Here is a 288,358-nt window from a genome sequence, read left to right on the forward strand (position 1 = left end):
TTATCCATATTTTGGCCCACAGAGTCATATGAGGTCTTGTTTTTTGTGGGACAAGTTGACGTTTTTATTGGTAACATTTTCGGGCAGATGACATTTTTTGATCGCTTTTTATTCCGATTTTTGGGAGGCGGAATGAACAAAAACCAGCTATTCATGAATTTCTTTTGGGGGAGGCGTTTATACCGTTACGCGTTTGGTAAAATTGATAAAGCAGTTTTATTCTTCGGGTCAGTACGATTACAGCGATACCTCATTTATGTAATTTTTTTTATGTTTTGGCGCTTTTACACAATAAAAACTTTTATATAAAAAAATAATTGTTTTTGCATCGCATTATTCTGAGAGCTATAACTTTTTTATTTTTCTGCTGATGATGCTGTATTGTGGCTTTTTTTTTGCGGGACAAGATGACATTTTCAGCGGTACCATGGTTATTTATATCCGTCGTTTTGATCGCGTGTTATTCCACTTTTTGTTCGCCTGTATGATAATAAAACGTTGTTTTTTGCCTTGTTTTTTTTTTTTTGCGGTGTTCACTGAAGGGGTTAACTAGTGGGATAGTTTTATAGAGCGGGTCTTTACGGACGCGGCGATACCAAATATGTGTACATTTATTGTTTTGTTTTTTTTTTACATAAATAAATGGATTTATTGGGAAATGTTTGGTTTTTTTTTATTTGGGGATTTTTTTTTTTTTTTTTTTTACACATTCTATTTTTTTTTTTTTACTTTCTAACATTGTCCCAGGGTGGGACATCTCTGTATTAGATCAGATCGTTGATCTGACACTGTGCATAGCACACTGTCAGATCAACGATCTGACAGGCAGTTTAGCTGGCTTTCCAGCGCCTGCTCTCAGCAGGCGCCGGCTAGCCAGGTCACTTCATGACCCGGAAGGAGTCCGGCGGCCATCTTGGATCCGGGGACTCCTTCCGGGTCACCGGAGCAACGCGATCTCATTGCGTTGCTCCGGTGGAAGAGCGCAGGGAGCCCCCGTCCCTGCGCGATCCCCCTCTATGCCGCTGTCACTACTGACAGCGGCATCAGAGGGGTTAAATGCCCGCGATCGGCGATAGCGCCGATCGTGGGCATTGCTGCGGGGTGTCAGCTGTCATATACAGCTGACACCCGCACCCGATCACCGCGGCGCTCAGCGCGAGACCGCGGTGATCGGTGCGCCGTACTAGTACTGCTGCTGGCACTAATGCAGTGCCGGCAGCGCAGTACTAGTACGGCGCATGTCACGAAGGGGTTAAAGGGGATGTCCAGGTTTGTGATAAGTCTGCAGTCATTCTATGTGACTGCAGACTTCTGAATTCTCATAGTGCGCCCTGCACGCTGTCAGGATTCTCTCGTGCTGGTGATTTACATACATGCGGTCACGTGCCGACTAGACATGTGTGGCCTCAGTCAATGAAAATGAACTGAGCGAGGCCGGGCACGTCTAGGCGGAATGTGGTCAGAAGTATACAAATCACATGCTTGTGCTGACATGACTCCACCGGCAGGGGAGAATCCTAGTAGTGTGCAGTGCATGCGTTGTGAGAATTCAGAAGCTGCGATGTCAGGATTCAGCTCTGCAGGTTCCAGTGGTCGTAATTGGACACTTTACTCATATGCGACTTTCATACTTGTGGTCCTGTGACATCGAGCTTCTCTTCTGCTTCTCTCAGCTTTTCACTGAACATTGAGAGCATCAGGGAGAGGAGCTCGTGGGCACATGGCTGAGTGTGAAAATCACATATGTCCTAGGAGTGGGCGCCAAACTGAATTCTTTCCCCGGGTGCCAGAAACCCTAGATACACCTCTGCTGGTATGCTACTGCGAGCGGTGATTACCGGGTCCGGTGGAGGGAGGTCTGTGTACAGTGTAGCACAGGCAGTGAGGCAGGGACTGAGGGTGTGCGCAGAGAGAATGGGGACCCGGAGACTGCCCGTCCCAGTCTATGCTGTAGCCTGGAGCCTCATTATCGGAGGAATATGTCAGTTAATACATTGTTTTTCTAAAGCTTCATAGTGTAGTTTTAGGTCAGGGAGGGATGAGCTAGGAAGGTGCAGGGACAGGTAGTGATGGCTGCTTGTGGACATGTGCGGAGAGACAAAAAAACACTGCTAGCAGCGTTTTTTTCCATTGCTGCAAGTACCGCATTTGCCGGATCGCGGCAAAATCCGCAAGTGCCGGACATGTCCGCAAGTCCCATAGGGAATGAATGAGGCCGAACGCAGTGTTGCTGTAAGTGATCCGTTACACGGCAGATGCGGAAAAACTGCCCCATCTGCTGCAAAAGGCGACTTTCACATCAGCGATTTTTGCCAAAGTCACTGCCGATAGCGTCATACTCACCAAAGGGGGGCAGCACTAAAAGTGCCTAGGGCAGCAGAAACTCTAAATACGGCCCTGCATATAATTCCACATGTGTTAATTCATAGTTTTGATGGCTTCAGTGTGAATGTACAATTTTCATAGTCATGAAAATACAGAAAAATCTTTAAATGAGAAGGTGTGTCCAAACTTATGGTCTGTACTGTTTATATACAAAACGCCACAACCAAGTAGTGGGAATTGTATACAGGAACATCTGCACAGCATATGGGCTAAGACCCCCTAAATCCAGGTGGGAGACGCCAGAGAAAGTGGTGGAGAATGAAAGGGCTAAAATCCTGTGGGACTTCAAGATCCAGACGGATAAACTGGTGTTGGCGAACCAACGAGACATTGTGATAGTAGACAAGGAGAAGACAGCAATGATAATAGATGTGGCAGTAACATCAGAAAGAAGGAGAAGCTGGAGAAATAGCAGGACATCAAAGGAGAACTGGAGAAGATGAGGAAGGTGAAGGCAACAGTGATCCAGTGGTGATAGGAGCACAAGGAGCAGTGACCCCAAAGAATGGCCACAACAGATCCCAGGAGCAACATCTGAGCTCTGTCCAGAAAAGTGCAATGGTGGGAACAACTAAGATCCTGCGCAGAACCCTCAAACTCCCAGGCCTCTGGCAGAGGACCCAAGAATGAGAAAGGACAACAAAGACCCCACACTTGGTGGGTGAAAAGGAAGTATATGTGTGTGTATATATATTATATATATATATATATACACATCCCACATATATTTATGTATATAACCACCACATATACACCCCACATATGTATACACTCTCCACATATACAGTGGGTACGGAAAGTATTCAGACCCCTTCACATTTTTCACTCTTTCATTGCAGCCATTTGGTAGATTCTCATTACTGTACAATCTGCACCCCATCCTGACTGAAAAAAAACAAAAATGTAGACATTTTTGCAAATTTAATAAAAAGAAAAACTAAAATATCACATGGTCATAAGTCTTCAGCCCTCAGACACTCATATTTAGGTCCCATGCTGTCCATTTCCTTGTGATCCTCCTTGAGATGGTTCTGCTCCTTCATTGGAGTCCAGCTGTGTGTAATTACACTGATAGGACGTGATTTGGAGTGGCGCACACCTGTCTATATAAGACCTCACAGCTCACAGTGCATGTCAGGCAAAATGAGAATCATGAGGCCAAAGGAACTGGCCAAGGAGCTCAGAGACAAAATTGTGGCAAAGATCTGGCCAAGGTTACAACAGAATTTCTGCAGGACTCAAGGTTCCTAACAGCACAGTGGCCTCCATAATCCTTACATGGAAGAAGTTTGGGACCACCAGAAGTCTTCCTAGACCTGGCCGTCCAGCTAAACTGAGCAATCATGGGAGAAGAGCCTTGGTGAGAGAGGTAAAGAAGAACCCCAAGATCACTGTGGCTGAGCTCCAGAGATGCAATAGGGAGATGGCAGAAAGTTCCACAAAGTCAACTATCACTGCAGCTCTCCACCAGTTGGGCCTTTTAGGCAGAGTGGCCCGACAAAAGCCTCTCCTCAGTGCAAGACATATGAAAGCCACATAGAGTTTGCTAAAAAAACACATGAAGGACTCCCAGACTGTAAGAAATAAGATTCTCTGGTCTGATGAGCCGACGATAGACATTTTTTGGTGATAATTCTAAGGCTACGTTCACATTAGCGTCTTTGGGCGCAGCGTCGTCGACGCAACCCAAGACGAATGTCAATCCGCATACACAACGCAGCGTTTTTTCACGCATGCATTGTCCTAAAATGTTATTATTCTTGACACAATTGAAGATAAAAAAACGCCCCAAAAAGTGTCTAGACACTATAAAGAAAAAGACCACCAATGGAATTTGTGTATATATACCCTTGCAGAGATGAATTCCTCCCATTTTGCTTGTGTTTCCAGCATCAAGATGGAGCGTCCCATGGAGAGTATCTACAAGAATATGTGGTTGGATTTTGCCTTGGCTATAATGTTTATGCTCTTGTCACTGTCTAGACACTTCATCACTTGTTTTTTACTCAAAAGGCGCATGCGTCGAACAACGCGGGTCAACGCAGGCACCTGCGCCCTATGCTTTTTACATAGACACTAATGTGTTTTTTTGGCGCATTTACGACGCAAGTGCGTTGCATGCGTTGTTTACTGGAAATTTGGCGCAGGAAAAATGCAACATGTAGCGTCGGCTGCACCCTGTCTGGGGCGCCCAAATGATGCATGCGTCGTACAACGCTTGAAAATGCATACCGGCGCATGTCCATGCGCCCCCCATGTTAAAGATAGGGGCGCATGACGCATGCGTCGGTATCAGTCGACGACGCTGCGCCCAAAGACGCTAATGTGAACGTAGCCTTAGCGGTATGTGTAGAGAAAACTAGGCACTGCTCATCACCTGCCCCATAGTGAAACATGGTGGTGGCAGCTTCATGCTATGGGGGTGTTTTTCAGCTGCTGGGACAGGACGACTGGTTGTAATTGAAGGAAACATGAATGCGGCCAAGTACAGAGATATCCTGGATGAAAACCTCTTCCAGAGTGCTCTGGACCTCAGACTGGTTCATCTTCCAACAAGACAATGACCCTAAGCACACAGCCAAAATAACAAAGGAGCGACTTCAGAACAACTCTGTGACCATTCCTGACCGGCCCAGCCAGAGCCCTGACCTAAACCCAATGGAGCATCTCTGGAGACCTGAAAATGGCGTCCACCAACGTTCACCATCCAACATAATTCATAAAAGGGCTGGTCATGGGATGTGGCTTCTGTTTCAGGAAATTATGAGATTTTCTATATCCAATAAATTTTTGCCCCTGGGGATCACAAGCAGGATACATTGCCATCATATATTTTTTTTATCATGATTTTCCCGTTACCCGGAAAGCAAACATGACCCGGTTTACACCATCTATCAGCTGGCTATTTAATTGGAGAGATTCTAGTGAACTTACGGCAAAGTGAGCGAGTGTTGTGCCTTTACTCTTGCTACAACACTGAAAATCTAGTTCTCATAAATATTAGTTTGGTGCAGACCCCAATATTTCTAACTTTCCACTGTGAATATTTTTCTGCCCAATGATTTACGGTACCACAATACAATTTGTTATTGTACATCATAACTTTCCACTGGAGACACAAAGTCTGGGGAAGTCCTTTCATCTTAGCAGCGTAGCCTGGAGAGGATCCTACTGCTCCTCCTCTAAAAAAACACAAAACTTCATGTCCCTTCCCACAATCGGTATCCAGTCTTAATTACCTGTCCCCACCATGGAGTCTGAGTTTCAAAAGGAATTTTAATTAGTTCTGTCACTTCTCAGCTATATGTAATTTCCTCACTTCACATATTATTATTTACTAGATGGTGGCCCGATTCTAACGCATCGGGTATTCTAGAATATGTATGTCCACGTAGTATATTGCCCAGTAACGTAGTATATTGCCCAACAACATAGTATATTGTCCAGCCACATAGTATATTGCCCAGCCACGTAGTATATTGCCCAGTCACGTAGTATATTGCCCAGCCACGTAGTATATTGCCCAACGACGTAGTATATTGCCCAGTCACGTAGTATATTGCCCAGCCACGTAGTATATTGCCCAGTCACGTAGTATATTGCCCAGCCACGTAGTATATTGCCCAGTCACGTAGTATATTGCCCAGCCACGTAGTATATTGCCCAGTCACGTAGTATATTGCCCAGTCACGTAGTATATTGCCCAGTCACGTAGTATATTGCCCAGTCACGTAGTATATTGCCCAACAACATAGTATATTGTCCAGCCACATAGTATATTGCCCAACGACGTAGTATATTGCCCAGTCACGTAGTATATTGCCCAGCCACGTAGTATATTGCCCAGTCACGTAGTATATTGCCCAGCCACGTAGTATATTGCCCAGTCACGTAGTATATTGCCCAGCCACGTAGTATATTGCCCAGTCACGTAGTATATTGCCCAGTCACGTAGTATATTGCCCAGTCACGTAGTATATTGCCCAGTCACGTAGTATATTGCCCAGCCACGTAGTATATTGGCCAGAGATGTAGTATACAGCACAGAGCATATCGCCCAGCCATGTAGTATAATGCCCAGTTGCATAGTATATTGCCCAGCGACGTAGTATACAGCACAGAGCATATTGCCCAGCCACGTAGTATATTGCCCAGTCACGTAGTATATTGCCCAGCCACGTAGTATATTGCCCAGCCATGTAGTATATTGCCCAGTGATGTAGTATATTGTCCAGTTACGTAGTATATTGCCCAGTCACGTAGTATATTGCCCAGCCACGTAGTATATTGCCCAGTCATGTAGTATATTGCCCAGTCACGTAGTATATTGCCCAGCCACGTAGTATATTGCCCAGTCACGTAGTATATTGCCCAGTCACGTAGTATATTGCACAGCCATGTAGTATATTGCCCAGTGACGTGGTGTATTGCCCAGCCACGTAGTATATTGGCCAGAGATGTAGTATACAGCACAGAGCATATCGCCCAGCCATGTAGTATAATGCCCAGTTGCATAGTATATTGCCCAGCGACGTAGTATACAGCACAGAGCATATTGCCCAGCCACGTAGTATATTGCCCAGTCACGTAGTATATTGCCCAGCCACGTAGTATATTGCCCAGCCATGTAGTATATTGCCCAGTGATGTAGTATATTGTCCAGTTACGTAGTATATTGCCCAGTCACGTAGTATATTGCCCAGCCACGTAGTATATTGCCCAGTCATGTAGTATATTGCCCAGCCACATAGTATATTGCCCAACAACATAGTATATTGCCCAGCCACATAGTATATTGCCCAGTCACGTAGTATATTGCTCAGCCACATAGTATATTGCCCAGTCACGTAGTATATTGCCCAGCCACGTAATATATTGCCCAGTCATGTAGTATATTGCCCAGCCACGTAGTATATTGCCCAGCCACGTAGTATATTGCCCAGCCACGTAGTATATTACCCAGTCACGTAGTATATTGCCCAGCCACGTAATAACATAGTAACATAGTAACATAGTTAGTAAGGCCGAAAAAAGACATTTGTCCATCCAGTTCAGCCTATATTCCATCATAATAAATCCCCAGATCTACGTCCTTCTACAGAACCTAATAATTGTATGATACAATATTGTTCTGCTCCAGGAAGACATCCAGGCCTCTCTTGAACCCCTCGACTGAGTTCGCCATCACCACCTCCTCAGGCAAGCAATTCCAGATTCTCACTGCCCTAACAGTAAAGAATCCTCTTCTATGTTGGTGGAAAAACCTTCTCTCCTCCAGACGCAAAGAATGCCCCCTTGTGCCCGTCACCTTCCTTGGTATAAACAGATCCTCAGCGAGATATTTGTATTGTCCCCTTATATACTTATACATGGTTATTAGATCGCCCCTCAGTCGTCTTTTTTCTAGACTAAATAATCCTAATTTCGCTAATCTATCTGGGTATTGTAGTTCTCCCATCCCCTTTATTAATTTTGTTGCCCTCCTTTGTACTCTCTCTAGTTCCATTATATCCTTCCTGAGCACCGGTGCCCAAAACTGGACACAGTACTCCATGTGCGGTCTAACTAGGGATTTGTACAGAGGCAGTATAATGCTCTCATCATGTGTATCCAGACCTCTTTTAATGCACCCCATGGTCCTGTTTGCCTTGGCAGCTGCTGCCTGGCACTGGCTGCTCCAGGTAAGTTTATCATTAACTAGGATCCCCAAGTCCTTCTCCCTGTCAGATTTACCCAGTGGTTTCCCGTTCAGTGTGTAATGGTGATATTGATTCCCTCTTCCCATGTGTATAACCTTACATTTATCATTGTTAAACCTCATCTGCCACCTTTCAGCCCAAGTTTCCAACTTATCCAGATCCATCTGTAGCAGAATACTATCTTCTCTTGTATTAACTGCTTTACATAGTTTTGTATCATCTGCAAATATCGATATTTTACTGTGTAAACCTTCTACCAGATCATTAATGAATATGTTGAAGAGAACAGGTCCCAATACTGACCCCTGCGGTACCCCACTGGTCACAGCGACCCAGTTAGAGACTATACCATTTATAACCACCCTCTGCTTTCTATCACTAAGCCAGTTACTAACCCATTTACACACAATTTCCCCCAGACCAAGCATTCTCATTTTGTGTACCAACCTCTTGTGCGGCACGGTATCAAACGCTTTGGAAAAATCGAGATATACCACGTCCAATGACTCACCGTGGTCCAGCCTATAGCTTACCTCTTCATAAAAACTGATTAGATTGGTTTGACAGGAGCGATTTCTCATAAACCCATGCTGATATGGAGTTAAACAGTTATTCTCATTGAGATAATCCAGAATAACATCCCTCAGAAACCCTTCAAATATTTTACCAACAATAGAGGTTAGACTTACTGGCCTATAATTTCCAGGGTCACTTTTAGAGCCCTTTTTGAATATTGGCACCACATTTGCTATGCGCCAGTCCTGCGGAACAGACCCTGTCGCTATAGAGTCCCTAAAAATAAGAAATAATGGTTTATCTATTACATTACTTAGTTCTCTTAGTACTCGTGGGTGTATGCCATCCGGACCCGGAGATTTATCTATTTTAATCTTATTTAGCCGGTTTCGCACCTCTTCTTGGGTTAGATGGGTGACCCTTAATATAGGGTTTTCATTGTTTCTTGGGATTTCACCTAGCATTTCATTTTCCACCGTGAATACCGTGGAGAAGAAGGTGTTTAATATGTTAGCTTTTTCCTCGTCATCTACAACCATTCTTTCCTCACTATTTTTTAAGGGGCCTACATTTTCAGTTTTTATTCTTTTACTATTGATATAGTTGAAGAACAGTTTGGGATTAGTTTTACTCTCCTTAGCAATGTGCTTCTCGGTTTCCTTTTTGGCAGCTTTAATTAGTTTTTTAGATAAAGTATTTTTCTCCCTATAGTTTTTTAGAGCTTCAATGGTGCCATCCTGCTTTAGTAGTGCAAATGCTTTCTTTTTACTGTTAATTGCCTGTCTTACTTCTTTGTTTAGCCACATTGGGTTTTTCCTATTTCTAGTCCTTTTATTCCCACAAGGTATAAACCGCTTACACTGCCTATTTAGGATGTTCTTAAACATTTCCCATTTATTATCTGTATTCTTATTTCTGAGGATATTGTCCCAGTCTACCAGATTAAGGGCATCTCTAAGCTGTTCAAACTTTGCCTTCCTAAAGTTCAATGTTTTTGTGACTCCCTGACAAGTCCCCCTAGTGAAAGACAGGTGAAACTGTACAATATTGTGGTCGCTATTTCCTAGATGCCCGACCACCTGCAGATTTGTTATTCTGTCAGGTCTATTAGATAGTATTAGGTCTAAAAGTGCTGCTCCTCTGGTTGGATTCTGCACCAATTGTGAAAGATAATTTTTCTTGGTTATTAGCAGAAACCTGTTGCCTTTATGGGTTTCACAGGTTTCTGTTTCCCAGTTAATATCCGGGTAGTTAAAGTCCCCCATAACCAGGACCTCATTATGGGTTGCAGCTTCATCTATCTGCTTTAGAAGTAGACTTTCCATGCTTTCTGTTATATTTGGGGGTTTGTAACAGACCCCAATGAGAATTTTGTTACCATTTTTCCCTCCATGAATTTCAACCCATATGGACTCGACATCCTCATTCCCTTCGCTAATATCCTCCCTTAAAGTGGACTTTAGACAAGACTTTACATAGAGACAAACCCCTCCTCCTCTCCGATTTTTACGATCCTTTCTAAACAGACTGTAACCCTGCAAGTTAACTGCCCAGTCATAGCTTTCATCTAACCATGTCTCGGTTATTCCCACTATGTCAAAGTTACCTGTAGATATTTCTGCTTCTAGTTCTTCCATCTTGTTTGTCAGGCTTCTGGCGTTTGCGAGCATGCAGTTTAGAGGATTTTGTTTTGTTCCAATCTCCTCACTGTGGATTGTTTTAGAAATGTTCTTACCTCCCTTCAGAGTATGTTTTCCTGGGTCGTCTTTGTTCGAGTCTAATGTTTTTCTTCCCATCCCCTCTTCTTCTAGTTTAACGCCCTCCTGATGAGTGTAGCGAGTCTTCTGGCGAATGTGTGTTTCCCAGGTTTGTTGAGGTGTAGTCCGTCTCTGGCGAGGAGTCCATCATACCAATAATTCACACCGTGGTCCAGGAATGGGTAATATATTGCCCAGCCACGTAGTATATTGCCCAGTCACATAGTATATTGTCCAGCCACGTAGTATAGTGCCCAGTCACGTTGTATATTGCCCAGTCACGTAGTATATTGCCCAGTCACGTAGTATATTGCCCAGCCACGTAGTATATTGCCCAGTCACGTAATATATTGCCCAGCCACGTAGTATATTGCCCAGTCACATAGTATATTGTCCAGCCACGTAGTATATTGCCCAGCCACGTAGTATATTGCCCAGCCACGTAGTATATTGCCCAGTCACATAGTATATTGCCCAGCCACGTAGTATATTGCCCAGTCACGTAGTATATTGTCCAGCCACGTAGTATAGTGCCCAGTCACATGGTATATTGCCCAGCCACGTGGTATATTGCCCAGCCACGTAGGTATATTGCCCAGCCACGTAGTATATTGCCCAGTCACGTAGTATATTGCCCAGTCACGTAGTATATTGCCCAGTCACGTAGTATATTGCCCAGCCATGTAGTATATTGTCCAGTCACATAGTATATTGTCCATCCACGTAGTATATTGCCCAGACACGTAGTATATTGCTGTCACGGGGAGCCTAGGGAGGCTAAGGCTGATTACCCGGGCCCCTGCGATATCCCTCAGACTAGGAGGAACCCTGTCTGTCCCTCTCCCAGAATTTACACTAAAGGTGTGCTTGTCTGGGCCACCAGGAATGGCCCTGACTCCTGTTTCAGCCCTATGCTGAAACCACCACCCGCCATCCAGTGAAGAGACCACACACCAACCCCCACAGAAAGCACAGACAGGGAAAACTTAAAACGCACCACGCCGCAGACACACAGGAAAACACAAGTATGTGTACAGGGCAAAACCAATACAAATAAAGGAAGGAGAAATATAACCAAGGATTATACACCACCAGATACGATATATCTACTCCAAGACCACCACTCCAGACCGGAATCACTAGGCATGAGGCACAAGCTATAATCGGTGACGCCCAAAGTCCAGCACGACTATTTAAAGGCCGTGGGCGTGACCCAGCCTCCAACCCGAGTACCAGCTAGATTAACCCCGGGCAACCTGGATCAAGTCTAGCCGGTGCCACTGAGCGTATAGTGGACGTATGTGGAATTACCGCTGTCTGTCGGATGCCCTGGTGTGAATAGCGTCCGACATGACAGTACCCCGCCTTCTACGAGGGACCCCAGGGCCCTCACGACTTATAGGACCCGGCTTGTCCGGATGGCGGCAGTGAAATATACTGACCAGCCGGTTGGCATGTATGTCCGAGGCTGGTACCCAAGACCTCTCCTCTGGCCCATAACCACGCCAGTGTACCAGGTACTGTAATGTGCGGTGCACTATACGAGAGTCAACCACCTTGGAGACTTCAAACTCCAAATTGCCATCCACCAAGACTGGAGGTGGCATCGGCGTCGCGTCCACGGAACCCATCACCTTTTTTAATAAAGATCTGTGGAACAAGTTGTGTATCTTATTTACCATAGGAAGCTCCAATTAGTAGGCTACCGGGTTAATGATGGCGGCGACCCTAAATGGGCCAATAAACTTTGGACTCAATTTCAGGGATGGTACTTTGAGATTTATGTTTTTTTGTGGACAACCATACCCAGTCACCCACACTCAGGTCCGGACCTGGCACACGCCTACTGTCAGCCACTCGTTTGTACCTTGCACCCACGCTCAGCAAGCGCTGTTTCACTCTCCTCCAGACGGATGACAGTTGTGCTCCTAGCTGGTCCTCCTCCGGGACACCAGCAGAGCCCCCTGACGCAAAATACAAAATTGAGGATGGTGCCCGTAAACACAAAAGAACAGGGACTCCCCAGACAATTCCTGGCGGTGATTGTTAATGGCAAACTCAGCAAAAGGAAGAAACGTCGACCACTCCTCCTGGTTGTCAGAAACAAAGCAGCGTAAGTACTGCTCCAAATTCTGGTTCATACGCTCGGTCTGACCATTTGACTGAGGATGAAACGCCGAAGAATGTGACAACTTGATCCCCAGCAATGAACAAAATGCTTTCCAAAACTTCGCCACAAACTGAGTACCCCTATAAGACACTATGTCAGATGGGACCCCGTGAAGTCTGACCACCTCCTGCACAAAAACCTGAGCCAGAGTCTTTGCGTTAGGCAACGAAGGCAAGGACACAAAGTGCGACATCTTTGAGAACCGATCAACAACCACCAGGATGACCGTGTTCCCAGCTGAGGAGGGAAAGTGTTGTGAGTTCTGTTTTTGGGCTCCCTCTGGTGGTTACTGATGGTACTGGGTGACTTGTGTTCTCTGCGGTCTCTGGTGTCCACCTGTTCCATCAGGTTATGGGAGTTTCCTATTTAACCTGGCTTTTTTGTCATTTCCTCGCCGGCTATCAATGTAATCAGCGTGTCTTTTTCCCTCTGCTCCCTGTGTCTGTTATCTTCAGGACAAGTTAAGTTTTGATTTTCCTGTTCCACGTTTTGCTTAATTTTTGTCTTAGTCCAGCTTGCAGATATGTGAGTCCTTGCTGCTGGTTGCTCTAGTGAGCTGAAATTACTCCTCATGTTCCATGAGTTGGCACATGAGTTCAAGTAATTTCAGGATGGTTTTTTGAAGGGTTTTTCGCTGACCGCGCAGTTCACTTTTGTATCCTCTGCTATCTAGCTTTAGCGGGCCTCATTTTTGCTGATTCTATTTTCATAACTACGTATGTGCTTTCCTCTCATTTCACCGTTATTACATGTGGGGGGCTGCTATTTCTGTGGGGTGTTTCTCTGGAGGCAAGTGAGGTCTGTGTTTCTTCTTATAGGGGAAGTTAATCCTTCGGCTGGCGCGAGACGTCTAGGAATCATCGTAGGCACGTTCCCCGGCTACTGCTAGTTGTGTGTTTAGGTTCAGGATCGCGGTCAGCTCAGGTTCCATCACCCTAGAGCTTGTTTTATTTTTGTGCTTGTCCTTTTGGTGATCCCCTGCCATTGGGATCATGACAGTATAGCCGGCCTGAAAAAATTGGTCATCGTTTTGGCTGAAGTAGGAGGAAAAGTAGTCTGAGGAAGTTTTTTTTTTTTTCCCCACTGTCATGATCCCAATGGCAGGGGATCACCAAAATGACAAGCACAAAAACAAAACAAGCTCTAGGGTGATGGAACCTGAGCTGACCGCGATCCTGAACCTAAACACACAACTAGCAGTAGCCGGGGAACGTGCCTACGATGATTCCTAGACGTCTCGCGCCAGCCGAAGGATTAACTTCCCCTATAAGAAGAAACACAGACCTCACTTGCCTCCAGAGAAACACCCCACAGAAATAGCAGCCCCCCACATGTAATAACGGTGAAATGAGAGGAAAGCACATACGTAGTTATGAAAATAGAATCAGCAAAAATGAGGCCCGCTAAAGCTAGATAGCAGAGGATACAAAAGTGAACTGCGCGGTCAGCGAAAAACCCTTCAAAAAACCATCCTGAAATTACTTGAACTCATGTGCCAACTCATGGAACATGAGGAGTAATTTCAGCCCACTAGAGCAACCAGCAGCAAGGACTTTTTTTTTCCTCCTCCTAATCCTTGAATGGCTCTGACCTCAGCTGTTTATCATGGACGTCCAGAGTTTGGCTTCCGGCCTGAATAATCTTGCTGCTAAGGTTCAAAATATACAAGATTTTGTTGTACATACGCCTATGTCTGAACCTAGAATTCCTGTCCCAGAGTTTTTTTCTGGAGATAGATCTAGTTTTCTGAATTTTAGGAACAATTGCAAGTTGTTTCTTTCCTTGAAATCTCGCTCCTCTGGAGACCCTGCTCAGCAGGTCAAGATTGTTATATCTTTCCTGCGGGGTGACCCTCAGAATTGGGCATTTGCATTGGCACCAGGGGATCCTGCGTTGCTCAATGTGGATGCGTTTTTTCTGGCATTGGGTTTGCTCTATGAGGAACCTAACCTAGAGATTCAGGCTGAAAAAGCTTTATTGGCTCTCTCTCAGGGGCAAGATGAAGCAGAAATATATTGTCAGAAATTTCGGAAATGGTTGGTGCTTACTCAGTGGAATGAGTGCGCTCTGGCTGCAAAATTCAGAGATGGCCTTTCTGAGGCCATTAACCCTGCTGTTCTGTTGGTCAAAAATGACCGACTTTGAACTTCAATATTCTTTAAAATATTCAAGATGCGGCTCTGAAACCCGTGGCCGACCGACCCATCCTCATTTAAGTCAATCAACCACAAGTTTCAGAACCGCATCTTGAACACCCCAAAAAATACCAAAGTTCAAAATAGGTCTCCCCAGACCGAACAGAACAGCAGGGTTAAAGATGTTATGGTGGGGTTCCCGGCGCCTACAGGTCTGAATGAGTCCATGACTATGGCTATTCAGATTGATCGGCGTTTACGGGAGCGCAAACCTGTGCACCATTTGGCGGTGTCTTCTGAACAGGCACCTGAGATAATGCAATGTGATAGAATTCAGTCCAGAAGTGAACGGCAAAATTATAGGCGGAAAAATGGATTGTGCTTTTATTGTGGTGATTCAGCTCATGTTATATCAGCATGCTCTAAACGCACAAAAAAGGTTGATAAGTCTGTTGCCATTGGTACTTTACAGTCTAAGTTCATTCTGTCTGTGACGCTGATTTGTTCATTATCATCCATTTCCGTCGATGCCTATGTGGATTCAGGCGCTGCCCTGAGTCTTATGGATTGGTCATTTGCCAATCGCTGTGGGTTTAGTCTGGAACCTCTGGAAGTTCCTATTCCTTTGAAAGGAATTGACTCTACACCTTTGGCTATGAATAAACCTCAGTACTGGACACAAGTGACCATGCGTATGACTCCCGTTCATCAGGAGGTGATTCGCTTCCTGGTACTGTATAATTTACATGATGTCTTAGTGCTTGGTCTGCCATGGTTACAAACTCATAACCCAGTCCTGGACTGGAAAACAATGTCTGTGTTAAGCTGGGGATGTCAGGGGGTTCATGATGATGCATCTCCGATTTCTATCGCTTCATCTACTCCTTCTGAGGTTCCGGTATTTTTGTCTGATTATCGGGAGGTTTTTGAGGAGCCCAAGCTCAGTTCGCTTCCTCCTCACAGGGATTGCGATTGTGCTATAGATTTGATTCCTGGCAGTAAATTCCCTAAAGGTCGTTTGTTCTATCTGTCAGTGCCAGAGCATACTGCTATGCGGAATTATGTTAAGGAGTCCTTGAAAAAGGGACATATCCGTCCATCTTCGTCCCCTTTGGGAGCAGGTTTTTTTTTTGTGGCCAAAAAAGATGGTTCCTTGAGGCCTTGCATAGATTATCGTCTTTTGAATAAGATTACGGTCAAATATCAGTATCCTTTGCCATTGTTGACTGATTTGTTCGCTCGCATTAAGGGGGCTAAATGGTTCACTAAGATTGATCTTCGGGGTGCGTATAATCTTGTGCGGATAAGGCAGGGTGATGAGTGGAAAACCGCATTTAATACGCCTGAGGGCCATTTCGAGTATTTGGTGATGCCTTTTGGACTTTCTAATGCTCCTTCTGTCTTCCAGTCTTTTATGCACGATATTTTTCGTGAATATCTGGATAAATTTATTATCGTGTATTTGGATGATGTTTTGTTTTTTTCTGATGACTGGGGGTCTCATGTTCAGCAGGTCAGGAAGGTGTTTCAGGTCCTGCGGGCCAATTCTTTGTTTGTAAAGGGTTCTAAATGTCTCTTTGGAGTCCAGAGGATTTCTTTTTTGGGGTATATTTTTTCCCCTTCTACTATTGAGATGGATCCCGTCAAGGTTCAGGCTATTTGTGACTGGACGCAGCCTACATCTCTAAAGAGTCTACAGAAGTTCTTGGGCTTTGCTAATTTTTATCGTCGCTTCATAACTAATTTTTCTAGTGTTGTTAGGCCTTTGACGGATTTGACTAAAAAGGGTGCTGATGTTACTGATTGGTCTCCTGTGGCTGTGGAGGCCTTTCAGGAACTTAAGCGACGGTTTTCTTCTGCTCCTGTGTTGCGTCAGCCAGATACGTCGCTTCCTTTTCAGGTTGAGGTTGATGCTTCCGAGATCGGAGCGGGGGCGGTTTTGTCGCAGAGAAGCTCCGATGGCTCAGTGATGAAGCCATGTGCGTTCTTTTCTAGAAAATTTTCGCCCGCTGAACGGAATTATGATGTTGGTAATCGGGAGCTTTTGGCCATGAAGTGGGCATTTGAGGAGTGGCGTCATTGGCTTGAGGGTGCTAGACATCGTGTGGTGGTCTTGACTGATCACAAAAATCTGATGTACCTTGAGTCTGCCAAGCGTCTGAATCCTAGACAGGCTCGTTGGTCACTGTTTTTCTCCCGTTTCAATTTTGTGGTTTCATACCTGCCAGGTTCAAAGAATGTGAAGGCGGATGCTCTTTCTAGGAGTTTTGTGCCTGACTCCCCTGGAAATTCTGAGCCCACTGGTATCCTTAGGGATGGGGTGATTTTGTCGGCTGTCTCCCCAGACTTGCGACGTGCTTTGCAGGAGTTTCAGGCGGATAAACCTGATCGTTGTCCGCCGGAAAGACTGATTGTTCCGGATAATTGGACCAGTAGAGTCATCTCCGAGGTCCATTCTTCTGTGTTGGCAGGTCATCCTGGAATATTTGGTACTAGAGACTTGGTGGCCAGGTCTTTTTGGTGGCCTTCCTTGTCGAGGGATGTGCGTTCTTTCGTGCAGTCTTGTGGAGTTTGCGCTCGGGCTAAGCCTTGCTGTTCTCGGGCCAGTGGATTGTTGTCACCTTTGCCTATCCCGAAGAGGCCTTGGACGCACATTTCCATGGACTTTATTTCGGATCTCCCTGTCTCTCAAAAAATGTCCGTCATATGGGTTGTGTGTGACCGCTTTTCTAAGATGGTTCATCTGGTACCCTTGCCTAAGTTACCTTCCTCCTCTGAGTTGGTCCCTCTGTTTTTTTTCAAAACGTGGTCCGTTTGCATGGCATTCCGGAGAACATCGTTTCTGACAGGGGATCCCAGTTTGTGTCTAGATTTTGGCAGACGTTCTGTGCTAAGATGGGCATTGATTTGTCCTTTTCGTCTGCATTCCATCCCCAGACGAATGGCCAGACGGAACGAACTAATCAGACTTTAGAAACTTATTTAAGGTGTTTTGTTTCTGCTGATCAAGATGACTGGGTTTCCTTTTTGCCGCTTGCCGAGTTTGCCCTTAATAATCGGGCTAGTTCTGCTACCTTGGTTTCTCCTTTCTTTTGTAATTCGGGGTTTCATCCTCGTTTTTCCTCTGGTCAGGTGGAGCCTTCTGATTGTCCTGGAGTGGACATGGTGGTGGATAGGTTGCATCGGATTTGGAGTCATGTGGTGGACAATTTGAAGTTGTCCCAGGAGAGGGCTCAGCAGTTTGCTAATCGCCGTCGCCGCGTGGGTCCTCGACTTCTTGTTGGGGACTTGGTGTGGTTGTCTTCTCGTTTTGTTCCTATGAAGGTCTCTTCTCCTAAGTTCAAGCCTCGGTTCATCGGTCCCTATAGGATCTTGGAAATTCTTAACCCTGTGTCGTTTCGTTTGGATCTCCCGGCATCGTTTGCTATTCATAATGTGTTCCATCGGTCGTTGTTGCGGAAGTATGAGGTACCTGTCGTTCCTTCGCTTGAGCCTCCTGCTCCGGTGCTGGTGGAGGGTGAATTGGAGTATGTTGTGGAGAAGATCTTGGATTCTCGTGTTTCCAGACGGAAACTCCAGTATTTGGTCAAGTGGAAGGGTTATGGTCAGGAGGATAATTCTTGGGTGATTGCCTCTGATGTTCATGCTGCCGATTTGGTCCGTGCTTTTCATAGGGCTCATCCTGGTCGCCCTGGTGGTTCTCGTGAGGGTTCGGTGACCCCTCCTCAAGGGGGGGTACTGTTGTGAGTTCTGTTTTTGGGCTCCCTCTGGTGGTTACTGATGGTACTGGGTGACTTGTGTTCTCTGCGGTCTCTGGTGTCCACCTGTTCCATCAGGTTATGGGAGTTTCCTATTTAACCTGGCTTTTTTGTCATTTCCTCGCCGGCTATCAATGTAATCAGCGTGTCTTTTTCCCTCTGCTCCCTGTGTCTGTTATCTTCAGGACAAGTTAAGTTTTGATTTTCCTGTTCCACGTTTTGCTTAATTTTTGTCTTAGTCCAGCTTGCAGATATGTGAGTCCTTGCTGCTGGTTGCTCTAGTGGGCTGAAATTACTCCTCATGTTCCATGAGTTGGCACATGAGTTCAAGTAATTTCAGGATGGTTTTTTGAAGGGTTTTTCGCTGACCGCGCAGTTCACTTTTGTATCCTCTGCTATCTAGCTTTAGCGGGCCTCATTTTTGCTGATTCTATTTTCATAACTACGTATGTGCTTTCCTCTCATTTCACCGTTATTACATGTGGGGGGCTGCTATTTCTGTGGGGTGTTTCTCTGGAGGCAAGTGAGGTCTGTGTTTCTTCTTATAGGGGAAGTTAATCCTTCGGCTGGCGCGAGACGTCTAGGAATCATCGTAGGCACGTTCCCCGGCTACTGCTAGTTGTGTGTTTAGGTTCAGGATCGCGGTCAGCTCAGGTTCCATCACCCTAGAGCTTGTTTTGTTTTTGTGCTTGTCATTTTGGTGATCCCCTGCCATTGGGATCATGACAGGCAAGTCTGTGATAAAATCCATTGAGATCTCCGTCCATGGCATACTGGGTACCCCGAGAGGAAGTAGTGTGCCAGCAGGACGGGAGCGGGGCGTCTTAGCCCTAGCGCACGTGGTGCATGCTGACACGTACGAGACCACGTCCTGTCGGATTTTTGGCCACCAAAACTGACGTAACACCAATTCCAAGGTACCCCTAACCCCTGGGTGGCCAGCCAGGACAGCATCATGATGCTCACCCAACACCTTTAGGCGAAGATGGAGCGGTACAAACGATTTGTTAATGGGAAGCTCTGGTGGTACTTCCTCCTGAGCCTCGGCAATCTCAGCCTCAACCTCGGTCGTGAGAGCCGAGACCACTACACCCTTTTGGAGGATGGGTACCGGATCTTCCCGAGGTTCTTCCCCCGGAAAACACCTAGACAAGGCGTCCGCCTTAGTGTTCTTAAACCCAGGTCGGTAAGTAGCAAAAAAGTTGAATCGTGTGAAAAACAATGCCCAGCGAGCCTGCCTGGGGGACAGATGCTTGGCTGACACCAAATAAAGCTGATTTTTATGGTCGGTGATAACTATAACCTGGTGGACCGACCCCTCCAAGAAGTGTCGCCATTCCTCAAAAGCCACCTTGATAGCCAACAACTCCCTGTTACCGATATCGTAGTTACGTTCAGCGGGCGACAGCTTCTTGGAGAAGTAGGCGCATGGACGCAACTCGCCCAAGGATGCACCTTGTGACAGCACCGTCCCCACTCCAACCTCAGACGCATCGACTTCCACGGTAAATGGTCTCAATACGTACGGTTGCATCAGAATGGGGGCCGAAGCAAAACTGTTCTTAAGGAACTCGAATGCGCGCACAGCAGCCTCAGACCAGGCGGAGAAATTGGTACCTTTTTCATCATGTCAGTGAGCGGTTTAGCAATGGTATAAAATTTTTTGATTAACTTTCTATAATAGTTAGAAAACCCAAGGAACCGCTGGAGCACTTTTAGGTTATCAGGCCGTTCCCAACGCAGCACCCCTTGCACCTTAGCGGCGTCCATTTTAAACCCTGAAGCGGACACAATATAACCCAAGAAAGGCAACTCCTGAACCGAAAAAACACATTTCTCAAGTTTTGCATAGAGCTTATTCTCTCTGATAAGCTGTAACACCTGCCTGAAATGCTCTAAATGACTATCACGGTTGCATGAATAAATGAGAATGTCATCTAGGTACACAATAACGAACTTCCCCAGTACATGCGAGAACACATAATTTATGAAAATGTTGAAATACTGCAGGCGCATTTGTCAACCCAAATGTTATCACCAAATTTTCAAAATGACCCTCTGGAGTATTAAAAGCCGTCTTCCACTCATCACCTTGACGGACTCTTATGAGGTTGTACGCCCCCCTGAGGTCAAGCTTGGTAAACCACTTAGCACCTGCCACCTGGTTGAACAAATCAGGTATCAGTGGCATAGGGTATGGATCACGAACCGTAATCTGGTTTAACTCCCTAAAATCCAGACATGGGCGTAGTCCGCCATCTTTCTTCTTAACGAAAAAGAACCCCGCTGCCACCGGCGAGGACGAAGGCCTGATGTGCCCTTTGCTCAAACTTTCAGCAATGTAGTCCGTTAATGCTTGCCTCTCAGGACCAGAGATGTTAAACATCCTTGCTTTCGGCTATTTGGCCCCTGGTTTTAACCTAATAGTACAGTCATAGGGGCGATGTGGTGGCAATTCAGAGCAACCCTTCTCTGAAAACACATCCGCGAAATCCAGCAGTGACTCAGGAATGCTAGGAGTCACAGCGGACACACATGTGGCCAGGCAATTCTCCTGGCAGAATTCGCTCCACTGAATTATGTCCTGAGTTTTCCAGTCAATCACCAGGTTGTGCATAGATAACCATGGAAAACCCAAAACCATTTGTGCAGGAAGATTCCTGAGTACCCTACATGTAACCTGCTCGAAATGTAGAACCCCGACGTGGAGTTTCACCTCAGCCACAAACTCAGTCATCTCCCCCTGTGGGAGAGGAGCAGCATTGATGGTGACCACCCGGATAGGATGAGGCAGTTTATTGACCGTGAACCCGGCCGTGCGCGCAAACTCCTCATCAATGAGATTAGTGGCCGACCCACTATCCACAAAAACAGTGATATGCAGCTCTCTGCCAGCGACCATAACTCTGGCAGGGAGCATGCATTGAGAGACCCCCATGGAGGATATGCATAAGCTCAGATTGGCCTCCTCCACACCCTCTGAGCTCAGTAGTTTTCCGCCGTTGCGCTTTTCTTAGAAAACAGAGGACAAGCATTTACATAATGCCCTTTTTTACCACAGCAAAAACAGGCTCCCTGCTTCCTGAGTGAGGAGGCAAGATGATGAGACACCCCTGCGATTTGCATAGGCTCCGTGGGCTCACCTGCAGCAACCTCACGTGCACCTACACCGTCTCCCATCGGCGGCGTCTCTTGCTCCCCTTGACGCAAACAGCGATCAATGCGGATAACAAGACTCATAGCGGACTCTAGAGAAGCAGGAGTCTCGTACATCAGAAGGGCTTTTTTAACCTTTCCTGAAACCCCATGAATAAACTGACTCCGCAGCGCGGGATCATTCCATTGTGTGTCAACCGCCCAGCGGCGAAATTCAGAACAGTAATTCTCCACCATACGTTCCCCTGGCGGAGAGCGTGAATTTTAGATTCTGCTAGAGCCATTCTGTCAGGATCATCATAAATGAGTCCAAGAGCATAAAAAAAAACTCTCCACTGAGTTAAATGCAGCTGAATCAGATGGTAACGAAAACGTCCATGCTTGGGGGTCCCCGTTGAGTAATGACAACACCAGGCCCACACGCTGAGCCTTATTACCTGAGGAGATTGGGCGCATATGAAAATAAAGTTTGCAAGCTTCACGAAAAGTAACAAATTTACTGCGTTCCCCAGCAAACCTTTCAGGTAAAGGAAACTTAGGCTCAGCAACTCTACCTGCAGATTCAGCTTACACATTAGCTACTGCTAGACCCTGTTGTTGAACTGCCCCCTTCAACTCAGTGACCTGTAGGGACAGCGCCTCCAACTGACGGGTTATGGAAGTCATGGGATCCATGGAATACAAAAATATGGGTTGACTATAATGTCACGGGGAGCCTAGGTAGGCAAAGCTAATAACCCAGGCCCCTGCGATATCCCTCAGACTAGGGAAACTCTGTCTGTCCCTCTCCCAGAGATTACACTGATGGCATGTGTAACGGGGTCTACTGTGCTGTAGTATCTCTTTCAGCACCCCCCGTGTTTGAGGAGGTCCATTCTGCTTTTGCTGGATTCTGAATGAAGGACGCTGGCTGGAATTGCTTGGTTACATGGACGCATATAAAAGCTGACTGCTACTCCAGGTATTTCCAGTCTAAAAGAACACACTTTATTTACAACACACAGAATATATAACACAGATACACAGGGCAGGCCAATAGAAAAAACAGGCCAGACATACAATAGCCGCAGGGGGCCGGAGCCTGCTGGTATTTACTGTGGGAATTACAAAGGTGGGGGAGGACAGAAGGGGGATATCTTGTCCTCTCTGCCCAGGGATGCAGCCTGTGGACTGATGCATTTCACATGGAACCTATTATACATAATATATATATAGCATAACATATTCTTGGTGCTGGGAGTTCTGTTACACGGCTCCCCTTTTCAGCAACGCAATCGGCATACACAGTCTGATCCTTAACGGATCGGTTTGGGGATGACCGAAGTTTATAGGGTTGGTACAAGTTCCGTTTGTCGACTTAGTCCATCGGCGTTACCGTTTTGTTTGCCGGGTCTGTAGTGGATGGTGAAGTCCAGAGGTTGTAGGGCTAAACTCCACCGCAGTAATCTGGCGTTGTGTCATGGTCTGCTGAGTTTCTGGGATTAGGTGGTTTTAGGGTTAACTTGCATGGCCTCACTCTGGGATTTTGGGAGGCTTTTTATAGCCTCATTGTGGAGCCATCCTCTGTCGCTTATACTCTGACTCTTGGCCGAGTGTGTGTGACCCTGTTGTGCCTGTATTTTGTGCCTGTGCTAATTTATGCTTGTCTGGTTCTGATCTGGTTCTGTCCCCATTTAGAGTTCTGTCTGTCCCTTTTGTACTGCGCTGCTATCTCTGTGTATGACTATTTGCTTACGTTCTGACTATTCTCTGCTTGTCCCTTCTGTACCGCGCCACCCTCTCTGTGTCTGACCCCCGTTTGTACGACTTGAGTTTTCTTTTCCTCTATTTCAGGGTGCCTGTAGAATCCTGCACTTATCTACAGTAGCAGGACGCTAAGCCCCGCCCCCTGTGGTCACATGATCGTAGGTCCTTCTGTTTTCTTCTACCTTTAGCTCTCTGCACAGGTCCTATCTGCCTGAGCTTTCCCTATGCCATCTGACCCCGGGATCTCCCACAGTGTGGGTGAGTCACCCTGCTCAGCCGTGGCAGCACGCCGGTGCTGACAGGGTTCTGATACGTTGTCTTCGGAGACCCGATTAAGCCAGACTAGGGGATTATGGTCCGTTAGGAGGGAAAACTGTCGTCCATACAAATATGGTTGTAACTTTTTGAGTGCCCATACTATTGCCAGGCACTCCTTCTCGATGGCCGCATAGCTTACTTCACGGGGTAGTAGTTTCCGACTCAGGTAAGCTACCGGGTGTTCTTGGCCATCCGGCCCGACTTGGCTCAGTACTGCCCCCAATCCAAACATAGAAGCGTCTGTGTGAACCAGGAAACGTTTAGTTGGATCGGGTGCGGCCAATACAGGGGTATTGGTGAGGGCGTCCTTTAGCTGGCGGAAGGCTTCCTCACACTCTGGGGTCCAGGTTACCTGGCGGGGTTGGTTCTTACGGGTCAGATCAGTGAGGGGCTTGGCCACGCTGCTGTAATTGGGAACGAATTTCCTGTAATACCCCGCTGTCCCTAGAAACGCCATGACCTGGGTTTTAGTGCGTGGGGTGGGCCATTTGGCTATGGCCTCAATCTTGGCTGGTTCTGGTCGCTGTTTCCCACTTCCCACCGAATGCCCTAAATACTGAACCTCTGCTTTGCCCACGTGACACTTGTTTGGGTTCAGGGTGATTCCGGCCTTGTGGATCCTGTCTAATACTGTATCTAGGTGATTTAGATGCTCTTCCCATGTCGCGCTGTAGATTGCGATGTCATCCAGGTAGGCACACGCATAGTCCTGGAGACCATCCAGAAGCCGGTCAGCCTGCCTCTGGAAGGTCGCCGGGGCAGTCTTAATCCCGAATGGCATAATTCGAAACTGGAATAAGCCAAACGGGGTGACAAATGCCGACTTGGGAATAGCATCAGGACTAAGGGGAATCTGCCAGTAGCCTTTTCATAGATCGATGGTAGTCAAATACAGTTAGGTCCATATATATTTGGACAGAGACAACATTTTTCTAATTTTGGTTATAGACATTACTACAATGAATTTTAAACAAAACAATTCTGGTGCAGTTGAAGTTCAGACTTTCAGCTTTCATTTGAGGGTATCCACATTAAAATTGGATGAAGGGTTTATGAGTTTCAGCTCCTTAACATGTGCCACCCTGTTTTTAAAGGGACCAAAAGTAATTGGACAGATTCAATAATTTTAAATAAAATGTTCATTTCTAGTACTTGGTTGAAAACCCTTTGTTTGCAATGACTGCCTGACGTCTTGAACTCATGGTCATCACCAGATGCCGTGTTTCCTCCTTTTTGATGCTCTGCCAGGCCTTCACTGCGGTGGTTTTCAGTTGCGGTTTGTTTGTGGCCTTTCTGTCTGAAGTTTAGTCTTTAACAAGTGAAATGCTGCTCAATTGGGTTGTGATCAGGTGACTGACTTGGCCATTCCAGAATATTCCACTTCTTTGCTTTAATAAACTCCTGGGTTGCTTTGGCTTTATGTTTTGGGTCATTGTTCTGTTATTCTGGATTATCTCAATGAGAATAACTGTTTAACTCCATATCAGCATGGGTTTATGAGAAATCGCTCCTGTCAAACCAATCTAATCAGTTTTTATGAAGAGGTAAGCTATAGACTGGACCACGGTGAGTCATTGGACGTGGTATATCTCGATTTTTCCAAAGCGTTTGATACCGTGCCGCACAAGAGGTTGGTACACAAAATGAGAATGCTTGGTCTGGGGGAAAATGTGTGTAAATGGGTTAGTAACTGGCTTAGTGATAGAAAGCAGAGGGTGGTTATAAATGGTATAGTCTCTAACTGGGTCGCTGTGACCAGTGGGGTACCGCAGGGGTCAGTATTGGGACCTGTTCTCTTCAACATATTCATTAATGATCTGGTAGAAGGTTTACACAGTAAAATATCGATATTTGCAGATGATACAAAACTATGTAAAGCAGTTAATACAAGAGAAGATAGTATTCTGCTACAGATGGATCTGGATAAGTTGGAAACTTGGGCTGAAAGGTGGCAGATGAGGTTTAACAATGATAAATGTAAGGTTATACACATGGGAAGAGGGAATCAATATCACCATTACACACTGAACGGGAAACCACTGGGTAAATCTGGCAGGGAGAAGGACTTGGGGATCCTAGTTAATGATAAACTTACCTGGAGCAGCCAGTGCCAGGCAGCAGCTGCCAAGGCAAACAGGATCATGGGGTGCATTAAAAGAGGTCTGGATACACATGATGAGAGCATTATACTGCCTCTGTACAAATCCCTAGTTAGACCGCACATGGAGTACTGTGTCCAGTTTTGGGCACCGGTGCTCAGGAAGGATATAATGGAACTAGAGAGAGTACAAAGGAGGGCAACAAAATTAATAAAGGGGATGGGAGAACTACAATACCCAGATAGATTAGCGAAATTAGGATTATTTAGTCTAGAAAAAAGACGACTGAGGGGCGATCTAATAACCATGTATAAGTATATAAGGGGACAATACAAATATCTCGCTGAGGATCTGTTTATACCAAGGAAGGTGACGGGCACAAGGGGGCATTCTTTGCGTCTGGAGGAGAGAAGGTTTTTCCACCAACATAGAAGAGGATTCTTTACTGTTAGGGCAGTGAGAATCTGGAATTGCTTGCCTGAGGAGGTGGTGATGGCGAACTCAGTCGAGGGGTTCAAGAGAGGCCTGGATGTCTTCCTGGAGCAGAACAATATTGTATCATACAATTATTAGGTTCTGTAGAAGGACGTAGATCTGGGTATTTATTATGATGGAATATAGGCTGAACTGGATGGACAAACGTCTTTTTTCGGCCTTACTAACTATGTTACTATGTTACTATGTTACTATGTTCATCTGTAGTATGAAACGACGACCAATCAGTTTGGCTGCATTTGGCTGGATCTGAGCACACAGTATGGCGGCTCTGAAGACCTCAGAAGTCATTCGGCTGCTTCTGTCCTGTGTCACATCATCAATAAACACTAGTGACCCAGTGCCACTGGCAGCCATGCATGCCCAAGCCATCACACTGCCTCCGCCGTATTTTACAGATGATGTGGTATGCTTTGGATCAGGAGCAGTACCATGCCTTCACCATACTTTTCTCTTTCCATCATTCTGGTAGAGGTTGATCTTGGTTTCATCTGTCCAAAGAATGTTCTTCCAGAACTGTGCGGCTTTTTAGATGTTTTTTAGCTTTTTTATTCTTGATGCTTATGAGTGGCTGCACCGTGCAGTGAACCCTCTGTATTTACTTTCATGCAGTCTTCTCTTTTTGGTAGATTTGGATATTGATACGCCGACCTCCTGGAGAGTGTTGTTCACTTGGTTGGTTGTTGTGAAGGGGTTTCTCTTCACCATGGAGATTATTCTGCGATCATTCACCACTGTTGTCTTCCGTGGGCACCCAGGTCTTTTTGCATTGATGAGTTCACCAGTGCTTTCTTTCTTTCTCAGGATGTACCAAACTGTAGATTTTGCCACTCCTAATATTGCAGCAATTTCTCAGATGGGTTTTTTCTGTTTTTGCAGCTTAAGGAAAGCTTGTTTCACCTGCATGGAGAACTTCTTTGACCGCATGTTTACTTCACAGCAAAACCTTCCAAATGCAAGCACCACACCTCAAATCAGCTCCAGGCCTTTTAACTGCTTAATTGAGAATGATATAACGAAGGGATTGCCCACACCTGTCCATGAAATGGTCTTGGAGTACATTGTCCAATTACTTTTGGTCCCTATAAAAACAGGGTGGCACATGTTAAGGAGCTGAAACTCCTAAACCCTTCATCCAATTTTAATGTGGATACCCTCAAATGAAAGCTGAACGTCTGAACTTCAACTGCATCTGAATTGTTTTGTTTAAAATTCATTGTGGTAATGTCTATAACCAAAATTAGAAAAAGGTTGTCTCTGTCCAAATATATATGGACCTAACTGTACTTTGCCCCTGCCAGCTGGTCTAACAAGTCATCCACACGCGGCATGGGATACGCATCCGTCACTGTTTTCTCATTGAGCTTACGATAGTGTACACAAAACCATGTAGCCCCATCCTTCTTGGGCACTAACACTACGGGGGATGCCCAGGGACTATCTGACTCTTCAATGACCCCTAAACGCAAAATCTCTTGTATCTCTTGTCGCATCCCTTCTCGTACAGACTCAGGGACGCGGAAGGGGGGTTGTCGCAGGGGGGTCTGATCCTGGGTCTCAACCTTGTGTTGTGCCAGGTGAGTGTACCAGGGTTTCCCCGAAAACATCCTCTGTCGCTGCCTCAACAACTCCTCCGCCTGCTGTCTCTCCCGGGGACCTAAGTCTTCACCCCAGTGTACCTGGTCCCATGTTTTAGACTGAGTCCTCTCCCCTAAGACATCAGGCAAGGGAAGTCCGGCTAAATCCTCTGCTTCAGGTACACAGATGGCCACTACCTCTTCAGGGCGCTCCCGATAGGGCTTCAGCATATTCACGTGGAACCTGCGGATAACCCTGGGGTCGTCACAATCGGCGACATTATAGGTGGTGTCGGCTATTTTCCCCACTACCTGGTAGGGCCCCTGCTATGCAGCTTGGAACTTGTTCTGCCTAGTGGGCTCTAACACCAGGACCTTCTGCCCTATTTCCAAGGTGTGCTCTCTGGCCCTCCGATGGTACCATACGCGCTGGCGCTGCTGGGCCACCTGCATGTTCCCACGTACAGCCTGGGTCAGCTCCTGTAGGCGGTCCCGGAATTCCAACACATAGGGTACAATAGGAACCCCTTCTATGATGCCCTCCCCTTCCCAGTGTTCTAGCACTAAGTCTAGGGGTCCCCTTACCCGTCTCCCGTATACCAGTTCGAATGGGGAGAACCCCGTGGATTCTTGGGGCACCTCTCGATAGGCAAACAGGAGGTGAGGCAAGAATTTCTCCCAGTCCCTGTAGGTCCTGGTAAACGTCCCAATGAGTTGCTTTAACGTCCCGTTAAAGCGTTCACACAACCCATTGGTTTGCGGGTGGTACGGGGCGCTTCTAATGGACTTTACGCCGCACAGCTTCTACAGTTGGTTGGTCACCTCTGCTGTAAACTGGGTACCCTGGTCTGAGATAATCTCCCGGGGAAATCCAACCCGTGAGAAAACCTGGAGCAGGGCAGCCGCCACCGTCTCTGCCAGTATGTTAGGTAACGCAACCGCCTCTGGATACCGTGTGGCATAATCTACCACTGTCAATATATACCTTTTCCCTGACGGACTGGGTTTGGCTAACGGCCCTATCAGATCGACCGCTACTCGGCTAAATGGTTCCTCCACAATGGGGAGGGGGCGTAATTTGGCCTTGCATCGATCTCCCCTCTTGCCAATGCGCTGGCAAGTGTCACAGGTCTGGCAGTATTGACGAACATCATAGGTTACCCCCGGCCAAAAGAAGTTTTGTGTCAGACGATGCCTGGTGCAACTGACGCCGAAGTGCCCGGCCAAGGGTATGTCATGAGAGATTCGCAGTAACTCCTGCCTATACGTCCCTGTGTGGTGCTGCTCTGTGATCCGGTAGAGGAGTCCCTGCTTCCATATAAACTGTTCCCCTTCCAATACCCCTCTCCCCTCCTGTGCCTTCCCACAATATCTCTCCAATGAAGGATCATTAAGTAACTCCCTCTTAAATTCATCTGGGGTGGCCCAAGAAATGTGTCTGGCTATGGGAATACGTGTAGGGCTGGAATGTCTTACCTGGGCCTCCTCTGAGTGTGATTCCGCCTCCGCAGCTCGAGCTTGTCTCCGGGTGGTCACAGGATATGTCTCAGCCAGAAAGGCAACCGAGAAGGCAGACAACATGGGCCCCAAGTCATTTCCCAGCAAAACGTCTGCAGGCAAATCCTCCATCAAGCCGACCTCAACAAGGCCATCCCCAACTCCCCAGTTCAGGTGAATCCTGGCAGTGGGCAGTCGATGTATGGCTCCCCCTGCTACACGGACTGCCACTGTCCGGTCCATCTTCTCTTGGTCCCAGATGAGATGAGGCTTCACAAGGGTCAAAGTTGCTCCGGAATCTCTTAGTCCCTGCATGCGTTTCCCATTAACCCACACGACCTGTCGATGCTGCTGTCTATTATCTGCCCGGGCTGCCTGCACGTGGTCTACTTCATGCAGCACTTCCTCCATGTCTTCCACCCCTTGGTTAGTTGTAGCCCCCAATGCCGGGTCAGCTTCGCTTTGGTAGCAGTGTACAGCGGCCCGGCGGAAGGTAGCTGTTCCCGCCTTTGGCCACTGGGTATGCTGAGTCCGGTTGGGACATTGTCTTTGCAGGTGGCCCAGCTGACGGCAGGTGTGGCATCGCGCCCCAGGGGAACTGTGGTAGGCCGGGTTTCTAGCTGGTCCCCCTACAATCTTCGGTGGTTTGGGGCCCTCCAGGTCCATGGGCGGACCCCTAGTGACCATCTTTGATCCGGACAACTGAGGCCTCCTGGCGTCATTATGTTCATCGGCCAGATGAGCGGCTTCCTCAAGAGTCATTGGCCGGTTGTCCAGAAGCCATTCCTGTGTCTCGGGGTTTAGTCCATTAAAGAATCGTTCTAACAAGAAGAGCTGGAGGACGTCCTCCTTAGTGGTTGCTTGGCTCCCTTGTACCCACTGTAGCAGTGACCACCGTAATTTACAGGCCCATTCAGCGTGGGTATCGGTTACTCGTTTTATAAGTCCGCGAACTTTTGGCGGTATGCCTCTGGTGTCAGCACATACCGGGCCAAGATCACTTCTTTGATCCGCTCATAGTCCATACAGTCCTCATCAGGTACCGTGCGATAGGCGTCCACTGCCCGGCCTGTCAGCTTGCTGGACAGAATTTGAACCCGTTCCTCCAGCTTCACTTGATGAAGGGCACACTGCCGCTCAAAGTCCTGCTGGGGGGGCGCTGCACTGTCGTGTTCCATGATGGCTGCTATCAAATCCACTTTTGTTTTGTTGCTGGCGATTAACCCTCGGGCTTCCCCCAGATCTTTTAGTGTAGTCCTCTTTAACTTCTGGTAGTTGTCTTCCATTCATTCCTTTCCTCCTGTAGAAGGGGTATCACATCCTGCTGACTGCCACCAGTGTAACGGGGTCTACTGTGCTGTAGTACCTCTTTCAGCACCCCCCGTGTTTCAGGAGGTCCATTCTGCTTTTGCTGGATTCTGAATGAAGGATGCTGGCTAGGATTTTTTGATTACATGGGAGCATATAAAAGCTGACTGCTACTCCAGGTATTTCCAGTCTAAAAGAACACACTTTATTTACAACACACAGAACATATAACACAGATACACCGGGCAGGCCAATAGAAAAAACAGGCCAGACATACATTACAATAGCTGCAGGGGGCCGGAGCCTGCTGGTATTTACTGTGGGAATTACAAAGGTGGGGGAGGACAGAAGGGGGATATCTTGTCCTCTCTGCCCAGGGATGCAGCCTGTGGACTGATGCATTTCACATGGAACCTATTATACATAATATATATATAGCATAACATATTCTTGGTGCTGGGGGTTCTGTAACAGCGTGCTTGTCTGGGCCGCCAGGCCTGACCCTGAAATCCTGTTTCAGTACTAATCTGAAACTTCCACCCTCCACTCAGTGATAATTCCTCACACCAATCCCTACAGAAAGCACAGACAGGGAAAACCAAAAACGCACCACGCCGCAAACACACTCAGGAAAACACTATAATATGCACAGGGCAAAACAAAACACAAATAGGAAGGAGAAATATGACAAAGGATCATACACCACCAGATATGATATTTCCACTCCAAGACCACCACTCTGAACCGAGATCACCAGGTACAAGACACAAGCTATAATCGGCGACGCCCAAAGTTCAGAAGAACTATTTAAAGGCCGTGGGCGTGACCCAGCCTCCAATCCGAGTACCAGCTAGATTAACCCCGGACAACCTAGATAAAATCTAGCCGGCGCCACTGAGCGCATAGTGGACGAATGCAGAATTACCGCTGTCTGTTGGACGCCCTAGTGTGAATAGCGTCCGACATGACACAAGATTGTTGGAAGACCATTCCCGGTGACTACCTCTTGAAGCTCATCAAGAGAATGCCAAGAGTGTGCAAAGCAGTCATCAAAGCAAAAGGTGGCTACTTTGAAGAACCTAGAATATAAGACATAATTTCAGTTGTTTCACACTTTTTGTTAAGTATATAATTCCACATGTTAATTCATAGTTTTGACGCCTTCAGTGTGAATGTACAATTTTCACAGTCATTAAAATATAGAAAAATCTTTAAATGAGAAGGTGTGTCCAAACTTTTGGTCTGTATTGTACACTGCCTGCCTAGCACTGATATCTGAGATGGATATGTGTATTAGATAGTATAGGTAAACCATAAGTATGAGGCAAACAAATCTCTCCCTAGCTCAGCAGCAACTCTCCCTTTACTGCCTGATTCCGGTGCAGACTGCGATGAGCATGGCGGCGCCACGTCTGATATAGTACCTGATGACGCTGTGTGGCCAGCCAATCATTGTTATGCCCCAACCAACATGGCTGCGGCATTACAGTGTGTGGCAGATAATCCCTGCATGTTCATTGGCTCTCTAAAAAGCGCCAAACATGCAGGGTGGTGACCTAAGCTCCTGCCAAGAAAACCCAGAAGCTCCAAGCATTGCGATGCTTGGGCAAGCACAGAGAAGTGGCGAGTATGCTCGCTCATCACTATTTGTAGTATCTAGTGTGTTATAGAGGCTTGATCCTTAGTCCACAAAATATTCTTGTAATTAACTCCATACAGTAAGGCACTTGACTGTAAAATAGTTTGCAGCATCTTGTGTTAGAGGCCTGATCCATAGACCACAAAAAATTCTAGTGTTATTAATGTCATACAGTAAGAGACCGGACTTCAAAATTGTTTGTAGTATCTAGTGTGTTATAGAGGCCTGATCCATAGGCTACAAAAAATTCATGTTATTATTGTCATAAAGTAAGGTACCTGACTTTAAAATTGTTTGTAGCATAACTCGTCATACAGGCCTCATCCACACTCAAACAATTCTTTTTTCTGTGACTAACACGATGCAGCACGCCATATTTCAACTTTGAATTTACTGTCGCTGAAATTCAGCTGTTTGCAGAGGTGGTGCGGAGTTTAAAATCTTATTTTTTGTTGCTAATACTGTGCTCCTACCAGACTATCTGAGCAACATGACTGGGAAAAAGTGAGGCCGTGGTGGTAGGGGAATTAAGCTTGGTGTTCAAGGTGTACGTGGGGTAGGTGGTAATGTTTGTGAAAGGACTAGTGAAGCAATGTCAAGTCCTATGCAAAGACAACTGACAATATATTCCTGGACAAGCTACACCACCTTTCTTTAGCAGACGCACAGCGGTATGCTTTATTGATGATGCCCAGAAAGACCTCTCCACCTCTTCCCCCACCTCAACATCTCACCCCGTACAGTCCACAGATGTGGCACCAAAATTCCCCTTGACTCCCCCTCGTGTCCCAACTATCCAACTGACTGTATGGATCCACAGATAGATAATAATAATTTTTATTTTTATAGCGCCAACATATTCCGCAGCGCTTTACAAATTATAGAGGGGACTTGTACAGATAATAGACATTACAGCATAACAGAAATACATTTCAAAACAGATACCAAGAGGAATGAGGACCCTGCTGCTCGCAAGCTACAAACTATGAGGAAAAGGGGAGACACGAGAGGTGGATGGTAACAACTGCTTTAGTTATTCGGACCAGCCATAGTGTAAGGATCGGGTGTTCATGTAAAGCTGCATGAACCAGTTAACTGCCTAAGTATGTAGCAGTACAGACACAGAGGGCTATTAACTGCATAAAGTGAATTAGAACATAATGCGAGGAACCTGATTATGTTGGTTTTTTTTTATGATAGGCCACACAGGGATCGTTAGGTTAATGCATTGAGGCGGTAGGCCAGTCTGAACAAATGCGTTTTTAGGGCACGCTTAAAACTGTGGGGATTGGGGATTAATCGTATTAACCTAGGTAGTGCATTCGAAAGAATCGGCGCAGCACGTGTAAAGTCTTGGAGACGGGAGTGGGAGGTTCTGATTATTGAGGATGTTAACCTGAGGTCATTAGCGGAGCGGAGGGCACGGGTAGGGTGGTAGACTGAGACCAGAGAGGAGATGTAGGGTGGTGCAGAGCCATGGAGAGCACAGGTAGGGTGGTAGGCTGAGACCAGGGAGGAGATGTAGGGTGGTGCTGAGCCATGGAGTGCTTTGTGGATGAGGGTAGTAGTTTTGTACTGGATTCTGGAGTGGATGGGTAGCCAGTGTAATGACTGGCACAAGGTAGAGGCATCGGTGTAACGGTTGGTGAGGAATATGATCCTGGCAGCAGCATTCAGGACAGATTGGAGCGGGGAGAGTTTGGTAAGAGGGAGGCCGATTAGTAGAGAGTTACAATAGTCCAGAAGAGAATGAATAAGTGAGACAGTGAGAGTTTTTGCAGAGTCGAAAGTAAGAAAAGGGTGAATTCTAGAAATGTTTTTGAGGTGCAGATAAGAAGAGCGAGCCAGTGATCGGATGTGGGGGGTATATGAAAGGTCGGAATCAAGGATGACCCCAAGGCAGCGGGCATGTTGCTTTGGAGTAATGGTGGAACCGCACATGGAGATGGCAATGTCAGGCAAAGGTAGGTTAGTAGAGGGAGAGAACACGAGGAGTTCAGTTTTTGACAGGTTTAGTTTCAGATAAAGGGAGGACATGATGTTAGATACAGCGGTAAGACAATCACTGGTGTTTTCTAAAAAGGTCGGCATGATATCAGAAGAAGAAGTGTATAATTGGGTGTTGTCAGCATAGAGATGGTACTGGAAACCAAATCTACTGATTGTTTGTCCAATAGAGGCAGTATACAAAGAGAAGAGGAGGGGGCCTAGGACTGATCCTTGAGGAACCCCAACAGTAAGGGGAAGGTGAGAGGAGGAGGAACCAGCAAAAGATACAGTGAAGGACCGGTCAGAGAGATAGGAGGAGAACCAAGAGAGAACGGTGTCCTTGAGGCCGATGGAGCGGAGCATAGTGAGGAGGAGCTGATGATCCACAGTATCGAATGCTGCAGAGAGATCCAAGAGAATTAGCATGGAGTAGTGACCATTAGATTTAGCTGTTAGTAGGTCATTGGAGACTTTAGTGAGGGCAGTTTCAGTAGAGTGTAAAGAGCGGAAGCCAGATTGAAGAGGGTCGAGAAGAGAGTTATCTGAGAGATAGCGGGTAAGACGGGAGTGGACCAGGCGTTTGAGGAGTTTAGAGATGAAGGGAAGATTAGAGACAGGTCTATAATTAGCGGCACAGTTTTGATCGAGGGATGGTTTTTTAAGTAATGGATGTATGATGGCATGCTTAAATGAGGAGGGAAAAATACCGGAAGTGAGAGAAAGGTTGAAAATTTTTGTTAGGTGAGAGGTGACAGCCGGGGAAAGGGACTGGAGGAGATGTGACGGAATGGGGTCACTGGTGCAAGTGGTTGGGCGAGAAGATGCAAGTAGCCTGCTTACTTCTTCTTCTGTAACTGGTTCAAAGTCAGAGAGTGAACTAGATGCAGTGGGGGAGGGAGGACAGTGCATGGTATGAAGAGATTAGGAGATGATTTCCTGTCGAATGTGGTCAATTTTTTTCTTTGAAGAAATTGGCCAGATCGTCAGCACGGAGATCCATGGTTGGGGTTTGCTCTCTTGGGTTGAGTAGGGACTGGAATGTGTCAAAGAGACGTTTAGGGTTATTAGACAGGGAGGTGATGAGGGTGTTGAAATAGGTTTGTTTGGAGAGGTGAAGGGCAGAATTGTATGTTTTTAGCATGAACTTATAATGGATGAAATCTTCGGGTAGATTAATTTTCTCCACAGACGTTCTGCGCACCTGGAGCACCGCTGCAGGAAACGTGTTTGCAGCGTGTGCCACGGTTGTCGCCGTCTGTGCTGAGTTGTTCTATGTATAGGAGGTGCAGCTTCATCCAGGACACTTTGCAGGGTTTCATTGTAATGCTTCAGAGCAGAATCAGGACATGAGATGGAGGAGATTGGGGCCAATGAGGACTGCAAGTTCTTCATAAGTTTCTGGGTGTTAATGGCCTGTATGTTTCTATATGTGTGGAGAGTGGGGGTTACCTGAGCGGGATGGCAGTTCTTGATAGAGAATGAAAGAAGGTTGTGGTCAGAGAGTGGGAGAGGGGAGTTTGTGAAATCATCCACTGAGCAAAGCCGGGAGAAGACCAAGTCAAGGGAGTTTCCATCTTCATGCGTTGGAGAGTTAGTATGCTGCGAGAGGCCGAAAGAGGAGGATAGAGATAAAAGGTGAGAAGCGGATGGGGAGAGGGGAGAAGCAATGGGGATGTTGAAATCACCCATGATAAGGGTGGGGGTGTCACAGGAGAGAAAGTGTGGAAGCCAGGTGGCAAAGTGATCCAGGAACTGATGAGAGGGGCCGGGAGGACGATACACCACCGCCACTCGCATCGAGAAGGGGACGTAGAGTCTGACAGCATGGACCTCAAAGGAAGGAAAGACAAATGAGGGTACTTGGGGGATAACTTGAAAAATACATTTGGGTGAAAGGAGCAGAGCAACGCCTCCACCTGCTCTGTTGTCTGATCTTGGGGTATGAGAAAAATGTAGTCCACCATAGGAAACAGCAGCAGCAGCAGCAGCGGTGGTGTCTGACTGCTGGATCCAGGTTTCAGTAAGAGCCAGGAGATTAAGAGAATTAGAAAGGAAGAAGTCATGAATGAAGGAGAGTTTATTACACACAGAGCGAGAATTCCAAAGGGCACAATTCAAAGAGACAGAAGGCATGCATGGGATATTAATTAGAGGGTTTTCTGGGTGTAGCAATTGGGAGGTTTGACTGGCTATAACATGGGGGGCCAGGGTTGGGAGTCTCCAGCGACTGGGAGAAGGAGGATAGAAAGAGTGAGCAGATGATTAAGTGATTTATGAGAGCGTCTCTTGTGTTGGATGGTGGGACTGAATGGATCTGTGCTGTTAAGCAATGTGAACAGAGCATGAGTGCTATACATAGGAGAGGAAAGCACAGAGGGGCCGATATGGATGGAGTGTAAAGAGTTAATGCAAGGGCGGTGAATGTGAGTGAATGCAGCAGCCAGGATATAGATTATACAAATACATATGGTGAGTATTTGTGCTGTTTCAAGTGAATATGGATTAGATTTAGTTTTTCTTACCTGTCTCCTGCCCTGTCTAACTGCCATGGTATAACTGTGAGTACTTAAAAAAAAGTACTTTGAATAAAAGTACACGAATAATAGTGCACGAATGCATCCCCAAGCTAAGTCTACATTTATAGAAGGCTAGCTCTTAGATCTTTTTTTTTTAGTTTTGTTAAGGGTACCGTCACACTGAAACGACGCTGCGATACGACAACGATGTCGATCGCTGCAGCGTCGCTGTTTGGTCGCTGGAGAGCTGTCACACAGACCGCTCTCCAGCGACCAACAATCCCAAGGTCCCCGGTAACCAGGGTAAACATCGGGTTACTAAGTGCAGGGCCGCACTTAGTAACCCGATGTTTACCCTGGTTACCAGCGTAAACGTAAAAAAACAAACATTACATACTTACATTCCGTGTCTGTCCTCCGGCGCTGTGCTCTCCTCTGCACTGTCAGCGCCGGTCAGCCGTAAAGCAGAGCGGTGACGTCACCGCTCTGCTTTCCGGCTGGCCGGCGCTGACACAGGATGCAGGAGGAGTGCAGAGAAGCAGAGCGCCGGGGACAGACAGCTGAAGGTAAGTATGTAATGTTTGTTTTTTTTACGTTTACGCTGGTAACCAGGGTAAACATCGCGGCCCTGCGCTTAGTAACCCGATGTTTACCCTGGTTACCAGTGAAGACATCGCTGAATCGGCATCACACACGCCGATTCAGCAATGTCAGTGTTACGATCGCTGTGCATACTTACCCGGCTTCTCACATCCCTCGGCGCACTCGCTCTCCTGTCCAGCGCCGCTCTGCTTCCTCCTTCGCCGGCTCTCGGCGTCCAGTCTCCCTGCACATGCGCAGTCACGTCTCCTCCGCCGCTGAGCCCTCTGGGAGGTCGCGACCCGGTGGCTCCGCCCCAACATCGGGTATTTCTTCCCGGCGTCTCCCTAGGTAAGACGCCTTTGCTTTGTAGGTGCACTGTCTGCCGTCAGTGTCCCTATGTCCTAGGCTCCCTTTCGCCATTCCTGTTTCCCTGCTCAGTCTTCGCTTTGTTTCAGTGTTTTGTCCAGCCAAGTTCCGTGTTCCTGCTGTGTTCCACCAAGTTCCGTGTTCCTGCCGTCTTCTGCCAAGTTCCGTGTTCCTGCTGTATTCCACCAAGTTCCGTGTTTCTGCCGTCTCCTGCCAAGTTCCGTGTTCCTGCCGTCACCTGCCAAGTTCCGTGTTCCTGCCGTCTCCTGCCAAGTCCTGTGGTCCAGCCTTGCCCGTCATCGCCTGTGTTCCTGTCTTCATCAGTTAAGTCCTGTTTTCCTATTATTCCCCGTCATTCTAATAGCTCTGTAGTCTCTATCTTGGGTCGTCCCTTTGGCTCTAGCTGTTGTGTCTCCATTCCCCCGAGGTCCTGCTCCTAACGCTCCCTGTATAGGGGGTGACTCCATCTGGTCCGCTCGACCCCGGGGGCTCTAGAGTCACGACCCAGAGGGTCCACTCTTAGATTTCAGTTCGAATCCTTACAGTAAGCAAAGGCAATGGACCCCGCTGGGGCCTCTGCTGCGCAAAAAGAACTACTCTTTTTGCGGGAGAATCAGTCCCGAATAATGTCCTTTTTGAAAGCTATGGACTCTCGCTTGTCTTCGCTCCTGCCCTCTGATCCTGGCAACACCGCTCTACTCATTGGCTTACAGCAAGAGTTAGCTCAGCAGCGTGACACCCAGGCCCATATACTTAGTTATATGTCTTCAATAGACAATCGGCTGCTTTCTATCCAGACGGCCGCTTCTACTTCTGCTCCTGCTTCTCACCCTCCACCCCGCTTGGCTAAACCGCCTCGGTACAATGGGGATCCTAAATCTTGCCGAGGATTTTTAAACCAATGCCGTCTTCATTTTGAGCTTCTGCCCCAGCATTACCCAACGGATCGGTCCAAGGTTGCTTTCCTCATTTCCCATCTGGAGGGTGACGCCTTGGCATGGGTTAATCCACTCTGGGAGCGAGACGATCCCCTAGTCTCCCGGTTGTCAGAATTTTTGGAGACTTTCCGTCTGGTCTTTGACGAACCTGGACGTCTGGTCTCTACTACTGAGGCGCTGTTTTCTCTCCAGCAGGGATCGCTATCCGTAGGCCAGTACGCTATTCAGTTCCGCACCCTCTCCTCTGACTTGGGCTGGAACAATGAGGCTTTGGTAGGTGCTTTCTGGCGGGGCCTCTCTGGGCGCATAAAGGATGAGTTAGCTGGTCGGGACACCCCTACAGTGTTGGAGGAATTAATTTCTTTAGCTACCCGCATTGACCTTCGGTTCCAAGAACGCACCCACGAGCGGAGATCTCTTCGTCCTTCTCCTGCCGCCCGTAAGCCACTCAGCCCACAACCTAGAGCTTCCTCTCAGGCGTCCACACCGGAACCTATGCAAGTGGACCGTCTTAAGATATCTGAACAACGTCGTAAAGAGAGACGCACTCAGGGGTTATGTTTTTACTGCGGGAGTGCTGCTCATTTATTGCGTTCTTGCCCTGAACGTCCGGAAAACTCCTCCGCCTAGGTCAGGTAAGAGAAGCCTCCCTAGGTGTGTGTGATCCCTCTCAACCCCTTACTTTGTCCGTGCTGTTGCATATTGCGGGCAAGGGCATTTCTCTGGATGCGTATGTGGATTCGGGCGCTGCAGGGAATTTTATCAGGTTGGAAGAGGTTTTGAAATTCTCCGTTCCAGTCAAAACCTTAGAGGCTCCTGTGATTCTTGCATCTGTGGATGGTAAACCTTTACAGGAGACCATTACTCAAGTGACACTTGAGGTGGAACTTCAGGTTGGGGCTCTGCACAAGGAGAGAATTGCATTTTATGTTTTAGCGGGTCTGTCTCATCCTATGCTCTTAGGTCTTCCTTGGTTACGGAACCACGAGCCCATTTTAGATTGGCGCAATGGTAATATCTTGCGCTGGGGTGAGCTTTGTCGGGAACGTTGTCTGCTGCCGGTGCGTCCTGTGGGATCTTCCTCTAATTCTCCTACCTCTTCTTTTTCTGCCTTACCCTCTGTCTACAGCGCTTTTTCTGATGTCTTCAACAAGAAGGAGGCTGAGGAGCTTCCGCCTCACCGTCTCTATGATTGTCCCATAGATCTCGTGCCTGGAACTAATCCTCCCAGGGGCAGAATCTATCCTCTCTCTCCTGCTGAGACTCAAGCTATGTCTGAGTACATTCAAGAAAATCTTGCTAAAGGATTCATTCGCAAGTCTTCTTCTCCGGCCGGAGCAGGGTTTTTTTTCGTTAAGAAGAAAGACGGTTCTCTCCGTCCCTGCATTGATTATCGAGGCCTAAACAACATCACGGTGAAGAACAAATATCCTCTGCCACTCATTCCGGAACTCTTCGACCGTCTTCGGGGTGCGCAAATTTTTACCAAACTAGATCTACGTGGCGCATACAATCTGGTTCGTATTCGAGCAGGTGATGAGTGGAAGACTGCTTTCAATACTCGTGACGGTCACTACGAATATTTAGTTATGCCGTTTGGTCTCTGCAACGCCCCCGCGGTTTTCCAGGAATTTGTAAACGATGTATTTCGGGATCATCTCTACTCCTCAGTCGTAGTTTACCTTGACGACATTCTCATCTTTTCTCCAGATCTCTCCACTCACAGGCGAGATGTCCGTCGTGTTCTGCAAAGGCTAAGAGAGAATCATCTGTTCGCTAAGATTGAGAAGTGCGTCTTTGAACAATCTTCCCTTCCCTTCCTTGGATATATTGTCTCAAGGTCTGGCTTAGAGATGGATCCAGAGAAGGTTTCTGCTGTCCTGAATTGGCCCCGTCCTCTTGGAACAAAAGCAATCCAACGTTTTCTTGGCTTTGCCAAATACTATAGACAATTTATTCCTCATTTTTCTTCTATGACCAAGCCAATCTCTGCTCTAGTTCACAAGGGAGTCAACTCCAGTCTTTGGACCCCTGAGGCTGAAGAGTCCTTTTTGTCTCTTAAACAAAGTTTCGCTACGGCCCCTGTGCTTCATCGTCCCGATGCTAATAGACCGTTTGTCCTTGAGGTCGACGCATCCTCTATTGGAGCTGGAGCTGTACTTCTGCAAAGATCCTCGTCCGGACGTTTGGTGACCTGTGGTTTTTTTTCTAAAACCTTTTCCGCTCCTGAGCGTAACTACTCTATAGGAGATAAAGAAATATTGGCCATCAAGCTAGCCTTGGAGGAATGGCGTTATCTCCTTGAAGGGTCCCTTCATCCATTCACCATTTACACAGACCACAAGAATCTGGCCTATATTCAGTCTGCTCAAAGACTAAATCCACGACAAGCCAGATGGTCTTTATTCTTCGGACGATTTGAATTTGAACTTCATTTCCGACCCGGAAATAAGAATGTCAAGGCAGATGCTCTTTCAAGATCCTTTCAGCCTCAAGACATTGAGGATTCTCCGGCTCACATCATTGATCCTGCGAAGATCGTCACTCTTGCTCCTCTAAGAGTGTTCTCAACTCCTCCTGGCAAGACTCTTGTGGCTAATCAAGACAAGGAGAGAGTTTTATGTTGGGGTCACTCCTCCAAAATTGCAGGACATGTAGGAGTCAAGAAGACACTTTCTCTTATCTCTCGGCACTACTGGTGGCCATCTCTCCGACAAGACGTCACCAAATTCATCGCTTCTTGTCCTTCTTGTGCAAAAAATAAAGTCCCTAGGCAACTTCCTTCCGGTCTCCTGCATCCTCTGCCTGTGCCTTCCGTTCCTTGGAGTCATATAGCTATGGACTTCATCACTGATCTACCGTGTTCCTCGAATTGCTCTGTCATCTTGGTTGTTGTAGATCGGTTCTCTAAGATGGCTCACTTCATCGCTTTACCTGGTCTGCCTTCCGCTCCTGAGTTGGCAAAGATCTTTTTACACCAAATCTTCCGTCTTCATGGTTTTCCACATCATATCGTCTCAGACCGTGGAGTACAATTTACCTCACGTTTTTGGAGAGCTCTCTGCAGTCTATTGAAGGTTAACTTGGACTTTTCTTCCGCCTATCATCCTCAGTCCAACGGACAAGTGGAGCGAGTTAATCAAGTTCTGACTACATATCTGCGACATTTCTCCAATGCTCACCAAGATGACTGGGTCTCTCTTCTCCCCTGGGCCGAATTCTCATATAACAATCTTCCCAGCGAGTCTTCCTCCAAAACTCCTTTTTTTGTAGTCTATGGTCAACATCCGAACGTTCCTCTTCCTGTTTCTCTTTCCTCGGGGGTACCGGCAGCGGATTTCTTGTCCCGGGAATTCTCTACAATTTGGAATGAGACCAAGGTGGCTCTTGAGAGAGCTAGCCTTAATATGAAAAAGTTTGCTGACAAGAAGCGTTTGGATGCTCCGCTATATTCTCCGGGTGATAAAGTTTGGCTTTCCTCTCGCTATATCAAGCTTAAAATTCCCTCTTGCAAACTGGGTCCCCGCTATATTGGTCCTTTTCCCATCTTGAGTCGCATTAATGATGTCTCTTATAAGTTGAAGCTGCCTGCCTCTTTGCGCATTCCCAACGCCTTCCATGTGTCTCTTCTCAAACCTGCAGTCTTTAATCGCTTTCACTCCGCTACCTCTCCCTCTCCTCAGCTCTGTACTTCTGATGGAGTCTTTAATGTTAAAGATATTCTTGCCAAAAAGGTAGTCAGGGGTAAAACCTACTTTTTGATTGATTGGGAGGGATTTAATCCTGAGGAGAGGTCCTGGGAACCTCGAGAGAACATCAATGCTCCTCTCATCATGAAAAGATTCCTTTCTAGCCTTAAAAAGAGGGGGACTAAGGAGGGGGGTACTGTTACGATCGCTGCGCATACTTACCCGGCTTCTCACATCCCTCGGCGCACTCGCTCTCCTGTCCAGCGCCGCTCTGCTTCCTCCTTCGCCGGCTCTCGGCGTCCAGTCTCCCTGCGCATGCGCAGTCGCGTCTCCTCTGCCGCTGAGCCCTCTGGGAGGTCGCGACCCGGTGGCTCCGCCCCAACATGGCGGCGCCCATCGGGTATTTCTTCCCGGCGTCTCCCTAGGTAAGACGCCTTTGCTTTGTAGGTGCACTGTCTGCCGTCAGTGTCCCTATGTCCTAGGCTCCCTTTCGCCATTCCTGTTTCCCTGCTCAGTCTTCGCTTTGTTTCAGTGTTTTGTCCAGCCAAGTTCCGTGTTCCTGCTGTGTTCCACCAAGTTCCGTGTTCCTGCCGTCTTCTGCCAAGTTCCGTGTTCCTGCTGTGTTCCACCAAGTTCCGTGTTCCTGCTGTGTTCCACCAAGTTCCGTGTTCCTGCTGTGTTCCACCAAGTTCCGTGTTCCTGCCGTCTTCTGCCAAGTTCCGTGTTCCTGCTGTATTCCACCAAGTTCCGTGTTTCTGCCGTCTCCTGCCAAGTTCCGTGTTCCTGCCGTCACCTGCCAAGTTCCGTGTTCCTGCCGTCTCCTGCCAAGTCCTGTGGTCCAGCCTTGCCCGTCATCGCCTGTGTTCCTGTCTTTATCAGTTAAGTCCTGTTTTCCTATTATTCCCCGTCATTCTAATAGCTCTGTAGTCTCTATCTTGGGTCGTCCCTTTGGCTCTAGCTGTTGTGTCTCCATTCCCCCGAGGTCCTGCTCCTAACGCTCCCTGTATAGGGGGTGACTCCATCTGGTCCGCTCGACCCCGGGGGCTCTAGAGTCACGACCCAGAGGGTCCACTCTTAGATTTCAGTTCGAATCCTTACAGTCAGCGGGAGATCCAGCGACGAAATAAAGTTTCAGACGATCTGCTACGACGTACGATTCTCAGCAGGGTCCCTGATCGCAGTAGCGTGTCAGACACAGCGAGATCGTAACGATATCACTGGAACGTCACGGATCGTGCTGTCCTAGCGATCAAAGTGCCACTGTGTGACGGTACCCTAAAGCTCATTAGCAATCAATCTAACTCAGTTGAGACAGCAGGACACAATAAATGTAGTGATCAGATAAACAAATGTCCAGGTCTACATGGATCATAAACCGCTTTGAAACAGTTATGTGATCTCTCTGAGTAAGGACAAGCAAAAGTGAGTTAAATATCTATAAACACAAACAAATGCATAATAGGATGACTAACATATATAGATATATGCAGGATTCAATGCCGAAGATAGAATGACTCAGATACCATTCAGGCTGCTTGCTGTCAGGGAATGGAGCAATAGACATGCAGGATATTTCAGTTCAGAGAATGAATAGATGAATCTGAAGAGCTGTTCACACATTGTAGGCGATGTTCATCAGAAGTGTGCTCAAAAGCTTTGCAGAGTCAAAAGGCGGAAATCTGCACCGATGCACATATTTTTTTTTAGCTTGGATCCAGGGCAGGGCGAAGTAGGGTCCGAACAGCATCCTGACCCTCGTCATCAGACTTTAACCCCTGGTGAGGAAGTGATCCTGATGAGATTCATATATCTGAGATATCTATTGTGGTGTCAGGGCAGGAAGAGGAGGGTGACTCCAATGGTGAGGAATGTGATAACACTGAGGATGATGAGGTGTTAGATCTAAGTTTGCGTGAACAGAGGTACACAGCTGAGTAGGTCATCCAAGGTGGAAGACGAGGTTACGTTGCACCGTATGTCGTAGACAGAAAGTGAGGCATCCACGACGAGCGATGCATCTGTGCCTCCGACCAGCAGCGTCCGCGGGTCTGCATCTTGCAGGGATGGCAAGGGTTGCCTAGCCTGGGACTTTTAGGACACTGCAAAGGATGAGCCAAGTCACATAATCTGAGAAAACCCTGGTATATTTTTTGATAAAATAAAACTTTTATTGAATAAATCTCTAAACTTAATAAACAACAATCACCGTGCAGATCTAGTGCTCACTACGTACACTCTACACCAGGGGTGTCAAACTGCATTCCTCGAGGGCCGCAAACAGGTCATGTTTTCAGGATTTCCTTGTATTGCACAGGTAATAATTTAATCACCTGCACAGAATGATTCCAGCACCTTGTGTAATGCAAAGGAAATCTTGAAAACATGCATGGTCTGAGGCCCTCGAGGAATGCAGTTTGACACCCCTGCGCTACACTACACACCCTATGTAAAATGTCGGCCTGACAGCAGGGGTTGGCACCCTAGACATATAAACGAGAAATGGTGCCCCATTCCTCGACAGCAGCCCCTTGAAACTCCTAAATGACCCTATGTTGGTGCTTCATTCAGTCAACCTTTTATACAAACATAGGGGAAGATAATATAATAGTATCCAGTCAGAAAATTAAAACTTAAATGCAGACAGTTGGTGTAAGTGCAAACAAAGGGTGAACAGATTGACAATAGTAAAGTGACCTGTGCACAATTAAAACTTGGTGTATACCTAACTATGCTGTTCCCTGCTGTGTCCCAACCTGACCAACAGCGGAGGTTGGCACCCTAATTGTCAGCGGATATGGCACCCCCGCTCCAAGGCGGCTGACCCGGGGAGTCACTTTTTAATAGATAACATTAATCATCACAGGGCTATCTAGCACACAAATATAATATAGGCAGGTGAAACACATCTGAAATAGATACACATTAATACATATAAAAAGAGATCTCAAAATGTGTGTGGAAAGAGGTATTTAGATTTAGATTTAGCACTGTATCTACCTCTATAATGGGGAGTCTCTTCTTAGTTAATCAAATATTACTCCACCAGATCACCCATTGATAACGCAAGTGATATCTGTCATCACCACCTATCCAGAGAATAAAAACATCCATATATAGAGAAATCTCAGCATGATGACAGCATAAATATAGGAATAGGATACTTATGGTTGGATGTCATGAAAACCTCTACGCGTTTCTCCACTCTAGGATCGTCAGGAGGCTGGATATTATGATACTGCATGGTGATTGATTGTTGCCTTTTATACATGTAATGCCCAATTCATCTCTAGGAAGACCTCCCCATCCGCTAGAGGTCAATTATTATTCCACCCCATATTGAGGCTATTCAGTTATCAACCTTAGTCCTCATCGATGTGGCATCATTCCCCTGGAATTTTCATTTTTAGCGCAAAATGGCATGCCCGTGCGCTCAGTTCCGGTGAGATAACTAACAAGCAGCTCCGGAAATGTTCAAACCGGCAGTGCATCACCCATTGATCGAGTGCGTTCCACATAGAACACATCACATCCTTCCGTGGCGTATCTTGGATACTACAGTCATGGCCAAAAGTATTGACACCCCTGCAATTCTGTCAGATAATACTCAGTTTCTTCCTGAAAATGATTGCAAACACAAATTATTTGGTATTATCTTCATTTACTTTGTGTTAAATGAAAAAACACAAAAGAGAATGAAGCAAAAAGCAAAATATTGATCATTTCACACATAACTCCAAAAATGGGCCAGACAAAAGTATTGGCGCCCTCAGCCTAATACTTGGCTGCACAACCTTTAGCCAAAATAACTGCGACCAACCACTTCCGGTAACCATCAATGAGTTTCTTACAATGCTCTGCTGGAATTTTAGACCATTCTTCTTTGGCAAACTGCTCCAGGTCCCTGATATTTGAAGGCGCCTTCTCCAAACTGCCATTTTTAGATCTCTCCACAGGTGTTCTATGGGATTCAGGTCTGGAACTCATTGCTGGCCACCTCAGAAGTCTCCAGTAGGGTTGAGCGACTTTTACTTTTTTAGGTTCGAGTCGGGTTTCGCGAAACCCGACTATCTCAAAAGTCGAGTCGAGTGGAATCGGCCGATTATGGCGAAAAGTCGGGGATCGACCGAAACACGAAACCCAATGCAAAGTCAGTGGGAAATCTATCTTTTTTTTTCTCTCTCTCTCTTCCGTCCCTGAACAGAAAAGCTGGTGTTACACATTGCAAATCACTACAGCGCACAAGCGACAAGATGGCGATAGGCGTCCACGCCCCTAAGACCTATGTCATCACTCTGCCCAAGCTCCTTCATTGGCTGAAAAAATGGCACCAAACCACCACATGGCCGATCCCACACTAGGATCGGGTTGGGTTTCATGAAACCCGACTTTGCCAAAAGGCGGCGACTTTTGAATTTGTCCGATCCGTTTTGCTCAAGCCTAGTCTCCAGTGCTTTCTCTCAAACCATTTTCTAGTGCTTTTTGAAGTGTGTTTTGGGTCATTGTCCTGCTGGAAGACCCATGACCTCTGAGGGAGACCCAGCTTTCTCACACTGGGCCCTACATTATGCTGCAAAATTTGTTGGTAATCTTCAGACTTCATAATGCCATGCACACGGTCAAGCAGTCCAGTGCCAGAGGCAGCAAAGCAACCCCAAAACATCAGGGAACCTCCGCCATGTTTGACTGTAGGGACCGTGTTCTTTTCTTTGAATGCCTCTTTTTTTTCCCCTATAAACTCTATGTTGATGCCTTTGCCCATAAAGCTCTACTTTTGTCTCATCTGACCAGAGAACATTCTTCCAAAACGTTTTAGGCTTTTTCAGGTATGTTTTGGCAAACTCCAGCCTGGCTTTTTTATGTCTCGGGATAAGTGGGGTCTTTGTGGGTCTCCTACCACACAGTCCCTTTTCATTCAGATGCCGACGGATAGTATGGGTTGACACTGTTGTACCCTCGGACTGCAGGGCAGCTTGAACTTGTTTGGATGTTAGTCAAGGTTCTTTATCCAACATCCGCACAATCTTGCGTTGAAATCTGTAAATTTTTCTTTTCCGTCCACATCTAGGGAGGTTAGCCACAGTGCCATGGGCTTTACACTTCTTGATGACACTGCGCACGGTAGACACAGGAACATTCAGGTCTTTGGAGATGGACTTGTAGCCTTGAGATTGCTCATGCTTCCTCACAATTTGGTTTCTCAAGTCCTCAGACAGTTCTTTGGTCTTCTTTCTTTTCTCCATGCTCAATGTGGTGCACACAAGATCAAAGGACAGAGGTTGAGTCAACTTTAATCCATGTCAACTGGCTGCAAGTGTGATTTAGTTATTGCCAACACCTGTTAGGTGCCACAGGTAAGTTACAGGGGCTGTTAATTACACTAGAGAAGCATCACATGATTTTTCGAACAGTACCACCCCCTTTTTTTTGTTTGGTGTGGAATTATATCCAATTTGGCTTTAGGACAATTCTTTTTGTGTTTTTTCTTTTAAGACAAATTAAATGAAGATAATACCAAATAATTTGTGTTTTCAATCATTTTCAGGAAGAAAATGAGTATTATCTGACAGAATTGCAGGGGTGTCAATACTTTTGGCCACGACTGTATAGCGCATGTTCAGAGGGTATACTGCACTATTCAGTTTACATCAGGTTGTTGCACCGGAAATGGATCATCCATCACAGATAAGTGCGTTTAAGTGTGAAAAGCAAGCTGTATTAGCAGCGTATAGGGCGGGGAATTTTATATCCATGGATAGCTCAGCATGGAATAATAGTACTGCCCAGTTCTGGCATTAATAAAAAACCTCATATTGTCAATCATGATCATATATACAGATTGTTATTTTATGTGGGAAGGGCAAAGAGATGCAAAATGCATAAAAACAGACAACCACTTCAAAGCCTCATACAAAATGTATAAATAATGAGAAAATATGTAAATAACTACCAATGATTAACTGATGCTCACAAAGTAACATAGTAACATAGTTAGTAAGGCCGAAAAAAGACATTTGTCCATCCAGTTCAGCCTATATTCCATCATAATAAATCCCCAGATCTACGTCCTTCTACAGAACCTAATTGTATGATACAATATTGTTCTGCTCCAGGAAGACATCCAGGCCTCTCTTGAACCCCTCGACTGAGTTCGCCATCACCACCTCCTCAGGCAAGCAATTCCAGATTCTCACTGCCCTAACAGTAAAGAATCCTCTTCTATGTTGGTGGAAAAACCTTCTCTCCTCCAGACGCAAAGAATGCCCCCTTGTGCCCGTCACCTTCCTTGGTATAAACAGATCCTCAGCGAGATATTTGTATTGTCCCCTTATATACTTATACATGGTTATTAGATCGCCCCTCAGTCGTCTTTTTTCTAGACTAAATAATCCTAATTTCGCTAATCTATCTGGGTATTGTAGTTCTCCCATCCCCTTTATTAATTTTGTTGCCCTCCTTTGTACTCTCTCTAGTTCCATTATATCCTTCCTGAGCACCGGTGCCCAAAACTGGACACAGTACTCCATGTGCGGTCTAACTAGGGATTTGTACAGAGGCAGTATAATGCTCTCATCATGTGTATCCAGACCTCTTTTAATGCACCCCATGATCCTGTTTGCCTTGGCAGCTGCTGCCTGGCACTGGCTGCTCCAGGTAAGTTTATCATTAACTAGGATCCCCAAGTCCTTCTCCCTGTCAGATTTACCCAGTGGTTTCCCATTCAGTGTGTAATGGTGATATTGATTCCTTCTTCCCATGTGTATAACCTTACATTTATCATTGTTAAACCTCATCTGCCACCTTTCAGCCCAAGTTTCCAACTTATCCAGATCCATCTGTAGCAGAATACTATCTTCTCTTGCATTAACTGCTTTACATAGTTTTGTATCATCTGCAAATATCGATATTTTACTGTGTAAACCTTCTACCAGATCATTAATGAATATGTTGAAGAGAACAGGTCCCAATACCGACCCCTGCGGTACCCACTGGTCACAGCGACCCAGTTAGAGACTATACCATTTATAACCACCCTCTGCTTTCTATCACTAAGCCAGTTACTAACCCATTTACACACATTTTCCCCCAGACCAAGCATTCTCATTTTGTGTACCAACCTCTTGTGCGGCACGGTATCAAACGCTTTGGAAAAATCGAGATATACCACGTCCAATGACTCACCGTGGTCCAGTCATAGCTTACCTCTTCATAAAAACTGATTAGATTGGTTTGACAGGAGCGATTTCTCATAAACCCATGCTGATATGGAGTTAAACAGTTATTCTCATTGAGATAATCCAGAATAACATCCCTCAGAAACCCTTCAAATATTTTACCAACAATAGAGGTTAGACTTACTGGCCTATAATTTCCAGGTTCACTTTTAGAGCCCTTTTTGAATATTGGCACCACATTTGCTATGCGCCAGTCCTGCGGAACAGACCCTGTCGCTGTAGAGTCCCTAAAAATAAGAAATAATGGTTTATCTATTACATTACTTAGTTCTCTTAGTACTCGTGGGTGTATGCCATCCGGACCCGGAGATTTATCTATTTTAATCTTATTTAGCCGGTTTCGCACCTCTTCTTGGGTTAGATTGGTGACCCTTAATATAGGGTTTTCATTGTTTCTTGGGATTTCACCTAGCATTTCATTTTCCATCGTGAATACCGTGGAGAAGAAGGTGTTTAATATATTAGCTTTTTCCTCGTCATCTACAATCATTCTTTCCTCACTATTTTTTAAAGGGCCTACATTTTCAGTTTTTATTCTTTTACTATTGATATAGTTGAAGAACAGTTTGGGATTAGTTTTACTCTCCTTAGCAATGTGCTTCTCTGTTTCCTTTTTGGCAGCTTTAATTAGTTTTTCAGATAAAGTATTTTTCTCCCTATAGTTTTTTAGAGCTTCAATGGTGCCATCCTGCTTTAGTAGTGCAAATGCTTTCTTTTTACTGTTAATTGCCTGTCTTACTTCTTTGTTTAGCCACATTGGGTTTTTCCTATTTCTAGTCCTTTTATTCCCACAAGGTATAAACCGCTTACACTGCCTATTTAGGATGTTCTTAAACATTTCCCATTTAGTATCTGTATTCTTATTTCTGAGGATATTGTCCCAGTCTACCAGATTAAGGGCATCTCTAAGCTGGTCAAACTTTGCCTTCCTAAAGTTCAGTGTTTTTGTGACTCCCTGACAAGTCCCCCTAGTGAAAGACAGGTGAAACTGTACAATATTGTGGTCACTATTTCCTAGATAATAATAATAATCTTTATTTTTATATAGCGCTAACATATTCCGCAGCGCTTTACAGTTTTGCACACATTATCACCACTGTCCCCGATGGGGCTCACAATCTAGAATCCCTATCAGTATGTCTTTGGAATGTGGGAGGAAACCAGAGTGCCCGGAGGAAACCCACGCAAACACAGAGAGAACATACAAACTCTTTGCAGATGTTGTCCTGGGTGGGATTAGAACCCAGGACCCCAGCGCTGCAAGGCTGCTGTGCTAACCACTGCGCCACCGTGCTGCCCTACTAGATGCCCGACCACCTGCAGATTTGTTATTCTGTCAGGTCTATTAGATAGTATTAGGTCTAAAAGTGCTGCTCCTCTGGTTGGATTCTGCAACAATTGTGAAAGATAATTTTTCTTGGTTATTAGCAGAAACCTGTTGCCTTTATGGGTTTCACAGGTTTCTGTTTCCCAGTTAATATCCGGGTAGTTAAAGTCCCCCATAACCAGGACCTCATTATGGGTTGCAGCTTCATCTATCTGCTTTAGAAGTAGACTTTCCATGGTTTCTGTTATATTTGGGGGTTTGTAACAGACCCCAATGAGAATTTTGTTACCATTTTTCCCTCCATGAATTTCGACCCATATGGACTCGACATCCTCATTCCCTTCGCTAATATCCTCCCTTAAAGTGGACTTTAGACAAGACTTTACATAGAGACAAACCCCTCCTCCTCTCCGATTTTTACGATCCTTTCTAAACAGACTGTAACCCTGTAAGTTAACTGCCCAGTCATAGCTTTCATCTAACCATGTCTCGGTTATTCCCACTATGTCAAAGTTACCTGTAGATATTTCTGCTTCTAGTTCTTCCATCTTGCTTGTCAGGCTTCTGGCGTTTGTGAGCATGCAGTTTAGAGGATTTTGTTTTGTTCCAATCTCCTCGCTGTGGATTGTTTTAGAAATGTTCTTACCTCCCTTCTGAGTATGTTTTCCTGGATCTTCTTTGTTCAAGTCTAATGTTTTTCTTCCCGTCCCCTCTTCTTCTAGTTTAACGCCCTCCTGATGAGTGTAGCGAGTCTTCTGGCGAATGTGTGTTTCCCAGGTTTGTTGAGGTGTAGTGTTAATCCTCTGACGGGATACTATTATATTCTCTTCCCCCATGTATAAAAGGTTGACTGAATAAAGCACCAACATAGGGTCATTTAGGTGTTTCAAGAGGCAGCCTTCGAGCTAAGCGGTTGAACTCCACCATCTCCAATCTGTTGGCCACGGAAATGCTGCCTTTCCACCTGGTAGATACAGACGGTTTCTGAAAGCCATTACTTTTCTAAGAAAGCTGTGCCTGTGCGACATCAGCATGTTGCAGATACCATCACCCGTTCCTTGACCAAATCTCTGAAAGGGTGCATTTCACCAGACACTTGGACGAGTAAGCATGGCCAAGGGCGTTACATCTTGCTGACTGGGCTACTCTGGTGGCTGTGGGGACAGGCACTGCTTCACAAGTCTTAGAATCCCCAAGGCTTGCAGGACAAACCTCTACATTTAACACTTCCTCCAGCTGTGCCCTTAACCTCTGGTTTAACGAGACACGCATTCCAACTGTGCAGAGCGAACCCCCACCACCTCCATACTGCACAGCCAGGGCTTACCGCAATCAGGCAGTCTTAAAATTGATGAGCCTTGGAGATCGCAGTCATACAGCTGAAGAGTTGTGGACAGCTCTCCAGGCTGCGTTTGATCAATGGCTGTCATCGCTGAACCTGCACCCAGGGAAGGCCATGTATAATAACGATGCAAACCTGGTGGTGGCCCTACGGCAAGACAAGCTCACACATGCCTTGCATAGGTCACGTCCTCAACCTGGTGGTACAGCGTTTTCTCAGACACTATTCTGGCCTCCAGGAGGCACGTAAGCTGTGCTCCCATTTCCGCCGTTCGCACCCTTCTGGTCATCGACTTGCATTGATACAGGTCTTTGTTCATGCCAGGTAACAGTTTGATATGCGATATGCCAACACGGCATTATCATGCGTATGAGGGCACAGTACAGTGACATTGCCGGATTCATCTGAGGAGAGCACCGTACAGAAACATTGCCGGATCCATGTATGAGGAGAGTCCCATACAACATTAACGGACCTGTTATGACCTGGTGGTCAGGACAATAATGGACCTGGTGGATAAGAGCACACGGAATGACCTGATAGTTACTGATAATAAAGGACGAGCTCTGGGACGTGGGAACTCTGCTGACCGCAATCCCTAATTCTATCAAACACACTAGAAATAGCCGTGGATTGCGCCTAACGCTCCCTATGCAACTCGGCACAGCCTAAGGAACTAGCTAGCCCTGAAGATAGAAAAATAAAGCCTACCTTGCCTCAGAGAAATTCCCCAAAGGAAAAGGCAGCCCCCCACATATAATGACTGTGAGTAAAGATGAAAATACAAACACAGAGATGAAATAGATTTAGCAAAGTGAGGCCCGACTTACTGAACAGACCGAGGATAGGAAAGGTAGCTTTGCGGTCAGCACAAAAACCTACAAAAAGACCACGCAGAGGGCGCAAAAAGACCCTCCGCACCGACTCATTTTGCGGAGGCGCTCCCTCTGCGTCCCAGAGCTCCCAGCAAGCAAGAGAACAATAAAAAAATAGCAAGCTGGACAGAAAAATAGCAAACAAAAGAAATACAAGCTGGAACTTAGCTTCTGCTGGGAAGACAGGTCACAAGAACGATCCAGGAGTGAACTAGACCAATACTGGAACATTGACAGGTGGCCTGGAGCAAAGATCTAAGTGGAGTTAAATAGAGCAGCCAGCTAACGAATTAACCTCGTCACCTGAGGAAGGAAACTCAGAAACACCCACAGCCACCAGAGAAAGTCCATGGACAGAACCAGCCAAAGTACCATTCATGACCACAGGAGGGAGCCCGACAACAGAATTCACAACAGTACCCCCCTTGAGGAGGGGTCACTGAACCCTCACCAGAGCCCCCAGGCCGACCAGGACGAGCCAAATGAAAGGCACCAACCAGATCGGCAGCATGAACATCAGAGGCAAAAACCCAAGAATTATCTTCCTGACCATAACCCTTCCACTTGACCAGGTACTGGAGTTTCCGTCTCGAAATACGAGAATCCAAAATCTTCTCCACCACATACTCCAACTCCCCCTCAACCAACACCGGGGCAGGAGGATCAACGGATGGAACCACAGGCGCCACGTATCTCCGCAACAACGACCTATGGAACACATCATGGATGGCAAAAGAAGCAGGAAGGGCCAAACGCAATGACACAGGATTGATAACCTCAGAAATCTTATACGGACCAATGAAACGAAGCTTAAACTTAGGAGAGGAAACCTTCATAGGAACATAACGAGACGACAACCAAAGCAAATCCCCAACACGAAGTCGGGGACCCACACAACGCCGGCGGTTAGCGAAACGTTGAGCCTTCTCCTGGGACAATGTCAAATTGTCCACCAAATGAGTCCAAATCTGCTGCAACCTATCCATCACAGTATCTACACCAGGACAGTCCGAAGACTCAACCTGCCCTGAAAAGAAACGCGGATGGAAACCAGAATTGCAGAAAAACGGCGAAACCAAAGTAGCCGAGCTGGCCCGATTATTAAGGGCGAACTCAGCCAACGGCAAAAAGGACACCCAATCATCCTGATCAGCAGAAACAAAGCATCTCAGGTATGTTTCCAAAGTCTGATTAGTTCGTTCGGTTTGGCCATTTGTCTGAGGATGGAAAGCCGAGGAAAAAGACAAATCAATGCCCATCCTAGCACAAAAAGATCGCCAAAACCTCGAAACAAACTGGGAACCTCTGTCAGAAACGATGTTCTCCGGGATACCATGTAAACGAACCACATGCTGGAAAAATAATGGCACCAAATCAGAGGAGGAAGGCAATTTAGACAAAGGTACCAAATGGACCATCTTAGAAAAGCGATCACAAACCACCCATATGACCGACATCTTTTGAGAGACGGGGAGATCCGAAATAAAATCCATAGAAATATGCGTCCAGGGCCTCTTCGGGACCGGCAAGGGCAAAAGCAACCCACTGGCACGAGAACAGCAGGGCTTAGCCCGAGCACAAGTCCCACAGGACTGCACAAAAGAACGCACATCCCGTGACAAAGACGGCCACCAAAAGGATCTAGCCACCAAATCTCTGGTACCAAAGATTCCAGGATGCCCAGCCAACACTGAACAATGAATCTCAGAGATAACTCTACTAGTCCATCTATCAGGGACAAACAGTTTCTCTGCTGGGCAACGGTTAGGTCTATCAGCCTGAAATTTTTGCAGCACCCGCCGCAAATCAGGGGAGATGGCAGACAAAATTACCCCCTCTTTGAGAATACCCGCCGGCTCAGAAACACCCGGAGAGTCGGGCACAAAACTCCTAGACAGGGCATCCGCCTTCACATTCTTAGAGCCCGGAAGGTACGAAACCACAAAATCAAAACGGGAGAAAAATAACGACCATCGAGCCTGTCTCGGATTCAACCGTTTGGCAGACTCAAGATAAGTCAAATTCTTGTGATCTGTCAAGACCACCACGCGATGCTTGGCTCCTTCAAGCCAATGACGCCACTCCTCGAATGCCCACTTCATGGCCAACAACTCTCGATTACCAACATCATAATTGCGCTCAGCAGGCGAAAACTTTCTAGAAAAGAAAGCACATGGCTTCATCACCGAGCCATCAGAACTTCTTTGCGACAAAACAGCCCCAGCTCCAATCTCAGAAGCATCAACCTCAACCTGAAACGGGAGCGAAACATCTGGCTGGCACAACACAGGGGCAGAAGAAAAACGACGCTTCAACTCCTGAAAAGCCTCTACAGCTGCAGAAGACCAATTGACCACATCAGCACCCTTCTTGGTCAAATCAGTCAACGGTTTAGCAACACTAGAAAAATTAGCGATGAAGCACCGATAAAAATTAGCAAAGCCCAGGAACTTTTGCAGGCTCTTCACAGATGTCGGCTGAGTCCAATCGTAAATGGCTTGGACTTTAACAGGGTCCATCTCGATAGTAGAAGGGGAAAAAATGAACCCCAAAAATTAAACCCTCTGAACTCCAAAGAGACACTTTTTTAAACCAGTTGTTTTTTATTAATCGTCATCATATACAATATGTAAAGAGAACAAACGAATTAACCATAAGGATTGGGGAAAGGGAGATAGGGGAAGGTATGCAGATTTACCAGTATGTCACATATACGATACATAATGTGCTAATATAGGCATCAACCACAAAATATAGAATTTACAGTCGGACAAAACACAATGAGCATCAGAGCGGCACATCAACTGTGTTATAAATTGAGGAAATCCAAGGGTCCCACCAGTTCATAGTCTTTGTTTTCTGGTTCAGGTCATGTGCTAACATAATCTCATATGCGCAGTGAACGTTTAAACGTGATATAGTCTCTAGTAGAGTTGGTAGAACCGGAGTCCTCCAATGAGCTGCTATAGTTTGACGGGCCGCTACGAGGGTATTTGTTATAATAGGTCTTAAACTAAGGGGGAAGGACTCCAAATCTAAACCTAGTAAGGCCAGAGAAGGCGTTAAGATCATAGGAAATCCTGTTAGAGAAGAAAGGAGGGAGCCTACTTCAGTCCAGAACTGATTTATTCCTGGGCAGGACCACCACATATGAACTTCTGTGCCCGGATCAGAACATCCCTTCCAACAAGAAGGGGAGAGTGAGGATCTCGGACCACCAAACCTTGCAATACGTGTCGGAGTTAGGTACCAGTTAAACATAAGTTTTTTTGATTGCTCGAGATGATTAATGCAGCGCGTAAAATGGGAAGCATGACCCGAAGCTGTCAGCCATTGTTCTAGAGAAGCTGAGAAAGCAAGTCTGGACTCCCACCTAAGCATATAAGGGAGTTTAGTAGTGAGACGCGCTGTGAGAAGGGCTTTATAAATGATAGAGACTCCATGCTGAGCCTGATTAGATTGTCCAAAAAGTGCTTGCAATGAGAGATTGATTTCTAGGGGGTCGTAAACTGGGATTGTTACTGTGTTGAGAATGTGTCGGAGACGAAAATAGGAGAACAGTGATGAGGGAGAGAGGGACAATTTGGAAATTAGGGCGTTATAAGGAGAGAGGGACCCCTGGTCTAGTAGGTCGTCAAGTAAAAATATGGGTGTGGGTCCATTACTCCAAGTTGCAAAGGAGATTTCTCCCATAAGGGTTTCTACAGCTCGTATAGATATGTGTTTATAGAGGAAGGGGAAATGTGAGTTTTTGAATTTATGCCAAATTGAAAGAAGATTTTGGATAGAGCTTAGGGTAGAGGGTGGGGAGGAGATGCGAAGAAGATTCATCTCCAAAAGAAGTCTGGTCGATCCATGAGGAGCAAAACACGCCTCAATCTGTAACCATAGCGAAGTAGGCGCTTCGAGCCACCAAATCCTCGCCACATCCAGGACAATTGATGAATGGTATGAAGTAATGTCAGGAACTCCAAAGCCACGTCTAGTGTATGGTAAGGTCAGAGTAGACATGGCGACACGGTGTGGTTTGTTACTCCAAATGAACCGACCCAGGACTGATTGGAAAAGGTTAAGATATTTTTTGGGAAAGGGGAGGGAGATGCAGCGAAGCAGGTATAGAATCTTAGGGAGGAGCATCATTTTAACAGTTTGGATTCGGGCGACCCAAGATAATTGATGGGCAGAGTATTCTGAACATAACAAACGGATAGCGGAAAGTAAAGAGTCACAGTTATTCTTAATAATAGTTTTAATAGAAGAGATGTGTATCCCTAAGTAACGGAAGCCATCCGTAGTCCAATTGAAGGGAAATTGTGCAGAGAGCACTTGCTGGAAAGATGAGGGGAGGTTGACCGGGAAGATCGAGGACTTGGAAAGGTTGAGTTTATAGTAAGAGGCATTAGAGAAGTCAGAAAGAGCAGACATAATAGCTGGAATAGAGGTAGAAGGGTTCGTGCAAGTGAGGAGAACGTCATCAGCATATAAGTTGATTCTATGGTCTACAGGACCCACAGAAATACCTGAAATATCAGGGTGAGTGCGAATAATAGCTGCTAGCGGTTCCATAACAAGGGCAAAAATAAGGGGGGAGAGGGGGCAGCCCTGACGCGTCCCGTTGGAGATAGAAAAGGTGGAGGAAGAAAAGCCACCCGCCTTAACAAACGCACAAGGGGACGAATATAAGGCCATAATGGCTGACTTAATATTCCCACAGAAGGCAAATTTGTCTAGGACCGCCGCTAGGTACCCCCAATGCACTCAGTCAAAAGCTTTTTCCGCGTCTAGGGATACGAGCACACCAGGGGTGCCCCTCCCCTCTAGAACTTCCAAGAGATTTATAACTCTTCTTGTGGCATCTCTTGCCTGACGATCAGGAATGAAACCTACCTGATCCCAAGCAATCAGTGATGGAAGTACCACTTTGATGCGGTCCGCTAGCAGCTTAGAATATATTTTCAGGTCACAGTTAAGCAAAGCTATCGGACGATAGTTGCTCGGGTCTGTCGGAGGTTTGCCTGGTTTTGGAATTGTGGAAATCGCTGCTCTTAAACCCTCTGGTTTGATGTAACCCTCACGTTGCCAGAACTGGAAAAGAGATAATAGATGAGGAGCAAGGAGAGAAGAAAAGGAAGAATAGTACAGATAGGGAAATCCGTCTGGACCCGGGGCAGAACGCTTTTTGGTGGAGCGAATGACTTCTAGAATTTCAGGGAGAGTGAAAGGTTTATTTAGATAATCTAATTGGTCCGTGGACAAAGACGGGAGTTTGAATTTTGCGAGAAAAGCAGAAATAGTTTCAGGGGAGGGTTGGGGGGTAGAGGGAGAGGATGAGAGATTGTAGAGATCATTATAATAAGCGCGGAATTGTTCCGCAATTAGAATAGGGTTGCGAATTATTTCTCCATTGGAGGAGGTAATGTGCGATATTCTAGAGCGAATCTCTGCTTTTTTGATTCTTCGGGCAAGGAGGGCACCAGCCCTGTCTCCCGTGCTATAGTAGAGGGATTTGGTTTTTTTCAGTTGGAGCTCAACTCGCGACAGAAGGAGTGCGCGCAGTTGGTTTCGACTTTTCAATAAGTCTGATAGAATCGTAGGATTTTGAGAGGACACGAGAGACTTTTCAAGCGTTTTAATCCTGGTCAGGAGGGAGTCCAGAGTCGCGTTATACTGTCTTTTGGTGTGGGCAGCTAGTTTGAGGAAGTGTCCGCGCATTACCGCTTTATGAGAGAACCATAAGACATCCGGAGCGATGTCATCGATATTATTAAATTGAAAAAACTCTTTCAGGTGGGTAGAAAGGGCGTCATGGTTAGTCGGAGATGTCAGGAGGTATTCGTTCATCTTCCAAGAAGTCAGGGGGGAGTGGGGAGTGGAGTCAGAGATGGTTAATTTAATAGGGGCATGGTCTGACCAAGAGATGGTGTCGATGTCCGCCACCATACATAAGGGGAGGAGGGAATCATTAACTAAAAAGTAATCTATACGGCTAAAGGATTTGTGTCTGGGGGAAAAGAAGGTATAGTCCCGTTCATTGCTGTGAAGGTATCGCCAAATGTCATGTAGATGAAAGGAGGAAGTGATAGAGGCTAGGTCAGACCTAAAAGTCAGGGGATTCGAGCAGTCGAGGGACTTGTTTAAGGGGGCATTCAGGTCACCCGCAATTAGTTTATGTCCCACCATAGAAGGGGCAAGGCTAGTCAGTAGCGAGTTGAGAAATGCCGATTGCTTTGAATTCGGGGCGTATATCGTAAGTAGGGAGAACAGGACCTCATTTAAGCGGCAGGTCAGAAGTAAGTATCTTCCCTCAGGGTCAGTTAAGATCTTGATCATTTCAAACGATAGGTTGGCGCTAATAAAAATTGCAACCCCCGATTTTTTATCCTGAGCGTTGGAAAAAAAACGCCGGGGATAAAAGCGGGAGGTTATGCGGTAGTTATCAGCTTCCAGCAAATGAGTCTCCTGTAGGACGACAATATCCGCACGTGATTTTTTCAACTGGCTATATAAGAGAGATCGCTTTTGAGGGGAATTAAGGCCATTCACGTTTAGGGCTAGTGTCGAGAGAGGCATAATCAGAGTCGGTAATGGACTATTAGATTACATGCTAGAGCAATAGAGAGCACAGGGGTCAATCTGCAAATAAGGGAGGGTACTAGGGGGAAGGGGTAAGAGGTATACACAAACAGGTTAATAAAAACAATCATTTCAGACATTGGTATACCATTATAAGAACCAAACCAAAAAAGAAGAAAACAAGGAGCAAGGACCGCAGAAACCCTCAATACAGGAAATGAGGGGTCCGCGGCGTCCCTCCACCTGCCAACATTATTTACAAAAAAGAGAAACATTAAAATAAAAGGTGTAAAAAAACCTAAAAGTTTAGAGCGAGCATAAATCGCTCGGAGGGGCCACATTCCCAGTAGTAGGGGAGAAGGGCGGGTAACTGAACGGGAAAGGGACAGGAACAGTAGTACAATCTGGGAAGCGAGAAAAAAAAAAAGAAAAAAGAACCAGGAAGACGGTCCCCTGGGCATATTATCGAGCAGGAGTGAAATCCAGATCAGCAAGAAGGATATCAGGCGATTCTCCATTCTGGATCGATTCTTTTTCCGCGATGTCCTTTCTTAGCAGTGGCGTCTTGTCCAGAGCGCTGAGTCGATGCAGAAGGGGATGCTGGAAGAAAGTTCCAGTTCTCCAAGAGACGTGCCGCTTGAGCGGGAGTAAGGCAGACGTGGGTGGTATTGTCTCTGCGAATAATCAGGCGTGTAGGATGGCTGTCATGATCCCAATGGCAGGGGATCACAAAAGGACAAGCACACAAAAAACAGAACAAGCTCTAGGGTGATAGAAACTGAGCTGACCGCGATCCTGAACCTAATTCACAACACTAGCAGTAGCCGGGGAACGTGCCTACGATGATTCTAGACGTCTCGCGCCAGCCGAAGGACTAGCTTCCCCTATTAGAAGAAACAAAGACCTCTCTTGCCTCCAGAGAAACACCCCACAGAAATAGCAGCCCCCCACATGTAATGACGGTGAAATGAGAGGAAAGCACATACGTAGTAATGAAAACAGATTCAGCAAAATGAGGCCCGCTAAAACTAGATAGCAGAGGATACAAAAGTGAACTGCGCGGTCAGCGAAAAACCCTACAAAAAACCATCCTGAAATTACCTGAACTCATGTGCCAACTCATGGAACATGAGGAGTAATATCAGCCCACTAGAGCAACCAGCAACAAGGAATCACATAACTGCAAGCTGGACTAAAACAAAAATAAAGCAAAACGTGGAACAGGAAAATCAAAAACTTAGCTTGTCCTGAAGATTACAGAAGCGGGAAGCAGAGGTAACAAGACACACTGATTACATTGATCGCCGGCGAGGAAATGACAAGAAAGCCAGGTTAAATAGGAAACTCCCATATCCTGATAGAACAGGTGGACACCAGAGACCGCAGAGAACACAAGTCACCCAGTACCATCTGTAACCACCAGAGGGAGCCCAAAAACAGAATCCACAACAGTACCCCCCCTTGAGGAGGGGTCACCGAACCCTCACGAGAACCACCAGGGCGACCAGGATGAGCCCTATGAAATGCACGGACCAAATCAGCAGCATGAACATCAGAGGCAACCACCCAAGAATTATCCTCCTGACCACAACCCTTCCACTTGACCAAATACTGAAGTTTCCGTCTGGAAACACGAGAATCCAAGATCTTCTCCACAACATACTCCAATTCTCCCTCCACCAGCACCGGAGCAGGAGGCTCAAGCGAAGGAACAACAGGTACCTCATACCTCCGCAACAACGACCGATGGAACACATTATGAATAGCAAACGATGCCGGGAGATCCAAACGAAACGACACAGGGTTAAGAATTTCCAAGATCCTATAGGGACCGATAAACCGAGGCTTGAACTTAGGAGAAGAGACCTTCATAGGAACAAAACGAGAAGACAACCACACCAAGTCCCCAACACGAAGTCGAGGACCCTTGCGGCGACGGCGATTAGCAAACTGCTGAGCCCTCTCCTGGGACAACTTCAAATTGTCCACCACATGACTCCAAATCTGATGCAACCTATCCACCACCATGTCCACTCCAGGACAATCAGAAGGCTCCACCTGACCAGAGGAAAAACGAGGATGAAACCCCGAATTACAAAAGAAAGGAGAAACCAAGGTAGCAGAACTGGCCCGATTATTAAGGGCAAATTCGGCAAGCGGCAAAAAGGTAACCCAGTCATCTTGATCAGCAGAAACAAAACACCTTAAATAAGTTTCCAAGGTCTGATTAGTTCGTTCCGTCTGGCCATTCGTCTGAGGATGGAATGCAGACGAAAAGGACAAATCAATGCCCATCTTAGCACAGAACGTCCGCCAAAATCTAGACACAAACTGGGATCCCCTGTCAGAAACAATGTTCTCTGGAATCCCATGCAAACGAACCACATTCTGAAAAAACAGAGGGACCAACTCAGAAGAGGAAGGTAACTTAGGCAAGGGAACCAGATGAACCATCTTAGAAAAGCGGTCACACACAACCCAGATGACGGACATTTTTTGAGAGACAGGGAGATCCGAAATAAAGTCCATGGAAATGTGCGTCCAAGGCCTCTTCGGGATAGGCAAAGGTGACAACAATCCACTGGCCCGAGAACAGCAAGGCTTAGCCCGAGCGCAAACTTCACAAGACTGCACAAAAGAACGCACATCCCTCGACAAGGAAGGCCACCAAAAAGACCTGGCCACCAAGTCTCTAGTACCAAATATTCCAGGATGACCTGCCAACGCAGAAGAATGGACCTCGGAGATGACTCTACTGGTCCAATTATCCGGAACAAACAGTCTTTCAGGCGGACAACGATCAGGTTTATCCGCCTGAAACTCCTGCAAAGCACGTCGCAAGTCTGGGAAGACAGCCGACAAAATCACCCCATCCCTAAGGATACCAGTGGGCTCAGAATTTCCAGGGGAATCAGGCACAAAACTCCTAGAAAGAGCATCCGCCTTCACATTCTTTGAACCTGGCAGGTACGAAACCACAAAATCGAAACGGGAGAAAAACAGTGACCAACGAGCCTGTCTAGGATTCAGACGCTTGGCAGACTCAAGGTAAATCAGATTTTTGTGATCAGTCAAGACCACCACACGATGTCTAGCACCCTCAAGCCAATGACGCCACTCCTCAAATGCCCACTTCATGGCCAAAAGCTCCCGATTACCAACATCATAATTCCGCTCAGTGGGCGAAAACTTTCTAGAAAATAACGCACATGGCTTCATCACCGAGCAATCGGAGCTTCTCTGTGACAAAACCGCCCCCGCTCCAATCTCAGAAGCATCAACCTCAACCTGAAAAGGAAGCGAAACATCTGGCTGACGCAACACAGGAGCAGAAGAAAACCGGCGCTTAAGTTCCTGAAAGGCCTCCACAGCCGCAGGAGACCAATCAGCAACATCAGCACCCTTCTTAGTCAGATCCGTCAAAGGCTTAACAACACTAGAAAAATTAGTTATGAAACGACGATAAAAATTAGCAAAGCCCAAGAACTTCTGTAAACTCTTAAGAGATGTAGGCTGCGTCCAGTCACAAATAGCTTGAACCTTGACGGGATCAATCTCAATAGTAGAAGGGGAAAAAATATACCCCAAGAAAGAAATCTTCTGGACTCCAAAGAGACACTTTGAACCTTTTACAAACAAAGAATTGGCCCGCAGGACCTGAAACACCTTCCTGACCTGCTGAACATGGGACTCCCAGTCATCAGAAAAAACCAAAACATCATCCAAATACACAATCATAAATTTATCCAGATATTCACGGAAAATATCGTGCATAAAGGACTGGAAGACAGGAGCATTAGAAAGTCCAAAAGGCATCACCAAATACTCAAAATGGCCCTCAGGCGTATTAAATGCGGTTTTCCACTCATCACCCTGCTTAATCCGCACAAGATTATACGCACCCCGAAGATCAATCTTAGTGAACCATTTAGCCCCCTTAATGTGAGCGAACAAATCAGTCAACAATGGCAAAGGATACTGATATTTGACCGTAATCTTATTCAAAAGACGGTAATCTATACAAGGCCTCAAGGAACCATCTTTTTTGGCCACGAAAAAAAAACCTGCTCCCAAAGGAGATGAAGATGGACGGATATGTCCCTTTTCCAAGGACTCCTTAACATAATCCCGCATAGCAGTATGCTCTGGCACTGACAGATTGAACAAACGACCTTTAGGAAATTTACTGCCAGGAATCAAATCTATAGCACAATCGCAATCCCTGTGAGGAGGAAGCGAATTGAGCTTAGGCTCCTCAAAAACATCCCGATAATCAGACAAAAATACAGGAACCTCAGAAGGAGTAGATGAAGCGATAGAAATCGGAGGTGCATCATCATGAACCCCCTGACATCCCCAGCTTAACACAGACATCGCCTTCCAGTCCAAGACTGGGTTATGAGTTTGTAACCATGGCAGACCAAGCACTAAGACATCATGTAAATTATACAGTACCAGGAAGCGAATCACCTCCTGATGAACGGGAGTCATACGCATGGTCACGTGTCCAGTACTGAGGTTTATTCATAGCCAAAGGAGTAGAGTCAATTCCTTTCAAAGGAATAGGGACTTCCAAAGGCTCCAGACTAAACCCACAGCGGTTGGCAAATGACCAATCCATAAGACTCAGGGCAGCGCCTGAATCCACATAGGCATCGACGGAAATGGCTGATAATGAACAAATCAGAGTCACAGACAGAATGAACTTAGACTGTAAAGTACTAATGGCAACAGACTTATCAACCTTTTTTGTGCGTTTAGAGCATGCTGATATAACATGAGCTGAATCACCACAATAAAAACACAACCCATTTTTCCGCCTATAGTTTTGCCGTTCACTTCTGGACTGAATTCTATCACATTGCATTGTCTCAGGTGCCTGTTCAGAAGACACCGCCAAATGGTGCACAGGTTTGCGCTCCCGTAAACGCCGATCAATCTGAATAGCCATAGTCATAGACTCATTCAGACCTGTAGGCGCCGGGAACCCCACCATAACATCTTTAATGGCCTCAGAAAGGCCATCTCTGAATTTTGCAGCCAGAGCGCACTCATTCCACTGAGTAAGCACCGACCATTTCCGAAATTTCTGACAATATATTTCTGCTTCATCTTGCCCCTGAGAGAGAGCCAATAAAGCTTTTTCAGCCTGAATCTCTAGGTTAGGTTCCTCATAGAGCAAACCCAATGCCAGAAAAAACGCATCCACATTGAGCAACGCAGGATCCCCTGGTGCCAATGCAAATGCCCAATTCTGAGGGTCACCCCGCAGGAAAGATATTACAATTTTGACTTGCTGAACAGGGTCTCCAGAGGAGCGAGATTTCAAAGAAAGAAACAACTTGCAATTGTTCCTAAAATTCAGAAAACTAGATCTATCTCCAGAAAAAAACTCTGGGATAGGAATTCTAGGTTCAGACATAGGAGCATGTACAACAAAATCTTATATATTTTGAACCTTAGCAGCAAGATTATTCAGGCTGGAAGCCAAACTCTGGACATCCATGATAAACAGCTGAGGTCAGAGCCATTCAAGGATTAAGAGGAGGTAAGACGCAGCCAGGCTGCAATTAAGGCTAGGCAGCAAACTCTGAGGGAAGGAAAAAAAAAAAAAAAAACCTTCCTCAGACTACTTTTCCTCCTACTTCAGCCAATACGATTACCACTTTTTGGCCGGCGATACTGTCATGATCCCAATGGCAGGGGATCACAAAAGGACAAGCACACAAAAAACAGAACAAGCTCTAGGGTGATGGAAACTGAGCTGACCGTGATCCTGAACCTAATTCACAACACTAGCAGTAGCCGGGGAACGTGCCTACGATGATTCTAGACGTCTCGCGCCAGCCGAAGGACTAGCTTCCCCTATTAGAAGAAACAAAGACCTCTCTTGCCTCCAGAGAAACACCCCACAGAAATAGCAGCCCCCCACATGTAATGACGGTGAAATGAGAGGAAAGCACATACGTAGTAATGAAAACAGATTCAGCAAAATGAGGCCCGCTAAAACTAGATAGCAGAGGATACAAAAGTGAACTGCGCGGTGAGCGAAAAACCCTACAAAAAACCATCCTGAAATTACCTGAACTCATGTGCCAACTCATGGAACATGAGGAGTAATATCAGCCCACTAGAGCAACCAGCAACAAGGAATCACATAACTGCAAGCTGGACTAAAACAAAAATAAAGCAAAACGTGGAACAGGAAAATCAAAAACTTAGCTTGTCCTGAAGATTACAGAAGCGGGAAGCAGAGGTAACAAGACACACTGATTACATTGATCGCCGGCGAGGAAATGACAAGAAAGCCAGTTTAAATAGGAAACTCCCATATCCTGATAGAACAGGTGGACACCAGAGACCGCAGAGAACACAAGTCACCCAGTACCATCTGTAACCACCAGAGGGAGCCCAAAAACAGAATCCACAACAGATGGCCCCATCTGTATGCGACTTCTTTGTCACGCAAGAGCGTTGTGTACGGTTTGAACGCTCGGCGCTGGGCCAAGGTGCCCGGAGATAAATCCGGATACACTTCCAGTTTCACAAAGCGATCAGAGAGTGTGGGATTTGTTCTTAGCGCTTTCAAAAAGACCTCCTTGGCTTCAAAGAAGTGCACTCTTGCGAGAACATCTCGAGGGAGGTCTGCGCGGACGCCAGAAGGCTTCAGCACCCTGTGGATGCGATCAATTTTTAGATCTCTGGGCTCTAAGTCTGGTGAGACTTCCAGCATGAAGTCTTGGAGAAAGGCTCTCAGCTCCTCGGGAGGGATGGACTCTGGGACGCCTCTGAGGCGGACGTTGTTCCGTCTATGTCTATCCTCCAGGTCAAAATTCTTGGTCTGTAATGTCTCAACCGAGAGCTGAAGCTGCTCATGTTCATCTAGTAGCGTGTTGTGGGATTGAACAAGTTCAGCCATTTTGGATTCAAGGTGATCTGTACGATTGCCCAAGTCTACCACTTCCCCCCTGAGCTCCGCAAGCATAATCTTCATGTCGTCTTGAATAGAGGCTCTAAGTTCCGACAGGAGGCCCTTCATTAAGGTGAGAGTGACTGGCGAGTCAGAAGAAAGGACCGCCGAGATTGCTTCCTGCGGCTGTAAGTCTGGACGAGAAGCGCGGGCTGCACGGGGGAAGGGAGGCGCCATGTTGGGATGAGGTGCTGCGTCTGAGCGGTCTGGGGGGAAGTAATCCGAAACCCGCTTAGCGAGCGCAGACTGCGGGTGTTTTACCTTTCCCATCAGACGAGGAGCAGATAATGTGGCTCTGCGTTAAGCGTTGGTAGGATATAGACGATCTGGATGCTTTTAAAGATGCTTGGGTGCCCAGAGGAACGGGAGCTCCTGGATTAAGCAGCCTCCACCATGAGCAGTCAGGCCACGCCCCCCCAAAGAGACACTTTGACCCCTTCACAAACAAGGAATTCGCACGAAGGACCTGGAACACCATTCTGACCTGCTTCACATGAGACTCCCAATCATCCGAAAAGACCAAAATATCATCCAAATACACAATCAGGAATTTATCCAGGTACTCTCGGAAGATGTCATGCATAAAGGACTGAAACCCTGATGGAGCATTGGAAAGCCCGAATGGCATAACCAGGTACTCAAAATGGCCCTCGGGCGTATTAAATGCTGTTTTCCATTCATCGCCTTGTTTAATACGCACAAGATTATACGCCCCTCGAAGATCTATCTTGGTGAACCAACTAGCCCCTTTAATACGAGCAAACAAATCAGACAGCAACGGCAAAGGATACTGAAATTTGACTGTAATTTTATTGAGAAGGCGGTAATCAATACAAGGTCTCAAAGAACCATCCTTCTTGGCCACAAAAAAAAACCCTGCTCCTAACGGTGATGACGACGGGCGAATATGGCCTTTCTCCAAGGATTCCTTTATATAACTCCGCATAGCGGCGTGTTCTGGCACAGATAAATTGAACAGTCGGCCCTTAGGAAACTTACTACCAGGAATCAAATTAATTGCACAATCGCAATCCCTATGAGGAGGTAGGGCACTGGCTTTGGGCTCATCAAATACATCCCGATAATCCGACAAAAACTCTGGAACTTCAGAAGGAGTGGAAGACGAAATAGACAAAAATGGAACATCACCATGTACCCCCTGGCAACCCCAGCTGGACACAGACATAGATTTCCAGTCCAATACTGGATTATGAACCTGTAGCCATGGCAACCCCAAAACGACCACATCATGCAGATTATGCAACACCAGGAAGCGGATATCCTCCTGATGTGCAGGAGCCATGCACATGGTCAATTGGGTCCAGTACTGAGGCTTATTCTTGGCCAAAGGCGTAGCATCAATTCCTCTCAATGGAATAGGATACTGCAAGGGCTCCAAGAAAAAACCACAGCGCCTAGCAAACTACAAGTTCATCAAATTCAGGGCAGTGCCTGAATCCACAAATGCCATAACAGAATAGGATGACAAAGAACAAATCAGAGTAACGGACAATAGAAATTTAGACTGTACCGTACCAATGGTGTCAGACCTAGCGAACCGCTTAGTGCGCTTAGGACAATCGGAGATAGCATGAGTGGAATCACCACAGTAAAAACATAGCCCATTCCGACGTCTGTGTTCTTGCCGTTCAGCTCTGGTCAAAGTCCTATCACATTGCATAGGCTCAGGCCCATGCTCAGATAGTACCGCCAAATGGTGCACAGCTTTACGCTCACGCAAGCGTCGATCGATTTGAATGGCCAAAGACATAGACTCATTCAGACCAGCAGGCATGGGAAATCCCACCATGACATCCTTAGGGGCTTCAGAGAGACCCTTTCTGAAGATTGCTGCCAGGGCACATTCATTCCACTGAGTGAGCACAGACCACTTTCTAAACTTCTGACAATATATCTCTACCTCATCCTGACCCTGACACAGAGCCAGCAAGATTTTCTCTGCCTGATCCACTGAATTAGGTTCGTCATAAAGCAATCCAAGCGCCAGGAAAAACGCATCAACATCACGCAATGCCGGATCTCCTGGCGCAAGGGAAAATGCCCAGTCTTGAGGGTCACCACGTAACAAAGAAATAATGATCTTTACTTGTTGAACAGGGTCACCTGAGGAGCGAGGTTTCAAGGCAAGAAACAATTTACAATTATTTTTGAAATTCAAGAACTTAGATCTATCACCAAAAAACAAATCAGGAATTGGAATCCTAGGCTCTGACATCGGATTCTGAACCACAAAATCTTGAATGTTTTGTACCCTTGTAGTGAGATTATCCATCCAAGAGGACAGACCTTGAATGTCCATGTTTACACCAGTGTCCTGAACCACCCAGAGGTAAAGGGGAAAAGAGAGACAAAACACACTGCAAAGAAAAAAAAATGGTCTGAGAACTTCTTATCCCTCTATTGAGATGCATTAGTACTTTGGGCCACCTGTACTGTTATGACCTGGTGGTCAGGACAATAATGGACCTGGTGGATAAGAGCACACGGAATGACCTGATAGTTACTGATAATAAAGGACGAGCTCTGGGACGTGGGAACTCTGCTGACCGCAATCCCTAATCCTATCAAACACACTAGAATTAGCCGTGGATTGCGCCTAACGCTCCCTATGCAACTCGGCACAGCCTAAGGAACTAGCTAGCCCTGAAGATAGAAAAATAAAGCCTACCTTGCCTCAGAGAAATTCCCCAAAGGAAAAGGCAGCCCCCCACATATAATGACTGTGAGTAAAGATGAAAATACAAACACAGAGATGAAATAGATTTAGCAAAGTGAGGTCCGACTTACTGAACAGACCGAGGATAGGAAAGGTTACTTTGCGGTCAGCACAAAAACCTACAAAAAGACCACGCAGAGGGCGCAAAAAGACCCTCCGCACCGACTCACGGTGCGGAGGCGCTCCCTCTGCGTCCCAGAGCTTCCAGCAAGCAAGAGAACAATAAAAAATAGCAAGCTGGACAGAAAAATAGCAAACAAAAGAAATACAAGCTGGAACTTAGCTTCTGCTGGGAAGACAGGTCACAAGAACGATCCAGGAGTCAACTAGACCAATACTGGAACATTGACAGGTGGCCTGGAGCAAAGATCTAAGTGGAGTTAAATAGAGCAGCCAGCTAACGAATTAACCTCGTCACCTGAGGAAGGAAACTCAGAAACACCCACAGCCACCAGAGAAAGTCCATGGACAGAACCAGCCGAAGTACCATTCATGACCACAGAAGGGAGCCCGACAATAGAATTCACAACACGGACCCATGTATGAGGAGAGCCCCATACAGTGACATTTCAAGACCCGTTTATGAGGAAAGCCCCATACAGAGACAATGCCAGATCCGTCTACGAGGAGGGCACCATACAGCGACATTGCTGGACTCATGTATGAGGAGAGCCCCGTACAGCGACATTACCAAATCTGTATATGAGTAGAGCCCCGTACAGTGACATTGCCGGATACGTCTGAGGAGAGTCCCGTACAGCGACATTACCAAATCTGTATATGAGTAGAGCCCCGTACAGTGACATTGCCGGATACGTCTGAGGAGAGTCCCGTACAGCGACAGTGCCGGATCCGTCCATGAGTAGAGCCCATGTGATGGTCACAGGCACGGTATGTGAGGAGAGTTGCACGTCACGGAGATTGCTTTCCTCCGTGATCTAAGGGGTAAGGTTTCTCCTTGTAGAAAGTGACAACAGCTCAGGCTTGTCAATGTAAGATCTAGAAACTCATGTTTCATTTCAGCATATGTGCTGAAGGAGTTAAGCGGCTATGTTATGGGCAGGTTTTTAGATGAGTAGGTAAGAGATGGGCGGGACTCCTACACACCTTATCTCCACCTCAAGGGTGTGGCTGGGGAAATAAATGTCCAGCCAGTTATTTTTCTCTTGTCTGTGTTGTGTAAAGGGAAGGAAGCCTCTAGGCCAGTGTTTCCCAAACTCCAGTCCTCCCGGTCCCCAACAGGTCATGTTTTCAGGATTTCCTTAGTATTGCACAGGTGATGGAAGTATCAGTTCTCCCACTTGTGCAGCACCATGGAAATCCTGAAAACATGACATGTTGGGAGCCATGAGGACTGGAGTTTGGGAAATACTGCTCTAGACTGACGCTCCTGTGAGAGATGCCATACGTGTTGGCACAGAAGTGCTGGGCAGGACTGTTTATTAACTTTTTATTTCCTTTTGAGCCAGAAAATCAGTTTTTCTGTTATCATTTTGGGTTTATGATACTATAAACCATCCAGAGACTTAATCCCATGTGTACCTGTGTCTACCTCAGGGAGCTGCTAAGTGATCCGACCTTCAACACCAAGTACAGCAACATTGCCGGATCTGTATCTTGTATCAATTATGTATTTCAGTCCTCTTGTGTTTTTCATGCACATCTCTGAGTGGTCAGTCTAAACCCCCCTTATGACCCTTGTTCAACTCCTGAACATGTAGTCTGGTCACACCGCCCCACATCCCCTCACAGCTCAGTGCTCTTAGCTCCAGGCATATTCGAAGCCATGTGTCGGATCCAGACGTAGTCTGTTCCATGCACCTTTCAAATTTCATCTTTCAAATTACGGATTTCTAATTACATTACTTCGAATTCGACTAGAATTGGACAGAAATTTGACTGTAAGGTAACGGAATATAAAACCACTACAATGTTTTGGATTCTTTTCACTTTCACCCCCTTACTATTTTTCCCTACCTCCTGTAATCCTCCCACCTAGTAAGGAAGTAGTCATTTCTCCCGCCATCTCACCTCCTTCTCACAGCTGTTCCCCCACATACAATCCTTTTTCTCCAGACACACGGCCACATCATGTCCTATCCTGCTCCCACATTCTAACGCTCTGCCTGCTACTCCTCATTGCTGGTGATGTATCCCCAAATCCTGGCCCTCCTCAACATCTCCACACTCATTTCTAACCACCTGCCACAATCCTCTACACGTTTTCCCAATCATGATAACCTCATGCCCATCCATCCAGCCCCCACTCCCACAACCTGGAGCTCTATGGAACGCACGCTCAGTCTGCAACAAACTGCCATTTATCCATGACCTCTTCATCACTAACAAACTCTCCTTCCTCGGCATCACTGAAACCTGGCTCACCCCCTCTGACTCGGCCTCTCTAGCTGCGCTTTCCTATGGCGGATTCCATCTGTCGCACACCCCCCGCCCCAGCAACAAACGTGAAGTTGGCTTGCTCCTGTCCGATACCTGCTCCTTTACCCCAATTCGCTACCACCCTCTGCTACCCTTCCCTCATTTGAGGTGCACTCCGTCCGCATCTATTCCCCCTCCAACCGGCTGTCATCTACCGCCCCCCAGAACTAGCCATCTTTACCTTTCGCGACCACTTCACCACCTGGCTACTTCCCTTACTCTCTGTTGACATCCCCACTATCATCATGGGTGACTTCAATATCCCCACTGACACTTACACCTCAGCTGCCTCTAAACTTTTAATCGCTCACTGCCTCCTTCAGCCTCACTCAATGGTCCTCAGCGGCCACTCACAAAAATGGCCACACGCTGGACCTCATCTTCACCCGCCTCTGCTCCCTTACTAATCTTACCAATTTACCCCTCCCCCTGTCTGACCACAACCTACTGACATTCTCTTCCCTCTCCATTACTAGTGCACAACCCCACTCCACAAACTCACTCAACCTCGCAGAAATCTCAAACACCTCAATTTACACTCACTTTGAGTCCCTTCTCCCTCTTACAGACATAGCTTCCCTTCATGACACAGATGCTGCTGCCACTTTTTAGAACACCACAATAATAGCAAAACTTAATTCGGCAGCACCCCTCATGCATAGCAAAGTTCGTACAATCAACAGGCAGCCCTGGCTGACCAAAGAACTGAGACGGGCTTCCAGGATCGCTGAGCAAAGATGAAGAGATCCCGCTCTGCCAACCACTTCACTGCATACAAGCAGTCCCTCGCCAGCTGCAAGTCCACGCTCACTGCCTCAAACAAACTTACTTCTCATCCCTCATACCCTCCCTACCTCACAACCCTAAACAGCTTTTCAACACTTTCAATTCTCTACTCCGTCCCCCAGCACCTCCTCCCTCCCCTCTCATTTCTGATGAAGACTTTGCCTCTTTCTTTAAACAAAAGATTGATACGATCAGCACCCAATGCCCCTCTTAGCTGTTCAGCCCTGTTCCTCCAAAACCAGCTTCTCCACCATGACAGATCAGCTCTCCACCCTCCTGTCAAGATCACATTTCACCACTTGCACGCTTGACACGCTCCCGTCCCACCTCATCCCTAACCTTGCCAGTCTTCATCCCAACTCTAACGCACCTCTTCAACCTCTCACTTACAAATGGTGTCTTTCCCTCATCCTTCAAACATGCCTTGATCACACCCATCCTCAAAAAGCCCTCCCTCGACCCATCCTCTGTGTCTAGCTTTCGTACGATATCTCTACTCCTTTATGCCTCAAAGCTACTGGAACAGCATGTCCATCTTGAACTGTCCTCCCATCTCTCCTGCTCCCTCTTTGACCAGTTACAATCTGGCTTCTGACAGCATCACTCAACTGAAACTGCCCTACCTAAAGTCACCAACGACCTACTAACTGCCAAAAGCAAGCGACACTACTCTGTCCTCCTTCTCCTGGACCAGTCTTCTGCCTTCGACACTGTGGACCACTCCCTTCTGCTACAAATCCTCTCATCTGTTGGCATCACAGACTTGGCCCTATTTTGGAACTCGTCATATCTAACAGACCTAACATTCAGTGTCTCCCTCTCCCACACCACCTCCTCACCTCGTCTGTTGGTGTTCCTCAGGGCTCAGTTCTAGGACCCCTGCTCTTCTTCCACAAAGAACAAAAAGACAGCGCGACAATGGATGGTGAAAAAATAAGAGCTTACATTTATTCTGCCTCCTGTAGCGACGTTTCGGTCAACAGACCTTTATCAAGTGCTTATTTTTTCACCATCCATTGTGGCGCTGTCTTTTTGATCTTTGTGGTCTTGGTACTGTCCGGGATGGGCTCCCTGGTTTTGGACGTGCGCCCTTGTGTCCGCTGAGACCTTCAATCTATAAAGAAAAGGGTGCGGTTTTGCCTTCCTTTTGTTTTGACCCTGCTCTTCTTCATCTACACCTTCAGCCTAGGACAGCTCATAGAATCGCACGGTTTGCAGTATCATCTCTACACTGGTGACACGCAGATCTACCTATCTGGACCTGATCTCACCTCCTTACTGACCAAAATACCACAATGTTTGTCTGCTATTTCAGCCGTAATTTCTGCTCGATTTCTAAACCTGAACATGGACAAAACAGAATTCCCCAGTCCCACACACCTAATGCCTCTGGGTGATGCTCGACTCTGCCCTCTCGTTCAAGCCACATATCCAAGCCCTTGCCTCCTCCTGCAGAAAAACTCAAAAATATTTCCCGATTCCGCGCTTTCCTTGACCATGAAACCACAAAGACACTAGTGCACGCCCTTATCTCCCGCCTCGACTATTGCAATCTCCTACTCTCTGGCCTCCCCTCTAATCCATCCTACACTCTGCTGCCCGACTAATCTACCTGTCCCCCCGCTATTCCCCGGCCTCTCCCCTATGCCAAGCCCTTCAGTGGCTTCCTATTGTCCAGAGGCTCCAGTTCACATCCCTCACTATGACATACACAGCCATCCACAACCTGTCCCCTCCATACATCTGTGACATGGTCTCCTGGTACTTACCTACACGCAGCCTTCAATCCTCTCAAGATCTCCTTCTCTACTCCCCTCATCTCTTCTTCCCACAACAGAATACAAGACTTCTCCCGTGCTTCCCCCCTACTCTGGAACTCTCTACCACAACATATCAGACTCTCACCTACCATAGAAACCTTCAAAAAGAACCTGAAGTCCCACCTCTTCCGACAAGCCTACAGCCTGCAGTGATCCTCAGTCTACTGAACCGCCACACACACCCAGCTCTCCTCTCTCCTAGTGCATCCTCATCCATCCACTGTAGGCTGAGCCCTCACGGGCAGGGTCCTCTCTTCTTCTGTACTTGTGTGTCTTGCTTTTTGCTCATGTTTATTGTACTTGGCTTTATCTGCCCCCTTTTTCACATGTAAAGCGCCATGGAATTAATGGCGCTATAAAAATGTCTAATAATAATAATAATCTGTGTATAAGAGCCCAGTACAGCGACATTGCCGGATGCATGTATGAGGAGGGCACTGTACAGCGACAGTGCCAGATCCGTCTGAGGAGAGCAACGGACAGTGACAATGCCAGATCTGTGTATGATGAGACCCCCGTATGATGACATTGCCGGATCTGTGTATGAGGAGAGCCCCATACAGTGTCTTTGCCAGCTCCGTGTATGAGGAGACCCCCATACAGTTACAATATCAGATCCGTGTATGAGGAGACCCCCATACAGTTACATTGTCGGATCCGTGTATGAGGAGACCCCCATACAGCGATATTGCTGGATCCGTGTATGAGGAGACCCCCATACAGTTACAATGACGGATCCGTGCATGAGGAGACCCCCATACAGCGACATTGCTGGATCCGTGTATGAGACCCCAATACAGTTACATTGACAGATCCGTGTATGAGGAGACCCCCATACAGTTACATTGCCGGATCCGTGTATGAGGAGACCCCCATACAGTTACATTGACGGCTCCGTGTATGAGGAGACCCCCATACAGTTAGATTGATGGATCCATGCATGAGGAGACCCCCATACAGTTACATTGACGGATCCGTGCATGAGGAGACCCCCATACAGTTACATTGCCGGATCCGTGTTTGAGAAGACCCCATACAGTTATATTGACAGCTCCGTGTATGGAGACCCCCATACAGTTACATTGACGGCTCCGTGTATGAGGAGACCCCCATAGTTACATTGACGGCTCCGTGTACTCAGAAGGGAGGTAAGAACATTTCTAAAACAATCCACAGTGAGGAGATTGGAACAAAACAAAATCCTCTAAACTGCATGCTCGCAAACGCCAGAAGCCTGACAAACAAGATGGAAGAACTAGAAGCAGAAATATCTACAGGTAACTTTGACATAGTGGGAATAACCGAGACATGGTTAGATGAAAGCTATGACTGGGCAGTTAACTTACAGGGTTACAGTCTGTTTAGAAAGGATCGTAAAAATCGGAGAGGAGGAGGGGTTTGTCTCTATGTAAAGTCTTGTCTAAAGTCCACTTTAAGGGAGGATATTAGCGAAGGGAATGAGGATGTCGAGTCCATATGGGTTGAAATTCATGGAGGGAAAAATGGTAACAAAATTCTCATTGGGGTCTGTTACAAACCCCCAAATATAACAGAAACCATGGAAAGTCTACTTCTAAAGCAGATAGATGAAGCTGCAACCCATAATGAGGTCCTGGTTATGGGGGACTTTAACTACCCGGATATTAACTGGGAAACAGAAACCTGTGAAACCCATAAAGGCAACAGGTTTCTGCTAATAACCAAGAAAAATTATCTTTCACAATTGGTGCAGAATCCAACCAGAGGAGCAGCACTTTTAGACCTAATACTATCTAATAGACCTGACAGAATAACAAATCTGCAGGTGGTCGGGCATCTAGGAAATAGCGACCACAATATTGTACAGTTTCACCTGTCTTTCACTAGGGGGACTTGTCAGGGAGTCACAAAAACATTGAACTTTAGGAAGGCAAAGTTTGAACAGCTTAGAGATGCCCTTAATCTGGTAGACTGGGACAATATCCTCAGAAATGAGAATACAGATAATAAATGGGAAATGTTTAAGAACATCCTAAATAGGCAGTGTAAGCGGTTTATACCTTGTGGGAATAAAAGGACTAGAAATAGGAAAAACCCAATGTGGCTAAACAAAGAAGTAAGACAGGCAATTAACAGTAAAAAGAAAGCATTTGCACTACTAAAGCAGGATGGCACCATTGAAGCTCTAAAAAACTATAGGGAGAAAAATACTTTATCTAAAAAACTAATTAAAGCTGCCAAAAAGGAAACAGAGAAGCACATTGCTAAGGAGAGTAAAACTAATCCCAAACTGTTCTTCAACTATATCAATAGTAAAAGAATAAAAACTGAAAATGTAGGCCCCTTAAAAAATAGTGAGGAAAGAATGGTTGTAGATGACGAGGAAAAAGCTAACATATTAAACACCTTCTTCTCCACGGTATTCACGGTGGAAAATGAAATGCTAGGTGAAATCCCAAGAAACAATGAAAACCCTATATTAAGGGTCACCAATCTAACCCAAGAAGAGGTGCGAAACCGGCTAAATAAGATTAAAATAGATAAATCTCCGGGTCCGGATGGCATACACCCACGAGTACTAAGAGAACTAAGTAATGTAATAGATAAACCATTATTTCTTATTTTTAGGGACTCTATAGCGACAGGGTCTGTTCCGCAGGACTGGCGCATAGCAAATGTGGTGCCAATATTCAAAAAGGGCTCTAAAAGTGAACCTGGAAATTATAGGCCAGTAAGTCTAACCTCTATTGTTGGTAAAATATTTGAAGGGTTTCTGAGGGATGTTATTCTGGATTATCTCAATGAGAATAACTGTTTAACTCCATATCAGCATGGGTTTATGAGAAATCGCTCCTGTCAAACCAATCTAATCAGTTTTTATGAAGAGGTAAGCTATAGGCTGGACCACGGTGAGTCATTGGACGTGGTATATCTCGATTTTTCCAAAGCGTTTGATACCGTGCCGCACAAGAGGTTGGTACACAAAATGAGAATGCTTGGTCTGGGGGAAAATGTGTGTAAATGGGTTAGTAACTGGCTTAGTGATAGAAAGCAGAGGGTGGTTATAAATGGTATAGTCTCTAACTGGGTCGCTGTGGCCAGTGGGGTACCGCAGGGGTCGGTATTGGGACCTGTTCTCTTCAACATATTCATTAATGATCTGGTAGAAGGTTTACACAGTAAAATATCGATATTTGCAGATGATACAAAACTATGTAAAGCAGTTAATACAAGAGAAGATAGTATTCTGCTACAGATGGATCTGGATAAGTTGGAAACTTGGGCTGAAAGGTGGCAGATGAGGTTTAACAATGATAAATGTAAGGTTATACACATGGGAAGAGGGAATCAATATCACCATTACACACTGAACGGGAAACCACTGGGTAAATCTGACAGGGAGAAGGACTTGGGGATCCTAGTTAATGATAAACTTACCTGGAGCAGCCAGTGCCAGGCAGCAGCTGCCAAGGCAAACAGGATCATGGGGTGCATTAAAAGAGGTCTGGATACACATGATGAGAGCATTATACTGCCTCTGTACAAATCCCTAGTTAGACCGCACATGGAGTACTGTGTCCAGTTTTGGGCACCGGTGCTCAGGAAGGATATAATGGAACTAGAGAGAGTACAAAGGAGGGCAACAAAATTAATAAAGGGGATGGGAGAACTACAATACCCAGATAGATTAGCGAAATTAGGATTATTTAGTCTAGAAAAAAGACGACTGAGGGGCGATCTAATAACCATGTATAAGTATATAAGGGGACAATACAAATATCTCGCTGAGGATCTGTTTATACCAAGGAAGGTGACGGGCACAAGGGGGCATTCTTTGCGTCTGGAGGAGAGAAGGTTTTTCCACCAACATAGAAGAGGATTCTTTACTGTTAGGGCAGTGAGAATCTGGAATTGCTTGCCTGAGGAGGTGGTGATGGCGAACTCAGTCGAGGGGTTCAAGAGAGGCCTGGATGTCTTCCTGGAGCAGAACAATATTGTATCATACAATTATTAGGTTCTGTAGAAGGACGTAGATCTGGGTATTTATTATGATGGAATATAGGCTGAACTGGATGGACAAATGTCTTTTTTCGGCCTTACTAACTATGTTACTATGTTACTATGTTACCCCCATACAGTTACATTGACGGATCCGTGTATGAGGAGACCCCCATACAGTTACATTGCCGGATCCGTGCATGAGGAGACCCCCATACAGTTACATTGACGGCTCCGTGTATGAGGAGACCCCCATACAGTTACATTGATGGATCCATGTATGAGGAGACCCCCATACAGTTACATTGCCGGATCCGTGCATGAGGAGACCCCCATACAGTTACATTGACGGCTCCGTGTATGAGGAGACCCCCATACAGTTACATTGACAGATCCGTGTATGAGGAGACCCCCATACAGTTACATTGCCGGATCCGTGCATGAGGAGACCCCCATACAGTTACATTGACGGCTGTGTATGAGGAGACCCCCGTATGATGACATTGCCGGGTCCGTGTATGAGGAGACCCCCATACAGTTGCATTGACGGATCCGTGTATGAGGAGACCCCCGTATGAGGACATTGCCGGGTCTGTGTATGAGGAGACCCCCATACAGCGACATTGCCGGCTCCGTGTATGAGGAGACCCCCGTATGATGACATTGCCGGGTCCGTGTATGAGGAGACCCCCGTATGATGACATTGCCGGATCCGTGTATGAGGAGACCCCCGTATGATGACATTGCCGGGTCCGTGTATGAGGAGACCCCCGTATGATGACATTGCCGGATCCGTGTATGAGGAGACCCCCGTATGATGACATTGTCGGGTCCGTGTATGAGACCCCCATACAGTTACATTGACAGATCCATGTATGAGGAGACCCCCATACAGTTACATTGACGGATCCGTGCATGAGGAGACCCCCATACAGTTACATTGATGGATCCGTGTATGAGGAGACCCCCATACAGTTACAAATACGGATCCGTGTATGAGGAGACCCCACACAGTTACATTGCCGGCTGTGTATGAGGAGACCCCCATAAAGTTACATTGACAGATCCGTGTATGAGGAGACCCCATACAGTTACATTGCCGGCTCTGTGTATGAGGAGACCCCCATAAAGTTACATTGACGGATCCGTGTATGAGGAGACCCCCGTATGAGGACATTGCCGGGTCTGTGTGAGGAGACCCCCATACAGTTACATTGACAGATCCGTGTATGAGGAGACCCCCATACAGTTACATTGACAGATCCATGTATGAGACCCCCATACAGTTACATTGCCAGGTCCGTGTATGAGGAGACCCCCATATGATGACATTGCCGGGTCTGTGTATGAGGAGACCCCCGTATGATGACATTGCTAGCTCCGTGTATGAGGAGACCCCCGTATGATGACATTGCTGGGTCCGTGTATGAGGAGACCCCAGTATGAGGACATTGCTGGGTCCGTGTATGAGGAGACCCCCGTATGATGACATTGCCGGGTCCGTGTATGAGGAGACCCCCGTATGATGACATTGCCGGGTCCGTGTATGAGGAGACCCCCGTATGATGAAATTGCCGGCTCCGTGTATGAGGAGACCCCCGTATGATGACATTGCTAGCTCCGTGTATGAGGAGACCCCCGTATGATGACATTGCCGGCTCCGTGTATGAGGAGACCCCCGTATGATGACATTGTCGGGTCCGTGTATGAGGAGACCCCCGTATGATGACATTGCTAGCTCAGTGTATGAGGAGACCCCCGTATGATGACATTGCTAGCTCCGTGTATGAGGAGACCCCCCGTATGATGACATTGCCGGCTCCGTGTATGAGACCCCCGTATGATGACATTGCCGGCTCCGTGTATGAGGAGACCCCCGTATGATGACATTGCCGGCTCAGTGTATGAGGAGACCCCCGTATGATGACATTGCCAGGTCCGTGTATGAGGAGACCCCCGTATGATGACATTGCCGGGTCCGTGTATGAGGAGACCCCCGTATGATGACATTGCCGGATCCGTGTATGAGGAGACCCCCGTATGATGACATTGTCGGGTCCGTGTATGAGACCCCCATACAGTTACATTGACAGATCCATGTATGAGGAGACCCCCATACAGTTACATTGACGGATCCGTGCATGAGGAGACCCCCATACAGTTACATTGATGGATCCGTGTATGAGGAGACCCCCATACAGTTACAAATACGGATCCGTGTATGAGGAGACCCCACACAGTTACATTGCCGGCTGTGTATGAGGAGACCCCCATAAAGTTACATTGACAGATCCGTGTATGAGGAGACCCCATACAGTTACATTGCCGGCTCTGTGTATGAGGAGACCCCCATAAAGTTACATTGACGGATCCGTGTATGAGGAGACCCCCGTATGAGGACATTGCCGGGTCTGTGTGAGGAGACCCCCATACAGCGACATTGCCGGATCCGTGTATGAGGAGACCCCCATAGTTACATTGACAGATCCGTGTATGAGGAGACCCCCATACAGTTACATTGCTAGGTCCGTGTATGAGGAGACCCCCATATGATGACATTGCCAGGTCTGTGTATGAGACCCCCGTATGATGACATTGCCGGGTCCGTGTATGAGGAGACCCCCGTATGATGACATTGCCGGGTCCGTGTATGAGGAGACCCCCATAAAGTTACATTGACAGATCCGTGTATGAGGAGACCCCCATACAGTTACATTGCTGGGTCCGTGTATGAGGAGACCCCCATACAGTTACATTGACGGCTGTGTATGAGGAGACCCCCATACAGTTACATTGACGGATCCGTGCATGAGGAGACCCCCGTATGAGGACATTGCCGGGTCTGTGTATGAGGAGACCCCCATACAGCGACATTGCCGGATCCGTGTATGAGGAGACCCCCATACAGTTACATTGACAGATCCGTGTATGAGGAGACCCCCATACAGTTACATTGACAGATCCATGTATGAGACCCCCATACAGTTACATTGCCAGGTCCGTGTATGAGGAGACCCCCATATGATGACATTGCCGGGTCTGTGTATGAGGAGACCCCCGTATGATGACATTGCTAGCTCCGTGTATGAGGAGACCCCCGTATGATGACATTGCTGGGTCCGTGTATGAGGAGACCCCAGTATGAGGACATTGCTGGGTCCGTGTATGAGGAGACCCCCGTATGATGACATTGCCGGGTCCGTGTATGAGGAGACCCCCGTATGATGACATTGCCGGGTCCGTGTATGAGGAGACCCCCGTATGATGAAATTGCCGGCTCCGTGTATGAGGAGACCCCCGTATGATGACATTGCTAGCTCCGTGTATGAGGAGACCCCCGTATGATGACATTGCCGGCTCCGTGTATGAGGAGACCCCCGTATGATGACATTGTCGGGTCCGTGTATGAGGAGACCCCCGTATGATGACATTGCTAGCTCAGTGTATGAGGAGACCCCCGTATGATGACATTGCTAGCTCCGTGTATGAGGAGACCCCCCGTATGATGACATTGCCGGCTCCGTGTATGAGACCCCCGTATGATGACATTGCCGGCTCCGTGTATGAGGAGACCCCCGTATGATGACATTGCCGGCTCAGTGTATGAGGAGACCCCCGTATGATGACATTGCCAGGTCCGTGTATGAGGAGACCCCCGTATGATGACATTGCCAGGTCCGTGTATGAGGAGACCCCCGTATGATGACATTGCTGGCTCCGTGTATGAGGAGACCCCCGTATGATGACATTGCCGGCTCCGTGTATGAGGAGACCCCCGTATGATGACATTGCCGGGTCCGTGTATGAGGAGACCCCCGTATGATGACATTGCTGGCTCCGTGTATGAGGAGACCCCCGTATGATGACATTGCCGGCTCCGTGTATGAGACCCCCGTATGATGACATTGCCGGCTCCGTGTATGAGGAGACCCCCGTATGATGACATTGCCGGCTCCGTGTATGAGGAGACCCCCGTATGATGACATTGCCGGCTCCGTGTATGAGGAGACCCCCGTATGATGACATTGCCGGCTCAGTGTATGAGGAGACCCCCGTATGATGACATTGCCGGCTCAGTGTATGAGGAGACCCCCGTATGATGACATTGCCGGCTCCTTGTATGAGGAGACCCCCGTATGATGACATTGCCAGCTCCGTGTATGAGGAGACCCCCGTATGATGACATTGCCGGGTCCGTGTATGAGGAGACCCCCGTATGATGACATTGCCGGCTCAGTGTATGAGGAGACCCCCGTATGATGACATTGCCGGCTCCGTGTATGAGGAGACCCCCGTATGATGACATTGCCGGCTCCGTGTATGCGGAGACCCCCGTATGATGACATTGCCGGCTCCGTGTATGAGGAGACCCCCGTATGATGACATTGCCGGATCCGTGTATGAGGAGACCCCCGTATGATGACATTGCCGGATCCGTGTATGAGGAGACCCCCGTATGATGACATTGCCGGCTCCGTGTATGAGGAGACCCCCGTATGATGACATTGCCGGCTCCGTGTATGAGGAGACCCCCGTATGATGACATTGCCGGGTGCGTGTATGAGGAGACCCCCGTATGATGACATTGCCGGGTCCGTGTATGAGGAGACCCCCGTATGATGACATTGCCGGCTCCGTGTATGAGGAGACCCCCATGCAGTTACATTGCCAGGTCCGTGTATGAGGAGACCCCCGTATGATGACATTGCTAGCTCCGTGTATGAGGAGACCCCCGTATGATGATATTGCTAGCTCCTTGTATGAGACCCCCGTATGATGACATTGCCGACTCCGTGTATGAGGAGACCCCCGTATGACATTGCCGGGTCCGTGTATGAGGAGACCCCCGTATGATGACATTGCTAGCTCCGTGTATGAGGAGACCCCCGTATGATGACATTGCCGGGTGCGTGTATGAGGAGACCCCCGTATGATGACATTGCTGGGTCCGTGTATGAGGAGACCCCCATACAGTTACATTGCCAGGTCCGTGTATGAGGAGACCCCCGTATGACATTGCCGGCTCCGTGTATGAGGAGACCCCCGTATGATGACATTGCCGGCTCCGTGTATGAGGAGACCCCCGTATGATGAAATTGCCGGGTCCATGTATGAGGAGACCCCCGTATGATGACATTGCTAGCTCCGTGTATGATGAGACCCCCGTATGATGACATTGCCGGGTCCGTGTATGAGGAGACCCCCGTATGATGACATTGCCGGCTCCGTGTATGAGGAGACCCCCGTATGATGACATTGCTAGCTCCGTGTATGAGGAGACCCCCATATGATGACATTGCCGGGTGCGTGTATGAGGAGACCCCCGTATGATGACATTGCCGGGTCCGTGTATGAGGAGACCCCCATACAGTTACATTGCCAGGTCCGTGTATGAGGAGACCCCCGTATGATGACATTGCCGGCTCCGTGTATGAGGAGACCCCCGTATGATGACATTGCCGGCTCCGTGTATGAGGAGACCCCCGTATGATGACATTGCCGGCTCCGTGTATGAGGAGACCCCCGTATGATGACATTGCCGGCTCCGTGTATGAGGAGACCCCCGTATGATGAAATTGCCGGGTCCATGTATGAGGAGACCCCCGTATGATGACATTGCCGGCTCCGTGTATGAGGAGACCCCCGTATGATGACATTGCCGGCTCCGTGTATGAGGAGACCCCCGTATGATGACATTGCCGGGTGCGTGTATGAGGAGACCCCCGTATGATGACATTGCTAGCTCCGTGTATGAGGAGACCCCCGTATGATGACATTGCTAGCTCCGTGTATGATGAGACCCCCGTATGATGACATTGCCGGCTCCGTGTATGAGGAGACCCCCGTATGATGACATTGCCGGCTCCGTGTATGAGGAGACCCCCGTATGATGACATTGCTGGCTCCGTGTATGATGAGACCCCCGTATGATGACATTGCCGGCTCCGTGTATGAGGAGACCCCCATATGATGACATTGCCGGGTGCGTGTATGAGGAGACCCCCGTATGATGACATTGCTAGCTCCGTGTATGATGAGACCCCCGTATGATGACATTGCTAGCTCCGTGTATGATGAGACCCCCATATGATGACATTGCCGGGTCCGTGTATGAGGAGACCCCCGTATGATGACATTGCCGGCTCCGTGTATGAGGAGACCCCCGTATGATGACATTGCCGGCTCCGTGTATGAGGAGACCCCCGTATGATGACATTGCTAGCTCCGTGTATGATGAGACCCCCATATGATGACATTGCCGGGTCCGTGTATGAGGAGACCCCTGTATGATGACATTGCCGGGTCCGTGTATGAGGAGACCCCCGTATGATGACATTGCCGGGTCCGTGTATGAGGAGACCCCCGTATGATGACATTGCCGGCTCCGTGTATGAGGAGACCCCCGTATGATGACATTGCTAGCTCCGTGTATGATGAGACCCCCATATGATGACATTGCCGGGTCCGTGTATGAGACCCCTGTATGATGACATTGCCGGGTCCGTGTATGAGGAGACCCCCGTATGATGACATTGCTAGCTCCGTGTATGATGAGACCCCCGTATGATGACATTTCTAGCTCCGTGTATGATGAGACCCCCATATGATGACATTGCCGGGTCCGTGTATGAGGAGACCCCCGTATGATGACATTGCCGGGTCCGTGTATGAGGAGACCCCCGTATGATGACATTGCCGGCTCCGTGTATGAGGAGACCCCCGTACACACAATAGGGAACAGTTATTCCTCAGGTGTAACAACTTTTACTAACATTCTAACACAAAGAGCGCAGTGAACTCCGATGCCGCCGGGTGTGAAGACTTCTGGGCTTCAATCCTCCTTATCACGCAGGCCTCTTCTCTTGGGGGATGGGCTGTCGTTTACCGGACATCCGCGCTTACCACAACTTGGAGCAACAAATTGTAAGGGGGCAATGGTGGCTCTGGCCTTCCCACCGGAGTGGAGAACCTAGAAAAGCAGAAGCGATCAGTCAGGTTCCAGCTCGCTCTGACCCACTGGCCCTGCTCCAGAATGACCATTTCATCCAGAAGATCGGACCGGCGCCAGATATTAGAACATCAGTCACTTACTGGACAGAAGCAGAAGATGCCAAAATATTATCAATGTTTCCCAATACTCAACTTACAATAGATATAAAGTCTACACACCCGATAAAAGGGATTATGTCATAGAAATAAAATCCCACCAGAAGAATAATTTCATTTTATTTTCCCCTTTAATGTTGCCCATAGCAACATAGGTTGAAAAAAAGACCCCTCGTCCATCATGCTTGACCTTTCTCCACCAATTATCAGTAAATAACCCACAATGTCCTGTACTGATGAAATCCTCCGGCCCTTGTATAAAGCTGTTATAGAGTCGGCCATTACAACTCTTGTGATCGGAGCTCCGCAGCCTGACTGCTCTAACTGTAAAGAAGCCTTTCCTGTTCAGCTGCCGGAATCTCTACAAATCCGTGGACAAAAACGGAAATCTTATTGGGTAGAAAAAGAGAAATAAAGCAGTAAAATGCCGTGTTACATAAATCTGCACACCCTTACACTAATACTTTGCTGCAGTCCCCTGTGTATTTCTGGCAGCGATCCAGGGGTCCATCGCTCAGTGCACCTAGACTTTGCGACCTTTGCCCGCTCCTCCACATCTGTCCGATCAGCTCACCACACATTGCCCCTTGGTTTAGGTCTCGGCCGCTCCAGGATATCCATCTTCTTCTGGAGACGCCGTTCTCTTGCCGATTTGGAGGTCACTTATGGTCATTGTCCCTGAAATTCCTCCTCACCTTCAGCTCTTTAGGTAGGAAGGTTCTGACGTAAAATTGTCTGCTATGTGTTCTGTCCATAACTCTCACCCCCTTGGCTAAAGCCTGGGCACTAGAGAACAATGCTGCCCCGACCATGACTCACTGTAGAGATGGGGGTTTTCTGCTGATGACCGATTTTAGTTTTGCATCTTCTGGATTTATGGCCACAAACGTTTCCCCTCAGTCTCATCAGACAGAACACAATTCCTGCTTGTGGTTGATGTGATGGAGGTTTTGGTAAAACACAGCCAGGCTTGCTGGTTTTTCTGGGTAAGAAAATACTTCCCATCATGCCTCTGACACCACAGACCAGACATATGAAGAATACGGGAGATTCTTGCCATATGCAGGATACCATCACGACTGGCCAGAAATTCCCGCGGCTCCTTTAATGTTGCTGTTGGAAACCTTCCTTTCTTTTTGTCATCAATTTATGATGAACGTCTTGCTCTCGGTAACGTCTCTGTTATGCCAAATCTAAGCCCATTCTTGATGACATCTTCAGTGTCCATCCTCTATCCAATGCCTTGAAAATGAATTTGTCCCTTCTCTTGACTGACAACTTTGAACAGTGAGATCCTTTGCTGTGTTGTCAGCTGTTTATGGACCAGAAAATGTCAGGAAAATGCACGTAGAGCAGCGTCAATTTCTCTGGGGTTAATCAGAATCGCTGTAAATGATGGCAGCCGAGCTCCGACTACTGTGTAACATCGGAGAATGTGACAGTCTGAGTAGAAGCACAACAACAGCCCTGATTATGAGGGTGCTCACATTTACGCTATGTGCACATGTTGCAGATAGTACGCGTTTTTTCATCACGAAATCGCAAACACAACACAACCCATTGAATTCAATGGGATTCTGCAATGCTGTGCTAAATGCTGCGTATATTTCCACAGTGGAATCGCATCACGGAAAAACGCGCAGCATGCTCATTCTTTGTGCGGAATTGCGGCGATTCCACACACTTAGGAAAACATTGATCTTACTTCCCGCATGGGCAGCGTCGGACTGGAGCACCTTGGGCCCACCAGAGAAAATCATTCTTGGGGACCACTATGTAGCTACATAGAAATAGATACAAGACCACCAATTGTGCGGTAAAAAGCGCTAATATCAGGGTGTAATATAAGGTAGTTCACGTCTTAATAATGTAGCAAGGGTTGGGGTAGCCCCCTCACAGAATATAATGTAGCCCCCTCATAAAATATAATGCAGTCCCCTCTCATAGAATATAATGCAGCACCCCACAAAATATAATGCAACCCTCTCAGGTATGACGCAGTCCCCATCATAGAATATAATGTAGCACCCCATAGGGTATAATGCAGCCCCCCCATATAGCATAATGACACCCACCACAGAATATAATGTAGTCCCGAGAGAATGCAGTTCCACCACAGAATATAATGCAGCCCCCCATAGAGTATACTGTAGCCCCCTCATATAGTATGATGTAGCCCCCATAATATTATGTAGTACCTTGAGTATAATGCAGTCCCCCCACAGAATATAATGTAGCCCCCCAGGGCCGTATTTAGAGTTTCTGCTGCCCTAGGCACTTTTAGTGCTGCCTCCCCCTTTGGTGAGTATGACACTATCGGCATAGACTTTGGCAAGAATCGCTGATGTGAAAGTCGCCTTTTGCAGCAGATCCTAGTTTTTCTGCATCTGCCGCGTAATGGATTACTTACGGCAACACTGCGTTCGGCCTCATTCATTACCTATGGGATTTGCGGCACTTGCCGTGATCTGGCAAATGCGGTACCATAACTCCCAACTTTTGAAGAAGGGAAGGAGGTATAACGTTTGCGGCTCGCGTAGTGCGCCGCGGCAAATTTTAGGCCACGCCTCTGACCAGACCCATTTCACAACTAGTCACACCCATATCCACGTCCCAACCGCAGCCGTTTAGCACTGCTGATCACACTGTTTGCTTATAATTATTGTATATAAAACAAAAATATGGCCACACAGTGCTCCATACTGTATAATGGCCACACATGATGCTCAATACTGTATAACGGCCACCACACATGATGCTCCATACTGTATAATGGCCACACATGATGCTCAATACTGTATAACGGCCACCACACATGATGCTCCATACTGTATAATGACCGCACATGATGCTCAATAATGTATAATGGCCACACATGATGCTCAATACTGTATAACGGCCACCACACATGATGCTGCATACTGTATAATGGCCACACACAGTTCTTCATACTGTATAATGGCCACACATGATGCTCCATAGTGTATAATCGCCACACATTGCTCCATACTGTATAATGATCCCACATAATGCTCAATACTGTATAATGGCCACAAATGATGCTCCATACTGTATAACGGCCACACATGATGCTCCATACTGTATTATGTCCATTGGCCACACATGATGCTCCATACTGTATAACGGCCACACATGATGCTGAATACTGTATAATGACCCCCCTCCTGTATGCATGGCTCATCTCCCTCCTATCCCATATACACAGCTCATATTACCCCCCCCCTGTATGCATGGCTTATATTCCCCCTGCATGGCTCATATTCCCCCCTGTATGGCTTATATTCCCCCCTGTATGGCTCATATTCCCCCCCCCCGTATGCATGGCTCATTTCCCCCTGTATGGCTTATATTCCCCCCTGTATGGCTTATATTCCCCCCTGTATGGCTCATATTCCCCCCTGTATGGCTCATATTCCCCCCGTATGCATGGCTTATATTCCCACCTGCATGGCTTATATTCCCCCTTGTATGGCTCATATTTCCCCCTGCATGGCGGCTTATCTCTCTGCACCAGCACCCGCTCCTGTTCGGCGCGCTGGCTTATGTCCTCCTTCATCCCCTCCGTCCCCCCTGTCCCTCATACTCACCTGTTCCACTGCACGGCCGTGCCGACATCCCTCGCGCTCTGTCCCGACTCCAGGCGGCGGCGCCGGCGCAGCAGCTTCTTCCTGCTTGAGCGGTCATGTGACACCGTTCATTAAGATCATGAATATGCGCATATTCATGATCTTAATGAGCGGTGTCACGTGACCGCTCGTTCAGGACGAGCTGCAGTGCAGACGCCGAGACCATCGCTGGAACAGGGTGAGTATTCAAGGCGGGCGGCGGGGGGGGGCCCTGGAGATGTGGGGGCCCTGCCAGTAGGTGTCAGTGCCAGGGCCCACCATGCGCAAAGTAAGCGGATCATGTGCGGATGGTACCTGGGTGTGGAGGAGAGGAGACATATCACTGTTAAAAAAAAAAATAATAATAATAATTAAAATAAAAAATAGTATGGGTGGGTGGATGACAAACTCATATTCAGTGGCCAGTGTCAGGCAGCTGCTACTAAAGGCAAATAAAATAATAATAATAATTAAAGGGACTCTGTCACCTGAATTTGGCGGGACTGGTTTTGGGTCATATGGGCGGAGTTTTTGGGTGTTTGATTCACCCTTTGCTTACCCACTGACTGCATGCTGGCTGCAATATTGGAATGAAGTTCATTCTCTGTCCTCCGTAGTACATGCCTGCGCAAAGCAATCTTGCCTTGTGCAGGCGTGTACTATGGAGGACAGAGAATGTCCTTCAATCCAATATTGCAGCCAGCATGCAGCCGGCGGGTAAGGAAAGGGTGAATCAAACACCCGAAAACTCCGCCCATATGACCCAAAACCAGTCCCGCCAAATTCAGATGACAGGTTCCCTTTAAAATAAAAAATAGTATGGGTGGGTGGATGACAAACTCAAATTCAGTGGCCAGTGTCAGGCAGCTGCTACTAAAGGCAAATAAAATAATGGGATGCAGTAAAAGAGGCATAGATGCTCATGAGGAGAACATAATTTTACCTCTATACAAGTCACTAGTGCGACCTGTTGTGAATTCTGCTTTTGGGTTCCCTCCAGTGGTTGTAGGTGGGAATGCAGTTGTCTCTGAGTCGCAGTCCTGGACAGGTGTATCTGCTGATTGCAGTTCTGACTGGGGTATTTAGGTTTGCAGAACTCATTAGTCCTTGCCAGTTGTCAATGTTTCTTGGGAAGTGTTGGATCACTTTCTGGCTTCTCCTGCTTAGCTGCCAGTTCAGCAAAGATAAGTGTCTGTTTCTTTTTCTGTGGCACACATGCAGTGTGCTTTCTTATGAACTGGTGATTCAGAACCACAATGGACCTAGTGGTTAAGAGCACACAAAGTGACCTGATAGTTACTAATAACATAGGACGAGCTCCGAGACGTGGGAACTCTGCTGACCGCAATCCCTAATCCTATCATACCACACTAGAGGTAGCCGTGGAGCGCTCCTGACCAGACCTAGGCGCCTCGGGCACAGCCTGAGAAACTAGCTAGCCCTGAAGATAGAAAAATGAGCCTACCTTGCCTCAGAGAAATTCCCCAAAGGAAAAGGCAGCCCCCCACATATAATGACTGTGAGTAAAGATGAAAATACAAACACAGAGATGAAATAGATTTTAGCAAAGTGAGGCCCGACTTACTGAATAGACCGAGGATAGGAAAGATAGCTTTGCGGTCAGCACAAAAACCTACAAACAACCACGCAGAGAGGCAAAAAGACCCTCCGCACCGACTAACGGTACGGAGGTGCTCCCTCTGCGTCTCAGAGCTTCCAGCAAGCAAGAAAAACCAATATAGCAAGCTGGACAGAAAAAATAGCAAACAAAAGTAACACCAGCAAAACTTAGCTTATGCAGGGCAGACAGGCCACAAGAACGATCCAGGAGAGAGCAAGACCAATACTGGAACATTGACTGGAGGCCAGGAACAAAGAACTAGGTGGAGTTAAATAGAGCAGCACCTAACGACTTAACTTCGTCACCTGAGGAAGGAAACTCAGAAGCCGCAGCCCCACTCACATCCACCAGAGGAAGCTCATAGACAGAACCAGCCGAAGTACCACTCATGACCACAGGAGGGAGCTTGACCACAGAATTCACAACAGTGCTTGTATTCTGTGCTATTCATTTGTTTTTCTCTTGTCCAGCTTAGACTTAGTCAGTGTTTTCTCAGTCTTGTTGGATTCTCTGTAGTTGCAGATATACGCTCCACATCTTTAGTTAGATTGTGGAGTTTTTGTATTTTCTGCTGTGGATATTTTTGGAAGGATTTTTAATACTGACCGCTTAGTACCCTGTCCTATTCTATCCTATTCAGCTAGTGTAGCCTCATTTGCTAAATCCTGTTTCCTGCCTGCGTGTGTCTTTTCCTCTACTACTCACAGTCATTATTTGTGGGGGGCTGCCTATTCTTTGGGGTTCTGCTCTGAGGCAAGATAGTATTCCTATTTCCATCTATAGGGGTATTTAGTCCTCCGGCTGTGTCGAGGTGTCTAGGTTTTGTTAGGCACACCCCACGGCTACTTCTAGTTGCGGTGTTAAGATCAGGGTTTGCGGTCAGTATAGTTACCACCTACTCCAGTGAAAGTTTTCATGCTGCTCCAAGGTCACCAGATCATAACAGCGACCACACTTAGAATACTGTGTACAGTTCTGGTCTCTGGTGTATAAGACATAGCTGTTGTGAATTCAGCTTTTGGGCTCCCTCCGGTGGTTGTAGAGGGTAATGCAGTTGTGCCTGGACTGCAGGATTGGACAGGTGTATCTACTAATTGCAAAACTGACTGGGGTATATAGCTTTTTCGAGACGGAAGCTTCAGTACCTTGTCAAATGGAAGGGTTATGGCCAGGAGGATAATTCTTGGGTTTCTGCCTCTGATGTCCATGCCGCTGATTTGGTTCGTACCTTTCATCGGGCTCAACCTGATCGGCCTGGGGCTCTGGTGAGGGTTCGGTGACCCCTCCTCAAGGGGGAAGGGTACTGTTGTGAATTCAGCTTTTGGGCTCCCTCCGGTGGTTGTAGAGGGTAATGCAGTTGTGCCTGGACTGCAGGATTGGACAGGTGTATCTACTAATTGCAAAACTGACTGGGGTATATAGCTTTGCAGGACTCTTTAGTCCCTGCCAGTTGTCCATTGTTTTTGGAGGATTAACATCCCTTCTGGTCTCTCCTGTTCACTGTGCTTTTCTTCAAAGATAAGTCCTGGCTTTGTTTTTGCTGTGCACCTGCTGTGGACCTTATAGTTCTTTGCATTTTCATGTTTTGTCTTGTTCAGCTTTGTCTGTGAAGTATTTTTTGCAGCCTTGCTGTGTCTCTGGAGATGCAGATATACCCTCCATGTCTTTAGTCAGATGTGGTGTTTTGTATTTTCTGTGGTGGATATTTTCTAGTGTTTTGGTACTGACCGCATAATACTCTGTTCTATTCTTTCTATTTAGCTAGTATGGCCTCCTATGCCAAATCCTGATTTCATGTCTGCGTGTGTTTTTTCTCTCTCCTCTCACAGTTAATATTTGTGGGGGGCTGTCTGTCCTTTGGGGATTTTCTCTGAGGCAAGATAGGTTTCCTGTTTCTGTCTTTAGGGGTAGTTAGTTTCTTAGGCTGTGTCGAGGGGTCTAGGGAGAGTTAGGTACCCCCCATGGCTACTTCTAGTTGCGCTGCTAAGTTCAGGGTTTGCGGTCAGTACAGGGGCCACCTTCTCCAGAGTACGTCTCATGCTGCTCCAAGGCCACATAGCTGAACTAGAGCGGGTGCAGAGAAGAGCGACCAAGGTTATTCTGGGGGGTCTGCAATACCAAGATAGGTTATTACACTTGGGGCTATTTAGTTTGGAAAAACGAAGACTAAGGGGTGATCTTATGTTAATGTATAAATATATGAGGGGACAGTACAAAGACTTTTCTGATGATCTTTTTAATCATAGACCTGAGACAGGGACAAGGGGGCATCCTCTACGTCTGGAGGAAAAAAGGTTTAGGCATAACAACAGACACGGATTCTTTACTGTAAGAGCAGTGAGACTATGGAACTCTCTGCCGTATGATGTTGTAATGAGTGATTCATTACTTAAATTTAAGAGGGGACTGGATACATTTCTGGAAAAGTATAATGTTACAGGGTATATACACTAGATTCCTTGATATGGCGTTGATCCAGGGAACTAGTCTGATTGCTGTATGTGGAGTCGGGAAGGAATTTTTTTCCCCAATGTGGAGCTTACTCTTTGCCACATGGGTTTTTTTTGCCTTCCTCTGGATGAACATGTTAGGGCATGTTAGGTTAGGCTATGGGTTGAACTAGATGGACTTATAGTCTTCCTTCAACCTTAATAACTATGTTACTATGTTATATATTCACCTTCCGGCGGCCCCCGTATCCAGCACAGGCCTTAGCGATGCTCCCGACAGCTCCCGTTCCCAGTGATGCTTTGCGACAATGACCTGTGATAACGTAGCGGTCTCGTGTGATGCTACGTCATCTGGGGACATTGTCGCGAGGCATCACTGGGAACGGGAGCTGCCGGGAACATCGCCAGGATCGGGAAGGCTGCGGGGGCCGCTGGAAGGTGGGAATATCACAATTTTTAAAAAATTATTTTTAACAATATATCTTTTTACTATTGAAGCTGCATAGGCAGCTGGCGCCTCATCTTTCTACAGCAGGACAAGAACCCCAAACATCCAAGGATGATCTTTAATGTAAAGAAGAACAAGGCATCTCGGAAGTTGTTACACACCGGTCCTGTGAATCCAGCGCTCCGCTTGCTTTCTCTTGGTCCGCTGCTCTCTGTTGTGCTCCACGACAGATTCTGTAAGTTGCCGGGCATGACTTGATGACTTAGTCTCCCTGAATTGAACCTTCGTTGCTGCAGTACACCTGTGGTTCATCTACTTCTGCTGGTGCGGCTTTAGACTTGCAATGCTTCCCTACAACTGGCATCCTGTTGCTGGTGTCTCCAGTTGTAAAGACCTTGCTCCCCATATGCTTTCCTGCCTGCTGCACTAACGTCCAGGGTCTGTATGTCCGCCCAGACCTGAGTCTTCATGGATCCACCTGATAAAGTGGGCCTTACAGAATCAGAACAGCTGCAATATCATGGACTTTGGATACGGATGCTTTGTCAGCACTGCCATCAGTCAATGGAAGCCTATCCAGGATCTCTCGGCCTGTATGGACACATTGCTCCCGAATTCAAGCTTCTCCACCAGCTCTGAGCACCTGCCATAGCCTAACATGCAGCTGGGACATTCTATTTGGGAAACCTCTCCGCATTTGCCCATTCCTGCACGTCCTGATTGCGATCCACCGGCCTGCAGGGGCTGTCAATGAATGCACTGATACTATGTTATGTTCCCAGCAATGATTTTCAGACTGGTCCGATGTGGCATCCATTTTTCTTTGATCTCTGAAGAAGTTTTGGTATGTGCTGTGGCATTTTAGGAGCAGGATGATTCTTTGATGCACTCTCAACCATCTTTGCAGTGCGTCTTCTGCGTTTGATGGACTGGGTCGTGTTTTCTCAGCTGCCAATTCCATACTGTGGCTCAGACAAGCGACTTCTTCTGGTTGACATTATGCCATGCAGTTCTGTACCATGTGTACTAAGGATGCTCTCCTGGCCATCTTCCATGCCGGCTTACCAGTCAGATAAACAATGAACTCACTGGTAGAGATTTGCCATCATCCCTTGAGGACTCCATTTCCTTTACCACTTGATTGGACTTGCATTTTAAAGAATGGTTTAGGGAAAAAACGTTTGATTACCGTGTGCCACATCATTGAGCGTCTTCAAAATAAAATCTCCCATAATGTTTGCCCTGTAAACCTCGGAGATTAGTCAGGAAGGACAGATTACACACTTAATAGTCCTCTGCCTGTACGCACACTGGCCGGTGACAGGATCACGCAGCGTTATGTGCAGACCCTATATTGTATATTATGAATGGACTGTATACACACTGGCCGGTGACCGGATCATGCAGCGTTATGTGCAGACCCGATCTCGCATACTATGATTGGACCGTATACACACTGGCCGGTAACCGGATCATGCAGCGTTATGTGCAGACCCTATATTGTATATTATGAATGGACTGTATACACACTGGCCGGTGACCGGATCATGCAGCGTTATGTGCCGAACCTATATTGTATATTATGAATGGACTAAATACACACTGGCCGGCGACCGGATCATGCAGCGTTATGTGCAGCCCCAATCTCGCATACTATGATTGGACCGTATACACACTGGCCGGTGACCGGATCATGCAGCATTATGTGCAGACCCGATCTCGCATATTATGAATGGACCGTATACACACTGGCCGGTGACCGGATCATGCAGCATTATATGCAGACCCAATCTCGCATATTTTGATTGGACAGTATACACACTGCCCGGTGACCGGATCATGCATCATTATGTGCAGACCCGATCTCGCATATAATGATTGGACCGTATACACACTGGCCGGTGACCGGATCATGCAGCATTGGTGCAGACCCGATCTCGCAAATTATGATTGGACCGTATACACACTGGCTGGTGACCAGATCATGCAGCGTTATGTGCAGACCAGATCTCACATATGATTGGACAGTATACACACTGGCCGGATCATGCAGCGTTATGTGCAGACCCTATATTGTATATTATGAATGGACAGTATACACACTGGCCGGATCATGCAGCGTTATGTGTGGTGAATTCTGCTCTTGGGCTCCCTCTGGTGGTTATGAGTGGTAGTGCTGCGGTAGTTGGATCGCAGCATTTATCAGGTGTATCTATTTTTTGCAATTTGGGCTGGGCTATATAGCCTTGCTTGATCCTTTAGTCAGTGCCAGTTGTCCATTGTTTTTGGAGGATTCACATCCCTTCTGGTCTCTCCTGTTTGCTGTGCTTTTCTTCAAAGATAAGTCCTGGCTTTGTTTTTGCTGTCCACCTGCTGTGGACCTTATAGTTCTGTGCATTTTCATGTTTTTGTCTTGTCCAGCTTAGTCTGTGAAGGATTTTTTGCAGCCTAGCTTTTTCTCTGGAGATGCAGATATACCCTCTATGTCTTTTGTCAGATGTGGTGATTTGTATTTTCTGTGGTGGATATTTTCTAGTGTTTTAATACTGACCGCATAGTACTCTGTTCTATTCTTTCTTTTTAGCTAGTATAGCCTCCTATGCTAAATCCTGATTTCATGTCTGCGTATGTTATTTTCCTCTCCTCTCACAGTCAATATTTGTGGGGGGCTGTCTATCCTTTGGGGGTTTTCTCTGAGGCAAGATAGGTTTCCTGTTTCTGTCTTTAGGGGTAGTTAGTTCTTAGGCTGTGTCGAGGGGTCTAGGGAGTGTTAGGTACCCCCCACGGCTACTTCTAGTTGCGCTGCTAAGTTCAGGGTTTGCGGTCAGTACAGGTTCCACCTTCTCCAGAGTACGTCTCATGCTGCTCCAAGGCCACCAGATCATAACAGTACAACTGGCCAACAATGAGTTAATTGCATCTCAGAAGAAGGGAGGAAAGATTTTGAGCCATTTTTTTTTCCTTAGCCTGTTTGGTCTGTTCCTCCCTCTTAATCTCTGGGTGGCTGCGGAACCTAGTAATAACATGAGTGTTCAGGAGTTAGTTTCTCGTGTGGATCAGCATGCTGCTATGGTACAGGGTATTTCAGATTATATTGTTGAGACTCCTGCCTTAGAACCTAGGATTCCCACTCCTGATTTATTCTTTGGTGACAGATCCAAATTTTTGAGTTTCAAAAATAACTGTAAACTGTTTTTTGCATGGAGACCCCGGTCTTCTGGTGATCCCATTCAGCAGGTTAAAATCATCATATCCCTGCTGTGTGGTGACCCACAGGATTGGGCATTTTCCCTGGAAACTGGAAATCCTGCTTTGCTTAATGTTGATTCTTTCTTTCAGGCATTGGGGTTGTTGTATGATGAGCCTAATTCTGTGGATCAAGCTGAGAAAATCTTGCTGGACCTGTGTCAAGGTCAAGAAGCGGCAGAATCGTATTGCCAGAAATTTAGAAAATGGTCTGTACTGACTAAATGGACTGAGGATACCTTGGCGGCAATTTTCAGAAAGGGTCTTTCTGAATCCGTTAAAGATGTTATGGTGGGGTTCCCCACGCCTGCTGGTCTGAGTGATTCTATGTCTGTTGCCATTCAGATTGATGGGCGCTTGCGCGAACGCAGAGTTGTGCACACTGTGGCGTTATCCTCTGAGCGGAGCCCTGAGCCTATGCAGTGTGATAGGATTTTGTCTAAAGCTGAACGTCAAAGATTCAGGCGTCAGAATAGGTTGTGTTTTTACTGCGGCAATTCTGCTCATATTATTTCTGATTGCCCTAAGCGTACAAAGAGAATCGCTAGTTCTGTTACCATCAGTACTGTACAACCTAAATTTCTGTTATCTGTGACCTTGATCTACTCATTATCATCATTTTCTGTTATGGCATTTGTGAATTCAGGCGCCGCTCTGAACTTAATGGACTTAGAATTTGCCAGACGTTGTGGTTTCCCCTTGCAGCCTTTGCAGAACCCTATTCCTTTAAGGGGCATTGATGCTACACCGTTGGCTAAAAATAAACCTCAGTTTTGGACACAGCTGACCAAGCGCATGGCGCCAGCCCATCAGGAAGATTGTCGTTTTCTGGTGTTGCATAATTTGCATGATGATATTGTGCTGGGTTTTCCATGGTTACAGCTACATAATCCGGTGTTAGATTGGAAATCTATGTCTGTGACTAGTTGGGGTTGTCAGGGGGTTCATGGTCACGTTCCTTTGATGTCAATTTCCTCTTCCCCCTCTTCTGAAATTCCTGAGTTTTTGTCAGATTTCCAGGATGTATTCAATGAGCCCAAATCCAGTTCCCTTCCACCACATAGGGACTGTGATTGTGCTATTGACTTGATTCCAGGTTGTAAGTTCCCTAAGGGCCGACTTTTCAACCTGTCTGTGCCAGAACATGCCGCCATGTGGAGCTATATTAAAGAGTCTTTGGAGAAGGGGCATATTCGGCCATCTTCTTCACCATTGGGAGCAGGTTTTTTTTTTGTTGCCAAGGATGGCTCCTTGAGACCCTGTATTGATTATCGACTCTTGAATAAGATCATGGTCAAATTTCAATACCCTTTGCTTACTGATTTGTTTCCTAGGATTAAGGGGGCTAGCTGGTTTACTAAGATTGACCTTCGAGGGGCATATAATCTTATTCGTATTAAGCAGGGTGGCGAATGGAAAACTGCATTTAATATGCCCGAAGGCCATTTTGAATACCTTGTGATGCCATTCGGACTCTCTAATGCTCCATCTGTGTTCCAATCCTTCATGCATGATAACTTTCGGAGTTATCTTGATAAATTCATGGTTGTTTATTTGGATGATATTTTGATTTTTTCCGATGATTTGGAGTCTCATGTGAAACAGGTCAGGATGGTATTTCAGATCCTCCGTAATAATGCTTTATTTGTGAAGGGGTCAAAGTGCCTCTTTGGAGTGCAGAAGGTTTCTTTTTTGGGATTCATTTTTTGTCCCGCATCTATAGAAATGGATCCGGTTAAGGTTCAGGCCATTCCTGATTGGATTCAGCCCACATCTGTGAAGAGCCTTCAGAAATTCTTGGGCTTTGCTAATTTTTATCGTCGTTTCATTGCCAACTTCTCCAGTGTGGTTAAACCTCTGACCGATTTGACGAAGGCGCTGATGTGACGAATTGGTCCTCCGCGGCTGTTTCTGCCTTTCAGGAGCTTAAACGCCGATTTACTTCTGCCCCTGTGTTGCGTCAGCCGGATGTTTCTCTTCCTTTTCAGGTTGAGGTTGACGCGTCTGAGATTGGGGCAGGGGCCGTTTTGTCTCAGAGGAATTCTGATGGTTCCTTGATGAAACCGTGTGCCTTCTTTTCTCGGAAGTTTTCGCCTGCGGAACGCAATTATGATGTCGGCAATCGGGAGTTGTTGGCTATGAAGTGGGCATTTGAGTGGCGACATTGGCTTGAGGGGGCCAAGCACCGTATTCATAAGAATCTGATTTACCTAGAGTCTGCCAAACGGCTGAATCCTAGACAGGCTCGATGGTCCCTGTTTTTCTCCCGTTTTGATCTTGTGGTCTCGTACATTCCTGGTACTAAGAATGTTAAGGCGGATGCCCTCTCTAGGAGTTTTTTTCCTGATTCCCCTGGGGTTCTTGAGCCGGTCGGCATTCTGAAGGAAGGGGTGATTCTTTCTGCCATCTCCCCTGATTTACGACGGGTTCTTTAGGAGTTTCAGGCTGATAAACCTGACCGCTGTCCAGTGGGGAAACTGTTTGTTCCTGATAGATGGACTAGTAAAGTGATTTCTGAGGTTCATTGTTCTGTGTTGGCTGGCCATCCTGGGATTTTTGGTACCAGAGATTTGGTTGCTAGATCCTTTTGGTGGCCTTCTTTGTCGCGGGATGTGCGTTCTTTTGTGCAGTTTTGTAGGATTTGTGCGCGGGCTAAGCCTTGCTGTTCCCGCGCTAGTGGGTTGCTTTTGCCTTTGCCGGTCCCTGAGAGACCTTGGGACGCATATTTCTATGGATTTTATTTCAGATCTTCAGGTTTCCCAGAGGATGTCAGTTATCTGGGTGGCTTGTGACCGGTTTTCTAAGATGGTTCATTTGGTACCTTTGCCTAAATTGCCTTCCTCTTCTGATTTGGTTCCGTTGTTTTTTCAGCATGTGGTTCGTTTGCATGGCATTCCGGAGAATATTGTGTCCGATAGAGGTTCCCAGTTTGTTTCTAGGTTTTGGCGGGCCTTTTGTGCTAGGCTGGGCATTGATTTGTCTTTTTCTTCCGCATTTCATCCTCAGACAAATGGCCAGACTGAGCGAACTAATCAGACTTTGGAAACTTATTTGAGATGCTTTGTGTCTCCTGATCAGGATGATTGGGTGGCTTTCTTGCCATTGGCCGAGTTTGCCCTTAATAATCGGGCTAGTTCTGCTACCTTGGTTTCGCCTTTTTTTTGTAATTTTGGTTTTCATCCTCGTTTTTCTTTAGGGCAGTTTGAGCCTTCTGATTGTCCTGGTGTGGATTCTGTGGTTGACAGGCTGCAGCAGATTTGGGCTCATGTGGTGGACAATTTGGTGTTGTCTCAGGAGGAGGCTCAACGTTTTGCTAACCGTCGTCGGTGTGTTGGTTCCCGGCTTTGGGTTGGGGATTTGGTCTGGTTGTCTTCCCGTCATGTTCCTATGAAGGTTTCTTCCCCTAAGTTCAAGCCTCGGTTTATTGGTCCTTATAGGATTTCTGAGATTATCAATCCAGTGTCTTTTCGTTTGGCTTCCAGCCTCTTTTTCCATTCATAATGTCTTCCATAGATCTTTGTTGCGGAAGTATGTGGTGCCCGTTGTTCCCTCTGTTGAACTTCCGGCCCCGGTGTTGATTGATGGGGAGTTGGAGTATGTGGTTGAGAAGATTTTGGATTCTCGTTTTTCGAGGTGGAGGCTTCAGTATCTGGTCAAATGGAAGGGTTATGGCCAGGAGGATAATTCTTGGGTTGTTGCCTCCGATGTTCATGCTGACGATTTGGTTCGTGCCTTTCATTTGGCTCGTCCTGATCGGCCTGGGGGCTCTTGTGAGGGTTCGGTGACCCCTCCTCAAGGGGGGGGGGGTACTGTTGTGTATTCTGCTCTTGGGCTACCTCCGGTGGTTATGAGTGGTAGTGCTGCAGTAGTTGGATCGCAGCATTTATCAGGTGTATCTATTTTTTGCAATTTGGGCTGGGCTATATAGCCTTGCTTGATCCTTTACTCAGTGCCAGTTGTCCATTGTTTTTGGAGGATTCACATCCCTTCTGGTCTCTCCTGTTTGCTGTGCTTTTCTTCAAAGATAAGTCCTAGCTTTGTTTTTGCTGTCCACCTGCTGTGGACCTTATAGTTCTGTGCATTTTCATGTTTTTGTCTTGTCCAGCTTAGTCTGTGAAGGATTTTTTGCAGCCTAGCTTTTTCTCTGGAGATGCAGATATACCCTCCATGTCTTTAGTCAGATGTGGTGATTTGTATTTTCTGTGGTGGATATTTTCTAGTGTTTTCATACTGACCATATAGTACTCTGTTCTATTCTTTCTTTTTAGCTAGTATGGCCTCCTATGCTAAATCCTGATTTCATGTCTGCGTATATTATTTCCCTCTCCTCTCACAGTCAATATTTGTGGGGGGCTGTCTATCCTTTGGGGATTTTCTCTGAGGCAAGATAGGTTTCCTGTTTCTGTCTTTAGGGGTAGTTAGTTCTTAGGCTGTGTCGAGGGGTCTAGGGAGTGTTAGGTACCCCCCACGGCTACTTCTAGTTGCGCTGCTAAGTTCAGGGTTTGCGGTCAGTACAGGTTCCACCTTCTCCAGAGTACGTCTCATGCTGCTCCAAGGCCACCAGATCATAACGGTTATGTGCAGACCCTATATTGTATATTATGAATGGACCGTATACACACTGGCCAGTGACCAGATCATGCAGCGTTATGTGCAGACCCTATATTGTATATTATGAATGGACTGTATACACACTGACTGGTGACCAGATCATGCAGCGTTATGTGCAGACCCGATCTCACATATGATTGGACAGTATACACACTGGCCGGATCATGCACCGTTATGTGCAGACCCTATATTGTATATTATGAATGGGCAGTATACACACTGGCCGGTGACCAGATCATGCAGCGTTATGTGCAGACCCTATATTGTATATTATGAATGGACTGTATACACACTGGCCGGATCATGCACCGTTATGTGCAGACTCTATCTCGCATATTATGATTGGACCGTATACACACTGGCCGGTGACCGGATCATGCAGCGTTATGTCCAGACCCTATATTGTATATTATGAATGGACAGTATACACACTGGCCGGTGACCGGATCATGCAGCATTATGTGCAGACAAGATCTCGCATAATATGAATGGACTGTATACACACTGGCTGGTGACCAGATCATGCAGCGTTATGTGCAGACCCGATTTCACATATGATTGGACAGTATACACACTGGCCGGATCATGCAGCGTTATGTGCAGACCCTATCTCGCATATTATGATTGGACCGTATACACACTGGCTGGTGACCAGATCATGCAGCGTTATGTGCAGACCCGATCTCACATATGATTGGACAGTATACACACTGGCCGGATCATGCAGCGTTATGTGCAGACCCTATCTCGCATATTATGATTGGACCGTATACACACAGGCCGGTGACCGGATCATGGAGCGTTAGGAGCAGACCCGATCTTAAATATTATGGTTGGACTGTACAATACAAGCATATTTTACCATCCACCTTTCGTGTCCCCTCTATTTCCTCGTAGATCGTAGCTTGGGGCAGCAGGACTCTAACTCCTCTTAGTGTCTGAGTAATGTTTATTCTGTAATGCCCTTATCGTCTGTACAAGACTAAGATTCAATCATTTTACTGGCGGACTGTTCATTATGGTGAAAAGGATCATTACCACACGAACTGTTCCAAACTGAAGACCAAATGGAGAGAATCTAAAACGCCAGACGAAGAGGAACGATTGCCCTAGGATTATCTCTTTGACCCACTCAAAATATTCATGCCCATGTCTGGTTCCTTCAGTTCCTCCTTGTTCCCAGGACAAGTTTTTATTGATTCTGGAGCAGCAGATAAAAATTATGGACTTCTCTATGACAAATGGCTGAAAACTCCTTTGGTTTCTTTGCAGACACCCCTAAAGCTAACCTTCCTGAATAGCTCAACAATTCCAGGTGGTCCTGCCCAACTCACCAATTCAGGACAGAGGAGGCAAGTCTTCAGATGGGTGCACTAGAAGTTGAGAACATTTATTTTTTTATTAAAATTTTGCCACTTTCTGATGCACCAGTGCTTCTGGGACTTACATGGCTACATGCTCCGGTCATTTACTGGATGTCCGATCAGATCACCCCATGGGGACCATCTTGTTTTCATAAATGCCTCAAAGCTCCACCTCAACTACCTCCTCAGAAACTGTTCTGCCTTTACTGCATCCAGTCTTCCTGCCTCTTATCAGGACTTTGCAGATGCCTTCTCCAATCAAAGAGTCGAAAAGAATGGCAGAGCTGATGCCCGATTTAGATCCTCTGACAGAGGCCTGAGGATATCCAGGCTTCTAAGTTTGTTTTTCAATTCTCTGCCTAAAATCACTGTCACGATAATGCAAAAACCATAGCTGAGGGATTTTTGCACATCTGACCATGGTCCTGAAAGCACATGGCAGCTGTAAACCCCCTCCCTCCCCCCCCCCCCAATACAACAAACCAGCCCTATGGCAGACACTGGGTAACTTGAAGCTAGTGTGTGAGCAGGGTGTGTCTTTAAACTGCAGGTGACCAATCCTGCAAAGGCACCTGTTGTCCCTCCCTTCCCAGTCAGGAATTTCTTTTGTCTCCAGGGTCTATGAACATAAATATCTCTGACCTCAGTGAATATCTTTAACCAGCCCTTTAGTGATGTCCCGATGCTGCAGTTTATAAGTCTCTACTCTTCACCCAGCCTTCAGTCTTGCCTGAGGAGCTGTACTATGCACTGGGACATCTGGGCTCTGCCTGCCAGCATGGTTTCGCCTGCAATGATCTGAGAACATGTGAGTTTTATCTTTCTTCCTTATTCCATGTTATTTTATATTTTTATAAACACTGCCTGTTCTTTTACGGAGTAAAATATCTAAAATACTAGTTTCGTTCTCCTGCTCTAAAATGTACCCCAAGTCTCTGGAAGGGAATTACACTATTGTATTGGGTTAGCTTCGGACCCGCTAATCGAAGCTGGTGGCAGCATACCATGTTCTGGGTATTTGGGGAGTCGAAGCGACGGCAGCGTTGATAATTATTGTTCCTGCCTGAGTGGGAGTAGTTATATCACCTCGCTGCAGCGTGCCCAATAGCCAGTACATAGCAGGCAGCCTTTCTGGCGACTAATTACTCTAGGTGCAGTACCTAATCTGACCTGAGGGTAAGGGGGGCGCCAGAGAGCTGCAAGTTTTCAAGTGGAACTGTAAAGCGGGATATACATAAATCCCTGCAGTTCGTGGTATATTGTAGGAGCAGTGGGATAACTAAAATAAGCCTCGGCGGTAAACTAAGAGGTCAATAGCCTTGTGTGTGCTTTCATCACAATGTAGCAGTGGAGGGATAACTAAGATAAGCCCCCTGCACATGTGATAGCCGTCTGTTGGCCTAAAGTCACCCCGATCCGTGAAGTAGGGGTGACAGTCACTGTGTGCATCGTGACAGTCACGTTCACACGATCAGTATTTTACATCAGTATTAGTAATTCAAAACCAGGAGTGGGTGATAGTGGTGACAGGTTTCAATTATACTTTTCCGTTGATTGTTCCTCTCTTGGTTTTGGTCACAAATACCGATGTAAAATACTGATCAAATACTGAACGTGCGAATGTGTCCTACAGGTCATTCCTTAGTCTCCAAGGTACTCCGCTGCGAAGCCTTATCGATGGCCCATTCCGCTCAGCTCTCTGGTCACATAGGAGTTAAACGAACTGCTGAACCACTTGCTATAGATGTGACCTGGCCTCGTGTCCCCACCCGCTTGTTGCGGCTGTCAACTGGCCGCGGGTCCCCGCTGACTTGCTCTGAGTGTGACCTTGCCACATGTCCCCGCCCACTCGCTGCAGGTGTGACCTGGCCGCGTGTCCCTTTTTGCTCGCTGCGGGTGGGACCTGGCCGCGTGTTCCTTCCTGATTGCCATGGGTGTGTCCTGTTCGCGTGTCCCTGTCGGTGTGACCTTGCCGCGTGTCCCTGCTCGCTGCTGTTGTGACCTGGCCACGCGTCCCTGTCAGCTCTTTGCGGGTCTGACCTGGTTGCGTGTGTCTGCCCGCTCGCTGCATGTGTGACCTGGCCATGTGTCTGCCCCCTCACTGCGGGTGTGACCAGGCCGAATGTCCCTGTCCGCTCGCTGCGGGTGTGACCTGTCCGCGTGTCCCTGTCCACTCGCTGCCGGTGTGATCCGGTCGCGAGTCCCCATCAACTCGCTGTGGGTGCGTGTCCCCGCCTGCATGCTGCCAATTTGACCTGGCTGCGTGTCCCTGCCCACTCGCTGCGTGTGTGACCTGGTCGGTGTCCCTGCACGCTCGCTGTAGGTGTGACCTGGCCGAATGCCCCTGTCCGCTCGCTGCAGGTTTGACTTGGCTGCGCATCCCTGCTCGCTAGCTGCCGGTGTGACCTAGTCACATGTCCTTGCCTTTTCGCTGCGGGTGTGACCTTGCCATGTGTCCTTGCCCGCTGCGGGTGTGACCCGACCATGTGTCCTTGCCCGCTGCCGGTGTGGCCTGACCTCATGTCCCTGTCCGGGGGTGAACTGGACGTATGTCGCCGTCCGTTGCGGGGGTGAACTGGCCACGTGTCGCTGCCAGCTGCTGGGTTAACTGGCCTCGCGTTGCTGTCCGCTGCGGGGGTGAACTGGCTGCGTGTCGCTGTGCGCTGCGGGGGGTGAACTGGCCGCGTGTCAGTGTCCACCACAGAGAGGAACTGGCCGCATGTCGCTGTCTGCTGCAGGGGGGGGGGTGTGAACTGGCCGCATGTCACTGTCAGCCGTGAACTGGCTGCATGTCATTTGCGGAGGTGAACTGGCTGCTCTTCGTTGACCGCTGCAGGGGTGAACAGGCCACATGTTGCTGTCTGCTGCCGAGGAAAGGGGGGGGTGAGGGGGTGAACTGGCCGCATGTCACTGTCAGCCATGAACTGGCTGCATGTCATTGTGGAGGTGAACTGGCTGCTCTTCGTTGTCCGCTACAGGAGTGAACTGACAGCGTGTTGCTGTTCCCTGCGGGGATAAGCTGGCCGCATGTCGCTGTCTGCTGTGGGAGTGAACTGGCTGCTCTTCGCTGTCCGCAGCAGGGGAGAACTGGCCGCGTGTCGCAGTGGGGGTGAACTGGCCGCTTGTTGCTGCGGGGGTGAACTGGCTGCTCTTCGCTGTCCGCTACAGGAGTAAACTGGCCGCTTGTCGCTGTGGGGGTGAACTGGCTGCTATTCGCTGTCCGCTGCAGGGGTGAACTGGCCGCTGTCCGCTGCAGGGGTGAACTGGCCGCTTGTCGCTGTGGGAGTGAACTGGCTGCTCTTCGCTGTCCGCTGCAGGGGTGAACTGGCCGCTGTCCGCTGCGGGGGTGAACTGGCTGCTCTTCGCTGTCCGCTGCAGGGGTGAACTGGCCGCTTGTCGTAGTGGGGGTGAACTGACCGCTTGTTGCTGCGGGGGTGAACTGGCTGCTCTTCGCTGTCCGCTACAGGAGTAAATGTTGTGAATTCTGTGGCCAAGCTCCCTCCTGTGGATGAGAGTGGTACTGCGGCTTCTGAGTTTCCTTCTTCAGGTGTAGAGGTTAAGTCGTTAGGTGCTGCTCTATTTAACTCCACCTGGTGCTTTGATCCTGGCCTCCAGTCAATGTTCTAGTATTGGTCTTGCTTCCTCCTGGATCGTTCCTGTGGCCTGTCTATCCTGCATAAGCTAAGTTTTGCTTGTGTTATTTTTGTTTGCTATTTTTTCTGTCCAGCTTGCTATATTGGTTTTTCTTGCTTGCTGGAAGCTCTGAGACGCAGAGGGAGCACTTCCGTACCGTTAGTCGGTGCGGAGGGTCTTTTTGCCCCTCTGCGTGGTTGTTTGTAGGTTTTTGTGTTGACCGCAAAGCTATCTTTCCTATCCTCGGTCTATTCAGTAAGTCGAGCCTCACTTTGCTAAATCTATTTCATCTCTGTGTTTGTATTTCATCTTTACTCACAGTCATTATATGTGGGGGGCTGCCTTTTCCTTTGGGGAATTTCTCTGAGGCAAGGTAGGCTTATTTTTCTATCTTTAGGGCTAGTTAGTTTCTCAGGCTGTGCCGAGTTGCATAGGGAGCGTTAGGCGCAATCCACGGCTACCTCTAGTGTGGTGTGATAGGATTAGGGATTGCGGTCAGCAGAGTTTCCACGTCTCAGAGCTCGTCCTATGTTTTTGGTAAATGTCAGGTCACTTTGTGTGCTCTGAACTTCAATGTCCATTGTGGTTCTGAATTACCTGTTCATAACAGTACTGGAGGCCCAAAGTACTAATGCTTCTCAATAGAGGGGAAAAGAGAAGTTCTGAGACCATTTTTTTTTCTTTGCACTGTGTTCTGTCTTTCTTTTCCCCTTTACATCAGGGTGGTTCAGAACACAGGTGTGGACATGGACATTCAAGGTCTGTTCTCTTTGATGGATAATCTCGCTATAAATGTACAGAATATTCAAGATTTAGTGGTTCAGAATCCTATGTTAGAACCTAAAATTCCTATTCCTGAGTTATTTTCTGGAGATAGAGCTAAGTTTTTGAATTTTAAAAATAATTGTAAACTATTTCTGGCTTTGAAACCCCGCTCCTCTGGTGACCCAGTTCAACAAGTTAAGATAATTATTTCTTTATTACGTGGCGACCCTCAAGACTGGGCATTTTCCCTTGCGCCAGGAGATCCTGCATTATGTAATATTGATGCGTTTTTCCTGGCGCTCGGATTGCTGTACGACGAACCAAATTCAGTGGATCAGGCAGAGAAAAATTTGCTGGCTCTGTGTCAGGGTCAGGATGAGATAGAAATTTATTGTCAGAAGTTTAGAAAGTGGTCCGTGCTCACTCAATGGAATGAATGTGCGCTGGCAGCTATTTTCAGAAAGGGTCTCTCTGAAGCCCTTAAGGATGTCATGGTGGGATTTCCTATGCCTGCTGGTCTGAATGAGTCTATGTCATTGGCCATTCAGATCGGTCGACGCTTGCGCGAGCGTAAATCTGTGCACCATTTGGCGGTATTATCTGAGCATGAACCTGAGCCTATGCAGTGCGATAGGACTTTGACCAGAGCTGAAAGGCAGGAACACAGACGTCAGAATGGGCTGTGTTTCTACTGTGGTGATTCCACTCATGCTATCTCAGATTGTCCTAAGCGCACTAAGCGGTTCGCTAGGTCTGACACCATTGGTACGGTACAGTCGAAATTTCTTTTGTCCGTTACTTTGATCTGCTCTTTGTCTTCCTATTCTGTCATGGCATTTGTGGATTCAGGCGCTGCCCTGAATTTGATGGACTTGGAGTATGCTAGGCGCTGTGGGTTTGTCTTGGAGCCCTTGCAGTTTCTTATTCCATTGAGAGGAATTGATGCTACGCCTTTGGCCAAGAATAAGCCTCAGTATTGGACCCAGCTGACCATGTGCATGGCTCCTGCGCACCAGGAGGATATTCGCTTTCTGGTGTTGCATAATCTGCATGATGTGGTCGTGTTGGGGTTGCCATGGCTACAAGTCCATAACCCAGTATTAGATTGGAAATCAATGTCTGTGTCCAGCTGGGGTTGTCAGGGGGTACATGGTGATGTTCCATTTCTGTCTATCTCATCATCCACCCCTTCTGAGGTCCCAGAGTTCTTGTCTGATTACCGGGATGTATTCGATGAGCCCAAGTCCAATGCCCTACCTCCGCATAGGGATTGTGATTGTGCTATCGATTTGATTCCTGGTAGTAAGTTTCCTAAGGGTCGACTGTTTAATTTATCTGTACCTGAGCACGCCGCTATGCGGAGTTACATGAAGGAGTCCTTGGAGAAGGGTCATATTCGCCCGTCGTCGTCGCCATTGGGAGCGGGTTTCTTTTTTGTGGCCAAGAAGGATGGTTCGCTGAGACCTTGTATTGATTACCGCCTTCTAAATAAAATTACGGTCAAATTTCAGTACCCCTTGCCGCTGCTGTCTGATTTGTTTGCTCGGATTAAGGGGGCGAGTTGGTTCACCAAGATAGATCTTCGTGGTGCGTATAATCTTGTGCGTATTAAACGGGGCGATGAATGGAAAACAGCATTTAATACGCCCGAAGGCCATTTTGAGTACCTGGTTATGCAATTCGGACTTTCTAATGCTCCATCAGTGTTTCAGTCCTTTATGCATGACATCTTCCAAGAGTACCTGGATAAATTCCTGATTGTATACTTGGATGATATTTTGGTCTTCTCAGATGATTGGGAGTCTCATGTGAAGCAGGTCAGAATGGTGTTCCAGGTCCTGCGTGCTAATTCTTTGTTTGTGAAGGGGTCAAAGTGTCTCTTTGGTGCTCAGAAGATTTTATTTTTGGGGTTCATTTTTTCTCCTTCTACTATCGAGATGGACCCTGTTAAAGTTCAGGCCATTTATGATTGGACTCAGCCAACATATCTGAAGAGTCTGCAGAAGTTCCTGGGCTTTGCTAATTTTTATCGTCGCTTCATCGCTAATTTTTCTAGCATTGCTAAACCGTTGACTGATTTAACCAAGAAGGGTGCTGATGTGGTCAATTGGTCTTCTGCTGCTGTGGAAGCTTTTCAGGAGTTGAAGCGTCGTTCTTCTTCTGCCCCTGTGTTGTGCCAACCAGATGTTTCGCTTCCGTTCCAGGTCGAGGTTGATGCTTCCGAAATTGGAGCAGGGGCTGTTTTGTCGCAGAGAAGTTCTGATTGCTCGGTGATGAAGCCATGCGCCTTCTTTTCCAGGAAATTTTCGCCTGCTGAGCGAAATTATGATGTTGGCAATCGAGAGTTGCTAGCCATGAAGTGGGCATTCGAGGAGTGGCGTCATTGGCTTGAAGGAGCTAAGCATCGCGTGGTGGTCTTGACTGATCACAAAAACTTGACTTATCTCGAGTCTGCCAAACGGTTGAATCCTAGACAGGCTCGTTGGTCGCTGTTTTTCTCCCGTTTTGACTTTGTGGTTTCGTACCTTCCGGGCTCTAAGAATGTGAAGGCGGATGCCCTGTCTAGGAGTTTTGTGCCCGATTCTCCGGGTTTGCCTGAGCCGGCGGGTATTCTCAAAGAGGGGGTAATTTTGTCTGCCATCTCCCCTGATTTGCGGCGGGTGCTGCAAAAATTTCAGGCTAATAGACCTGACCGTTGCCCAGCGGAGAAACTGTTTGTCCCTGATAAATGGACGAGTAGAGTTATCTCTGAGGTTCATTGTTCGGTGTTGGCTGGTCATCCTGGAATCTTTGGTACCAGAGATTTGGTGGCTAGATCCTTTTGGTGGCCATCTCTGTCGCGGGATGTGCGTTCTTTTGTGCAGTCCTGTGGGATTTGTGCTCGGGCTAAGCCCTGCTGTTCTCGTGCCAGTGGGTTGCTTTTGCCCTTGCCGGTCCCAAAGAGGCCTTGGACACATATCTCTATGGATTTTATTTCGGATCTCCCCGTCTCTCAAAGAATGTCGGTCATTTGGGTGGTTTGTGATCGCTTCTCTAAGATGGTCCATTTGGTGCCCTTGTCTAAATTGCCTTCCTCCTCTGATTTGGTGCCGTTGTTTTTCCAGCACGTGGTTCGTTTACATGGCATTCAAGAGAACATCGTTTCTGACAGAGGTTCCCAGTTTGTTTCGAGGTTTTGGCGATCATTTTGTGCTAGGATGGGCATTGATTTGTCTTTTTCCTCGGCTTTCCATCCTCAGACAAATGGCCAGACTGAACGAACCAATCAGACCTTGGAAACATATCTGAGATGTTTTGTTTCTGCTGATCAGGATGATTGGGTGTCCTTTTTGCCTTTGGCTGAGTTCGCCCTTAATAATCGGGCCAGCTCGGCTACTTTGGTTTCGCCGTTTTTCTGCAATTCTGGGTTCCACCCTCGTTTCTCTTCAGGGCAGGTTGAGTCTTCGGACTGTCCTGGTGTGGATACTGTGGTGGATAGGTTGCAGCAGATTTGGACTCATGTAGTGGACAATCTGACTTTGTCCCAGGAGAAGGCTCAACGTTTTGCTAACCGCAGGCGCTGTGTGGGTCCCCGACTTCGTGTTGGGGATTTGGTTTGGTTGTCATCTCGTTATATTCCTATGAAGGTTTCCTCTCCTAAATTTAAGCCTCGTTTCATTGGTCCATATAGGATTTCTGAGGTTCTTAATCCTGTGTCTTTTCGTTTGACTCTTCCAGCTTCTTTTTCCATCCATAACGTGTTCCATGGGTCGTTGTTGCGGAGATACGTGGCACCTATGGTTCCATCTATTGATCCTCCTGCTCCGGTTTTGGTTGAAGGGGAATTGGAGTATATAGTGGAGAAGATTTTGGATTCTCGTGTTTCGAGACGGAAACTCCAGTATCTGGTTAAGTGGAAAGGTTATGGTCAGGAAGATAATTCCTGGGTCTTTGCCTCTGATGTCCATGCTGCCGATCTGGTTCGTGCCTTTCATGTGGCTCATCCTGGTCGGCCTGGGGGCTCTGGTGAGGGTTCGGTGACCTCAAGGGGGGGGGGGGGGTACTGTTGTGAATTCTGTGGCCAAGCTCCCCCCTGTGGATGAGAGTGGTACTGCGGCTTCTGAGTTTCCTTCTTCAAGTGTAGAGGTTAAGTCGTTAGGTGCTGCTCTATTTAACTCCACCTGGTGCTTTGATCCTGGCCTCCAGTCAATGTTCTAGTATTGGTCTTGCTTCCTCCTGGATCGTTCCTGTGGCCTGTCTATCCTGCATAAGCTAAGTTTTGCTTGTGTTATTTTTGTTTGCTATTTTTTCTGTCCAGCTTGCTATATTGGTTTTTCTTGCTTGCTGGAAGCTCTGAGACGCAGAGGGAGCACCTCCGTACCGTTAGTCGGTGCGGAGGGTCTTTTTGCCCCTCTGCGTGGTTGTTTGTAGGTTTTTGTGTTGACCGCAAAGCTATCTTTCCTATCCTCGGTCTATTTAGTAAGTCGGGCCTCACTTTGCTAAATCTATTTCATCTCTGTGTTTGTATTTCATCTTTACTCACAGTCATTATATGTGGGGGGCTGCCTTTTCCTTTGGGGAATTTCTCTGAGGCAAGGTAGGCTTATTTTTCTATCTTTAGGGCTAGTTAGTTTCTCAGGCTGTGCCGAGTTGCATAGGGAGCGTTAGGCGCAATCCACGGCTACCTCTAGTGTGGTGTGATAGGATTAGGGATTGCGGTCAGCAGAGTTTCCACGTCTCAGAGCTCGTCCTATGTTTTTGGTAAATGTCAGGTCACTTTGTGTGCTCTGAACTTCAATGTCCATTGTGGTTCTGAATTACCTGTTCATAACAAGTAAACTGGCCGCTTGTCGCTGTCGGGGTGAACTGGCTGCTCTTCGCTGTTCGCTGCAAGGGTGAACTGTCCGCTGCAGGGGTGAACTGGCCGCTTGTCGCTGTGGGAGTGAACTGGCTGCTCTTCGCTGTCCGCTGCAGGGGTGAACTGTCCGCTGCAGGGGTGAACTGGCCGCTTGTCGCTGTGGGAGTGAACTGGCTGCTCTTCGCTGTCCGCTGCAGGGGTGAACTGGCCGCTGTCCACTGCGGGGGTGAACTGGCTGCTCTTCGCTGTCTGCTGCAGGGGTGAACTGGCCGCTTGTCGCTGTGGGAGTGAACTGGCTGCTCTTCGCTGTCCGCTGCAGGGGTGAACTGGCCGCTGTCCGCTGCGGGGGTGAACTGGCTGCTGTTCGCTGTCTGCTGCAGGGGTGAACTGGCCGCTAGTTGCTGTGGGAGTGAACTGGCTGCTCTTCGCTGTCCGCTGCAGGGGTGAACTGGCCGCTGTCCGCTGCAGGGGTGAACTGGCCGCTTGTCGCTGTGGGAGAGAACTGGCTGCTCTTCGCTGTCTGCTGCAGGGGTGAACTGTCCGCTGCAGGGGTGAACTGGCCGCTTGGCGCTGTGGGAGTGAACTGGCTGCTCTTCGCTGTCTGCTGCAGGGGTGAACTGGCCGCTGTCCGCTGCAGGGGTGAACTGGCCGCTTGTCGCTGTGGGAGTGAACTGGCTGCTCTTCGCTGTCCGCTGCAGGGGTGAACTGGCCGCTCTTCGCTGTCTGCTGCAGGGGTGAACTGGCCGCTTGTCGCTGAGGGAGTGAACTGGCTGCTCTTCGCTGTCCGCTGCAGGGGTGAACTGGCCGCTTGTCACTGTGGGTGTTTATGACGCAGGTCTCAGCTTGCTGTGTGACGTTCATGCTGAAGGTCTCACTTCATGTTGCTTATTTCACCAATTTCAGTCACAAACAGCGTGATGTGCATCTCCACAACTAAATCTACAGTCTTTGCTTTTGACGTTACGCAGCGTGCTGCAGAACATCTGGAGAAATATCTGCCATGCATATAATAAATTTCTGTGGTACCAGGACGGCGTGGATATTAACATTATATATCTGACCGTCCTGTAATAACTGTGCAGTGTAGCGTGCTGAACACTGGATGAGAGCACTATAGCTCATTACCTGTCTGCTGGGCCCAGAAGATACGCGACGCTGAGGATTCTCCGAGAGCTTCTCCTGCAGATGTCGGCACAGATCACTGCTCATATGCAGGGGGTTGTATATAGTATTGGCCTCCAGACTGCGCAGCACATCCTACACCAGGGAGAAAAGGATGGTGCGTCACATTGTGAAGGGGATGAGACACACATAGCGAGGGAGCTGCACACACACAGCGAGGGAGCTGCACACACACAGCGAGGGAGGTGCACACACACAGCATAGGAGCTGCACACACACAGCAAAGGAGCTGCACACACACAGCAAAGGAGCTGCACACACACAGCAAAGGAGCTGCACACACACAGCAAAGGAGCTGCACACACACAGCAAAGGAGCTGCACACACAGCAAAGGAGCTGCACACACACAGCACCTGTTACTGTTGGGATTCCTCAAGGATCAGTCCTAGGCCCCCTCCTCTTCTATTTGTATACCGCCCCTATTGGACAATCAATCAGTAGATTTGGTTTCCAGTACCATCTCTATGCTGATGACACCCAAATATACACTTCTTCTCCTGACATCACGCCTGCATTATTACAAAAAAACAGTGATTGTCTTACCGCTGTCTCTAACATCATGTCCTCCCTCTGTCAGAAACTGAACCTGTCAAAAACTAAACTCCTCGTGTTCTCTCCCTCTACTAACCTACCTTTGCCTGATATTGCCATCTCCGTGTGCGGTTCCACCATTACTCCCAAGCAACATGCCCGCTGCCCTGGGGTCATACTTGATTCCGAGCTTTCAATCACCCGCCACAGCCGATCACTGGCTCGCTCTTATTATCTGCTCCCCAAAAACATTTCTAGAATTCACCCTTTTCTTACTTTCGACTCTGAATAAGAGAAACAGTGAGAGTTTTTGCATTCTCGTCTGGACTATTGTAACATACATAGTAACATAGTAACATAGTTAGTAAGGCCGAAAAAAGACATTTGTCCATCCAGTTCAGCCTATATTCCATCATAATAAATCCCCAGATCTACGTCCTTCTACAGAACCTAATAATTGTATGATACAATATTGTTCTGCTCCAGGAAGACATCCAGGCCTCTCTTGAACCCCTCGACTGAGTTCGCCATCACCACCTCCTCAGGCAAGCAATTCCAGATTCTCACTGCCCTAACAGTAAAGAATCCTCTTCTATGTTGGTGGAAAAACCTTCTCTCCTCCAGACGCAAAGAATGCCCCCTTGTGCCCGTCACCTTCCTTGGTATAAACAGATCCTCAGCGAGATATTTGTATTGTCCCCTTATATACTTATACATGGTTATTAGATCGCCCCTCAGTCGTCTTTTTTCTAGACTAAATAATCCTAATTTCGCTAATCTATCTGGGTATTGTAGTTCTCCCATCCCCTTTATTAATTTTGTTGCCCTCCTTTGTACTCTCTCAAGTTCCATTATATCCTTCCTGAGCACCGGTGCCCAAAACTGGACACAGTACTCCATGTGCGGTCTAACTAGGGATTTGTACAGAGGCAGTATAATGCTCTCATCATGTGTATCCAGACCTCTTTTAATGCACCCCATGATCCTGTTTGCCTTGGCAGCTGCTGCCTGGCACTGGCTGCTCCAGGTAAGTTTATCATTAACTAGGATCCCCAAGTCCTTCTCCCTGTCAGATTTACCCAGTGGTTTCCCGTTCAGTGTGTAATGGTGATATTGATTCCCTCTTCCCATGTGTATAACCTTACATTTATCATTGTTAAACCTCATCTGCCACCTTTCAGCCCAAGTTTCCAACTTATCCAGATCCATCTGTAGCAGAATACTATCTTCTCTTGTATTAACTGCTTTACATAGTTTTGTATCATCTGCAAATATCGATATTTTACTGTTGTATTATTGTAACTCTCTACTAATCGGCCTCCCTCTTACCAAACTCTCCTCGCTCCAATTTGTCCTGAATGCTGCTGCCAGGATCATATTCCTCACCAACCGTTACACCGATGCCTCTACCTTGTGCCAGTCATTACACTGGCTACCCATCCACTCCAGAATCCAGTACAAAACTACTACCCTCATCCACAAAGCACTCCATGGCTCAGCACCACCCTACATCTCCTCTCTGGTCTCAGTCTACCACCCTACCCGTGCCCTCTGCTCCGCTAATGACCTCAGGTTAGCATCCTCAATAATCAGAACCTCCCATTCCCGTCTCCAAGACTTTACACATGCTGCGCCGATTCTTTGGAATGCACTACCTAGGTTAATATGATTAATCCCCAATCCCCACAGTTTTAAGTGTGCCCTAAAAACTCATTTATTCAGACTGGCCTACCGCCTCAACGCATTAACCTAACTATCCCTGTGTGGCCCATTCAAAAAACTTTAACCATAATCAGGTTCCTCGCATCATGTTCTGATACACTTTATGCAGTTAATAGTCCTCTGTGACTGTACTGCTACATACTTCGACTGATAACTGGTTTATGCAGCTCTACATGAACACCCGAGCCTTACACTATGGCTGGTCCGAACAACGAAAGCAATTGTTACCATCCACCTCTCGTGTCTCCCTTTTTCCTACAGATTGTAAGCTTGCGAGCAGCAGGGCCCTCATTCCTCTTGTTATCTGTTTTGATCTGTGTTTACGGTGTTTATTGTTATGCTGTAATGTCCATTGTCTGTACAAATCCCCTCTATAATGTGAAGTGCTGCGGAAAATATTATTATTATGTGTACAGGACCAGACTGACTGATCACGGGTTAGTGTGAAGCACCAGGCTCATTCTACATTGTATGAAGCTGTAGGATACGGGTGACACTTGTGGTGTGTGCCAGGACCAGACTGACTGATCACGGGTCAGTGTGAAGCACCGGGCTCATTCTACATTGTATGAAGCTGTAGGATACGGGTGACACTTGTGGTGTGTGCCAGGACCAGACTGACTGATGACGGGTCAGTGTGATGCACCAGGCTCATTCTACAATGTATGAAGCTGTAGGATACGGGTGACACTTGTGGTGTGTACAGGACCAGACTGACTGATCACGGGTCAGTGTGAAGCACCGGGCTCATTCTACAATGTATGAAGCTGTAGGATACGGGTGACACTTGTGGTGTGTACAGGACCAGACTGACTGATCACGGGTCAGTGTGAAGCACCGGGCTCATTCTACAATGTATGAAGCTGTAGGATACGGGTGACACTTGTGGTGTGTACAGGACTAGACTGATTGATTACAGGTCAGTGTGAAGCACCGGGCTCATTCTACATTTTAAGAAGCTGTAGGATACGGGTGACACTTGTGGTGTGTGCCAGGACCAGACTGACTGATTACGGGTCAGTGTGATGCACCTGGATAATTCTACATTGTATGAAGCTGTGGGATACTGGTGACACTTGTGGTGTGTGCCAGGACCAGACTGACTGATCACGGGTCAGTGTGAAGCACCGGGCTCATTCTACATTGTATGAAGCTGTAGGATACGGGTGACACTTGTGGTGTGTGCCAGGACCAGACTGACTGATCACGGGTCAGTGTGACGCACCGGGCTCATTCTACATTGTATGAAGCTGTAGGATACGGGTGACACTTGTGGTGTGTGCCAGGACCAGACTGATTGATCACGGGTCAGTGTGAAGCACCGGGATCATTCTACATTGTATGAAGCTGTAGGATACGGGTGACACTTGTGGTGTGTGCCAGGACCAGACTGACTGATCACGGGTCAGTGTGACGCAGCGGGATCATTCTACATTGTATGACGCTGTAGGATACGGGTGACACTTGTGGTGTGTGCCAGGACCAGACTAATTGATCACGGGTCAGTGTGATGCACCGGGCTCATTCTACAATGTATGAAGCTGTAGGATACGGGTGACACTTGTGGTGTGTGCCAGGACCAGACTGACTGATCACGGGTCAGTGTGACGCAGCGGGATCATTCTACATTGTATGACGCTGTAGGATACGGGTGACACTTGTGGTGTGTGCCAGGACCAGACTGACTGATCACGGGTCAGTGTGAAGCACCGGGCTCATTCTACATTGTATGAAGCTGTAGGATATGGGTGACACTTGTGGTGTGTGCCAGGACCAGACTAATTGATCACGGGTCAGTGTGAAGCACCGGGATCATTCTACATTGTATGACGCTGTAGGATACGGGTGACACTTGTGGTGTGTGCCAGGACCAGACTGACTGATCACGGGTCAGTGTGATGCACCGGGCTCATTCTACAATGTATGAAGCTGTAGGATACGGGTGACACTTGTGGTGTGTGCCAGGACCAGACTGACTGATCACGGGTCAGTGTGAAGCACCGGGCTCATTCTACATTGTATGACGCTGTAGGATACGGGTGACACTTGTGGTGTGTGCCAGGACCAGACTGATTGATCATGGGTCAGTGTGAAGCACCGGGCTCATTCTACATTGTATGAATCTGTAGGATACTGGTGACACTTGTGGTGTGTGCCAGGACCAGACTGACTGATGACGAGTCAGTGTGACGCAGCGGGATCATTCTACATTGTATGAAGCTGTAGGATACGGGTGACACTTGTGGTGTGTACTAGGACCAGACTGACTGATCACGGGTCAGTGTGAAGCACCGGGCTCATTCTACATTGTATGAAGCTGTAGGATACGGGTGACACTTGTGGTGTGTGCCAGGACTAGACTGACTGATGACGGGTCAGTGTGAAGCACCGGGCTCATTCTACATTGTATGAAGCTGTAGGATACGGGTGACACTTGTGGTGTGTACTAGGACCAGACTAATTGATCACGGGTCAGTGTGAAGCACCGGGCTCATTCTACATTGTATGAAGCTGTAGGATACGGGTGACACTTGTCGTGTGTGCCAGGACCAGACTGACTGATCACGGGTCAGTGTGAAGCACCGGGCTCATTCTACATTGTATGAAGCTGTAGGTTACGGGTGACACTTGTGGTGTGTGCCAGGACCAGACTGACTGATCACGGGTCAGTGTGAAGCACCGGGATCATTCTACATTGTATGAAGCTGTAGGATACGGTGACACTTGTGGTGTGTACTAGGACCAGACTGACTGATCACGGGTCAGTGTGAAGCACCGGGCTCATTCTACATTGTATGAAACTGTAGGATACGGATGACACTTGTGGTGTGTGCAAGGACCAGACTGACTGATCACGGGTTAGTGTGAAGCACCGGGATCATTCTACATTGTATGACGCTGTAGGATACGGGTGACACTTGTGGTGTGTGCAAGGACCAGACTGACTGATCACGGGTCAGTGTGAAGCACCGGGCTCATTCTACATTGTATGACGCTGTAGGATACGGGTGACACTTGTGGTGTGTGCCAGGACCAGACTGACTGATGACGGGTCAGTGTGAAGCACCGGGCTCATTCTACATTGTATGAAGCTGTAGGATACGGGTGACACTTGTGGTGTGTGCCAGGACTAGACTGATTGATCATGGGTCAGTGTGAAGCACCGGGCTCATTCTACATTGTATGAAGCTGTAGGATACGGTGACACTTGTGGTGTGTGCCAGGACCAGACTGACTGATCACGGGTCAGTGTGAAGCAGCGGGATCATTCTACATTGTATGACGCTGTAGGTTACGGGTGATATTTGTGGTGTGTACTAGGACCAGACTGACTGATCACGGGTCAGTGTGAAGCACCGGGATCATTCTACACTGTATGACGCTGTAGGATACGGGTGACACTTGTGGTGTGTGCAAGGACCAGACTGACTGATCACGGGTCAGTGTGAAGCACCGGGATCATTCTATATTGTATGAAGCTACAGGATACGGGTGACACTTGTGGTGTGTGCCAGGACCAGACTGACTGATCACGGGTCAGTGTGACGCAGCGGGATCATTCTACATTGTATGAAGCTACAGGATACGGGTGACACTTGTGGTGTGTGCCAGGACCAGACTGACTGATCACGGGTCAGTGTGATGCACCGGGCTCATTCTACATTGTATGACGCTGTAGGATACGGGTGACACTTGTGGTGTGTGCCAGGACCAGACTGACTGATCACGGGTCAGTGTGAAGCACCGGGATCATTCTATATTGTATGAAGCTGTAGGTTACGGGTGATATTTGTGGTGTGTGCCAGGACCAGACTGACTGATGACGGGTCAGTGTGAAGCACCAGGCTCATTCTATATTGTATGAAGCTGTAGGATACGGATGACACTTGTGCTGTGTGCCAGGACCAGACTGACTGATGACGGGTCAGTGTGAAGCACCGGGATCATTCTACATTGTATGACGCTGTAGGATACGGATGACACTTGTGGTGTGTGCCAGGACCAGACTGACTGATCACGGGTCAGTGTGAAGCACCAGGCTCATTCTACATTGTATGACGCTGTAGGTTACGGGTGACACTTGTGGTGTGTGCCAGGACCAGACTGACTGATCACGGGTCAGTGTGACGCAGCGGGATCATTCTACATTGTATGAAGCTACAGGATACGGGTGACACTTGTGCTGTGTGCCAGGACCAGACTGACTGATGACGGGTCAGTGTGAAGCACCAGGCTCTTTCTACATTGTATGACGCTGTAGGATACGGATGACACTTGTGCTGTGTGCCAGGACCAGACTGACTGATCACGGGTCAGTGTGAAGCACCAGGCTCATTCTACATTGTATGACGCTGTAGGATACGGGTGATATTTGTGGTGTGTGCCAGGACCAGACTGACTGATCACGGGTCAGTGTGAAGCACCGGGCTCATTCTACATTGTATGAATCTGTAGGATACGGGTGACACTTGTGGTGTGTGCCAGGACCAGACTGACTGATCACGGGTCAGTGTGAAGCAGCGGGAACATTCTACATTGTATGACGCTGTAGGTTACGGGTGATATTTGTGGTGTGTACTAGGACCAGACTGACTGATCACGGGTCAGTGTGAAGCACCGGGCTCATTCTACATTGTATGAAGCTACAGGATACGGGTGACACTTGTGGTGTGTGCCAGGACCAGACTGACTGATCACGGGTCAGTGTGACGCAGCGGGATCATTCTACATTGTATGAAGCTACAGGATACGGGTGACACTTGTGGTGTGTGCCAGGACCAGACTGACTGATCACGGGTCAGTGTGATGCACCGGGCTCATTCTACATTGTATGACGCTGTAGGATACGGGTGACACTTGTGGAGTGTGCCAGGACCAGACTGACTGATGACGGGTCAGTGTGAAGCACCGGGATCATTCTACATTGTATGACGCTGTAGGATACGGATGACACTTGTGCTGTGTGCCAGGACCAGACTGACTGATCACGGGTCAGTGTGAAGCAACGGGCTCATTCTACATTGTATGATGCTGTAGGTTACGGGTGATATTTGTGGTGTGTGCCAGGACCAGACTGACTGATCACGGGTCAGTGTGAAGCACCGGGATCATTCTATATTGTATGAAGCTGTAGGATACGGGTGACACTTGTGGAGTGTGCCAGGACCAGACTGACTGATCACGGGTCAGTGTGAAGCACCGGGATCATTCTACAATGTATGAAGCTGTAGGATACGGGTGACACTTGTGGTGTGTGCCAGGACCAGACTGACTGATCACGGGTCAGTGTGAAGCACTGGGATCATTCTATATTGTATGAAGCTGTAGGATACGGATGACACTTGTGCTGTGTGCCAGGACCAGACTGACTGATCACGGGTCAGTGTGAAGCACCGGGATCATTCTATATTGTATGAAGCTGTAGGTTACGGGTGACACTTGTGCTGTGTGCCAGGACCAGACTGACTGATGACGGGTCAGTGTGAAGCACCGGGATCATTCTATATTGTATGAAGCTGTAGGATACGGGTGACACTTGTGGTGTGTGCCAGGACCAGACTGACTGATCACGGGTCAGTGTGAAGCACCGGGCTCATTCTATATTGTATGAAGCTGTAGGATCATGGGGTGCATTAAAAGAGGTCTGGATACACATGATGAGAGCATTATACTGCCTCTGTACAAATCCCTAGTTAGACCGCACATGGAGTACTGTGTCCAGTTTTGGGCACCGGTGCTCAGGAAGGATATCATGGAACTAGAGAGAGTACAAAGGAGGGCAACAAAATTAATAAAGGGGATGGGAGAACTACAATACCCAGATAGATTAGCGAAATTAGGATTATTTAGTCTAGAAAAAAGACGACTGAGGGGCGATCTAATAACCATGTATAAGTATATAAGGGGACAATACAAATATCTCGCTGAGGATCTGTTTATACCAAGGAAGGTGACGGGCACAAGGGGGCATTCTTTGCGTCTGGAGGAGAGAAGGTTTTTCCACCAACATAGAAGAGGATTCTTTACTGTTAGGGCAGTGAGAATCTGGAATTGCTTGCCTGAGGAGGTGGTGATGGCGAACTCAGTTGAGGGGTTCAAGAGAGGCCTGGATGTCTTCCTGGAGCAGAACAATATTGTATCATACAATTATTAGGTTCTGTAGAAGGACGTAGATCTGGGTATTTATTATGATGGAATATAGGCTGAACTGGATGGACAAATGTCTTTTTTCGGCCTTACTAACTATGTTACTATGTTACTATGTTAGGATACGGGTGACACTTGTGGTGTGTGCCAGGACCAGACTGACTGATCACGGGTCAGTGTGAAGCACCGGGATCATTCTATATTGTATGAAGCTACAGGATACGGGTGACACTTCGGGATACGGGTGATCTTCATTAGTGTAAGATGCGCTGGTGACTTATCACGGGTTTGAACTGTCTGTACGCAAGTTTCGAAGAGCCTCATGCTTTTATAGCTTTGAATACAGGACTCAGCAGCACAGTGCCCAGGGACTACGTGTGTACCATCAGAAGTACCTGAACTCGGTGAAAAGCATCATCTGCCATGGTGGGCGGTAGAGGAGGAACCTTCATGAGGAGCACCAGTTCCCTCACAGCGAGTGGTCGAAGCAGCAGAGCAGCAGAACCAGAGGACGACACCAGGACGTGATATCGGACAGGAGGAGCAGCGGAGGAACGGCGCTGGGAACAGCCGGCAATAAGGGACAACTGCTGAGACTAAAGACAACATCACACATCTGTAGGAAGCAAGATGGAGGCTGCAGGACATATAGAAACACTGAAAGGTGGAGGCAGTATGTCCTGAGTGGACGGCAATATACTGACCCCACACATCCCATCACCTGTGTATACGGTATATACCGACCCCACACATCCCATCACCTGTGTATACGGTATATACCGACCCCACACATCCCATCACCTGTGTATACGGTATATACTGACCCCACACATCCCATCACCTGTGTATACGGTATATACCGACCCCACACATCCCATCACCTGTGTATACGGTATATACTGACCCCACACATCCCATCACCTGTGTATACAGTATATACTGACCCCACACATCCCATCACCTGTGTATACAGTATATACCGACCCCACACATCCCATCAACTGTGTATACGGTATATACTGACCCCACACATCCCATCACCTGTGTATACGATATACTGACCCCACACATCCCATCACCTGTGTATACGGTATATACCGACCCCACACATCCCATCACCTGTGTATACGGTATATACTGACCTCACACATCCCATCACCTGTGTATACGGTATATACCGACCCCACACATCCCATCACCTGTGTATACGGTATATACTGACCCCACACATCCCATCACCTGTGTATACGGTATACTGACCCCACACATCCCATCACCTGTGTATACGGTATATACCGACCCCACACATCCCATCACCTGTGTATACGGTATATACCGACCCCACACATCCCATCACCTGTGTATACAGTATATACTGACCCCACACATCCCATCACCTGTGTATACGGTATATACTGACCCCACACATCCCATCACCTGTGTATACGGTATATACCGACCCCACACATCCCATCACCTGTGTATACGGTATATACTGACCCCACACATCCCATCACCTGTGTATACAGTATATACTGACCCCACATATCCCATCACCTATGTATACGGTATATACCGACCCCACACATCCCATCACCTATGTATACGGTATATACTGACCCCACACATCCCATCACCTGTGTATACGGTATATACCGACCCCACACATCCCATCACCTGTGTATACGGTATATACTGACCTCACACATCCCATCACCTGTGTATACGGTATATACTGACCCCACACATCCCATCACCTGTGTATACGGTATATACCGACCCCACACATCCCATCACCTGTGTATACGGTATATACTGACCCCACACATCCCATCACCTGTGTATACGGTATATACTGACCTCACACATCCCATCACCTGTGTATACGGTATATACCGACCCCACACATCCCATCACCTGTGTATACGGTATATACCGACCCCACACATCCCATCACCTGTGTATACGGTATATTGACCCCACACATCCCATCACCTGTGTATACGGTATATACTGACCCCACACATCCCATCACCTGTGTATACGGTATATACTGACCCCACACATCCCATCACCTGTGTATACGGAATATACTGACCCCACACATCCCATCACCTGTGTATAAGGTATATACTGACCCCACACATCCCATCACCTGTGTATACGGTATATACTGACCTCACACATCCCATCACCTGTGTATACGGTATATACCGACCCCACACATCCCATCACCTGTGTATACGGAATATACCGACCCCACACATCCCATCACCTGTGTATACGGTATATACTGACCCCACACATCCCATCACCTGTGTATACGGTATATACTGACCTCACACATCCCATCACCTGTGTATACGGTATATACTGACCTCACACATCCCATCACCTGTGTATACAGTATATACTGACCCCACACATCCCATCACCTGTGTATACGGTATATACCGACCCCACACATCCCATCACCTGTGTATACGGTATATACTGACCCCACACATCCCATCACCTGTGTATACGGTATATACTGACCTCACACATCCCATCACCTGTGTATACGGTATATACTGACCTCACACATCCCATCACCTGTGTATACGGTATATACTGACCTCACACATCCCATCACCTGTGTATACGGTATATACTGACCTCACACATCCCATCACCTGTGTATACGGTATATACCGACCCCACACATCCCATCACCTGTGTATACAGTATATACTGACCCCACACATCCCATCACCTGTGTATACGGTATATACCGACCCCACACATCCCATCACCTGTGTATACGGTATATACTGACCCCACACATCCCATCACCTGTGTATACAGTATATACTGACCCCACACATCCCATCACCTGTGTATACGGTATATACCGACCCCACACATCCCATCACCTGTGTATACGGTATATACTGACCCCACACATCCCATCACCTGTGTATACAGTATATACTGACCCCACACATCCCATCACCTGTGTATACGGTATACTGACCCCACACATCCCATCACCTGTGTATACGGTATATACTGACCCCACACATCCCATCACCTGTGTATACAGTATATACTGACCTCACACATCCCATCACCTGTGTATACGGTATATACTGACCTCACACATCCCATCACCTGTGTATACGGTATACTGACCCCACACATCCCATCACCTGTGTATACGGTATATACTGACCCCACACATCCCATCACCTGTGTATACGGTATATACTGACCTCACACATCCCATCACCTGTGTATACAGTATACTGACCCCACACATCCCATCACCTGTGTATACGGCATATACTGACCCCTCACATCCCATCACCTGTGTATACGGTATATACTGACCCCACACATCCCATCACCTGTGTATACGGTATATACCGACCCCACACATCCCATCACCTGTGTATACGGTATATACTGACCCCACACATCCCATCACCTGTGTATACGGTATATACCGACCCCACACATCCCATCACCTGTGTATACGGTATATACTGACCCCACACATCCCATCACCTGTGTATACGGTATATACTGACCCCACACATCCCATCACCTGTGTATACGGTATATACTGACCTCACACATCCCATCACCTGTGTATACGGTATATACTGACCCCACACATCCCATCACCTGTGTATACGGTATATACTGACCCCACACATCCCATCACCTGTGTATACGATATACTGACCCCACACATCCCATCACCTGTGTATACGGTATATACTGACCTCACACATCCCATCACCTGTGTATACGGTATATACTGACCCCACACATCCCATCACCTGTGTATACGGTATATACTGACCTCACACATCCCATCACCTGTGTATACAGTATACTGACCCCACACATCCCATCACCTGTGTATACGGTATATACTGACCCCACACATCCCATCACCTGTGTATACGGTATATACCAACCCCACACATCCCATCACCTGTGTATACGGAATATACCGACCCCACACATCCCATCACCTGTGTATACGGTATATACCGACCCCACACATCCCATCACCTGTGTATACGGTATATACTGACCTCACACATCCCATCACCTGTGTATACGGTATATACCGACCCCACACATCCCATCACCTGTGTATAAGGTATATACTGACCTCACACATCCCATCACCTGTGTATACGGTATATACTGACCCCACACATCCCATCACCTGTGTATACGGTATATACTGACCTCACACATCCCATCACCTGTGTATACGGTATATACCGACCCCACACATCCCATCACCTGTGTATACGGTATATACTGACCTCACACATCCCATCACCTGTGTATACGGTATATACTGACCCCACACATCCCATCACCTGTGTATACAGTATATACTGACCCCACACATCCCATCACCTGTGTATACGGTATATACTGACCCCACACATCCCATCACCTGTGTATACGGTATATACTGACCTCACACATCCCATCACCTGTGTATACGGTATATACTGACCCCACACATCCCATCACCTGTGTATACGGTATACTGACCCCACACATCCCATCACCTGTGTATACGGTATATACCGACCCCACACATCCCATCACCTGTGTATACGGTATATACTGACCCCACACATCCCATCACCTGTGTATACGGTATATACTGACCCCACACATCCCATCACCTGTGTATACGGTATATACCGACCCCACACATCCCATCACCTGTGTATACGGTATATACCGACCCCACACATCCCATCACCTGTGTATACGGTATATACTGACCCCACACATCCCATCACCTGTGTATACGGTATATACCGACCCCACACATCCCATCACCTGTGTATACGGTATATACTGACCCCACACATCCCATCACCTGTGTATACGGTATATACTGACCCCACATATCCCATCACCTGTGTATACGGTATATACCGACCCCACACATCCCATCACCTGTGTATACGGTATATTGACCCCACACATCCCATCACCTGTGTATACAGTATATACCGACCCCACACATCCCATCACCTGTGTATACAGTATATACTGACCCCACACATCCCATCACCTGTGTATACGGTATATACCGACCCCACACATCCCATCACCTGTGTATACGGTATATACTGACCCCACACATCCCATCACCTGTGTATACGGTATATACTGACCCCACACATCCCATCACCTGTGTATACAGTATATACCGACCCCACACATCCCATCACCTGTGTATACGGTATATACTGACCCCACACATCCCATCACCTGTGTATACGGTATATACCGACCCCACACATCCCATCACCTGTGTATACGGTATATACTGACCTCACACATCCCATCACCTGTGTATACGGTATATACTGACCCCACATATCCCATCACCTGTGTATACGGTATATACTGACCCCACACATCCCATCACCTGTGTATACGGTATATACTGACCTCACACATCCCATCACCTGTGTATACGGTATATACCGACCCCACACATCCCATCACCTGTGTATACGATATACTGACCCCACACATCCCATCACCTGTGTATACGGTATATACTGACCCCACATATCCCATCACCTGTGTATACGGTATATACCGACCCCACACATCCCATCACCTGTGTATACAGTATATACTGACCCCACACATCCCATCACCTGTGTATACGGTATATACCGACCCCACACATCCCATCACCTGTGTATACGGTATATACTGACCTCACACATCCCATCACCTGTGTATACGGTATATACTGACCCCACACATCCCATCACCTGTGTATACAGTATATACTGACCCCACATATCCCATCACCTGTGTATACGGTATATACCGACCCCACACATCCCATCACCTGTGTATACAGTATATACTGACCCCACACATCCCATCACCTGTGTATACGGTATATACCGACCCCACACATCCCATCACCTGTGTATATGGTATATACTGACCTCACACATCCCATCACCTGTGTATACGGTATATACTGACCCCACACATCCCATCACCTGTGTATACGGTATATACCGACCCCACACATCCCATCACCTGTGTATACGGTATATACTGACCCCACACATCCCATCACCTGTGTATACGGTATATACTGACCCCACACATCCCATCACCTGTGTATACGGTATATACCGACCCCACACATCCCATCACCTGTGTATACGGTATATACTGACCCCACACATCCCATCACCTGTGTATACGGTATATACCGACCCCACACATCCCATCACCTGTGTATACGGTATATACTGACCCCACACATCCCATCACCTGTGTATACGGTATATACTGACCCCACACATCCCATCACCTGTGTATACGGTATATACTGACCCCACACATCCCATCACCTGTGTATACAGTATATACCGACCCCACACATCCCATCACCTGTGTATACGGTATATACCGACCCCACACATCCCATCACCTGTGTATACGGTATATACTGACCCCACACATCCCATCACCTGTGTATACGGTATATACTGACCCCACACATCCCATCACCTGTGTATACGGTATATACTGACCTCACACATCCCATCACCTGTGTATACGGCATATACTGACCCCACACATCCCATCACCTGTGTATACGGTATATACTGACCCCACACATCCCATCACCTGTGTATACGGTATATACCGACCCCACACATCCCATCACCTGTGTATACGGTATATACTGACCCCACACATCCCATCACCTGTGTATACGGTATATACTGACCCCACACATCCCATCACCTGTGTATACGGTATATACCGACCCCACACATCCCATCACCTGTGTATACGGTATATACTGACCCCACACATCCCATCACCTGTGTATACGGTATATACTGACCCCACACATCCCATCACCTGTGTATACAGTATATACCGACCCCACACATCCCATCACCTGTGTATACGGTATATACTGACCCCACACATCCCATCACCTGTGTATACGATATACTGACCCCACACATCCCATCACCTGTGTATACGGTATATACCGACCCCACACATCCCATCACCTGTGTATACGGTATATACTGACCCCACATATCCCATCACCTGTGTATACGGTATATACCGACCCCACACATCCCATCACCTGTGTATACGGTATATACCGACCCCACACATCCCATCACCTGTGTATACGGTATATACTGACCCCACACATCCCATCACCTGTGTATACAGTATATACCGACCCCACATATCCCATCACCTGTGTATACGGTATATACCGACCCCACACATCCCATCACCTGTGTATACGGTATATACCGACCCCACACATCCCATCACCTGTGTATACGGTATATACCGACCCCACATATCCCATCACCTGTGTATACGGTATATACCGACCCCACACATCCCATCACCTGTGTATACGGTATATACCGACCCCACACATCCCATCACCTGTGTATACGGTATATACCGACCCCACACATCCCATCACCTGTGTATACGGTATATACCGACCCCACACATCCCATCACCTGTGTATACAGTATATACTGACCCCACACATCCCATCACCTGTGTATACAGTATATACCGACCCCACACATCCCATCACCTGTGTATACGGTATATACCGACCCCACACATCCCATCACCTGTGTATACGGTATATACTGACCCCACACATCCCATCACCTGTGTATACGGTATATACTGACCCCACACATCCCATCACCTGTGTATACGGTATATACCGACCCCACACATCCCATCACCTGTGTATACGGTATATACTGACCCCACACATCCCATCACCTGTGTATACGGTATATACTGACCCCACACATCCCATCACCTGTGTATACGGTATATACCGACCCCACACATCCCATCACCTGTGTATACGGTATATACTGACCCCACACATCCCATCACCTGTGTATACGGTATATACTGACCCCACACATCCCATCACCTGTGTATACAGTATATACCGACCCCACACATCCCATCACCTGTGTATACGGTATATACTGACCCCACACATCCCATCACCTGTGTATACGATATACTGACCCCACACATCCCATCACCTGTGTATACGGTATATACCGACCCCACACATCCCATCACCTGTGTATACGGTATATACTGACCCCACATATCCCATCACCTGTGTATACGGTATATACCGACCCCACACATCCCATCACCTGTGTATACAGTATATACTGACCCCACACATCCCATCACCTGTGTATACGGTATATACCGACCCCACACATCCCATCACCTGTGTATACGGTATATACCGACCCCACACATCCCATCACCTGTGTATACGGTATATACTGACCCCACACATCCCATCACCTGTGTATACGGTATATACTGACCCCACACATCCCATCACCTGTGTATACGGTATATACTGACCCCACACATCCCATCACCTGTGTATATGGAATATACCGACCCCACACATCCCATCACCTGTGTATACGGTATATACTGACCCCACACATCCCATCACCTGTGTATACGGTATATACTGACCCCACACATCCCATCACCTGTGTATACGGTATATACCGACCCCACACATCCCATCACCTGTGTATACGGTATACTGACCCCACACATCCCATCACCTGTGTATACGGTATATACTGACCTCACACATCCCATCACCTGTGTATACGGTATATACTGACCCCACACATCCCATCACCTGTGTATACAGTATATACTGACCTCACACATCCCATCACCTGTGTATACGGTATATACTGACCCCACACATCCCATCACCTGTGTATACGGTATATACTGACCCCACACATCCCATCACCTGTGTATACGGTATATACTGACCCCACACATCCCATCACCTGTGTATACAGTATATACTGACCTCAAACATCCCATCACCTGTGTATACGGTATATACTGACCCCACACATCCCATCACCTGTGTATACAGTATATACTGACCCCACATATCCCATCACCTGTGTATACGGTATATACTGACCCCACACATCCCATCACCTGTGTATACAGTATATACTGACCCCACACATCCCATCACCTGTGTATACGGTATATACCGACCCCACACATCCCATCACCTGTGTATACGGTATATACTGACCTCACACATCCCATCACCTGTGTATACGGTATATACCGACCCCACACATCCCATCACCTGTGTATACGGTATATACTGACCTCACACATCCCATCACCTGTGTATACGGTATATACCGACCCCACACATCCCATCATCTGTGTATACGGTATATACTGACCTCAGACATCCCATCACCTGTGCATACGGTATATACTGACCTCACACATCCCATCACCTGTGTATACGGTATATACCGACCCCACACATCCCATCACCTGTGTATACAGTATATACTGACCCCACACATCCCATCACCTGTGTATACGGTATACTGACCCCACACATCCCATCACCTGTGTATACGGTATATACCGACCCCACACATCCCATCACCTGTGTATACGGTATATACCGACCCCACACATCCCATCACCTGTGTATAAAATATATACTGAAGAAACAATGAAAACCCTATATTAAGGGTCACCAATCTAACCCAAGAAGAGGTGCGAAACCGGCTAAATAAGATTAAAATAGATAAATCTCCGGGTCCGGATGGCATACACCCACGAGTACTAAGAGAACTAAGTAATGTAATAGATAAACCATTATTTCTTATTTTTAGTGACTCTATAGCGACAGGGTCTGTTCCGCAGGATTGGCGCATAGCAAATGTGGTGCCAATATTCAAAAAGGGCTCTAAAAGTGAACCTGGAAATTATAGGCCAGTAAGTCTAACCTCTATTGTTGGTAAAATATTTGAAGGGTTTCTGAGGGATGTTATTCTGGATTATCTCAATGAGAATAACTGTTTAACTCCATATCAGCATGGGTTTATGAGAAATCGCTCCTGTCAAACCAATCTAATCAGTTTTTATGAAGAGGTAAGCTATAGGCTGGACCACGGTGAGTCATTGGAAGTGGTATATCTCGATTTTTCCAAAGCGTTTGATACCATGCCGCACAAGAGGTTGGTACACAAAATGAGAATGCTTGGTCTGGGGGAAAATGTGTGTAAATGGGTTAGTAACTGGCTTAGTGATAGAAAGCAGAGGGTGGTTATAAATGGTATAGTCTCTAACTGGGTCGCTGTGACCAGTGGGGTACCGCAGGGGTCAGTATTGGGACCTGTTCTCTTCAACATATTCATTAATGATCTGGTAGAAGGTTTACACAGTAAAATATCGATATTTGCAGATGATACAAAACTATGTAAAGCAGTTAATACAAGAGAAGATAGTATTCTGCTACAGATGGATCTGGATAGAATAGCAAGGATAGATAGGATAGAATAGATAGATAGGATAGATAGGATAGATAGATAGGATAGAATAGCAACTTTGAAACTCATCAAAGAGAATGAAGACTTTCTAGACAGAACAGAAGCATCTCTACTGGTCACAGAAGGTGCAAAAAGTGTCAGAGAACCTCCAAAAGCAGATGAGTGGAAGCATGTGACCAAAAGAAGCAAGAAGACCATGGAGAAATCACCAACCACACAACTGAAGAACCGATATGAAATCTTTGTAGAGGATGAAGATGGCACACCTAAGAATGAAGCAATACCAGCAAGCAAAAAAGAAAAGGGCACACAGCAACAAGTGACAGCAAAAAGTACAGCCAAGAAGCAACGAAGAGTGGTGGTGGTGGGAGACTCACTACTGAGAGGCACCGAAGCAGCCATCTGCAGACCGGACATAACTGCAAGAGAAGTATGCTGCCTTCCAGGTGCGATGATCAAGGATGTGACCGATAGGATACCAAAGCTCTTCAGCTCCAAGGACGTCCACCCATTTCTTCTGATACATGTTGGCACCAATGACACGGCAAGGAAGGACCTACCGACAATCTGCAAGGACTTTGAAGAGTTGGGGAAGAAAGTAAAGGAACTGGATGCACACGTAGTTTTTTCTTCTATCCTTCCAGTAGACGGGCATGGCACCAGGAGATGGAACAGGATCCTTGATGCAAACGACTGGCTAAGACGATGGTGCAGACAACAAGGATTTGGATTCCTGGACCACGGTGTGAATTACTGGTATGATGGACTCCTCGCCAGAGACGGACTACACCTCAACAAACCTGGGAAACACACATTCGCCAGAAGACTCGCTACACTCATCAGGAGGGCGTTAAACTAGAAGAAGAGGGGACGGGAAGAAAAACATTAGACTCGAACAAAGACGACCCAGGAAAACATACTCAGAAGGGAGGTAAGAACATTTCTAAAACAATCCACAGTGAGGAGATTGGAACAAAACAAAATCCTCTAAACTGCATGCTCGCAAACGCCAGAAGCCTGACAAACAAGATGGAAGAACTAGAAGCAGAAATATCTACAGGTAACTTTGACATAGTGAGAATAACCGAGACATGGTTAGATGAAAGCTATGACTGGGCAGTTAACTTACAGGGTTACAGTCTGTTTAGAAAGGATCGTAAAAATCGGAGAGGAGGAGGGGTTTGTCTCTATGTAAAGTCTTGTCTAAAGTCCACTTTAAGGGAGGATATTAGCGAAGGGAATGAGGATGTCGAGTCCATATGGGTTGAAATTCATGGAGGGAAAAATGGTAACAAAATTCTCATTGGGGTCTGTTACAAACCCCCAAATATAACAGAAAGCATGGAAAGTCTACTTCTAAAGCAGATAGATGAAGCTGCAACCCATAATGAGGTCCTGGTTATGGGGGACTTTAACTACCCGGATATTAACTGGGAAACAGAAACCTGTGAAACCCATAAAGGCAACAGGTTTCTGCTAATAACCAAGAAAAATTATCTTTCACAATTGGTGCAGAATCCAACCAGAGGAGCAGCACTTTTAGACCTAATACTATCTAATAGACCTGACAGAATAACAAATCTGCAGGTGGTTGGGCATTTAGGAAATAGCGACCACAATATTGTACAGTTTCACCTGTCTTTCACTAGGGGGACTTGTCAGGGAGTCACAAAAACATTGAACTTTAGGAAGGCAAAGTTTGAACAGCTTAGAGATGCCCTTAATCTGGTAGACTGGGACAATATCCTCAGAAATGAGAATACAGATAATAAATGGGAAATGTTTAAGAACATCCTAAATAGGCAGTGTAAGCGGTTTATACCTTGTGGGAATAAAAGGACTAGAAATAGGAAAAACCCAATGTGGCTAAACAAAGAAGTAAGACAGGCAATTAACAGTAAAAAGAAAGCATTTGCACTACTAAAGCAGGATGGCACCATTGAAGCTCTAAAAAACTATAGGGAGAAAAATACTTTATCTAAAAAACTAATTAAAGCTGCCAAAAAGGAAACAGAGAAGCACATTGCTAAGGAGAGTAAAACTAATCCCAAACTGTTCTTCAACTATATCAATAGTAAAAGAATAAAAACTGAAAATGTAGGCCCCTTAAAAAATAGTGAGGAAAGAATGGTTGTCGATGACGAGGAAAAAGCTAACATATTAAACACCTTCTTCTCCACGGTATTCACGGTGGAAAATGAAATGCTAGGTGAAATCCCAAGAAACAATGAAAACCCTATATTAAGGGTCACCAATCTAACCCAAGAAGAGGTGCGAAACCGGCTAAATAAGATTAAAATAGATAAATCTCCGGGTCCGGATGGCATACACCCACGAGTACTAAGAGAACTAAGTAATGTAATAGATAAACCATTATTTCTTATTTTTAGTGACTCTATAGCGACAGGGTCTGTTCCGCAGGACTGGCGCATAGCAAATGTGGTGCCAATATTCAAAAAGGGCTCTAAAAGTGAACCTGGAAATTATAGGCCAGTAAGTCTAACCTCTATTGTTGGTAAAATATTTGAAGGGTTTCTGAGGGATGTTATTCTGGATTATCTCAATGAGAATAATTGTTTAACTCCATATCAGCATGGGTTTATGAGAAATCGCTCCTGTCAAACCAATCTAATCAGTTTTTATGAAGAGGTAAGCTATAGGCTGGACCACGGTGAGTCATTGGACGTGGTATATCTCGATTTTTCCAAAGCATTTGATACCGTGCCGCACAAGAGGTTGGTACACAAAATGAGAATGCTTGGTCTGGGGGAAAATGTGTGTAAATGGGTTAGTAACTGGCTTAGTGATAGAAAGCAGAGGGTGGTTATAAATGGTATAGTCTCTAACTGGGTCGCTGTGACCAGTGGGGTACCGCAGGGGTCAGTATTGGGACCTGTTCTCTTCAACATATTCATTAATGATCTGGTAGAAGGTTTACACAGTAAAATATCGATATTTGCAGATGATACAAAACTATGTAAAGCAGTTAATACAAGAGAAGATAGTATTCTGCTACAGATGGATCTGGATAAGTTGGAAACTTGGGCTGAAAGGTGGCAGATGAGGTTTAACAATGATAAATGTAAGGTTATACACATGGGAAGAAGGAATCAATGTCACCATTACACACTGAACGGGAAACCACTGGGTAAATCTGACAGGGAGAAGGACTTGGGGATCCTAGTTAATGATAAACTTACCTGGAGCAGCCAGTGCCAGGCAGCAGCTGCCAAGGCAAACAGGATCATGGGGTGCATTAAAAGAGGTCTGGATACACATGATGAGAGCATTATACTGCCTCTGTACAAATCCCTAGTTAGACCGCACATGGAGTACTGTGTCCAGTTTTGGGCACCGGTGCTCAGGAAGGATATAATGGAACTAGAGAGAGTACAAAGGAGGGCAACAAAATTAATAAAGGGGATGGGAGAACTACAATACCCAGATAGATTAGCGAAATTAGGATTATTTAGTCTAGAAAAAAGACGACTGAGGGGCGATCTAATAACCATGTATAAGTATATAAGGGGACAATACAAATATCTCGCTGAGGATCTGTTTATACCAAGGAAGGTGACGGGCACAAGGGGGCATTCTTTGCGTCTGGAGGAGAGAAGGTTTTTCCACCAACATAGAAGAGGATTCTTTACTGTTAGGGCAGTGAGAATCTGGAATTGCTTGCCTGAGGAGGTGGTGATGGCGAACTCAGTCGAGGGGTTCAAGAGAGGCCTGGATGTCTTCCTGGAGCAGAACAATATTGTATCATACAATTATTAGGTTCTGTAGAAGGACGTAGATCTGGGTATTTATTATGATGGAATATAGGCTGAACTGGATGGACAAATGTCTTTTTTCGGCCTTACTAACTATGTTACTATGTTACTGTATGTGCTCTGATTGCTGGCACACTGTGTCACTGGATTGCCTACATAACACCGACCCCACACATCCCATCACCTGTGTATACGGTATATACCGACCCCACACATCCCATCACCTGTATATACGGTATATTCTGACCTCACACATCCCATCACCTGTGTATACGGTATATACCGACCCCACACATCCCATCACCTGTGTATACGGTATATACCGACCCCTCACATCCCATCACCTGTGTATACGGTATATACCGACCCCACACATCCCATCACCTGTGTATACGGTATATACCGACCCCACACATCCCATCACCTGTGTATACGGTATATACTGACCCCACACATCCCATCACCTGTGTATACGGTATATACCGACCCCACACATCCCATCACCTGTGTATACGGTATATTGACCCCACACATCCCATCACCTGTGTATACGGTATATACTGACCCCACACATCCCATCACCTGTGTATACGGTATATACTGACCCCACACATCCCATCACCTGTGTATACAGTATATACTGACCCCACACATCCCATCACCTGTGTATACAGTATATACTGACCCCACACATCCCATCACCTGTGTATACGGAATATACTGACCCCACACATCCCATCACCTGTGTATACGGAATATACTGACTCCACACATCCCATCACCTGTGTATACAGTATATACTGACCTCAAACATCCCATCACCTGTGTATACGGTATATACTGACCCCACACATCCCATCACCTGTGTATAAAATATATACTGACCCCACACATCCCATCACCTGTGTATACAGTATATACTGACCTCAAACATCCCATCACCTGTGTATACGGTATATGCTGACCCCACACATCCCATCACCTGTGTATACGGTATATTGACCCCACACATCCCATCACCTGTGTATACAGTATATACTGACCTCACACATCCCATCACCTGTGTATAAAATATATACTGACCCCACACATCCCATCACCTGTGTATACGGTATATACTGACCCCACACATCCCATCACCTGTGTATACGGTATATACTGACCTCACACATCCCATCACCTGTGTATACGGTATATACTGACCTCAAACATCCCATCACCTGTGTATACGGTATATACTGACCCCACACATCCCATCACCTGTGTATACGGTATATTGACCCCTCACATCCCATCACCTGTGTATACGGTATATACTGACCCCACACATCCCATCACCTGTGTATACGGTATATTGACCCCTCACATCCCATCACCTGTGTATACGGTATATTGACCCCACACATCCCATCACCTGTGTATACGGTATAGTGACCCCTCACATCCCATCACCTGTGTATACGGTATATACTGACCTCACACATCCCATCACCTGTGTATACGGTATATACTGACCCCACACATCCCATCACCTGTGTATACGGTATAGTGACCCCACACATCCCATCACCTGTGTATACGGTATATACCGACCCCACACATCCCATCACCTGTGTATACGGTATATTGACCCCTCACATCCCATCACCTGTGTATACGGTATATTGACCCCACACATCCCATCCCCTGTGTATACGGTATATTGACCCCACACATCCCATCACCTGTGTATAAAATATATACTGACCCCACACATCCCATCACCTGTGTATACGGTATATTGACCCCACACATCCCGTCCCCTGTGTATACGGTATATTGACCCCACACATCCCATCACCTGTGTATAAAATATATACTGACCCCACACATCCCATCACCTGTGTATAAGGTATATACTGACCTCAAACATCCCATCACCTGTGTATAAGGTACACAGTGATCATCACTATGATAATATACATATAGAAAAGGGAAGAGATGCAATAAGGATGTGAACACCTTAAATGATGAATTATTTAAGACAAATAACGTTTAACACTACACATATGTAAAAAAAAAAAAACTTAAAAACCAGTATAAAACCTGGTATCTGTATGGTCCACTGTAAACATAGATCACAAAATGCTCAACATAGGGTAATGTTATATAGACATTTATACGGGGGTTCTGCCAGGAAAATATGCTGAAGAGACGTATGTAGTCTGGAAAGCTGCAATTTGTTCCCATCTTTTCAGTTAGCCATTAAAAGGTATCAATCACTGAGACCTCAATTCTAAATATTTTTCTAGGAAAATATGAATCATTTTTTCTTTTGTTTCTGTAAGGAGCCAAAACCCTGCCTGCAGCTACAACCCCACTCTGTGAAATGCTAGTCCCTCAAAGATTTCTTTATTCCTATCCCAAAATACTTAAAGCCAAATTTAATAACTCCCAGCAATCCTAGAAATTGGATTTCCAGGATCCGGGCACATAGAGCTGCGCCTGGCGGCGTTCTGGGGCTGTTAGGGCCATCAGAAACCTGGGAAATGAATTTCTGCCCCCCGTAACAAGCAGACATGCCGTGTTTGGTCTCAAAATAATCCTAAATTCACAGGGGAAAATATAATGCCCTAATAGTCACCCTGTGACCTTCCTCACCAAAGATCAGGAAAATCGTAGTTTTGATAACTTCACAAAAAAGATGTATCTTCTTGAACACAGCCCACCAGTCAGGTCAGCAAGGGAGGAGTCTCTAGGTTTGTAGGCAAAGCATCAAACAGAAACGTACCTTTTGGGAGGTGTTCAAAGTCGGAGAGACAGCTGAACACTATGCTGTGCTGCTGAATTGTTCCTTTTGGCACTCTCCCCCTTTATCAACAGGTCATACTTGTGACAGATATAGTAAGTTTCAGATTTGAATCCCTTGTATTTTCTATCTGCTTGTACATAGTGTATTTTGTCTCTTTTTGTAATATCTTTTGTATTTTAACACTGCTAATATGTTATGGAGTAAACATAAATTTACTAGCTTTGTTGTTTTTGCTCTACGATCAAACTGACACGTACTCAATGCAAATTCCTGATACCTGGGGTTGGTTTCTGACTCAATATTGGCTTGGAATTAGACCCTGCTTATATCAAACAAGTGGTGGCAGCTTAGGGTCCTGGTGTTCTTGGGGAATCCTGGCAGTGACGGACCGAAGGTTCATAGGTGTATCCCCGGCATGGTGCCATATATACCAACACTCACTGCAGAATGCCCGATAGCCATTACGTGACTCGGCAGACTTTCCGGCGACTCCTTATCCTAGGTGCAGTTCCATGACTGACCTGAGGGTAAGCATTTCAAAAACCTGACCTGCACATCCAAACATAGACTAAGTGTGAACAGGTGCTAAACCCAGAGTCGCCAACTCGTATATAGTTAAGTAAATAAGGCAGCACACTGCAGCGCTAAAACATGCAAACTTGAAAACACGAAATTTTAACTGCATTACTGCACTAGAAATATGAAAAATGAGAGCTTTTAGCGCATAAAAATGGCCAATTTTATGTGTACCTGGTAGCCTCTTTACGGCATCTCTCTTATACCAGGTCCTACACTTGCCTTACCTCGCCGAGAATAAACGTCTCCATCTGAATGGGTGCATGTGAAACCTCTTCTTAGACTAAAATTCTCTCTCTCTATGGAGGGGTATTGGACCTACTATAATTAAAACACCTGAAGCTAGGAGGCGGAGTGCACGATCAGAAGGCTAGAGAATACATTTCAAAAACCTGACCTGCACATCCAACTCGGCGAGGAAGGCAAGCGTAGGACCTGGTATAAAAGAGATGCCGTAAAGAGGCTACCAGGTACACATAAAATTGGCCATTTTTATGCGCTAAAAGCTCTCATTTTTCATATTTCTAGTGCAGTAATGCAGTTCAAATTTCGTGTTTTCAAGTTTGCATGTTTTGGCGCTGCAGTGTGCTGCCCTATTTATTTAACTATATACGAGTTGGCGACTCTGGGTTCAGCACCTGTTCACACTGAGTCTATGTTTGGATGTGCCTGTCAGGTTTTTGAAATGTATTCTCTAGCCTTCTGATCGTGCACTCCGCCTCCTAGCTTCAGGTGTTTTAATTACAGCAGGTCCAATACCCCTCCATAGAGAGAGAGAATTTTAGTCTAAGAAGAGGTTTCACATGTACCCATTCAGATGGAGACATTTATTCTCGGCGAGGTAAGGCAAGTGTAGGACCTGGTATAAGAGAGATGCCGTAAAGAGGCTACCAGGTACACATAAAATTGGCCATTTTTATGCGCTAAAAGCTCTCATTTTTCATATTTCTAGTGCAGTAATGCAGTTCAAATTTCGTGTTTTCAAGTTTGCATGTTTTAGCGCTGCAGTGTGCTGCCTTATTTACTTGACCTGAGGGTAAGGGGAGCGCCAGAGCTGCAATTTCCCAACTGGAAACAAAAAGGGGTTTCCCTGACAGGGTCGATGCAGGCGCTAGCAATAATGGACTGAAGAAAAGCACGGGAATATCAATCTAGGACCCAAAATAGCAATTCCTACATCTACAAGACTGGATAGATAATATGGTATGTGAGGGCCTTTAACCACTTTACCCCCAAGGGTGGTTTGCACATTAATGACCGGGCCAATTTTTACAATTCTGACCACTGTCCCTTTATGAGGTTATAACTCTGGAACGCTTCAACGGATCCTGGAGATTCTCACATTGTTTTCTCGTGACATACTGTACTTCATGATAGTGGTAAAAATTCTTTGATAGTACCTGCGTTTATTTTTGAAAAAAACGGAAATTTGGCGAAAATTATGAAAATTTTGCAATTTTCCAACTTTGAATTTTTATGCAATTAAATCAGAGATATGTCACACAAAATACTTAATAAGTAACATTTCTCACATGTCTACTTTACATCAACACAATTTTGGAACCAAAATTTTTTTTTGTTAGGGAGTTATAAGGGTTAAAAGTTGACCAGCAATTTCTCATTTTTACAACACCATTTGTTTTTAGGGACCACATCTCATTTGAAGTCATTTTGAGGGGTCTATATGATAGAAAATACCAAGTGTGACACCATTCTAAAAACTGCACCCCTCAAGGTGCTCAAAACCATATTCAAGAAGTTTATTAACCCTTCTGGTGCTTCACCGGAATTTTTGGAATGTTTAAATAAAAATGAACATTTAACTTTTTTTCACAAAATAATTACTTCAGCTCCAATTTGTTTTATTTTACCAAGGGTAACAGGAGAAAATGGACCCCAAAAGTTGTATAATTTGTCCTGAGTACACCGATACCCCATATGTGGGGGTAAACCACTGTTTGGGCGCATGGGAGAGCTCGGAAGGGAAGGAGCGCCGTTTGACTTTTCAATGCAAAATTGACAGGAATTGCGATGGGACGCCATGTTGCGTTTGGAGAGCCACTGATGTGCCTAAACATTGAGACCCCCCACAAGTGACACCATTTTGGAAAGTAGACCCCCTAAGGATCTTATCTAGATGTGTGGTGAGCACCTTGACCCACCAAGTGCTTCACAGAAGTTTATAATGCAGAGCCATAAAATAAAAAATTTTCAGACAAAAATTATTTTTTAGCCCCGTTTTGTATTTTCCCTAGGGTAACATGAGAAATTGGACCCCAAAAGTTGTTGTCCTATTTGTCCTGAGTACGCCGATACCCCATATGTGGGGGGAACCACTGTTTGGGCGCACGGGAGAGCTCGGAAGGGAAGGAGCACTGTTTTACTTTTTCAATGTAGAATTGGCTGGAATTGAGATCGGACGCCATGTGGCGTTTGGAGAGCCCCTGATGTGCCTAAACAGTGGAAACCCCCAATTCTAACTGAAATCCTAATCCAAACACACCCCTAACCACTGATTCATCATGTTATAGTGTAAGATCACTGATTTGACACTTTGCTGTGCACTGTGTCAGATCAGCGATCTGACGTGCACTTGTCCTGGCTTCCCGGCGCCTGCTCTGAGCAGGCGCTGTGAAGCCACCTCCCTGCAGGACCCGGATGCCGCTGCCATTTTGGATCCGGGCCTGCTGCAGCGAGGAAGGAGGTAAGAGATCCCAGGGGTCTCAGGGAAGCCCGCAGGGAGCCCCCTCCCTGTGCGATGCTTCCCTATACCGTCGGCACACTGCGATCATGTCTGATCGCAGTGTGCCGGGGGTTAAAGTGCCGGGGGCGGTCCGTGACCACTCCTGGCACATAGTGCCGGATGTCAGCTGCGATAGTCAGCTGACACCCGGCCGCGATCGACTGCGCTCCCCCCGTGAGGGCGGCCGATCGCGTATGACGTACTATCCCATCGGTGGTCATACAGGCCCACCCCACCTCGACGGGATAGTACGTCATAAGTCAGAAAGGGGTCAAGTATCGCTCCCATAATATACAGTGGGTACGGAAAGTATTCAGACCCCTCTAAATTTTTCACTGTTTCATTGCAGCCATTTGGTAAATTATAAAAAGTTCATTTTGTCTCATTAATGTACACTCTGCACCCCATCTTTACTGAAAAAAACAAATGTAGTAATTTTTGCAAATTTAATAATAAAGAAAAACTGAAATCTCACATGGTCTTAAGTCTTCAGCCCCTTTGCTCGGTATTGAGTAGAAGCACCTTTTGAGCTAGTACAGCCATGAGTCTTCTTGGGAATGATGCCACAAGTTTTTCACCCCTGGATTTGGGGATCCTCGGCCATTCTTCCTTGCAGATCCTCTCCAGTTCCATCAGGTTGGATGGTGAACGTTGGTGGATGCCATTTTCAGGTCTCTCTAGAGATGCTCCATTGGGTTTAAGTCAGAACTCTGGCTGGGCCAGTCAGGAATGGTCACAGAGTTGTTCTGACGCCGCTCCTTTATTATATTAGCTGTGTGCTTAGGGTCATTGTGTTGTTGGAAGGTAAACCAGTCTGAGATCCAGAGCACTCTGGAAGGGGTTTTCATCCAGGATATCTCTGTACTTGGCCACATTCATGTTTCCTTCAATGGCAACCAGTCGTCCTGTCCATGCAGCTGAAAAACACCCCCATAGCATGATGCTGCCACCACCATGCTACGCTGTAGGGATTGTATTGCGCAGGTGATGAGCAGTGCCTGGTTTTCTCCACACATACCGCTTAGAATTATCACCAAAAAGGTCTATCTTCATCTCAGCAGACCAGAGAATCTTATTTCTCATAGTCTGGGAGTCCCTCATGTGTTTTTCTGCAAACTCTATGCGGCTTTCATATGTCTTGCACTGAGGAGAGGCTTTTGTCGGGCCACTCTGCCAAAAAGGCCCAACTGGTGGAGAGCTGCAGTGATAGTTGACTTTGTGGAACTTTCTGCCATTCCCCTACTGCATCTCTGGAGCTCAGCCACAATGATCTTGGGGTTCTTCTTTAGCTCTCTCACCAAAGCTCTTCTCCCATGATTGCTCAGTTTGGCTGGACATCCAGGTATAAGAAGACTTCTGGTGGTCCCAAACGTCTTCCATTTAAGGATTATGGAGGCCACTGTGCTCTTAGGAACCTTGAGTCCTGGAGAAATTCTGCTGTAACGTTGGCCAGATCTGAGCCTTGCCACAATTCTGTCTCTGAGCTCCTTGGCCAGTTCCTTTGACCTCATGATTCTCCTTTGGTCTGACATGCACTGTTAGCAGTGAGGTCTTATATACACAGGTGTGCGCTGTTGTGAATTCTGTGGTCAAGCTCCCTCCTGTGGTCATGAGTGGTACTTCGGCTGGTTCTGTCTATGAGCTTCCGCTGGTATATGTGAGTGGGGCTGTGGCTTCTGAGTTTCCTTCCTCAGGTGACGAGGTTAAGTCGTTAGGTGCTGCTCTATTTAACTCCACCTAGTTCTTTGTTCCTGGCCTCCAGTCAATGTTCCAGTATTGGTCTTGCTCTCTCCTGGATCGTTCTTGTGGCCTGTCTGCCCTGCATAAGCTAAGTTCTGCTTGTGTTACTTTTGTTTGCTATATTTTCTGTCCAGCTTGCTATATTGGTTTTTCTTGCTTGCTGGAAGCTCTGAGACGCAGAGGGAGCACCTCCGTACCGTTAGTCGGTGCGGAGGGTCTTTTTGCCCCTCTGCGTGGTTGTTTGTAGGTTTTTGTGTTGACCGCAAAGCTATCTTTCCTATCCTCGGTCTATTCAGTAAGTCGGGCCTCACTTTGCTAAATCTATTTCATCTCTGTGTTTGTATTTTCATCTTAACTCACAGTCATTATATGTGGGGGGCTGCCTTTTCCTTTGGGGAATTTCTCTGAGGCAAGGTAGGCTTTATTTTTCTATCTTCAGGGCTAGCTAGTTTCTTAGGCTGTGCCGAGTTGCATAGGGAGCGTTAGGCGCCATCCACGGCTACCTCTAGTGTGGTATGATAGGATTAGGGATTGCGGTCAGCAGAGTTTCCACGTCTCAGAGCTCGTCCTATGTTAGTAACTATCAGGTCACTTTGTGTGCTCTTAACCACTAGGTCCATTGTGGTTCTGAATCACCTGTTCATAACAGTACAGGTGGCCCAAAGTACTAATGCTTCTCAATAGAGGGAAAAGAGAAGTTCTGAGACCATTTTTTTTTTCTTTGCACTGTGTTTTGTCTTTCTTTTCCCCTTTACATCAGGGTGGTTCAGAACACAGGTGTAGACATGGACATTCAAGGTCTGTCCTCATTGATGGATAATCTCGCTATAAATGTTCAGAACATTCAAGATTTAGTGGTTCAGAATCCTATGTTAGAACCTAAAATTCCTATTCCTGAGTTATTTTCTGGAGATAGAGCTAAGTTTCTGAATTTCAAAAATAATTGTAAACTATTTCTGGCTTTGAAACCCGGCTCCTCTGGTGACCCAGTTCAACAAGTAAAGATCATTATTTCTTTATTACGTGGCGACCCTCAAGAATGGGCATTTTCCCTTGCGCCAGGGGATACGGCATTGCGTGATGTTGATGCGTTTTTCCTGGCGCTTGGATTGCTTTATGACGAACCTAATTCAGTGGATCAGGCAGAGAAAAATTTGCTGGCTCTGTGTCAGGGTCAGGATGAAGCGGAGATATATTGTCAGAAATTTAGGAAGTGGTCTGTGCTCACTCAATGGAATGAATGTGCTCTGGCAGCAATTTTCAGAAAGGGTCTCTCTGAAGCCCTTAAGGATGTCATGGTGGGATTTCCTATACCTGCTGGTCTGAATGAGTCTATGTCTTTGGCCATTCAGATCGATCGACGCTTACGTGAGCGTAAAACTGTGCACCATTTGGCGGTATTATCTGAGCATAAACCTGAGCCTATGCAATGCAATAGGACTTCGACCAGAGCTGAACGGCAAGAACACAGACGACGGAATGGGCTGTTTTTACTGTGGTGATTCTACTCATGCTATCTCCGATTGTCCTAAGCGCACTAAGCGGTTTGCTAGCTCTGCCACCATTGGTATGGTACAGTCGAAATTTCTTTTGTCCGTTACTTTGATCTGCTCTTTGTCATCCTATTCTGTCATGGCATTTGTGGATTCAGGCGCTGCCCTGAATTTGATGGACTTGGAGTATGCTAGGCGCTGTGGGTTTTTCTTGGAACCCTTGCAGTATCCTATTCCATTGAGAGGAATTGATGCTACGCCTTTGGCCAAGAATAAGCCTCAGTACTGGACCCAATTGACCATGTGCATGGCTCCTGCGCATCAGGAGGATATTCGCTTTTTGGTGTTGCATAATCTGCATGATGTGGTCGTGTTGGGGTTGCCATGGCTACAAGTCCATAACCCAGTATTGGATTGGAAATCAATGTCTGTGTCCAGCTGGGGTTGTCAGGGGGTACATGGTGATGTTCCATTTCTGTCTATTTTATCATCCACCCCTTCTGAGGTCCCAGAGTTCTTGTCGGATTACCGGGATGTATTTGATGAGCCCAAGTCCAGAGCCCTACCTCCGCATAGGGATTGTGATTGCGCTATCGATTTGATTCCTGGTAGTAAGTTTCCTAAAGGTCGACTGTTTAATTTGTCTGTGCCTGAGCACGCCGCTATGCAGAGTTACGTAAAGGAATCCTTGGAGAAGGGTCATATTCGCCCGTCGTCGTCGCCATTGGGAGCAGGGTTCTTTTTTGTGGCCAAGAAGGATGGTTCGCTGAGACCTTGTATTGATTACCGACTTCTAAATAAAATCACGGTAAAATTTCAGTACCCCTTGCCGCTGCTGTCTGATTTGTTTGCTCGGATTAAGGGGACTAGTTGGTTCACCAAGATAGATCTTCGTGGTGCGTATAATCTTGTGCGCATTAAACAGGGCGATGAATGGAAAACAGCATTTAATACGCCCGAGGGCCATTTTGAGTACCTGGTTATGCCATTCGGGCTTTCTAATGCTCCATCAGTGTTTCAGTCCTTTATGCATGACATCTTCCGAGAGTACCTGGATAAATTCCTGATTGTATACTTGGATGATATTTTGGTCTTCTCGGATGATTGGGAGTCTCACGTGAGGCAGGTCAGAATGGTGTTTCAGGTCCTGCGTGCGAATTCTTTGTTTGTGAAGGGGTCAAAGTGTCTCTTTGGTGTTCAGAAGGTTTCATTTTTGGGTTTCATTTTTTCCGCTTCTACTATCGAGATGGACCCTGTTAAAGTTCAGGCCATTTATGATTGGACTCAGCCGACATCTCTGAAGAGTCTGCAAAAGTTCCTGGGCTTTGCTAATTTTTATCGTCGCTTCATCAATAATTTTTCTAGTATTGCTAAACCGTTGACTGATTTAACCAAGAAGGGTGCTGATGTGGTCAATTGGTCTTCTGCTGCTGTGGAAGCTTTTCAAGAGTTGAAGCGTCGTTTTTCTTCTGCCCCTGTGTTGTGTCAACCAGATGTTTCGCTCCCGTTCCAGGTCGAGGTTGATGCTTCTGAGATTGGAGCAGGGGCTGTTTTGTCGCAAAGAAGTTCTGATGGCTCGGTGATGAAACCATGCACCTTCTTTTCCAGGAAGTTTTCGCCTGCTGAGCGCAATTATGATGTTGGCAATCGAGAGTTGCTGGCCATGAAGTGGGCATTCAAGGAGTGGCGTCATTGGCTTGAAGGAGCTAAGCATCGCGTGGTGGTCTTGACTGATCATAAGAACTTGACTTATCTCGAGTCTGCCAAACGGTTGAATCCTAGACAGGCTCGTTGGTCGCTGTTTTTCTCCCGTTTTGACTTTGTGGTTTCGTACCTTCCGGGCTCTAAAAATGTGAAAGCGGATGCCCTGTCTAGGAGTTTTGTGCCCGACTCTCCGGGTTTGTCTGAGCCGGCGGGTGTTCTCAAGGAGGGGGTAATTTTGTCTGCCATCTCCCCTGATTTGCGGCGGGTGCTGCAAAAATTTCAGGCTAATAGACCTGACCGTTGCCCAGTGGAGAAACTGTTTGTCCCTGATAAATGGACGAGTAGAGTTATCTCTGAGGTTCATGGTTCGGTGTTGGCTGGTCATTCTGGAATCTTTGGTACCAGAGATTTGGTGGCTAGATCCTTTTGGTGGCCGTCTCTGTCGCGGGATGTGCGTTCATTTGTGCAGTCCTGTGGGATTTGTGCTCGGGCTAAGCCCTGCTGTTCTCGTGCCAGTGGGTTGCTTTTGCCCTTGCCAGTCCCAAAGATGCCCTGGACACATATCTCTATGGATTTTATTTCGGATCTCCCCGTCTCTCAAAAAATGTCGGTCATTTGGGTTGTTTGTGATCGCTTCTCGAAGATGGTCCATTTGGTACCCTTGTCTAAATTGCCTTCCTCCTCTGATTTGGTACCATTGTTCTTCCAGCATGTGGTTCGTTTACATGGCATTCCGGAGAACATCGTTTCTGACAGAGGTTCCCAGTTTGTTTCGAGGTTTTGGCGAGCCTTTTGTGCTAGGATGGGCATTGATTTGTCTTTTTCCTCGGCTTTCCATCCTCAGACAAATGGCCAGACTGAACGAACCAATCAGACCTTGGAAACATATCTGAGATGTTTTGTTTCTGCCGATCAGGATGATTGGGTGTCTTTTTTGCCTTTGGCTGAGTTCGCCCTTAATAATCGGGCCAGCTCGGCTACTTTGGTTTCGCCGTTTTTCTGCAATTCTGGTTTCCATCCTCGTTTCTCTTCAGGGCAGGTTGAGTCTTCTGACTGTCCTGGTGTGGATACTGTGGTGGGCAGGTTGCAGCAGATTTGGACTCGTGTGGTGGACAATTTGACATTGTCTCAGGAGAAGGCTCAACGTTTCGCTAACCGCAGGCGCTGTGTGGGTCCCCGACTTCGTGTTGGGGATTTGGTTTGGTTGTCATCTCGTTATATTCCTATGAAAGTTTCCTCTCCTAAGTTTAAGCCTCGTTTCATTGGTCCGTATAGGATTTCTGAGGTTCTTAATCCTGTGTCTTTTCGTTTGACCCTTCCAGCTTCTTTTTCCATCCATAACGCATTCCATAGGTCATTGTTGCGGAGATACGTGGCACCTGTGGTTCCATCCGTTGATCCTCCTGCCCCGGTTTTGGTTGAGGGGGAGTTGGAGTATATAGTGGAGAAGATTTTGGATTCTCGTATTTCGAGACGGAAACTTCAGTACCTGGTTAAGTGGAAGGGTTATGGTCAGGAAGATAATTCCTGGGTCTTTGCTTCTGATGTTCATGCTGCCGATCTGGTTCGTGCCTTTCATTTGGCTCATCCTGGTCGGCCTGCGGGCTCTGGTGAGGGTTCGGTGACCCCTCCTCAAGGGGGGGGTACTGTTGTGAATTCTGTGGTCAAGCTCCCTCCTGTGGTCATGAGTGGTACTTCGGCTGGTTCTGTCTATGAGCTTCCGCTGGTATATGTGAGTGGGGCTGCGGCTTCTGAGTTTCCTTCCTCAGGTGACGAGGTTAAGTCGTTAGGTGCTGCTCTATTTAACTCCACCTAGTTCTTTGTTCCTGGCCTCCAGTCAATGTTCCAGTATTGGTCTTGCTCTCTCCTGGATCGTTCTTGTGGCCTGTCTGCCCTGCATAAGCTAAGTTCTGCTTGTGTTACTTTTGTTTGCTATATTTTCTGTCCAGCTTGCTATATTGGTTTTTCTTGCTTGCTGGAAGCTCTGAGACGCAGAGGGAGCACCTCCGTACCGTTAGTCGGTGCGGAGGGTCTTTTTGCCCCTCTGCGTGGTTGTTTGTAGGTTTTTGTGTTGACCGCAAAGCTATCTTTCCTATCCTCGGTCTATTCAGTAAGTCGGGCCTCACTTTGCTAAATCTATTTCATCTCTGTGTTTGTATTTTCATCTTAACTCACAGTCATTATATGTGGGGGGCTGCCTTTTCCTTTGGGGAATTTCTCTGAGGCAAGGTAGGCTTATTTTTCTATCTTCAGGGCTAGTTAGTTTCTCAGGCTGTGCCGAGTTGCATAGGGAGCGTTAGGCGCAATCCACGGCTACCTCTAGTGTGGTATGATAGGATTACGGATTGCGGTCAGCAGAGTTTCCACATCTCAGAGCTCGTCCTATGTTAGTAACTATCAGGTCACTTTGTGTGCTCTTAACCACTAGGTCCATTGTGGTTCTGAATCACCTGTTCATAACAGTGCGCCTTTCCAAATCAAGTCCTATCAGTTTAATTAAACACAGCTGGACTCCAATGAAGGAGTAGAACCATCTCAAGGAGGATCACAAGGAAATGGACATCATGGGACTTAGATATGAGTGTCTGAGCAAAGGGTCTGAAGACTTTCCGTACTCACTGTATATCATAAAGGTCTTATATACAGCACATTCAGAGCAGTATAATGTATATACAGATAAGACAAATAATAAAGCTTATCCACTACCAGACCAGAAGCTCAATAAGAAAACAACATCATTGATGTCATAAAAAGGATATATCCGAGACTGGTGCCTGTGAGGCCAAAAGATAATATCTAGCTCAAGCGTTCAAAAATGATTCCTAGGAGACCCTAACAAAATAAAGTGCATCAAATCATCCATCAATAATGTTCCCCATAGAGGCGTATCGCCGTGGATCACCGCTTCATCAGGGAGTGTGGACACCGTTACTGCAGCTCGGCCCAATTTCTAGGACTCTTCTCTGATGAATGATGACGCTCCCTACGCATTCTATGAGTTGACCATCCGGGGATTATATGGCCACACCACCTTACTATATACCACCACATGTCACATACTATGCCCCTTACACCCCCCATTACTGTATATATGAGCTGACGAGTCCACACAGACACCAACCTGCAGGCAGTGGCACAGGGCATGGAAGGTGTCTTGGTTGGCTTCCAGCTGGTCCCAGTCTAGTTCCCAGCATGCAGTGGGAGTAAGGATAGCAGGCAGTCCATAAAGCATGGAGCCACAGACCCCAGATGAGGAGACGGCCCTGATAAAGAAACACAAATAACCTGAAGCTGTAATTACTGTAATAATTGGGTCAGCCATGTAATGGAGCCGTGTGCTGGGGTCAGCCATGTAATGGAGCCGTGATAGGGCAGCCATCTAATGGAGCCGTGTGCTGGGGTCATCCATGTAATGGGGCCATGTGCTGGGGTCATCCATGTAATGGAGCGGTGTGCTGGGGTCATCCATGTAATGGAGCCGTGTACTCGGGTCATCCATCTAATGGAGCAGCGTGCTGGGGTCATCCATCTAATGGAGCCGTGTGCTCGGGTCAGCCATGTAATGGGTCAGTGTACTGGGGTCATCCATGTAATGGAGTTGTGTGCTGGGGTCAGCCATGTAATAAAGCGGTGTGCTGGGGTTATCCATCTAATGGGGCCATGTGCTGGGTTCCGCCATGTAATAGAGTTGTGAGCTCGGGTCAGCCATGTAATGGAGCCGTGTGCTGGGGTCATCCATGTAATGGAGCAGTGTGCTGGGGTCAGCCATGTAATGGAGCAGTGTGCTGGGGTCAGCCATCTAATGGAGCAGTGTGCTGGGGTCATCCATCTAATGGAGCCGTGTGCTCGGGTCAGCCATGTAATGGGGCAGTGTACTGGGGTCATCCATGTAATGGAGTTGTGTGCTGGGGTCAGCCATGTAATAAAGCGGTGTGCTGGGGTTATCCATCTAATGGAGCCATGTGCTGGGTTCCGCCATGTAATAGAGTTGTGAGCTCGGGTCAGCCATGTAATGGAGCCGTGTGCTGGGGTCATCCATGTAATGGAGCAGTGTGCTGGGGTCAGCCATGTAATGGAGCAGTGTGCTGGGGTCAGCCATCTAATGGAGCAGTGTGCTGGGGTCATCCATCTAATGGAGCCGTGTGCTGGGGTCATCCATCTAATGGAGCCGTGTGCTGGGGTCATCCATCTAATGGAGCAGTGTGCTGGGGTCATTAATCTAATGGAGCAGTGTGCTGGGGTCATCCATCTAATGGAGCCGTGTGCTGGGGTCATCCATCTAATGGAGCCGTGTGCTGGGGTCATCCATCTAATGGAGCCGTGTGCTGGGGTCATCCATCTAATGGAGCAGTGTGCTGGGGTCATCCATCTAATGGGGCAGTGTGCTGGGGTCAGCCATCTAATGGAGCCGTGTGCTGAGGTCATCCATCTAATGGAGCCATGTGCTGGGGTCCGCCATGTAATAGAGTTGTGAGCTCGGGTCAGCCATGTAATGGAGCCGTGTGCTGGGGTCATCCATGTAATGGAGCAGTGTGCTGGGGTCATCCATCTAATGGAGCAGTGTGCTGGGGTCAGCCATCTAATGGAGCAGTGTGCTGGGGTCATCCATCTAATGGAGCCGTGTGCTGGGGTCATCCATCTAATGGAGCCGTGTGCTGGGGTCATCCATCTAATGGAGCCGTGTGCTGGGGTCAGCCATCTAATGGAGCCGTGTTCTCCCATACCAGGAGATACCCAGTGTCTCTCAACCTTTGGTTGGCCCACGGCTTTTGTAGCTCCCGGCAGTATACAGTCATGGCCAAAATTTTTGAGAATGACACCAAAATTATATTTTCACATGACCTGCTGCCCTCTGTTTTTTATTAGTGTTTGTCTGATGTTTATATCACATACAGAAATATAATTGCAATCATATTATGAGTACCAATAGGTTATATTGACAGTTAGAATGAGTTAATGCAGCAAGTCAATATTTGCAGTGTTGACCCTTCTTCTTCAAGACCTCTGCAATTCTCCCTGGCATGCTCTCAATCAACTTCTGGACCAAATCCTGACTGATAGCAGTCCATTCTTGCATAATCAATGCTTGCATTTTGCCAGAATTTGTTGGTTTTTGTTTGTCCACCCGTTTCTTGATGATTGACCACAAGTTCTCAATGGGATTAAGATCTGGGGAGTTTCCAGGCCATGGACCCAAAATCTCTATGTTTTGTTCCATGAGCCATTTAGTTATCACCTTTGCTTTATGGCAAGGTGCTCCATCATGCTGGAAAAGGCATTGTTGGGCGCCAAACTGCTCTTGGACGGTTGGGAGAAGTTGCTCTTGGAGGACATTCTGGTACCATTCTTTATTCATGGCTGTGTTTTTAGGCAAGACTGTGAGTGAGCCGATTCCCTTGGCTGAGAAGCAGCTCCACACATGAATGGTTTCAGGATGCTTTACAGTTGGCATGAGACAAGACTGGTGGTAGCGCTCACCTCTTCTTCTCCGAATAAGCTGTTTTCCAGATGTCCCAAACAATCGAAAAGGGGATTCATCAGAGAAAATGACTTTGCCCCAGTCCTCAGCAGTCCACTCCCTGTACCTTTTGCAGAATATCAGTCGGTCCCTGATGTTTTTTTCTGGAGAAGTGGCTTCTTTGCAGCCCTCCTTGAAACCAGGCCTTGCTCAGAGTCAGCACCTCACAGTGCGTGCAGAAGCACTCCCACCAGCCTGCTGCCATTCCTGAGCAAGCTCGGCACTGCTGGTAGTCCGATCCCGCAGCTGAAACAGTTTGAAGATACGGTCCTGGCGCTTGCTGGTCTTTCTTGGGCGCCCTGGAGCCTTTTTGACAACAATGGAAGCTCTCTCCTTGAAGTTCTTGATGATGCGATAGATTGTTGACTGAGGTGCAATCTTTGTAGCTGCGATACTCTTCCCTGTTAAGGCCCCGTCACACATAGCGACGATTAAGCGATCCCGACAACGATACGACCTGTCAGGGATCGTTGCTGCGTCGCTATGTGGTCGCTGGTGAGATGTCACACAGTGCGATCTCCCCAACGACGCAGCAGCGATGCGGCGACCTGTACAACGATGCTATTTCATGACGATTCAATGGGACGTCCTGTCAACGAGGTCGTTGGTAAGGTGTCAAACACAGCGATGTGTGCTACCCAGCGGGACCTCAACGATCAAAAAACGGTCCAGGCCATTCCGACACGACCAACGATCTCACAGCAGGGGCCTGGTCGCTGCTACGTGTCACACATAGCGAGATCGCTACTGAGGTCGCTGTTGCGTCACAAAACTTGTGACTCAGCAGCGATCTCGCTAGCGATCTCGCTATGTGTGACGGGGGCTTTAGGCCATTTTTGTGCAGTGCAATGGTGGCTGCACGTGTTTCTTTACAGATAACCATGGTTAACTGAAGAGAAACAATGATACCAAGCACCAGCCTCCTTTTAAAGTGTCCAGTGATGTCATTCTTACTTAATCATGACTGATTGATCGCCAGCCATGTCCTCATCAACACCCACACCTGTGTTAATGGATCAATCACTAAAACCATGTTAGCTGCTCCTTTTAAGGCAGGACTGCAATGATGATGAAATGTGTTTTGGGGGTTAAAGTTCATTTTCTGGGCAAATATTGACTTTGCAAGTACAGTAATTGCTGTTAAGCTGATCACTCTGACATTCAGGAGTATATGCAAATTGCCATTAGAAAAAATGAAGCAGTAGACTTTGGAAAAATTAATATTTGTCTCATTCTCAAAATTTTTGTCCATGACTGTACTCTATAGTCACAGTCCATGCTCCTCCAGAAGATGGATACCACAACAGAACATGCCTCCAGCTCCAGCTAGCAACAACAGTCCTTAGGATAATTCCTCAAATCCAGACGACAGATACTACGACCGTAGCACTTGTATCCAGCTCTAGCGGGCAATCTTCATAGGCCATCCATACACTGGCACCAGGACCTAGCCTCAGATCCTTGACTTCACCGCTTCAACTAACTCACTAAATAGGTTATTGTTCTACCTTTCCGGGGATAAGCCCAATGGATGTGCAGAAGTGTTCACATTCTCACCCTTAAACATTTGCTACATGTAACCCAAAGTATGCAGAAGGTTCCAGAAGCCAGTCTGAAAAATTGTGCATTGGTCAAGCCCCCTGAAGAGAGAAACAAAAACTGTCAACAGCCTGCCAGATGCACAATAAATTCTGCTTTAGGCTTGAGTATAAGAGTATGTGCACACGTTGCAGATTCTCCTGTGGAAATTTCTGTGTAGATTCTTCCTCTCTTGGCAGAAAACGCCAGTGCGGATTTGATGCGTTTTTTGATGGGGATTTTCATGCATTTTTTTAAATACAGATTTGTATGCGTTTTTGAAAGCTAAATAAAGATCTATTATTGAACAAACAAAAAAAATTGTGATGTCATTTCTTGTCCAACCTCTTCATTTACATACTCCATTGAACAATGTTTACACACACATCGATATAGATTGAGATAGATATATAGATCGATACAGATCTACATAGATACATACAGTCATGGCCAAAAGTATTGACACCCCTGCAATTCTGTCAGATAATACTCAGTTTCTTCCTGAAAATGATTGCAAACACAAATTCTTTGGTATTATTATCTTCATTTAATTTGTCTTAAATGAAAAAACACAAACGAGAATGAAGCAAAAAGCAAAACATTGATCATTTCACACAAAACTCCAAAAATGGGCCAGACAAAAGTATTGGCACCCTCAGCCTAATACTTGGTTGCACAACCTTTAGCCAAAATAACTGCGACCAACCGCTTCCGGTAACCATCAATGAGTTTCTTACAATGCTCTGCTGGAATTTTAGACCGTTCTTTTTTGGCAAACTGCTCCAGGTCCCGATATTTGAAGGGTGCCTTCTCCAAACGGCCATTTTTAGATCTCTCCACAGGTGATCTATGGGATTCAGGTCTGGACTCATTGCTGGCCACCTTAGAAGTCTCCGGTGCTTTCTCTCAAACCATTTTCTAGTGCTTTTTGAAGTGTGTTTTGGGTCATTGTCCTGCTGGAAGACCCATGACCTCTGAGGGAGACCCAGCTTTCTCACACTGGGCCCTACATTATGCTGCAAAATTTGTTGGTAGTCTTCAGACTTCATAATGCCATGCACACGGTCAAGCAGTCCAGTGCCAGAGGCAGCAAAGCAACCCCAAAACATCAGGGAACCTCCGCCATGTTTGACTGTAGGGACTGTGTTCTTTTCTTTGAATGTCTCTTTTTTTTCTCCTGTAAACTCTATGTTGATGCCTTTGCCCAAAAAGCTCTACTTTTGTCTCATCTGACCAGACAACATTCTTCCAAAACGTTTTAGGCTTTTTCAGGTAAGTTTTGGCAAACTCCAGCCTGGCTTTTTTATGTCTCGGGGTAAGAAGTGGGGTCTTCCTGGGTCTCCTACCATACAGTCCCTTTTCATTCAGACGCCGACGGATAGTACGGGTTGACACTGTTGTACCCTTGGACTGCAGGGCAGCTTGAACTTGTTTGGATGTTAGTCGAGGTTCTTTATCCAACATCCGCACAATCTTGCGTTGAAATCTCTTGTCAATTTTTCTTTTCCGTCCACATCTAGGGAGGTTAGCCACAGTGCCATGGGCTTTACACTTCTTGATGACACTGCGCACGGTAGACAAAGGAACATTCAGGTCTTTGGAGATGGACTTGTAGCCTTGAGATTGCTCATGCTTCCTCACAATTTGGTTTGTCAAGTCCTCAGACAGTTCTTTGGTCTTCTTTCTTTTCTCCATGCTCAATGTGGTACACACAAGGACACAGGACAGAGGTTGAGTCAACTTTAATCCATGTCAACTGGCTGCAAGTATGATTTAGTTACTGCTAACACCTGTTAGGTGCCACAGGTAAGTTACAGGTGCTGTTAATTACACACATTAGAGAAGCATCACAGGATTATTCCAACAGTGCCAATACTTTTGTCCACCCCCTTTTTTATGTTTGGTGTGGAATTATATCCAATTTGGCTTTAGGACAATTCTTTTTGTGTTTTTTCATTTAAGACAAATTAAATGAAGATGATAATAACAAAGAATTTGTGATTGCAATCATTTTCAGGAAGAAACTGAGTATTATCTGACAGAATTGCAGGGGTGTCAATACTTTTGGCCATGACTGTACTATCTATACATTATCTCTCAATACATCTATCTATCTATCGATATATCTATCTATCTACGGTATCTATACATCTAGCTATCTATACATCTATCTATCTATACATCTATCTATATATCTATCTATCTACGGTATCTACACATCTAGCTATCTATCTATCTATACATCTATCTATCTATACATCTATCTATATAAAAAAAGTGAAACACACTATAAATGCCTTTCAGGTGCACAGGCCTTAATTGCAATCCACCCACTGCATAAATCCAAAAAGAAGAAAAAATAAGGCAGCATTCCTTTTCTTCAAGTAAAAATCTGTGTTTTAATTCCGACCCACATGGCAGGCGACATTTTGGGTCTGGATGAGCCTTTATCAATCCGAAACGTCGCCTGCGATAAGTGTCTGAATTAAAACACAGATTTTCACTTGAAGAAAAGGAATGCTGCCTTATTTTTTCTTTTTTGGATTTATATAACTATCTATCGCTATATCTATCTACACATCTATCTATATATCTATCTATCTAACGATATATCTATCTATCTAACGATATATATATCTATACATCTATCTACCTATACATCTATCTATACATCTATCTATAAATAGATATATCTATAGATATATAAATACCAAGCCCAGTGTTTAGTAATAAACATAATAAAATGGTACATAAAGAGTTAAATAAAGACACACACACACACACAAAACTGCATTATTAAATACAGAATGTTTAATTTAAAAAAAAAAAAAAAATGGTGTGGGCTCCCGCACAATTTTCTGTGCCAGAGAGGTAAAGCAGACGGCTGATGCTTATAGCCTGGGAAGGGGTTAATACCCATGGATCTTCCCAGGCTACGACTATCAGCCCACAGCTGTATATTTAGCCTTTACTGGCTATTAAAATAGGGGGAAACCTCCCAAAAAATGACGCAGGGTCCCCCTATAATTTATAGCCAGAAAGGCTGATATTCATAGCCTAGAGACGGGCCATGGATATTGCCATACCCCCGCCCCACAAATACCAGCTCCGAGCCACCCCAGAAATGGCGCATCTGTAAGATGCACCAATTCTGGCACGTAGCTTCTCTCTTCCCACTCCCGTGTAGCGGTGGCATATGGGTAATAAGGGGTTAATCTCACTTTTGACCTAAGACGCCTATCCATTACTAATCCTATAGTAGTGAAAGAATTAGACAGCCAGAAAAAAGTATTTTAATATTCTTAATTTCACCATACTTACAACCATGCCTAATTCCCCGAAGCCATCAATCACCTGCAAAAAAAAATAAAATACAATAAATCAACATTATACTCCCTGTTCCGACGCAGTCCAATTAATAACGAGTGTCCCCCGACGATCTCCCCTATAGAACAGTGACATCGGCTATAGGCCTCCCATGATGCACTGACAGGAGATAATGGCTCCTGCAGTGCATCGCTGAGAGGTCACCTCACTTCAGGCTCCCTTTACGGCAATGCTGCGTGGGAATTTTCTCACACAGCGCTGCCAATGAGAATGAACTCGAGTGACCTCTCTCCCGGCAGCGGCGGAGGGATACATCGCAAAGGATTACCTCCGCCTGTCAGTTGATCGCGGAGGCCATGTAGAGCGCTCACATCACCTAATGCCATTGTTCTACACAGGAGATCGTTATGGGACATTCATTGTTAACTGGACTCTGGCGGAAAGGTAAGTATAGGTTGGATTATTATGTTATTTTTATTACAGGTGATCGAGGGCTTCGATGACTAGGTGGTTGGTGAGTATGTACTGTATGTTATATGTTGTATGCACTGTATGTTTTTTTTTACTACTGAACACAGCCATTGTCTGATGGGACTACTTTCCCATCATCGGCAATGCTATCACTGTGAGCATTCATAGCTGGATGGGAGCTGTAGTCCCATCAGACAATGGATGCTTACACAGACACGCACGCACACAGGGACACACACAGACACACACACACACAGGGACATACACAGACCCGCGCACACACACAGGGAGACACACACACAGACCGGCGTACACAGATCCATGCCGACACCGGCACACACACAGGGACACACAACCGCGCACACAGATTCATGCAGACACCAGCACACACACACAAGGACACACAGACCCGAGCACACACACAGAACTGCACGCACACACAGGGACACACACACACAGACCGGCGTACACAGATCCATGCAGACACCGGCACACAGACCAGCGCACGCACACAGGGACACACACACACCTGTGCACACAGATTCATGCAGACACCGGCACACACACACACAGGGACACACACAGACCGGAGCACACACACAGAACTGCACGCACACACAGGGACACACACACACAGACCGGCGTACACAGATCCATGCAGACACCGGCACACACAGACCAGCGCGCACACACAGGAACACACACACACAGACCGGCGTACACAGATCCATGCAGACACCGGCACACACAGACCAGCGCGCACACACAGGGACACACACACAGACCGGCGTACACAGATCCATGCAGACACCGGCACACACAGACCAGCGCGCACACACAGGGACACACACACACAGACCGGCGTACACAGATCCATGCAGACACCGGCACACACAGACCAGCGCGCACACACAGGAACACACACACACAGACCGGCGTACACAGATCCATGCAGACACCGGCACACACAGACCAGCGCGCACACACAGGGACACACACACAGACCGGCGTACACAGATCCATGCAGACACCGGCACACACAGACCAGCGCGCACACACAGGGACACACACACACAGACCGGCATACACAGATCCATGCAGACACCGGCACACACAGACCAGCGCGCACACACAGGGACACACACACAGACCGGCGTACACAGATCCATGCAGACACCGGCACACACAGACCAGCGCGCACACACAGGGACACACACACAGACCGGCGTACACAGATCCATGCAGACACCGGCACACACAGACCAGCGCGCACACACAGGGACACACACACAGACCGGCGTACACAGATCCATGCAGACACCGGCACACACAGACCAGCGCGCACACACAGGGACACACACACAGACCGGCGTACACAGATCCATGCAGACACCGGCACACACAGACCAGCGCACACACACAGGGGCACACACAAAGACCGGCGTACACAGATCCATGCAGACACCGGCACACACAGACCAGCGCGCACACACAGGGACACACACACACAGACCGGCGTACACAGATCCATGCAGACACCGGCACACACAGACCAGCGCGCACACACAGGGACACACACACACAGACCGGCGTACACAGATCCATGCAGACACCGGCACACACAGACCAGCGCGCACACACAGGGGCACACACAGGGACACACACACACCCGCGCACACAGATTCATGCAGACACCGGCACACACACACAGGAACACACACAGAACTACACGCACAGATCCATGCATACACCGGCACACACAGACCCGCGCGCACACACAGTGACACACACACACAGGGACACACATACACAGACCCGTGCACACCCGCACAAACAGATTCACGCAGACACTGGCACACACACAGGGATCACACATACACAGACCCACGCACACACAGGGACACACACAGATTCACGCAGACACCGGCACACACACACAGACCCGCGCACACACAGGGACACACACACAGATTCACGCAGACACCGGCACACACACACAGGTATCACACACATACACAGACCTCCGCACACACAGGTATCACACACATACACAGACCCGCGCACACACAGGTATCACACACATACACAGACCCGCGCACACACAGGTATCACACATACACAGACCCGCGCACACACAGGGATCACACACATACACAGACCCGCGCACACACAGGGATCACACACATACACAGACCCGCGCACACACATGTGCACATAGCTCTGCCCACACACTTCCTCCTCCTGGTCTGCAGCGTTTCAGCCGCAGCAAAACCGCAGATCTTTTTACATCTGCGGTTTTATTGCAGATGTGCCTGACACAATGGAAGTCAATGGGTGCAGAAACGCTGGAGATCCGCCAAAAGAATTGACATGCTGTGAAAAAAAGCTGCGATTCCGCGCGTTTTTCCCGCACCATGTGCACAACAAATGTCAATTTCACATAGACTAACATTGGCTGTGCACTACACTGCGGATTTGATGCGAATCTGTGCGGCCAAAAACGCAGCGGAAACGCAACAAAATCCACAACGTGTGCACACAGCCCTAGAGTCCACGTAGACAGGAGGAGGGGGTGACACTGTTAGAGGGAGAATATAACACCAAACACATGTAGGAGTCATGAGATTCTGTAATGTGGCTGCAAAAAAAAAAGAATAGATCTGGGGGTGGAACCCGGTAATCCAACACCAAGATCGATGTGACCGCGCTCTGGGCTGGAGAGAGTCGGCATCCCTTTGAGCCGCGGGCTTCGATCCACGTCCATTGGTCCAATAGTCTTTAGTCTGTGGCCAGTTCTGCACAGAGGATGGATCCCGTTTTATTGGACAATCCTCCTAATGACAACTAGATTTATTTCAAACTAAAAAAAACTGAAAATGCAGCAATTTATTCTGCACAAGAGTTTCCAAACATTTTATAGGCTCTAAAGACCTGAGAATGGTCATATGTTGAATGTGCAGCATTAAGACGTCACATTTACCGAGATCTGCAGATTTTCCAATCACAAACCTCTTAACAGGCCCAAATCCATGTTCCATTTGAGCCTTCGGATAAGTCACCTTCACAACTTGCTTCCATTCAACTTGTGAGTTTTTGGATCGTTTCTGCTTGAATTTCTTTGCAGGGTTGATCGACTTTCCACCCTTGTAGATCTTATGCTTGAAGATACTCCAGAGGTTCTCAATAAGGTTGAGGGCAGAAGAGGGTGATGGCCGCCCATGAGCTTCCTCTCTTTATGCCTATAGCAGTCAATGACTGGGATTTCTTTGCAGCATGAGATGGGCATGGTCAGCATGAAGATGATTTTGCTATGGATGCTACAGTTCTTTTTGTACTATGGAAGAAAGTGGTCAGTCAGAAACTCTAAACACTGTGTGCAGAATTATTCGGCAAGTTCTATTTTGATCACATGATCCTTTTTATACATCTTGTCCTACTCCAAGCTGTTCAGGCTGGAGAGCCAACTACCAATTCAGTAAATCCGGTGATTTCATCTCTAATGAGGAGGGGAGTTGTCTAATGACATCAGAACCCTATCTAAGGTGTGCTTAATTATTAGGCAACTTCCTTTCCTTTGGCAAAATGGGTCAGAAGAGAGATTTGACAGGCTCTGAAGAGTCCAACATTGTGAGATGTCTTGCAGAGGGATGCAGTAGTCTTGAAATTGCCAAACTTTTGAAGCGTGATCACCGAACAATCAATCGTTTCATGGCAAATAGCCAACAGGGTTGCAAGAAGCGTGTTGGGCAAAAAAGGCACAAAATAACTGCCCATGAATTGAGGAAAATCAAGCATGAAGCTGCCAAGATGCCATTTGCCACCAGTTTTGCAATATTTCAGAGCTGCAACGTTACTGGAGTAACAAAAAGCACAAGGTGTGCGATACTCAGGGACATGGCCAAGGCAAGGAAGGCTGAAAAACGACCACCTGTGAACAAGAAACATAAAGCGTCAAGACTGGGCCAAGAAATATCTGAAGACTGACTCTTCAAAGGTTTTATGGACTGATGGAATGAGAGTGACTCTTGATGGGCCGGATGGACGGGCCGGAGGCTGGATCAGTAAAGGGCAGAGAGCTCCACTCCGACTCAGACGCCAGCAAGGTGGAGGTGGGGGACTGGTATGGGCTGGTATTATTATTATTATTTATTGTTATAGCGCCATTTATTCCATGGCGCTTTACATGTGAGGAGGGGTATACATAATAAAAACAAGTACAATAATCTTAAACAATACAAGTCATAACTGGTACAGGAGGAATGAGGACCCTGCCTGCGAAGGCTCACAATCTACAAGATCATCAAAGATGGACTTGTGGGACCTTTTCGGGTTGAGGATGGAGTGAAGCTCAACTCCCAGACCTACTGCCAGTTTCTGGAAGACTTCTACAAGCAGTGGTACAGGAAGAAGTCGGTATCGTTCAAGAAAAACATGATTTTCATGCAGGACAATGCTTCATCAGATGCCTCCAACTACTCCACAGCGTGGCTGGCCAGTAAAGGTCTCAAAGAAGAAAAAATAATGACATGGCCCCTTGTTCCCCTGATCTGTACCCCATAGAGAACCTGTGGTCCCTCATAAAATGTGAGATCTACAGGGAGGGAGCACAGTCCACCTCTCGGAGCAGTGTCTGGAGGCTGTGGTGGCTGCTGCACCAATGTTGGTCGTAAACAGATCAAGCAACTGACAGAATCTATGGATGGAGGCCGCTGAGTGTCATCATAAAGAAAGGGGGCTATATTGGGTACTCATTTTGGGGGGTTTTGTTTTTGCATGTCAGAAATGTTTATTTCTAAATTTTGTGCGTTATATTGGATTACCTGGTGAAAATAAACAAGTGAGATGGGAATATATTTGGTTTTTATTAAGTTGCCTAATAATTCTGCACAGTAATAGTTACCTGCACAAACACATATCTTCCTAAGAAAGCCAAATCTAAAAAAAAAAAAACCCCACTCCAACTGCCAAAAATATTGAGCTTTGATATTTATGAGTCTTTTGGGTTGATTGAGAACATAGTTGTTGATCAATAATAAAAATAACCCTCTAAAATGCAACTTGCCTAATAATTCTGCACGCAGTGTATACTTTGCCGAGGTCATTTTCACACCTTTAGAGAAGCTAAATAGGCTACCAAGCTCTCCTTCCATGATTCCGACCCAAGACATGACTCCTCCACCTCCTGGATGACATCGCAGCCTTGTTGTGACATGGTGGCCATCCACTGCTCCATCCATCTCGACCATCCAGTGTTGCCCGGTGCTCATCAGTAGAGTTGAGCAAATTTCTTCAGGTCCCCACTTATTCGGCAAGCTATAGCGCTTGCAGAATAAGCTGCTGCGGGAACCTGGATACATGGAGCGTGCAGGCTGATGAGCCGATGATGCCGCCGCAGCTGCATGTGTCGCGGCTGTGTCACTGTCACAGCCTAACAATCAGGCTATCCGTGCATGTGCTGTGACAGTGACACAGCCGCGACACATGCAGCTGGGCGCCGATCAGCCGGGGCTCTCCATGTATCCGGGTTCCCTCTGCAGCTTATTCAGCAAGCAGGACAGCATGCCGAATATGCGGGGACCCGAAGAAATTCACTCATCTCTACTCATCAGCAAACAAGTCTTCAAGTACGTCTGGGCCCACTCCATCCATTTCTGCTTGTGAGCGTTGTCCAGGAGTGGCCGAATAGTAGGTTTATGCACAACTGCAGCCTCTAGAGGATCCCACACCTGGAGGATCCCACACCTGGAGGATTGCAGGACTCCAGAGGCACCAGCAGATTCACAGAACTGTTTGCTGCTTTGTAACGGTATTTTAGTAGCTGCTGTGTTAATCCAATGAATTTGTCTGGCAGAAATATTGGTCATTACGCCTTCATCTGCAGGAACCTTCCTCATTATGCCTTTATCTGAACAAACCCATCTGTGCAGTGAACCAGCCACAAGTTTCTTTCCAGTACGATGATCACACTTAGGTTTTCGTGAAATATTTATTGTTTTTTTTATTGTGACACTTAAGCAGCAGAGGTCCTTTTTCTTTCCCATGTTACTTGAATCCTGTGGCTGCTTAATAATTGGAATGTACTTAAGTAGTTTTCCTTTAATTAGGTACATGGCAACTAATTATCACAGGTGATTGAGATTGATGTCACACCTTAAGGCTATGTGCACACGTCAGGATTTCTGGCAGAAATTTTCCTGACAAAAACCGGACATTTATGCCACCAACATAGAAGAGGATTCTTTACTGTTAGGGCAGTGAGAATCTGGAATTGCTTGCCTGAGGAGGTGGTGATGGCGAACTCAGTCGAGGGGTTCAAGAGAGGCCTGGATGTCTTCCTGGAGCAGAACAATATTGTATCATACAATTATTAGGTTCTGTAGAAGGACGTAGATCTGGGGATTTATTATGATGGAATATAGGCTGAACTGGATGGACAAATGTCTTTTTTCGGCCTTACTAACTATGTTACTATGTTAAATCCACATGCGTTTTTTGCGTGTTTTTTACGCGTTTTTTTGTGCTGATTTTTTGCGTTTTTTTCCTGACACTCCAATTTAATGGGAAATCCGCAAAAATAATAAACATGCTGCTTCTTTTTGCAGAAAAAAACGCAAACATGTGCACAAAAATGCGGAATGCATTCTAAATGATAGGATGCATAATGTATGCGTTTAAGCAATTTAATAGCGTTTTTATCGGGAAAATCCGCAAAAAAAACCGCAAAACATCCTGAACGTGTGCACATACCTTAAGACACAAACTGACCATGAGGTTATAGAAAAGAAAACAGAGAATGACATCTTTAGCACACTTCCATTCAATCTGCAGGATAATGTGGAGCGCAGAGTTTATTTCTGAGAACACAAATCACAGAATAACTCCTCCACATGGATAGCCGCAATTATCTGACCGGAGCTTCTCCTAGTCAGTGTCCTACAGTGCAGCCCCAACCTGGGGAAACTTCAGAAATAGAAGCTTTCTAATATTTTGGTGTCCTTTCAAGGCTGACCTGTCAGTGCCACCACCAATCAGACATTACCAGCTCCGGCAGTGTCCGGATGTCACTGGCGCCATCACGCAGGGTAGTGGCTGTTGCCAGGTACTGCAGATCAGCACCTAAAGTCACTAAACTGTGACGAGTCATGGAGCCTAGTCCTGGTCACTGTGCCTAGCCCAAGGACAAGCTATCAGCATCAAAACGAGTGGAAATCACCTTTAACTATTTTGCCCTCCCTTCCTGAGTTTAGTTTTCACAGTTTTGGGAAATGCGATGATATTGTGGCCACTGGTACCAGGGTTTTCAGGATCAGTCATGATCCACATTCTAAGAAACAACAAAATCCAACACCGCATCACTTTTTCCCAGATTTTCCACAACCTGCCCCATACATTATCCTGCCACAATCTGTGAACCACCAGCATTCGTCTAGGTAGCAGTATACAGGATGCCAGCGCCGTGGACCAGGCGATCATTTCGTGTTCCTTAATCCATAGGCCGTTAGCCCTCCCTGGGTCCTTCCACCACGGAGTACCTTACCCCTCGCACATGAATCGTGATGTAACAATTGTAAGAGGGTCACTGGTAATGTGCTGGAAGGGAGATACGTTTCACTGAGGTTATTAGCTTCAGTGATATGAACCTGGATGAAAGCTCCAGCACGTTAATTGCTGAGAGGGGTTAATCGGCCATGGCAGGGCCAGGTTTATTGTGAAAAGTAAAGAGCTGGGCAGGACGGCTGTTCACCATATCTCCACCCTAGGGTGTGGTCCAGGAAGAAAAGTGAAGCCTCTGGACTTGATTGTTCGGTGGTCTCTTAAATTAGAGCTGACCTAAACAGCTGCGCTCTTGATTAAAGGAGCTGAAGCCTGATTTCCAAGCGGGGACCTCGCAATTATATGGACTGTAATGTCTACTGTTTAGTTACGAAACCCAGACTGAACGTGTCTATTTGGGTATTGTCTGGTTTGGGAGGCGAATATTAATAAACAGCTGAAGATGTAAATGAAAAGCATTCCTCTGACGAGCTCGTCCAGCAGCCGAGCGAGCCGCTCTACAATACACTGACCGTTAGCGTTTGGCGTCACCCCTTATAGTCGGTTCACCTGGTCACACATGGATCTCACTATCCACTGTCCTGCCCCCAGTGTCCACCATCATAACCGGACCCCTCTACCCCGTTGTTATCTGCCTCCTGGTCCTGCTGTCGTCTGTATCAGCTGCTCTTTACCTTATGACCTTCCAGACTTGGGCGGCTCCAGGGCCTGCAGCCATCTCTGACCCCCGGGAAAACGCCTCGCCTCCCTCTCCATGGAGCAGTCCTGGATTTAGCAGAGGTAGGCTCACGTCACACATGACTTTTACTACAAGGTGAAGAATACGAGAGTCAGGCGCGGCAGCACACGGCCATTCTCATGCAGGAGCACAGGATAGACGGCGCTCCCTCAGGACACAAGGTCCCATGCACATTAACCTCACAAGATAATCCCACATCTACTCTTACAAATATATATTCTATACATACAAATAGGTCCAGAAATACAGTTTCCGCCAAACGTTTACACACCCCGGCAGAATTTTTGCTTTCTTGGCCTTTTTCCAGAGAATATGAAGGATAACATGTGACGGGGTGTACGGCAGAGCAAAAAGGGACAACAGGCCGAGGGATGATTCCACAGATTTATTATCAAGAACGCTGGAACAACACATGCAGGTAGATCTACAGAGTCCACAATTAGTCCAATGGAACAGGTTCAGGGGCACCTCCCGATAATCCTTGTGCCAGCTAACAAAGCAATAGTCCACAATTAGTCCAATGGATCCCAAAACAATCTCACGAACGACGAGATATGTCCTCAGCTCAAGTCTCGCCCCGTTCGCTTCCGCAGTCCCAGATGGGCGTGGGGTCTTGCCTCAGCTAAGAATCCCCACTCCTTCTCCTTCAAGGATCAACTCACATCTGATCTCAAAATAAGAATGGATTGTCTGAGCTCCTGGGATCCGCCTATGAAGGGGGGTAGGGGTCACACCTTCTATTCAATGGTTGGGTCCACCAGAAGATTCTAGACTGGTGGGCTCCATGTAGTCTATGTAGGATGTACATTTGACTAGCCACCTGCTGTGAGGAAGAATGGCTCTTCCTCCACTAGTGATGTTGACAAAGCTTAATTACATTATAGCTTAGGGCTGCAAGTATTGGGGGAAGGAGACATATTGTTACAGGTGAACTCCCAGCACAAGAGAATACATAAATTACAGCTAATAGAAACCAGAGAACAGTTACATACATCAAATGGCGTATTATTCAAATACAGGACAGGGCAAAAGTACATATCATGACAATCCCTTCCCCTCCCAATTTGTGTACGTACTAGGGACCTCTACAGGTCGCTGGTTAAGTACACACAGGCAGAGCGTAACTTACATGTGGCTTCATGCAGCCACGAATTGGCATCGTAGCTCTCCCACATCATTGCCCAGGAGAACATCTGCAGGCTGACCACCCATCACCCCAACCACACATCGCCTGACCCCAAAACCAAAGTTCAGATCCACAGTGGCTGTGGGAATAGTCCTCCATTGTCCACCAGCCAGTTCAATGACAATCCCAGGTCCTCGATGGATTGCCTCAGGCCGAACCACTCGGGGATCAGCCAGTGTGAGGAAAGCCCCTGAGTCACAAAATCCAATAAGTCTCTGTCCATCCAGCACGACCTCCTGCAAGTGCTTACCTCGATGAGCAGAAGTCGTCATAGCTGCAGGTCGCACACCATAGTAACATAGTAACATAGTAACATAGTTAGTAAGGCCGAAAAAAGACATTTGTCCATCCAGTTCAGCCTATATTCCATCATAATAAATACCCAGATCTACGTCCTTCTACAGAACCTAATAATTGTATGATACAATATTGTTCTGCTCCAGGAAGACATCCAGGCCTCTCTTGAACCCCTCGACTGAGTTCGCCATCACCACCTCCTCAGGCAAGCAATTCCAGATTCTCACTGCCCTAACAGTAAAGAATCCTCTTCTATGTTGGTGGAAAAACCTTCTCTCCTCCAGACGCAAAGAATGCCCCCTTGTGCCCGTCACCTTCCTTGGTATAAACAGATCCTCAGCGAGATATTTGTATTGTCCCCTTATATACTTATACATGGTTATTAGATCGCCCCTCAGTCGTCTTTTTTCTAGACTAAATAATCCTAATTTCGCTAATCTATCTGGGTATTGTAGTTCTCCCATCCCCTTTATTAATTTTGTTGCCCTCCTTTGTACTCTCTCTAGTTCCATTATATCCTTCCTGAGCACCGGTGCCCAAAACTGGACACAGTACTCCATGTGCGGTCTAACTAGGGATTTGTACAGAGGCAGTATAATGCTCTCATCATGTGTATCCAGACCTCTTTTAATGCACCCCATGATCCTGTTTGCCTTGGCAGCTGCTGCCTGGCACTGGCTGCTCCAGGTAAGTTTATCATTAACTAGGATCCCCAAGTCCTTCTCCCTGTCAGATTTACCCAGTGGTTTCCCGTTCAGTGTGTAATGGTGATATTGATTCCCTCTTCCCATGTGTATAACCTTACATTTATCATTGTTAAACCTCATCTGCCACCTTTCAGCCCAAGTTTCCAACTTATCCAGATCCATCTGTAGCAGAATACTATCTTCTCTTGTATTAACTGCTTTACATAGTTTTGTATCATCTGCAAATATCGATATTTTACTGTGTAAACCTTCTACCAGATCATTAATGAATATGTTGAAGAGAACAGGTCCCAATACTGACCCCTGCGGTACCCCACTGGTCACAGCGACCCAGTTAGAGACTATACCATTTATAACCACCCTCTGCTTTCTATCACTAAGCCAGTTACTAACCCATAAACTCATAGTAACATAGTAACATAGTTAGTAAGGCCGAAAAAAGACATTTGTCCATCCAGTTCAGCCTATATTCCATCATAATAAATCCCCAGATCTACGTCCTTCTACAGAACCTAATAATTGTATGATACAATATTGTTCTGCTCCAGGAAGACATCCAGGCCTCTCTTGAACCCCTCGACTGAGTTCGCCATCACCACCTCCTCAGGCAAGCAATTCCAGATTCTCACTGCCCTAACAGTAAAGAATCCTCTTCTATGTTGGTGGAAAAACCTTCTCTCCTCCAGACGCAAAGAATGCCCCCTTGTGCCCGTCACCTTCCTTGGTATAAACAGATCCTCAGCGAGATATTTGTATTGTCCCCTTATATACTTATACATGGTTATTAGATCGCCCCTCAGTCGTCTTTTTTCTAGACTAAATAATCCTAATTTCGCTAATCTATCTGGGTATTGTAGTTCTCCCATCCCCTTTATTAATTTTGTTGCCCTCCTTTGTACTCTCTCTAGTTCCATTATATCCTTCATGAGCACCGGTGCCCAAAACTGGACACAGTACTCCATGTGCGGTCTAACTAGGGATTTGTACAGAGGCAGTATAATGCTCTCATCATGTGTATCCAGACCTCTTTTAATGCACCCCATGATCCTGTTTGCCTTGGCAGCTGCTGCCTGGCACTGGCTGCTCCAGGTAAGTTTATCATTAACTAGGATCCCCAAGTCCTTCTCCCTGTCAGATTTACCCAGTGGTTTCCCATTCAGTGTGTAATGGTGATATTGATTCCTTCTTCCCATGTGTATAACCTTACATTTATCATTGTTAAACCTCATCTGCCACCTTTCAGCCCAAGTTTCCAACTTATCCAGATCCATCTGTAGCAGAATACTATCTTCTCTTGTATTAACTGCTTTACATAGTTTTGTATCATCTGCAAATATCGATATTTTACTGTGTAAACCTTCTACCAGATCATTAATGAATATGTTGAAGAGAACAGGTCCCAATACTGACCCCTGCGGTACCCCACTGGTCACAGCGACCCAGTTAGAGACTATACCATTTATAACCACCCTCTGCTTTCTATCACTAAGCCAGTTACTAACCCATTTACACACATTTTCCCCCAGACCAAGCATTCTCATTTTGTGTACCAACCTCTTGTGCGGCATGGTATCAAACGCTTTGGAAAAATCGAGATATACCACGTCCAATGACTCACCGTGGTCCAGCCTATAGCTTACCTCTTCATAAAAACTGATTAGATTGGTGACAGGAGCGATTTCTCATAAACCCATGCTGATATGGAGTTAAACAGTTATTCTCATTGAGATAATCCAGAATAACATCCCTCAGAAACCCTTCAAATATTTTACCAACAATAGAGGTTAGACTTACTGGCCTATAATTTCCGGGGTCACTTTTAGAGCCCTTTTTGAATATTGGCACCACATTTGCTATGCGCCAGTCCTGCGGAACAGATCCTGTCGCTATAGAGTCCCTAAAAATAAGAAATAATGGTTTATCTATTACATTACTTAGTTCTCTTAGTACTCGTGGGTGTATGCCATCCGGACCCGGAGATTTATCTATTTTAATCTTATTTAGCCGGTTTCGCACCTCTTCTTGGGTTAGATTGGTGACCCTTAATATAGGGTTTTCATTGTTTCTTGGGATTTCACCTAGCATTTCATTTTCCACCGTGAATACCGTGGAGAAGAAGGTGTTTAATATGTTAGCTTTTTCCTCGTCATCTACAACCATTCTTTCCTCACTATTTTTTAAGGGGCCTACATTTTCAGTTTTTATTCTTTTACTATTGATATAGTTGAAGAACAGTTTGGGATTAGTTTTACTCTCCTTAGCAATGTGCTTCTCTGTTTCCTTTTTGGCAGCTTTAATTAGTTTTTTAGATAAAGTATTTTTCTCCCTATAGTTTTTTAGAGCTTCAATGGTGCCATCCTGCTTTAGTAGTGCAAATGCTTTCTTTTTACTGTTAATTGCCTGTCTTACTTCTTTGTTTAGCCACATTGGGTTTTTCCTATTTCTAGTCCTTTTATTCCCACAAGGTATAAACCGCTTACACTGCCTATTTAGGATGTTCTTAAACATTTCCCATTTATTATCTGTATTCTTATTTCTGAGGATATTGTCCCAGTCTACCAGATTAAGGGCATCTCTAAGCTGGTCAAACTTTGCCTTCCTAAAGTTCAGTGTTTTTGTGACTCCCTGACAAGTCCCCCTAGTGAAAGACAGGTGAAACTGTACAATATTGTGGTCGCTATTTCCTAGATGCCCGACCACCTGCAGATTTGTTATTCTGTCAGGTCTATTAGATAGTATTAGGTCTAAAAGTGCTGCTCCTCTGGTTGGATTCTGCACCAATTGTGAAAGATAATTTTTCTTGGTTATTAGCAGAAACCTGTTGCCTTTATGGGTTTCACAGGTTTCTGTTTCCCAGTTAATATCCGGGTAGTTAAAGTCCCCTATAACCAGGACCTCATTATGGGTTGCAGCTTCATCTATCTGCTTTAGAAGTAGACTTTCCATGCTTTCTGTTATATTTGGGGGTTTGTAACAGACCCCAATGAGAATTTTGTTACCATTTTTCCCTCCATGAATTTCGACCCATATGGACTCGACATCCTCATTTCCTTCGCTAATATCCTCCCTTAAAGTGGACTTTAGACAAGACTTTACATAGAGACAAACCCCTCCTCCTCTCCGATTTTTACGATCCTTTCTAAACAGACTGTAACCCTGTAAGTTAACTGCCCAGTCATAGCTTTCATCTAACCATGTCTCGGTTATTCCCACTATGTCAAAGTTACCTGTAGATATTTCTGCTTCTAGTTCTTCCATCTTGTTTGTCAGGCTTCTGGCATTTGCGAGCATGCAGTTTAGAGGATTTTGTTTTGTTCCAATCTCCTCGCTGTGGATTGCTTTAGAAATGTTCTTACCTCCCATCTGAGTATGTTTTCCTGGGTCTTCTTTGTTCAAGTCTAATGTTTTTCTTCCTGTCCCCTCTTCTTCTAGTTTAACGCCCTCCTGATGAGTGTAGCGAGTCTTCTGGCGAATGTGTGTTTCCCAAATTTGTTGAGGTGTAGTCCATCTCTGGCGAGGAGTCCATCGTACCAGTAATTCACACCGTGGTCCAGGAATCCGAATCCTTGTTGTCTGCACCATCGTCTTAGCCAGTTGTTTGCATCAAGGATCCTGTTCCATCTCCTGGTGCCATGCCCGTCTACTGGAAGGATAGAAGAAAAAACTACCTGTGCATCCAGTTCCTTTACTTTCTTCCCCAACTCTTCAAAGTCTTTGCAGATTGTCGGTAGGTCTTTCCTTGCCGTGTCATTGGTGCCAACATGTATCAGAAGAAATGGGTGGACGTCCTTGGAGCTGAAGAGCTTTGGTATCCTATCGGTCACATCCTTGATCATCGCACCTGGAAGGCAGCATACTTCTCTTGCAGTTATGTCCGGTCTGCAGATGGCTGCTTCTGTGCCTCTCAGTAGTGAGTCTCCCACCACCACCACTCTTCGTTGCTTCTTGGCTGTACTTTTTGCTGTCACTTGTTGCTGTGTGCCCTTTTCTTTTTTGCTTGCTGGTATTGCTTCATCCTTAGGTGTGCCATCTTCATCCTCTACAAAGATTTGATATCGGTTCTTCAGTTGTGTGGTTAACATAGTAACATAGTAACATAGTTAGTAAGGCCGAAAAAAGACATTTGTCCATCCAGTTCAGCCTATATTCCATCATAATAAATCCCCAGATCTACGTCCTTCTACAGAACCTAATTGTATGATACAATATTGTTCTGCTCCAGGAAGACATCCAGGCCTCTCTTGAACCCCCCGACTGAGTTCGCCATCACCACCTCCTCAGGCAAGCAATTCCAGATTCTCACTGCCCTAACAGTAAAGAATCCTCTTCTATGTTGGTGGAAAAACCTTCTCTCCTCCAGACGCAAAGAATGCCCCCTTGTGCCCGTCACCTTCCTTGGTATAAACAGATCCTCAGCGAGATATTTGTATTGTCCCCTTATATACTTATACATGGTTATTAGATCGCCCCTCAGTCGTCTTTTTTCTAGACTAAATAATCCTAATTTCGCTAATCTATCTGGGTATTGTAGTTCTCCCATCCCCTTTATTAATTTTGTTGCCCTCCTTTGTACTCTCTCTAGTTCCATTATATCCTTCCTGAGCACCGGTGCCCAAAACTGGACACAGTACTCCATGTGCGGTCTAACTAGGGATTTGTACAGAGGCAGTATAATGGTAATTTCTCCATGGTCTTCTTGCTTCTTTTGGTCACATGCTTCCACTCATCTGCTTTTGGAGGTTCTCTGACACTTTTTGCACCTTCTGTGACCAGTAGAGATGCTTCTGTTCTGTCTAGAAAGTCTTCATTCTCTTTGATGAGTTTCAAAGTTGCTATTCTTTCTTCCAGACCCCGCACCTTTTCTTCTAAAAGGGCCACTAGTCTACACTTCTGACAGGTGAAATTTGATTCTTCTTCTGGTCGGTCTGTGAACATGTAGCACATGCTGCAGCTCACCATGTAGGTTGTCACATCTGCCATGTTGCTCCTAGATCCTGCTGACTTGCTGTGTGTTTTCCTTCTTGTGTAATCTACTCAGCCAAGCTCTCTTGCAATAATATCCTACAGGCAAAAATTCGGCGCGCGGTTTGGCGATGCTTTCCAAGCAGCTGGTCCCGGCTGTACCCAACGATCTTCTAGCTTAGGGAGACTTCGCTTTTCCCAGAAGGCACCTGGAATATGCAAATTAGCCTCCTCAAGCTTGAATCCCTGGTTTTTCCCTCCAACAACAACCCACTCCTAGTGGTGCAACATGGGTGGGTGAGGCACAAGGCCAGTCCTCACGTAGTGGTGACACGTCGTCCTCCATGGCACTTGGCTGTACATAATTAATAATACGACTGGGTACAGGATCAATCCTCATTTGAACAGCTGGGCAGGAGGCTTGCAGATGCCCCGGCTGTCCACATCGATAGCATCTGTGCTGGGTCTCACTCCATCCAAGGCGTCCTCTTGGGCAAGGGGTAAGGGAACCTGGAGGCCAGCCCCCACCTGAAGGTGCTGTAGGGTTTTGAGGACGACTCCTCCATGGGCTGGCTGGGCATGAGGCCTGCAGATGCCCCGGATGCCCACAACCATAACACCTGCGCTCTGCTACTTCCTCTCCTCATCGTATTCCAGAAAACGCAGTAGAAGCAACTGGAGGCACATTTACACGGGTATCAGCATGAGGTGGTGGCTTAGAGGAACGGGGAACAATGGGGACAGAAAAACAGGGGGCCATCGGTGTTGTGGAGCTGGTAGGCCTCTCTCCATCCTCCAACAGAACCCTCCACTGAGGCTTGATGGTGAGAGCCTCATCAGCTAGAGCTGCAGCTTCCTCCACAGTGGCTAGTCTCCTCTCACGCACCCATTCCCGGATCTCAGCAGGGCACTTGAAGTAAAACTGCTCTTTTAGGATAACCTGGAGGAAGGTCTCCCAGGTTAGGGCCTCCTCTGCCTCCAGCCAGCGATGACATATTTGTTTGAGTCTGTGGGCATACATAATAATAATAATAATCTTTATTTTTATATAGCGCTAACATATTCCGCAGCGCTTTACACACATTATCATCACTGTCCGCAATGGGGCTCACAATCTAGAATCCCTATCAGTATGTCTTTGGAATGTGGGAGGAAACCGGAGAACCCGGAGGAAACCCACGCAAACACGGAGAGAACATACAAACTCTTTGCAGATGTTGTCCTGGGTGGGATTAGAACCCAGGACCCCAGCGCTGCAAGGCTGCTGTGCTAACCACTGCGCCACCGTGCTGCCCAATAAACATCTTGAAAGACATTTCCTCATCACAGGCTAAAGTACGGAACTGAGTCCTGTAAGTGTCTGGGGTAACAGCATAATGTTCTAGAATAGTCCGTTTAACCTCCGCATACTCACAGTTCCCCTGAGGGTCCATTGCTCTATAGGCTGCGGCAGCTCCACCCTCTAAGAGCCCCAACAGATGTCGGACTCGGTCCCTTTCCGGGACTTCCATTAATCGACACTGATGCTCAAAGTCCTGGAAGAAGCCCTCAATGTCGCCTGCAGCCTCATTAAAGGGCTTGAAGTCCTTGTGGGACACTCTGAGGAGTTCCCTCATGGTGGGTGCTGGGGTTAGAGTCTGTCTGGAGCTTCTAGCTGCTTCCAAAGCGATCTGCCTCTCCAGCAATGCCATCTCCTGAGCTCTGTCCTCGGCTCTGTGAATGGCCTCCCTCTCCCTCTCCTGAGCTCTGTGAATGGCCTCCCTCTTATAGTCTATGGTGGCCTCTTCTCCCAGCAATGCCAACTCCTCCTCGTACCACACAACCCACTGACTTTTTGGGTATTTACCTCCGGCTGCAGTCTTTCCTCCATTTGCTGTGAGGATCCTTCCTCAGCGTCATCTTGCAGGCGAACTCCTTCCAAAGCCTCAATTAACTGCTCCTTGGAGAGTCCCTTAAAACGGACTCCTACTTCACGGGCCTTTGATTGTAGGCTCCCCAAAGTCCAGTTCTTGTACTCTGCGGTGTTGGTTCCCGATGTTGGGCCATTGTCCTCCATTCCTTCTGCTCTGATCCCTCTGCTGCCAACCAGTCTGTGACGGGGTGTATGGCAGAGCAAGAAGGGACAACAGGCCAAGGGATGATTCCACAGATTTATTATCAAGAACGCTGGAACAACACATGCAGGTAGATCTACAGAGTCCACAATTAGTCCAACGGAACAGGTTCGGGGGCACCTCCCGATAATCCTTGTGCCAGGTAACAAAGCAATAGTCCACAATTAGTCCAATGGATCCCAAAACAATCTCACGAATGACGAGATATGTCCTCAGCTCAAGTCTCGGCCCGTTCGCTTCCGCAGTCCCAGATGGGCGTGGGGTCTTGCCTCAGCTAAGAATCCCCACTCCTTCTCCTTCAAGGATCAACTCACATCTGATCTCAAAATAAGAATGGATTGTCTGAGCTCCTGGGATCCGCCCATGAAGGGGGGTAGGGGTCACACCTTCTATTCAATGGTTGGGTCCACCAGAAGATTCTAGACTGGTCGGCTCCGCTTAGGCTATCTAGTATGTACATATGACTAGCCACCTGCTGTGAGGAAGAATGGCTATTCCTCCACTAGTGATGTTGACAAAGCTTAATTACATTAGAGCTTAGGGCTGCAAGTATTGGGGGAAGGAGACATATTGTTACAGGTGAACTCCCAGCACAAGAAAATACATAAATTACAGCTAATAGAAACCAGAGAACAGCTACATACAGCAAATGGCATATTATTCAAATACAGGACAGGGCAAAAGTACATATCATGACATAACAACAAACCTTTTTCTCCACTCATGGTTAGTGGTTGGGTGAAGCCATTTCTTGTCAGACTCCTGTTTTCTCTTTATAAATCATAATGACAACCCAAAACATCCAACTGACCCTGATGAAAAGTTCACTGTTGTATCATACAATTATTAGGTTCTGTAGAAGGACGTAGATCTGGGTATTTATTATGATGGAATATAGGCTGAACTGGATGGACAAATGTCTTTTTTCGGCCTTACTAACTATGTTACTATGTTACTATGAATTCTGCTTTTGGGCTCCCTCCGATGGTTGTAGGTGGTAATGCAGTTGTCCCTGGGCTGCAGTCCTGGACAGGTGTATCTGCTGATTGCAATTCTGACTGGGGTATTTGGTTTGCAAGACTCATTAGTCCTTGCCAGTTGTCAATGTTTCTTGGGAAGTGTTGGACCTCTGTCTGGCTTCTCCTGCTTAGCTGCCAATTCAGCAAAGATAAGTGTCTGTTTCTTTTTCTATGGCACACAAGCTGTGTGCTTGTTTTTTGATTGTATTTCTGCTCTGAGTGTAGGAGTCTCTGGAGTTGCAGATATACGTTCCACGTCTTTAGTTAGATGGAGGAATTTTTTGTATAATCTGCTGTGGATATTTTTGGAAGGGTTTTAATACTGACCACACAATATTCTGTCCTATCCTTTTTTATTTTAGCTAGAGTGGCCTCTTGTGCTAAATCCTTTTTTCTGCCTGTGTGTGTCTTGTCTCTCCTACTCACAGCCAATATTTGTGGGGGGCTGCCTATCCTTTGGGGTTCTGCTCTGAGGCAAGGTAGAATTCCTATTTCCATCTATAGGGGTATCTAGTCCTCCAGCTGTGACGAGGTGTCTAGGTTTTGTTAGGCACACCCCACGGCTACTTCTAGTTGCGGTGTTAAGATCAGGATTTGCGGTCAGTATAGTTACCACCTACTCCAGTGAAAGTTTTCATGCTGCTCCAAGGTCACCGGCTCATAACAGTACAACTGGCCCATAATGAGTTAAATGCATCTAAGAAGAAGGGAAGAAAGGTGTTGAGCCATTTTTTTTTCTTCAGTCTGCTTTATCTTCTCTTCCCTCTTTATCTCTGGGTGGCTGAGGAGCCTTGTGCTAGCATGAATGTTCAGGAATTAGCTTCTCATGTAGACCAGCTTGCTGCTAGGGTACAGGGTATTTCTGATTATATTGTTCAGACTCCTGTTTTAGAACCGAAGATTCCTACTCCTGATTTGTTTTTTGGTGACAGGTCCAAATTTTTGAGTTTTAAAAACAACTGTAAACTGTTTTTTGCTCTGAGACCTCGATCCTCCGGTGATTCCATTCATCAGGTTAAAATCGTCATTTCCCTGCTGCGTGGCGACCCGCAGGATTGGGCGTTTTCCCTGGAATCTGGGATTCCGGCTTTGCTTAATGTAGACTCCTTTTTTCAGGCTTTAGGATTATTAAATGATGAACCTAATTCTGTGGATCAAGCTGAGAAGACCTTGTTGGCCCTGTCTCAGGGTCAAGAGGCGGCAGAATTGTATTGTCTGAAATTCAGAAAATGGTCTGTGTTGACTAAATGGAATAATGATGCTTTGGCGGCTATTTTCAGAAAGGGTCTTTCTGAATCCGTTAAAGATGTTATTATTATTATGTTCTGTATTGTGAGTCATGGGGAAAGCAAAAGAATTGTCAACAGATCTACGGGAAAAGGTAGTTGAACTGTATAAAACAGGAAAGGGATACAAAAAGATATCCAAGGAATTGATAATGCCAGTCAGCAGCATTCACACTGTGTTTAACAAATGGAAAATCAGGGGCTCTGTACAAATAAAACCACGGTCAAGTAGACCAACAAAAATGTTGTCCACAACTGCCAGGAAAATTGTTAAGTATGTAAAGTAAAACCCACAAATAACATCAGCTGAGATACAGGATTCTCTGAAAACTAGCGGTGTGGCTGTTTCAAGATGCACAATAAGAAGACACTTGAAGAAAAATGGGCTGCACGGTCGAGTCTCCAGAAGAAAGCCCTTACTGCGCAAATGCCACAAAGTATCTCACATACAATACGTAAAAACAGCACAGAGACAAGCCTCAAAACTTCTGGAAGAAGGTAATTTGGAGTGATGAGACCAAAATTGAACTTTTTGGCCACAACCATAAACATTACATTTGGAGAGAGGTCAACAAGGCCTATGATGAAAGGAACACCATTCCTACTGTAAAGCACGGAGGTAGATCGCTGATGTTTTAGGATGTGTGAGCTACAAAGGCACAGGAAACTTGGTAAAGTTGAAGGAAAGATGAATGCAGCACGTTATCAGCAAATACTGGAGGCAAATCTGCAATCATCAGCCCGGAAGCTGTGCATGGGACGTACTTGGACATTCCAACATGGCAATGATCCAAAACACAAGGCCAAGTCGATCTGTTATTGGCTACAACAGTAGGTTTGGTGTTATCATTCATATTCTCTGAAATAAGGCAAAGCAAAAATTCTGATGGGGTATGTAAACTTTTGAGCACAATTGTATTTGGGCAGTGACACAAGTATTGGCATTTTAGCGATTTACCAAAACATTCTACATACAGTCCTATGATCAATGGGTTAAGTGCCAACTTTCTACTCTAATTTGAGTGGTAATAGAATGCACCCTATGGAAATATGGGAGCGCTACCTAAGCGTAGTATAAAAAAAAGTATAATCAAACTAGGTTGAGGGTGAATCTACTCACTTTGAAGAGTTGGCAAACAGGCGAAACTCCGAAAAAGAAAAAAAAAACAATCTCCAGTTCTGATCCTCCATAGTGTTTTGCTGCCAGCATGGTTACAGCAGAGAATCAGAGGGGATTCGCATCCTAGCTGGAGGAAGGGTTTAGGAATTACAGCTCTACTATGTTGCTGCCTCTTTTTAAGCCCTTCACAAGTTTATGTCATGGTGCAGATGGGGTTCCCGAAAAATGTGGTAAACTTAAAGGGAACCTGTCACCCCGTTTTTTGAGATTGAGCTATAAATACTGTTAAATAGGGCCTGCGCTGTGTGTTCCTATAGTGTATGTAGTGTACCCCGATTCCCCATGTATGCTGAGAAATAACTTACCAAAGTCGCCGTTTTCGCCTGTCAATCAGGCTGGTCGGGAGGGCGTGGTGACATCGCTGGTTCTTCCTCAGCTTTACGTTGGTGGCGTAGTGGTGAACAAGCAGCGCGCGATCTGCGCTGTCATCCCTTTCGTCGGTGGGGGCGGCCATCTTCCTGGGGCCGCGCGTGCGCAGATCGAGTGCTCTGCTGCACGGGGCTTCAGGAAAATGGCGGCGGGATGCCGCGCGTGCGCATTAGAGATCGCGGCGGCCATTTTCCCAAAGCCGAGGAAGAACCAGCGATGTCACCACGCCCTCCCGACCTGACCAGCCTGATTGACAGGCGAAAACGGCGACTTTGGTAAGTTATTTCTCAGCATACATGGGGAATCGGGGTATTTAACAGTATTTATAGCTCAATCTCAAAAAACGGGGTGACAGGTTCCCTTTAAATAATGTCGATCATGTGGGCACAGGAGCCGGGCCACCCGATCGTCCCCGGGAGCTAGGCTTAAGTTATAGGCAAGCCCCGTTTGTCACAGCCAGGAGCAGTACCCACACTGCCTGGGGCCATTTTGCCTTCCAAATGCGGAGATAACTGCATTCAGAAGGCTGGAAGAGCCCCCTCCCTTCAAATGGATGCCCCCATGACGTCATCGCAATGACCCGATCATTGCTAAGGCAACCCGACAGTGACCTGTTAGACCATGTGCACCACTGACAGGTACAAAGCATTGCAATGCATTCCACCATCGACCAGAGTAGTAAAATTAAAGTTCTACAAAGTGACAACGTAAAAAAGAAAAAAAAATTGTATAAATACATTTTTAAAATATCACAAAATAAATAAAACAAATTATACCCATAAATGTGTGAATTTATGTAAAAACTAAGGATGGGCAAGTACTAAAATGTCTAAATTCCTAATACTTGCACGCTCGTTTCAGTAACGAGTATAATGGGAGTCCAAGGGAAATCTGAGCTTTTTTCCGGCAGACCCTACAAAGAGGTCTGGGGGAAAAGTGAAAATGTTGAAATGGATGTGAAAAGTGCTGAATGGAAAGAGAACAGCATGGGGAAGACCCTTGGAAGCATCTTTGACCCCCAGATTGCTGCTGACAACAATGGGGTCACACTTTTACTCCACTTTAAGGAATAATAAAACATTCAAAATCACCGAGAAAGTCTCAGTTACTTACCGGTAACAGGATTTTTCGGAGCCCATGACAGCACCACGAGAGAGGGGATCCGCCCTTCAAGGACAGGAAACCTACAGACATAAAAGTGCAGCACCTCTCTCGCACCAGTTGGATTACAGAGAACGAGAGGACTTCCCATGGTTAATTGCAAAAATATGCATCAATGCGAACACCAAATACTTTCTCAAATGTGATTATGTGAAAGAAGTGCTCACCCACACGTGAAGGGAGAAAATATAAGAGGGCTGTCATGGGCTCCGAAAAAAATCGATTTACCGGTAAGTAACAGACTTAATTCAATCCCCCATGACAGCCCCACGAGACAATTACAGAGAGGTAAGAATTTAGGGAGGGACCACAGCCTGAAGCACCCTTCTTCCAAATGCGAGATCGGAAGAGGCACCCACATCAAGCCTATAATGCCTTACATACCTGCTTGATAGAAACCTCCGATCTTTCCGCCCAGAAGGCTGCCACGGCCCGTGTGGAGTGAGCCCTCAGACCTCATGGCACTGCTTTACCACTTGACGTATGATCCACCTAGCTAAAGTGCCTCTTGAAATTTTAAGTCCATTTCTAGCACCCTGAATAAAGAATTATCCCTTTTGCAAGGATTAGTAACTGACATGTACTCTAATAAGCACCTCCTGACGTCTAGCGTATGGAGCTTCACCTCCTTCTGATTCTTAGTGTTGGAAAGGACGGAAGGTCGAAAGAACACCTGTAACCGATGGAATTAAGAAGATACCTTTGGTAAGATGGATCTGGCTTCAAGATAACTCTATCCTCCAAGAACTGGCTGTATGGTGGAAGTCTGGAAAGGGCCTGAATATCCCTAACCCTTCTGGCCGATGTCAATGCTACAAGAAGGGCTGCTTTAAGGGAAAGCACTTTTATTGGGGCTGACTTAATGCGCTCAAACAGAGATTCTGTCATAGCTATTAGCGCGAGGTTCAGGTCCCATGGCAATATTCTCTTTTGAAGGATGAGCCTAGAGCTAGCCGATGCCTTAATAAACCTAGCTACCCAGTAATTCCCTGCCAGATCATAACTAAACAGGGCCACTAGAGCTGATACCTGGACTTTGAAAGTGCGAGTGGATAAACCCATCTCAAGACCTTTTTGTAGGAACTTCATAAGCCAACCTATAAGGACTCTACTAGCACCACCAGCCTCCCCAACCCCCAATTTTGGAATTTGAAGTGGAAAGAAATTTTCTTCAAGGTCCAACATAAATCTTGGTCGTTGCCACTTTCCTGCTCTTTAGTAGAGTGGCTACCAGATTAGGAGAAAAATTGTTTTCCCCTCAACAGCGCCCTCTCAAATTCCACGCCGTCAAATGTGAGCTGGACACTTGTGGATGGCAGACTGGCCCTTGAGGAGATCCAGGAGCTCCAGTAGTAACTATGGATCGGTGACTGACAATCATCAGCCACGAAAACCATTTCCTTTTGTGCCAAAAGGGGGCAATTACAATAATCCTTGCCCTGTCCGCTCTGACCTTCCTTACCACCAACAGCAACAGGGCTAATGGAGGGAAGGCAAAAGCTAGTCTGAAATTCCGCTGGAGAAGAAAGGAATCCACCGCCAGTGGCTCTTCCCTGTTCAATATTTCGGTTTCCACTGGTGGCGAAGAGGTACATGTCCGGACCACCACGCATCTGCACAATCCGCTCAAAGATGACCTGGTTCAGTTCAGTGGTTCAGATGGGAAATGGTCTTCCAGACTCTTGATAGAAGTGGCAGATCTGATATTAAATGTAGTGGATCGGGTCCCCCCTTGGTGGTTGATGTAAGCTACTGTCATCTGATTGTCGGAAAGGATCCTGACATGAGGACCCTGTAGGGATATAAGGAGCTTTCTTATAGCCAACTCCACTGCCATCAGTTCTTTTAGATTAGATGAGCTACTTAACTCCTTCCCTTCCAAATCCCTTGGACCATGACCTCACCAAGATGGGCCCTGCGGAGACACCGGTGGGAAGGGGGGGGATTGCCCCAGGTCTTCTAGCCTAAACTGCATGGACCTGGGATCGTCCTGCAGAACACCCGCTCTCCCTTTAATGTGGGGTAATGCTACTCAGCAACACAGGTTGAGGGTAAAACAGTATGGCAATGATTTATTGAACCACAAAACAGGCAGATAACATATAGAATAGTCCCAGCACAGTACCCAAGATGGTGCACATTACAGAGTTTCACCCTTCCGCTGACTCGCTGGGATAATAGTTGTGACGGGGTGTACGGCAGAGCAAGAAGGGACAACAGGCCGAGGGATGATTCAACAGATTTATTATCAAGAACGCTGGAACAACACATGCAGGTAGATCTACAGAGTCCACAATTAGTCCAATGGAACAGGTTCGGGGGCACCTCCCGATAATCCTTGTGCCAGGTAACAAAGCAATAGTCCACAATTAGTCCAAGGGATCCCAAAACAATCTCACGAACGACGAGATATGTCCTCAGCTCAAGTCTCGCCCCGTTCGCTTCCGCAGTCCCAGATGGGCGTGGGGTCTTGCCTTAGCTAAGAATCCCCACTCCTTCTCCTTCAAGGATCAACTCACATCTGATCTCAAAATAAGAATGGATTGTCTGAGCTCCTGGGATCCGCCGATGAAGGGGGTAGGGGTTACAACTTCTATTCAATGGTTGGGTCCACCAGAAGATTCTAGACTGGTGGGCTCCAGGCAGTCTATGTAATATGTACATTTGACTAGCCACCTGCTGTGAGGAAGAATGGCTATTCCTCCACTAGTGATGTTGACAAAGCTTAATTACATTAGAGCTTAGGGCTGCAAGTATTGGGGGAAGGAGACATTGTTACAGGTGAACTCCCAGCACAAGAGAATACAAAAATTACAGCTAATAGAAACCAGAGAACAGTTACATACATCAAATGGCATATTATTCAAATACAGGACAGGGCAAAAGTACATATCATGACAATAGTAGCTGTGACTTTAGATCTTCCAGGGTCGGTTACTCCACCTGTGGCACGCACACAGGGAGGAGGTAAAGACAAGCGTAGGAAGATGACAGTCCACCGAGTCCATACAAGGTACAAGGCCAGATGATCCGAGGATCACAACCTGGCTTCTCCAAACATAGAATCTCTCGGTGTACCTCTGTCTCGGAGTCTCTTTATACAGAGGCATGCAACCTATTTACCTATTTTTAGATTTACCCAGTGTCCTTCAGTCCAGCATCACAGATAAGGGAGAAGAATGGTGATGAGATCCAGTAGCATTACTTGATTACTTAATCTATTTGCATAGTTTTTCCCTCTCTGCTTTCAAAGTCAACAAACTGGCTCCATAACACAATGTAAAATTAGCATATCAGCAAACATCACTAGTCATCAAGGATAAGATCACACTATGTTATATGAAATATCAGCTTACGAGTGAATATTCCAGGCTTTCTTGACCAACCAGAAATCAACACTTAAATTTGAAAGCCAACAAACAGATAACATTCTATTAGTCGCCTGGTTAACTAAGATACAATACTGTGTGTCTTCACAGGCCCCAAACCCGTAGAGCTAGCGTTTGTAGCGACCACCTGAGATATGATTCACCCAGGGAACCCCCTGGATAGATTAGACAAGTCCAACCCCCAAGGAAGGGATTGTATTGACGATGGGGATAAAGTTATTACAACCTCCAGTTACCCCCTAAGAGAACGGTCAATGAGCAGGATGTCCCATTTTAAGGCTCTCGTATGAAATTGAGCCCAACGGACTGCTGGGATGCAGGAAGTTAATGACCCCAAAAGGGACATCGCCTGAAGGGACACAGAGGGACTGTTCACCGCTCTCCACACCTGGCGTGAGGATGTTTTCTAATTTACTAGCCGGTAGTCAACACTCCTAAATCACAGAGTCTACAATTAGCCTTAGGAACTCCTGCACCTTTAGGGGCTCTAGACGTGACTTTTTAAGGTTCAACAGCCACCCCAATCGTTCTAAAGTGTCCATTATTTCTTTCACTTGTGTCAAGCAATGATGAGCCAACCTGCCTACTATAAAGAATCATCCAGATAGGGGATAATCAAGACATTTATTTTGCGTAGATGTGCCATGACCTCTGCCACCTTGGTAAAAACCCGAGGGGCAATAGCGAGACCAAACAGGAAAGCTCTAAACTGAAAGTGTCTAATTTTGCCCCCTAGGGCCACTGTCATGAAACAGCTTTTAAAGATTAGCCTTATTGCCGACCTTCTAGATTCCATCATTCAAGAACTTGTTTAGAGATTTTAAGTTTATAATGGTTCTGAAGGAACAGTCTGGCTTCCCAATCAGAAAGAGGGGGGGGGGTAGAACCCTTTACTTCTTTCTGACAAGGGAACCTCCACCAGGACAGCCTTAAGCATCAGTTCCAGGACTTCTGCTTCCAAGGTTTGTTGTTCCCTGGAGGAGGATACAGAAATGATCATAAATCTGTCCAGTGGGATTGAAAGAAACTCTAACCTCAGCACCGATTTTATCAGGCTATGGATCCAGTCACTATTTGATTTTTCACTCCAGGCAGGATAGAAGGCCAGCAGGATGCTGTTCAGTCTGCAGCGAGCCACAGCTACCTTCCAGAGGGCCATGAACCGGTTCCTAGCCTCTCACAAAAAGTACACTGCCGTCTATCTGGATGACATCGTGATTTTCAGCCCGAATTGGGGAAGTCACCTGCATATGGTCCAGGCGGTACTGGATGCACTGAGGAAGGCAGGTGTGAAGACACAGCATTGTATCTTAATTAGCCAGATGTAGATTGTGTAGGCCCAGAATCATAAACTGCTGTCTAAAGTACTGACTCTTCTTGTAGGACGAATATTTACCTCTAATATTATCTCCTACAGTTAATTTTCTATTATCTTTGCAAAACAGTAATGGATGGCCATTGAACAATGATGTTTGCTAATATGTTAATTAGATGCATTGTCCAGGCCATCCAGTAGATTTGCATTCTAAACAGACGAGGAAAATCCATGAAAATAGTGTTAAAAAAATATTTTAAATAATCAAGTAATGCTACTTGGTCTCATCACCATTCTTCCCATTATCTGTGATGCTAGACTGAAGGACACTTGTTAAATCTAAAAATAGGTTATATGACTCTGTGTAAAGAGACTCAGAGATAGATGGGAGAGAGACAGCCAGAGATTCTGCCAAGACATCCATACATCCAAAAGGACCAGAGACAGGACAACAGCCAATTCATCATGGCTCCATCACAAGGGACATGGATCTATCATTCTGCAGGAAACAACCTAGGGATTTTCTGCCCTGGTTGAAAGAATACAGATCTGCTCCATCGACTAACGCTGAACCATGGATACGTATGAGAAGCCAGGTTGGGACTCTCGGGTTAACTGGCCTTGTACCTGATTGGACTGTCATCTTCCTACATTTGTCGTTACCTCCTCTCTGTGTGCTTGCCACAGGCGGAGTAACCGACCCTGGAAGATGAAGCCAGGTTGTGATCCTCGATTCAATTGTACAGTGTGTGAACTCAATGGACTGTCATCTTCCTACACTTGTCGTTACCTCCTATCTGTGTGTGTGTGTGTCACAGGTGGGGTAGCGACTCTGGAAGATCTGAAGTAACAGCTGCTATTATCACGGCGAGTCAGCGGGTAGACTCTGTAATGTGCACCATCTTGGGTACTGTGCTGGGACTGTTTTCTAGCGATCCAGGACTTCAGCTACTACATCGAGCATAAGCTAGGGAAACCACATGGTGACCCAGATGCCTAAGTCATGCCCTCAGCCGCAGGCCCGGTCTCTTATGAACAGGGAGACCGTCGCTCCTCACGCGGGACTATGCACCTCACCCGCTCTGTCCCTGCTGCGGGTCCGGTCTCCGCTGTGCAGGGAGATCGTCGCCCATCAGGCAGTCCCACTCGGAGTGCTCACCCTGTCCGTGGCTCCAGATGATCGGGGGCTCCGTTCTCTGCTAGGAACCTGCATCCCCTTGGCAGGTCTCCTGGAAATGCTCCTAGGCCGGTGTCACACTAGAATGTAATACGGACGAGTGCTAAGTGCTCACTCGCGCCCATATAAGCCTATGGGTGCAAGTGAGACAACGCACGTCACTCAGATATCATCCAAGTAATTTGCGTTATACGCTGACCCCGGCAATGGAGCAGATGGAGAAATTAATTTCTCAGCCTCCTCCGCAGCTGTGCTCCGATCCGCTCTCTGCGAGAGGCTCGGAGCACAGACGCATGACACTCGGCTCCTGCTGAGAGCAGAGCAGGAGACGAGTGTCATTAGCATATCGCATCAGATGCAATACGCTAGTGTGACCCCAGCCTTAGGAGGCGCGCCACGCTTCCGGCGCACACTTAAAGCAGCAGGACACCTGTTCTCTGTTATGGATGTTTGTACTGTGATGCTCTGTGCATAGGCATCGTGTTCATTCTGTAGGCCACACTCTGCTGTGCACTGCGATTTGAAGACTGTTTTGCATTATATTAATACCTCGGTCTCCTCAGAATCCTCTGCTGGCAGTTCCCTATCCCGGATCCCTCTGGGTACTCCGGATTCCATTCCAGGATGACCAGGTCTCTCCTCACGGAACCATCCAGATACCTCTACCAGCTGGACCAGCCTTCCCAGGATTACACGGGGCTTCCGGGATTCTTTCCACAGACAGAGCCAGTATTCCAGTCTCTTCCATAGAGTCTGTATGGGTCGTCTCTCTGGTTCAGGATTTGCGGCATTTGGGCCTCCTGGTGTTGCGAAGGGAGGAATCCCAGTATAGGGGTACACCTTGCCCAGTGCTCCACTACGTGGTACAGTGTCATGATCCAGAGGGTTCTCCCCTCAGGCACAGTTTCCTTTTGTTTAACTTTCTTGAATAAATATCTTTGGTTTTTGAAGGTCACTCTCTTGTCTCTTGGGCATACAGCTACCACTATACCATCAGTGTTCTAGTGAGTCCACTATACACCTTCACGCCCTGTGGGCATAACAGCCTGATCCAGACTTCCCTGTGAAGGTGTCAAATCCCCATGCTTTGGGCAGAGGGGGGGTGATATATGGACAGAGTCACTGGAAAAGTGCTGGAGGGAAGATATGTTTCACTGAGGCCATTAGCTTCAGTAATTTGAAACCCAGTAGTTTTCTCAAGCATACTATGTTTTGTGAGGGGTTAAACGGCCATTTTAAGGGCTAGGTTTTTGTGGACCAACAAAGCGAGGGGGGATCTGGTGCTTAAAAAATCAGCCAGAAGCAGTCAGTTTTCAGTAGGGCTGGAGAAAGGAACTGCGGCGTTTTGTGTCCTGAGGAGGATAAACTGAACCAGACTGTGGTTATTATCCCGAGCGAGCGAATCCTCTCAGATGCAGAGACTGTACACCATTTTGTTTTTCTTTTCCTGTTTTTTTCGGAGGGCTGTGTTTATTTTCACAATGGTTTATGCTGCATGTATAATAAACCAATGAAAGATATAAACAGACAGTGTACCTGTGTGTACCTTCGTGTGCAGCCGAGTAAGTCGATCTACCACATTATAAAAACACAAAAATTGAGCTTGGATTACCATAAGTTGGTATACATGCAGCACATAACACACTGGCCATAAAGCGCACAAAACCTACAAGAGTGGGTTAGTTTTGAGAGGGGGATCTTTTTTCTCCGACTCATACGCTATTGCTATGGTTGACGTGATCCACCTAGACAAAGTTAATTTCGAGGCTTTTTTCTCCCCTTATTCTTTCCTGCATATTGTATTAATTGAATCCTGCCTCCAAGTAGCTGTGACATCTACATAGTGCATCACTGCCCTTCTCACATCTAGTGTGTGAAACAGCCTTATTTTTTTGGTAGATGACAAAAAGATGGAAGAACGATCTCTTGGCTCAAATTGGTCTCTGACACTACCTTCGGCAAAAAGGACAGATCAAGCCTAAATATTGACCAATCTTCTAGGATCTGCAAATAGGGATCCCTGACTGACCGTGCCTGTAATTCACCCAAACATTTTGCCGTGGTGACTGCCACCAGGTATGCAGTCTTCATAGAGAGAAAGTTGATGGTGGATTCTTCCTAGAGCTCATAGGGGGATCTGCACAACGTACCTAACACAAGGTTTAGGTCCCAAGGAGGAACGGTCTCTCTGACTGTGGGTCTTAACCTGGTAATAGCTCGAGAGAACCTTGCTACCCAAGGGTGGTCCACTAAAGGAAAGTGCATGAAGGCACTAAGGGCAGAGATCTGTACCTTTAACGTACTCGGCCTTAGGCACATCTCAAATCCTCTCTGAGGAAGTCCAAAATTCTGGGAATGACTGGGCAGGCTGTGCTAAGAGTAGATTTCCCCATGTAAGAACAGAACCTCTTACATATTTTGGAATAGATCGCTGATGTCACCGGTTTCCTACTCACCTGCTTAGTAGTTACCACCTTGTCTGACAACCTTCTGGAGCTTAGGATCCAGGCCGTCAGGCGCAGAAGATGAGGGTCTTGGTTCCAGATGGGACTCTGGGACAGCAGGTCGCGTCTGTCTGGAAGGGGAACTGGATCTTCCAAAGTCATGTGGTGCAATATTGGAAACCAACTTCACTTGGACCAGAAGGGAGCTACCAATACCACTGTGGCCTGTTCTTCTCCAAATTTTCTCAGGATCCTCGGTATGAGGGGAAATGCATACAGAAGACCTTCTCAACTCCGAGATAGGGCATTTATGCCTTCTGGGCTGTCCCCTGGATTTATGGAGAAAAATCTTGCCATCTTTGTGTTCTTCCACGTCAGAAACAGGTCTATACGCGGTGTTCCCCATCTCCTGGTGAGCTGGTGGAATACCTCTGGGTTCAGTTCCCACTCGAAGAACCAACGCTTTTTTCTCCTGAGAAAATCTGCTGTTATGTTCTCGGAACCCTTCAAGTGCACCGCGCAGAAGGACCGAACATTTCTTTCTGCCCATCGAAATATGGAGCATTTCCTATTCTTACTGAGTGACCACGAACAAGTGGTAAAGCAGGCGCAATGGGGTTACTTACACTGGCCAAGGACAGCTCGGCTGGAGCTTCTGAGCAAGGTGGATTAACCTCCATGGTTCAGACTGTGCACATCACCCATTCTGTGAGTAACCTTTTTAAAGGGGTCTTACCTTGTCCAGGTGGCCTCCAGATTACCCCCAAAGCCCTCTCATGTGTTCCTGATTGGAACGCATGCTGCGCCGCCTCGATCGGAAGCGTCCCTCTAAACTGTAGGTGTGCATCCTCGAGAGGCATCCAGCTGGAAACACGTTCCCCCCGTGGAACGCACGCTCACGCGTGCGACCGGAAGTAAGCGGCCGGCGGCGGCGTGGAGCCGAGAGCCCTCCGGAGAGGGAAGCGGCAACGTCGGGAGCTTCCCTGCTCCACCAACAAGCTGAGGGACCCCTGCCCAGTGAGGTATCAGCGACAGAGCCTCGATAGCGGGAAGGGAAGAGATTCTGTCCCCTCCGATCCCACTGAGCTCCGGTAAGTATAGCGCTCCTATTGCGTGCCCTGTCCTGCTAGGGACAGGAAAGAAAACACTGGGGGTGAAGCGGAAGGAGGCGGGGCTTTTAACCTCTTGTGTGTTTCCTGTCCCTAGAGGATAAACGGGACTAACTCCTGTCGTGCGGTCATGAGGGACGTCCTGGGAAAAATCAATCATTATTTAAGTCCAATAGGACCAATAGAGCCGTGTACATTGCACAGATTTCCCACAGGGCCATGTCTGTGACTAATAATCGTACCATTATGACACACCGGCTGCCAGCACAACCTCACAGCATGGACTCCCATCTAAGCCCTTTGAGGCTGTGCTCATGTCAGACGTGTACAGGAGCCAGCACCTATCACTTCTGGGGCCACAGATAACACCTTCCTTATTTCTCATGGTCAACCATTTCCCATTCCTGGGGTGCAGCTACTGTAAAATGTATTCTGGTTTCCTCCAGGTCTTGCATGTCCATCACACACATACTCGTATGAAGGAGGCTCCATGTGCCAAAGGTACATATCCCAGGGTGTCCCTATACTCCATCCTTTACAATGCAGGCAGGAATAAAAGAAAACCTGGAAGAAACTAAACACATTCATGGTCCAAAGTGACTAAGCATCTGGCACCGGCATCCAGATTGCCGAGGTTGTGGTGATACATATGAGGGACATATAACATGAAGAATGGACTCACACTCTGAGGCGCCTTCAGGAAATATCAGGTGACATTTCTCTTTCTCGCCATTGTGCTCCAGCAGCCACGACTTCAAGAAAATCTCCAAACTCAGAACATTTGGTGGAACAACATGAAAGTCAATGTCATACACATGGGAACCTGCAGAAGATGGATGAGTGTGATGATTGGCAGTGAGCAGGAGAATTTCCACCAATGGTACCCTCATACCTTGCTCTGGAGGTGACTCAGTAGAACCACTCTGCTCCTGCTCGGATGAGATCTGGAGAACCAGCAGCCGGCGCAATGTACCTAGATCAGCGTACTTCAGTCCATCGTCCAGGTCACGCATCAGTTCACATCCTGATCGGGAGGAGACAACAGTCACCTGGTGAGAAAATGTAGTGAGCACCACTGACAGATCTGCAGGTGTATAACATGTCTACATGTGAGAAGGCTTGTCACCTCCACAAAGCAGCCACGTGATGTAGCTCCGGAGGAGCTGTGCTGCATCCGCTGCTTGTTCTGCTGCAGGGAGTCCAGCACAGCCACAGAGAGGGCGCTGTTCTTCACAGGTCCACAACCTTCTGTGGGGATAGCCTGCACTTCAGACAGGCACCACAGGAGGCGGCACAAGTTACCCTTCATTTCCTAAACAGAAAAAAGATAGAAAATCATAACATTGGGATTATAAAACATGAGAAAGGGGATAGTCTACAAGAAGGAAGCAGGAGAGGAGAGTAGAAAGTCTACAAGAAATCCAAAGAAGAGAATGGAGAGTCTACAAGAAGAAAGCCGAGAAGAGTGGAGATTCTACAAGAAGGAAGCCGAGGAGAGTGGAGATTCTACAAGAAGGATGCCGAGGAGAGTGGAGATTCTACAAGAAGGAAACCGAGAAGAGTGGAGATTCTTCAAGAAGGATGCAGAAGAGGAGAGTGGAGATTCTACAAGAAGGAAGCAGAGGAGGAGAGTGGAGAGTCTACAAGAAGGAAACCGAGGAGAGTGGAGAGTCTACAAGAAGGAAGCAGGAGGAGGAGAGTGGAGATTCTACAAAAAGGAAGCCGAGGAAGAGTGGAGATTCTACAAGAAGGAAGTAGAGGAGGAGAGTGGAGAGTCTACAAGAAGGAAACCGAGGAGAGTGGAGAGTCTACAAGAAGGAAGTAGAGGAGGAGAGTGGAGAGTCTACAAGAAGGAAACCGAGGAGAGTGGAGAGTCTACAAGAAGGAAGCAGAGGAGGAGAGTGGAGATTCTACAAAAGAAGCCGAGGAAGAGTGCAGATTCTACAAGAAGGAAGTAGAGGAGAGTGGACAGTCTACAAGAAGGAAACAGAGGAGAGTGGAGAGTCTACAAGAAGGAAACAGAGGAGAGTGGAGAGTCTACAAGAAGGAAGCCGAGGAAGAGTGGAGATTCTACAAAAAGGAAGCAGAGGAGGAGAGAGGAGAGTCTACAAGAAGGAAACCGAGGAGAGTCTACAAGAAGGAAGCAGAGGAGGAGTGGAGATTCTACAAGAAGGAAACCGAGGAAGAGTGGAGATTCTACAAGAAGGAAACCGAGGAGAGTGGAGAGTCTACAAGAAGGAAGCAGAGGAGGAGAGTGGACAGTCTACAAGAAGGAAACCGAGGAGAGTGGAGAGTCTACAAGAAGGAAGCAGGAGGAGGAGAGTGGAGATTCTACAAAAAGGAAGCTGAGGAAGAGTGGAGATTCTACAAGAAGGAAGTAGAGGAGGAGAGTGGAGAGTCTACAAGAAGGAAACCGAGGAGAGTGGAGAGTTTACAAGAAGGAAGCAGAGGAGGAGAGTGGAGAGTCTACAAGAAGGAAACCGAAAGACACAAAAGAGAATAGTAAAACCAAAAACACTCAGTTTGAAAAAATGTTGCAGTAATCCGCAAGTGCTAGTAAAAGATGTAAAAAACAGGGTATTTGGTTGATACGTTTTTTGCAAAAAATGTATACTAAGCTGCTCTACCAATCTTCACGGTATACCCTTATCAGAGCAGTCCTAACTAATGTATGCAATCCCTATCTGATGTATTTAAAAACCTGATCATCTGTATATAACCTGTGTGAACAGGGTTCAGAGAGGAAAAATCCATGTGTGCATACAGGGTAGAACAGCTTTTGTGCAGATAGCCCAAGAGGAGTGGTGGAACTCCCCAGTCTTGTAGACACAAGAGAACAATTATGGAAACAGGAACACATGGGCTACTTGCACAGTGAACAAGTCTGTATGATCATGTTCACACACCACCAAGAAACCTGAAGACACAAAAGAGAATAGTAAAACCAAAAACACTCAGTTTGAAAAAATGTTGCAGTAATCCGCAAGTGCTAGTAAAAGATGTAAAAAACAGGGTATTTGGTTGATACGTTTTTTGCAAAAAATTTATACTAAGCTGCTCTACCAATCTTCACGGTATACCCTTATCAGAGCAGTCCTAACTAATGTATGCAATCCCTATCTGATGTATTTAAAAACCTGATCATCTGTATATAACCTGTGTGAACAGGGTTCAGAGAGGAAAAATCCATGTGTGTATACAGGGTAGAACAGCTTTTGTGCAGATAGCCCAAGAGGAGTGGTGGAACTCCCCAGTCTTGTAGACACAAGAGAACAATTATGGAAACAGGAACACATGGGCTACTTGCACAGTGAACAAGTCTGTATGATCATGTTCACACACCACCAAGAAACCTGAAGACACAAAAGAGAATAGTAAAACCAAAAACACTCAGTTTGAAAAAATGTTGCAGTAATCCGCAAGTGCTAGTAAAAGATGTAAAAAACAGGGTATTTGGTTGATACGTTTTTTGCAAAAAATGTATACTAAGCTGCTCTACCAATCTTCACGGTATACCCTTATCAGAGCAGTCCTAACTAATGTATGCAATCCCTATCTGATGTATTTAAAAACCTGATCATCTGTATATAACCTGTGTGAACAGGGTTCAGAGAGGAAAAATCCATGTGTGCATACAGGGTAGAACAGCTTTTGTGCAGATAGCCCAAGAGGAGTGGTGGAACTCCCCAGTCTTGTAGACACAAGAGAACAATTATGGAAACAGGAACACATGGGCTACTTGCACAGTGAACAAGTCTGTATGATCATGTTCACACACCACCAAGAAACCTGAAGACACAAAAGAGAATAGTAAAACCAAAAACACTCAGTTTGAAAAAATGTTGCAGTAATCCGCAAGTGCTAGTAAAAGATGTAAAAAACAGGGTATTTGGTTGATACGTTTTTTGCAAAAAATGTATACTAAGCTGCTCTACCAATCTTCACGGTATACCCTTATCAGAGCAGTCCTAACTAATGTATGCAATCCCTATCTGATGTATTTAAAAACCTGATCATCTGTATATAACCTGTGTGAACAGGGTTCAGAGAGGAAAAATCCATGTGTGCATACAGGGTAGAACAGCTTTTGTGCAGATAGCCCAAGAGGAGTGGTGGAACTCCCCAGTCTTGTAGACACAAGAGAACAATTATGGAAACAGGAACACATGGGCTACTTGCACAGTGAACAAGTCTGTATGATCATGTTCACACACCACCAAGAAACCTGAAGACACAAAAGAGAATAGTAAAACCAAAAACACTCAGTTTGAAAAAATGTTGCAGTAATCCGCAAGTGCTAGTAAAAGATGTAAAAAACAGGGTATTTGGTTGATACGTTTTTTGCAAAAAATGTATACTAAGCTGCTCTACCAATCTTCACGGTATACCCTTATCAGAGCAGTCCTAACTAATGTATGCAATCCCTATCTGATGTATTTAAAAACCTGATCATCTGTATATAACCTGTGTGAACAGGGTTCAGAGAGGAAAAATCCATGTGTGCATACAGGGTAGAACAGCTTTTGTGCAGATAGCCCAAGAGGAGTGGTGGAACTCCCCAGTCTTGTAGACACAAGAGAACAATTATGGAAACAGGAACACATGGGCTACTTGCACAGTGAACAAGTCTGTATGATCATGTTCACACACCACCAAGAAACCTGAAGACACAAAAGAGAATAGTAAAACCAAAAACACTCAGTTTGAAAAAATGTTGCAGTAATCCGCAAGTGCTAGTAAAAGATGTAAAAAACAGGGTATTTGGTTGATACGTTTTTTGCAAAAAATGTATACTAAGCTGCTCTACCAATCTTCACGGTATACCCTTATCAGAGCAGCCCTAACTAATGTATGCAATCCCTATCTGATGTATTTAAAAACCTGATCATCTGTATATAACCTGTGTGAACAGGGTTCAGAGAGGAAAAATCCATGTGTGCATACAGGGTAGAACAGCTTTTGTGCAGATAGCCCAAGAGGAGTGGTGGAACTCCCCAGTCTTGTAGACACAAGAGAACAATTATGGAAACAGGAACACATGGGCTACTTGCACAGTGAACAAGTCTGTATGATCATGTTCACACACCACCAAGAAACCTGAAGACACAAAAGAGAATAGTAAAACCAAAAACACTCAGTTTGAAAAAATGTTGCAGTAATCCGCAAGTGCTAGTAAAAGATGTAAAAAACAGGGTATTTGGTTGATACGTTTTTTGCAAAAAATGTATACTAAGCTGCTCTACCAATCTTCACGGTATACCCTTATCAGAGCAGTCCTAACTAATGTATGCAATCCCTATCTGATGTATTTAAAAACCTGATCATCTGTATATAACCTGTGTGAACAGGGTTCAGAGAGGAAAAATCCATGTGTGCATACAGGGTAGAACAGCTTTTGTGCAGATAGCCCAAGAGGAGTGGTGGAACTCCCCAGTCTTGTAGACACAAGAGAACAATTATGGAAACAGGAACACATGGGCTACTTGCACAGTGAACAAGTCTGTATGATCATGTTCACACACCACCAAGAAACCTGAAGACACAAAAGAGAATAGTAAAACCAAAAACACTCAGTTTGAAAAAATGTTGCAGTAATCCGCAAGTGCTAGTAAAAGATGTAAAAAACAGGGTATTTGGTTGATACGTTTTTTGCAAAAAATGTATACTAAGCTGCTCTACCAATCTTCACGGTATACCCTTATCAGAGCAGTCCTAAGTAATGTATGCAATCCCTATCTGATGTATTTAAAAACCTGATCATCTGTATATAACCTGTGTGAACAGGGTTCAGAGAGGAAAAATCCATGTGTGCATACAGGGTAGAACAGCTTTTGTGCAGATAGCCCAAGAGGAGTGGTGGAACTCCCCAGTCTTGTAGACACAAGAGAACAATTATGGAAACAGGAACACATGGGCTACTTGCACAGTGAACAAGTCTGTATGATCATGTTCACACACCACCAAGAAACCTGAAGACACAAAAGAGAATAGTAAAACCAAAAACACTCAGTTTGAAAAAATGTTGCAGTAATCCGCAAGTGCTAGTAAAAGATGTAAAAAACAGGGTATTTGGTTGATACGTTTTTTGCAAAAAATGTATACTAAGCTGCTCTACCAATCTTCACGGTATACCCTTATCAGAGCAGCCCTAACTAATGTATGCAATCCCTATCTGATGTATTTAAAAACCTGATCATCTGTATATAACCTGTGTGAACAGGGTTCAGAGAGGAAAAATCCATGTGTGCATACAGGGTAGAACAGCTTTTGTGCAGATAGCCCAAGAGGAGTGGTGGAACTCCCCAGTCTTGTAGACACAAGAGAACAATTATGGAAACAGGAACACATGGGCTACTTGCACAGTGAACAAGTCTGTATGATCATGTTCACACACCACCAAGAAACCTGAAGACACAAAAGAGAATAGTAAAACCAAAAACACTCAGTTTGAAAAAATGTTGCAGTAATCCGCAAGTGCTAGTAAAAGATGTAAAAAACAGGGTATTTGGTTGATACGTTTTTTGCAAAAAATGTATACTAAGCTGCTCTACCAATCTTCACGGTATACCCTTATCAGAGCAGTCCTAACTAATGTATGCAATCCCTATCTGATGTATTTAAAAACCTGATCATCTGTATGTAACCTGTGTGAACAGGGTTCAGAGAGGAAAAATCCATGTGTGCATACAGGGTAGAACAGCTTTTGTGCAGATAGCCCAAGAGGAGTGGTGGAACTCCCCAGTCTTGTAGACACAAGAGAACAATTATGGAAACAGGAACACATGGGCTACTTGCACAGTGAACAAGTCTGTATGATCATGTTCACACACCACCAAGAAACCTGAAGACACAAAAGAGAATAGTAAAACCAAAAACACTCAGTTTGAAAAAATGTTGCAGTAATCCGCAAGTGCTAGTAAAAGATGTAAAAAACAGGGTATTTGGTTGATACGTTTTTTGCAAAAAATGTATACTAAGCTGCTCTACCAATCTTCACGGTATACCCTTATCAGAGCAGTCCTAACTAATGTATGCAATCCCTATCTGATGTATTTAAAAACCTGATCATCTGTATGTAACCTGTGTGAACAGGGTTCAGAGAGGAAAAATCCATGTGTGCATACAGGGTAGAACAGCTTTTGTGCAGATAGCCCAAGAGGAGTGGTGGAACTCCCCAGTCTTGTAGACACAAGAGAACAATTATGGAAACAGGAACACAAGGAAACACAAGGAAACCGAGGAGAGTCTACAAGAAGGAAGCAGAGGAGGAGTGGAGATTCTACAAGAAGGAAACCGAGGAGAGTGGAGAGTCTACAAGAAGGAAACCGAGGAGAGTGGAGAGTCTACAAGAAGGAAGCAGAGGAGGATAGTGGACAGTCTACAAGAAGGAAACCGAGGAGAGTGGAGAGTCTACAAGAAGGAAGCAGAGGAGGAGAGTGGAGATTCTACAAAAAGGAAGCCGAGGAAGAGTGCAGATTCTACAAGAAGGAAGTAGAGGAGAGTGGAGAGTCTACAAGAAGGAAACCGAGGAGAGTGGAGAGTCTACAAGAAGGAAGCAGAGGAGGAGATTCTACAAAAAGGAAACCGAGGAGAGTGGAGAGTCTACAAGAAGGAAGCAGAGGAGGAGAGTGGAGAGTCTACAAGAAGGAAGCCGAGGAGAGTGGAGATTCTACAAGAAGAAAGCAGAGGAGGAGAGTGGAGAGTCTACAAAAAGGAAGCCGAGGAAGAGTGGAGATTCTAAAAGAAGGAAACCGAGGAGAGTGGAGACTCTACAAGAAGGAAACCGAGAAGAGTGGAGATTCTACAAGAAAGAAGCAGAGGAGGAGAGTGGAGAGTCTACAAGAAGGAAACCGAGGAGAGTGGAGAGTCTACAAGAAGGAAGCAGAGGAGGAGAGTGGAAAGTCTACAAAAAGGAAGCCGAGGAAAAGTGGAGATTCTACAAGAAGGAAACCGAGGAGAGTGGAGAGTCTACAAGAAGGAAGCAGAGGAGGAGAGTGGAGATTCTACAAGAAGGAAGCCGAGGAGAGTGGAGAGTCTACAAGAAGAAAGCCGAGGAGAGTGGAGATTCTACAAGAAGGAAGCAGTGGAAGAGTGGAGATTCTACAAGAAGGAAACCGAGGAGGAGAGTGGAGAGTCTACAAGAAGGAAGCAGAGGAGGAGAGTGGAGATTCTACAAGAAGGAAGCAGTGGAAGAGTGGAGATTCTACAAGAAGGAAACCGAGGAGGAGAGTGGAGAGTCTACAAGAAGGAAGCAGAGGAGGAGAGTGGAGATTCTACAAGAAGGAAGCCGAGGAGAGTGGAGTGTTTACAAGAATGTAGCAGAGGAGGAGAGTGGAGAGTCTACAAGAAGAAAGCAGAGGAGCAGAGTGGAGAGTCTATAAGAAGGAAGCAGAGAAGAGTGGAGAGTCTACAATAAGAGAGCCGAGGAGGAGAAAAAATATTCTACAAGAAGAGAGCTGAAGAGGAGAGTATAGAGTCTACAAGAAGTCAAGGAGGAAAAGAGGAAAGTCTACAAGAAGAAATCTGAGAAGAGTGTTAGGGCACACGGGATGCGTGTTCTCATCTTGTCTGCTGCCAAATTGGACGTGAGGTTTTACGGCCGGAGAAATCAGGACACAAATGCAAGAAATTGTGTCTCAAAAGATTTCTGATTTATTGCCTGGCGAATACAGCTCTTTTATAAGAAAAATCGGGCGGTCTCAGTACATTACATCATGGGTTTTTCCAACTTAATTATTGCAAGTCACTATTGATCTCACATGTTCTATGTTATTATCTTTATTAGGCTACTTTCACACTATCAGTATTTGGTCAGTATTTTACATCAGTATTTGTAAGTCAAAACTAGGAGCGGAACAATTAGAGGAAAAGTATAATAGAAACATATGCACCACTTCTGGATTTATCACCCACTCCTGGTTTTGGCTGAGAAATACTGATGTAAAACACTGACCAAATACTGATAGTGTGACGGCAGCCTTACTATAGGACCATTACTCTAATGAGTATTGCTTTTAGTCTATCTCTGTAGAGTTATCACCCTAATGGCCTGCTTTAGGTCAGGCGGACATCTATCTATGCACGTATCCTACTGGTCTTTGGTTTATGGGGGGATCAATTTCAATGTGCAGGTACATTTACTCTTGATAAAACTAGGTGAATTATATAGCCTCTTATCGTCTATCTGGACATTGGCGTATCTTGGTACATCCTGGTACAGAATAATAAACACAATTAATTATGACAGTGAATCAGAAAACCTTATAGTTACATGACTCTAATATTCAGCAAAGAGTCCATATAAAAGTTTTGATTTTAATATATCTTCATATGCCATACATTCTCTCCTTAACAAGGGTAGTGATTGTACAAGAAGAGAGTCAAGGAGGAGAGAAAATATTCTACAAGAAGAGGAGATCAGAGTCTACAAGAAGAAAGATGAGAGTAGAGATTCTACAAGGGAGCCAAGGAGGAGACTAGAGATTCTACAAGAAGAGGAGATAAGAGAGTCTACAAGAAGAGAGCAGAGGATGAGAGTAAAAATTCTACAAGGGAGCCAAGGAGGAGACTAGAGATTCTACAAGGGAGCCAAGGATGAGAGTAGAGATTATACAAGGGAGCCAATGAGGAGAGTAGAGATTCAACAAGGGAGCCAAGGAGGATAGTAGAGAGTCTACAAGAAGAGAGCAGAGGATGAGAGTAAAAATTCTACAAGGGAGCCAAGGAGGAGACTAGAGATTCTACAAGGGAGCCAAGGATGAGAGTAGAGATTATACAAGGGAGCCAATGAAAAGAGTAGAGATTCTACTAGGGAGGCAAGGATGAGAGTAGATTCTACAAGGGAGGCAAGGAGGAGAGTAGAGATTCTACAAGGGAGCCAAGGAGGAGAGTAGAGATTCAACAAGGGAGCCGAGGAGGAGAGTAGAGATTATACAAGGGAGCAGAGGAGGAGAGTAGAGATTCTACAAGGGAGCCAAAGAGGAGAGTAGAGATTCTACAAGGGAGCCAAGGAGGAGAGTAGAGATTCAACAAGGGAGCCAAGGAGGAGAGTAGAGATTCTACAAGGGAGCCAAAGAGGAGAGTAGAGATTCTACAAGGGAGCCAAGGAGGAGAGTAAAAATTCTACAAGGGAGCCAAGGAGGAGACTAGAGATTCTACAAGGGAGCCAAGGATGAGAGTAGAGATTATACAAGGGAGCCAAGGATGAGAGTAGAGATTATACAAGGGAGCCAATGAAAAGAGTAGAGATTCTACTAGGGAGGCAAGGATGAGAGTAGATTCTACAAGGGAGGCAAGGAGGAGAGTAGAGATTCAACAAGGGAGCCGAGGAGGAGAGTAGAGATTATACAAGGGAGCAGAGGAGGAGAGTAGAGATTCTACAAGGGAGCCAAAGAGGAGAGTAGAGATTCTACAAGGGAGCCAAGGAGGAGAGTAGAGATTCAACAAGGGAGCCAAGGAGGAGAGTAGAGATTCTACAAGGGAGCCAAGGAGGAGAGTAGAGATTCAACAAGGGAGCCGAGGAGGAGAGTAGAGATTATACAAGGGAGCAGAGGAGGAGAGTAGAGATTCTACAAGGGAGCCAAAGAGGAGAGTAGAGATTCTACAAGGGAGCCAAGGAGGAGAGTAGAGATTCAACAAGGGAGCCAAGGAGGAGAGTAGAGATTCTACAAGGGAGCCAAGGAGGAGAGTAGAGATTCTACAAGGGAGCCAAGGATGAGAGTAGAGATTCTACAAGGGAGCCAAGGATGAAAGTAGAGATTCTACAAGGGAGCCAAGGAGGAGAGTAAAGATTCTATAAGGGAGAAAAGGAGGAAAGTAGAGATTCTACAAGGGAGCAAAAGAGGAGAGTAGAGATTCTACAAGGGAGCCAAGGAGGAGAGTAGAGATTCTACAAGGGAGCCAAGGAGGAGAGTAGAGATTATACAAGGGAGCAGAGGAGGAGAGTAGAGATTCTACAAGGGAGCCAAAGAGGAGAGTAGAGATTCTACAAGGGAGCCAAGGAGGAGAGTAGAGATTCTACAAGGGAGCCAAGGATGAGACTAGAGATTCTACAAGGGAGGAAAGGAGGAGAGTAGAGATTCTACAAAGGAGCCAATGAGGAGAGTAGAGATTCTACAAGGGAGCCAAGGATGAGAGTAAAAATTCTACAAGGAAGCCAAGGAGGAGACTAGAGATTCTACAAGACAGCAGAGGAGGAGAGTAGAGATTCTACAAGGGAGCCAAGGAGGAGAGTAGAGATTCTAGAAGACAGCAGAGGAGAGTAGAGATTCTAGAAGACAGCAGAGGAGAGTAGAGATTCTACAAGGGAGCCAAGGAGGAGAGTAGAGATTCAACAAGGGAGCCAAGGAGGAGAGTAGAGATTCTACAAGGGAGCCGAGGAGAGTAGAGATTCAACAAGGGAGCCAAGGAGGATAGTAGAGATTCTACAAGGGAGCCAAGGAGGAGAGTAGAGATTCAACAAGGGAGCCAAGGAGGAGAGTAGAGATTCTACAAGGGAGCCAAGGAGGAGAGTAGAGATTCAACAAGGGAGCCAAGGAGGAGAGTAGAGATTCTACAAGGGAGCCAAGGAGGAGAGTAGAGATTCTACAAGGGAGCCAAGGATGAGAGTAGAGATTCTACAAGGGAGCCAAGGATGAAAGTAGAGATTCTACAAGGGAGCCAAGGAGGAGAGTAAAGATTCTATAAGGGAGAAAAGGAGGAAAGTAGAGATTCTACAAGGGAGCAAAAGAGGAGAGTAGAGATTCTACAAGGGAGCCAAGGAGGAGAGTAGAGATTATACAAGGGAGCCAAGGAGGAGAGTAGAGATTCTACAAGGGAGCCAAGGATGAGACTAAAGATTCTACAAGGGAGGAAAGGAGGAGAGTAGAGATTCTACAAAGGAGCCAAGGAGGAGAGTAGAGATTCTACAAGGGAGCCAAGGATGAGAGTAAAAATTCTACAAGGAAGCCAAGGAGGAGACTAGAGATTCTACAAGACAGCAGAGGAGGAGAGTAGAGATTCTACAAGGGAGCCAAGGAGGAGAGTAGAGATTCTAGAAGACAGCAGAGGAGAGTAGAGATTCTACAAGGGAGCCAAGGAGGAGAGTAGAGATTCTACATGGGAGCTGAGGAGAGATTCTACAAGACAGCAAAGGAGGAGAGTAGAGATTCTACAAGGGAGCAGAGGAGGAGAGTAGAGATTCTACAAAGGAGCCAAGGAGGAGAGTAGAGATTCTACAAGGGAGCAGAGGAGGAGAGTAGAGATTCTACAAGGCAGCAGAGGAGAAGAGTAGAGATTCTACAAGGCAGCAGAGGGGGTTGTGGACTATTCACTTTCCTATAGTGACATATAGCTTGGAGTGATCCTAAATGTATGCAGAGCGCACAGAACTCTGCTGTGTGCGTGTAAGATAGGAAATTATTTATAGAGATCTAATATAAGAGTCCAGAGTCATGACAGTATTGCTGGGATGTTCTCATGATGTGAGGCTAGGGCTCCACAGCATCTCACCTTGTGACTCAAAGATCACAACCATTAGTGAATGTGGTTTAGTTCTGACCTAGATGTTGATGTATCCATGACGCAACAATCGGCATAAATCTAAAGCTGTGGGACATTACCACACTCACTATCCTTATTAGTGAAAATAGTGATATTATAGGGAACCTGTCATAAGAAAAACGCTATTAATCTGCAGAAAGACGAGCAGCTGGAAGGAGAAAAGTTCATCTCCTTGTGTCTGAGCTATTAGTGCGGCGGCTGCACGACTTCAGAATGCTATTACCCCATATCTGCAAGTTAATCACATTACTTCATAGGACAAGTTCCCTTTAAAGAGGTCGCAAGATTTTACAATACAAGCTGTATACATTACTACATAGATCTCCTAGACCAGATGAAGCGGGTGTAGTCTGATAACCCATCGCAGAGTGGCTGTGCTGTGTGCGATACACAGACAAAGCAGCACCATGTGCGACACTGTAAAGTCTGGGGGCCAGGCCTCTCAGGTGGACCCTAAACCTGACACTACAGATGGAACACTCCCGGCCTCTATTGGCCCATAGTCCAGGGTGTGTAGCAGCTGATACATGTGAAGAAGGACGTCAGTCACAGAATTAACTGTGCATCATTAAAGCACGAATACGTCATAGCTGACGTATCACACAGGTGACAGACTATAAATTACCGTTAACACAAACAGGTCGCTGCTAATGTGCAAGGGTCCCCCCCCCCCCCACACACTGAACATATGGGGAAGAGGGAAAACTACCTGTAACTGGAGAAGAGCTGACAATCCAAACAACCTTCTTATAGCTAGGGAAAGAAACTAATGAAACCAACCTTTGTAGCAGAGACCGCCTGCCGTAGACAGGCAACTAAACCAAGATATCTGCTGGGAAAACAGACGAGGCTGAGACTGGGCTACGCAGAGGAGCAGTATAGAGGCTGCCTTTGTTCCAAGGAAGAAGCATCCTGGGTTCAAAGGATTTTTTGGAGAGTGTTCTAGACGTTTGCATCGATCCCATATTCATGGGAGATACATTTTCAGCATCGTAGCAAAGGGACGTACGGGACACATCCACTCACATCGCCATGGGGCCAGTAGGACCCCTGCAACCTAGTGTTCTGATAAAGAATGCAAATCTCTATGTAACTGTAAAATCAGGAAAACCTGTATGACGTCAGAATCTACTGCCGAGACCTCCAGGGGTGAAGATATCCTGTACGGTGGGGATCTTATCAAATTCTAACAGACCCAGCACATTCCACAATCAGCCCCCACATGGTTCATTAAGTAGGTGTGGGGGCATAACTGACCAAGTAAGCAGTATGTGGGCCATTCGTCAGTCCTTGGAAGGTGCAGCTTGCTGTAGGTTCGGTCCGTTTTCCTGGACTGTGTCCCTCAAACCATTTCCACAACACAGATTTAGAATGTTTCATTCTTATTACTTTTTATTTATGCAATTTTCCTCTTGGTCTGTAAAACGCACTCCTGATGCTATACGCTACCTGTAACGACTGCCCAGTCAGCCGACAAACGATTGGTGATGGCAGGGGGTTGTTATTGAGTTCTGGTGGAGTTGGCAGTGACAGTACCAGGGGTGTATATATACACTGCTCAAAAAAATAAAATAAAGGGAACACTAAAATCCCACATCCTAGATATCACTGAATGAAATATTTCAGTTGCAAATTTTTATTCATTTCATAGTTGAATGTGTTCAGAACAATAAAACATAATTATCAATGTAAATCAAAATGAATATCCCACGGAGGTCTGGATTTGGAATGATGCTCAAAATCAAAGTGGAAAATGAAGTTGCAGGCTGATCCAACTTCAGTGGAAATGCCTCAAGACAAGTAAATGATGCTCAGTAGTGTGTGTGGCCTCCATGTGCCTGTATGACCTCCCTACTGTACAACGCCTGGGCATGCTCCTGATGAGGCGGCGGATGGTCTCCTGAGGGATCTCCTCCGAGACCTGGACTAAAGCATCCGACAACTCATGGACAGTCTGTGGTACAACGTGACTTTGGTGGATGGAGCGAGACATGATGTCCCAGATGTGTTCAATTGGATTCAGGTCTGGGGAACGGGCGGGCCAGTCCATAGCTTCAATGCCTTCATCTTGCAGGAACTGCTGACACTCCAGCCACATGAGGTCTGGCATTGACCTGCATTAGGAGGAACCCAGGGCCAACCGCACCAGCATATGGTCTCACAAGGGGTCTGAGGATCTCATTTTGGAACCTATTGGCGGTCAGGCTACCTCTGGCGAGCACATGGAGGGCTGTGTGGCCCTCCAAAGAAACCCCCCACACCATTACTGACCCACTGCCAAACCGGTCATGCAGAAAGATGTTGCAGGCAGCAGATCGCTCTCCACGGCGTCTCCAGACTCTGTCACGTCTGTCACATGTGCTCAGTGTGAACCTGCTTTCATCTGTGAAGAGCACACGGAGCAAGTGGCGAATTTGCCAATCCTGGTGTTCTGTGGCAAATGCCAAGAGTCCTGCACGGTGTTGGGCTGTGAGCACAACCCCAATCTGTAGATATCGGGCACTCAGACTATCCTCATGGAGTCAGATTCTAACCGTTTGTGCAGACACATGCATATTTGTAAACTTCAAAAAACTGACCGTCACATTCAAACAGACTAGGTGTGAACAGGTGCTGAAACCTAGAGTTACCAACTCATATACTCTCAAACAAAAAGGCAACACACTGTAGCGTCATAGCTGGCAAATATGAAAACTGAATTGCATTACTGCATTAAAAATATGAAAAATTAAATATGAAAAATTGAGAAAGTTTAGCGTATAAATTGGCCAATTCATGTGTACCTGGAAGACACGATTTAAATCACAGCAGGACCACTACCCCTCCACACAGAGAGATATTTTAGTCTAAGAGAGGACACACATTAGGTTCCCATTCAGATGAAGACTTAATTCTCAGAGAGGAATGGCGTTGTTTAGGCCCTGGAAATGAGAAATGCCTTATCGTGGCTTCCAGGTACACATGAATTGGCCAATTTATGCGCTAAACTTTCTCAATTTTTCATATTTCATATTTTTTATGCAGTAATGCAAATCAATTTTCATATTTGCATGCTATGACGCTACAGTGTGCTGCCTTTTTGTTTGACATGCATATTTGTGGCCTGATGGAGGTAATTTTGCAGGGCTCCGGCAGTGGTCCTCCTGTGAGGCTGAGGTAGCGGTCCTGCTGCTAAGTTGTTGCCCTCCTACATCCCCCTCCACGTCTCCTGGTGTACTGGCCTGTCTCCTGGTAGCGCCTCCAGCCTCTGGACACTACGCTGACAGACACAGCAAACCTCCTTGCCACAGCTCGCATTGATGTGCCATCCTGGATGAGCTGCACTACCTGAGCCACGTGTGTGGGTTGTAGAGTCCGTCTCATGCTACCATGAGGGTGAAAGCACAACCAACATTCAAAAGTGACCAAAACATCAGCCAGAAAGCATTGTACTGAGATGTGGTCTGTGGTCCCCACCTGCAGAACTGCTCCTTTATTGAGGGGGATTTTGATAATTGCCACAGGAAAGATATATATCTTGGTACCGTGTTAGCCAGTGGATAGAAAAATATGTGATTCTTTTTTACATCAACTAAGGAACTTGCCGCTCAGACTATGAGGTGTCATGACAACAGAACAATAAAACTATCCTTATCTAAGAACTGGCCCAATATTTATGGACATAACCGGTTATCACACATGGTAATTCTGCCTCATGTCACCCGTCTTATCCATGGTTTTTCCTTTCTTTTTTTTTTTTCTATACTTTGTTGTGCATAAATATGTGATTCTTCAGAATTTGTTTTAGTCGATGCCTGATGAAGAGACCTGTGTAGTCTCGAAAGCTGCAATTTGTTACCATCTTTTCAGTTAGCTATTAAAAGGTATCAACCACTGAGGACTCAATTCTAATTATTGATAATTGCCAATAATTTCCATCTGTTGTCTATTCCATTTGCACAACAGCATGTGAAATTGATTGTCAATCAGTGTTGCTTCCTAAGTGGACAGTTTGATTTCACAGAAGTTTGATTTACTTGGTTATATTCTGTTGTTGAAGTGTTCCCTTTATTTTTTTGTTGGAATCGGAGGTGTATGTACCATACGCTCACTGTTAGTTCCCCAATACCCGGTCTAGTAGTGGAAGCAGACTCGTCCATCACTCGTCAGGCAATTATGTAAATGTCCTGACATTTAGGCTATGTGCACACGTATTCAGGTCCACTGTGGATTTTTCTGCAGCGGATTTGATAAAATTCACAACTGCGGTTTTCCATAGGGGCAGTTGTAAAACCGCTGCGGAAAACGCACAAAGTGACATGCTGCGGAATGTAAACCGCTGCGTTTCCGCGCGTTTTTTTCCGCAGCATGTGCACAGTGTTTTTGGTTTCCCATAGGTTTAAATTGAACTGTAAACTCATGGGAAACTGCTGCGGACCCGCAGCTGCGGAAACGCTGCGGATCCGCAGCAAAATCCGCATCGTGTGCACATACCCTTAGAGGCATCGGAGTTCAGTCCACCGATAACTGGTGGCAGCAGTGGGAGGTCTCCAGTGTCATCTGTGACAAAGTGGTAACAGTGTTGATAACTGCACGGCCTTCCCCGGCTGTATCAGAATATTCACATTGTAAGGCTAGGTTCGCATTACGTTCTGGCAGTCCGTTACATGGACTGCGTTACACCGCGGCATAACGCGGTGTAACACGGACCGTTAACGCTGCCATTGAGCTCTATTTCAGGCGCCTCACTAGCGCACACCCACAATGGAGGGCTGCGGGGTTCCTCCAATAGACGGCACACAGAGGAGCTGCGGGGAATCCTCCAATAGACGGCACACAGAGGAGCTGCGGGGAATCCTCCAATAGACGGCACACAGAGGAGCTGCGGGGAATCCTCCAATAGACAGCACACAGAGGAGCTGCGGGAGTACCTCTAATAAACGGCACACAGAGGAGCTGCGGGGATTCCTCCAATAGAAAGCACACAGAGGAGCTGCGGGGAATCCTCCAATAGACGGCACACAGGGAAGCTGCGGGGAATCCTCCAATAGACGGCACACAGAGGAGCTGCGGGGATTCCTCCAATAGACGGCACACAGAGGAGCTGCGGGAGTTCCTCCAATAAACGGCACACAGAGGAGCTGCGGGGATTCCTCCAATAGACAGCACACAGAGGAGCTGCGGGGATTCCTCCAATAGACGGCACACAGAGGAGCTGCGGGGTTCCTCCAATAGACGGCACACAGAGGAGCTGCGGGGTTCCTCCAATAGACGGCACACAGAGGAGCTGCGGGGAATCCTCTAATAAACGGCACACAGAGGAGCTGCGGGGATTCCTCCAATAGACGGCACACAGAGGAGCTGCGGGGAATCCTCCAATAGACGGCACACAGGGAAGCTGCGGGGAATCCTCCAATAGACGGCACACAGAGGAGCTGCGGGGATTCCTCCAATAGACGGCACACAGAGGAGCTGCGGGAGTTCCTCCAATAAACGGCACACAGAGGAGCTGCGGGGATTCCTCCAATAGACAGCACACAGAGGAGCTGCGGGGATTCCTCCAATAGACGGCACACAGTGGAGCTGCGGGGATTCCTCCAATAGACGGCACACAGAGGAGCTGCGGGGATTCCTCCAATAGACGGCACACAGAGGAGCTGCGGGGAATCCTCCAATAGACGGCACACAGAGGAGCTGCGGGGATTCCTCCAATAGACGGCACACAGAGAAGCTGCGGGGAATCCTCCAATAGACGGCACACAGAGGAGCTGCGGGGAATCCTCCAATAGACAGCACACAGAGGAGCTGCGGGGAATCCTCCAATAGACGGCACACAGAGGAGCTGCGGGGAATCCTCCAATAGACGGCACACAGAGGAGCTGCGGGGAATCCTCCAATAGACGGCACACAGAGGAGCTGCGGGGATTCCTCCAATAGACGGCACACAGAGGAGCTGCGGGGAATCCTCCAATAGACGGCACACAGAGGAGCTGCGGGGATTCCTCCAATAGACGGCACACAGAGGAGCTGCGGGGAATCCTCCAATAGACGGCACACAGAGGAGCTGCGGGGAATCCTCCAATAGACGGCACACAGAGGAGCTGCGGGGAATCCTCCAATAGACGGCACACAGAGGAGCTGCGGGGATTCCTCCAATAGACGGCACACAGAGGAGCTGCGGGGATTCCTCCAATAGACGGCACACAGAGGAGCTGCGGGGAATCCTCTAATAGACGGCACACAGAGGAGCTGCGGGGGTTCCTCCAATAGACAGCACACAGAGGAGCTGCGGGGATTCCTCCAATAGACGGCACACAGAGGAGCTGCGGGGAATCCTCCAATAGACGGCACACAGAGGAGCTGCGGGGATTCCTCCAATAGACGGCACACAGAGGAGCTGCGGGGGTTCCTCCAATAGACGGCACACAGAGGAGCTGCGGGGAATCCTCCAATAGACGGCACACAGAGGAGCTGCGGGGAATCCTCCAATAGACGGCACACAGAGGAGCTGCGGGGATTCCTCCAATAGACAGCACACAGAGGAGCTGCGGGGATTCCTCCAATAGACGGCACACAGAGGAGCTGCGGGGAATCCTCTAATAGACGGCACACAGAGGAGCTGCGGGGGTTCCTCCAATAGACAGCACACAGAGGAGCTGCGGGGAATCCTCTAATAGACGGCACACAGAGGAGCTGCGGGGAATCCTCCAATAGACGGCACACAGAGGAGCTGCGGGGAATCCTCCAATAGACGGCACACAGAGGAGCTGCGGGGGTTCCTCCAATAGACAGCACACAGAGGAGCTGCGGGGAATCCTCTAATAGACGGCACACAGAGGAGCTGCGGGGAATCCTCTAATAGAAAGCACACAGAGGAGCTGCGGGGAATCCTCCAATAGACAGCACACAGAGGAGCTGCGGGGAATCCTCTAATAGAAAGCACACAGAGGAGCTGCGGGGAATCCTCCAATAGACGGCACACAGAGGAGCTGCGGGGAATCCTCTAATAGAAAGCACACAGAGGAGCTGCGGGGAATCCTCCAATAGACGGCACACAGAGGAGCTGCGGGGAATCCTCTAATAGAAAGCACACAGAGGAGCTGCGGGGAATCCTCCAATAGACGGCACACAGAGGAGCTGCGGGGAATCCTCTAATAGAAAGCACACAGAGGAGCTGCGGGGAATCCTCTAATAGAAAGCACACAGAGGAGCTGCGGGGAATCCTCCAATAGACGGCACACAGAGGAGCTGCGGGAGTTCCTCCAATAGACGGCACACAGGGGAGTTGCGGGGAATCCTCCAATAGACGGCACACAGAGGAGCTGCGGGGAATCCTCTAATAGAAAGCACACAGAGGAGCTGCGGGGAATCCTCCAATAGACGGCACACAGAGGAGCTGCGGGGAATCCTCTAATAGAAAGCACACAGAGGAGCTGCGGGGAATCCTCCAATAGACGGCACACAGAGGAGCTGCGGGGAATCCTCTAATAGACGGCACACAGAGGAGCTGCGGGGAATCCTGCAATAGACAGAAAACAGGAGCTGCGGGGAATCCTCCAATAGACGGCACACAGAGGAGCTCCAAATGAGCCATTGCTCATATGAGCCTGTACGTTGACGTTGACGCTTGCTTTATTAGTTTGTGAAATGCCTGCTGTCATGAAACTGGGTTGTTTGGCTAGCCCCGTTTCTTTTCTGAAGGGGATTTATTTATATCGCACTTCCTAGTTCTGGTTTGGAACTCGCTGCTCTCTAGTGCCCCCTTACCCTCAGGTCAGTCAGGGAACTGCACCTAGGATTAGTCACCAGAAAGGCTGCCTGCTATGTACTGGCTGTGGGGCACACACTGCAGTGATGGTGATACAATTATTCCCAGCCACAGCCGTGCAATATACAATAAAAGCCTAGTTCCGTCGCTGCCAGCATTACTCACCAGCGCAGGACACTTCTGCTACCACCAGCTCCTGTTCCTTTATTAATAACGGGTCAGGAGCCAACTCAATTATTAGCGTAAATTACTTCAGAGGATGTGAGAGTACGTTATAGAGCAAGACGACACGAAGCTAGTAATTTTATATATTTTACTCCAAAAGGTAGGCAGTGTTTACAAAAGTATCAAAAAATATTATAAAAATGAGACAATTCTTTATATACAGACGATCACATAATGAAAGGGATTAAAGGAAGGAAATAGACTTAGTTCTTTCATATCGTGGCTTACCATGCGGCTGGGGAGAGGGGAGCATATGTCCCAATGCATAAGTGCTGTGGAGTCGGTAGGCTACATCTCCGACTCCTCAATTTCCATGACACCAACTCCACGACTGCAACTCCCCCAAACACGGCTCATGTTTAAGTGACAAATTTACTGTGGTAAATCGGTAACATCAGGCTTTTAATCATTATTATGATACAACAATCAAGCAAATTTAGGTAGAATATAAAATATATTTATTGGAATACAACTTTAGAACAAAGTTTTCAACAAAAACGTACTGAATAGCATAGGTGTTGTCTATGAATTTGTTCTGAGAAATAGTATCGCCTCCATCAGATCCTCCTCCATAGATGACCTCACATCTGACCTAATTACTTTAAGGATGGACAACAACCTCTCTACACTAACTTGGGTTGGTGGCAAAGCAGTGACCACATTGGCAACATCTCTAACAATATCAAGGTATAAAGGAATTGCCTCGTGCACAGTCAGTTTTGATGAACGATTGAACTCTTCTACTTTGAGAGCAAGTGAAAAACGTTGCTAAAATCTTGTTGTCACGATATGGTATGAAATATCATATAAGTTTAGTTGCTCTTCCGCTCATGAGGTGGGCTAAACCCCCCCTTCACTAGCTGACTCTCCTTGTTTCTCTCTGGGCTACGGACTGTATGCTAGAAGGGGGTTTTATTGAGAGTGTGCTGACTTTTGGGGTTATGCTGAAGCGACTGCGGCATTGCTAATTATTGTTCCTGCCTGAGTGGGAGTAGTTATCGTGTCGCTGCAGCGTGCCCAATAGCCAGTACATAGCAGGCAGCCTTTCTGGCGACTACTTACCCAGGGTGCAGTACCTAATCTGACCTGAGAGTAAGGGGGGCGCCAGAGAGCTGCAAGTGTTAAGTGGAACTGTAAGTGGGATATACATAAATCCCTGCAGTTCGTGGTATATAGAAAAGCAGTGGGATACCTAGAATAAGCCCCTGCTGTAAACTAAGAGGTCAATAGCCCTATGTGTGGTTTTTTCATCACATCGTGGAGTGGAGGGATAACTAAGATAAGCCCCCCTGCACATGTGATAGCCGTCTGTTGGCCTAAAGTCACCTCAATCCGTGACGTAGGGGTGACGGTCACGGTGGGAATCCTGACCCATTGATGACAGCGGTCAGGGGAATCCTGACAATTGGTGGCAAGGCGGTGGGATATCTTAGAGCATTAGTGATTTGGTTTAAGTAATCATTCCTCTCACTAAAAACTTGCAGAAAGTTCTTGCGAGGACTCTGCGCAAATAAGTTTGGAGAATGAACTCAGTGTTTTATTAGTCTTGAGACAATTGTGTACTGGTAATTATCCCCTCCCTTTCTCTTCATTTTTCTATCCTATCTTTTATTTGGCAACCATGGTTGTGCGGGGAGAAACCTTCTATGAGCAGCAGACGAGAGACACCCTTGTTGCCTTATGCAAGTCGCAGCACATTGACTTTGCGGGCAAAAACAAAGCCCAAATGGTCGCAGTTCTGGTGCAATGGGAAGCCGACCAAGCCAGGTCAGAGCACAGAGGCCGCAGAAGCCAGCACCAGCGAACATGGTGCTGCAGCAGAGGTCCAACCACTGAATGCTGGCCCTGTTAGCAATCCGGGCGAATTGGACCCCCACCTGCAGGCGGCCTTGAAAGAATTCCCCACTGACGACTATGAGGGACGTCGGCAGCTGATTCAGCAATACCGGCAGGAGGCCCAGCAAGCCGAGAGAGAGGCCCGAGCTGAGAGGCCCAGCGAGCCGAGCGGGAGGCTGAGAGAGCCGAGCACCAAGCCCAGCGAGAACATGAACTGGAGATGCTCCGGCAGGGGGGATGCCCTCCACCGCCCAGAGACGTGAGCCCAGCAGCGCTCAGATGCCTAAGCCCCGGCCCGATCACTTCCCTCTTATGGAGAAGGACGGGGACTTGGACACTTTTCTGCGGGCCTTTGAGAATGCCTGCAGACAGTACCGGCTGCCTACAGATGAATGGGCATGATACCTGACACCAGGGCTGAGAGGTAAAGCTCTGGAGGCGTTTGCTGCCCTCCCTCAAGAACAAGATGGAGACTATGAGGCCATCAAGCAGAGCCTGATAGCAAAGTACCAGCTTACTCCCGAGGTGTACCGTAGAAAAGTTCCGGACCCTACAACGTGGCCCACACGACAGTTACAGTGATGTGGTGCATGGACTGGGGACCCACTTTGACCAGTGGACCCAAGGACTGTCAGTGACCACCTTTGCACAGCTGCGAGACCTGATGATCAAAGACCAGTTCTTTCATCTTTGCCCAGCTGAGGTGCGACAGTTCGTGATGGACAGAGAACCCAAAGACGTGACGAAAGCAGCGCAGATTGCCGATGCCTATGAGGCCAACCGTAGATCGGAAGTGCGGAAGCCAGTCACCACCAGCTGGAGAGGGGGTAAGCCTGCAACCAACGCCAGTACCCCTGCCAGCCAGCACACCAGAGGTCCTGGCCCTGTGGCCAACAACACCAGACCTACCACCGAACCTCGCCAGTGTTACTACTGCAAGCGGCCTGGGCATATCAGTACCTTCTGTCCAGACAGGCCGAAGAACCCTCCAGCCAAGGCCCCAGGGCCTAATGCAGCGGTTCTTTTGGTGGGTGGTGTGGTTGGGAGGGTGTGTGACAACGTACAGCCCGTCACTGTGGGAGGCCATGTTGCTACAGGCCTCAAAGACACCGGGGCTGAACGAACCCTCATCCGACCCGAACTGGCGGCCCCTGAAGAAATCATTCCGGGGAAAACCCTAACTGTCACTGGGATTGGGGGCATCAGCTGTCCCTTACCGAGGGCCCGGGTTTTTATTGATTGGGGTGCCGGGAGCGGGGTGAAGGAAGTGGGGCTGTCTGATAATTTGCCCACTGATGTTTTGTTGGGGACTGATTTGGGGAGGTTGGTTGCCCACTACGTCACTGATACCCCTCCCCAATCTACTAATAAGGGTAACGTTAACCCTGATGATGATGATGGGAGATCGCATGTGTTACCTGACCATGCTTTATCTTGTAATGATGCATCTATTAACCATTTTTTTCCTAGGATTGATGGTGAAAATGTTGTACCTGTGCCAGCTGAACCTGATAATGATTTTTCTGTGAAGGTTAATGTGTCCTTAGGTACAGGCGTGCCCAGCCACGTCGCTCTGCGGAGTGAGACGGCTGAGGAACCCCTAACAGGGGCAAGTGTCGATTCTACAGGAAATGGGGAGATGCATGGGAACCGTGAGGAAGGTGATGCCATGAAAGTGACCAGTGCCACCGAGGAAGGTAACTGGCCCATAAGTAGCACTACCCCTGGAGTGTTGGGGGAGGATGGGGAGGTAGAGCCCATAGCAGCGCCGGCTGATGGGTCTGTAGAAACCCCCGGGGAGACAGCCTACGTAGCTGCTGTCATCCGCAGTCAGAGTGCTCGGAACGCAGATAACTGTCAGCCTTCCGGACCCTCCTCAGTCATCACCGTGACTGAACCAGAGGTGGACCCAGAGCAGGTCCAAGAGGGTTCCCGTGGGGAAGGGACCCTGACGTCGCTTTTGGCTTCCCCTAGCCAGGAGTTTCAGGCCGCTCTGCACACAGATGCGAGCCTAGAGAGTTTGAGACAACTCGCCGGGACGCGCTTCTCCGAGACTGATAAGGAGAAGGTGTTCTGGGAACGAGGAAGGTTGTACCGGGAGACAGTACCCGGAGAATCACAAAAGGAGTGGTTGAGGGAAAGACAGCTGGTCATCCCGCAGCAATTCCGGGGTGAATTGTTGCGGATTGCCCATGAGATCCCGCTAGCTGGACACTTGGGGATCAGCAAAACTAAGGCCCGGCTGTCTCAACACTTCTATTGGCCTAAGATGGGGACAGATGTGTCAAACTACTGCCGCTCCTGTATCACTTGTCAAAGAGTGGGGAAGGCGGGGCCTGCTCTTAAGGCTCCCCTGATCCCTTTGCCAGTGATAGAGGAGCCTTTCCAGAGGATCGCGGTGGACATTGTGGGCCCGCTGGCCGTCCCCAGCAGCTCTGGAAAGCAATACATCCTTACTGTGGTAGACTATGCTACCCGGTACCCAGAGGCAGTAGCTCTGTCGTCAACTAGGGCAGATAAGGTGGCGGATGCCCTGTTGGCCATCTTTTCACGTGTAGGATTTCCCAGGGAAATGCTTACTGATCAAGGGACCCAATTTATGTCTCGCCTAATGGAGGCTCTCTGTAAGAGAATGCAGGTGAAGCACCTGGTATCGAGTGCGTATCACCCACAGACCAATGGCCTGTGTGAACGCTTCAATGGTACCCTCAAACAGATGCTACGCATGCTGGTTGAGACTCAAGGGCGCGACTGGGAACGGTACCTCCCACACCTGCTGTTCGCTTACCGAGAGGTTCCGCAAGCCTCAACGGGGTTCTCCCCCTTCGAGCTCCTGTACGGCAGGCGAGTTCGGGGACCCCTTGGGTTGGTAAGAGAATCCTGGGAAGAGGAGCCGAACCCTTCTGAAGTGTCCCTAGTGGAGTATGTCATGCGCTTCCGTGACAAGATGCAGACCTTGACGCAGTTGGTGCATGACAACATGGCGCAGGCTCAGGCTGATCAGAAGCACTGGTATGACCAGAACGCCCGGGAGCGGACCTACCACGTGGGTCAAAAGGTGTGGGTGCTGGTCCCCGTACCAACGGATAAGCTTCAGGCAGCCTGGGAGGGCCCGTACGTCGTCCACCAACAGCTCAACCCGGTCACTTACGTGGTCACGCTTGACCACGCTCGGGGTAGGCGAAAGGCCTTTCACGTCAACATGATGAAGGCTCATCACGAACGTGAACCTTTCGCCCTACCGGTCTGCAGCTTGCCCGAAGACGGTGAGGAAGACACCCTCCTGGACTTGCTGGCCCAAGCCAAGGCCAATGGGTCCATCGAGGATGTGGAGGTAAGCACGTTAACTGAACCCCAGCAGGTGCAGTTGCACACTACACTGGAACCCTTCCGGGTCGTGTTCTCCAACCGACCTGGGAAGACTCAGTTAGCAGTCCACGAGGTGGACACCGGGAATCACGCCCCACTACGGCGAACTCCCTATCGAATCTCTGACCAGGTGCAGCAGATTATGCGCCAAGAGATTGATGAGATGTTACAGCTGGGGGTGATTCGACGGTCAAAGAGCGCGTGGGCATCACCTGTAGTTCTCGTGCCAAAGGAGGACCGGACCACCCGGTTCTGCGTGGACTACAGGGGGCTCAACACCATCACAGCCTCGGATGCGCACCCAATGCCGCGCATCGAGGAGCTGCTTGAGAAGTTAGCTGGCGCAAATTACCTAACAATAATGGATCTGAGTCGAGGATACTGGCAGATTCCCCTGAGCCCCGAGGCGCAGGAGAAGTCCGCCTTTATCACACCCTTTGGACTGTACGAGTCCACGGTCATGCCCTTCGGCATGAAGAATGCCCCTGCCACTTTCCAGCGGATGGTCAACCTCCTGCTTCAGGGACTGGAGAAGTACGCCGTTGCGTACTTGGATGACATTGCCATCTTCAGTCTCTCCTGGGAGGAACACCTGCAGCATCTCGAGGAGGTGCTCAGGCGAATTCACCAAGCAGGACTGACTATCAAGCCCGGAAAGTGCCAGATGGGCATGAGGGAGGTTCACTACCTGGGACACCGGGTAGGCGGGAACACCCTGAAGCCAGAGCCTGACACAGTGGGAGTGATCGTGAACTGGCCCACTCCCGTGACCAAGAAACAGGTGATGTCCTTCTTGGGCACTGCAGGGTACTATAGGCGCTTCGTACAGCACTATAGTAGCCTGGCAAAACCTTTGATGGACCTCACCAGGAAGAAGCTACCCCACATCATCAACTGGACAGATGGCTGTGAGGGGGCTTTCAAGGCGTTGAAAACCGCACTGTGCAACGCCCCTGTGTTGAAAGCAGTCGACCGTACTTGGTGCAGACCGACGCCAGCGAGTTTGGCCTTGGTGCTGTGCTCAGCCAGGTTGACTCGGAGGACCAAGAACACCCCGTGTTATACCTGAGCCGGAAGCTTTTGCCGAGGGAAGTGGCCTACTCCACCATTGAGAAGGAGTGCCTGGCCATAGTCTGGGCCCTGCAGCGCTGGCAGCCCTACTTGTACGGTCGCACCTTCACTGTGGTGACCGACCACGACCTTCTGCGCTGGCTAAACGCCATGTGTGGAACCAACGGCAGGTTGCTACGCTGGAGCCTTGCCCTTCAGCAGTTTGACTTCACCATTGAACACAAAACGGGCAAAGAGCATAGGAATGCAGATGGACTCTCCCGCCAGGGTGAACCTACTGAGGTGCCCATGAAGGCATACCGGGGGGTACTGCCTCCCTAGCGCACACCAAAAGGGGGAGGTGTCACGATATGGTATGAAATATCATATAAGTTTAGTTGCTCTTCCGCTCATGAGGTGGGCTAAACCCCCCCTTCACTAGCTGACTCTCCTTGTTTCTCTCTGGGCTACGGACTGTATGCTAGAAGGGGGTTTTATTGCCCTGGGGTCATAAATTCCAGGCTCGGACGAAAGTCCCTCACCCCTCCCACCTGCACTAGTTGAAACTGGAAAAGTGGCTCCAAGATTCATGAAAGATTCTTTTAGTTTTTGTTAGATATTAGGCAAACGATTTAAGCTAGACATACGAAAATATATATTCTTATTCTCACTCGGTGTACCTACCCATCCCTTGAAACTCGGGCTTCTAACTCCGTCTGGTAAAGAAGTAGGGTTTTCTCTGTAAATATGTATCCAAGATAGGACATATTTGATCTCATTAGAATGCTCACGTTAATCCGAGATGATTGATGGGTTTGTTAGAACTATTACGTGTTTTGTAGTGAAGTTATAGAAATTAGAGAAAATAGTTTAAAGTTTAGGCAGAATGTAGAGAGAGGAGGGTCTGGATAAGCCAGCCTTTCTGTGATGTCACAGCCTTAATGTTTTAAGTATCTGGCAGGCTCTGAGGAGTCACTTTCTGCTTGATTTCTTGTCTTCTCCTGGAAGAGCCCTGCACACGTCCAAATGAGCTGGGACGTATGGTTGCCTGTCATGCTTTAAACATGTGTGTTGCTTTTTCTCATTTATTCCTTTTATGTTATAATTACCCTTGTATATATTTGCAATTGTCTCATTTGTAACTTCTTTATAAAATATTCTTGATAAAACACTGCCTGAAACTTTTGATGGGGTATATTATTTAATACCAGTTCTTTCTCCTGTTCTAAACCGTACCCTAAGTCTCTTGAAGGGAAAATACGCTACAGTTACTGTTGTGTTGGGTTAGCTTCAGACCTGTTTAATCGAAGCTGGTGGCAGCGAGAGTGTGCTGACTTTTGGGGTTATGCTGAAGCGACTGCGGCATTGCTAATTATTGTTCCTGCCTGAGTGGGAGTAGTTATCGCGTCGCTGCAGCGTGCCCAATAGCCAGTACATAGCAGGCAGCCTTTCTGGCGACTACTTACCCAGGGTGCAGTACCTAATCTGACCTGAGAGTAAGGGGGGCGCCAGAGAGCTGCAAGTGTTAAGTGGAACTGTAAGTGGGATATACATAAATCCCTGCAGTTCGTGGTATATAGAAAAGCAGGGGGATACCTAGAATAAGCCCCTGCTGTAAACTAAGAGGTCAATAGCCCTGTGTGTGGTTTTTTCATCACATCGTGGAGTGGATAACTAAGATAAGCCCCCCTGCACATGTCATAGCCGTCTGTTGACCTAAGGTCACCTCAATCCGTGACGTAGGGGTGACGGTCACAGTGGGAATCCTGACCAATTGGCGACAGCGGTCAGGGGAATCGTGACACTTGTCAATCTGTTTTCTATGGGAGTGGAATCTTTTTCCCTGCGGCTACGCTTCGCCTGCTCCATGTTGTCCAAATACTTGTTGAAATCATACTCCTCATCTGATGAGGATGAAGGAAGAGCAGCAGCAGCACTGGCAGGACCCGAGTCCTCTTGCTCTTGACCGTCCTGTAGCTCATCCTAACTGCTCCCTCAATCAGAGCTTCTTTTCCTTTAGTAAGCTGTTGATCATCCAGGAATATACGATGACTCAGGTCCACATAAACAGCTGCCAGAAGAGTTTTACTTTATAATAGCAGTGTCTTAGTTTCATTGAAGCAGCAATGCAATCTGAGATTAAACCTCCTCTTTGGGAAAGGCAAAACAAGTTTTCCACTCCTTTATAAAAATGGCAGGAGTTAAATCCTCAGCTTGTAACGTTTTAGTCACTGTAAATGGGTGATGAAGAAATTCCTTCAATTCGGCCACCTGTGTCCATTGAACTTCATGTAGTGTTACCTGAGGGTTGGCCATATCTACAAGGAAGGGTTTCAGCTCAAGCAATCGCTCAGTCATTAAAAAGGTGTTGCCCCACCGAGTGGCTTGATTCATAATTGCCCCTTTTGCAGCACATCTCTTCAAGATGGAACCAATTTTAGGGTTTCTGGCAGCAATAGCCAATTTCCTCACTTTGCTAATCAGAGTTCCAGCATGTCCCTCTTGCAGACTATCTCTTATTGCCAGCTGCGGCGCGTGCACAACACAGCGGATGTGATGAATACGAAAGAGGTGTGAAGCAGCTTCAACAATATCATCTAATTGTAAAGAATCATTTTGTTGTTCTTCTGTAGAAATAGCTGTTTGGACTGTGGCCTTCCATCTCCAACATACTGAATGTGAAATGTTCTTCTAGCTTTTGTTCACCTTCATTATTCTCATTCAGCAGTTTAATTGTACTTATGTTTGCAGCATTATCAGTTACACTAGCAAGAACATGTTTTGTTTAGTTCATAATCTTGCAGAACTTTTTCCACTAAGGCTACTTTCACACTAGCGTCGGAATCTCCCCGTCGCAATGCGTCGGGCAGAGATTCCGACGCTAGCGTTTAACGCACTGCACAGCGGAGGCAGCGGATGCATTTCTCTGGCGCATCCGCTGCCCCATTGTGAGGTGTGGGGAGGTGGGGGCGGAGTTCCGGCCGCGCATGCGCGGTCGGAAAAAGCGGTCCGTCAGGAGCAAAAAACGTTACATGTAGCGTTTTTTGCTCCCGACGGTCCGCCAAAGCACGACGTGTGGCAATCCGTCGCAATGCGTCGTCAATACAAGTCTATGGGGAAAAAACGCATCCTGCAAGCACTTTTGCAGGATGCGTTTTTTCTGCAAAACGACGCATTGTGACGGATTGCAGTTAACGCTAGTGTGAAAGTAGCCTAAGGTCTGGAGAAACTGGCTGCTGTGATGAGCTTTAGTATTTTTTACTGCCAGCGTCTTAGTGTTACGGAACCACTCAGCACCCAAAATATGTTGTGCAGTTATATGTATGTATAATAGGTTCCATGTGAGATGCATGTCGCTAATGCATCAGCCCACAGGCTGCGCCCCTGGGCAGAGGGGACACGATATTCCCCTTTTGCACGCCCCCCCACCTTTGTAATTCCCACAGTAAATATCGGCAGGCTCCGGCCACCTGCAACTATTGTAATGTATGTCTGGCCTGCCGCTTTTCTATTGGCCTGCCCTCTGTATCTGTGTTATATATTCTGTGTCCTGTGAGTAAAGTGTTGTCAGACTGGAAATACGTAGAGAAGCAGTGATCTTTTATATGCGCCCATGTAACCAAGGAATTCCAGCCAGCGTCCTTCATTCAGACTCCAGCCAAAGCAGAGTGGACCTCCGGAGACACGGGGTGGTACTGAAAGAGGTACCCCAGATTGGTAGACCCCGTTACACTGGTGGCAGACAGCGGGATATGATATCCCTTCTACAGGAGGAAAGGAATGAATGGAAAACAACTACCAGAAGTTAAAGAGGACTACATTAAAAGATCTGGTGGAAGCCCGAGGATTGATCGCCAGCAACAAAACTAAAGCGGATCTGATAGCAGCCATCGTGGAACACGACAGTGCAGCGCCCCCCAATGTGAACGTGGAGGAGACTGAATTCCAGAGGGAGGTAAAGAACAGACTGGCGTTCTATGGCCTAAACCCTGCAGTAGAGATCATACGAGAGGTGATGGCTGATGTGCGTACTGATCTGAAGGAAAAGATGGCCGAGCGGACCAGGATAGAGCTAACCAAGATGGAGATGGCCGAGCGGACCAAAGTGGAGCTTGCCAAGATGGAGATGACAGAGCGGAGAGAGGAGAGTCAGCGAGCAAGGGGAGCTCTGGCCTTCGACCAGGTACCTTCAACAGTAAGCCACAAAAAGATCCAGTATAATGCCTTCCGACAGTTGGGGGAGGCAGAGGAAGACATTGATGGCTTTCTGCAGGACTTTGAGCGCCAGAGTGCCCTTCATCAAGTGAAGCCGGAGGAACGGGTTCAGATTCTGGCCAGCAAGCTGACAGGCCAGGCAGCGGACGCCTATCGCACAGTACCTGATGAGGACTGTATGGACTATGAGCAGATCAAAGAAGTGATCTTGGCCTGGTATGCGCTTAGAAAACACGTAACCGATACCCACGCTGAATGGGCCTGTAAATTACGGCAGTCACTGCTACAGTGGGTACAAGGGAGCCAAGCAACCACTAAGGAGGACGTCCTCCAGCTCTTCTTGTTAGAACGATTCTTTAATGGACTAACCCCCGAGACACAGGAATGGCTTCGGGACAGGCGGCCAAGGACTCTTGAGGAAGCCGCTCGTCTGGCCGATGAACATCATGATTCCAGGAGGCCGCAGTTGTCCAGATCAAAGATGGTCACTAGGGGCCCGCCCATGGACCTGGAGGGCCCCAAACCACCGAAGATTGGAGGGGGACCAGCTAGAAACCCGGTCTACCACAGTCCCCCTGGGGTGCGATGCCACACCTGCTGTCAGCTGGGCCACCTGCAAAGACAATGTCCAAACCAGACTCCGCATACCCAGTGAACAAAGGCGGGAACAGCTACCTTCCGCCGGGCCGCTGTACACTGCTACCAAGGCGAAGCTGACCTGGCATTGGGGGCTACAACTAACCAAGGGGTGGAAGACATGGAGGAAGTGCTGCATGAAGTAGACCCCGTGCAGGCAGCCCGGGCAGATAATCGACAACAGCATCGACAGGTCGTGTGGGTTAATGGGAAACGAATGCAGGGACTAAGAGATTCCAGGGCAACTTTGACCCTTGTGAAGCCTCATCTCGTCCGGGACCAAGAGAAGACTGACCGGACAGTGGCAGTCCGTGTAGCAGGGGGAGCTATACATCGACTGCCCAGTGCCAGGATTCACCTGAACTCGGGAGTCAGGGATGGCCTTGTTAAGGTTGGCTTGATGGAGTATTTGCCTGCAGACGTCTTGCTGGGAAATGACTTGGGGCCAATGTTGTCTGCCTTCTCGGTTGCCCCTCTGGCTGAGACATATCCTGTGACCACTCGGAGACAAGCTCGAGCTGCGGAGGCGGAATCACACTCAGAGGAGGCCCAAGTAAGACATCCCAGCCCTACACATATTCCCATAGCCAGACACATTTCTTGGGCCACCCCAGATGAATTTAAGAGTTACTTGAGGCTCCGTCATTGGAGGGATATCGTGGGAAGACACAGGAGGGGAGAGGGGTACTGGAAGGGGAACAGCTTATATGGAAGCAGGGACTCCTCTACCGGATCACAGAGCAGCACCACACAGGGACGAGCTCCACTATAAAACAACAGCTGGTAGTTCCCAAGAAGTATAGGCAGGAGTTACTACGAATCTCTCATGACATACCCTTGGCCGGGCACTTCGGCGTCAGTCGCACCAGGCATCGTCTGACACAAAACTTCTTTTGGCCGGGGGTAACCTATGATGTTCGTCAGTACTGCCAGACCTGTGACAGTTCCCAGCGCATTGGCAAGAGGGGAGATCGATGCAAGGCCAAATTACATCCCCTCCCCATTGTGGAGGAACCATTTAGCCGAGTAGCGGTCGATTTGATAGGGCCGTTAGCCAAACCCAGTCCGTCAGGGAAAAGGTATATATTGACAGTGGTAGATTATGCCACACGGTATCCAAAGGCGGTTGCGTTACCTAACATACTGGCAGAGACGGTGGCGGCCGCCCTGCCCCAGGTTTTCTCACGGGTTGGATTTCCCCGGGAGATTATCTCAGACCAGGGTACCCAGTTTACAGCAGGGGTGACCAACCAACTGTGGAAGCTGTGCGGCGTCAAGTCCATTAGTAGCGCCCCGTACCACCCGCAAACCAATGGGTTGTGTGAACGCTTTAACGGGACGTTAAAACAACTCATTGGGACTTTTACCAGGACCTACAGGAACTGGGAGAAATTCTTGCCTCACCTCCTGTTTACCTATTGGGAGGTGCCCCAAGAATCCACGGGGATCTCCCCATTCGAACTGGTATACGGAAGACGGGTAAGGGGACCCCTAGACTTGGTGCTAGAACACTGGGAAGGGGAGGGCACCATAGAAGGGGTACCTATTGTACCCTATGTGCTGGAATTCCGGGACCGCCTACAGGAGCTGACCCAGGCGGTACGTGGGAACATGCAGGTGGCCCAGCAGCGCCAGCGCGTATGGTACGATCGGAGGGCCAGAGAGCGCACCTTGGAAATAGGACAGAAGGTCCTGGTGTTAGAGCCCACTCGGCAGAACAAGTTCCAAGCTGCATGGCAGGGGCCCTACCAGGTAGTGGGGAAAATAGCCGACAACCTATAATGTCGCCGATTGTGACGACCCCAGGGTTATCCGCATGTTACACGTGAATATGCTGAAGCCCTACCGGTAGCGCCCTGAAGAGGTAGTGGCCATCTGTGCACCTGAAGCAGAGGATTTAGCCGGACTTCCCTTGCCGGATGTCTTAGGGGAATGGACTCAGTCTAAAACATGGGACCGGGTACACTTGGGTGAAGACCTTGGCCCCAGGGAGACAGCAGGCGGAGTTGTTGAGGCAGTGACAGAGGATGCTTTCGGGGAGACCAGGGTACACTCACCTGGCACAACACAAGGTTGAGACCCAGGATCAGACCCCCCTGCGACAAAACCCCTTCCGCGTCCCTGAGTCTGTACGAGAGGGGATGAGACAAGAGATACAAGAAATGTTGCGTTTAGGGGTCATTGATTGTCCCTGGGCATCCTACGTAGTGTTAGTGCCCAAGAAGGATGGGACTACACGGTTTTGTGTAGACTATCGTAAGCCCAATGAGATAACAGTGACGGATGCATATCCCATGCCGCGTGTGGATGACGTGTTAGACCGGCTGGCGGGGGCAAAGTATTTGACCACCATTGATCTATGCAAAGGCTACTGGCAGATTCCTCTTAGTCCAGACGCTATTCCCAAGTCGGCATTTGTCACCCCGTTCGGCTTATTCCAGTTTCAAGTTATGCCATTTGGGATGAAGACTGCCCCGGCGACCTTCCAGAGGCTGGCTGACCGGCTTCTGGATGGTCTCCAGGACTATGCGTGTGCCTACCTGGATGACATTGCCATCTACAGCGCGACATGGGATGAGCATCTAAATCACCTAGAGACAGTATTGGACAGGATCCACAAGGCCGGAATCACCCTGAACCCAAACAAGTGTCACGTGGGCAAAGCAGAGGTTCAGTATTTAGGGCATTGGGAGGGAAGTGGGAAACAGAGACCAGAACCAGCCAAGATTGAGGCCATAGCCAAATGGCCCACCCCACGCACTAAAACCCAGGTCATGGCGTTTCTAGGGACAGCGGGGTATTACAGGAAATGTGTTCTCATCTCTATATGTTCTCATCGATCCGGTTACTGTATTTCTGAATTTGAGATGTTAGAAAACAGTTTTCCCCTAATATTCTATGCATAGTGTATATAAGTCATCAGAGCAGCTAATTTCTCCAAGCATACAGAGACAACATATACTGGACTATTGATTTATGCACAGTTTATTGAAAGATTAAATATGCTTTAGGAAGTACTTACCTTCTTTAATCCGGCTTTCCTTCCATGTGTGCTTTGTTTTTTGTTCCCTGTAGAGGAGCCTCACTACGTATGAACATAACCTGCAGCACAGATTAATCTCAGCTAAAAGCCTAGACCTTAGATCAGTAATAAGACAGACAGTTATAGGATATTTCATAACTTTCCCAAATTCTTATGAAAAAAAATATTCCCCACAAACTGCATTGAACTACTGTACGCAATTTATTATATATTTTAGGAGTCAGAGTCGGTCCATTTTATACCAACTCCACCAAAATGGGCTCAGACAGACTCAGACTCCACGACTCCGACTCCACAGCCCTGCTCTGAAGCAAATTACGCTACTAATTGGGTTGGCTCCTGACCCATTATTGATTAAGTAACAGGAGCTGGTGGCAGCGATAGAGTCCTGGGCTGGTGGGTAACGCTGGCAATGATAGAACGGGGTTTTTATAGAGTACTGCTCAGCTGCGGCTGGGAATAATTTTATCACCCTCAGTGCGGTGTGTGCCCGACAGCCAGCACATAGCAGGCAGACTTTCTGGTGACTAAATCTAGGTGGTTCTCTGACTAACCTGAGGGTAAGGGGGCAACTAGAAATCGCTCAGAGCCCAGCGGACGAAGAAGCCAGCCCAAGCGCAAATGGTGCTGCAGCAGAGGTCCAACCACTGAATGCTGGCCCTACTTGCAACCAGGGCAGATTGGACCCCCACCTGCTGATGGCCTTGGAACAACTCCCCGCTGACGACCATGATGGACGTCTGAGGCTGATTCAGCAATACCAAGTGCAAGCGGAGGCCCAGCGAGAGGCGGAGAGAGCTGAGCAAGAGGCCCAGAGAAACCATGGAATGCAGCTGGCCGAACTCAGAGCCGTACAATCTACCACCCGGGAGCAGTGACTCCAGCAACGCTCTGTCCCCTAAACCCCGGCCAAAGCACTTTCCTGTGATGGAAAAGGCTGGGGACTTGGACACTTTTCAGAGGGCCTTTGAGAAGGCCTGCAGTTAGTATCGGCTGCCTGATGAAGAATGGGCCCGATATCTAACCCCAGGGCTCAAAGGCAAAGCTCTGGAGGAGTTTGCTGCTCTCCCTCCAGACCAAGATGGTGACTATGAGGCCATCAAGCAGGCCCTGATAAAGGACCAGCTTGCACCTGAGGTTTACCGTAGAAAGTTTCGGAACATCCAACATGGCCCACATGACAGTGACAGCAATGTGGCGCATGGACTCGTGACCCAATTTGACCATTGGACCCAAGGACTGTCAGTGACCACCTTTGAGCAGCTGTGAGAACTGATGATCAAAAACCAGTTCTTACATCTTTGCCCAGCTGAAGTGCGACAGCTCGTGATGGACAGAGAGCCCAAAGACGTGACGAAAGTAGCAAAGATTGCCGATGCCTATGGGGCCAACCGAAAATCGGAAGTGCGAAAGCCAGTCACCACCATCTGGAGAGGGGGTAAGCATGCAACCAACTCCAGTTCCCATGCCAGCTGATTCACCAGAGGCCCTGTCCCCGTTGCCAACAGCACCAGACCTACCACCGTTCTTCGTAAGTGTTTCTCCTGCAATAAGATGGGTCAAATCAGCAACCTGTGTCCGGAGAAGCAGAAAAACCCCCCCAGCCAAGGTCCTGGGGCCTAATACAGCAGTTTTTTTTGTGGGTGGGGCGGTGGGGAGGGTGTGCGACAACATGCAGCACGTCACCGTGGGGGGAAAACCCTGTCACTGGGATTGGGGGCATCCGTTGTCCCTTGCCGATGGCCCGGGTGTTTATAGATTGGGGTGCCGGAAGCAGGGTGAAGGAAGTGGGGTTGTCTGGTAACTTGCCCACCAAAGTTTTATTGGGGATTGATTTGGGGCGGATGGTTGCATACTAGGTCCCTGACACCCCTTCCCCAATCTAATGCGGATGATAGCGATGGGAAATTGCATGTGTTACCTGACAATGCTTTACCGTTTAATGAGTTACCTGATAATCATTCTTCTGAAAATGCCAAGGGTAACACTGATGATGCGGATGATGAAAATGTGCATGTCTTACATGCTAACCATTTATCTCCTAATGATGATGTGTCTACAGGTACAGGAGTGCTCAAGCAACAGGAGCAAGCGATGGTGCTAAGTGAAATGGGGAGAAACATGGGAACTCTCAGGAAGGTGATGCCGTGCAACTTAACAGTGCCACAGAGGAAGGTAACTGCCCCGTAAGTAGCACTGCTCCTGAAGTGTTGGGGGTGGATGGGAAGGTAGTACCCATAGCAGCGCCGGCTGATGGGTCTGTGGAAATCCCCGGGGAGACAGCCTATGTAGCTGCTGTCACCCGCAGTAAGAGTGCCAAGAACGCAGATGACGCTCTGCCTTCTGGACCCTCTTCAGTCACAGGCGTGACTGAACCAGAGATGGACCCAGAGCAGGTCCCAGAAGATTCCCGTGGGGAAGGGACCCTGACGTCGCTTCTGGCTGCCTCCAGAAAAGAGTTCCAGGCCGCTCTGCACTCAGATGCGAGCCTGGAGAATTTGAGACACCTCGCCGAGACGCCCACCTCCGTGACTGAGAAGGAGAGGGTGTTCTGGGAACGAGGGAGGTTGCACCGGGAGACAGTACCTGGAGAATCACAAAAGGAGTGTTTGAGGGAAAAACAACTGGTCGTACCATACCAATTCAGGGGTGATTTGTTGCGGATTGCCCATGAGATCCCTCTCACTGGACACTTGGGGATCAGCAAAACTAAGGCCCGGCTGTCTCAACACTTTCATTGGCCTAAGATGGGGACAGATGTTACAAACTACTGCAGCTCCTGTACCACCTGTCAAAGAGTGGGGAAGGCGGGGCCTGCTCTTAAGGCTCCCCTGATCCCTTTGCCAGTGATAGAGGAGCCTTTCCAAAGGATCGCGGTGGACATTGTGGGCCCGCTGGCCGTTCCCAGCAGGTCTGGAAAGCAATACGTCTTCAATATGGTAGCCTACACTACCAGGTACCCAGAGGCAGTGGCTCGGTCCTCAACTAGGGCGGATAAGGTGGGGGATGCACTGTTGGCCATCTTTTCACGGGTAGGATTTCCCAGGGAGATGCTTACTGACCAAAGGACCCAATTCATGTCTCGCCTAATGGAGGCTCTCTGTAAGAGAATGCAGGTGAAGTGTCTGGTATCGAGTGTGTATCACACAAAGACCAATGGTTTGTGTGAGCGCTTCAAAAGGTACCCTCAAATAGACGTTACACATGCTGGTAGAGACCCAAGGACGTGACTGGGAGCGGTACCTCCCACACCTACTATTCGCTTACCAAGAAGTTCCGCAGGCCTCAACAGGGTTCTCCCCCTTCGAGCTCCTGTACAACAGGCGAGTCCGGGGACCCCTTGGGTTGGTAAGGGAATCCTGGGAAGAGAAGCCAAACCCTTCTGAAGAGTCCATCGTGGAGTATGTCATGCACTTCTGTAACTAAATGCAGACCTTGACCCAGTTGGTGCATGACAACATGGTGCAGGCTCAGGCTGACCAGAAGCACTGGTACGACCAGAACGCCCGGGAGCAGACCTACCAGGTGGGTCAGAAGGTGTGGGTGCTGGTCCCTGTGCCAAAGGATAAGCTTCAGGCAGCCTGAGAGGGCCCATACGTCATCCACCAACAGCTCAACCCGGTCACCTACGTGGTCATGCTTGACCACGCTCGGGGTAGGGGAAAGGCCTTTCACGTCAATATAATGAAGGCTCAACACGAACATGAAGCCTGCATCCTACCGGTCTGCATCCTGCCCGAAGACGGGGAGGAAGACCCGATCCTGGACATGCTGGCCCAAGCCAAGGCCGGTGGGTCCATTGAGGACTTGGAGGTAAGCACCTTGCTATCCGAACCATAGTGGTCTCCGTTGCGGACCACGCTGGAACCCTTCCAGGAAGTGTTCTCCAACCGACCTAGAAGGACAGAGCGGTCCACGAGGTAGATGCCGGGAATCATGCCCCACTACAGCGAACACCCTATTGGATCTCCGACCAGGTGCAGCAGGTTATGCTCCAGGAGATCGATGAGATGTTACAGCTGGGGGTGATTCAGCGGTCAAAGAGTGCGTGGGCCTCACATGTAGCTGCATGGACTACAGGGGGCGCAAAGCCATCACAGCCTCTGACGCGCACCTACTGCCGCGCATCGAGGAGCTGCTTGAGCGGTTAGCTGGCGCAAAATATCTTACTATTATGGAACGGAGTCGGGGTTACTGGCAGATTCCCCTGAGCCCCGAAGAGGCTACCCCAAAAAGTTGACTGGACGGACGGCTGTGAGGTGGCTTTCCAGGCCTTGAAAACAGCCCTGTGCAACTCTCCCGTGTTAAAAGCAGTCGACAGCAGGTGGCCATTCCTGGTAAAGACCAACGCCAGCGAATTTATAATAATACCGTATATACTCGAGTATAAGCCGACCCCCATAATTTTGCAACAAAAAACTGGGAAAACTAATTGACTCGAGTATAAGCCTAGGGTTGAAAATGCAGCAGCTACGGGTAAATGTTAAAAATAAAAATAGATACCAATAAAAATAAAATTAATTGAGACATCAGTAGGTTAAGTGTTTTTGAATATCCATATTGAATCAAGAGCCCCATAAAATGCTCCATACTGTTCATTATGGCCCCATAAGATGCTCCATACAAAATACGCCCCATATAATGCTCCATGCAGTTCTTTATGGCCCATAAGATGCTCCATGCTGTTCTTTATGGCCCCATAAGATGCCCCATATAATGCTCCATGCAGTTATGGCCCCATATAATGCTCTATGCAGTTATGGCCCCATATATGCCCCATATAATGCTCCATGCAGTTATTGCCCCATAGATGCCCCATATAATGCTCCATGCAAAAAAAAAAAAAATGACATACTCACCTCTCGTCGCTGCCTGCTGCTCCTCAGCGTCCCGTCTCTCCGCACTGACTGTTCAGGCAGAGGGCGGCGCGCACACTAATACGTCATCGCGCCCTCTGACCTGAACAGTCACAGCAGAGGACGGGAAGACGAGGCGGCGGTGGAACGCGGAAAGGAGAATATGAAATACTCACCTGCTCCCAGTGCTCCCGACGCGGTCCCTGCATATCCCACGGTCTCCGGGCGCAGCAGCAGCTTCTTCCTGTAGTGAGCGGTCACATGGTACCGCTCATTACAGTAATGAATATGTGGCTCCACCCCTATGGGAGTGGAGTCCATATTCATAACTTTAATGAGCGGTACTAGTGACCGCTGAACAAGGGAAGAAGCTGCAGGTGCCCGAACACCGTGGGACATGCAGGGACCGCGTCAGGAGCGCCGGGAGCAGGTGAGTATTTGATAGGCGTCTCTCCCCCTCACCCGCCGACCCCCCTGCCTTCCATGACTCGAGTATAAGCCTAGAGGAGCACTTTCAGCCCATTTTTTTGGGATGAAAATCTTGGCTTTTACTCGAGTATATACGGTAATAATCTTTATTTTTATATAGCGCTAACATATTCAGCAGTGCTTTACACACATTATCATTATTAGCGTTTGCACACATTATCATCGCTGTCCCCGTTGGGGCTCACAATCTATATTCCCTAACAGTATGTCTTTGGAATGTGGGAGGAAACCGGAGAACCCGGAGAAAACCCACACAAACACAGAGAGAACATACAAACTTTTTGGAGATGTTGTCCTTGGTGGGGTTTTAACCCAGGACTCCAGCGCTGCAAGGCTGCGGTGCTAACCACTGCGCCACCATGCTGCCCAATGCTCCAGGAGGTGCTGTGCTCTGCCAGGTCGGCTCGAGGAACCAAGAGTACCCCGTGTTGTACCTGAGCCGGAAGCTTCTGCCGAGGGAAGTGGCCTATTCCACCATCGAGAAGGAGTGCCTGGCCATGGTCTGGCCCCTGCAATGCAACGTTTGCAGCCCTACCTGTACGGCACCTTCACTGTGGTGACCAACCACAACCCTCGGCGCTGGCTACAATCCATGTCTGGTACCAACGGAAGGTTGCTGCACTGGAGCCTTGCTCTCCAACAGTATGACTTTACAGTGAAACACAAAACGGTCAGCGAGCATGGCAATTTAGATGGGTTGTCCCACCGGGGCGAACCTGCCGAGGTGAGCATGGATGAGTACCGAGAGGCCCTGCCTCCGTAGTGCAGTCCAAAAGGGGGAGGTGTCAGGAAATAGGAAGAATGTCTTGTTGTCCCATTTGCACTTCCGTAACTTTCCACTGCATTTGCTGATAAAAAAAACATAGCCCTATGGCAGGCACATGCCTCTGTGTGATGACAGACCCCTTCGCCTGAGAAATAAGCAAGCTTTTCTCCTCTTCACTCTACCTGTTAGCTCTGTGTAATTCTATACCCCTCATCCCCCTCCCGCTTGATACCAGCTATAACTGGTACAGCACCTTTCAAACCGCATGAGACTTTGTTCTTGAAAAATTACGTATAATGATCAGGGATAGAGATATAAAAGTTACATATTCTGAATGTTCACCAGGAGATCTATAACTCACTGAAATCGCTAGGATCAAAACCCAACGAAATGCAAGGAACGGATTTCTCCGTAAGCGGGTCATGTATCCACTGAGTGTTTATACTTACATGAACCCCCATGCCGTGGTGAGCATAATAATTTTGTCTTTCTTCTACGAGGTTCATACGCCGAGATGTGTAGAGATGGGTTTTCAGCCACCCAGTGAGGTCACCACAGGGGGAGTGCCTTGGTTTTGGGCACAAGCATAATATAGTGAGAGCTCATTAATCACTAGCTCTTGGTCCAGGAACTCCGCTGAGCGAGATGCTCTGCAAATCTGCCTGATGCATTGGGACATATGCTCCCCTTCCCCCAGTCGAATGATCAGCCATGATATGAAAGAACTGTAAGTCTGTTTACTTCCTTTAATCCCTTTTTATTTTGTAATTGTCTGTATATACAAAATTGTCTAATTTTTATAATATCTTTTGATACTTTTATAAACACTGCCTACCTTTTGGAGTAAAATATATAAAATTACTAGCTTCGTTTTTGCTTGCTCTATAACGTACTTGCACGTCCTCTGAAGTAAATTAAGCTACTCATTAGGTTGGCTTCTGACCCCATTATTAATTAAGGAACAGGAGATGGTGGCAGCGGAAGTGTCCTGCGCTGGTGGGTAACACTGGCATTGACGGAACGGGGTTTTATAGTGTACACTGTGTGCAGAATTATTAGGCAAGTTGTATTTTAGAGGATTATTTTTATTATTGATCAACAACTATGTTCTCAATCAACCCAAAAGACTCAAATATCAAAGCTTAATATTTTTGGAAGTTGGAGTGGGGTTTTTTTAGATTTAGCTATCTTAGGAGGATATATGTTTGTGCAGGTAACTATTACTGTGCAGAATTATTAGGCAGCTTAATAAAAACCAAATATATTCCTATCTCACTTGTTTATTTTCACCAGGTAAACCAATATAACTGCACAAAATTTAGAAATAAACATTTCTGACATGCAAAAACAAAACCCCAAAAAATGAGTGACCAATATAGCCCCCTTTCTTTATGATGACACTCGGCAGTCTCCATCCATAGATTCTGTCAGTTGCTTGATCCGTTTACGACCAACATTGCGTGCAGCAGCCACCACAGCCTCCAGACACTGCTCCGAGAGGTGGACGGTTCTCCCTCCCTGTAGATCTCACATTTTATGAGGGACCACAGGTTCTCTATGGGGTTCAGATCAGGTGAACAAGGGGCCATGTCATTTTTTCTTCTTTGAGACCTTTACTGGCCAGCCACGTTGTGGAGTAGTTGGAGGCTTGTGATGGAGCATTGTCCTGCATGAAAATCATGTTTTTCTTGAACGATACCGACTTCTTCCTGTACCACTGCTTGAAGTTGTCTTCCAGAAACTGGCAGGAGGTCTGGGAGTTGCGCTTCACTCCATCCTCAACCCGAAAAGGTCCCACAAGTTCATCTTTGATGACACCAGCCCATACCAGTCCCCACCTCCACCTTGCTGGCGTCTGAGTCGGAGTGGAGCTCTCTGCCCTTTACTGATCCGGCCTCCGGCCCATCAAGAGTCACTCTCATTTCATCAGTCCATAAAACCTTTGAAAAGTCATCTTCAGATATTTCTTGGCCCAGTCTTGATGTTTTATCTTATGTTTCTTGATCACAGGTGGTCGTTTTTCAGCCTTCCTTGCCTTGGCCATGTCCCTGAGTATCGCACACCTTGTGCTTTTTGTTACTCCAGTAACGTTGCAGCTCTGAAATATGGCAAAACTGGTGGCAAATGGCATCTTGGCAGCTTCACGCTTGATTTTCCTCAATTTATGGGCAGTTATTTTGCACCTTTTTTGCCCAACACGCTTCTTGCGACCCTGTTGGCTATTTGCCATGAAACACTTGATTGTTCGGTGATCACGCTTCAAAAGTTTGGCAATTTCAAGACTGCTGCATCCCTCTGCAAGATATCTCACAATTGTGGACTTTTCAGAGCCGTCAAATCTCTCTTCTGACCCATTTTGCCAAAGGAAAGGAAGTTGCCTAATAATTAAGCACAACTTATATAGGGTTTTGATATCATTAGACAACACCCCTCCTCATTACAGATATGCCATCACCGGATTTACTGAACAGCTTGGAGTAGGACAACATGTATAAAAAGGATCATGTGATCAAAAGACAACTTGCCGAATAATTCTGCACACAGTGTATTGCTCGGCTGCGGCTGGGAATAATTATATCGCCCTCACTGCAGTGTGTGCCCTACAGCCAGTACGTAGCAGGCAGCCTTTCTGGCGACTAATTATTCTAGGCGCAGTTCCCTGACTGACCTGAAAGTAAGGGGGACGCCAGAGAGCAGCAAGTAACAAACAAGAACTGGGAAGTGGGATATAAATACATCCCATTCAGAAAAGAATCGGGGCCAACAAAACAACCCCAGTTCATGACACCTGGTTACACAGCGTTGTGCAGCCGCAGACCCATGACGGTGTCAGAGCGCAGATATTCACATATCAGCCTGGTTACACAGCGTTGTGCAGCCGCAGACCCATGACGGTGTCAGAGCGCAGATATTCACATATCAGCCTGGTTACACAGCGTTGTGCAGCCGCAGACCTATGACGGTGTCAGAGCGCAGATATTCACATATCAGCCTGGTTACACACTGTTGTGCAGCCGCAGACCCATGACGGTGTCAAAGTGCAGATATTCACATATCAGCCTGGTTACACAGTGTTGCAGTGTTGTGCAGCCGCAGACCCATTACGGTGTCAGAGCGCAGATATTCACATATCAGCCTGGTTACACAGCGTTGTGCAGCCGCAGACCTATGACGGTGTCAGAGCGCAGATATTCACATATCAGCCTGGTTACACACTGTTGTGCAGCCGCAGCCCCATGACGGTGTCAAAGTGCAGATATTCACATATCAGCCTGGTTACACACTGTTGTGCAGCCGCAGCCCCATGACGGTGTCAGAGCGCAGATATTCACATATCAGCCTGGTTACACAGTGTTGCAGTGTTGTGCAGCCGCAGGCCCATGACGGTGTCAGAGCGCAGATATTCACATATCAGCCTGGTTACACAGCGTTGTGCAGCCGCAGACCTATGACGGTGTCAGAGCGCAGATATTCACATATCAGCCTGGTTACACACTGTTGTGCAGCCGCAGCCCCATGACGGTGTCAAAGTGCAGATATTCACATATCAGCCTGGTTACACACTGTTGTGCAGCCGCAGTCCATGACGGTGTCAGAGCGCAGATATTCACATATCAGCCTGGTTACACACTGTTGTGCAGCCGCAGCCCCATGACGGTGTCAAAGTGCAGATATTCACATATCAGCCTGGTTACACACTGTTGTGCAGCCGCAGTCCATGACGGTGTCAGAGCGCAGATATTCACATATCAGCCTGGTTACACAGTGTTGCAGTATTGTGCAGATGCAGGCCCATGACGGTGTCAGAGTGCAGATATTCACATATCAGCCTGGTTAGGCTGGTTTCACATTTGCGTTTTAGTGCAAAAAAAGCATGCATTTTTTTTCTATACTTAACATTAAAAACGCACGCGTTTTTTGCATGCGTTTTGCCGACGCATGCGTCGTTTCTATGCTTGCGTTTTGTTGCGGAAATGCAACCTGTAGTAATTTCTAGCGGCGTTTTTTTGCGGCAAAAAAACGCATTGCTGTCTATGTAAACGCATGCGTTTTTAAGCACATGCGTTTACATGCGTTTTTAAATGCATGCGTTTCAAAAGAAAAACACAAGAATACACACTGATAAGCCACCCCCCAACCCTAACTCTAGGGATCCTAACCCTAACCCTAGGGTTCCTAATCCTAGCGATCCTAACCCTAACCCTAGGGATCCTAACCCTAGCTATTTCTGTTTATAGTGGGTTTTCTAGTTGATTTTGTTGATTGGCATCTGTCACACACTTCTCATCATGCGTTTCAAAAACGCAAACGCAGGAAAAAACGCATGTAAATGCGTCAAAACACCGTGTTTTTTTTACCACATGCAAAAACGCATGCGTCTAAAAAACGCAGCGTTTGAACGCGTTTACATGCGTTTTTTGCACCACATGCGTTTGCTGCCTTACACAGTGTTGTGCAGCCGCAGCCCCACTGACAGTTGATGGAGCTGAGGAGCAGATATTGTCTTCAGCCTTGGTGACAATAAGCCTTTATGGGAACATTTCCACATGGATAAAAGGCTGGGGGATGTTCCATGGGCATTTTCAGCAGCATCATGCACTCTTATCTGCAGAGGTGCAGAGGTCACAGCTTATCCTGAGGGCAGTACTGCAAGGATCACTCTTACAATAGGACATGGCCGAAGCACAACACTGCAATGCTGGCAGCAGAGAGCGCTTCGAGCAACATTGGAGCGGTCACATGGCGAACCTCTGTCTGGGTCATTGGACGCATCATACAGCCTTTATCATCACATGGATTTTCAGAAGAAGTACACCAGCCTCATCAGGTCTGAGATCTTAGGAATCTTGTATGAAAGTTGAATTGTGAAATCTGATCACAAAGGGTAAAGCCGGATTTCCCAGCAGCACATGATGGGATACACGGACCCCGTTTTCTCACCAGCAGAGGCAGCAGGCACTGGTGTCGCTCTCTTACGGTATAGACACTTAGTCGCTCTCCAGGTTGGGCCGATGCTGCACCGAGACACAGGACATTACTGAGAGCCTCACACAGCACGGACCGCACTGCAGACCACCCTGGGGGAACCACATCTAGCACCAGCACGCGAGGGTAGATGCCGATATTCTCCAAACCTAGACTGGAGCACATCCTGAGAAAAGAAATGGAAGACATGAAGGTAACAGACTGAGATAGAAAAACAGAGAAGGGCGAGACACGGACGTTACAGCAGAGGACAGCGCAGCAACGGTGCGGCACAGTGCAGAGAGAAGCACAGAACTGAGATAACTATGGAGGACAGCGCAGCAACGGTGCGGCACAGTGCGGAGAGAAGCACAGAACTGAGATAACTATGGAGGACAGCGCAGCAACGGTGCGGCACAGTGCGGAGAGAAGCATCACGACAGGAGCACAGGACTGAGATAACTATGGAGGACAGCGCAGCAACGGTGCGGCACAGTGCGGAGAGAAGCACAGAACTGAGATAACTATGGAGGACAGCGCAGCAACGGTGCGGCACAGTGCGGAGAGAAGCACAGAACTGAGATAACTATGGAGGACAGCGCAGCAACGGTGCGGCAAAGTGCGGAGAGAAGCATCACGACCGGAGCACAGGACTGAGATAACTATAGAGGACAGCGCAGCAACGGTGCAGCACAGTGCGGAGAGAAGCACAGGACTGAGATAACTATGGAGGACAGCGCAGCAACGGTGCGGCACAGTGCGGAGAGAAGCATCACGACCGGAGCACAGGACTGAGATAACTATGGAGGACAGCGCAGCAACGGTGCGGCACAGTGCGGAGAAGCATCACGACCGGAGATAACTATGGAGGACAGCGCAGCAACGGTGCGGCACAGTGCGGAGAGAAGCATCACGACCGGAGCACAGGACTGAGATAACTATGGAGGACAGCGCAGCAACGGTGCGGCACAGTGCGGAGAGAAGCACAGAACTGAGATAACTATGGAGGACAGCGCAGCAACGGTGCGGCACAGTGCGGAGAAGCATCACGACCGGAGCACAGGACTGAGATAACTATGGAGGACAGCGCAGCAACGGTGCGGCACAGTGCGGAGAGAAGCACAGAACTGAGATAACTATGGAGGACAGCGCAGCAACGGTGCGGCACAGTGCGGAGAGAAGCATCACAACCAGAGCACAGAACTGAGATAACTATGGAGGACAGCGCAGCAACGGTGCGGCACAGTGCGGAGAGAAGCATCACGACAAGAGCACAGGACTGAGATAACTATGGAGACAGCGCAGTAACGGTGCGGCACAGAGCGGAGAGAAGCATCACGACCTGAGATAACTATGGAGGACAGCGCAGCAACGGTGCGGCACAGTGCGGAGAGAAGCATCACGACCGGAGCACAGGACTGAGATAACTATGGAGGACAGCGCAGCAACGGCGCTGCACAGTGCGGAGAGAAGCATCACGACCGGAGCACAGGACTGAGATAACTATGGAGGACAGTGCAGCAACGGCGCGGCACAGTGCGGAGAGAAGCACAGAACTGAGATAACTATGGAGGACAGCGTAGCAACGGTGCGGCACAGTGCGGAGAGAAGCATCACGACAGGAGCACAGGACTGAGATAACTATGGAGGACAGCACAGCAACGGTGCAGCGCAGTGCGGAGAGAAGCACAGGACTGAGATAACTATGGAGGACAGCGCAGCAACGGTGCGGCACAGTGCGGAGAAGCATCACGACCGGAGCACAGGACTGAGATAACTATGGAGGACAGCACAGCAACAGTGCAGCGCAGTGCGGAGAGAAGCATCATGAGCGGAGCACAGAACTGAGATAACTATGGAGGACAGCGCAGCAACAGTGCGGAGAGAAGCATCACGACTGAAGCACAGGACTGAGATAACTATGGAGGACAGCGCAGCAACGGGGCGGCACAGTGCGGAGAGAAGCATCACGACCGGAGTACAGGACTGAGATAACTATGGAGGACAGCGCAGCAACAGTGTGGAGAGAAGCATCACGACTGAAGCACAGAACTGAGATAACTATGGAGGACAGCGCAGCAACGGTGCGGCACAGTGCGGAGAGAAGCATCACGACTGAAGCACAGGACTGAGATAACTATGGAGGACAGCACAGCAACAGTGCAGCGCAGTGCCGAGAGAAGCATCGCGAGCGGAGCACAGGACTGAGATAACTATGGAGGACAGCACAGCAACAGCGCGGCACAGTGCGAAGAGAAGCATCACGACAGGAGCACAGGACTGAGATAACTATAGAGGACAGCGCAGCAACGGTGCGGCACAGAGCGGAGAGAAGCATCACGACCGGAGCACAGGACTGAGATAATTATGGAGACAGCGCAGCAACGGTGCAGCACAGTGCGGAGAGAAGCATCACGACAGGATCACAGGACTGAGATAACTATGGAGGACAGCGCAGCAACAGTGCGGAGAGAAGCATCACGACTGAAGCACAGGACTGAGATAACTATGGAGGACAGCGCAGCAACTGTGCAGCACAGTGTGGAGAGAAGCATCACGACCGGAGCACAGGACTAAGATAACTATGGAGGACAGCACAGCAACAGCGCAGCACAGTGCGAAGAGAAGCATCACGACCGGAGCACAGGACTGAGATAACTATGGAGAACAGCGCAGCACAGTGCGAAGAGAAGCATCACGACCGGAGCACAGGACTAAGATAACTATGGAGGACAGCGCAGCAACGGTGCAGCACAGTGATGAGAGAAGTATCTCGACCGAGCACAGGACTGAGATAACTATAGACAGCGCAGCAACGGTTCAGCACAGTGCAGAGAGAAGCATCACGACCGGAGCACAGGACTATGATAACTATGGAGGACAGCGCATCAACGGCGTGGCACAGTGCGGAGAGAAGCATCACGACCGAAGAACAGGACTGAGATAACTATAGAGGACAGCGCAGCAACGGTGCGGCACAGAGCGGAGAGAAGCATTACGACCGGAACACAGGACTGAGATAACTATGGAGAACAGCGCAGCAATGGTGCGGCACAGTGCGGAGAGAAGCATCACGAGCGGAGCACAGGACTGAGATAACTATGGAGGACAGCGCAGCAACGGTGCAGCACAGTGCGGAGAGAAGCATCAAGAGCGGAGCACAGGACCGAGATAACTATGGAGAACAGCGCAGCAACGGTGCAGCACAGTGATGAGAGAAGTATCTCGACCGGAGCACAGGACCGAGATAACTATGGAGGACAGCGCAGCAACGGTGCAGCACAGTGATGAGAGAAGTATCTCGACCGGAGCACAGGACTGAGATAACTATAGACAGCGCAGCAACGGTTCAGCACAGTGCAGAGAGAAGCATCACGACCGGAGCACAGGACTATGATAACTATGGAGGACAGCGCAGCAACGGCGCGGCACAGTGCGGAAAGAAGCATCACGACCGAAGCACAGGACTGAGATAACTATAGAGGACAGCGCTGCAATGGTGCGGCACAGTGCGGAGAGAAGCATCACGACCGAAGCACAGGACTGAGATAACTATAGAGGACAGCGCTGCAATGGTGCGGCACAGTGCGGAGAGAAGCACAGGACTGAGATAACTATAGAGGACAGTGCTGCAATGGTGCGGCACAGAGCGGAGAGAAGCATCACAACCAGAGCACAGGACTGAGATAACTATAGAGGACAGCGCAGCAACGGTGCAGCACAGTGCGGAGAGAAGCATCAAGAGAAGAGCACAGGATTAAGATAACTATGGAGGACAGGGCTGCAACGGTATATATATATATATATATATATATATACAGTTAGGTCCATATATATCTGGACAGAGACAACATTTTTCTAATTTTGGTTATAGACATTACTACAATGAATTTTAAACAAAACAATTCAGATGCAGTTGAAGTTCAGACTTTCAGCTTTCATTTGAGGGTATCCACATTAAAATTGGATGAAGGGTTTAGGAGTTTCAGCTCCTTAACATGTGCCACCCTGTTTTTAAAGGGACCAAAAGTAATTGGACAGATTCAATAATTGTAAATAAAATGTTCATTTTTAGTACTTGGTTGAAAACCCTTTGTTGGCAATGACTGCCTGAAGTCTTGAACTCATGCACATCACCAGACGCTGTGTTTCCTCCTTTTTGATGCTCGGCCTTCACTGCGGTGGTTTTCAGTTGCTGTTTGTTTGTGGCCTTTCTGCCTGAAGTTTAGTCTTTAACAAGTGAAATGCTGCTCAGTTGGGTTGAGATCAGGTAACTGACTTGGCCATTCCAGAATATTCCACTTCTTTGCTTTAATAAACTCCTGGGTTGCTTTGGCTTTATGTTTTGGGTCATTGTCCATCTGTAGTATGAAACAACGACCAATCAGTTTGGCTGCATTTGGCTGGATCTCAGCACACAGTATGGCGGCTCTGAAGACCTCAGAATTCATTCTTCTGTCCTGTGTCCCATCATCAATAATCACTAGTGACCCAGTGCCACTGGCAGCCATGCATGCCCAAGCCATCACACCGCCTCCGCCGGGTTTATGCATGCCCGCGCCATCACACTGCCTCCGCCGGGTTTATGCATGCCCGCGCCATCACACTGCCTCCGCCGGGTTTATGCATGCCCGCGCCATCACACTGCCTCCGCCGGATGTTACAGATGATGTGGTATGCTTTGGATCATGAGCTGTACCACGCCTTCGCCATACTTTTCTCTTTCCATCATTCTGGTAGAGGTTGATCTTGGTTCCATCTCTCCATAGAATGTTCTTCCAGAACTGTGCGGCTTTTTTTAGATGTTTTTAGCTTTTTTATTCTCGATGCTTATGAGTGGCTGCACCGTGCAGTGAACCCTCTGTAGTTACTTTCATGCAGTCTTCTCTTTTTGGTAGATTTGGATATTGATCTGCCGACCTCCTGGAGTGTTGGTCACTTGGTCGGCTGTTGTGAAGGGGTTTCTCCTAACCATGGAGATTATTCTGCGATCATCCACCACTGTTGTCTTCCGTGGGCGCTCAGGTCTTTTTGCATTGATGAGTTCACCAGTGCTTTCTTTCTTTCTCAGGATAAACCAAACTGTAGATTTTTTCACTCCTAATATTGTAGCAATTTCGCAGATCGTTTATTTTCTGTATTCGCAGCTTAATGATGTCTTGTTTCACCTGCATGGAGAGCTCCTTTACCGCATGTTTACTTCACAGCAAAACCTTCCAAATGCAGCACCACTCCTCAAATCAACTCCAGGCCTTTTATCTGCTTAATTGAGAATGACATAACGAAGGGATTGCCCACACCGATCCATGAAATAGCCTCGGAGTCAATTGTCCAATTACTTTTGGTCCCTTTAAAAACAGGGTGGCACATGTTAAGGAGCTGAAACTCCTAAACCCTTCATCCAATTTTAATGTGGATACCCTCAAATGAAAGCTGAAAGTCTGATCTTCAACTCCATCTGAACTGTTTTGTTTAAAATTCATTGTGGTAATGTCTATAACCAAAATTAGAGAAATGTTGTCTCTGTCCAAATATATATGGACCTAACTGTATATATATATATATATATATATATATATATACACACACACAGTATTATATTATTATTATGAACAGCGCAGCCTCCGTGTATCACATATATACATAATATATACAGCGCAGCCCCCGTGTATCACATATACACATAATATATACAGCGCAGCCCCCGTGTATCACATATATACATAATATATACAGCGCAGCCCCCGTATATCACATATATACATAATATATACAGCGCAGCCCCCGTGTATCACATATATACATAATATATACAGCGCAGCCTCCGTGTATCACATATACACATAATATATACAGCGCAGCCCCCGTGTATCACATATACACATAATATATACAGCGCAGCCTCCGTGTATCACATATATATACATAATATATACAGCGCAGCCTCCGTGTATCACATATATACATAATATATACAGCGCAGCCTCCGTGTATCACATATATACACATAATATATACAGCGCAGCCCCCGTGTATCACATATACACATAATATATACAGAGCAGCCTCCGTGTATCATATATATACATAATATATACAGCGCAGCCTCCGTGTATCACATATATATACATAATATATACAGCGCAGCCTCTGTGTATCACATATATACACATAATATATACAGCGCAGCCCCCGTGTATCACATATATACATAATATATACAGCACAGCCTCCGTGTATCACATATATATACATAATATATACAGCGCAGCCTCCGTGTATCACATATATACATAATATATACAGCGCAGCCTCCGTGTATCACATATATACATAATATAAACAGCGCAGCCTCCGTGTATCACATATATACATAATATATACAGCACAGCCTGTGTATCACATATATACATAATATATACAGCGCAGCCTCCGTGTATCACATATATACATAATATATACAGCGCAGCCTCCGTGTATCCCATATATACATAATATATACATAATATATACAGCGTAGCCTCCGTGTATCACATATATATACATAATATATACAGTGCAGCCTCCGTGTATCACATATATACATAATATATACAGCGCAGCCTCCGTGTATCACATATATACATAATATATACAGAGCAGCCCCCGTGTATCCCATATATACATAATATATACATAATATATACAGCGCAGCCTCCGTGTATCACATATACAGTGGGGCAAAAAAGTATTTAGTCAGTCAGCAATAGTGCAAGTTCCACCACTTAAAAAGATGAGAGGCGTCTGTAATTTACATCATAGGTAGACCTCAACTATGGGAGACAAACTGAGAAAAAAAAATCCAGAAAATCACATTGTCTGATTTTTTAACATTTTATTTGCATATTATGGTGGAAAATAAGTATTTGGTCAGAAACAAAATTTCATCTCAATACTTTGTAATATATCCTTTGTTGGCAATGACAGAGGTCAAACGTTTTCTGTAAGTCTTCACAAGGTTGCCACACACTGTTGTTGGTATGTTGGCCCATTCCTCCATGCAGATCTCCTCTAGAGCAGTGATGTTTTTGGCTTTTCGCTTGGCAACACGGACTTTCAACTCCCTCCAAAGGTTTTCTATAGGGTTGAGATCTGGAGACTGGCTAGGCCACTCCAGGACCTTGAAATGCTTCTTACGAAGCCACTCCTTCATTGCCCTGGTGGTGTGCTTTGGATCATTGTCATGTTGAAAGACCCAGCCACGTTTCATCTTCAATGCCCTTGCTGATGGAAGGAGGTTTGCACTCAAAATCTCACGATACATGGCCCCATTCATTCTTTCATGTACCCGGATCAGTCGTCCTGGCCCCTTTGCAGAGAATCAGCCCCAAAGCATGATGTTTCCACCACCATGCTTTACAGTAGGTATGGTGTTTGATGGATGCAACTCAGTATTCTTTTTCCTCCAAACACGACAAGTTGTGTTTCTACCAAACAGTTCCAGTTTGGTTTCATCAGACCATAGGACATTCTCCCAAAACTCCTCTGGATCATCCAAATGCTCTCTAGCAAACTTCAGACGGGCCCGGACATGTACTGGCTTAAGCAGTGGGACACGTCTGGCACTGCAGGATCTGAGTCCATGGTGGCGTAGTGTGTTACTTATGGTAGGCCTTGTTACATTGGTCCCAGCTCTCTGCAGTTCATTCACTAGGTCCCCCCGCGTGGTTCTGGGATTTTTGCTCACCGTTCTTGTGATCATTCTGACCCCACGGGGTGGGATTTTGCGTGGAGCCCCAGATCGAGGGAGATTATCAGTGGTCTTGTATGTCTTCCATTTTCTAATTATTGCTCCCACTGTTGATTTCTTCACTCCAAGCTGGTTGGCTATTGCAGATTCAGTCTTCCCAGCCTGGTGCAGGGCTACAATTTTGTTTCTGGTGTCCTTTGACAGCTCTTTGGTCTTCACCATAGTGGAGTTTGGAGTCAGACTGTTTGAGGGTGTGCACATGTGTCTTTTTATACTGATAACAAGTTTAAACAGGTGCCATTACTACAGGTAATGAGTGGAGGAAAGAGGAGACTCTTAAAGAAGAAGTTACAGGTCTGTGAGAGCCAGAAATCTTGATTGTTTGTTTCTGACCAAATACTTATTTTCCACCATAATATGCAAAAAAAATTATAAAAAAAACAGACAATGTGATTTTCTGGATTTTTTTTTCTCAGTTTGTCTCCCATAGTTGAGGTCTACCTATGATGTAAATTACAGACGCCTCTCATCTTTTTAAGTGGTGGAACTTGCACTATTGCTGACTGACTAAATACTTTTTTGCCCCACTGTATATACATAATATATACAGCGCAGCCTCCGTGTATCACATACATACACATAATATATACAGCGTAGCCTCCGTGTATCACATATATACATAATATATACAGCGCAGCCTCCGTGTATCACATATATACATAATATATACATAGCAGCCCCCGTGTATCACATATACACATAATATATACAGCGCAGCCTCCGTGTATCACATATATACATAATATATACAGCGCAGCCCCCGTGTATCACATATATACATAATATATACAGCGCAGCCCCCGTGTATCACATATACACATAATATATACAGCGCAGCCTCCATGTATCACATATATACATAATATATAGAGCGCAGCCCCCGTGTATCATATATATACATAATATATACAGCGCAGCCCCCGTGTATCACATATACACATAATATATAGAGCGCAGCCCCCGTGTATCATATATATACATAATATATACAGCGCAGCCTCCGTGTATCACATATATACATAATATATACAGCGCAGCCTCCGTGTATCACAAATATACATAATATATACAGCGCAGCCTCCGTGTATCACATATATACATAATACATACAGCGCAGCCTCCGTGTATCACATATATACATAATATATACAGCACAGCCTGTGTATCACATATATACATAATATATACAGCGCAGCCTCCGTGTATCACATATATACATAATATATACAGCGCAGCCTCCGTTTATCACATATATACATAATATATACAGCGCAGCCTCCGTGTATCACATATATACATAATACATACAGCGCAGCCTCCGTGTATCACATATATACATAATATATACAGCGCAGCCTCCATGTATCACATATATACATAATATATAGAGCGCAGCCCCCGTGTATCATATATATACATAATATATACAGCGCAGCCCCCGTGTATCACATATACACATAATATATAGAGCGCAGCCCCCGTGTATCATATATATACATAATATATACAGCGCAGCCTCCGTGTATCACATATATACATAATATATACAGCGCAGCCTCCGTGTATCACAAATATACATAATATATACAGCGCAGCCTCCGTGTATCACATATATACATAATACATACAGCGCAGCCTCCGTGTATCACATATATACATAATATATACAGCACAGCCTGTGTATCACATATATACATAATATATACAGCGCAGCCTCCGTGTATCACATATATACATAATATATACAGCGCAGCCTCCGTTTATCACATATATATACACAATATATACAGAGCAGCCTCCGTGTATCACATATATATACACATAATATATACAGAGCAGCCTCCGTGTATCACATATATACATAATATATAGAGCAGCCTCCGTTTATCACATATATACACATAATATATACAGAGCAGCCTCCGTGTATCACATATATACATAATATATAGAGCAGCCTCCGTTTATCACATATATATATACACATAATATATACAGAGCAGCCTCCGTGTATCACATATATACATAATATATAGAGCAGCCTCCGTTTATCACATATATACACATAATATATACAGCGCAGCCTCCGTGTATCACATATATACATAATATATAGAGCAGCCTCCGTTTATCACATATATACACATAATATATACAGAGCAGCCTCCGTGTATCACATATATACATAATATATACAGCGCAGCCTCCGAGTATCACATATATACATAATATATACAGCGCAGCCCCCGTGTATCACTTATATACATAATATATACAGAGCAGCCTCCGTGTATCACATATACACATAATATATACAGCGCAGCCTCCGTGTATCACATATACACATAATATATACAGCGCAGCCTCCGTGTATCACATATATACATAATATATACAGCGCAGCCCCCGTGTATCACATATACACATAATATATACAGCGCAGCCTCCGTGTATCACATATATACATAATATATACAGCGCAGCCTCCGTGTATCATATATATACATAATATATACAGCGCAGCCTCCGTGTATCACATATATACATAATATATACAGCGCAGCCCCCGTGTATCACTTATATACATAATATATACAGAGCAGCCTCCGTGTATCACATATACACATAATATATACAGCGCAGCCCCCGTGTATCACATATACACATAATATATACAGCGCAGCCTCCGTGTATCACATATATACATAATATATACAGCGCAGCCTCCGTGTATCACATATATACATAATATATACAGCGCAGCCTCCGTGTATCACATATACACATAATATATACAGCGCAGCCTCCGTGTATCACATATATACATAATATATACAGCGCAGCCCCCGTGTATCACATATACACATAATATATACAGCGCAGCCTCCGTGTATCACATATATACATAATATATACAGCGCAGCCTCCGTGTATCATATATATACATAATATATACAGCGCAGCCTCCGTGTATCACATATATACATAATATATACAGAGCAGCCCCCGTGTATCACATATACACATAATATATACAGCGCAGCCTCCGTGTATCACATATATACATAATATATACAGAGCAGCCTCCGTGTATCACATATATACATAATATATACAGCGCAGCCTCCGTGTATCATATATATACATAATATATACAGCGCAGCCTCCGTGTATCACATATATACATAATATATACAGCGCAGCCTCCGTGTATCACATATATACATAATATATACAGCGCAGCCTCCGTGTATCATATATATACATAATATATACAGCGCAGCCCCCGTGTATCACATATATATACATAATATATACAGCGCAGCCTCCGTGTATCACATATATATATATAATATATACAGCGCAGCCTCCGTGTATCACATATATACATAATATATAAAGCGCAGCCTCCGTGTATCACATATATACATAATATATACAGCGCAGCCTCCGTGTATCACATATATACATAATATGTACAGCGCAGCCTCCGTGTATCACATATATACATAGTAACATAGTAACATAGTAACATAGTTAGTAAGGCCGAAAAAAGACATTTGTCCATCCAGTTCAGCCTATATTCCATCATAATAAGTACCCAGATCTACGTCCTTCTACAGAACCTAATAATTGTATGATACAATATTGTTCTGCTCCAGGAAGACATCCAGGCCTCTCTTGAACCCCACGACTGAGTTCGCCATCACCACCTCCTCAGGCAAGCAATTCCAGATTCTCACTGCCCTAACAGTAAAGAATCCTCTTCTATGTTGGTGGAAAAACCTTCTCTCCTCCAGACGCAAAGAATGCCCCCTTGTGCCCGTCACCTTCCTTGGTATAAACAGATCCTCAGCGAGATATTTGTATTGTCCCCTTATATACTTATACATGGTTATTAGATCGCCCCTCAGTCGTCTTTTTTCTAGACTAAATAATCCTAATTTCGCTAATCTATCTGGGTATTGTAGTTCTCCCATCCCCTTTATTAATTTTGTTGCCCTCCTTTGTACTCTCTCTAGTTCCATTATATCCTTCCTGAGCACCGGTGCCCAAAACTGGACACAGTACTCCATGTGCGGTCTAACTAGGGATTTGTACAGAGGCAGTATAATGCTCTCATCATGTGTATCCAGACCTCTTTTAATGCACCCCATGATCCTGTTTGCCTTGGCAGCTGCTGCCTGGCACTGGCTGCTCCAGGTAAGTTTATCATTAACTAGGATCCCCAAGTCCTTCTCCCTGTCAGATTTACCCAGTGGTTTCCCATTCAGTGTGTAATGGTGACATTGATTCCTTCTTCCCATGTGTATAACCTTACATTTATCATTGTTAAACCTCATCTGCCACCTTTCAGCCCAAGTTTCCAACTTATCCAGATCCATCTGTAGCAGAATACTATCTTCTCTTGTATTAACTGCTTTACATAGTTTTGTATCATCTGCAAATATCGATATTTTACTGTGTAAACCTTCTACCAGATCATTAATGAATATGTTGAAGAGAACAGGTCCCAATACTGACCCCTGCGGTACCCCACTGGTCACAGCGACCCAGTTAGAGACTATACCATTTATAACCACCCTCTGCTTTCTATCACTAAGCCAGTTACTAACCCATTTACACACATTTTCCCCCAGACCAAGCATTCTCATTTTGTGTACCAACCTCTTGTGCGGCACGGTATCAAACGCTTTGGAAAAATCGAGATATACCACGTCCAATGACTCACCGTGGTCCAGTCTATAGCTTACCTCTTCATAAAAACTGATTAGATTGGTTTGACAGGAGCGATTTCTCATAAACCCATGCTGATATGGAGTTAAACAGTTATTCTCATTGAGATAATCCAGAATAACATCCCTCAGAAACCCTTCAAATATTTTACCAACAATAGAGGTTAGACTTACTGGCCTATAATTTCCAGGTTCACTTTTAGAGCCCTTTTTGAATATTGGCACCACATTTGCTATGCGCCAGTCCTGCGGAACAGACCCTGTCGCTATAGAGTCACTAAAAATAAGAAATAATGGTTTATCTATTACATTACTTAGTTCTCTTAGTACTCGTGGGTGTATGCCATCCGGACCCGGAGATTTATCTATTTTAATCTTATTTAGCCGGTTTCGCACCTCTTCTTGGGTTAGATTGGTGACCCTTAATATAGGGTTTTCATTGTTTCTTGGGATTTCACCTAGCATTTCATTTTCCACCGTGAATACCGTGGAGAAGAAGGTGTTTAATATGTTAGCTTTTTCCTCGTCATCTACAACCATTCTTTCCTCACTATTTTTTAAGGGGCCTACATTTTCAGTTTTTATTCTTTTACTATTGATATAGTTGAAGAACAGTTTGGGATTAGTTTTACTCTCCTTAGCAATGTGCTTCTCTGTTTCCTTTTTGGCAGCTTTAATTAGTTTTTTAGATAAAGTATTTTTCTCCCTATAGTTTTTTAGAGCTTCAATGGTGCCATCCTGCTTTAGTAGTGCAAATGCTTTCTTTTTACTGTTAATTGCCTGTCTTACTTCTTTGTTTAGCCACATTGGGTTTTTCCTATTTCTAGTCCTTTTATTCCCACAAGGTATAAACCGCTTACACTGCCTATTTAGGATGTTCTTAAACATTTCCCATTTATTATCTGTATTCTCATTTCTGAGGATATTGTCCCAGTCTACCAGATTAAGGGCATCTCTAAGCTGTTCAAACTTTGCCTTCCTAAAGTTCAATGTTTTTGTGACTCCCTGACAAGTCCCCCTAGTGAAAGACAGGTGAAACTGTACAATATTGTGGTCGCTATTTCCTAGATGCCCGACCACCTGCAGATTTGTTATTCTGTCAGGTCTATTAGATAGTATTAGGTCTAAAAGTGCTGCTCCTCTGGTTGGATTCTGCACCAATTGTGAAAGATAATTTTTCTTGGTTATTAGCAGAAACCTGTTGCCTTTATGGGTTTCACAGGTTTCTGTTTCCCAGTTAATATCCGGGTAGTTAAAGTCCCCCATAACCAGGACCTCATTATGGGTTGCAGCTTCATCTATCTGCTTTAGAAGTAGACTTTCCATGGTTTCTGTTATATTTGGGGGTTTGTAACAGACCCCAATGAGAATTTTGTTACCATTTTTCCCTCCATGAATTTCAACCCATATGGACTCGACATCCTCATTCCCTTCGCTAATATCCTCCCTTAAAGTGGACTTTAGACAAGACTTTACATAGAGACAAACCCCTCCTCCTCTCCGATTTTTACGATCCTTTCTAAACAGACTGTAACCCTGTAAGTTAACTGCCCAGTCATAGCTTTCATCTAACCATGTCTCGGTTATTCCCACTATGTCAAAGTTACCTGTAGATATTTCTGCTTCTAGTTCTTCCATCTTGTTTGTCAGGCTTCTGGCGTTTGCGAGCATGCAGTTTAGAGGATTTTGTTTTGTTCCAATCTATACATAATATATACAGCGCAGCCTCCGTGTATCACATATATATATATACATAATATATACAGTGCAGCCCCCCGTGTATCACATATATACATAATATATACAGCGCAGCCCCCGTGTATCACATATACACAATATATACAGCTCAGCCCCCGTGTATCACATATATACATAATATATACAGCGCATCCTCCGTGTATCACATATATATATATATATATATACATAATATATACAGTGCAGCCCCCGTGTATCACATATATACATAATATATACAGCGCAGCCCCCGTGTATCACATATACACATAATATATACAGCTCAGCCCCCGTGTATCACATATATACATAATATATACAGCTCAGCCCCCGTGTATCACATATATACATAATATATACAGCGCAGCCTCCGTGTATCACATATATACATAATATATACAGCGCAGCCTCCGTGTATCACATATACATAATATATACAGCGCAGCCTCCGTGTATCACATATACACATAATATATACAGCGCAGCCTCCGTGTATCACATATATACATAATATATACAGCGCAGCCTCCGTGTATCACATATATACATAATATATACAGAGCAGCCTCCGTGTATCACATATATACATAATATATAGAGCAGCCTCCGTTTATCACATATATATATACACATAATATATACAGAGCAGCCTCCGTGTATCACATATATACATAATATATAGAGCAGCCTCCGTTTATCACATATATACACATAATATATACAGCGCAGCCTCCGTGTATCACATATATACATAATATATAGAGCAGCCTCCGTTTATCACATATATACATAATATATACAGCGCAGCCTCCGTGTATCACATATATACATAATATATACAGCGCAGCCTCCGAGTATCACATATATACATAATATATACAGCGCAGCCCCCGTGTATCACTTATATACATAATATATACAGAGCAGCCTCCGTGTATCACATATACACATAATATATACAGCGCAGCCTCCGTGTATCACATATACACATAATATATACAGCGCAGCCTCCGTGTATCACATATATACATAATATATACAGCGCAGCCCCCGTGTATCACATATACACATAATATATACAGCGCAGCCTCCGTGTATCACATATATACATAATATATACAGCGCAGCCTCCGTGTATCATATATATACATAATATATACAGCGCAGCCTCCGTGTATCACATATATACATAATATATACAGCGCAGCCCCCGTGTATCACTTATATACATAATATATACAGAGCAGCCTCCGTGTATCACATATACACATAATATATACAGCGCAGCCCCCGTGTATCACATATACACATAATATATACAGCGCAGCCTCCGTGTATCACATATATACATAATATATACAGCGCAGCCTCCGTGTATCACATATATACATAATATATACAGCGCAGCCTCCGTGTATCACATATACACATAATATATACAGCGCAGCCTCCGTGTATCACATATATACATAATATATACAGCGCAGCCCCCGTGTATCACATATACACATAATATATACAGCGCAGCCTCCGTGTATCACATATATACATAATATATACAGCGCAGCCTCCGTGTATCATATATATACATAATATATACAGCGCAGCCTCCGTGTATCACATATATACATAATATATACAGAGCAGCCCCCGTGTATCACATATACACATAATATATACAGCGCAGCCTCCGTGTATCACATATATACATAATATATACAGAGCAGCCTCCGTGTATCACATATATACATAATATATACAGCGCAGCCTCCGTGTATCATATATATACATAATATATACAGCGCAGCCTCCGTGTATCACATATATACATAATATATACAGCGCAGCCTCCGTGTATCACATATATACATAATATATACAGCGCAGCCTCCGTGTATCATATATATACATAATATATACAGCGCAGCCCCCGTGTATCACATATATATACATAATATATACAGCGCAGCCTCCGTGTATCACATATATATATATATAATATATACAGCGCAGCCTCCGTGTATCACATATATACATAATATATAAAGCGCAGCCTCCGTGTATCACATATATACATAATATATACAGCGCAGCCTCCGTGTATCACATATATACATAATATATACAGCGCAGCCTCCGTGTATCACATATATACATAATATATACAGCGCAGCCTCCGTGTATCACATATATATATATACATAATATATACAGTGCAGCCCCCCGTGTATCACATATATACATAATATATACAGCGCAGCCCCCGTGTATCACATATACACAATATATACAGCTCAGCCCCCGTGTATCACATATATACATAATATATACAGCGCATCCTCCGTGTATCACATATATATATATATATATATACATAATATATACAGTGCAGCCCCCGTGTATCACATATATACATAATATATACAGCGCAGCCCCCGTGTATCACATATACACATAATATATACAGCTCAGCCCCCGTGTATCACATATATACATAATATATACAGCGCAGCCTCCGTGTATCACATATATACATAATATATACAGCGCAGCCTCCGTGTATCACATATACATAATATATACAGTGCAGCCCCCGTGTATCATATATATATATCTACATAATATATACAGCGCAGCCTCCGTGTATCACATATACACATAATATATACAGCGCAGCCTCCGTGTATCACATATATACATAATATATACAGAGCAGCCTCCGTGTATCACATATACACATAATATATACAGCGCAGCCTCCCTGTATCACATATATACATAATATATACAGCGCAGCCTCCGTGTATCATATATATATACATAATATATACAGCGCAGCCTCCGTGTATCACATATATATACATAATATATACAGTGCAGCCTCCGTGTATCACATATATATACATAATTAATACAGTGCAGCCCCTGTGTATCACATATATACATAATATATACAGCGCAGCCCCCGTGTATCACATATATATACATAATATATACAGTGCAGCCTCCGTGTATCACATACACATAATATATACAGCGCAGCCCCCGTGTATCATATATATATATATATACATAATATATACAGCGCAGCCTCCGTGTATCACATATATACATAATATATACAGCGCAGCCTCCGTGTATCACATATATACACATAATATATACAGCGCAGCCTCCGTGTATCACATATATACATAATATATACAGCTCAGCCCCCGTGTGTCACATATATACATAATATATACAGCTCAGCCCCCGTGTATCACATATATACATAATATATACAGCGCAGACTCCGTGTATCATATATATATATACATAATATATACAGCGCAGCCTCCGTGTATCACATATATACATAATATATACAGCTCAGCCCCCGTGTATCACATATATACATAATATATGCAGCGCAGCCCCCGTGTATCACATATATCTATAATATAACGCTGGGAGCGTCACTCTGTCCGAAGCCTCTATAGACTGCGCAAGCGCAGTCTGGGCCTCACAGAGCGACGCTCCCGGGAGATCGCGGTATGCGTAAGCACTGAACGCATACCGCGATCTCCACCGGAGAGTCAGGGACCGCCAGGAGGGAGGGTAAGTATACTCACCTTTCCCGGTTCCAGCGCTGCTTGCGGCTCCGTCTCCCAGCTCCTCTGCTCCCGGCTCCGGAGGGCGCGGACTGCGCAGGCGCCGATTCCTGCTGCCGGAATCGGCGCCTGCGTAGTCCGCGCTTTCCGGCGCCATTTTCTTGAAGACACACTCCGGCTCCACTGCAGGTGTGTCTTCAAGAAAATGGCGCCGGAAAGCGCGGACTGCGCAGGCGCCGATTCCTGCTGCCGGAATCGGCGCCTGCGCAGTCCCCGCTTTCCGGCGCCATTTTCTTGAAGACATACCTGCAGTGGAGCTGGACGATAGGTGAGTATGATATTTTTTTTTTTTTTATATGGCAGCAGCATTCGGGGGCATACACACTGGAGCGGGGGGCATATAATACAATGGTGGCGCAGGATGGGAGCAGCACATGATAGAACGGGCGCAGGATGGCAGCAGCACATGACAGAACGGCGCAGGATGGCCGCAGCACATGACAGAACGGGCGCAGGATGGCAGCAGCACATGACATAACGGGCGAAGGATGGCAGCAGCACATGACAGAACGGGCGCAGGATGTCAGCAGCACATGACAGAACGGGCGCAGGATGTCAGCAGCACATGACAGAACGGGCGCAGGATGGCAGCAGCACATGACAGAACGGGCGCAGGATGGCAGCAGCACATGACAGAACGGGCGCAGGATGGCAGCAGCACATGACAGAACGGGCGCAGGATAGCCGCAGCACATGACAGAACGGGCGCAGGATGGCAGCAGCACATGACAGAACGGGCGCAAAATGGCAGCAGCACATGACAGAACGGGCGCAGGATGGCCGCAGCACATGACAGAACGGGCGCAGGATGGCAGCAGCACATGACAGAACGGGCGAAGGATGGCAGCAGCACATGACAGAACGGGCGAAGGATGGCAGCAGCACATGACAGAACGGGCGCAGGATGGCAGCAGCACATGACAGAACGGGCGCAGGATGGCAGCAGCACATAGTAACATAGTAACATAGTTAGTAAGGCCGAAAAAAGACATTTGTCCATCCAGTTCAGCCTATATTCCATCATAATAAATCCCCAGATCTACGTCCTTCTACAGAACCTAATTGTATGATACAATATTGTTCTGCTCCAGGAAGACATCCAGGCCTCTCTTGAACCCCTCGACTGAGTTCGCCATCACCACCTCCTCAGGCAAGCAATTCCAGATTCTCACTGCCCTAACAGTAAAGAATCCTCTTCTATGTTGGTGGAAAAACCTTCTCTCCTCCAGACGCAAAGAATGCCCCCTTGTGCCCGTCACCTTCCTTGGTATAAACAGATCCTCAGCGAGATATTTGTATTGTCCCCTTATATACTTATACATGGTTATTAGATCGCCCCTCAGTCGTCTTTTTTCTAGACTAAATAATCCTAATTTCGCTAATCTGTCTGGGTATTGTAGTTCTCCCATCCCCTTTATTAATTTTGTTGCCCTCCTTTGTACTCTCTCTAGTTCCATTATATGCTTCCTGAGCACCGGTGCCCAAAACTGGACACAGTACTCCATGTGCGGTCTAACTAGGGATTTGTACAGAGGCAGTATAATGCTCTCATCATGGCAGCAGCACATGACAGAACGGGCGCAGGATGGCAGCAGCACATGACAGAACGGGCGCAGGATGGCAGCAGCACATGACAGAACGGGCGCAGGATGGCAGCAGCACATGACAGAACGGGCGCAGGATGGCAGCAGCACATGACAGAACGGGCGCAGGATGGCAGCAGCACATGACAGAACGGGCGCAGGATGGCAGCAGCACATGACAGAACGGGCGCAGGATGGCAGCAGCAAATGACAGAACGGGCGCAGGATGGGAGCAGCAAATGACAGGATGGGAGCAGCAAATGACAGGATGGAGACCATATACCAATATAAATGCTCGCCACCCGGGCGTAGAACGGGTTCAATAGCTAGTACATAATATACACAGCGCAGCCCCCGTGTATCACATATATACATAATATATACAGAGCAGCCTCCGTGTATCACATATATACATAACATATACAGCTTAGCCCCCGTGTATCACATATATACATAATATATACAGAGCAGCCTCCGTGTATCACATATATACATAATATATACAGCGCAGCCCCCGTGTATCACATATATACATAACATATACAGCTTAGCCCCCGTGTATCACATATATACATAATATATACAGCGCAGCCCCCGTGTATCACATATATACATAATATATACAGCGCAGCCTCCGTGTATCACATATATACATAATATATACAGCTCAGCCCCCGTGTATCACATATATACATAATATATACAGCGCAGCCTCCGTGTATCATATACATAATATATACAGCGCAGCCTCCGTGTATCACATATATACATAATATATACAGAGCAGCCTCCGTGTATCACATATATACATAATATATACAGTGCAGCCCCCGTGTATCATATATATACATAATATATACAGAGCAGCCTCCGTGTATCACATATATACATAATATATACAGAGGAGCCTCCGTGTATCACATATATACATAATATATACAGTGCAGCCCCCGTGTATCACATATATACATAATATATACAGCGCAGCCTCCGTGTATCACATATATACATAATATATACAGTGCAGCCCCCGTGTATCACATATATACATAATATATACAGAGCAGCCCCCGTGTATCATATATACATATATACATAATATATACAGCGCAGCCTCCGTGTATCACATATACACATAATATATACAGCGCAGCCTCCCTGTATCACATATATACATAATATATACAGAGCAGCCCCCGTGTATCATATATACATATATACATAATATATACAGCGCAGCCTCCGTGTATCACATATACACATAATATATACAGCGCAGCCTCCCTGTATCACATATACACATAATATATACAGCGCAGCCTCCCTGTATCACATATATACATAATATATACAGTGCAGCCCCCGTGTATCACATATATACACATAATATATACAGCGCAGCCTCCGTGTATCACATATATACATAATATATACAGCGCAGCCTCCGTGTATCACATATATACATAATATATACAGCGCAGCCTCCGTCTATCACATATATACATAATATATACAGAGCAGCCTCCGTGTATCACATATATACATAATATATACAGCGCAGCCTCCGTGTATCACATATATACATAATATATACAGCTCAGCCCCCGTGTATCACATATATACATAATATATACAGAGCAGCCTCCGTGTATCACATATATACATAATATATACAGCGCAGCCTCCGTGTATCACATATATACATAATATATACAGCGCAGCCTCCGTGTATCACATATATACATAATATATACAGAGCAGCCTCCGTGTATCACATATATACATAATATATACAGCGCAGCCCCCGTGTATCACATATATACACATAATATATACAGCGCAGCCTCCGTGTATCACATATATACATAATATATACAGCGCAGCCTCCGTGTATCACATATATACATAATATATACAGAGCAGCCTCCGTGTATCACATATATACATAATATATACAGCGCAGCCCCCGTGTATCACATATATACATAATATATACAGCGCAGCCCCCGTGTATCACATATATACACATAATATATACAGCGCAGCCTCCGTGTATCACATATATACATAATATATACAGCGCAGCCTCCGTTTATCACATATATACACATAATATATACAGCGCAGCCTCCGTGTATCACATATATACATAATATATACAGTGCAGCCCCCGTGTATCACATATATACATAATATATACAGAGCAGCCTCCGTGTATCACATATATACATAATATATACAGCGCAGCCTCCGTGTATCACATATATACATAATATATACAGAGCAGCCTCCGTGTATCACATATATACATAATATATACAGCGCAGCCCCCGTGTATCACATATATACACATAATATATACAGCGCAGCCTCCGTGTATCACATATATACATAATATATACAGCGCAGCCTCCGTTTATCACATATAAACACATAATATATACAGCGCAGCCTCCGTGTATCACATATATACATAATATATACAGTGCAGCCCCCGTGTATCACATATATACATAATATATACAGAGCAGCCTCCGTGTATCACATATATACATAATATATACAGAGCAGCCTCCGTGTATCACATATATACATAATATATACAGAGCAGCCTCCGTGTATCACATATATACATAATATATACAGCGCAGCCTCCGTGTATCACATATATACATAATATATACAGCGCAGCCTCCGTGTATCACATATATACATAATATATACAGAGCAGCCTCCGTGTATCACATATATACATAATATATACAGCGCAGCCCCCGTGTATCACATATATACACATAATATATACAGCGCAGCCTCCGTGTATCACATATATACATAATATATACAGCGCAGCCTCCGTGTATCACATATATACATAATATATACAGAGCAGCCTCCGTGTATCACATATATACATAATATATACAGCGCAGCCCCCGTGTATCACATATATACATAATATATACAGCGCAGCCCCCGTGTATCACATATATACACATAATATATACAGCGCAGCCTCCGTGTATCACATATATACATAATATATACAGCGCAGCCTCCGTTTATCACATATATACACATAATATATACAGCGCAGCCTCCGTGTATCACATATATACATAATATATACAGCGCAGCCCCCGTGTATCACATATATACACATAATATATACAGCGCAGCCCCCGTGTATCATATATATACATAATATATACAGCGCAGCCTCCGTGTATCACATATATACATAATATATACAGCGCAGCCTCCGTTTATCACATATATACACATAATATATACAGCGCAGCCCCCGTGTATCATATATATATACATAATATATACAGCGCAGCCTCCGTGTATCACATATACATAATATATACAGCGCAGCCCCCGTGTATCACATATATATACATAATATATACAGCGCATCCTCCGTGTATCACATATATACATAATATATACAGCGCAGCCTCCGTGTATCACATATATACATAATATATACAGCGCATCCTCCGTGTATCACATATATACATAATATATACAGAGCAGCCCCCGTGTATCACATATATACATAATATATACAGCGCAGCCTCCGTGTATCACATATATACATAATATATACAGCGCAGCCTCCGTGTATCACATATACATAATATATACAGCGCAGCCTCCGTGTATCACATATATACATAATATATACAGAGCAGCCTCCGTGTATCACATATACACATAATATATACAGAGCAGCCTCCGTGTATCATATATATACATAATATATACAGCGCAGCCTCCGTGTATCACATATACACATAATATATACAACGCATCCTCCGTGTATCACATATATACATAATATATACAGCGCAGCCCCCGTGTATCACATATATACAAAATATATACAGAGCAGCCTCCGTGTATCACATATATACAAAATATATACAGAGCAGCCTCCGTGTATCACATATATACACATAATATATACAGCGCAGCCTCCGTGTATCACATATATATACATAATATATACAGCGCAGCCCCCGTGTATCACATACATAATATATACAGAGCAGCCTCCGTGTATCACATATATACATAATATATACAGCGCAGCCCCCGTGTATCACATATACATAATATATACAGCGCAGCCTCCGTGTATCACATATACACATAATATATACAGAGCAGCCTCCGTGTATCACATATATACACATAATATATACAGCGCAGCCTCCGTGTATCACATATACACATAATATATACAGCGCAGCCTCCGTGTATCACATATACACATAATATATACAGCGCAGCCTCCGTGTATCACATATACACATAATATATACAGCGCAGCCCCCGTGTATCACATATATATACATAATATAAACAGCGCAGCCTCCGTGTATCACATATATATACATAATATATACAGCGCAGCCTCCGTGTATCACATAGTAACATAGTAACATAGTAACATAGTTAGTAAGGCCGAAAAAAGACATTTGTCCATCCAGTTCAGCCTATATTCCATTATAATAAATACCCAGATCTACGTCCTTCTACAGAACCTAATAATTGTATGATACAATATTGTTCTGCTCCAGGAAGACATCCAGGCCTCACATATATATAATATATACAGCACAGCCTCCGTGTATCACATATACACATAATATATACAGCGCAGCCTCCGTGTATCACATATATACATAATATATACAGCGCAGCCTCCGTGTATCACATATATACATAATATATACAGCGCAGCCTCCGTGTATCACATATATATACATAATATATACAGCGCAGCCTCCGTGTATCACATATACACATAATATATACAGCGCAGCCTCCGTGTATCAGATATACACATAATATATACAGCGCAGCCACCGTGTATCACATATATACATAATATATACAGCGCAGCCTCCGTGTATCACATATATATAATATATACAGCGCAGCCTCCGTGTATCATATATACACATAATATATACAGCGCAGCCTCCGTGTATCACATATATATACATAATATATACAGCGCAGCCCCCGTGTATCACATATACATAATATATACAGCGCAGCCCCCGTGTATCACATATACATAATATATACAGCGCAGCCTCCGTGTATCACATATACACATAATATATACAGCGCAGCCTCCGTGTATCACATATATATACATAATATATACAGCGCAGCCTCCGTGTATCACATATATACATAATATATACAGCGCAGCCCCCGTGTATCACACATATACACAATATATACAGCGCAGCCTCCGTGTATCACATATATACATAATATATACAGCTCAGCCTCAGTGGATCACATATATATATATAATATATACAGCGCAGCCTCCGTGTATCACATATATACACATAATATATACAGCGCAGCCTCCGTGTATCACATATATATACATAATATATACAGCGCAGCCCCCGTGTATCACACATATACATAATATATACAGCGCAGCCTCCGTGTATCACATATATACACAATATATACAGCGCAGCCTCCGTGTATCACATATATACATAATATATACAGCTCAGCCTCAGTGGATCACATATATATATATAATATATACAGCGCAGCCTCCGTGTATCACATATATACACATAATATATACAGCGCAGCCTCCGTGTATCACATATATACATAATATATACAGAGCAGCCTCCGTGTATCACATACATACATAATATATACAGCGCAGCCTCTGTGTATCACATATATACATAATATATACAGCGCAGCCTCCGTGTATCACATATATACATAATATATACAGCGCAGCCTCCGTGTATCACATATACACATAATATATACAGCGCAGCCTCCGTGTATCACATATATACATAATATATACAGCGCAGCCTCCGTGTATCATATATACACATAATATATACAGAGCAGCCTCCGTGTATCACATATATACATAATATATACAGCGCAGCCTCCGTGTATCACATATATACAGCGCAGCCTCCGTGTATCACATATATACATAATATATACAGCGCAGCCTCCGTGTATCACATATATACATAATATATACAGCGCAGCCTCCGTGTATCACATACATACATAATAAATACAGCGCAGCCTCCGTGTATCACATATATACATAATATATACAGCGCAGCCCCCGTGTATCACATATATACATAATATATACAGCGCAGCCTCCGTGTATCACATATATACATAATATATACAGCGCAGCCTCCGTGTATCACATATATACATAATATGTACAGCGCAGCCTCCGTGTATCACATACATACATAATAAATACAGCGCAGCCTCCGTGTATCACATATATACATAATATATACAGCGCAGCCTCCGTGTATCACATATATACATAATATATACAGCGCAGCCTCCGTGTATCACATATATACATAATATGTACAGCGCAGCCTCCGTGTATCACATATATACATAATATATACAGCGCAGCCTCCGTGTATCACATACATACATAATAAATACAGCGCAGCCTCCGTGTATCACATATATACATAATATATACAGCGCAGCCCCCGTGTATCACATATATACATAATATATACAGCGCAGCCTCCGTGTATCACATATATACATAATATGTACAGCGCAGCCTCCGTGTATCACATATATACATAATATATACAGCGCAGCCTCCGTGTATCACATACATACATAATAAATACAGCGCAGCCTCCGTGTATCACATATATACATAATATATACAGCGCAGCCCCCGTGTATCACATATATACATAATATATACAGCGCAGCCTCCGTGTATCACATATATACATAATATATACAGAGCAGCCCCCGTGTATCACATATATACATAATATATACAGCGCAGCCCCCGTGTATCACTTATATACATAATATATACAGAGCAGCCTCCGTGTATCACATATATACATAATATATACAGCGCAGCCTCCGTGTATCACATATATATATATACATAATATATACAGCGCAGCCCCCGTGTATCACATATATACATAATATATACAGCGCAGCCCCCGTGTATCACATATATACATAATATATACAGCGCAGCCTCCGTGTATCATATATATACATAATATATACAGCGCAGCCCCCGTGTATCACATATATACATAATATATACAGCGCAGCCTCCGTGTATCATATATATACATAATATATACAGCGCAGCCCCCGTGTATCACATATATACATAATATATACAGCGCAGCCCCCGTGTATCACATATATACACATAATATATACAGCGCAGCCCCCGTGTATCACATATACACATAATATATACAGCGCAGCCTCCGTGTATCACATATATACATAATATATACAGCGCAGCCTCCGTGTATCACATATATACATAATATATACAGCGCAGCCCCCGTGTATCACATATATACACATAATATATACAGCGCAGCCTCCGTGTATCATATATATACATAATATATACAGCGCAGCCCCTGTGTATCACATATATACACATAATATATACAGCGCAGCCTCCGTGTATCATATATATACATAATATACACAGCGCAGCCCCCGTGTATCACATATATACACATAATATATACAGCTCAGCCTCCGTGTATCACATATATACATAATATATACAGCGCAGCCTCCGTGTATCACATATATACATAATATATACAGCGCAGCCTCCGTGTATCACATATATACACAGACTGTGGAGACCTGGGTGTCGTAACCAGTGCCTTCCCCCCTCCCATCAATCCCATAATGAAACACACACAGTCCTAGGTGGGTTGAACAGGTCGGTCACAGTTTATTAATTAAATAATCGGAGAAAGGGCAATTACATATCGTAACGAGCGGCTCGCGCCGAGCTCCTGTCAGTGATCGACAGGGGAATTGGCCCAACGAGCGGTTACGACCTTTGCCCTCCTCCGCTTTTTCCGCTGTGACTTAATAAAGGTTACCAGGGTCAGTTATAACACCATACGTAATAAAAAAATTTTTTTTTTTTTAAATCTTATAACATAATTCACACATTTACATTCTCCTGTGGGTTAGTTTCATCATTAGCCTTTAAAAGGGAGGGTGGGTGGGACAAAAGCTTCCAGGTGTCCTGCCGAGAGTGAAAGAGAAAGTTCTCGGCCGGACACCTGGATTTAACCCCTGTAGGAGTGGCCGTAGGACCCCTCCCCTCTAGTGCCCACTGGCCGGCTGGGGGTCTTCCAATTAGTGCATCACTAAGGGGGGAGTGATGCTAGGGGGGAACTGGCACAGACATTCTTTTCGTGCAGCTCTCTGTGTGCTCCCCAGTCAGAGACGCGTTCCTTATTCAGTACCGCGTCTGCCAGACTGTGGAGACCTGGGTGTCGTAACCAGTGCCTTCCCCCCTCCCATCAATCCCGTAATGAAACACACACAGTCCTAGGTGGGTTGAACAGGTCGGTCACAGTTTATTAATTAAATAATCGGAGAAAGGGCAATTACATATCGTAACGAGCGGCTCGCGCCGAGCTCCTGTCAGTGATCGACAGGGGAATTGGCCCAACGAGCGGTTACGACCTTTGCCCTCCTCCGCTTTTTCCGCCACGGAGGATCCCGTGTATTAACTACGCGGGACTCCGACCCCACCCATCAATGTTAGGGCCTGTTCAACCCCATCCTGTAAACCAGACAGAAAAATATCGAGGCCAATGTCGGTTAGGTGAACTCCGTCCGGTCTTAATTGTGGCGTGTTATCCCCTTGTAGCGGGTGGTGACGGATCACGATACCGCCTCTTCCTCTCACATATTTTCCAATCCGTGCGTTGAATTTCCTTCTTGTCCGCTCCATGGCTTTTTTATCTCTTACTCCTCGCCAAACGGCCCGTGGTGTTATATCCGACCACACCAGTATCATGTTCCTGAATAGACAGCTGAACCTTTCCATATCAGTTGTCATCCATTTGTACAATTCGGCCACCTTTTGTTTGCCCAGGTCATTGCCACCCGCATGTACCACCATTATCACCGGGTGTTCCGCCAACCTTGCTATGCCAACCATCTCCTTGAACACCTGTTTCCACTGGAGGCCTCTGACACCCCTCCATTTAACTTTTATGCCCGGGAGGTAAAGATTTGTTCCTCCTGGCCGCAGTTTGGCCCTCTTTTCGGCCCAGTAAACGTAGGAATCTCCTACAACCCAAACATCAACCCCTGAAAGAGACAACACATGTCAATTAAGCAAGTCGGGTCTTATGTATCTGGCGAAGCATGCGGACTTCCACCGACCCCTTCTCTGCACCTCGGCCTCTGACACTCCTGCCCTAGCTGCTTCTGTGGCCGCCCCTATGCGGAACGAATGTGTTCCGTACTCTTTTGGATTTGCGCCAGTTTTTTCCAAGCATAGCTTGAACATCGCCTGGAATTGGTACTTGGTCAGAGGGGACCCGTCTGTATGAGTGAAGAAAAATCTACCAGCGTGTCTTATCCCGGCGTATCTTCTAACCATTTTTAGCGGGCAAGCTTGGCCATCTGTGGAGTTAACCAGTACCCATGTGCCCCTACCAGTGGGATCGCATTTGGATTTTCTAACCCTGATGCGCAGGGCGTCACTGCATATAACTATGTCCTCATTAATTAGGCCTCCTTCCGTCGCGTTTTTTGACCGCGGTAGCAATTCGCTGATACGCAGCGCTCCGAAAAAGACGGTCGCAAAAGTTGCTGATATGAGGGCCGCCTCGTATTGCGATAAGCAGACCGACGGGGATATCGCAATCAGGTCCTGCAATAGTCTCAGAGAAATGGGCGGCGACATTCTTGGCTTGGCTGAAGCCTTTTCCAAACCTTTTATGGCTTGTCTTATGCAAATGGACATAGTTACGTGTACCCAACCCAATAATTGAAAGAAAAATGCTAGCCCCGATAATTACCGTTGTGCCGAGGTGCCCGACGCCCCACTTTCCCTCATCCGTAATAAGAAATCGGTTGTCACCGCGCTTCGTGCTCGGTCGCATTTATCGACTGGCCTACCCCGAATTAGTGAGCACCACTCCTCCCAAGCCTTACCATACACGTGCCAGGTAGCTGGCGAAACGGAGGCCCGGATTAAGGGCATCAATGATTGGCCACTGTGTCCCACAGGGACTGTGGACACCGAATACCCCGGGGGTTGCGCGTTGGGCTGCTGGATTCTGAAAGCCTGCCAATTGGAAAATAACAATGGTTAATGATATTCTCGTCAACCTCCGCCACCACGGTGGCTCTACACCAAATATTGTTTTCAAGGCATATCAGTGCAAGCCGTCGCAATAGAGCGAGTATGGGCAAGGATGAAGAAGACATGTGATTTAAACTCTTCGCTGTTTTCACATTTTTAGTTTGGAAACGAATGTTCATGTTCCTCAACTGATCGGCCCATATCTCCAACGCTGCTACAACCACAAACAATTCCCATAGGGCCGGGTCTTGCCCCCACATTGTTGTCGTCCATTTCTCTGGCCAACCAGATTTGCACCATTGGTTTTTATAGATTGCTGCGAAACCCTCTTTTTTGTTCCACCCTATTGTCAGCCCTAATTCCTCACATGCGATCTCTCTAGCCATGACGCACGTGTGACCGTTGTACGATTGTAGGAACGTCTGCCATACCAGCAGATCTATGGCCGGGCTGAGAAGCACCTTTTGTTGCCAGCGATATTCTGCGCGAGAATGCTCTGCCGACCGGCATTACCCGGCAGGCGAATGTCAGTAGACCCAATAACGCCTGCATTTGCTGTAGGGTTACCTTGTTAACTTCGAGGAAGCTTTTCAACCTTTGCAGGGTTTTTTGTATTTTATCCTCTGGTAATCAGAAAACCATCATCTTGGTATCTATTTCAATGCCCAGAAAGGGCAATACATTACATGGTCCCTCCGTTTTCTCCGGTGACAAGGGCACGCCGAATTTCAGTGAGATAGATTTGAATTTTTCTAGTAGATTGGTGCAGAGTTTAGGATTTCTGGGGCCGACAAACAGGAAATCGTCGAGGTAGTGAATAAGGGATTTACTGCCCGTTTCGTACCGAACTACGTGCTGAATAGCTCGAAATAGTGACATGAGATGGAACATCCCATTGGGAGGCACATGTCGAAGTAATAGTATTGGTCCACTTTGCAGCCCAGAAAGTGGAAACATTCGGGGTGCACGGGTAGTAAACGGAATGCCGATTCTATGTCGGATTTGGCTAGTAGGGCGCCGGGTCCGGCTGCCCGTACTAATTCTACCGCTTTATCGAACGACGTGTATGAGACGGAAGCTTCTTCTGGGAAAATTGCGTTGTTAACCGAATCGCCCTTTGGGTGAGATAAATGATGGATTAGGCGGTATTTACCGGGTTCCTTTTTTGGTATGATGCCCAATGTAGATATTTTAATGTTTTTGAAGGGGAGCGACTTAAAGGGGGCTGCTACCCTACCCATTTCCACCTCCTTGATGATTTTTTGTCTAAGATTTTGGGGGATTCGCGAGCCGATTTTAGGTTATCAGATAGGGTTGGCGTTCTTGTTAACCTAAAGGGAAGAAAGAACCCGTCAGAGAATCCTGCCTGCAACTGCTGAGCCGCTTCCTTATTGGGGTAGAGATTTAGCCAGGGGGCCATCGCGGTTGCGCTCACTGGGGTTCTGCCTTGTAGGCCCTTTGTATGCCTGACAAATGCACCTTGACGCTGGGTGTCCCCCCCCCGCAAGCGGAACAGTCATGTCTGAATTTGCATAAATTGTGGAAACGGCAGTTTCCCTCGTTATATAGCCAGCAGGCCCCGGGTTTTCGCACGACCACTGAGTTCTGACCTTCAGTTGTGGACTAATACTGCGAAGGCCTGGAGCCAATTATTCATGGTTAACCCGATTTTTGATCTCCCTCTATCGAAACCCCTTTCGTTAGCTCTATCAACCGTTTGTTGGTCCGTTGATAACAGCGACCAAATATCAATATAATCGTTGTCCCAGATTTTCTGTCTCGTTTCCTGGTCTATATGAGCGCCTAGCGGGTTGATCCCGCAGCAGAAGGCGTCTTTGTGTAGATTAGTGGACTGTGGTGTTGAATTGTTCACCACATTTCCCCTTGCATGAGTTAATTGTAGGATTATCTCCTTTAACGCTGAAGTTATCTCCATTTCCTTTACATTAACCCCGTAGCGTAACGTTTCCTCGCTATCCTTGGAACACTCAGCGCTGTGTGACTCTGGACGAGTGTACACCGATCCTGGAGGAACCCCCGCAGATGTTGACGGGGGGATGTCGCAGGACGGGGAAACTCTGGCTCCCGCTACAGCGAGGGATTGGCCGGTGCACTGATTATCGTGCGTTGGAGCCCGATTACTACCACGTGGTGGTGGATTGATGGCTCTGTCTTCCGTGACTGCGTGGTGGTTGTTGTGGCTGGAAGCCGCGGGGGATTGTTCTCCCCGGCTGAAAGCCTTAGAGGGTGACCGTGATTTAGAGGACTTGCCGCGTGCATGATGACTCCTATCCGGACTTAGCGATACATCGGACCCCTCGGATGTTGCTGATGACAGCCATCCTGTGGCCGGGATCTGCGGCGGCTCCTATGGGAGCTGCGTCTGCGACGGTAGTGGCGTTTAGAGGAGTAGCGGGAACGGCGAAGGGAGTTATCGGAGGAAGATTGGGAGGACGTGCGGCGTCTACGCCTTCGTCCGCCGTTATAATGCGGTGTAATGGGGGGGATTCTATGAGTAGACAGAGGGGGATTATTGGCCGTAGATGGTCCTGCAGTGCTAATTAGAAGGGGGGGGGCGTAAGGAGGTAACTGTATTCTTCCCTATTGCTGGGATTTGACGGGGCGGTGGTTAACGGAAGATTTTTATTAAGGTTTTGGGCAGTGGGGGGAGGTGAGAATGTGTCTGTGCTTGGTGCGTTTACTGAGATGTCGCCGTGATTCCCGCTTTGCGGCTGTTGAGCGCCTTGCTCGGTCCTAAGGGACCGAACAACGTGCTCTTCAGCCGCCCTATGACCTCTCTGGCCTGACCCCTGATACCCCCGTGCAGGCATCAGTGCTGCGCCTGCCGGGGTTAGGCTAGAGGTCACGCCCGGTGACAAATCAGAACGCTGTTCGGTCGAGTTCGACCGAACAGCGCGCTCTGGGGAACGTGAGGGGTTAAAACCAGACTCCAGGTTACCCCCTGCGGGCAGCGTACATGTGCCATCAGGGAAGGTAATGGAGGACTGGCTAGCGCTGTTCTCCTCGCTGGGATCCGATGACCGGAAGTGGGTGGGCGGAGACAGGAAGTTGGTGGGTGGAGCTTTTCCCCGATGCCGGACTAAGCCCGAGGAGAGAGCCGGAAGATGCCGGCAGTTGCGAGGCGGTGAGGCCGCCCCCTCCCCGACCTGGAGCCGCTCTGGGGCGCGGAGTAAGCGGGCGGACCGCCTTTCCCCCTGTATCGCCCGCAGCGGCCCTGGAGCGGCCGGGGGTTGGGGCGATACCTCTAACCGCCCGGCGCTGCACACCCCCGCTGCTGCCCCCGGAGCTGCAGGAGGGGAAAGTGGCGGCGCCGCGGGCAGAACGGCGCGACCGGGGATTGGGGCGAGGGCTCTAACCGCCCGGGGCTGCACGCCGACACACCGCCTGCAGCCGGAGCTGCAGGCGGGGAAAGTGGCGGTGCCGCGGGCGGAACGGCGCGACCCGCCGCCCCCTTTGACAGGGGACTGCAAACATTTCTACGGCGGGTGCGTCGCCCGGCCCTACTCCGCCGCCTATGCCCGCCCGACGCTGGTCGGGCCCCGGACAGCTGCGGACCAGAGGGGGGCGCAGGCGCAGGTATCCAGGCAGCTCCACCCTCCGTACCCCCGGCACCCATCGCAGAACGACCCGTAGCCGGCGTGCTGATCCGCGGCTGAGGAGAGCCGGACATGGAGCAACCTGAGGGCCCAGGGGAGACGACTCTAGCCGGACCACCAGGTGAGGGGATTGTGAGCAGGGGGGACAGAAAGCTGAGCCCTGACCCCGGTAAAAATGGCCTGAAGCCAGTGCTCACCTTTCTGTGCCGCTCCCCTCAACAGGGCCGCAACCAGGGGGTCCGACATCACTGCAGGAGTACAGACAAAAGCTTCCAGGTGTCCTGCCGAGAGTGAAAGAGAAAGTTCCCGGCCGGACACCTGGATTTAACCCCTGTAGGAGTGGCCGTAGGACCCCTCCCCTCTAGTGCCCACTGGCCGGCTGGGGGTCTTCCAATTAGTGCATCACTAAGGGGGGAGTGATGCTAGGGGGGAACTGGCACAGACATTCTTTTCGTGCAGCTCTCTGTGTGCTCCCCAGTCAGAGACGCGTTCCTTATTCAGTACCGCGTCTGCCATAATATATACAGCGCAGCCTCCGTGTATCACATATACATAATATATACAGCGCAGCCTCCGTGTATCACATATATACATAATATAAACAGCGCAGCCCCCGTGTATCACATATATACATAATATAAACAGCGCAGCCCCCGTGTATCACATATATACATAAAATATACAGCGCAGCCCCCGTATATCACATATATACATAATATATACAGCGCAGCCCCCGTGTATCACATATATACATAATATATACGGCGCAGCCTCCGTGTATCACATATACACATAATATATACAGCGCAGCCCCCGTGTATCACATATATACATAATATATACAGCGCAGCCTCCGTGTATCACATATATACATAATATATACAGAGCAGCCTCCGTGTATCACATATATACATAATATATACAGCGCAGCCCCCGTGTATCACATATATACATAATATATACAGCGCAGCCTCCGTGTATCATATATATACATAATATATACAGCGCAGCCCCCGTGTATCACATATATACACATAATATATACAGCGCAGCCTCCGTGTATCATATATATACATAATATATACAGCGCAGCCCCTGTGTATCACATATATACACATAATATATACAGCGCAGCCTCCGTGTATCATATATATACATAATATATATACAGCGCAGCCCCCGTGTATCACATATATACACATAATATATACAGCTCAGCCTCCGTGTATCACATATATACATAATATATACAGCGCAGCCTCCGTGTATCACATATATACATAATATATACAGCGCAGCCTCCGTGTATCACATATATACACATAATATATACAGCGCAGCCTCCGTGTATCACATATATACACATAATATATACAGCGCAGCCTCCGTGTATCACATATATACACATAATATATACAGCGCAGCCTCCGTGTATCACATATATACACATAATATATACAGCGCAGCCTCCGTGTATCACATATATACATAATATATACAGCGCAGCCTCCGTGTATCACATATATACACATAATATATACAGCGCAGCCTCCGTGTATCACATATATACATAATATATACAGCGCAGCCTCCGTGTATCACATAAATACACATAATATATACAGCGCAGCCTCCGTGTATCACATATATACATAATATATACAGCGCAGCCTCCGTGTATCACATATATACATAATATATACAGCGCAGCCTCCGTGTATCACATATATACACATAATATATACAGCGCAGCCTCCGTGTATCACATATATACATAATACTCCGTGTATCACATATATACATAATATATACAGCGCAGCCTCCGTGTATCACATATATACACATAATATATACAGAGCAGCCTCCGTGTATCACATATACATAATATATACAGCGCAGCCTCCGTGTATCACATATATACATAATATATACAGCGCAGCCTCCGTGTATCACATATATACACATAATATATACAGCGCAGCCTCCGTGTATCACATATATACATAATATATACAGCGCAGCCTCCGTGTATCACATATATACATAATATATACAGCGCAGCCTCCGTGTATCACATATATACACATAATATATACAGCGCAGCCCCCGTGTATCACATATACACATAATATATACAGTGCAGCCTCCGTGTATCATATATATATACATAATATATACAGCGCAGCCCCCGTGTATCACATATATACACATAATATATACAGTGCAGCCCCCGTGTATCACATATATACATAATATATACAGCGCAGCCCCCGTGTATCACATATATACATAATATATACAGAGCAGCCTCCGTGTATCACATATATACACATAATATATACAGTGCAGCCCCCGTGTATCACATATATACATAATATATACAGCTCAGCCTCCGTGTATCACATATATACATAATATATACAGCTCAGCCTCCGTGTATCACATATATACATAATATATACAGAGCAGCCTCCGTGTATCACATATATACACATAATATATACAGTGCAGCCCCCGTGTATCACATATATACATAATATATACAGCGCAGCCCCCGTGTATCACATATATACATAATATATACAGAGCAGCAACCGTGTATCACATATATACATAATATATACAGAGCAGCCTCCGTGTATCACATATATACATAATATATACAGCGCAGCCTCCGTGTATCACATATATACATAATATATACAGCGCAGCCTCCGTGTATCACATATATACATAATATATAGAGAGGAGCCTCCGTGTATCACATATATACACATAATATATACAGCGCAGCCCCCGTGTATCACATATATACATAATATATACAGCGCAGCCTCCGTGTATCACATATACACATAATATATACAGCGCAGCCTCCGTGTATCACATATATACATAATATATACAGCTCAGCCCCCGTGTATCACATATATACATAATATATACAGCGCAGCCTCCGTGTATCACATATACACATAATATATACAGCTCAGCCCCCGTGTATCACATATATACATAATATATACAGCGCAGCCTCCGTGTATCACATATATACATAATATATAGAGAGGAGCCTCCGTGTATCACATATATACACATAATATATACAGCGCAGCCCCCGTGTATCACATATATACATAATATATACAGCGCAGCCTCCGTGTATCACATATACACATAATATATACAGCTCAGCCCCCGTGTATCACATATATACATAATATATACAGCGCAGCCTCCGTGTATCACATATATACACATAATATATACAGCGCAGCCTCCGTGTATCACATATACACATAATATATACAGCTCAGCCCCCGTGTATCACATATATACATAATATATACAGCGCAGCCTCCGTGTATCACATATATACATAATATATAGAGAGGAGCCTCCGTGTATCACATATACACATAATATATACAGCTCAGCCCCCGTGTATCACATATATACATAATATATACAGCGCAGCCTCCGTGTATCACATATATACATAATATATACAGCGCAGCCTCCGTGTATCACATATACACATAATATATACAGCTCAGCCCCCGTGTATCACATATATACATAATATATACAGCGCAGCCTCCGTGTATCACATATATACACATAATATATACAGCGCAGCCTCCGTGTATCACATATACACATAATATATACAGCTCAGCCCCCGAGTATCACATATATACATAATATATACAGCGCAGCCTCCGTGTATCACATATATACATAATATATAGAGAGGAGCCTCCGTGTATCACATATATACACATAATATATACAGCGCAGCCCCCGTGTATCACATATATACATAATATATACAGCGCAGCCCCCGTGTATCACATATATATACATAATATATACAGCGCAGCCTCCGTGTATCACATATATACACATAATATATACAGCGCAGCCTCCGTGTATCACATATATACATAATATATACAGCGCAGCCTCCGTGTATCACATATATACATAATATATACAGCGCAGCCTCCGTGTATCACATATATCCACATAATATATACAGCGTAGCCTCCGTGTATCACATATATACATAATATATACAGCGCAGCCTCCGTGTATCACATATATACATAATATATACAGCGCAGCCTCCGTGTATCACATATATACACATAATATATACAGCGCAGCCTCCGTGTATCACATATATACATAATATATACAGCGCAGCCTCCGTGTATCACATATATACATAATATATACAGCGCAGCCCCCGTGTATCACATATATACATAATATATAGAGAGGAGCCTCCGTGTATCACATATATACACATAATATATACAGCGCAGCCTCCGTGTATCACATATATACATAATATATACAGCGCAGCCTCCGTGTATCACATATATACATAATATATACAGCGCAGCCTCCGTGTATCACATATATACATAATATATACAGCGCAGCCTCCGTGTATCACATATATACATAATATATACAGAGCAGCCTCCGTGTATCACATATATACATAATATATACAGCGCAGCCTCCGTGTATCACATATATATACATAATATATACAGCGCAGCCTCCGTGTATCACATATATATACATAATATATACAGCGCAGCCTCCGTGTATCACATATACATAATATATACAGCGCAGCCTCCGTGTATCACATATATACATAATATATACAGCGCAGCCTCCGTGTATCACATATATACATAATATATACAGAGCAGCCTCCGTGTATCACATATATACATAATATATACAGCGCAGCCTCCGTGTATCACATATATATACATAATATATACAGCGCAGCCTCCGTGTATCACATATATACATAATATATACAGAGCAGCCTCCGTGTATCACATATACACATAATATATACAGCGCAGCCTCCGTGTATCACATATATACATAATATATACAGCGCAGCCTCCGTGTATCACATATATACATAATATATACAGAGCAACCTCCGTGTATCACATATATACATAATATATACAGAGCAGCCTCCGTGTATCACATATACACATAATATATACAGCTCAGCCCCCGTGTATCACATATATACATAATATATACAGCGCAAACTCCGTGTATCACATATATACATAATATATACAGCGCAGCCCCCGTGTATCACATATATACACATAACATATACAGCGCAGCCCCCGTGTATCACATATATACATAATATATACAGAGCAGCCTCCGTGTATCACATATATATACATAATATATACAGAGCAGCCTCCGTGTATCACATATATACATAATATATACAGCGCAGCCCCCGTGTATCACATATACACATAATATATACAGCGCAGCCCCCGTGTATCACATATATACATAATATATACAGCGCAGCCTCCGTGTATCACATATATACATAATATATACAGAGCAGCCTCCGTGTATCACATATACACATAATATATACAGCGCAGCCTCCGTGTATCACATATACATAATATATACAGCGCAGCCCCCGTGTATCACATATATACACATAATATATACAGCGCAGCCCCCGTGTATCACATATATACATAATATATACAGAGCAGCCTCCGTGTATCACATATATACATAATATATACAGCGCAGCCCCCGTGTATCACATATACACATAATATATACAGCGCAGCCTCCGTGTATCACATATATACATAATATATACAGCGCAGCCCCCGTGTATCACATATATACACATAATATATACAGCGCAGCCCCCGTGTATCACATATATACATAATATATACAGCGCAGCCTCCGTGTATCACATATATACATAATATATACAGCGCAGCCCCCGTGTATCACATATATACATAATATATACAGAGGAGCCTCCGTGTATCACATATATACATAATATATACAGCGCAGCCCCCGTGTATCACATATATACATAATATATACAGCGCAGCCCCCGTGTATCACATATATACATAATATATACAGAGCAGCCCCCGTGTATCACATATATACATAATATATACAGCGCAGCCCCCGTGTATCACATATACACATAATATATACAGCGCAGCCCCCGTGTATCACATATATACATAATATATACAGCGCAGCCCCCGTGTATCACATATATATACATAATATATACAGCGCAGCCCCCGTGTATCACATATATACATAATATATACAGCGCAGCCCCCGTTTATCACATATATACACATAATATATACAGCGCAGCCCCCGTGTATCACATATATACATAATATATACAGAGCAGCCTCCGTGTATCACATATATATACATAATATATACAGAGCAGCCTCCGTGTATCACATATATACATAATATATACAGCGCAGCCCCCGTGTATCACATATACACATAATATATACAGCGCAGCCCCCGTGTATCACATATATACATAATATATACAGAGCAGCCTCCGTGTATCACATATACACATAACATATACAGCGCAGCCTCCGTGTATCACATATATATATACATAATATATACAGCGCAGCCTCCGTGTATCACATATATACATAATATATACAGCGCAGCCTCCGTGTATCACATATACACATAATATATACAGCGCAGCCTCCGTGTATCACATATATATATATATACATAATATATACAGCGCAGCCTCCGTGTATCACATATATACATAATATATACAGCGCAGCCTCCGTGTATCACATATATATATATATATACATAATATATACAGCGCAGCCCCCGTATATCACATATATACATAATATATACAGCGCAGCCCCCGTGTATCACATATATACATAATATATACAGCGCAGCCTCCGTGTATCACATATATACATAATATATACAGAGCAGCCCCCGTGTATCACATATATACATAATATATACAGCGCAGCCCCCGTGTATCACATATACACATAATATATACAGCGCAGCCCCCGTGTATCACATATATACATAATATATACAGAGCAGCCTCCGTGTATCACATATACACATAATATATACAGCGCAGCCTCCGTGTATCACATATACATAATATATACAGCGCAGCCCCCGTGTATCACATATATACATAATATATACAGAGCAGCCTCCGTGTATCACATATATACATAATATATACAGCGCAGCCCCCGTGAATCACATATACACATAATATATACAGCGCAGCCTCCGTGTATCACATATATACATAATATATACAGAGCAGCCTCCGTGTATCACATATATACATAATATATACAGAGCAGCCTCCGTGTAGCACATATATACATAATATATACAGCGCAGCCCCCGTGTATCACATATACACATAATATATACAGCGCAGCCTCCGTGTATCACATATATACATAATATATACAGAGCAGCCTCCGTGTATCACATATATACATAATATATACAGCGCAGCCTCCGTGTATCACATATACACATAATATATACAGCTCAGCCCCCGTGTATCACATATATACATAATATATACAGCGCAGCCTCCGTGTATCACATATATATATATATACATAATATATACAGCGCAGCCCCCGTATATCACATATATACATAATATATACAGCGCAGCCCCCGTGTATCACATATATACATAATATATACAGCGCAGCCACCGTGTATCACATATACATAATATATACAGCGCAGCCTCCGTGTATCACATATACACATAATATATACAGCGCAGCCCCCGTGTATCACATATATACATAATATATACAGAGCAGCCCACGTGTATCACATATATACATAATATATACAGCGCAGCCCCCGTGTATCACATATACACATAATATATACAGCGCAGCCCCCGTGTATCACATATATACATAATATATACAGCGCAGCCCCCGTGTATCACATATATATACATAATATATACAGCGCAGCCCCCGTGTATTACATATATACATAATATATACAGCGCAGCCCCCGTGTATCACATATATACACATAATATATACAGCGCAGCCCCCGTGTATCACATATATACATAATATATACAGAGCAGCCTCCGTGTATCACATATATATACATAATATATACAGAGCAGCCTCCGTGTATCACATATATACATAATATATACAGCGCAGCCCCCGTGTATCACATATACACATAATATATACAGCGCAGCCCCCGTGTATCACATATATACATAATATATACAGAGCAGCCTCCGTGTATCACATATACACATAATATATACAGCGCAGCCTCCGTGTATCACATATATATATATATATACATAATATACACAGCGCAGCCTCCGTGTATCACATATATACATAATATATACAGCGCAGCCTCCGTGTATCACATATATATATATATACATAATATATACAGCGCAGCCCCCGTATATCACATATATACATAATATATACAGCGCAGCCCCCGTGTATCACATATATACATAATATATACAGCGCAGCCACCGTGTATCACATATACATAATATATACAGCGCAGCCTCCGTGTATCACATATACACATAATATATACAGCGCAGCCTCCGTGTATCACATATATACATAATATATACAGCGCAGCCTCCGTGTATCACATATATACATAATATATACAGAGCAGCCTCCGTGTATCACATATATACATAATATATACAGAGCAGCCCCCGTGTATCACATATATACATAATATAAACCGCGCAGCCCCCGTGTATCACATATATACATAATATATACAGAGCAGCCTCCGTGTATCACATATACACATAATATATACAGCGCAGCCTCCGTGTATCACATATATACATAATATATACAGCGCAGCCTCCGTGTATCACATATATACATAATATATACAGCGCAGCCCCCGTGTATCACATATACACATAATATATACAGCGCAGCCCCCGTGTATCACATATACACATAATATATACAGAGCAGCCTCCGTGTATCACATATACACATAATATATACAGCGCAGCCACCGTGTATCACATATACATAATATATACAGCGCAGCCTCCGTGTATCACATATATACATAATATATACAGAGCAGCCTCCGTGTATCACATATACACATAATATATACAGCGCAGCCACCGTGTATCACATATACATAATATATACAGCGCAGCCTCCGTGTATCACATATATACATAATATATACAGCGCAGCCCCCGTGTATCACATATATATACACATAATATATACAGCTCAGCCTCCGTGTATCACATATACATAATATATACAGCGCAGCCTCCGTGTATCACATATACATAATATATACAGCGCAGCCTCCGTGTATCACATACACATAATATATACAGCGCAGCCTCCGTGTATCACATATATACATAATATATACAGCGCAGCCTCCGTGTATCACATATATAAATAATATATACAGAGCAGCCTCAGTGTATCACATATATACATAATATATACAGCGCAGCCTCAGTGTATCATATATATATACATAATATATACAGCGCAGCCTCCGTGTATCACATATATACATAATATATACAGCGCAGCCTCCGTGTATCACATATATACATAATATATACAGCGCAGCCTCAGTGTATCACATATATATACATAATATATACAGCGCAGCCTCCGTGTATCACATATATACATAATATATACAGAGCAGCCTCCGTGTATCACATATATACATAATATATACAGCGCAGCCTCCGTGTATCACATATATACATAATATATATACAGCGCAGCCTCCGTGTATCACATATATATAATATATACAGCACAGCCTCCGTGTATCACATATATACATAATATATACAGCGCAGCCTCCGTGTATCACATATATACATAATATATACAGCGCAGCCTCCGTGTATCACATATATACATAATATATACAGAGCAGCCTCCGTGTATCACATATACACATAATATATACAGCGCAGCCCCCGTGTATCACATATATACATAATATATACAGCGCAGCCTCCGTGTATCACATATATACATAATATATACAGCGCAGCCTCCGTGTATCACATATATACATAATATATACAGCGCAGCCTCCGTGTATCACATATATACATAATATATACAGAGCAGCCTCCGTGTATCACATATATACATAATATATACAGCGCAGCCTCCGTGTATCACATATATACATAATATATACAGAGCAGCCCCCGTGTATCACATATATACATAATATATACAGCGCAGCCTCCGTGTATCATATATATACATAATATATACAGCGCAGCCTCCGTGTATCACATATACACATAATATATACAGCGCAGCCTCCGTGTATCACATATATACATAATATATACAGCTCAGCCTCCGTGTATCACATATATACATAATATATACAGAGCAGCCTCCGTGTATCACATATATACATAATATATACAGAGCAGCCTCCGTGTATCACATATATATACATAATATAAACACAGCAGCCTCCGTGTATCACATATATACATAATATATACAGCGCAGCCTCCGTGTATCACATATATACATAATATATACAGCGCAGCCTCCGTGTATCATATACAGTGGGGCAAAAAAGTATTTAGTCAGTCAGCAATAGTGCAAGTTCCACCACTTAAAAAGATGAGAGGCGTCTGTAATTTACATCATAGGTAGACCTCAACTATGGGAGACAAACTGAGAAAAAAAAATCCAGAAAATCACATTGTCTGTTTTTTTAACATTTTATTTGCATATTATGGTGGAAAATAAGTATTTGGTCAGAAACAAACAATCAAGATTTCTGGCTCTCACAGACCTGTAACTTCTTCTTTAAGAGTCTCCTCTTTCCTCCACTCATTACCTGTAGTAATGGCACCTGTTTAAACTTGTTATCAGTATAAAAAGACACCTGTGCACACCCTCAAACAGTCTGACTCCAAACTCCACTATGGTGAAGACCAAAGAGCTGTCAAAGGACACCAGAAACAAAATTGTAGCCCTGCACCAGGCTGGGAAGACTGAATCTGCAATAGCCAACCAGCTTGGAGTGAAGAAATCAACAGTGGGAGCAATAATTAGAAAATGGAAGACATACAAGACCACTGATAATCTCCCTCGATCTGGGGCTCCACGCAAAATCCCACCCCGTGGGGTCAGAATGATCACAAGAACGGTGAGCAAAAATCCCAGAACCACGCGGGGGGACCTAGTGAATGAACTGCAGAGAGCTGGGACCAATGTAACAAGGCCTACCATAAGTAACACACTACGCCACCATGGACTCAGATCCTGCAGTGCCAGACGTGTCCCACTGCTTAAGCCAGTACATGTCCGGGCCCGTCTGAAGTTTGCTAGAGAGCATTTGGATGATCCAGAGGAGTTTTGGGAGAATGTCCTATGGTCTGATGAAACCAAACTGGAACTGTTTGGTAGAAACACAACTTGTCGTGTTTGGAGGAAAAAGAATACTGAGTTGCATCCATCAAACACCATACCTACTGTAAAGCATGGCGGTGGAAACATCATGCTTTGGGGCTGTTTCTCTGCAAAGGGGCCAGGACGACTGATCCGGGTACATGAAAGAATGAATGGGGCCATGTATCGTGAGATTTTTAGTGCAAACCTCCTTCCATCAGCAAGGGCATTGAAGATGAAACGTGGCTGGGTCTTTCAACATGACAATTATCCAAAGCACAACGCCAGGGCAACGAAGGAGTGGCTTCGTAAGAAGCATTTCAAGGTCCTGGAGTGGCCAAGCCAGTTTCCAGATCTCAACTCTATAGAAAACCTTTGGAGGGAGTTGAAAGTCCGTGTTGCCAAGCGAAAACCCAAAAACATCACTGCTCTAGAGGAGATCTGCATGGAGGAATGGGCCAACATACCAACAACAGTGTGTGGCAACCTTGTGAAGACTTACAGAAAACGTTTGACCTCTGTCATTGCCAACAAAGGATATATTACAAAGTATTGAGATGAAATTTTGTTTCTGAGCAAATACTTATTTTCCACCATAATATGCAAATAAAATGTTAAAAAAACAGACAATGTGATTTTCTGGATTTTTTTTTCTCAGTTTGTCTCCCATAGTTGAGGTCTACCTATGATGTAAATTACAGACGCCTCTCATCTTTTTAAGTGGTGGAACTTGCACTATTGCTGACTGACTAAATACTTTTTTGCCCCACTGTATATATATATATATACATAATATATACAGAGCAGCCTCAGTGTATCACATATATACATAATATATACAGCGCAGCCTCCGTGTATCACATATATACATAATATATACAGCGCAGCCTCCGTGTATCACATATATACATAATATATACAGCGCAGCCTCCGTGTATCACATATATACATAATATATACAGAGCAGCCCCCGTGTATCACATATATACATAATATATACAGCGGCCCCTTGTATCACATATATACACATAATATATACAGCGCAGCCCCCGTGTATCATATATATACATAATATATACAGCGCAGCCTCCGTGTATCACATATATACATAATATATACAGCGCAGCCTCCGTGTATCACATATATACATAATATATACAGCGCAGCCTCCGTGTATCACATATATACATAATAGATACAGCGCAGCCCCCGTGTATCACATATATACATAATATATACAGCGCAGCCCCCGTGTATCATATATATACATAATATATACAGCGCAGCCCCCGTGTATCACATATACACATAATATATACAGAGCAGCCTCCGTGTATCACATATACACATAATATATACAGCGCAGCCTCCGTGTATCACATATACACATAATATATACAGCGCAGCCTCCGTGTATCACATATACACATAATATATACAGCGCAGCCTCCGTGTATCACATATATACATAATATATACAGAGCAGCCTCCGTGTATCACATATATACATAATATATACAGCGCAGCCTCCGTGTATCACATATATACATAATATATACAGCGCAGCCTCCGTGTATCACATATATACATAATATATACAGAGCAGCCCCCGTGTATCACATATATACATAATATATACAGCGGCCCCTTGTATCACATATATACACATAATATATACAGCGCAGCCCCCGTGTATCATATATATACATAATATATACAGCGCAGCCTCCGTGTATCACATATATACATAATATATACAGCGCAGCCTCCGTGTATCACATATATACATAATATATACAGCGCAGCCTCCGTGTATCACATATATACATAATAGATACAGCGCAGCCCCCGTGTATCACATATATACATAATATATACAGCGCAGCCCCCGTGTATCATATATATACATAATATATACAGCGCAGCCCCCGTGTATCACATATACACATAATATATACAGAGCAGCCTCCGTGTATCACATATACACATAATATATACAGCGCAGCCTCCGTGTATCACATATACACATAATATATACAGCGCAGCCTCCGTGTATCACATATACACATAATATATACAGCGCAGCCTCCGTGTATCACATATATACATAATATATACAGCGCAGCCTCCGTGTATCACATATATACATAATATATACAGCGCAGCCTCCGTGTATCACATATATACATAATATATACAGAGCAGCCCCCGTGTATCACATATATACATAATATATACAGCGGCCCCTTGTATCACATATATACACATAATATATACAGCGCAGCCCCCGTGTATCATATATATACATAATATATACAGCGCAGCCTCCGTGTATCACATATATACATAATATATACAGCGCAGCCTCCGTGTATCACATATATACATAATATATACAGCGCAGCCTCCGTGTATCACATATATACATAATAGATACAGCGCAGCCCCCGTGTATCACATATATACATAATATATACAGCGCAGCCCCCGTGTATCATATATATACATAATATATACAGCGCAGCCCCCGTGTATCACATATACACATAATATATACAGAGCAGCCTCCGTGTATCACATATACACATAATATATACAGCGCAGCCTCCGTGTATCACATATACACATAATATATACAGCGCAGCCTCCGTGTATCACATATACACATAATATATACAGCGCAGCCTCCGTGTATCACATATATACATAATATATACAGAGCAGCCTCCGTGTATCACATATATACATAATATATACAGCGCAGCCTCCGTGTATCACATATATACATAATATATACAGCGCAGCCTCCGTGTATCACATATATACATAATATATACAGAGCAGCCCCCGTGTATCACATATATACATAATATATACAGCGGCCCCTTGTATCACATATATACACATAATATATACAGCGCAGCCCCCGTGTATCATATATATACATAATATATACAGCGCAGCCTCCGTGTATCACATATATACATAATATATACAGCGCAGCCTCCGTGTATCACATATATACATAATATATACAGCGCAGCCTCCGTGTATCACATATATACATAATAGATACAGCGCAGCCCCCGTGTATCACATATATACATAATATATACAGCGCAGCCCCCGTGTATCATATATATACATAATATATACAGCGCAGCCCCCGTGTATCACATATACACATAATATATACAGAGCAGCCTCCGTGTATCACATATACACATAATATATACAGCGCAGCCTCCGTGTATCACATATACACATAATATATACAGCGCAGCCTCCGTGTATCACATATACACATAATATATACAGCGCAGCCTCCGTGTATCACATATATACATAATATATACAGAGCAGCCTCCGTGTATCACATATATACATAATATATACAGCGCAGCCTCCGTGTATCACATATATACATAATATATACAGCGCAGCCTCCGTGTATCACATATATACATAATATATACAGTGCAGCTTCCGTGTATCACATATATACATAATATATACAGCGCAGCCTCCGTGTATCACATATATACATAATATATACAGAGCAGCCTCCGTGTATCACATATATACATAATATATACAGAGCAGCCTCCGTGTATCACATATATACATAATATATACAGCGCAGCCTCCGTGTATCACATATATACATAATATATACAGCGCAGCCTCCGTGTATCACATATATACAGAGCAGCCTCCGTGTATCACATATATACATAATATATACAGCGCAGCCTCCGTGTATCACATATATACATAATATATACAGCGCAGCCCCCGTGTATCATATATATACATAATATATACAGCGCAGCCTCCGTGTATCACATATATACATAATATATACAGCGCAGCCCCCGTGTATCATATATATACATAATATATACAGCGCAGCCCCCGTGTATCACATATATACATAATATATACAGCGCAGCCCCCGTGTATCATATATATACATAATATATACAGCGCAGCCTCCGTGTATCACATATATACATAATATATACAGAGCAGCCTCCGTGTATCACATATATACATAATATATACAGCGCAGCCTCAGTGTATCACATATATATACATAATATATACAGCGCAGCCTCCGTGTATCACATATATATACATAATATATACAGCGCAGCCTCCGTGTATCATATATATACATAATATATACAGCGCAGCCTCAGTGTATCACATATATATACATAATATATACAGCGCAGCCTCCGTGTATCACATATATATACATAATATATACAGCGCAGCCCCCGTGTATCACATATATACATAATATATACAGCGCAGCCTCCGTGTATCACATATATACATAATATATACAGCGCAGCCTCCGTGTATCACATATATACATAATATATACAGAGCAGCCTCCGTGTATCACATATATACATAATATATACAGCGCAGCCTCCGTGTATCACATATATACATAATATATACAGCGCAGCCTCCGTGTATCACATATATACATAATATATACAGCGCAGCCCCCGTGTATCACATATATACATAATATATACAGCGCAGCCTCCGTGTATCACATATATACATAATATATACAGCGCAGCCCCCGTGTATCACATATACATAATATATACAGCGCAGCCTCCGTGTATCACATATATACATAATATATACAGAGCAGCCTCCGTGTATCACATATATACATAATATATACAGCGCAGCCTCCGTGTATCACATATATACATAATATATACAGCGCAGCCCCCGTGTATCACATATACATAATATATACAGCGCAGCCCCCGTGTATCACATATACACATAATATATACAGCGCAGCCTCCGTGTATCACATATATACATAATATATACAGCGCAGCCTCCGTGTATCACATATATACATAATATATACAGCCCAGCCTCCGTGTATCACATATACACATAATATATACAGCGCAGCCTCCGTGTATCACATATATACATAATATATACAGCGCAGCCTCCGTGTATCACATATATACATAATATATACAGCCCAGCCTCCGTGTATCACATATACACATAATATATACAGCGCAGCCTCCGTGTATCACATATATACATAATATATACAGCGCAGCCTCCGTGTATCACATATATACATAATATATACAGCGCAGCCTCCGTGTATCACATATATACATAATATATACAGCCCAGCCTCCGTGTGTCACATATATACATAATATATACAGCGCAGCCTCCGTGTGTCACATATATACATAATATATACAGCGCAGCCTCCGTGTATCACATATATACATAATATATACAGCGCAGCCTCCGTGTATCACATATATACATAATATATACAGCGCAGCCTCCGTGTATCACATATATACATAATATATACAGCGCAGCCTCCGTGTATCACATATATATACATAATATATACAGCGCAGCCCCCGTGTATCACATATATACATAATATATACAGAGCAGCCTCCGTGTATCACATATACACATAATATATACAGCGCAGCCTCCGTGTATCACATATATATACATAATATATACAGCGCAGCCTCCGTGTATCACATATATATACATAATATATACAGAGCAGCCTCCGTGTATCACATATACACATAATATATACAGCGCAGCCCCCGTGTATCACATATATATACATAATATATACAGCGCAGCCTCCGTGTATCATACATATATACATAATATATACAGCGCAGCCTCCGTGTATCACATATATATACATAATATATACAGCGCAGCCTCCGTGTATCACATATATACATAATATATACAGCGCAGCCTCCGTGTATCACATATATACATAATATATACAGCGCAGCCCCCGTGTATCACATATATACATAATATATACAGCGCAGCCTCCGTGTATCACATATATACATAATATATACAGTGCAGCCCCCTTATATCACATATATACATAATATATACAGCGCAGCCTCCGTGTATCACATATATACATAATATATACAGCGCAGCCTCCGTGTATCACATATATATACATAATATATACAGTGCAGCCCCCGTGTATCACATATATACATAATATATACAGAGCAGCCTCCGTGTATCACATATACACATAATATATACAGCGCAGCCTCCGTGTATCACATATATATACATAATATATACAGCGCAGCCTCCGTGTATCACATATATATACATAATATATACAGAGCAGCCTCCGTGTATCACATATATATACATAATATATACAGTGCAGCCCCCGTGTATCACATATATACATAATATATACAGAGCAGCCTCCGTGTATCACATATACACATAATATATACAGTGCAGCCTCCGTGTATCATACATATATACATAATATATACAGCGCAGCCTCCGTGTATCACATATATATACATAATATATACAGCGCAGCCTCCGTGTATCACATATATACATAATATATACAGCGCAGCCTCCGTGTATCACATATATACATAATATATACAGCGCAGCCCCCGTGTATCACATATATACATAATATATACAGCGCAGCCTCCGTGTATCACATATATACATAATATATACAGCGCAGCCTCCGTGTATCACATATATACATAATATATACAGCGCAGCCCCCGTGTATCACATATATACATAATATATACAGCGCAGCCTCCGTGTATCACATATATACATAATATATACAGCGCAGCCCCCGTGTATCACATAATAATAATAATAATAATAATTTTATTTATATAGCGCCAACATATTCCGCAGCGCTTTACAAATTATAGAGGGGACTTGTACAGACAATAAACATTACATCATAACAGAAATACAGTTCAAAACAGATACCAGGAGGAGTGAGGGCCCTGCTCGCAAGCTTACAAACTATGGGGAAAAGGGGAGACACGAGAGGTGGATGGTAACATATACATAATATATACAGCGCAGCCTCCGTGTATCACATATATACATAATATATACAGCGCAGCCTCCGTGTATCACATATATACATAATATATACAGAGCAGCCTCCGTGTATCACATATATACATAATATATACAGCGCAGCCTCCGTGTATCACATATATACATAATATATACAGCGCAGCCTCCGTGTATCACATATGTACATAATATATACAGCGCAGCCCCCGTGTATCACATATATACATAATATATACAGAGCAGCCTCCGTGTATCACATATATACATAATATATACAGCGCAGCCTGTGTATCACATATATACATAATATATACAGCGCAGCCTCCGTGTATCACATATATACATAATATATACAGCGCAGCCCCCGTGTATCACATATATACATAATATATACAGCGCAGCCTCCGTGTATCACACATATACATAATATATACAGCGCAGCCTGTGTATCACATATATACATAATATATACAGAGCAGCCTCCGTGTATCACATATATACATAATATATACAGCACAGCCTGTGTATCACATATATACATAATATATACAGCGCAGCCTCCGTGTATCACATATATACATAATATATACAGCGCAGCCCCCGTGTATCACATATACATAATATATACAGCGCAGCCTCCGTGTATCACATATATACATAATATATACAGCGCAGCCTCCGTGTATCACATATATACATAATATATACAGCGCAGCCTCCGTGTATCACATATATACAAAATATATACAGCGCAGCCTCCGTGTATCACATATATACATAATATATACAGCACAGCCTCCGTGTATCACATATATACATAATATATACAGAGCAGCCTCCGTGTATCACATATATACATAATATATACAGCGCAGCCTCCGTGTATCACATATATACATAATATATACAGCGCAGCCTCCGTGTATCACATATATACATAATATATACAGCGCAGCCTGTGTATCACATATATACATAATATATACAGAGCAGCCTCCGTGTATCACATATATACATAATATATACAGCGCAGCCTGTGTATCACATATATACATAATATATACAGCGCAGCCTCCGTGTATCACATATATACATAATATATACAGCGCA

At 46.2% G+C, this 288,358-nt stretch overlaps 1 protein-coding gene across 1 annotated transcript; it reads right to left on the bottom strand.

Moving 5' to 3' along the window:
• Nucleotides 1-85,170: 85,170 nt before the first annotated feature.
• M1AP (meiosis 1 associated protein) lies at nucleotides 85,171-240,818 on the bottom strand. The gene is made up of 10 exons (XM_069744687.1): nucleotides 240,814-240,818; nucleotides 235,601-235,811; nucleotides 191,014-191,199; nucleotides 190,780-190,936; nucleotides 190,570-190,710; nucleotides 166,108-166,240; nucleotides 150,107-150,248; nucleotides 122,101-122,301; nucleotides 113,248-113,379; nucleotides 85,171-85,384 (listed from the first exon to the last, which is right to left on the bottom strand). The coding sequence occupies exons 1-10, from the start codon at nucleotides 240,816-240,818 to the stop codon at nucleotides 85,247-85,249; spliced, it is 1,446 nt and encodes a 481-aa protein (XP_069600788.1). The 3' UTR covers nucleotides 85,171-85,246.
• Nucleotides 240,819-288,358: the final 47,540 nt, after the last annotated feature.

Source organism: Ranitomeya imitator, chromosome 1, assembly GCF_032444005.1.
Source record: "Ranitomeya imitator isolate aRanImi1 chromosome 1, aRanImi1.pri, whole genome shotgun sequence".
In the NCBI taxonomy this organism is placed as follows: domain Eukaryota; kingdom Metazoa; phylum Chordata; class Amphibia; order Anura; family Dendrobatidae; genus Ranitomeya; species Ranitomeya imitator.

Excerpts from the sequence above, each read along its gene's own strand:
- M1AP (XM_069744687.1), bottom strand. Across the intron at positions 122,302-150,106 it reads CCCTGTGCCACTGCCTGCAG|TCTCAGCAGTTGTCCCTTAT; the intron begins GTTGGTGTCTGT and ends TGTTGTCTTTAG. Across the intron at positions 85,385-113,247 it reads CTTCTGGGCCCAGCAGACAG|GTTCTCCACTCCGGTGGGAA; the intron begins GTAATGAGCTAT and ends CTGCTTTTCTAG.